At 46.5% G+C, this 225,735-nt stretch overlaps 2 protein-coding genes and 1 long non-coding RNA gene across 4 annotated transcripts; 2 read left to right on the forward strand and 1 right to left on the reverse strand.

Moving 5' to 3' along the window:
- The first annotated feature begins 66,193 nt into the window (after window positions 1-66,193).
- On the forward strand, window positions 66,194-145,580 carry SCNN1B (sodium channel epithelial 1 subunit beta). 2 transcript variants are annotated; one of them, XM_055365491.2, is made up of 13 exons: window positions 66,194-66,329; window positions 112,450-112,768; window positions 116,662-116,935; window positions 119,186-119,376; window positions 132,050-132,153; window positions 135,502-135,665; window positions 135,965-136,072; window positions 139,936-140,053; window positions 141,332-141,407; window positions 141,496-141,553; window positions 142,896-142,957; window positions 144,381-144,456; window positions 144,707-145,580. In XM_055365491.2, exons 2-13 carry the CDS (start codon window positions 112,458-112,460, stop codon window positions 145,085-145,087), a joined length of 1,923 nt encoding a protein of 640 aa, XP_055221466.2. In that variant the 5' UTR covers window positions 66,194-66,329; window positions 112,450-112,457; the 3' UTR covers window positions 145,088-145,580. The 2 variants fall into 2 exon arrangements, with proteins under 2 accessions (XP_055221466.2, XP_055221467.2); XM_055365492.2 differs by lacking the exon at window positions 135,965-136,072.
- Window positions 145,581-152,802: 7,222 nt separating this feature from the next.
- Window positions 152,803-217,224, reverse strand: COG7 (component of oligomeric golgi complex 7). Its single transcript, XM_004057352.5, has 17 exons — window positions 216,796-217,224; window positions 209,833-209,981; window positions 209,079-209,195; window positions 206,503-206,671; window positions 198,812-198,894; window positions 197,723-197,845; window positions 188,959-189,157; window positions 182,935-183,062; window positions 181,197-181,351; window positions 177,761-177,877; window positions 174,606-174,671; window positions 170,491-170,677; window positions 168,106-168,246; window positions 162,444-162,527; window positions 157,629-157,743; window positions 156,769-156,912; window positions 152,803-153,401 (listed from the first exon to the last, which is right to left on the reverse strand). The coding sequence occupies exons 1-17, from the start codon at window positions 216,962-216,964 to the stop codon at window positions 153,235-153,237; spliced, it is 2,313 nt and encodes a 770-aa protein (XP_004057400.4). The 5' UTR covers window positions 216,965-217,224; the 3' UTR covers window positions 152,803-153,234.
- LOC129527599 (uncharacterized) lies at window positions 172,408-206,503 on the forward strand. Its single transcript, XR_010131513.1, has 3 exons — window positions 172,408-172,517; window positions 185,159-185,289; window positions 205,916-206,503. It is a non-coding gene; the product is annotated as an uncharacterized lncRNA (long non-coding RNA).
- Window positions 217,225-225,735: the final 8,511 nt, after the last annotated feature.

Below are 225,735 nucleotides of genomic sequence, written 5' to 3' on the forward strand. Positions count from 1 at the left end.
CTTCCTTCCCTCCCTCCCTCCTTCCCTCTTTCTTTCTTTCTCTTTTCTTTCTTTCTTTCCTTCTTTCCCTCTTTCCTTCCTTCTTTCTTCTTTCTTTTTTTCTTTCTTTCTTTCTCTTTCTCTCTTCCTTTCTTCTTGCCTTCCTTCCTTCCTTTCTTTTCTTTTCTTTTCCTTCCTTCCTTCTTCCTTTTCCTTCCTTCTTTCCTTCCTTCCTTCCTCCCTCCTTCCCTTCCCTTCCCTTCTCCTTCTTTCCTACCTTCCTTCCTTTCTGTCTCTTTCTCTCTTTCTTTCTCTCTTTCTCTCTCTCTCTCTTTCTCTCTTTCTTTCTTTCTGGGTCTTGCTCTGTTGCCCGGGCTGGAGTGCAGTGGTGTGATCATCATGGCTCACTGCAGCCTCAACCTCCTGGGCTCAAGCTGTCATCCTACCTCAGCCTCCCAAGTAGCTACGGCCACAGGAGTGTGCCACGACACCCAGCTAATTTTTGTATTTTTAGTAGATAGTGTTTCGCCATGTTGCCTAGGCTGGTCTTAGACTCCTAGGCTCAAGCAATCCTCCTGGCTTGGCCTCCCAAAGTGCTGGGATCACAGGCGTGAGCCACCGCACCTGGCCTTTCATGTCTTCTTTTGCTGACTTCTCTTCTTTTGCTTTCCCTCCCCAAATAACAATTCTTCATGCTTTTCTTTTTAGTTCTCTTCTCATTCTACTTTATACTTCTGGGCTATCTTGTCCCTACCTACAACTGCCATTGTCCCCTCCTTATTTACAATTCTAATTCTACATCTTCATGTGACTCTATATGAAGCTCCAAATCCACATTTTAATTATCTTCTAGACATTTCTACCTCAACACCCCTCAAGCACCTTTAAAAAGTCTCTATGTTCAAAACTAGACTTAGTTTCTTGCCCATCCAAATCTGTTCATCCTCCCAAAACATCAACTGGCAGCATCTCCATCTACCCAGTTTGTCAGGCAAAAAAACCTACAAGTTAGCCCCCTTACTCTCATCCAGTCAAAGGAAAAAAAAAAACACAAAAGTCAGCCCTCACCCCAAATCCAGTCACCAAGCCTTACATGTTGGACAGGCTTCAAAAGAGAGTTGGTCTAATGGATTGGACAAGAACCGTAATTTAGACACCTCAATTTTGGCACAAAAGTCTCAAAGAGCCCATCGGCAGCTCTTTTAAACCTTCTGTGGTCTACATTCCTCTCCACTTGGTCCCAGGATAACTTTTTTATAGCTAAATGTAGCTTTTCGATGATATCTGGGTAACTCATTTTATCTTAGGATGTTTCACTGTAATTAGGTATGACTGGCTAGTGCTGCGATTCCTGGCCTTCTCACATGGGTGATGGCAGCTTTAGGCCTCATCTATAGAGATGTAGCTTGTTAGGGGAAACCCAGCTGTTCTGTGCTGCAACGCAGTCCAGGAGAGGTCTGGGTAGGTCGGCTGGGCACGGTGGCTCACGCCTGTAATCCCAGCACTTTGGGAGGCCGAGGCAGATGATCACTTGAGGTCAGGAGTTCAACACCAGCCTGGCCAACATGGTGAAATGCTGTCTCTACTAAAAACACAAAAATTAGCTGGGCATGGTGGTGGGCACCTGTAGTCCCAGCTACTCAGGAGGCTGAGGCAGGAGAATCACTTGAACCTGGATGGTGGAGGTGCAGTGAGCCGAAATTGTGCCACTGCACTCCAGCCTGGGTGACACAGCAAGACTCCCTCTCAAAAAAATAAATAAATAAAAATAAAAAATAAGAAGTCTGGGTATGTGCTGGCCCAGGACCTACTGGCTACTGGCTGGCACAACCAGAAGTTCTAAGATGTAGTGGAAGATGTACGTCTAAAAGGAAGCAAAACTTTGCTCCTCTCATCTCCTTTAGACGCACTGAAAATAATTCCCAGGTATTAGTCCCGTTTTCACACTGCTAATAAAAACATACCCAAGGCTGGGTGATTTATAAAGGAAAGAGGTTTAATTGACTCACAGTTCAGCATAGCTGAGGAGGCTTTGGGAAACTTACAATCATTCATGGTGGATGGGGAAGCAATCACAGGGCAGCAGCAAGGAGAAGTGCCAAGCCAAAGGGGGAGAAGCCCCTTATAAAACCATCAGATCTCATGAGAACTCACTATCATGAGAATAGCAGCATGGGGATAACTGCCCCCATGATTCAATTACCTCCCACCAGGTCCCTCCCACGACACGTGAGGATTATGGGAACTACAATTCAAGATGAGATTTGGGTGGGGACACAGCCAAACCGTATCGACCAGCAATACTACAGGATAATAATAATTCCCATTTATTAAACTTTTACCCTATGCCAAACAGCAGGCTCATGTGCTACACACATAATCTCATTTAATTACCACAATGTGCAGCAGAGCAAGACTCTGTCTCAAAAACTAATAATAATTATTATTATTATCACAAACTAACAATAATATTATTGTTAGATAATAATAATAATTATTATTATCACAATGACCCTATGAGGTAGGTACTAGTCATATATCCATTTTAAAGAAAAGGAAACTGAGGCTCTAAGAACTTTTTGTTTTTGGAAACAGGGTCTTGCTCTGTTGTCCAGGCTGGAGTGCAGTGGTGCAATCACAACCCACTGCAGCCTCAACCTCCCAGGCTCAAGTGACCCTCCTACCTCAGCTTCTCAAGTAGCTGGGACCACAGGCACACACCACCATGCCTGGCTAATTTTTGTATTTTTTGCAGAGATGGGGTTTTACCATGTTTCCAAGGCTAGTCTCAGACTACTGAGCTCAAGTGATCTGCCTGCCTTGGCCTCACAAAGTGCTGGGATAACAGGTGTGAGCCACCATGCCTGGCCTTCTGATAACTTTTGTGTAAACTTCTTGAGTCTCCCAGGCTGACTGCAAAGTTTATAGGCATAAACACTTCACTGCATTCCAGAAAAATGGTTCACTGGTGCAAAACTCTAGCCATGGAGGTCTCAGCCTCCATGGAAACAGACACACTGTTTTCCTTTGGCTCTCTGAGATTTCTTAGCACAACGTCAGAGGGTCTGCACAATGACCAGCCCTGGCTCACTCTTCGTACGATAGTCCCTGTCAGGTAGTTCCCACTGCAGGCCAACCCCAGGGCACCAGCCCAGGTTGGCAGGTCTCAGCTCCCTCCACCTATGACTCTCTTGCTCCCTGGGTCTGCGGTGAAGCCCCAACCACTGGTGTTCCAGCATTCTTCCTGCTCACCCAGCCACCATCTCAGGCCTGGTTCCCTGAAGCTGGCCATAAATCTTTCCAGTGAATATTAACTAAATAATCTGTGACAGGCACTGGGCAGGAGAGAAAAACAGTGTTAGTACATATACTTGGCTCCGTTTTTGAATGAATGAATGAGCAGTGTCCTTGCTCTGTAGACTACAATCTACAGGGGAAGACAGAGTTCGAATTCCAGAAGATGAGCTCTATGACTGGCAGAATATGAGAAATTCTAAGAGCACAGCGTAGGGTGTCTACTTGCAGAAACTTCCAGGGCCATTTCCTGGAGGAAGTAGGGTTTAAGCTGAGACGTGAGGCATGACTTGGTTGGCCAAGTGAAGGAGGATAAAGGAAAGGGAGAACCAGGTTTATCAAAAGAGAAAAAAACCTCTGCCCCGCAGATGGAAAATAGGGAAGGGTGCCCTTTAGACCAGTCCAGAAACATTTAGGAATTTCTGCAAGACACATTGAGTTTAAACCATATTGAGAGTAGACCTGCCGAACCATGGTCTATTCCAAGCAAGAGAAAAGCCCATTCAAGTTGAGGTAGAAGGAACCAAACATTCATCATGATCCCTGCCAGTTTCAAGGGGATAATAGTGGACCATGGATGCAGTTTATAAGGAAGCAAAGCTTAAGCCTGCTAAAGTATCCACCAATGCCTCTTCACACCAGGAGATGTGCTCAATTAAGCAGGTTCACCCCCAAGCACAGCCCCCTGATAAGGCCAGCTGGGCTTGTTAAAGAAGGTGTTGTTTCTTCAGTTAAATCTGACTGCTAAAACAAATGTGGACACACAAAAAGACATCTGACACAAAGGAGAGATACACGGTCACATTTGCCCTGGGCTGACACTTCCCCACTAGTGCCACAGATTGCTGACTCTTTACTAAGGCAAAGTAAAGGTATAGTAAATAGAAACTTTCCCCTTCTTTCTTTGTCCAGGCCAAAAATATTTAGACAGACTGTTTAACCCATCTTAACACTCAGTGTTGAACAAATAAAGACCTCCTTCTGTAAAAATGAGCAAATAGAGAATAATGACTGAACACATACAAAGATCTAGCAGGTCAAAAGGATATTGACATGAGGAATTAGAGCAAACGTTCCTGGATATCTCACCCTTGCTGCCCAGAGGCCAAAATTTAAAAGAAAAAAAATGGCTACTTTGTAATATTCATAAGATTAGAGGCTATTGACTCTCTAAAGCAATTCTTAGAAAATAATCCTAGAACATAAAAGTATTCTACAGATAAAAATATATCTATGGAGTCTAAAAAGGCAACAGAGGTATCTAACAGAAGATTGGATGTTGCCTGAAATTAAGTCAGTGAGTCTGAAGAAACGATTTAAAAATTCTTCTATGCCTAGATCAGTAGCTCATGGCTGTAATCCTAGCAGTTTGGAAGGCTAAGGTGTAAGGATCACTTGAGAACAGGAGTTTGAGACTAGCCTGGACAATATAGTGAGACCATGTCTTTACAAAAATTTAAAAAATATAAATTAACTGAACATGGTGGTGCATGCCTATAGTCCTAGCTACACAAGAGGCTGAGGTGGGAGGATTGCTTGAGCCCAAGAGCCCAAGACTGCAGCGAGCTATGATCACACCACTGCACTCCAGCCTGGGTGATAGAGTGAGACCCTATCTCTAAAAAAAAAAAAAAGAAGAAGAAGAAGAAGAAGAAGAAGAAGAAGAAGAAGAAGAAGAAGAAGAAGAAGAAGAAGAAGAAGAAGAAAAGAAAAAAATTATTCTAAAACTCAGAGAATGAATGAGAAATAAAAAAGATTAGCAGATTGGAGAAGACATTCAAGGGATGGACGTGCATATAATTGGTTCCCTAAAAGAGTAGAACAGGAGCATTAGAGATTTATTGTAAAGAATTGACTCACATGATTTTGGAGGCTGAGAAGTCTTATGATGTGTGTCTGCAAACTGGAGACCCAGGAAAGCTAGTGGTGTAGTTCCAGTTTGAGTTCCAGAAGAACCAATGGTTTAAGTTCCAGTCCAAGTCTGAAGGCCTGAGAACCAGGAGCACCAATCACGTAAGTCCCAATCCAAAGGCAGGAGAAGACCAATGTTCTAGCTCAAACAGTCAGGCAGAGAGATCACATTTTCCCTTCCTCCACCTTTTTGTTCTATTCAGGCCTTCAATAGATTAGATGATGCCCCATCCACAGTGGTGGGGCAGTGAGAAATCTACTATGTCAAGTCCATCAATTCAAATGCTAATCTCATTGGGAAACATCCTCTCAGATACACCCAGAAATAATGTCTAGCCAAATTTCTGGGCACCCCATGGTCAAGTCAGGGTTATAAATAAAACGAACTATCACACACAGTCCAACATTTCCACAATATCCTATTGGTTACACAGATTGGCCCTATTCATTGTAGGAGAGGATTATACAATGGCATAAATACCAGGAAGCAGGAATCACTGAAGATCATCTTGAAGGCTGATTAGCACAAACCCAAACTTAGACTCAACCCTAAACCCAATGCTATGCCTAACCCCTGAAACCTCAATCTAAGTGGGAAATGAAATGTGGTTTGTGTGTCTATGTGTGTGCATGCGTATGTGTGTGGTGAGGTGCACTGGGACATGGTGCTGGGAAAGGAACTGAAGGCCAAATAATGAGCAACTTGAAAGTCAGGCTAATGCATTTGAGTCTGATTCTCCAGACAGTTGGTGTCATTGAAGGTTTTTGAGCATGGGAGCAATATGACAATATTGGTTTCAAATCCGCAATCTATGAGCAGTGTGGCACATAACAGATGAAGGAAGACAGTGGTAGCAGAGGATCAGTTAGTTACTGCAATGATCCAAGCAAGAGTTTCTGAGGGTCTCAACTATATCAGTGACAGTAGGAGTGGAGAGGCAGTAATACCTTCATGAGAGATTTACAAGTGAGAGCCAAACAAAGCCAAAGTCAAAACCAAGTGTTGGCCAAGTGCAGTGGCTTATGCTTATAATCTCAGCACTTTAGGACGCTGAGTCAGAAGGATAATTTGAAGCCAGGAGTTTGAGACCAGCCTGGGCAACATAGGGAGACCCCATCTCTAAAAAATATTTCTGTTGTGGTTGTTGTTTTTTGTTTTTTTTTCAGAGATGAGGTCTCACCATGTTGCCCAGGCTGATCACAAACTCCTGGCCTCAAGCAACCCTCCTACCTTGACCTCCCAAAGTGCTGAGATTACAAGCATGAACCACTGCACCTGGCCTAAAATTTTTTTTCTAACTAGCCAGGCACAATGGCATGCACCTGTAGTACCAGCTACTTGGAAGGCTAAGACAGAGGATGACTTGAGGCCAAGAGTTTGAGGCTGCAGTGAGCTATGATTGCACCACTGCACTTCAGCCTGGGTGACAGAATGAGACCCTGTCTCCAAACAAACAAACAAACAAACAAAACCTAAGTGTTAATTCTCCTCGCAAACCTTTCCCATACCTCAGACCTAACCTCAACCTTGGCCTTGACCTAAACTCCAACACCAACACCATAACTATTGTATTCATCAAAAATGCTGTAGTGACAAGAGACAGCAACCCAATCCAAGCCATTATATGTTAAAAAGGTAAATTTTTGTACTGTGTAACTAAAAATTTCAGAGAAAGATGTATCAGCCTTTAGGCATGCCTTAATCCAGGGGGTGAAATGATCTTATTAGGGCTATCTCTCTCTCAGTGCTTCAGAAAGTCTCTCCTAGTTTCCATGAACAAGATGACCCTAAGCAGCCCAAGACTCATATTCTGGAAGCTTGGCATCCCCAGAACAAAGAATCTCCAGTGTCCAAATGCTGAATCCATTCCTAAAGTAATCACCATAGCCAGATTGGTGAAGGCCTCTGATTAGCCAGGCATGTGTGTATATCACTTTAAACTACATACATAGTATCAAACTATACATATGCAAGCTTTAAATTATGTCCACAAATTCTTTGGCACTCTTTTCTTTCAAAGGAGGAGTCTAGTTCCTCTTCCCTTAAGTGTGGACCAAACTTAGTGACTTATTCTTAATGAATAGAATATGGTAGAATTGATGGTGTATGACTTCCAAGGTTAGGTCATAAAAAACATTGTCACTTTCATCTTGCACTCTGTCAGACTGCTCACTCTGGGGGTAGTCAGCTACCATGTCATGAGGATACTCAAGTAGCCCTGTGGAGGAGGCCCACATGGAGAGGAACTCAGGCCTCCCACAAGTGATCAGCATCAACTTGACAGCCTTCTGTATAAGCCAACTGAGAAATGGATCCTCCAGCCCCAGTCAAGTCTTCAGATGACAGTAGCCCCAGTTGACATCTTCATGGCAACTTTATGAGAAACCCCCAACCAGAACCTCCCAACTAAGCTACGTCTGAATTCATCACTCACAGAAACGATGAAGATAATAAATGTGTCTTGTTGCTTAAAGCCACTAAGTGTTGGGATACTTTGTTATATGTCAATAGATAATTAATACACATATCATTTTGCATCATGCTTTTTTCACTTAATATTGTGTTGCTTGGCTCTCTCATATTGATATGTGTAGATTGGGTTATTTATTCTAATGGCCACAGCCACATTTTATTTATCTATTCCCTTATTGCTAGACTTCTAGGTGGTGTCCTGGGTTTTTAAAATTACAAACTGTGCCATAACGAACAGAGTTGTGCATATGCATAAGAGCTTTTTGGGCAACATATCAAGGTTTTTCTGGATAGTGCCAACTTGTTCTCCAAAGTAAATGTCCCAAGAAATTTTCCCACTAGGTGTATTTGAGAGTAGCATTCCTCCCACATCCCTGAAAGCACTGATATTTTCAGAATCTCAAACTTGTTGCCATGCCAAAGAGTGAAAACCATCTCATTGTTCTAATTTGCATTTCCCTGATAACTGGTGAATATCCCCACACTATCTGGCCATCCGGAGCCCTCTGCAGTAATGGATGCAAAGCTCATCGGATACTCCAGGGCTCTTCATCTCTTCATCTCCCAAGGAATCTCCCATGATCCTCCATCCCTTGGGCAAATTGGGTTCCTTGTAACTGGCCTGATGGAATACCCAGAAACGCCTCAGTTGGCCAACCATTTTCAGAAAGAATGTGGGCTCTGGACCGCAGTCTGGACTCACCCAGTTGTTCCAGGATGGAGGCCCAGCTCCACTCTCTCCCTTGCCCTTAGGAAGTGTGGCAGTAAACGACAAGGGGCAGCTGCCAGCCGGCTGGGACCTTAGCCAGGGTACAGAGTCTTCCAGAAAACGCACCCAAGATTTCAGCCTTCTGGAGAGCATCCCAGTGGGGCAAAGAGGAAAGTAGAGAGAGGAGACATCAGCAAACTTCCCAGCCTCCACTTAGGGCATGTGCTAGGACTACATGCCCCTCCTCATGCCCTGAGGACTGGCCAGTGGGAACACAGAAATAGTGTCTGGCCTTGGATTTCCCTCGGAGCTGGGCGCTGGGACCAGCCCAGGCCTCAAGCAGGACCTCTGTGTTCTCAGCCTGAGCCACACCATGCTAGCAACCTACTTGGCCATCCCACCATCCCAGGACCCTTCCCCCGGCTTCAGGAACCCTGTCTGGTGTCTGCAGCATGGGGCACTATTTACCAGAGATCAGTCATTTGCAAAGCACCCTCATAACTGTGTATCATATCCATATGCCACTGCATAATTACTTAACATTAAAAACATCTACTGAATTTTTCCATTTAAACACATTAATGGTAAAGGGAAAGTTATAGTCCTAACCAGCATCAGTATTAGTTAGTCCTATTAAACACCATCCTCTGTTGTCTTTGTTTAAAAAAAAAAAAAAGCTGGACACGGTGGTTCATACCTGTAATCCCAGCACTTTGGGAGGCCGAGGCATGCGGATCACCTGAGGTCAGGAGTTCCAGACCAGCCTGACCAACATGGTGAAACCCCATCTCTACTAAAAATACAAAATTAGCTGGGCGTGGTGACACATGCCTCTAATCCCAGCTACTCAGAAGGCTGAGGCACAAGAATCGCTTGAACTTGGGAGGCGGAGGTTGCAATGAGCCAAGATAGTGCCATTGCACTCCAGCCTGGGCAACAAGAGTGAAACTCCGTCTCAAAAAAAAAAAAAAAAAAAAAAAGCTAGCAAAAGTAGAAAAGTGTTAAAGACCTTCTTTAGACTAGGCGCAATGGCTCATGCCTGTTACCCTAGCACTTTGAGAGGCTGAGGCGGGTGGATTACTTGAGCTCAGGACTCCAAGACCAGCCTGGGCAACATGATGAAACCCCGTGTCTACAAAAAATACAGAAAAATAAGCCGGGCATGGTGGCAAGGGCCTCAAGTCCCAGCTACTTCGGGGGGCTGAGGTAGGAGGATCGCTTGAACCTGGAAGGTCGAGGTTGCAGTGACCTGGGATCGCACCACTGTACTCCACTGGGTGACAAAGTGAGACCCTGTCTTGAAAAAAAAAAAAAGAAAGACCTTCTTTCATACCAAATTGAGATTTTCTGTGACTCAATATTGTTCAGTGTCTCTAAGCCACTTAGTGAAAGGGACCAGTAGCTTTTCACCAAAATTCATTCTCACCTTTCATAGTAATAGAGTAGTTATGGGCTGGCACTGATTAGAATTTCATCTTCTAGCCCACTTCCCTCGTGGTTTAGTATGGCCTGGGTGGTTCTGAATAGAATGTGAGTAGATGCCACTTCTACATTAGGGCTTTGAGACAGCAGGTGCCTCCTTGATAAGGTTTGGATGTTTTGTCTCCTCCAAATCTCGTGCTGAAACGTGACCTCCAGTGTTGGAGGTGGGTCTGGTGGAAGGTATTTGGGTAATGGGAACGCATCCCTCATGAATGGCTTGGTGCTGTCCTCATGGTAATGAGTGAGTTCTTGCTCTATGAATTCACTTGAGATCTGGTTATTTAAAAGCACCTGGTACCTCCTCCCTCACTCTCTTGCTCCCTCTTTACCATGTGACATGCCTGCTCCCCCTTGGCCTTCCACCATGATTGGAAACTTCCTGAGGCCCTCATTAGAAGCACATACCAGTGCCATGTTTCTTGCAGAACCTAAAGAACTGTAAGCCAAATAAACCTCTTGTCTTTATAAGTTACCCAGCTACAGGAATTCCTTTATTGCAACAAAGACAGACTAACACAGCTCTCCATGCCTTTTCCTCTTCCAGCTCACTGAGCTAGTGACACATTGCAAGCCACATTGAAGATGGCAGAGTCACCTAGCGCCCTGAAGGACTGCATAGAAGAGAACTGCCTCTACCCCTGAATAGTCATCGAAGATTATTAAATGAGCAAGAAATGCATTTTTATTTCATTTGTACCACTACATGTCTGGGTCCATTTGTTACAGATGCTTAGCCTGCAATAATACTCACCAAAACCTACAGGCTTTGCTTCCCACAGTATTCACTCCACATTTTAGGGAGCAATGGCAATGATTAAGAGTGTGAAGTTGGGGCCGGGCACAGTGGCTCACACCTGTAATCCCAGCACTCGGGAGGCTGAGGTGGGCAGATCACTTGAGGTCAGGAGTTTGAGACCTGCCTGGCCAACATGGTGAAACCCTGTCTCTACTAAAAACACAAAAATTAGCTGGGCTTGGTGGTACACATCTGTAATCCCAGCTACTCAGGAGGCTGAGGCAGGGAGAATTGCTTGAACCCGGGTGGTGGAGGTTGCAGTGAGCCGAGATCACACCACTGTACTGGAGTACAGCCTGGGCAATAGAGCGACACCTCAGAAAAAAAAAAAAAGAGTGCGAAGTTGGGTGTGCAGCAGATCCATGTTTAAGTCCTAGCTCAGCTGCTTGCTGGACACGTACCCTTGGGACAGTTAGTTAACCTCATCAACCCTCACACTTTAAAATGGGTCTAACAACCACACTCACCACATAACATTTTTGTAAGAACTAAATGAGAAAGTGTCCCATATTTACTTTATTTCTAAGGCATACATTTGTTTTTGTTTGTTTTACATGTTAATGTTTCTCAAGTCAGCGTCTTTTAATAGATGAGTACATTGAATATGGTAGTTTATTTTCTTTTCCTTTTATTTTTTATCTTCTTTTCCTGGAAAGCTGTTGTTATATAAATGGTATGGATGGCATCTTAGAACCGAGGAAATACATTAGGTAAAGGGCTCAGTAAGTGCCCAACACAGAGTAGCTATTGTTTTTTTCTTGCAGCTCAGGCAGACAGTGCTTCTAGAATGGCTCATTCAACCATTAAACCAGAGGTTGCAAACGGGAGGCCTGTTGGCCAAATCTGGCCCTAGGGCATGTTTTGATTGGCTCATTTCACTCCAGTGAATTGCCAAAATTTGAAAACTGAAAGCCTTCATACAGCAATTTGGATTTCCGGCTTCTTTTCTAAAAATTCAGAAACTCTGACTTCACTGGCCTGAATTCTAGCAGGGTATTAATCAGCTGGAACCACACACCTACTGCCCTCTTCAAAAGCAACTGACCACTGTCTCGCCACTTCTTACTGGGGTGCGTGGCCATCTCACCCACTCATGTAATCTGCCTGGCACCTGTAGGCATTTGACTGTGGGATCCCTGTGATACTTAATGGTTATTGAGAAACTGTCATGTACTTCTGCTCTTCCAATTGAACTAGGAACAGTTTGGTGAGTCAGGGCAGGGGCAGGAGGTCTTGCTGTATCCCTACATCAGAACCATGTACCTGAAGAGTACAGGTGCAACGGGCACAGCCTTTCATAGTTAGGGGAAAAGGTAATGAAGAGGACCTCTTTCGTAATCCCACACTTGGCGTGGGAGCCACTTTTTAAAAAAAAAATCTTATTTTTTGGCCAGGCACCAGGGCGCTTGCCTGTAATCCAGCTCTTTGGGAAGTCAATGCGGGAGAATTGTTTGTGACCAGGAGCCCAGGACCAGCCTAGGCAACATAGCAAGACCACCCCCATCTCTATCAAAATATATATATATATATATAAATTTATATTTAAAAATCTTATTTTTCTTTATTCAAGTGTAACACACATGCCGAAGAGTGCTTATTATAAATGTACAGCTTAGGCCAGGCATGGTGGCTCATACCTGTAATCCTAGCACTTTGGGAGGCCAAGGCAGGCAGACTGCTTGAGTCTAGCAGTTCGGGACCAGCCTGGGCAACATGGTGGAACTTTGTCTCTACAAAAAATACAAAAATTAGGTGGGCACTGTGGCGTGCATCTGTAGTCCCAGCTACTCAGGAGGCTAAGGCTGGAGGTTCACCTGATCCCGGGGAAGGTGAAGGCTGTAGTGATCCATGACCGCACCACTGTGCTCCAGGCTGGGTGACAAAGTAAGATCCTGTCTCAAAAAAATTTTTTGGTAAAAAATTAAATGTACAGCATAATGAATTGTGACAGACTGAACACAACTGTTTAACCAACTCCCAGATCAAGAAAGAGAATACCACCAGCAACCCCCAAGAAGTCAGCCCTCACATCCCCCTTCTGGTCACTGACACCCCCCTTGCTTCCATGCCTGACACTCATGAAGGATCACCACTATCCTGACTTTTTGCAGATTGATTGGTTTCTCCTGTTGCTGTATTTTATATACATGGAAGCATGCAGAATATGTATACAGCTTCTTTAGCTCAACAGTAAGTTTAAGATTTATACATGTTGTTGCATGTGCTTGCAGGGTGTTCATTCTCATTAGTACGTAGTATTCCCATGTACGAATATATCACAGTTTATTTACCCGTTCTCCTGTAATATAGTAGCTTTCAGTTTGGGTTATTACAAATAGTGCTGCTGTGAAGATTCCAGCACATGTCTTTTGTTGAATACATCAATAAACACACATGTATATTTATATGTTTTTTTTCCTGTTGCTGGCTATTTCTGCTGGAAGTGGAATTGCTATGTCATAGAGTATGCATAAGTTCAGCTTTAGTAGATGCTACCAGTTATCTAAAGGGACTGCACCCCTTTTAACTCCTACCAGCAGAGTCTGAGAGTTCCAGTTGCTTCACAGCCTCATCAACACTTGGTCATTTCCATCTTTCATTTTAGCCATACTGGTAGATGTATGATGGTAATTTGTGTGTTTTTTAATGGATTTCCCTGAAGACTAATGACGGTGAGTACATTTTCAAATGTGCAAAGATCATTTGGATACTCTCTTTTGTGAAATGACACTGTGTGTGTGTGTGTGTGTGTGTGTGTGTGTGTGTGTGTGTGTGTGTGTGTGTGCAATTTGCCTGTTTTTCTATTGCGTTTTTCCATTGGATCTTTTATTTATTGATTTGTGGATCTTTGTATATTTTGGATACATTTCCTTTGTCAGCATGTTTCTTCCCCCCATCTATTTGCTCTTTTATTCTCTTTCTTTTCTTTTTTTTTTTTTTTTGAGACAGGGTCTCACTTTGTCACCCAGGTTGCAGTGCAGTGGCATGATCACGGCTCACTGCAACCTCTGCCCTCCAGGCTCAAGCAATCTTCCCAACTCTACCTCCTGAGTAGCTGGGACTACAGGTGCACACCACCATGCCCGGCTAATTTTTCTAATTTTTGCAGAGATGGGGTTTCACCATGTTGCCTAGGCTGGTCCCAAACTCCTGGGCTCAAGTGATTCTCCTACCTTGGCCTCCCAAAGTGCTGGGATTACAGGTGTGAGCCACCATGCCTGGCCCCTTTAATTCTCTTTATGTTGTTATTTGGTGAACAGATGGGCATTCTTAGTTTTAACATAGTCCAATTTATCTTGTTTTTGTTTTGTTTTGTTTTGTTCTAGTTTGGTGGTGCTCGTTTTGCTGCTTTTTGTGTTCTAGAAGATACTTCAAGTTGCCAGTAAATATCCATTCCCCATTTTTCCTTTGGAATGTACCTGGCTAAATAACTTGCCTTTCTAGCCTCCTTGTAGATACAATGGCCATATGACACAGTTCTGGTGAATAAAATATAAACAGAAGCCTGCTGTGTGTGCAGGAGTTTTGGGGAATTTTTGCTCTCCTAATAAAATGAGTGAGTTGTGGCCTTTCTTCCCCTTCCCTCCATCGTGTGCTTTGAAAGCAAATGAGATGTACGCAGCTGCAGCAGCCATCTTGTGACCATCAGGAAAAGGTCAAGGGCAGCACAATGACATCAGCTCCAACATCAATGAGCAGTTACACGAATTAGTACCTGCTATTATTTTACTTCTTATTATGTGGTATAAGTGAATTCCTATTTATAGCTTTCTATATCTTGCAGCCAAGTTTATTCCTAACTGATAAGTCCCTTATCTCTCCCCTAAATCTTGGCATTACTTTTGCCAGACTAATCTTCCCAAAACTTGTCTGTGTGTATGTCCTCCCTGTGACCAGAGGCCTTCAGTGCCCTCTGTGCTGGCTTTCAAGGGCCTCCAAAACCTGTCCACAACCTCTGTCTCCAACTCTGTCTTCCATTCATTTTTTTTATCTTCTTATTTATTTATTTATTTATTTATTTTTGAGATGGAGTCTCACTTTGTTGCCCAGGCTGGAGTGCAGTGACACAGTCTCCGCTCACTGCAACCTCCACCTCCCAGGTTCAAGCGATCCTCCCACCTCAGCCTCCCAAGTAGCTGGGATTATAGGCACCACCACGCCTGGCTACTTTTTGTGTTTTCAGTAGAGACAGGGTTTCATCATGTTAGCCAGGCTGGTCTCGAGCTCCTGACCTCAAGTGATCCACCCATTTCAGCATCCCAGTGTGTGGGGATTACAGGTGTGAGCCACCACGCCTGGCCATATCTTTCATTCATTTCTGATTCACACAGTTCACTCCCTCTATTCCTCATTCCCCCACTGTTACATCCATCTGGAATGTAAGAGCAATATCAATAGATTGCTGAATTATATATACAGTTAGAATATTGCTCACATGTAAAGAGAACTGAAAAACATTCTCAAATGTGGAATAACTCAAGTATCAGAACACTATCACTCATCTGGAAAAATCTACTTGAAGACGTAATGCAGCCAGTTGGAAAATGAACCAAAATGAAGATCGAATGCATAGAATATCTAATGTGACAGGACTGGCAGTGAGCGCTATGCCCCAGTAAGCCCAGAACTAGGTCTAAAGAGAATGAAGGTAAGGATTTAAAACTACAGCTAAAAAAATAAGGTGCAGTAAATGTTATAAAAACTGAAAGAAACAGTCTCATGATCATTAACTATATTCCACCAGGAATACCACCTGCAGGATATGTCAAGCAAAATAGATGATATTGTTTATATATCAAGAGCTCTTACAAGTCAATGAGAAAAGTACAAACAAATGGGGACCAAAACTGTCAAGGTCATGACCAGTCAACTCCAGAAGAAATAGAAATGACTAAAAAATATATTAAAAGGCTGGGTGTGGTGGCTCATACCTGTAATCTTAGCACTTTGGGAGGCTGAGGTGGGAGGATCGCTTCAGCCCAGGAGTTCGAAACAACATAGTGAGAACCTGTCTTTACGAAAACAAACAAACAAACAGAAACAAAATTAGCCGCGCATGGTTCCTAATATCTGTAGTCCTAGCTACTTAGGAGTCTGAGGTGAGAGGATCTCTTGAACCCAGGAGTTTGAGGCTGCAGTGAGCTATAATTGTGCCACTGCCCTCCAGCCTGGCCAACAGTGTGAGACCCCCATCTCCAAAATATATATTATATATAATACATATATAAATAATATATACGTATTATATATAATATATAATATGTATGTATATAATATATACATGTATTATATATAATATATAATACATATGTATATAATATATACATGTATTATATATAATATATAATACATATGTATATAATATATACATGTATTATATATAATATATGTAATGTGTATTATCTACTATATATGTGATATTATATATAATTTATGTACTACATATTATATATAGTATATATGTACTACATATTATATGTAGTATATGTGTAATATATATTATATATAATATATGTAATACATTACTATATACTATACTATATATTAATTATATTATTATATTAATATTATAATATATTGATTATACTGTCATATTAATAGTATAATATATTGATTATACTGTCATATTAATAGTATAATATATTGATTATACTGTCATATTAATAGTATAATATATTGATTATACTATCATATTAATAGTATAATATATTGATTATACTATCATATTAATAGTATAATATATTGATTATACTATCATATTAATAGTATAATATATTGATTATACTATCATATTAATAGTATAATATATTGATTATACTATCATATTAATAGTATAATATATTGATTATACTATCATATTAATAGTATAATATATTGATTATACTATCATATTAATAGTATAATATATTGATTATACTATCATATTAATAGTATAATATATTGATTATACTATCATATTAATAGTATAATATATTGATTATACTATCATATTAATAGTATAATATATTGATTATACTATCATATTAATAGTATAATATATTGATTATACTATCATATTAATAGTATAATATATTGATTATACTATCATATTAATATTATATTAATTATACTATTATATTAATATTATATTAATTATACTATTAATATTATATTAATTATACTATTAATATAATATTAATTATAGTATACTATTAATATTATATTAATTATAGTATACTATTAATATTATATTAATTATCGTATACTATTAATATTATATTAATTATCGTTTACTATTAATATTATATTAATTATAGCATACTATTAATCTTATATTATAGTATACTATTAATCTTATATTAATTATAGTATACTATTAATCTTATATTAATTATAGTATACTATTAATCTTATATTAATTATAGTATACTATTAATCTTATATTAATTATAGTATACTATTAATCTTATATTAATTATAGTATACTATTAATCTTATATTAATTATAGTATACTATTAATCTTATATTAATTATAGTATACTATTAATCTTATATTAATTATAGTATACTATTAATCTTATATTAATTATATTGTTATATTAATATTATATTAATTATATTGTTATATTAATATTATATTAATTATATTGTTATATTAATTATATTGTTATATTAATATTATAATATATAATTATATATTATATACTAGGAACGATAGGAAAGGAATGATAAACACTGAGGACTATATTATAATGATGGCTCACACCTGTAATACCAGCACTTTGGGAAGCTGAGGCAGGCAGATCACTTGAGTCCAGGAGTTTGAGACCAACCTGGGCAACATGGTGGAACCCCATCTCTACAAAAAAATACAAAAATTGGCTGGGTGTTGTGTCTCACGCCTGTAGTCCCAGCTACTTGGAAGGCTGAGGTGGGAGGACAGTGGGAGGCAGATCTTGCAGAGCCAAGATCATATATTAATTATAATATATTAATGCATTATTATATACTATATATGTAATATATAATATATAATACATATTATATAATATATAATATATAATACATATTATATAATATATATGGGATGCTCAAACCTTATATATAAGAGATGCTCAAACTTAACTAATGATTAAATATATGCCAGTCATATATTTCGTTAAATTTCACCTATTGGATTGGCAAATAATAAAATTTGGTAATGCCCAGTATTTGAGAGGATAAGGAGAAATAGGCTCTCTGGTTAGCTGTTGGTGTTTCTATAAATGGATAAAACTTTTGTGGAGGGCTCCTCACATTCTCTATGCAAATATATAATAGATGAGATGAGGGGCTTTCCAGACAGCACCAGACCATGTCTACCAAATAAAGCTGCATTTTTTCAAATGTTCAAGCTGTACTGACTACAATCCCCAGCTTTCCCAGAGAGTAGAAAGTGCGGTCTTCTCTGTGACCTATGTGACTCTCCAAGGAATGCTTAAACGTTCCATTCCTATGTCACTTGCCAGTGCCCCCAGCCTTGCTCTGAACTGTGGCTGCTCAGGACTTTGTGGTTCACCTTGAGTCATCGGCTCTGTGGTCCCCACACCATTCCAATTACAGACACAGGCTTAAACTTCACTTAACCCCCTTTGGAAGCATAATGAAGGTATTGAGCCAAATTTAACTGAAGGCTTGGGGAAAAACAGAAATGCAGGGTAGACGTTGGCTGACACAGTTCCTGCAGGTAATTATTCCTGGGGGCCACAAGCCCGAAACCAACCCCAGAGATTTTCTACTTCCCAACAGATTTCCACAGGGTAAGGGAGAGCCCAGCTGCATTCAAGAAAAGTTCCATGTGTACCAATGTTTAGCTCCCACTTATAAGTGAGAACGTGTGGTATTTGGTTTTCTGTTTCTGCATTAATTCCCTTAGGACAATGGCCTCTAGATGCATTCCTGTTACTGCAAAGAACATGATTTCATTCTTTTTTATGGCTGTGGCCGTGTTGTATTCCATGGTGAGTATGTACCACATTTTCTTTACCTAACCCACTGTTGATAGGAACAATAGACACTGGAGACTCTAAGAGTGGGAAGGGAGGGAGTGGGGCAAGGGGTTGAAAAACTACCTATTGGGTACTATGCTCACTACGTGGGCAATGGGTTCAGTCATACCCAAAACTCAGCATCAAGCCACATACCCATGTAACAAACCTGCATGTGTATCCCCTAAATCTAAAATAAACGTTTTTTGTGTTTTTTTTGAGACTGAATCTCACTCTGCCCCCCAGGCTGGAGTGCAGTGGCGCAATTGCAACCTCCACCTCCCTAGTTCAAGCAATTCTCCTGCCTCAGCCTCCTGAGTAACTGGGATTACAGGCACATGCCACCACACCTGGCTAATTTTCGTGTTTTTGTTTTTAGTAGAGACTGGGTTTCACCATGTTGGCCAGGCTGGTCTTGAGCTTTTGACCTCAAGTGATCCACCTGCCTCAGCTTCCCAAAGTGCTGGGATTACAAGCGTGAGCCACCATGCCTGGCCAAATTAAAAAAAAAAAAAAAAGAATAAAACAAAAACATATAACAATTACTTTTAAAATACTATATAAGGCCAGGTGTGGTGGTTCATACCTGTAATCCCAGCACTTTGGGATGCCAAGGTGGACGGATCACCTGAGGTCAGGGGTTCAAGACTAGCCTGGCCAACATGGTGAAACCCCATCTCTAGTAAAAATACAAAAATTAGTTGGGCATGGTGGTGCGTGCCTATAATCCCAGCTATTCGGGAGGCTGAGGCAGGAGAACTGCTTGAACCCAGGAGGCGAAGGTTGCAATGAGCCAAGATCGTACCACTGCGCTCCAGCCTAGGCAACAGAGTGAGACTCCCTCTCAAAGTAATAATAATAATAAAGAAAGAAATAAAAATACTATATAAGCCTGGCAAGGCATGATGGCTCACACCTGTAATCCCAGCACATTGGGAAGCTGAGCCCAGGAGTTCGAGACCAACCTGGGCAACATGGTGAAACCCCATCTCTAAAAAAAATACAAAAATTGGCTGGGTGTTGTGGCTCACGCCTGTAGTCGCAGCTACTTGGAAGGCTGAGGTGGGAGGATAGTGGGAGGCATGATCTTGCAGAGCCATGATCTTGGCTCTGCAAGATCATGCCACTGCACTCCAGTCTGGGTGACAGAATCAGACCCTGTCTTAAAAAATATATAATAAAAATAAAATAAAATATTATATTATATAAGCATGGAATCAAATTATACTATCAAGTAAGGTTCTATTTGAGAAAATAAAAGTTATTTGAAACATAGGAAAAAGATTTCTAGTCCTCTCTCTTGATAGAAGACGTTCCTTTTCCATGGTACAGAGCTCTCCAAATATTTGAATTTTTGTAGTGATAATGATGATCTTTTCCCTATAATCAGAAGAACAGATATACACCTGATAAAACTGCGTGTGTAAGAAAAAAAATCTCTCCAGAAATTATAGGTGGATCCTACAAACAAATACAGTCAAGATTCTTGTGGCCAGAACAGGCAGTTCACTTAAGGAACACCCTTCTAAGAGTACACCTTGTTCCTGTCTGGGTGTGCCGCAAGTTATAGACTCTCAATAAATGTTGAGTGAAGAAATAAATGTTGACCACCCTCCACCATCACCTTATGAGATAAAGTCCAGACTTATTTGAATGGATTCCAAGTCTGCATTACCCGGCCTTAAACTCTCATCATTTTACTCTGGTCCCACCACTGTATTCACTGGGTCTTTGCCTGCTCCATCTCATCCTCCCTTCAAACCCCAAATCAAGTCCCACTTCCACCTCTGAAGTCTCATTAGTCTCTGACATCCCCATGTTCACATTCAGTCCCTTCTTCTCAAGTCATGTCCCTGCTTCCTCTTCACATTTCATTTCATGTACTAAGTATATATTTATAGACTAGTTCATTTTCTAAATGTGCAAATCTTGTCTCTTTAAGAAGATAAATCCTGGCAAAGAACCTCCTCCTGCTCCTGTTTCTTCCAATGCAGTTGGTGATCAATAAATATTTATTGGTTTCTGGATTCATTATTATTTTCTCTCCTTTCTTTCTTTCTTTCTTTTCTTTTCTTTTCTTTTTCTTTTTTTTTTTTTTAAGATAGGGTCTTGTTCTGTCAACCAGGTTGGAGTGCAGTGGCACAATCATAGCTCACTGCAGCCTCCAACTCCTGGGCTCAAGCCATCCTCCTGCCTCAGCCTCCCAAAGTGCTGAGATTACAGATGTGAGCTGCCGCACTCAGCTATTATTCTTTTCTTTCTGTTCATTGAATCATTAACTCTGTTTTAGATTTGTTTCCCTGAAAGCAGATCTGGGGATCTGAGACAGAGAATTTATATGAAAGTGATTTTGTTGTTGTTGTTTTTTGGTTTTTGGTTTTGTGGTGTTTTTTTTTTTTCAGAGATGGGGTCTTGCTATGTTGTCCATGCTGGCCTCAAACTCCTGGGCTCAAGAGATCTTCCCACTTCAGCCTGAGTAGCTCGGGCAGCAAGTGGACACCACAAAGCCAGGCTGTGTGAAAGTGATTCATAAGTGTTCCCAGAGAAAATTGGTAGAGAAGTGGAGAAGGGGAATGGGGCGAGAAAGAAGGTTGGACAAAGGTGTGTTATCAAGTAAAGTCACACAGAGGGTAATTGAGGCTTGACCCTCCAGGGGAGCTTTGGGACACTGTGGGTCATAAGGGCAAAGGAACTGGAGGATTTCTATCCCCACACTGTCAGTCATGAGTTAAGGGCTGTCCCCGGGGCATGAAAACTTTCAGGTATTTCTGGTTTTCTTGAACATGCAGGAAAAGCAGGTCCTAGCAGCCTATGTGCAGCCCTCCAGTGAAGGCCAAAGGTACTAGCCATTGGGAGGAAAAGTACACAGAAACCTACAGTGCACAAAAATGGTAAAATAATTCAGAGTACAGGAGAGCTGAGAGCATCTGCACATTCTTTCAACAGACTTTTACTGAATATCTATTACATTATAGATGCTGCATGGAAATTGTCCAGGCACAGTCTTTGCCTTCAGTGATCCAGTCCTGAAGTCTTTTTTTTTTTTTTTTTCCCACAGCCGGGATCTCACTCTGTCGCCCAGGCTGGAGTGCAGTGGTGTGATCACAGCTCACTTCAGCCTTGAACTCCTGGGCTCAAGCAATCCTCCTGCCTTGGCCTCCCAAAGTGTTGGGATCACAGGCAAGAGCGACCACGCCTGGCCCGGTCCTGATGTCTTGAAGGGGAGACAATTGCACATGAGTTAGTCTTGTTCAGGACGCAAGGTGCAACAGCAGCAGCAGGTAGGAACTCAGAGAGGAAGTGCCCCAACTATGCCCAAGTGATTCTCGGGCGTGACTTAGGATCTTAAAGGATGACTAAGGGGGAAAAGGGTATTCCTAGCCAAAGGAACAGCATGTACGAAGGCAGAGAAAGAAAGTACACGTTTGTTTGGAAATAAGGAGTAGTTCGCTGTAGCTAGAACACAGGGTGTGGGAGAAAGGAAGACAGCGGGAAGCCAAGGCTGTAAAGAGAGGCTGGGAAGAAGTGACGAAACACATTTTATACCCTGTTAAGGAGACAGTAAAATTTTGAGATGGGCCTGGCCATGATTATAGAGGTATTTAGGAAGAGGATGGCCACATAAACCAGGTACTGGACACCAGTGTTCTGTCAGCCCAGCATCCACAACCCTAACCAGATCATCCTGTTTCTCTCTCTCTCTCTCTCTTTCTCTCTCTCTCTCTCTTTCTCTCTCTCTCTCATTATAGAGATGGGGTCTCACTATGTTGCCCAAGCTGGTCTCAAACTCCTGGCCTCAAGCCATCCCCCCACCTCAGCTTCCCAAAGTGCTGGGATTACATGGGTGAGCCACTACACCCAGCCCTGTTTCTCTAGGCCTGATGATTGCCAGACAAGGGAGAGTCAGGGCTGGGGCTTTCCTTGGAGAGGTTGGGAAAGAGGTTTGCAGAACTGCACACTGGCTGGAGGGAAGGGCAGCTCAGAGAACAGAGCCAGCAGGTGGAGACATGAGGAACAGCTTCTGTGGACGTCAGCATAGTGCCGGATCCAGTGGACACAGGGATACCAATATTCCCTATGATGATAAATATCAATTAATTCCAATAAGTTTCCTTTTTCTGGCTTAAGCTGGATTGAGTCAGGTTTTTGTCACATTAAGTGAATGAGTCCCCATTCATACAGAATATATGGGGATTTTTGTTCTGTGTTGTTTGAGACAGAGTCTTGTTCTGTCGCCCATGCTGGAGTTCAGTGGCGGGATCTCAATTCATTGCAACCTCTGCCTCCTGGGCTCAAGCAATTCTCCTGCCTCAGCCTCCAGAGTATCTAGGATTACAGGCGCCCACCTTTTCGTACGTTTTTGGTAGAGACAGGGCTTCATAATGTTGGCCAGGCTGTTCTCGAACTCCTGACCTCAAGTAATGCCATTCAAGTGCACATCAACTGTTTTGGAGAATGCTGCCAAGGTGGTATTCAGAGGAAAATGCCTAGCCTTAAATACTTTTGTTAATAGAAAAAAATTCTAAAGTAAGTGGACTATGCATTCAACTCAAGAAATTAGGAAAAGTAAAACAAAAGAAATCAAAAGAAAGTAGAAGGGGAAAATATGTAAAATTAGAAACAGATGTTGGAGAAGGGAAAGAGGGAAAAGGGCAGACTTGATAGAGGAAAGACCTGCCAGGCGCAGTGACTTATGCCTGTAATCCCAGCACTTTGAGAGGCTGAAGTGGGAGAATTGCTTGAGCCCAGGAGTTCGAGACCAGCCTGGGCAACATGGTGAAACCCCGTATCTACAAAAAATACAAAAAGTAGCTGGGTGTGGTGGCTTGCACCTGTGGTCCCAGCTTCTCGAAAGGCTGAGGCTGGAGGATTGCTTGAGCCCAGGAGGTGGAGGCTGCAGTGAGCCGTGATAGCACCACTGCACTCCACCCTGGGTGACAGAGTAAGACTCTGTCAAGAAAGAAAGAGAGACAGAGAGAGAGAGAGAGAGGGAGGGAGGGAGGAAAGGAAGGAAGGAAGATAGGAAGGAAGGAAGGAAGGAAGGAAGGAAAAGAAAGGAAATGAAAGAGAGAGAGAGAGGGAGGCAGCGAGGGAGGGAGGGAGAGAACGAAGGAAGGAAGGGAGGAAGGAATGGAGAGAAGGAAGGGGAAAGAAAGAGATCAAAATCAATCAAACTTACAAAGCATCTCAATTAATTTGGAGAGAATAAACATCTTTCCAATACTGAATTGCCACATTCAGGAACATGTCCTAAACATTGAAGTCTTTATTCAGGCCTTTCTGTATAGGTTTGTAGTTTTCTTCAGAAGGGTCTTGCACAGTTTTTTGTTACTATTGTTCCTGAGATATCTTTGAGTTTTCTAGCTTGGAAAACTGGGTGGATAAAGGAATCACTCACAATAGCGACCAAGTCTGCAAAATACCTAGGAATCAGTACACTGGGGTGGCCAAGACACTTTTGGGAAACTAACAGAAGCGATGTTGGTGGGCAGGAAACTTACCATACCCAATAGAGAAATCCACTATAAAGTCACAGTCGCTAAAACAGTGTCATATAGCAACTGTATGTGGTACAGTCATTCAGTGAGATGCCACTTAGCAATAAAAGGAAGGAAACTTTTTTTTTTTGAGACAGGGTCTCACTCTGTTGCCCAGGCTGGAGTATAGCAGCATGATCATGGCTCACTGCAGCCTCGACTTACCAGGCTCAAGTGATCCTCCCATCTCAGCCTCATGAGTAGCTGAGGCTACAGATGCACCCCACCATGCCCAACTAATTTTGTATTTTTTGTAGAGACAGGGTCTCACTATGCTGCCCAGGCTGGTTTCAAACTCCTGGGCTCAAGCGATCCTCCTGCCTCAGCCTCCCAAAGTGCTGGAATTACAGCTTTGAGCCACCACGCCCTGGCAAGGTAGCAAATTATTGATACACCCAGCAACTTAGAGGAATCTCAAAGACATTACACTGAGTAATTGAAGCCAATCTGGAAAGGTTACCAATTATATTATTCCATTTATGTGACATTCTGGAAAAAAACTATATTAATAGACAACAGATTAGTTACCAGGGTTACAGAGGGAGGATGTGGCTATGTAGGGGTGGCCTGAGGGAGATTTTTGGGGTGATAGTTGTGGTGTTAGTTACACAAATACATACATGTGTTAAAATTCATGAAACTGTATGCAGTTAATTTTATTACATGATAATCTTAAAAATAAAATACACAAAGCAGTTTAGTGGTAATATAATAGTAAACAAATAGAATCTTTGAAATCAGAGCTAGTCTATATGCATAAGGCTATTAGGAAATAAATATGGAGCCAGGAGTGGTGGCCCATGCCTGTAATCCTAGCACTTTGGAAGGCCAAGGTGGGCAGATCACTTGAGGTCAGGAGTTCAAGACCAGCCTGGCCAACATGGTGAAAATCCATCTCTACTAAAAATACAAAAATTGGCTGGAAATTGCTTGAACCCCGGAAGCAGAGGTTGCAATGAGCCGAGATCATGCCACTGCACTCCAACCTGGGCAACAGAGCGACACTCCATCTCAAAAAACAAAGGAAATAAAAGTGGTTTTTCTGGAGATTGGTTGTATGATAATATGAATGTGTTTAACACTACTGAATTGTATACCTGAATAGTTAAGATGACAAATTTTATATGTTTCATTTTCCCACAATTTAAATAAAAAGATTGGTCCTACACTGGTAAGTGTTGAAGTCAGAAGATCATTATACCATTATGCTACTTTTGTATAATTCAACATTTCTCATAATTAAAAAGCTTTCTTTATTATAAACAGTGATTTTTCACATCAGTGGTAAAATGCTATATAAAAGTATAGAGATATTTGACTTTTTGTTTAGAAAGAAAAAAATCCTACCCTCAAATATTTTAAAAGACCAGTCAGATTTAAATTTTTATGTTAAAAAAAATCTATAAAAACACAAAAGAGCTAGAGGAAAGTAGAGGAAGGTAATCTTATAACCCAGGGGAAAGGAAGGCTTTTGCAAAGCTTTCCAGGAAGTTCCAAAGCCATAAAGGACAAAGAGCCTAGATTTGATGACATGAAAACTCCAACTTACCGTGAGGGGCGCCTCTGCCCGGCCGCCCCTACTGGGAAGTGAGGAGCCCCTCTGCCCGGCCACGACCCCGTCTGGGAGGTGTGCCCAGCGGCTCATTGGAGACGGGCCATGATGACAATGGCGGTTTTGTGGAATAGAAAGGCGGGAAGGGTGGGGAAAAGATTGAGAAATCGGATGGTTGCCGGGTCCGTGTGGAGAGAAGTAGACATGGGAGACTTTTCATTTTGTTCTGTACCAAGAAAAATTCTTCTGCCTTGGGATCCTGTTGATCTGTGACCTTACCCCCAACCCTGTGCTCTCTGAAACATGTGCTGTGTCCACTCAGGGTTGAATGGATTAAGGGCGGTGCGAGATGTGCTTTGTTAAACAGATGCTTGAAGGCAGCATGCTGGTTAAGAGTCATCACCACTCCCTAATCTTAAGTACCCAGGGACACAAACACTGCGGAAGGTCACAGGGTCCTCTGCCTAGGAAAACCAGAGACCTTTGTTCACTTGTTTATCTGCTGACCTTCCCTCCCCTATTGTCCTATGACCCTGCCAAATCCCCCTCTGCGAGAAACACCCAAGAATGATCAATAAAAAAAAAAAAAAAAAAAAAAAGAAAACTCCAACTTACACCTGATAAAAGATATCATAAACAAAGTGATTAAAAGCTAAGCTATAAACTGGGGGAAAGCATATTTATCAGAGCCTCCCTGGCCCCTTTGCCCATTAAGGAACCCACCTGTCCCCTGGAGGCCTCTAAGTTTGCATCCTGTAATACAAATCATCCTTTCAAGTCCAGTTCATGATCATCAGAAATTGAAAACAAAAACAGACAAAAAAAAAAAAAAAAACAAACGGATGTAGCATATAGATAAGTCCTGCTGCCTGTTAATGACATCAGGCTTGGACCCAGAAGGACACAAGTATATAAACTGTGGCTCTCTCGCCTAACCCCGCAAAGCCTCAATTTCTCCATCTGTATGTGGGGTTAATGATGGAGAAATGTTAGCTATCCATTATGATAGGAGATAGGTTGATGGATTGTGGTGGTGGTGTGGGTAGGAGTTTATTTTTTTCTGCATAGATTTCTACATTTCCCAAATACTGGACAAGAATGAGCTATTACTATTATAATCAAGAAAAGGTGATTTACATTTTGTCTTTTTTTTTTTTAAAGAGGTGACTCAGAGGTTTAACTTAATCTCTGGGGCCAGATGCAGTGGCTCATGCCTGTAATCCCAGCACTTTGGGCGACTGAGGCGGGTAGATCACCTGAGGTCAGGAGATCAAGACCAGTCTGGCCAATATGGCGAAACCTCGTCTCTACCAAAAATACAAAAATTAGCTGGGCGTGGTGGTGCACGCCTGTAATCCCAGCTACTTGGGAGGCTGAGGCATGAGAACCCAGGAGGTGGAGGTTGCAGTGAGCCAAGATCACGCCACTGCACTCCAGTCTGGGCAACAGAGCGAGACTTTGTCTCAAAAAAAAAAAAGAAAATCTCTGGAGGAGAGATCAAATGAGGATAAAACTAGGATGTCTGGGCTAGTCCTTAATCTTTGGGAATGATGATGTTTCCTCCCCCAGGTCCTTACCCTAAGTGCATGTAAGGACAACTAAGACACCAGCCCTACTTGAGAGTGGCTCGCCGTCTATTCCAATGGTATTGGAGGCAGACAGGCAGGAGGCTTAGTACAGTGCAGGCTGATCAATTCAGGGCATAGGTGAGTGCTGAAAATTACTGTGGTTATTGATCTGGGATATGGGCAGTGGGGTAAAGGGGAAGGTTTATGATACAACCTAGATCATCAGGATATAGATACATAGGTGATATGTATATATATATATATATATATATAAATAGATAGATTATATATAGTTGACCCTTAAACAACATGGGTTTGAACTGTGTGGGTCCACTTACATACAAATTTTTTTTCAATAAAAGTTACGTGGAGTGTGCGTGCCTCTCCTGCCTCCACTTCCACCTCCTCCACCTCTTTCACCTCTGCCACCTGTGAGACAGCAAAACCAACCCCTCCTCTTCCTCTTCAGCCTTCTCAATGTGAAGATGACAAAGATGAAGACCTTTATGATGATCCACTTCCACTTAATGAATAATAAACAGATTTTCTCTTCCTTATGATTTTCTTTTCTTTTTTTTTTTTCCTTGAGACGGAGTCTCACTCTGTCACTCAGGCTGGAGTGCAGTGGTGTGATCTCAGCTCACTGCAACCTCCACCTCCCAGATTCAAGCCATTCTCCTGCCTCAGCCTCCCGAGTAGCTGGGACTACTGGTACCCGCCACCACCCCCAGCTAATTTTTGTATTTTTAGTAGAGACTGGGTTTCACCATGTTGGCCAGGCTGGTCTCAAACTCCTGACTTCAGGTGATCTGCCCACCTCGGCCTCCCAGAGTGCTGAGATTACAGGAGTGAGCCAACACGCCCAGACCTTCTTGATTTTCTTAATTACATTTTCTTTTCTCATTCTCACCTGAGTCGCTAGAGAAAGTCTTCCAGAGGTCACATTTGAGCTGAATCTTGAAGGAGGATGAGACTTTCATCAGGTGTGGGGCATGAGAGCCCAGGAAGAGGGGAGGGCATATGAAAATGCACACAGGAGCCAAGCACAGTGGTTACGCCTGTAATTCCAGCACTTTGGGAGGCCGAAGTGGGAGAATTTCTTGAGCCCAGGAGTTCAAGACCAGCCTGGGCAACGTAGCAAGACTCCATCTCTACAAAAAAAATTATTTCAAATAAAATAAAATGCACATAGGCACAGAAGAACATGGCCATGGCCAACTTGTGGTGAAGCAAAATGTCCAAATGGACTCTCATAAATAGGGAAGCAGATGAGGCTGGAATGATGGACTGAGGGTTGAGAGGGTCTTGAAGGGGCTTTGACTCATCTCTTCGGTTAAAGGGAGAGAGTTAAAGTCACGTGAGCTGGGAGGTGAGGAGATTTGATCCTCATTTTAGAAAGATATCACTGTAACAAGGCAGGGATGGATTGGAGCAGGAGAGAACTTTTACTCGATCAATGCCACAAATATTCGTGGAGTGGTCCCTGCTGAATTAGTTTCCTATTGCTGCTGTAATAAGCTACCACAGACTTAGTGACTTAAAATAACACAGCTTTATTTATTTATTTTTTAAGTTCTGGAGGTCAGAAGTCTGAAATGGGTCACACTGGGTTAAAACCAAGGTGTCAACCAGGCTGCATCTCTTCTGGAGGCTTTAGGGGAGAATTCATTTTCTTGCCTTTCCCAGTTCTAGAGGCTGCCTGTGTTCTTTGGCTCCCTCCATCTTCAAAGCCAGAAATTCTCCCATTGAGTTTTTCTAATGATGCCATTCCTCTGGCGATAACCCTTTCACCTCCCTTGTCCCCATTTAAGGACTCTTGTGATCATATGGGGCTCACCCAGATAATCCAGAAAAATCTTTCATCTCCAGATCAACTGATTAGCAACCTTAATTCCATCTGCCACCTTAATTCCCCCTTGCTATGGAACAGAACATATTCACAGGATTAGGACATGGACATCGTTGGGAGCCATTATTCTGCCTGCCACACAGACCAATTGTTTGTTTGAGAGAGAGTCTCGATCTGTCACCCAGGCTGGAGTACAGTGGCACAATCTCAGCTCACTGCAACCTCCACCTCCTGGGTTCAATTGCTCCTCCCACCTCAGCCTTCCAAGTAGCTGGGATTATAAGCATCCATCATCATGCCCGGCTAATTTTTGTATTTTCAGTAGAGACAGGGTTTCACCATGTTGGCCAGGCTGGTCTCAAAGTCCTAACCTCAAGTGATCTGCCTGTCTCAGCCTCCCAAAATGCTGGGATTACAGGCATGAGCCATGGCGTACAGCCTACACACACCAATTGGGAGGAGACCACCCAAGGACATGGATACCAGGAGGCATGGGCCATTGGGCACCATCCAAAACTCCCCTGAGAGTTCCAATCTGAGCATTTGTTTGGGGATGACAATGAGAAACGCTGTAGCTTAGGCTCAGAGATACCAATGGAGATTAAAGCTCAATTTGGTTTTCTAGTCATTCGCATGGTCTGGTCATAATGACCTTCCCCCATCTTCTTGCTTATCATCAGGGCCAAAGTCCCCTCCAGAGGAAGACTGTCATGATGCTGGGGGCACAGGTGGGGAAGTTCCAGTTTCACGAAACTACACCACCACCATCTGGTGCTTTCTGTTCACACCTGCCTCCTTAAAACCAAGGACACCTGGAAAAGTACCAGTGTGACATTGCTCTTCCACCCCTCCCTAATCCCTTCCCTCCACAGAGTAGGTAAATCCATTATTTGTTCCACACAGTGGACAAAACAAAATATGACGCAAAAAGCAGGTGGAAATTTAAGGAACATCCGATGTTTGGGACAGCTTAGTCGTGAGGATCAGGGTGTTTGTTTCAAGGTGACAAGCTCTGGGCATCTGATTTCTCAGCCTCACACCACCCCTGGTCTTTTTATGAGACATGCTCTTTTGCTAAGAGATCAGAGGAATGTTTTGCACAGTTACTTTACATTTGTATCTTCCAGCTGTATTTTCAACAAAAGGTTTATGGTTATGCAATAAGCATCTTAGGATGTGGAAACAGGTGAGCCAGGAGGCAAGATCAGCTTAAGGTCATTTTCGTGGCCAAACTGGTTGCAGGCAACTTTCTAGGCTGTTTGGTCCACGTCAGGGCACCAGCTATCCACAGAAAAAGTCTTTAAAACAAGTCCAAGGATTCCTGGAGTGAGGCTGGCTTCAGTACCCTCCTTCACTCTACTGCCAATATCCTGGATATCCCAGACCAATAACCAAGGTCTGTTGCTTTAGTCCCATGGATGTCCCTAGAGTCTGTCTTCTCTCCATTCTCCCAGCTACCACCATCAGTGCCTGACACCTGTGAATAGCCACTGTACTCTAGCCTGCACAACAGTGTAAGACCCTCTTTTACATATACATATATGCGCCAGGAGGGGTGGCCCATACCTATAATCCCAGCACTTTGGAAGGCAGAGATGGGAAGATTGCTTGAGCCTAGGAGTTCAAGACCAATCTGGACAACATAGCAAGACTTCGTCTCTACAAAAAATAAAAAAAATTAGGCCAGGCATGGTGGCTCATGCCTGTAATCCCAGGCCTTTGGGAGCCTGAGGTGGGCTGATCACAGGGGACCAGGAGTTCAAGACCAGCCTGGGCAACATGCTGAGACCCCCGTCGCTACTAAAAACACAAAAAACTTAGCTGGGCATGCTGGCGCGTGCCTGTAATCCCAGCTACTCCAGAGGCTGAGGCACGAGAATCTCTTGAACCCGGGAGGTGGATGTTGCAGTGAGCCAAGATTACACTGCTGCACTCCAGCCTGGGCAACGGAAGACTCCATTTCAAATAAATAAATTAATTAAATTAAATTAAAAATAAAATAAAACTGAAGTCTAGGTCAGGCACAGTGGCTCACACCTGTAATCCCAGCACTTTGGGAGGCTGAGACGAGCAGATCACCTGAGGTCAGAAGTTCAAGACCAGCATGGCCAACATGGCAAAACCCCGTCTCCACTAAAAATACAAAAATTAGCTGGGCATGGTGGCACATGCCTGTAATCCCAGCTACTCAGGAGGCTGAGGCAGGTGAATCGCTTGAATCCACGAGATGGAGGTTGCAGTGAGCCAAGATTGCACCACTGCACTCCAGCCTGGAGTACAGAGCAAAACTCAGTCTCAAAAAACAAAAAAACAAAAAACTGAAAATCTAGTGCCCAAAACCCACGCTACCCACTCAGCCTCAGGAAAACTGGGATGGTTGGTCACCCTACATGCCCCCTCCAGCTTCGAAGCTGCTGCACACTTTGTTTCTTCTGCCTGGGAAATCTTCCAGCAGTTGTTTTTTTTTTTTTTTTTTGAGACAGGATCTCGCTCTGTCACCCAAGATGGAGGGCAGTGGTAGAATCATAGCTCAGCTATCCCCATAATTTGGCTTCCCAAAGTGCTGGGATTGCAGGCTTGAGCTACTCTATCTGGCCACCTCTGTCTGGTTAATTTCTAATGCTTATCCTTTCAGATCTCACCCACATGTCATTTCCATAAGGAAGCCTTCCCTGACCTCCCAACCCTAGGTCACATCTCCCTGTTCAAACATTCAGTGCACCATGAACCTCATCTTCACAGAATTTCCACGCGGTTATAATTTTATGTTTAGTTGCATAATAGTTTATCAATGTCTATCTCATGTGCTTGAGTCAGTGCTCCTGTGAAGGAAGGTGGTTCTGTGTTCTTTTATGTGCTGGTCAGGTGCAGCCACAAGGAGCATAGTGGAGGCCTAGGAGGACAACTTTTATTATACTCACGGGTTCTAGAAACAAGAAGCAAGGCTTGTCACACACGGCCACATGGGGAAGCCTCGGGGTGGTCAGGAGACAGAAGGCAGGAGCGAGGGTTTCCCCAGGACAGGCAAAAGGGAGCAGGGTAAACAGTTCAGGATTGGCTAGGTTTTTTGGGTTTTTTATTTATGTATTTGTTTTCAATAGGGTCTAGCTCTGTCACCCAAGCTGGAGTGCAATGGCACAATCTCAGCTCACTGCAGCCTCAGCTTCCTGGGCTCAAAAGATCCTCCCACCCCAGCCAAGATAGTGCCACTGCACTCCAGTCTGGGCAACAGAGTGAGATTCCATCTCAAAAAAAAAAAAAAAAAAAGAATTTAAGGTTAACGATCACTGTCCAGGTGTGGTGGTGCATGTCTTTAATCCCAGCACTTTGGGAGGCCAATGCAGGAGGATCACCTAAGCCCAGGAGTTCAAGACCAGCCTGAGTTACATGGCAAAATCTCATCTCTATGAAAAATACCAAAAAAAAAAAAAAATTAGCTGGGCGTGGTGGCATGCACTTGTAGTTTCAGCTACTCAGGAGGCTGAAAGGTGAGAGGTGAGAGGACTGCTTAAGCCTGGGAGGTTGAGGCTGCAGTGAGCCTTGATCATGCCACTACACCCCAGCCTGGGTGACAGAGTGAGACCCTGTCTCAAAAAATAATAATAATATCACTAATAGAATTAAAATAAGATGTGGAACTTTCAAGTGACTAGAAAAGGGACAAAAATCAATTATGCAAAATAAATAGAAAACATAAAATAGGATGACAAGGACACCATGAAACTTATCAATGGTTACAGTATATGTGAATGGGTTAAATTCCCTCATGTAAAGTCAAAGACTCGGAGATGCTCTGACTTTTGTTTTATAAAAGCAAAATCAGCTACATATTACTTACAAGATATATATATACACACATACAGACACACACACATTTGATTTGATCTGTTTTTTAAATTAGAGATAGAATCTTACTTTGTCACCCAGGCTACAGTACAGTGGTATGATCATAGCTCCCCGCAACCTTGAACTCCTGGGCTCAAATGATCCTCCTGCCTTAGCATGCCGAACAGCTGGGACTACCGGTGTATGTCACCACATCCTGCTAATATTTTTATTTTTGTAGAGACAGGAACTCACTGTGTTGCACAGGCTGGTTTTGAACTCCTGGACTCAAGTGATCCTCCTGCTTTGGCCTCCCAAAGCACTGAGATTATAAGCATGAGCCAGCACACTCAGCTGAGACACATTTTTTAAAATAAAAGAAGTTTTGAAAATAAAAGGATGGGAAAAGCATCAGGCAAGTGCTAAGAAAATGAAAGCAAATGAGGTTGAGATCAGGATTGGTACAGGAACGGGGGTGGATCTGGTTCTGGGTTGGGGAATATCGGTGAAACCAGTTACGAGAAGCCAGGAAAGGAGACCAATGTGGATGTTAAAAGCTTGGTAGAAATAATACTAAGCCAACAGAAGCCTCACACTGTCCACTGAGCTGTTCCTAAATATTGTCCTAATTTGTCCCATGCAGTGTGACAAGCAGGCTGTCTCCTGTGTCCAGACTTGTTAGACTGACCCTCATATGTGATGCTGCCTCCGAGGAGGTTTCCTCACTGTGAACCCAGGTTGCATCATCTGAAACACAGTGAAGACTAATCTATGACCAGGACTTCCCAGCCAGAGACACCAGTCACAGAGAACCACCAGGACAGGACCTGGTGCCACCCTTAAGATCAAGTATCCCCTCCCAACAACTCAGCCCCACACCTGCTCTGCCCAAACCTTTGGCTCAGCCAGTAGTTGGTGGGGACATTGTGTTTTTCCTACCCACACCCTCACTGATCACATGTTGGTCTTTAGCATGAACAGGGCGAGCCATGCTTCCAGGTTCCTGTCCACTGGTCAAATCACCCCCATGCTACGTTGGTGCATTCTTGCCAGACCAGCACTGAGACATTTATGGCCCCAATTTATTGCCCACTTATGGCCAATCAGGCGTGGAGCTAAGTGTTTTACAGTTACAATCTCATTTCATATTCACTCCTTTCAGCAACTCTCTGGAGAAGATACTGTTATGATCTAGTTTGTTGTTGTTGTTGTTTTTGTGTTTTTTTGAGATGGAGTCTCACTCTTGTTGCCCAGGCTGGAGTGCAATGATGCAATCTTGGCTCACTGCAACCTCCACCTCCCGGGCTCAAGCGATTCTCCTGCCTCAGCCTCCCAAGTGGCTGGGATTACAGGCTCCCACCACCATGCCCGGCTAATTTTTGTATTTTTTGTAGAGATGGGTTTTGCCATGTTGGCCAGGCTGGTCTTGAACTCCTGACCTCAGGTGATCCGCCCGCCTCAGCCTCCCAAAGTGCTGGGATTACAGGCAAGAGCCACCACGCCCAGCCATGATCCATATTTTACAGAAGAGGAAGGAGTTGAGGTTTGGAGAAATTACAGAACTTGTCCAGAATCTCCCAGTAGGAAAGGTATAGATAGAACCAGATAATGATCCCAGTCCATCTTCTGGAGCCTGCGCTTCTATTATTATTATTATTATTCAACTTTTAGGTTCAGCAGGTATGTGTGCAGGTTTGTTACATGGGTAAATTGTGGTCGCTGGGGTTTGAACAATTGTACAAATGATTTCATCACTCAGGGAGTGAGCATAGTACCAAGAGGTAGTTTTTCAACCCTCACCCTCCTCCCACCCTCCACCCTCAAGCAGGCCCCAGCGTCTATTGTTTCCCTCTTTGTGTCCATGTGTACTTCATGTTTAGATAACACTTTATAAGTGAGAACATGTGGTGCTTGGTTTCCTGTTCCTGTGTTAATTTGCTTAGCATAACAGCCTCCAGCTGCATCCATGCTGCTACAGAGGATATAATTTCATTCTTTTTTATGGCTGCATAGTATTCCATGGTGCATATATATACCGCATTTTCTTTATCTGCTCCACTGTTGATGGGCATCTAGGTTGATGCTATGTGTTTGCCATTGTGGATAGTGCTGCAATTAACATACACATGGGTGTGTCTTTTTGGTAGAATGATTTATATTACTTTGGGTATGTACCCAGTAATGGGATTGCTGAGTGAAATGGTAATTCTGTTGTAAGTTCTTTGGGAAATCTCCAAACTGCTTTCCACAGTAGCTGAATTGTGATTTACATTCCTGAGTTTTTAAACTGTTGTGGTCTTTTGGGTTTTGCTTTATCCTGCACGCAAGGTAAACATCTTATGGTTGTTGTGGTCTTGTTTGTTTTGGTAGGCTCTCTTGCAAGTGAATCTTTTCCTTCGATATGTATATCCACATTCATGCATCATTGTACACAGGTTCAGAAGTGTAATCCTATGAGTGCTTTTTTAGAGCACGCTTTTTTTTTTCCTTACTTTCTTGGCTCCTTCTCCCTCTCTCATTCCTCCTCTTCCCATGGGTCCCTCCCAGGTAACTTATAAAAATCAAGTGCATGACCTTCTATATTTTTCTTTTCTTTCTTTCTTTCTTTTTTTTTTTTTAAGACAGGATCTCACTCTATCACCCAGGCTGGGGTGCGGTGGCAGGATCTTGGCTCACTGCAACCTCCATCTCCCAGGTTCAAGTGATTCTGCTGCCTCAGCCTCCCAAGTAACTAGGACCACAGGAGTGCACCACCCCACCTGGCTAATTTCTGTATTTTTTAGTAGAGATGGGATTTCGCCATGTTGGCCAGGCTGGTCTCGAATTCCTGGCCTCAAGTGATCCACCTGCCTCAGCCTCCCAAAGTGCTGGGATTACAGGTGTGAGCCACAATGCCAGTGCCCAGCCTATTTTTCTTTTTCTTTTTCTTTTTCTTCTTCTTTTTTTTTTTTTTTTTTTGAGACAGAGTCTCACTCTGTCGCCCAGGCTGGAGTGCAGTGGCACGATCTCAGCTCACTGCAACCTCTGCTTCCTGGGTTCAAGCAATCCTCCTGCCTCAGCCTCCCAAGTAGCTGGGATTACAGGCGTGCACCACCACACCTGGTTAATTTTGTATTTTCAGTAGAGACGGGGTTTCACCATGTTGGCCAGGCTAGTCTCCAACTCCTGACATCATGTGATCCACCTGCCTTGGCCTCCCAAAGCACTGGGATTACAGGCGTGAGCCACTACTCCCAGCCATTTTTCTTAATTCTTATATAATCCTATTCTCTTCTCATCCCCCCAACACCTCTCCCTTTCTCTGTTTCTCTCTAACACACACACACACATGCCTACACACATGCATACGCGGACACACACATTGCATATACATACACAAGTTTTTTGTAATTTTGTCCTTTTTTAAACAAAAATATGGATTCGTCTTATATACACTTTTTCCTTTCTTAACTTTTCCACTCAATTATGCCTTGTGGAAATTCTTCAGATTATCCAGTGTGACTCTAATCCAACAGTGTAGTGGCAGCATAACATTTGGTGGTAGCATAACACGTGGCAGCATAACATTCCGTGGTACGAATAATGGTGCATAATGGATGCACCAGTATGCGTTCTCCCACTCTATTGATGGGCAGTCACTGTTTCCGCATTTTGCCACAAACGATGCTGCAGTAACTTCCTGGTACTCACGTCTTTGGGTCCTGATGCTTTTCTTTCTAGGGGACGAAGCCTAAAGAGTAGGATTTCTGGATTGCGTATGTATTTTCATTAAAATTTTGAAAACATAGAAAAACATTCTCAGCGTAAGTTTCCAAGTATTGCAATTCCAAATATTAATTCCCCATTGCTGCTACAACAAATTACTGTGAGTGTGGCCAATGTGGTGGTTTAAAACAGCACGAGTTGCCGGGTGTGTTCGCTCATGCCTGTAATTCCAGCACTTTGGGAGCCTGGGGTGTCAGGATAGCTTCAGCCCAGGAGTTCAAGCCCAGCCTGGGAAACATAGCAATGCACTGTCTCTAAAATATAAACAAAAGGCTGAGCAAGGTGGCTTATGCCTGTAATCCCAGCACTTTGGGAGGCCGAAGCGGGTGGATCACTTGAGGTCAGGAGTTCGAGACCAGCCTGACCAACGTGGTGAAACCCCATCTCTACTAAAACATACAAAATTTGCTGGGCCTGGTGGCACATGCCTGTAATCCCAGCTATTTGGGAGGCTGAGGCAGGAGAATCGCTTGAACCCAGGAGGCGGAGATTGCAGTGAACCAAGATCACACCATTGCACTCCAGCCTGGGCAACAACAGCGAAACTCTATCTCAAAAAATAAATAAATATATCAAATAAAATATAAACAAAAGTAAAAATACTTTTTAAAAAAAAGCAGCACATATTTATTATTTACAGTGTTGGAGATGAGAAGTCCTAAAATTGAGGGGTGCACATGGCTGTGTTGCTCCTGGAAGCTCTAGTGAGAAACTGTTCCTGGACTTTTCCAGCCCTAGAGGCTGCCTGCATTCCATTCTTGCAGCGAACCTTGTGATTATATTGAGCTTGCTTAGATAATCCAAGATGATGCCCCCATTCCAAGATCTTAATAATCACATCTGCAAAGTCTCTTTTGCAATGTAAGGTAATACGTTCACAGCTCAAGGAATTGGGGTGTGCACATCTTTGGGGGATCGTTATTCACCCTATACAAAGTGTGAATGAATAAAAGATAAATCTCCCTCCCTCAATGACTCCGAGGACTCTAATCCTCCACCCACCCATTACTTCCGGTTTCCAATGTGTTCTTCCAATGTGAGCTTGTTCAACCCACTGCCCATGGGCCGCATTTGACCCAGAACAGCTTTAAATGCAGCCCAACACAAATTCATAAACTTTCTTAAAACATTATGAGATTTTTTTTTGCAATTTTTTTTTTTTTTAGCTCATCAGCTATCGTTAGTGTTAGTGTATTTTATGTGTGGCTCAAGACAATTCTTCTTCTTCCAATGTGGCCCAGGGAAGCCAAAAGATTGGACACCCCTGTTCTAATGTTTTATGTAAACTCCAGTATATATTTATGTTTGTTATATTTTACAAATGATGGCATAGTATATACCCCGCTTCCTGTCCCTGACTTCGTTTCATTTAACAACACATCTTAATAATTATCCCATTGCCAGAGCCTAGGCTCTGAACCAATAAAGTTGCAGGACTTGAAAAGAAGTCCAGTTCAGCAGAGAAAAATGTAACATCCAGACAGCAGGTGCTAGAAAATCAGGCCATGTCAGGGATACTAACAGGTGGGTGGAGGCCCAGGCCTGGGAACCCTGGCACTATTTGGAATTCCAAGAGGTGGATCTGTCGCAGGAGCTGTGATATCAGAGAACTCCAGCCACTGGGCTGGTTCAAGGGCAGGACCTGAGTGTTTGGAGAGGAATGGTGAGAGGTAGGAGGAATCTGGTCCTAGGGAAGTTACCAAAACAGGCATGCAGGAACAGATAACTCAATAACCACATAAACAATTCCACAAATATTTACTTAGTGGCTGCTACAGGCCACGTGCTGAGCTGAATGCTGGTTTCTATCTAGGATGAGACAGGCATGATCCAGGTCCTCCCACACCTTCATGGTCAGGTAGACAGACAAAGAGAGAGAGAATGTTGCTATCAATATAGTCAGTGCTGTGGTTGGGGAGGAAAGAATTCTTCGGGATAATGGGAGTGGGGAAGAAGAGACCAAATAATTCAGATATATTTATCAGGGTAGGCTAATTGCTATAGCAGACCACCTTCCAATCTCAGTGTCTTAATACAATAAAGTTTATTTTTCACTTATGTTACAATCTAATGCTGGTTGAGGAAAGGGTAGGTGGGACTCTGCTCCACATAGTCATTCAGTGACCCAGGCTCCTTCTATCTAATGGCTCCACTGCCCTCCCATAAGAATGTCAGTTCCCTGTCAGATCCTCTGCATCCACCTGGGGGAGGGAAAGAACACTGTGGAAGATAACATGGAAGGTTTTCATAGGACAGACCTTGAATAGATATACATCATTCTACCCACTTTCAGTTGGCCAGAACTCAGTCACATGGTCTCACCCGTCAGCATGGGAGCCTGGGAAATGTAGTCCAACTATGAGCCCAAGAAGAAAAAGAACCAAGGTTTGGTAAACACGTACCAGTCTGTGCTGTGCCAGACTTGGGAAGATGGGGAAACTCCCTGGAAGAATGCTTTCTAAGCTGATACCTGGAAGATATGTTAAGAGTTATCAGGATGAAGGAAAGGGAGGAAGGGAAGGGCAATGTTGCCAACAAACAGATCAATGTAAGCAAAAATGAAAAGCATTGAAAATCATGGCATGTTGAAGACAAGAAGGATGTTCTGTCTATCTAGAGAGCAGAAGGCAAGCCATGATGGTGGAGCAACCACAGGGGCTAGACCAGGCGGGATGTTATAAGCTGGCTCAAGGAATTTATCCCAATAATGATCAAAGCCATGGAAGGATCTGAAATTCAGGATAAATTTGCATTCCAGAAAAATGTATCTCGTTTGTATATGGAGAATAGACTGGAGGGGAAAAGCAGAGAAGATAGCAGGAGACCAGCTGTGAAGGTGAGAAAAGATGACAGTCTAAACTACAGGAGTGGCTGCAGAGGGCAGTGAGAGTTCCAGATATCAGGAAATGGGGTTAGAGGATTCATAATGGATGAGATGGGCAACTAAGCAAAACAGATAAACAAGGATGAGGGCTGAGTTTACCTGTGGGATAACTGAATGGTTGATGATTCCATTAGCCAAGAAAGACAACAATCCCAGCAGTTTGGGGGGTGGGATTAGTTTCACTTTGGACTTGTCAGGTTTGTGGTACCTACTGGACATTTAGAGAGCATTGCTCTGTAGTTAATTTTTCTTTCTTTCTTTGTTTCTTTCTTTGTTTCTTTCTTTCTTTCTTTCTTTCTTTCTTTCTTTCCTTCCTTCCTTCCTTCCTTCCTTCCTTTCTTTCCTTCCTTCCTTTCTTTCCTTCTTTCTTTCTTTTTTTGTAGGGAGGACGGAATCTTGCTTTGTCACCCAGGCTGCAGTGCAATGGTGCAATCTCACCTCAGTGCAACTTCCACCTCCCAGAGTTCAAGTGATTCTCCTGCCTCAGCTTCTCGAGTAGCTGGGATTACAGATGCCCGTGAACATGCACAGCTGATTTTTGTATTTTTAGTAGAGACAGGGTTTCACCATGTTGGCCAGGCTGGTCTTGAACTCCTGAACTCGTTCGTGATCCACCCACCTTGGCCTCCCAAAGTGCTGGGATTACAGGCATCAGCCACCGTGCCTGGCTTCTTTCTTTCTTTTTAAGAGACAGGGTCTCACTCCATTGCTCAGGCTGGAGTGCAGTGGTGTAATCATAGCTCACTGCAGCCTCGAACTCCTGGGCTCAAGCGATCATCCTGCCTCGACCTCCCAGACAGCTGAGATTACAGGCAGGTGCTACCATGCCCAGTTAATTTTTTAAATTTTTGAGGGGGTCCCAACTATGTTGCTCAGGCTGGCCTTGAACTGGTGGCCTCAAGCAATCTTCCTGCCTTGGCATCCCAAAGTGCTGGGATTACAGATGTAAGCTGGACCCAGCCTTGTAGTCAATTATATATGGGCCTAGAGATCAAGAAAAAGATTCAGGCTGAGGACACAGTCATGAGAGTCAATAAGTTCGTTCCAGGGAGAGGAGGAAGGAGAGAAACAGGAGAAAGAACAAGGCCTGGACTGAAACCCTGTGGAATGCCAACATTTAAGGAGTGAGCAGAGGAAGTGGAGCTCACACAAGCATCTGATACAAAGCAGTGTAGCATCTGAGGACAAAAGACAATGAGAGCATGACATCATGAAGACCAAGGAAAGAGACAATTTCACGAAAGCATGTGCAGGCAACAGTATTTGCAGAGAGGCAAACTAAATCAAGGGCTGAAAACCATCCATCGGTTTTGGACAGGAAGGAAGTTGATGTGTTGGTAAGAGCCAGATTGCCCCGGATTGACGAGGAGGGGAGATGAAGGCCACTCAATCGGGAGCATTGCTGTGAAGGAATGAAATAATTCAGAACAGTGTCAGAGGAAAATTTAGCATGTCCATGGAAGGTATTCCTCATTTTAAGATAGAAGATGCAGCCGGGCGCAGTGGTTAACACCTGTAATCCCAGCACTTTGGGAGGCCAAGGCGGGTGGATCACTTGAAGCCAGGAGTTCGAGACCAGCTTGGCCAACATGACGAAACCCTGTCTCTACTAAAAATGCAAAAATTAGCCAGGCATGGTGGTGTGCACCTGTGATCCCAGCTACTTGGGAGGCTGAGGCACGAGAATTGCTTGAACTCAGGAGGTGGAGGTTGCAGTGAACCAAGATCACTCCACTGGACTCCAGCCTGGGCAACAGAGCAAGACTCTGTCTCAAAAAAAAAAAAATATATATATATATATATATATATATAGAAGACACCTTTCCTTGACATCTTGGCACTTTGTAAGCCCTTTGGAACTCAGACACCACCAAAGAGAAAAGAGTGAAGATCCCAAAATTCATTAATTTAACAAATATATATATATATATATATATATATATATATATATTTTTTTTTTTTTTTTTTTTTTTTTTCTGAGATGCTCTGTTGCCTAGGCTGGAGTGAGTGCAGCGGTGCAATCTCTGCTCACTGCAACCTCCACCTCCTGGGTTCAAGCGATTCTCCTCCTGTAATTATTCCAGGTACTTGGGAGGTTGAGGAAGGAGAATTGCTTGAACCAGTGAGGCAGAGGTTGCAGTGAGCCGAGATCGTGCCACTGAGACTCTGTCTCAAAAAAAAAAAAAAAAAAAAAAAGGACCAGGCAGGGTGGGGAGGGAGGGGGAAGCATGAAGGACAGAAGTAAGAAAATCCAGGTGATCCAGGTGACAGGTGATGCTATGTTGGGGAGGGGGAATGAAGTGCCAGCAGTGGAAATGGTGAGAAATGAATCCATTCTAGAAATACTTTGAAGGTAGACTCAGCTGGCTTCACTGGCTGATTGGCTGTGCGTTATAAGAGAGTAGGATCAACCCTAAAGTGGAATGAAGTGCTGATACAGGCTAAAACATGCTTGAACCTCAAAACACTTGGCTAAGTGGAAGAAGTCAGGTCCTCTAAGTTGTTGCCAAGAAGGACAACAACCTCGGCTATTTGGGAGTGGGGTGAGTTTCGCTTTGGGCTTGTCAAGTTTGTGGTGCCTATGGGACATTTAGAGAGAGATGATCTGTAGTTTTGTTTTGTTTTGCTTTGTTTTGAGACAGAGTCTCACACTGTCACCCAGGCTGGATACCCTGTCCACATATTGTACGATTCAATTCATGTGAAATGTCCAGAATAGGTAAATCCATGCAGATGGAAGGCAGACTGCCAATTGCCACGGGGTAGTGGGAGATGGGAGGGGGTAACTGATTAATGAGTATGGGGTTTTCTTATAGGGTGATACAAATGTTTTGGAATTAGAGGTGATGGTTGCATAACATCTGAGTGCACTCGATGGTACTGGATTGTTCACTTTAAAAAATGGTTAATTTTATTGCTTGAGGCCAGGAGCTTAAGATCAGCCTGGGCAACACAGTGAGACCCCCCCACCCCTCACATCTCTACAAAAAATAAAAAATTAGCCCAGCTTGATTGCATGCACCTGTAGTCCCAGCTACTTGGGAGGCTGAAGTGGGAGGATCACTTGAGCACAGAAGTTGGGGGCTGCAGTGAGCTATGATCTTACCACTGCACTCCAGCCTGGACGACAGAGTGAGAACTTGCCTCTAAAAAAATAAAAAATGAAATGAAATCGCTAATTTTATGTTCTGTGAATCTCACCTTAATAAAAAAAAGGGGGGGGGGGCGGGTGTTGAAAAAAGCCTCCAAAGTCTTTGGTCTGAAAATTTTGTGTGTGTGTGGGGTGTGTGTGTGTGTGTGTGTGTGTGTGTGTGTGTGACGGGGGCTGACTCTGTCACCCAGGCTGGAGTGCAGTGGAGCAATCTTGGCTCACTGCAACCTCTGCCTCCCGGGTCCAAGCAATTCTCCTGCCTCAACCTCCCAAGTAGCTGGAATAATTACAGGCGCCCACCACCACGCCTGGCTAATTTTTGTATTTTTAGTAGAGACGGGTTTTCACCATGTTGGCCAGGCTGGTCCTGAACTCCTGGGCTCAAGTGATCTGCCCACCTCAGCCTCCCAAACTACTGGGATTACAGGTGTGAACCACCACGCCCAGCCGTGGTCTGAAACCTTAAAGATCAGGGTTGCCATTTACTGAGATGGAGAAAACTTACACAAGGAGGAGGGTGAGGGAGAAGCTTCTGGTGTTCAGTGCTGGATGATTCTTAATTTGGAGATGTCTAATGAACATCCAAGTGAGATTGTCAAGGACATAGATAGATGTGCTTGGATTTCAGGGAAAATGCTAAAGAAATTTGGGAGTCCTCCGCATATAGCTTATCTTTGGGCTCAGAATTGGCTGATATTTAAGTTTCTGCTTCTTTTTTGAAGAGGACAGAAATACAAATTACTTCGTTACAGAAAAGTAAACAGTTTTATGTATTGCACGTCCAAGATTGTGGAGTGAAATTCGTACCTTCTACGTTCAGATGGGTTGCAGCTCTTTAAACCCAGCCAGGCATGACTGATCTGGAGCCAGGCAGGGCAGGGCTTGCTGGAAGGGCGGAGGAAGCCTGCAGAGCTCTGAGCTCTCTCCAGTGTTTCTGCAGAGCCCCTGGAGAACAACAGCTGACTTTGTGTATTCAATAAAGATGCATCTGTCATGCCTACTAGCACTGTTTTCATCCTGCTGAGACTTGTCGGTTGAAAAGCCAGAAGGAATGCACCTGGTTTGCTAGCACCACCGAAATTTTGCCAAACTAAGGGATGCAGATTTTAGAACAACAATCTTCCATTGTTGGTGGTCATGCGCAGTTAACAACCATCACCAACAGTTAGTAGTAACAATGGATTCAGTCCTTCCCGTGTGCCCAGCACTCCGCCGGGGGCTTTGCGTTCATCCTCTTGTTTCGCTCTTACATGAACTTTGAGAGGGAGGTATCATTTTTATTTTTATTTTTTTATTTTTAATTTTTTTTTTTTGAGACAGAGTCTCACTCTGTCACCCAGGCTGGAGTGCAGTGGAACGATCACAGTTCACTGCGGCCTCAACTTCCCAGGCTCCAGTGATCCTCCCACCTCAGCCTCTTGAGTAGCTGGGCCCACAGGCATGCATCACTATGCCGGCTAATTTTTGTATTGTTGGTAGAGATGGGATTTCCCCATGTTGCCCAGGCTGGAACTCCTGGGATCAAGCAATCCACCTGCCTTGGCCTCCCGAAGTGCTGGGATTATAGGCGTGAGCCACCATGCCTGGCTGGTAGGTATTATTATTATGAGCTCTAGTTTTCCACGTATTAAACAAGCACAGAGAGGTTAAGCAATTTTCCCAACGGCACACAGCAAGTAAATGAATAATCAGGAGGCGCACTCAAATATGTCTGACTTTCTAGTCTTGTGCTTTGGAAGAATAAAACCAGGAAATGTCAGAAGCTTCCTCTTTCACCACTATGCAGTCAGTGGCTAGAGAAGGTGTGGTCTGGGTTCCCCAAGTGACCATGTGCCTCCTCGCCAGCCCTTAGCGCAGGATTGGCACATAATTGGTGTTCAGAGCTTCCTGAATGAATAAACGGATGAATGACCGAATAAATTAACAAGCACTCAACAGATCTGCAAATATCACATTGCATTGTGCTTAGTAATTAATGAGCCAGCTCAGGCTGTGGGCTACTTGAGGAGAGAGACACTTCCTTACATCCTGTAACAATGATGTCCAACATGCCAGAAAAATTTAGAGTACAGGTTAAAATGCATGGACCCTGGAGGTGGACTGCTTAGGCGCAAATTGTGCCTACTCTTCTGTACAAGCCCTGAGACCCAGTGATTTGATTTTCTCATCTGGAAAATGGGAAGAACAGTAATAGCTATTCCATAAAGATTTTTATTAAGATTAAATAAGGCGGTGGCCCACACCTGTAATCCCAACACTTTGGGAGGCCAAAGTGGGTGGTTCATCTTTGGTCAAGAGTTCAAGACCAGCCTGGCCAACATGGTGAAACCCCATCTCTACTAAAAATAGGAAAATGAGCTGGGCGTGGTGGCTGGCACCTGTAATCCCAGCTATTCCGGAGGCTGAGGCAGGAGAATCACTTGAACTCTGGAGTGAGCCGAGATCACACCATTGCACTCCAGCCTGGGTGACAGAGCAAGACTCTGTCTCAAAACAAACAAACAAACAAAAACGATGGAATAAGTTAAGACTCTGGTACATAACAGCTGTTCAGTAAACATTAGCTGTGTGTCCACGGAGGCACAGAGAAAGAAGTCCCTGGCTGTCCCTGGTGGGGTCAGGTACAGTTGGCACTCTGTAACCTAGAATAAGAATAGATAAGGGTTTTTACATATTCTCACTTATAAGTGGTAGCTAGATAATGGGTACACATGGACATACAGAGGAGGAAGTTTCTGACATGTCCTGGTTTTATTCATCCAAAACACAAGACTTGAAAATCAGACATATTTAAGTTTGCCTCCTGATTCTTCATTTAACTGCTGTATGGACTGTATGAAAATCAGACATATTTGAGTTTGCCTCCTGATTATTCATTTAATTGCTGTATGACCTTGGGCAAATCACTTAACCTCTCTGTGCTTGTTTATATGTGGAAAACTGGGGATCATAATAGTAATACTTACTGGCCGGGTGCAGTGGCTCATGCCTGTAATCCCAGCACTTTGGGAGGCCGAGGTGGGTGAGTTGCTTGAGCCCAGGAGTTCGAGACCAGCCTGGGCAACATGGGGAAACTCCGTCTCTACGGAAAAAATACAAAAATTAGCCTGGCATGGAGACTCCAAAAGGTGGGAGGGTGGGAAAGGGATGAAGGATGGAACACTGCCTATTAGGTACAATATACACTATTTGGGTGATGGGTACATTAAAAAGCCAGATTTCACCACTACACACTATATCCACGTACCACGACTGCACTTGTACCCATAAATCCATAAAAATAGAAAATTTAATTTCAATAAATAAAAACAGTGATGGAATTAGTACCCCCCAAAATGAGGGGGAAGAATAGATAGGGTTTTCAAACATTTATTAGGTGCCAAGAACTGAGCTAAGCATCTACTATGTGTCTTCGAATTTAATCTTTACAACAATAACATGAGATAGGCACTATTATTATCCCATTTTCCTGATACAAAGACTGAGGCTAAGAGAGATTAAGTAACTTGCCAAGATTCACAAAGCAAATAAGTACAGATAAAGAAAGGAATCTATGAATACTCCTCCTTGGTTTACGATGGGGTTACATCCTGATAAACCCATCATGAGTTGAAAATATCTTAATTGAGGTAGGAGGCATGACTCCATTCCAGAGGTGGGGCTTGGACACTGGACCAAATTGAGAACTAGCTAAAACAGGGCCAGAGCAGAAGCAACTTTCCATAAGACACACCCACTAGTGTGCCATGTCAGTTTACTATTGCCATGGCAACGCCTGCCCCCTTCCATGGCAACAATCTGACAACCCAGAAGTTACCACCACTTTTTCTAGAAACATCTGCATAAACTGCCTCTTGATTTGTATGTAATTAAAAGTAGGTGTAAATACAAGTACAGCCCTGCCTCTGAGCTGCTCTTCTGGGCACACTGCCTATGAGGTAGCCCTGCTCTGCAAGAAACAGTCCTTCTGCTGCTGCTGTGTGCTGTGGCTTCAATATAAGTTGCGGTTTAACACTACCAGCTTGACCTTGAATTCTCTCCTGGACAAAGCCAAGAACTCTCCTAGGCTAAGCCCCAACTTGGGGGCTTGCCTATCCTGCATCAAGTTGAAATGCATTTGATATACCTGACCTACCAAACATCATAGCTTAGTCTAGCTCCCCTTAAGCTCAGAACACTTACTTTAGGCTGGGCACAGTGGCTCACGCCTGTAATCCCAGCACGCTGGGAGGCTGAGGCAGGTGGATCACTTGAGGTCAGGAGTTGAAGACCAGCCTGGCCAACATGGTGAAACCCCATCTCTACCAAAAAGACAAAAATTAGCCAGGTGCAGTGGCACATGCCTGTAGTCCCAGCTACTCGGGAGGCTGAGATATGAGTATCTCTCGAACTCGAGAGGCAGATGTTGCAGTGACCCAAGATCACGCCACTGCACTCCAGCCTAGGCAACAGAGCAAGACTCCATCTCCAAAAATAAAAAGGACACTTACTTTAGCCTACAATTGGGCAAAATCATCTAACACCAAGCCTAATTTATAAGAAGGTGTTGAATGTCTTGTGTAATGTATTGAATATTGCACTGAAAGTGAAAAACAGAATGGTTGTATAGGTACTCCAGGTACAATTTCTACTGAATATATATGGCATTTGCACCATGGTAAAGTCAGAAAATCCTAAATTGAACCATTGTAAATCAGGGATTGTCTGCATTGTCCCTGAAAAACAAAACCATTCTAAGCAATTCAAATAGAGGAAATTTGATACAAGAAATTAATTACACAAATGATTCAACAGCTGAGAAGCCAAGCCGGAGATGGTGAAGCAATCCTGGACTCAGCAACATCAGGAAACTACTCTCACAGGTAGGGCTGGAGGGACACAGGGAGGATGTGGTGTTACCGATGCCCAGAGCTGGGTCATGCTCAGAGCTTGGACCACCTAGAAGGAGCTAGAACCACAGCTGGAGCTGCCCAGTGAGAAGCTAAACCATGGAGGAGGTGCAGCCTCTGTTGGGAAATGTTCTCTGAATTTGGGGAACGAAGGACCGCCCTGGCTCCTCCCCTTGTCCCACCATCCAATCTCCTGCCAGTGCCTCTTTTTGGCCCAATTTAGATAGAAGTCAATTGACCAGTTGGCAGTAGAGCTTGGGAAATGTACCTTGCATTAGAAATGTTAGGGATGGCCGAGTGCAGTGGCTCGCACCTGTAATCCCAACATTTGGGATGGCTGAGGTGGGCGGATCACCTGAGGTCAGGAGTTCAAGACCAGCCTGGCCAACATGGCGAAACCCTGTGCCTACTAAAAATACAAAAATTAGCCAGGTATGGTGGCACGTGCCTGTAATCCCAGCTACTCGGGAGGCTGAGGTAGAAGAATTGCTTGAACCCAGGAGGAGGAGATTGCAGTGAGCAGAGACAGTGCCACTGCACTCCAGCCTGGGCAACAGAGCAAGACTCCGTCTCAAAAAAATAAATAAATAAAAATAAATAAATAAAAATAAATTAAGAAAATAAATAAAATAAAATGGCAGAGCATGGATCTAAGATCAAACAGGTCAACAACCCACATGTTGGTCTTGTTAGAACTCCAGCACCTCACATAGTGCTTGGCACAACAAAGGCACTCCATAAATAGAAAGAAAGCTAGGAGGCAGAGAGAAGGGCAGACAAACACTAAAGTCTGTGCTCTTAACCCAGAGGGAACAACCTCAGATGCCTACAGCAGCCAGACAGAGCATACAAAACATGGAGTGAACCAGTTCTAGGGAGAGGTGAGGACCATGTCAAACTGGAGAGCACACCCCATGTCTAAATGGGGCAGCCCTACTAAGTAACTTTCAGCCAATTTCTGCCAAGGAATGCAAGTTCAGTGTTGCCAGATCTGCTGACTTCTCAGGAGAAATAGAAAATCCTGATTTTCAAGTTCGATCTGCTACTTTTTAAATGTTGGCAAACAAATCAAATCCAAATGAGCCTGGGGCATCTTGTTGGGCTGGAAAGCGAAGAAGCTTATCAAAGACTATGCGAGTTCATGGTCCCATCAGAAGGACACAGAGGTAGCCTGGCAGGGCTCCCACTTGCTCAATTTGGACCATTTTTTAGTATCAAAAAGAAAGAATGAATAATCCTGGAACAGAAAAACCACATTAGTGGAGAAACTGGTAACATTTAAATAAAGTCTAGAGTTTGGTTAATAGCAATGTATGAACATTGGTTTCTCACTTTTGTCAAAGGTACCATATGGTCATGTTAGACGTTAAGAAGTTAAGACTCTCACTCTGTCACCCAGGCTGGAACGCCGTGGTGTGATCATTGCTCACTGCATCCTCAGTCTCCTGGGCTCAAGCTATCTTCTTGCCTCAGCCTCCCCAGTAGCTGGGACTACAGGTGTGCACCACCACACCCAGCTAATTTTTTATTTTTTATAGAGATAGGGTCTCGCTATGTTGTCCAGGCTGGTCTCAAACTCATGGCCTCAAGTGATCCTTCTGCCTCAGGCTCCCAAAGCGCTGAGATTACAGGCATGAACTAGTGCACCCAGCCTAAAAAAATATGTTTTAAAAAATAATAAATGGGCCAGGCATGGTGGCTTATATGTGTAATCCTAGCACTTGGGCAGGCCGAAGCAGGAGACTCACTTGAGCCCAGGAGTTGAAGAACAGCCTGGCCAACATAGCAAGACTCTATCTGTACAGAAAATTTTTAATTAGCAAAAGTAAAAAAACAATAATAATAAAAAAACAATAATAGTCTGGGCACAGTGGCTCACGCCTATAATCCCAACACTTTGGGAGGCCAAGGCAGAAGGATCACTGGAGGTCAGGAGTTCAAGACCAGGCTGGGCAACATGGCAAAACTCCATCTCTACTAAAAACACGTGAATTAGCTGGGCATGGTAGTGCATGCCTATAATCCCAGCTACTTGGGAGGGTGAGGAATGAGAATCGCTTGAACCCAGGAGGCAGAAGTTGCAGTGAGCCAAGATTGAGCCACTGCACTCCAGCCTGGGCAACAGAGCGAGACACTGTCTTAAAATAATAAATACCATTGAATGAAACACATTAAATCTATTTTTAAAGATCAATGAATTCATAATGATATTTTAAAAAGAGAAAGAGAAAACAGAAAAGGAGGAACTATTTGTCATCATTGGAGGCAGCTGTTACATCAAGTCGTTACTCTAAAAATAGTAGTGATAACAAGGAAAGAATTTATTCTGCCCTAGTCAGTGAGGGAAAGAAGCTCTTCTTTAAGGAAGAATGCCAGCTCACAAATGTCAAAGGAATGAGAGCATTAGAACTTTGCAACTCCGAACAAAATGACTGACTCAGACAATGATCATCAATGGATGCTGAAACTGCAAGGTGAAAGGTTCAAGGGAGGCTGGATATTTAACCTCCGCCTCCTGGGTTCCTGCGATTCACAACCAGCCAAGTCATCAGGCCATAGAGAACTTACTGGTTCTAAGAGAAGAAACGACTTCACAATGGAAGGATCTGGTTGTCACCACCTGAACCCATGAATCAATCTTAGCTTCACTAATGAGACAGCCTTTCATTTTGAGCTTTCTGGTGTGATGCAAGAGCATACTTATAACACCACCCAGGAAGAATTCTTGCCGATAATGTGTAGCCAAAATCTGATCAAACCATAGATTTAGCTTCTAGTTTATAGGAAATACAGCAGACAGCAGGACAAATTAAATACACCACAAGAAATCAATCAAACTCTAGAAGGTAGACCATTCTACCAGCAAGACAATGGTCCTAGTTGCTTCAACAGCTCAACGACCTGGAAAAAGGAGACAGAACGGGAAGGGAGGCTAGTCTAGATTTAGAAAGACTTAAGAGATGGAATCAAGCCAGGAGCCTGATTACAAGTGGCTCACACATGTAATCCCAGCACTTTGGGAGGCTGAGGCAGGCTATTGCTTGAACCCAGGAGTTCAAGACCAGCCCTGGCAACACAGAAAGAGCCTGTCTCTATTAAAAGTAAATTTTATTTAGTTTTTTTTTGGTTGTTGTTGTTGTTGTTGGTTTTTTTTTTTGTTTTTTTTTTTTTTTGAGACAGAGTTTTGCTCTTGTCACCCAGGCTGGAGTACAATGGGGTGATCTCCACTCACTGCAACCTCCGCCTCCAGGGTTCAAGTGGTTCTCTTGCCTCAGCCTCCCGAGTAGCTGGAATTACAGGCACCTACCACCATGCCCGGCTAATTTTTATATTTTTAGTAGTGATGGGGTTTTGCCATGTTAGCCAGGCTGATCTCAAACTCCTGACTTCAGGTAATCTGCCTGCCTCAGCCTCCCAAAGTGCTGGGATTACAGGCATGAGCCACCGTGCCCTGCCAAAAATTAATTTTTTTAAAAAAGAGAGAGATATGATAAAATGCAATTTGTGAACATTGACTGGGTCTCGGTTTAAACCAATGGTAAAAGACATTTTGAGGGTGACTGGGGAAATGCTAATATGAGGAATTACATGTTAATAAAGATCCTGTAATCCCAACACTTTGGGAGGCTGAGGTGGGGGGATCATTTGAGCCTAGGAGTTCAAGACCAGCCTGGGCAATACAGCAAATCCCTGTCACTACAAACAATAAAAAATAATATTACAAAAATTAGCCAGCCATGATAGCATGCACCTGTAGTCCCAGGGGGTGGCCTACAGATCCACCTCCTGGAGGATGAAGAGGGAGGATCACCTGAGCCTGGGGAGGTTGAGGCTCCTGTGAGCTATGATTATACCACCACAATCCAGCCTGAATGACAGAGTGACACTCAGTCTAAAAATAGAAAAGATCTGGGGCTCATTTTGTTTTGTGACATGATGGTATTGTAACTAAGTAGCGTTTCCTTTTTTTTTTTTTTTTAAGAGATGGGGTCTCGCTATGTAGCCCAGGCTGGTCTCCAAACTCCTGGGTTGAAGCAGTGACTCACACCTGTAATCCCAGCATTTTGGGAAGCCGAGGTAGGCTGATTGCTTGAGCCCAGGAGTTCAGGACTATCCTGGGCAACATGGTGAAACCCCATCTCTACAAAAAAAAAAAAAAATTAGCTGGGCATGGTGGTGTGTGCCTGTAGTCCCAGCTGCTTGGTGGGCTGAGGTGGAAGCATCACTTGAGCCCTGGTTGAGGCTGCAGTGAGCTGACATTGCGCCACTTTACTCCAGCCTGTGTGACAAAGTGAGACCCTGTACAGACCCTGTCTCAAAAAACAAAAAAGTTGCAAAGTATTGATTATTTTTCTTCTTTTATTAGCTAGGATATATCTATAAAAGAAAACTGCCCCCATATCAGTTATATGACTACCCTCAGATTCCATCTGTATAGGACAGCCAGAATACATTCTTGACTCTCTCCTTTTAATTACAAATTTTCAAAATAATAAGTCAGTTCCCTAGTGTATTAGCTGACTATTGCCACGTAGCAAATTACCACACTCAGTGGCTTAAAACATTACTCATTTATTACGTGACAGTTTCTGCCAGTCAGGAACCCCAGCAAGGCGTAGCTGTGAGCTCTGCTTTGTGGTCTCTCATGGCGCTGTGATCAAGGTGTCTGCCGGGGCCAGGCGCGGTGGCTCACACCTGTAAATCTCAGCACTTTGGGAGGCCAAGGTGGGAGGATTGCTTGAGCCCAGCAGTTCAAGACCAGCCTGAGCAACATGGCGAAACCCTGCCTCTACAAAAAATAATTGTAAAAAATGAGCCAGGTGTGGTGGTACCCACCTGTGGTCCCAGCTACTCAGGAGGCTGAGGTAGGAGGATTGCTTGAGATGGGGAGGTCAAGGCTCCAGTGAGCTCTGATCACACCACTGCACTCTAGCCTGGGTGATAGAGTGAATGTCTGCTAGGACTTGGGTCTCATTTAAAGGCTCGACTGGGGAAAGGTGGTTGTTAGCAGGATCCAGTTCCTCAAGAGTTGTTGGACTCGGGGCCTCAGTTCCTGTCTGGTTTTTGCCTGGAAGCTACTCTCAGTTTCTTGCCATGTGACCCTCCCAGCATAGTAACTTGCTTCATCAAAGGCAGCAAGGGAGGGTACTAGCAAGACAGCAGTGAGCAACTTACATAGCCTAATCACAGAAATGACATCCCATCACCCTTGCCATCTTCGATGATTAGAAGCAAGCCACTAGATCAGACTCCCCACACGGGGGTGTTGACACCAGCAGGCAGAATCACTGGGGGCACCTTAGAGCCTACCGGCCACTCCTAGCACCCTTCGAAGATGACTGAGGAGTGTCACTCTGTTTCTTTAATATGGCTTGAGTCGTAGAAGGATTATTCTGGCTCTGTGTGGAGACTCTAAACCAGTGGAGGCTCCGTGTGGTAGCTCACGCCTTTAATCCCAGTGCTTTGGGAGGCTAAGACAGGAGGATTGCATGAGGCCAGGAGCCTCAGACCAGCCTGGGCAACGTAGCAAGATCCCATCTCTACAAAATATTTTTTAAAATTAGCTGTGCATGGTGGTATGTAGTCCTGGATACTCAGGAGGCTGAAGGTGGAGGATCGATTAAGCCCAGGAGTTTGAGGCTGCACTGAGCTGTGGTCACATCACTGCACTCTAGCCTTAGTGACAGCTTGAGACCCTATCTCAAAGAAAAAAAAAAGAAATCCCTCCCCAACCTCAAATATAGAGCCAGAGAGAAAGGATGGAATCAAATAGACCTGCTATAGGCATCCCCACAGCTTTACTGTTTACTACTCCAATATTTAACTTTTTTTTTTTTTTTGAGACAGAGTCTCACTCTGTCACCTAGGCTAGAGTGCAGTGGCATGATCTCGGCTCACTGCAACCTCTGCCTCTGGGGTTCAAGCGATTCTCCTGCCTCAGCCTCCTGAGTAGCTGGGATTACAGGCATGCACCACCACGCCTGGTTAATTTTTGTATTTTTAGCAGAGACGGGGTTTCACCATGTTGGCCAGGCTGGTCTCGAACTCCTGATCTCAAATGATCCACCCACCTCGGCCTCCCAAAGTGCTGGGATTACAGGCATGAGTCACTGCACCCGACCCCATATGTAACATTTCAATATGATCAAAACCTCACAAATGAAGTAAAAAGGCAAGAAACAGGCTGGGGGAAAACAACAGACAATGGATTTGACCTTTAGAACATGCACCCAGTAGAAATCTGCACGTCTCCGTTTTTTCCCCTATAAAATGAGGATGATAGTCTCCGTCTCACTGGGCTATTGTGAGGATTAAGAGAGTTAGTAGATAGAAAATGTTTAAGACGATGGCTGGCACAGTTAAGTGCTACCTAAGTGTAAGCACTTGCCACTTGCTGCTGCTACTATTATTGTTATTGAAATTATTATTAGCAACACTTCTGTGATCAAACTCTAGGTTTTGTTTCTTTTGGAGTCAGGGTTTCACTCTGTCACCAGGCTGGAGTGCAGTGGCGCTGATCATGGCTCACTGCAGCCTCAACCTCCTGGGCTCAAGCGATTCTCCCACCTCAGCCTCCCGAGTAGCTGGGACTACAGGTGTGCACCACCATGTCTAGCTACTTTTTCTGTTCGTTGTAGAGACCGGGTCTTGCTACGTTGCCCAGGCAGTTCTCAAACTCCTGGACTCAAGCAATCCTCTTGCCTTGGCACTCCAAGTGCCGGGATTACAGGCACGAGCCATTGCACCCCTCCTAAACTCTAGCTTTTAAGGCCCCATAACTGTTGACTTCTTTAAGACTGTTTATTTCTAAACCCCTATGTGTAAAAAAATTAATTTTAATTAAAAAAAAATTAGACTTTCTGGCTCGTATTCAGCCGTAAACCCACACTAGCTAGAAAGGTGTTCTCTTTTAGTAGACCAAACCTAGTGAAGGTCTCTTATTTTCCTTCCCAGCATGAACCAGTGATTTCAGTCCACTTAAGTAGCAATTAAAAGTTTTGAAAGTTTCGAAAGTGAATCTGACTCATTAAGCATACAATTGTCTGAAAGACTTGGTCATAAATTAAAGCAAGCCCCTCCTATTCTTTTTAAAGACATAAGCACTGTTTAATAGGGTTTTTAATTTTTTAATTACCTAAGTGATATCTGACCACACACCTTAAAAAAAATTAATAAATCTAAGGATCAAATTCTTCTTTACCACATTTTCTTTTCTTTTTCTTTTTTTTTTTTTTTTTTTGGCAGCATCTTGCTGTGTCGCCCAGGCTGGAGTGCAATGGTGTGATCTTGGCTCACTGCAACCTCCACCTCCCAGGTTCAAGCAATTTTCCTGCCTCAGCATCCCAAGCAGCTGGTACTACAGGTGCATGCCACCAAGCCTAGCTAATTTCTTGTATTTTTAGTAGAGACAGGGTTTCACCATGTTGGTCAGGCTGATCTCAAACTCCTGACCTCAAGTGATCCACCTGCCTCAACCTCCCAAAGTGCTGAGATTATAGGCATGAGCCACTGCCCCCAGCCCAACCGCATATTTATCCCCATTCCCTCCCTTTCTTTCCAGAATTTGATATGTATCCTACTGTAATTTTTGTTCTACATTTTTGTATATATCCATATATATATGTGTGTGTGTAAGTGTGTGTGTGTGTGTGTGTGTGTGTGTAGGTATACATACCCATTAAATATTTAGTTTGTATCCTTCTAAAACATTGTCTCTGCATTTATTTTATTTATTTTTTATTATATTTTTTTGAGACAGGGTCTCGCTCTGCTGCCCAGGCTGGAATGTAGTGGTGAGATAATGGCTCACTGCACCCATAACCTCCGAGGTTTGGGCGATCCTCTTGCCTCAGTCTTTCAAGTACCTGAGACCACAGGCACGCACTACCACCACGCAGCTAATTTTCTTTCTTTTCTTTTTTTTTTTTTTTTTTTTAGTAGAGACGGGGTTTCACCATGTTGCCCAGGCTGGTCTCGAACTCCTGGACTCAAGCCATCCTCCCACCTCAGCCTCCCAAAGTGCTGGGTTTACAGGCGTGAGCTACCGCACCCAACCTGTGTCTCTGCATTTATATAAATAAATATATATACCCATTTAAATGTATTCTATTGTTTTACAAGGTCTTGTGTAAATACTGTAATGTTATATTGTAGCCGTTGTTCTGCAACTTGTTTTTTTCTCTCATGCCCCACATCCAGTTCTTCAGCAAATTACATCAACTCTTCCTGGGCACTGTATCCAGAATCTGGGCACCTCCACGGCTTTCACCCTGCCCCCTGCTCTGCCCTTGGCACCCTTAGTTCATCTTAGTTCATTCTCAGCAATCCCTTTTATTTATTTTATTTTATTTTTTATTTATTTTCTTTCTTTCTTTTTTTTTTTTTTTGAGACGGAGTCTCGCTCTGTCGCCCAGGCTGGAGTGCAGTGGCACGATCTTGGCTCACTGCAAGCTCCGCCTCCTGGGTTCATGCCATTCTCCCGCCTCAGCCTCCTGAGTAGCTGGGACTACAGGCGCCCGCCACCACGCCCAGCTAATTTTGTTTTTGTATTTTTAGTAGAGACGGGGTTTCACTGTGTTAGTCAGGATGGTCTCGATCTCCTGACCTCGTGATCCGCCTGCCTTGGCCTCCCGAAGTGCTGGGATTACAGGCATAAGCCACCGTGCTTGGCCAATCCCTTGTACTTTTTATTTCTTTGAGACACGGTCTCACTCTGTTGCCCAGGCTGGAATGCAGAGGTGCAATCATAGTTCACTGCAGTGAATCTCCCCGACTCAAGCAATCCTTCCATCTCTCAGCCTCCTGAGTAGCTGGGACTACAGGCACACTATACCATGCCTGGCTAATTTTTTGATTTCTTGTTGAGATGCATTTTTGCCATGTTGCCCAGGCTGGTCTCGAACTCCTGGGCTCAAGTGATCCACCCACCTCGGCCTCCCAAAGTGCTAAGATTATGGGCATGAGCCACTGTGCCTGGCCAGCAATTCTAATAGAGTGAGACTTATAATGTTTGGGTGCAGTGGCTCACGCCTGTAATCCTAGCACTTTGGGAGCCCGAGGTGGGTGGATCACCTGAGGTCAGGAGTTCGAGACCAGCCCAGCTAACACGGTGAAACCCCGTCTCTACTAAAAATACAAAATTTAGCGAGGCATGGTGGTGGGCGCCTGTAATCCCAGGTACTCAGGAAGCTGAAGCATGAGAATTGCTTGAACCCAGGAGGTGAAGTTTGCAGCGAGCCAAGACTGCGCCACTGCACTCCAGTCTGGGCAATAGAGGGAGACTCATTCTCAAAAAAAAAAAAAAAAAAAAAAAAGTGAGACTTACAATCTTTCAGTCAGATCTACCCAAAAGAATCGAAACCAGTGACTCAAACAGTGAACACCCATACTCATAGCAGCATTATTCACAATCGCCAAAAAGTGGAAACAAACCAAATGTCCATCAACAGATAAATGGACAAACAAAATGTGTGGTCTCCACACACAATGGAATATTATTTAGCATTTTAAAAAGAAGAAAATTCTGACACATGCTACAACATGATGGACCCTGAAGAAATTATGCAAAGTGCAATCAGCCATATACAAAATAACAAAAACGAGTTTGATTCCACTTATATGAGGTCCCTAAGGTAGTCAAAATCATAGAGACAGGAAGTAGAATGGCTGCCAGGGGCTGGAGAATTATTGTTGAATGGGTATAAAGTTTCAATTTGGAAAGAAGAAAAAGTTCTGGAGATGGATGGTGGTGATGGTTACACAGCCTTGTAAATGTATTTAATGCCTCTGAGATGTACACTTAAAAATGATTAAATGGGCTGGGCGTGGTGGCTCATGCCTGTGATCCCAGCACTTTGGGAGGCTGAGACATGAGGATCACTTGAGTGCAGGAGTTTGAAATCAGCCGAGGCAACATAGGGAGACCCCTTCTCTACAAAAAAAAAAAATTAGCCTGGCATGGTGGCATGCACCTGTAGTCCCTAACTACTCAGGAGGCTGAGGGAGGAGGATCTCTTGAGCCTAGGAGGTGGAGGCTGCAGTGAGCCATGATCTTGCCACTGTACTCTAGCCTGGGCAACAGAGTGAAACCCTGTCTTAAAAAAAGAAAAATGGTTAAATGGTAACTTTTATGTCATGCATATATGTATATTTTGCCACAATAAAAAAAATATAAAAAATTTTCCAGTCAGATTACATCACCCCAAACCTTCTCAAGGATCCCACCTCACACTGATTCAAGACTAAAGTCCTGGCCAGATGTGGTGGATCATGACTGTAATCCCAGCACTTTGGGAGTTCAAGGCTGATGGGTCATTTGAGGCCAGGAGTTCAAGACCAGCCTGGCCAACATAACAAAACCCCATCTCTACTAAAAGACAGGGTATTTTTGTATTTTTAGTCTCTACTAAAAATACAAAAATTAGCCACACAAGATGGCGTGCAACCTGTGATCCCAGCTACTCAGGAGGCTGAGACACGAGAATCACTTGAACCAGGGAGGTGAAGGTTGCAGTGAGCTGAGATTGTACCACTGTACTCCAGCCTGGGCAACAGAATGAGACCCTGTCTTAAAAAACAAACAAAGAGACCAAAGTCCCTACACTGGCCTATAAGACTCTCCCCCAAGCTTTGTTCCCATCCCCCCATTACCTCTCTGAACCCCCCTCTTAGTCTCTTCTCTTTGTTCACTTCCTATCTGGACACACTGGTCTTGCTACTCTTCAAACACACCCAGCACACACCCCACCGCAGGGCCTTTGCCCTTGCTGTTCCCTCTGCCTGTACATTCTTCTTCCAGATATCTGCAGAGCCAACCTCCATACTTCCTTTAGGTCCTTGTTCATGAGTCCCCTTCTCTGATCATCCTATTTAAAGCTCAACCTCAGCCAGGCACGGTGGCTCATGCCTGTTATCCCATCACTTTGGGAGGCCGAGGAGGGTGGATCACTTCAGGTCAGGAGCTCAAAACCAGCCTGACCAACATGGTGAAATCTCATCTCTACTAAAAATACAAAAATTATCCAGGCGTGGTGGCGCACGCCTGGAATCCCAGCTACTCGGGAGGCTGAGGCAGGAGAATCACTTGAACCTGGGAGGCGGAGGTGGCAGTGAGCCGAGATCACACTGCTGCACTCCAGCCTGGGCGACAGAGCAAGACTGTCTCAAAATAAACAAATAAACAAAAAAACTTCAACCTCCACTCCTCTCCTCTGGCCTGCATTTGTTTTTCTGCATAGCCATTATTACCATCTAGAAGTTCTTTATCTTGCTTGTGTTTTGTCTGTCTCCTCTCATTAGAATGCAAGCTCCACAAGGGTAGGAGTTTTTGCCTTGCTGACCAGTGTATCTCTAGTGCCCAGAACACATAATCAGTGATCATTAATATTTGGCCTTACTTCATTTTTTTTTGAGACCAGGTCTCACTCTGTTACCCAGGTTGGAGGGCAGTGGTGTGATCATAACTCACTGCAGCCTCCAACTCCTGGGCTCAAGCAATCCTCCCACCTCAGCTTTCCCGAGTAGCTGGGACTGTAGGAGCATGCCACCATGCCCAGCAATTTATTTTTTGTAGAGGTGGGATCTTGCTGTGTTGCCCAGGCTGGTCTCAAACTTCTGGACTCAAGCAGTCCTCCCACATCAGCCTCCCAAGTAGCTGGGACTACAGGCACATGCCACCATGCCTAGCTAAATTTTTAAATTTTTGTAGAGATAGGGAGTCTCACTTTGTTGCCCAGGCTGGTCTCGAACTCCTGGCCTCATGCAGTCCTCCCACCTCAGCCTCATAAAGTGCTGAGATTATAGGCATAAGCCACTGCACCCAGCCCTGGCCTTACTTCATTCTTTTTTATTACCTCAGAGAATTCAGCAGTTTGAAAATGACAGAATATATATTATCATTCATTTCACCCCTGCACGTTTAGGAAGTTCTTAGGGTAGTACAGTGTTAGAGCCTTTTAAAGTCTCCAAGCCTCAACTGAACTTTCTCAGGGTTTCCAGATGCAACTGAAAACCTGCATGGCAAAATCACAGTTTGTTCCCAGATCCTCCTCTTCCCCAGGTCAAGGCCCTAGGAGCTGATTAAATTTTTAGTCTGAGCGAGCGGGAAGAGAAAAATGGAAAAATATGTGCTCTGAGCTGCCAGGTGAGTCCTGAGCGTCAGGCTGGCTGCACCCTGTGTGATCTGGGGCGCTGCGGTTGGATTTCTGGGAACAATGTGAAAAAACTGCCAAGCTTGGTAGTGGCTGAAGGCTTTTGTGGCCAATTGGCCGGGCTGACGGAGAAGTCGGGCTGAAGGAGAAGTCAGGCTGAGGTGACCCAGACGTACCAGGAGTAGAGGCCCCACACTCAGTTCCCCTTGGGGCAGAAACAAGAGGCCCAGGCTGGGTATGGGACTCAGGGAGAGGGGGGCGCCACGAGGATCCAGAGAACTGAGGCCATCCAAGCCAAGCAGGAATAGGAGCCTCTCATCTCACCAATTCTCCTGACTGCTTATTTTCCAGAAAATCGGGAAATTGGCCTTTGTATGTTATTTTCTGATTTTTAAACATTGGTTTGAAAATCTAAAATGTACCGGGTTAACAAAAGCTGGATCTCTCCGGTCCCCTACCCACCCCACTCGAGGGCTGTCAGTTTGCAACTGTGCAGTTTAGCAAAACATTTCAGAACACGGACTTTGGTTTTGTTCTTTGGGCTTTGTGGCTGTTAGGGCAAGTTCCTTGACACCTCCAGGTCTGTGAAATGGGAACAAAAATTTAAAGGGCTGAGGAATATTGGAGACAGAAAGAGGGATTAAAAAAAAAAAAAGGACATGGATCGTGTCAGCTGGCGTGTTTTGGTCACAGGCAGGGAAGCACCCGGAGCTTGCTGTGGCCTCGGGCAATGAGATCGAAGATCAGAGGACAGGCGCAGTGCCTCACACCTGTAATCCCAGCCCTTTGGGAGGCCAAGGCGGGCAGATCACGGGGTCAGGAGATCGAGACCATTCTGGCCAATATAGTGAAACTCCGTCTCTACTAAAATACAAAAAATTAGCTGGGCTTGGTGAGGCGCACAACTCAGGAGGCTGAGGCAGGGGAATCGCTTTAACCCAGGAGGGAGAGGTTGCAGTGAGCCCAGATCTCGCCACTGCACTCCAGCCTGGCCACAGAGCAAGACTCCATCTCAAAAAAAAAAAAAAAAAAAAAAGAGAGAGAGAGAAATTGAAGATCAGGGATCTGCCTTTGATCAATGGAATAAGGATTCCACCAACCCAGCCAGAGACCCAGCGCCTGGGGGCCTCCGGACCTGTAGGTGGCACTGCATCTCTGAGAGTGTCCTTAACCCTCTGTCTCAGGGGGGTAGCACATGCCTCAAGCCATGGCTTCCCTTTCAGGACTTAGGCAGGCAGTTGCCTATCTGAGCCTCATTCGCTGTTGGACTTAACATTTGTGCTTGTTGTTGTTTACATTCTCAGTTTAGAGCCAGACATTCCAGTCTGTCAAGATTCTGCAAATGGATGTATTAGCTATTCCTCCTCACTTCCTTCTTTTGCAATTTGGATACAATTTTCACCAGAATCGGCCAGGAGTCTTTCGGTTGCAAGCAACAGATACCCCAAGATGGCTTAGCAAAAAGGAAATTTATAGTCTTATGCATCTGAAATGTGCAGGAGGTAGGGCTAACTTCTGGTATGTTTTTGGTTGGGTCAAACAATGATATCGGGACCTAGTTTCTCTTTGTCATCTTTCTGGGTGGAATCCATTATTATACAGCCTCTTCCAAAATATAGCTCCCCATCTGAACAACTCCCAAGCCAGCAAAACTCCCTGAGAGCTCAATGAAAGAGTCCTTGAATAGAGTTTCACCAACCATAGTTAATCTGACTTGGGTCATGTCCCATATATGAACAAATTACTACCCCAACAGGAATACAAAATGCTAATTAATAGGCCTGGGCCATATCCACCCTGAATGGGGTGGTAATGAATGAAGTCAACACCCCTATGATCAAAATACAGATGAGGGGTGAAAAAGGAGTGGTGACCCCAGAGCTAAACCAAGTGCAGTTACCTGAAGTAGAATGAATGGATGTTTGGTGTCCCCAACTCTCCCACACCCCCAAAAAGAATATTCACCTTGTCTTCTATGCAAGGTATTGTGTGAGATGGTGGTTATAAAGGGTAATATGGCTTCAACATCTAACATCTCACGGATTTCTAGGGCTAGATTGGCTGATCTCATCTCCTAGAATTGCACTAACCCAAAGAAAGCAAAAGGACTGTCTTTCCACAATACTACAAAAATATTCAATAGAACATTTTTTTGGGGGGTCCCTGAGAGACCTCCCAAACCAGTCATTAATCCTTTCAGACATGAATTCATCTGACTGTGCCATAATTTAACCCATGAATCTTCATCCATAAAAAGAGTTTTTTAAAATTTGGCCAAATTAATGCAGGGCAGGTTCTTGGCTTCACTCAGGAAGGAATTCAAGAGCCAGCTAGCTGGTGGTGGAAGAAAATGCCTTATTGAGGCAGCAGCAGTGTTAGGCTCTGTCCCTGCTCCTGCAGAGCAAGGCTACCCCATGACGGCCAGAGCAGCCTAGCAGTCATATTTATACCCACTTTTAATGACATGCTAATTAAGGGGGCAGGTTATTCAGAGATAGCTAGAAAATGGGCGGTAACTTCCGGGCGTTGCCAGGACAATGGTAAACTGTAATGGCACTGATGGCCATGTTTTATGGAGAGGTGCTGTTGGTGCCTCTTCCGTGTTTGGCCAGTATTCAAACTTATCCAGAGTCAAGTTTTGCCTACTTCCTACCTCAAAACGATCCACAGTTCTAAACAGCTGGCTAAAGTCCATATGGATGCTGTCTAATGGTGTCAGACTGTAGACCCTAACAAAAAGGGGAAAGAAGTTGGTTTTCTCCTCAGGAGGCCAAGTTAACTACAGAACACAACACTCTTTGTTCATAGTTGCTTAAACATTCATGCCTTAAAACTTGCCAGCCTAACATCAACCAGTCTGAAGTTCCCAGACATCCCAAAACTCCAACTCTCCAACAATGGAAATCATGACACAGAATGAAGATGTCTGTTGTATAAAGCTGGTCACAACAGCACAGTTCCACAGGGGACTCATTCTAAAACCATCCAATAGGGCCCCAAAAGAAAACCTTCAAAAATAATGTATTGGGTTGAACCCTATGAAATTGCTATTTTCTTTTTTTTTTCTTTTTTCTTTTTCTTTTTTCTTTTTCTTTTTCTTTTCTTTTTTTTTTTTTTGAGATTGAGTCTCACTCTGTCACCCAGGCTAGAGTGCAGTGGCACAATCTTGGCTCGCTGCAACCTCCGCCTCCCGGGTTCAAGTGATTCTCCCACCTCAGCCTCTTGAGAAGCTGGGATTACAGGTGCGCACCACCATGTGTGGCTAATTTTTTGTATTTTAGTAGAGATGGGGCTTCACCATGTTGCCCAGGCTGGTCTCGAACTCCTGAGCTCAGGCAATCCGCCCACCTTGGCCTCCCAAAGTGCTAGGATTACAGGCATTAGCCACCCCGCCCAGCCGAAATTGCTATTTTCATAGGTCAATAATAGTCAAATATCAACAATTTTATATGGTCACAACCAAATACACCTGGGAAGCACTGATTTTCAAAGTGAGGTCCATAGACCCCTGGGAGGTCCCAGAGATCCTTTCAGGAGGAACTGTGAGGTCAAAATCACTTTCATAAGAATCCTAAGATGTTATTTGCCTTTTTCACCTGTGGACATTTTCCTTGACAGTGCAAAAGCAATGGTAGGTCATCACTGGCCATTACAGAAATGCAAATCAAAACCACAATGAGATACCATCTCACACCAGTTAGAATGGCAATCATTAAAAAGTCAGGAAACAACAGATGCTGGAGAGGATGTGGAGAAATAGGAACGCTTTTACACTGTTGGTTGGAGTGTAAATTAGTTCAACCATTGTGGAAGACAGTATAGCGATTCCTCAAGGATCTAGAACAAGAAATACCATTTGACTCAGCAGTCCCATTACTGGATATATACCCAAAGGATTATAAATCATGCTGCTATAAAGACACATGCACATGTATGTTTATTGCGGCACTATTCACAATAGCAAATACTTGGAACCAACCCAAATGCCCATCAATGATAGACAGGATAAAGAAAATGTGGCACATATACACCATGAAATACTATGCAGCCATAAAAAAGGATGAGTTCATGTCCTTTGCAGGAACATGGATGAAGCTGGAAACCATCACTCTCAGCAAACTGACACAGGAACAGAAAACCAAACACTGCATGTTCTCACTCATAAGTGGGAGTTGAACAATGAGAACACATGGACACAGGGAGGGGAGCATCACACATCAGAGCCTGTCAGGGGGTGGAGGGCTAGGGGATGGAGAGCATTAGGAGAAATACCTAATGTAGATGATGGGTTGATGGGTGCAGCAAACCACCATGGCACCTGTATACCTATGTAACAAACCTGCATGTTCTGCACATGTATCCCAGAACTTAAAGTATAATAATAATTTAAAAAAAGACTCAAAAAAAAAAGCAATGGTGGGTCAAGTTATATGAAGCTGAATTTACTTCATTTACTTCAACTAAAACAACAGATTGCAGCCGACTGAATGTGAGAATCCAGCTGTCTCTTATTAAGCCAAGCATTAAAGAGATTTGCAAAAATGCTAAACAGTGCCCTTCCCACTGATTTTTTTTTTTTAATATTTTTCAGCCAGGCATGATGGCTCACACCTGTTATCTCAGCTCTTTAGGAGGCTGAAGCGGGAAGATTGCTTGAGGCCAGGTATTTGAGACCAGCTTGGGTAACACAGCAAGACTTTGTCTCCAGAAAAATAAACTTTTTTTAATTAGCCGGAAGCAGTGGCACGCACACCTTGTAGTCCCAGCTAAGGCAGGAAGATGGCTTGAGCCCAAGAGTTTGAGGCTGCAGGGGTCACACCACTGCGCTCTAGCCTGGGCAACAAATTGAGACCCTGTCTCTCTTTACCAAAAAAAGAAAAAAATCATAAAAAAGCCTTTTATTTATGTCAACAAGTAGTGGGTTTATTATAGTGTAATGCATTAATAAATATTTTTAGGTATCAGTTTTAGTTTCTCATATGGAAAGTATCATTATATAAACAAAATAACATATATGTGTTAACACACGTGTGTGTGTGTGTGTGTGTGTGTATTCCACATAAACAAAAAGTCTCAGGTATTCTGTAATTTTTAAAAGTACAGAAGATTCCTGGCTGGGCATGGTGGCTCACGCCTGTAATCCCAACACTTTGGGAGCCCGAGGCGGGTGGATCACTTGCGTCCAGGAGTTCCAGACCAGCCTGGCCAATATGAAGAAAACCCATCTCTACAAAAAACACAAATTAGCCGGGCATGGTGGCGCATGCCTGCAATCCCAGCTACTAGGGAGGCTGAGGCAGGAGAATCGCTTGATTCCGGGAGGTGGAGGTTACAGTGAGCTGAGATCACACCACTGCACTCCAGCCTGGGCAACAGAGTGAGACTCTGTCAAAAAAAAAAAAAAAAAAAAGAAAGAAAGAAAGAAGAAAAAGAGAGGTAGGGAGGGAGGGAGGTGGAGAGAGAGAGAGAGAGAGAAAGAGAAAGAAAGAAGGAAAGAGAAAGAAAGAAAAAGAAAGAAAGAAAGAAAAGAAAAGAAAAATACAAAAGATTTCTAAGACCAAAAATTTTGAGAATGACTGCATTAGGACAATCTATGGAGAAATATACAGGAAACTAAGTGTTAAGGATATTGGAAAGAAAGTGGCTGAAATGATAGTCCTGAAACCTTGACTTAATGAGAAGAGAAAAGAAAAGGAAGGGAAGATTCGAGGAAATGCGCAAGGCCCGGCAGTGCCCTGAGGCTAGAGCACAGGTGTAGCGGGCACTCCAGAGGGGGCCAGAGGTCCCAATCTCGGGGTGGGCTGTTTGAATTTCTAATGCAAAGATAGGACCTATCGGGGATGATCGAGATCTGGGAGGTCTCCACCTTGGTGGAGGTGGAAGAGGCGGAGGGAAGAACGTTCCTGGGAAAAGTGGCTGCATATGTCCCCCTAAAATCACCAACTTGCCCAGAGGACACTGTGTCTGCAGGGGTGTGGATGTGATGGGGGCGCGCCTGTACAGGTGAGCGCGATGCTTCGCCGAGGTGAACGGGACAGGTACACGCGTGGGGTGGGATGGAGTGTTCATATATGTGGCGTGTGATATGTACTGAGGGGACGTGGGGTACACTCGGATGAGGGGTCTGTGGACATATTCGTGACGCATGTGGGTATCGCTGGTGTCCCGAGGCGGGGAGGGAGAATGCGGAGCGCGTGCGTGCGGGGGGCGTCCAGTGTCCCTGAACCTGGCGTGTGGGGGCTGGAGCTTATTGGGAGGCGAGGGAGGTGGCCAGGGGAGCCGGGACCGTGCGTGTGGCCAGGCCGGTAGCGCCCAGTAAGCTCCACCCGCGGGCGCTCCCCGTGCTTCCCCGCCCCTGAACCTGCTCCCTCCCAGTCGGTCTCGCCGCGCTCGCCGGGTGTCCCAGTGTCACCAACACTCGGCCGCCGCCGCCAGCTTGGCGCGCACCGCCGCCTCCGCCACCGCCGACAGCGCGCATCCTCCGTGTCCCCGCTCCGCCGCCCGAGCAGGTATGACGGCGACCCCTGGCTCGCACCCGGTCTCCCGCGCGCTGCCCGGAGTCCCTGCGCGCGCGCCTTCTCCTGCCCAACCCCGGCCCGCGCGCTCCTGTCCCGGCCTCAGTTTCCCACGGGAGGGCGCTTGGGTGCCTGTCTGAGGCGCCTGGGACCCGGCCTGGGGACTGAACGGGTTGGGGGCGGAGGGGAGAGCTGGAGGCTGGGAAAAGCCCCCAGGGTGCAGAAGGCGGACGGGGCGAGGGTCCCCGGCGTGTCTGGGACGTCAGAGACGGCGGCAAAGTCCTGGCACGGAGTGGGCGGGGCGAGAGGTTGTTCAAGAGGTGACAGCAATGAAACTCGAGAGCGCTTTCTACGTGCTGGGCACAGCGCAGCAGAGCGCCTGGCTCAAACGACCTAACTTCGCTCACAGGGCATCCCTGTGGGGTGGTTCTCTTGCTGTCCCCATTTTGCAGAGGTGCAAACTGAGGGTCAGAGGGTGGGGAAGCTTCCCTACGTCCCAGGAACAAGTTGCTGAGCTCAGATTTGAACCCAGGCAGTCCGACCCTGGAGCCTACCTCGTGGGCTGTCAGTGGCGTCCGGGGAACGTGGGTTTCATTTGGGGTGATGTGGTGGAGGAGGCCAGATCCGAACGCCCTGCAGTTGTCGGCGCTGAGGATTCTCAAGTGCTAAGTTGATGTCTGGACAATGTCATAGGGCTTAGGTGTGCTGTGGAGGGAAAGGGTCTGGGATATGGTACAGGGACATTCTCACTCTAGCGTGGAGGGGGAAAATGAGGCACAGAGTTTAGGGAGGAAGCAGCAGAGACCTCCAGTCCACAAAAGGCACATCTTCCCACTTACCTCCACCAGGGAGCAGGGGCAGAACAACCAAGACTGGCTTTGGTCCCTGGCAGCCCAGCTCTCACAAAGCCGGGTGGATGGGTCTGAAAGCTCCCAGAGACCTGAGCACCCCTGTCTCAGATCCCAGCATCCGTGAGTGACCCAACCTGCCTACCCATTGAACTGTGTAATTCCATGCAGAACACAGGGATCCATTCTTCTTCCTCTGTAATCTTCCACCCCTGCCCTCCCAGCTCCCCAAAGGTAACCACCTTCATAATTTGGAGTGTTTCCTTCTAGACCCTTTCCCCCACCTACACAGTCATATATACAGAGCCATAGAAAATATGTAACATACTTAGTAATGTAGTAATGTTGTAGGTGGATATTTAATAGAAATGATACAACCCTTGGGAGGCTGAGGAGGGCGGATCACTTGAGGTCAGGAGTTTGAGACCAGCCCAGCCTACATGGTGAAACCCCATTTCTACAAAAAAAAAAAAAAAAAAAAAAAAATTAGCCGGGCATTGTGGCATGTGCCTGTAATCCCAGCTACTCAGGAGGCTGACGCAGGTGGATCGCTTGAACCCGGGAGGTGGAGGTTGCAGTGAGCTGAGATGGCACCATTGCACTCTAGCCTGAGTGAAAGAGCGAGACTCTGTTTCAAAAAAATAGAACTAGAAGTAGAAATGGTACAACCCACCTATGTCATTCTGCAACTTGAGCTCTCTCATCACCAGTTATCCATGCTGCTGCATATAAACCCAGCTTCTTTATTTAAACTGCTGCATGGATTCCCGCCCTGGATAATGCCTACTGATGGGAATTTAGGTGACAAAAATTTTCAGGTTGGTTTTTATTTCAGCATCTTCTATAAATTGTTATCTCTGGGTTAAGTTCAATTTATTTTTCTTTATCCTAAACTAACTTCACAGGATCTGAATTTAGGGGATGAGGTCCTCTCTTTTCCACTGCTCACATACAGACCCATGAATGCACACACACACACACATACACACACATGCACACATATGTGTACATATGCATGTTCACACACAAGCACACACGGGCACACATACATGAGACATACACACAAGCAAGTGTACATGCATGCATACACACACACAGGTGTGTGCACACACCCCTATTCTGTCTATGACCAAGGACAAACACCACACTTTCTCTAGCTGCAGTCTCTGCAGGTCCCTAAGGCTGGGACTCAGCCAGGCCACTAGTTCTGCCTGGCCATGCCCCAATGGGCAGAGGTTCCACCGGGGCCACCTCCAGGGGTTCTCTCTAGATGCCCTCCAAAGCCAAACTCAGCCTCCAATAGCAGACAGAAGGAGTTGAGAACCACGGACTGGCAGATTGGACTGTCCAGGGTCCTGTTTGTGTACCACAAACTATAGGTCCAGGCTGTGGCCTAAAGAGAGTGTGTTTGCTGTAGACTGACAGGACCCTTAAAAGTTTGGTGGAACCCATGATCTGGGTTGATGACAAGCTAGAATCAGAGACACTACATTATAATCCCAGATTCACCCCTTCCTAGTTCAGGCAATTCCCTTCCCCTCCCTGAGCCGTAGTTTTCACATCTGTAAAATGGGCATGATAATAATGGCACCCTCCCCAAACTGTTAGGTGGATTACTGGGGTGATGTTAATAAAATGCTTAGGGACTCATCAGCATCAGTAAGCAGGAAGTCTTTTCCTGAACAGGGGAGACCTGGAGATGGCCCTTGGGTGGTGGGGGGATGCAGGGGTGATACCTAGAGCCACTGTTTGTGACTTCATCCACACCCCAAGTACAGACCAGAGGGTCCTTTGCACTGAGCCCTGAGCCAAAGAAGAGATTTCCGCTTGTTGAGAGCCAAGCCCAGCTTACTGTGGAGTCCAGAAGTGTCATGTTACTAACAAAAGGCCTAAGGTGTGCCTGGTCCTGGGTTAAGACACAGAAATGAAGTGAGCTGAGGTGCTCCCCTTTGGAATACAGGAGAGAGCAAAAGTCACAAAGAAGGCCTGTGGACTTTTAAATTTTTAGATTATTCCCAAGATTTTAAAAATCAGTTCATATAAGACTCCATATTTCTGGATCCTCTTGAGATATCAGTAAAGCTGGCAATGGCCAGGCATGGTGGCTCACACCTGTAATCCCAGCACTTTCGGAGACCAAGGAGGGTGGGTTGTTTGAGCTTAGGAGATCGAGACCAGCGAGTTGCTTGAGCTTAGGAGATCAATATCAGTCTGAGCAACATGGCAAAAACCCATCTCTACCAAATATATATATATATATTTTTATATATAAATAAATATATGTTATATATAATATATATTATATATAAATAAATATATGTTATATATAAATATATATATTATATATAAATAAATATATGTTATATATAAATATATATATTATATATAAATAAATATATGTTATACACAAATATATGTTATATATAAATATATATATTATATATAAATAAATATATGTTATATATAAATATATATTATACATAAATAAATATGTTATATATAATATATATATTATATATATATTATATATAATATAATTATTTATATATAATTTATATATAAATATAAAATTATATATAAATTAATATGTATTTATATATATAAATTTATATATAAATATATAAATATAATATATATTTTTATATATAAATTTATATATATGTTATATTTATATATATAAATTTATATATAAATATAATATATATTATATATAAATATAATATATATTATATATATAAATATTATATATATATATATATATATATATATATATAAAACCTGGGTGTGGTGGCATGTACCTACAGTCCCAGCTACAGGAGAAGCTGAGGTGAGAGGCTCCCCTGAGCCCACGAGGTTGAGACTACAGTGAGCTGTGATCACACAGTTGTACTCCAGCTTGGGCAACAGAGTGAGACCCTGCCTCAAAAAAGGAAAAGAAAGAAAGAAAAGAAAAGCTGGCAACTCCGGGCCAGACACTCAGCTGCCCCCTTACATGGAGCAGGCACCCTGCAGGGCATGACAGTCCCTACCTGGCCCACCCCTCATTCATAAAGAGCAGCTAATATAAAAGGTAACACCACAGACTCCACAGCCAATCTCTATCTCCCAGCTATGCAGTGGATTAATTACAAGTTTCAGGCCAGGCGCAGTGGCTCATGCCTGTAATCCCAACACTTTGGGAGGCTGAGGCGGGTGGATCACCTGAGTTCAGGAGTTCGAGACCAGCCTGGCCAATGGGGTGAAACTCCATCTCTAGTAAAAATACAGAAATTAGCTGGGCATGGTGGTGGGTGCCTGTAGTCCCAGCTACTTGGGAAGCTGAAGTGGGAGAATCGCTTGAACCCAGAAGGTGGAGATTGCGATGAGCCGAGATTGCATCATTGCACTCTAGCCTGGGAGACAAGAGCGAAACTCTGTCAAAAAAAAAAAAAAAAACAAAAACCTATGTTTCAAGCAAATTGTTTAGCATTTTTTGTGACTCCATTTCCTTATGGGTAAAACAGGCATAATAAATAGCACTTGCCTCAAACGGTTATGTTGGGCATTAAATGAGTCAACACACATGAACCCCTTAGTACAGTGCCTGACTCAAGTAAACACTGTCTAACCATTGCTGATGCTGATGCTGATACTGGTGGTGTTATCAGCACCTGCCTGGCCCCTGTAACAGTGGATTATACTCCAATTATACTCCTTATAAAATGTGGTAGGAACATAAGTAAGGGAGGGAGGAAGGAAGGAAAGTAACTCTTTGAGCCCCTTCTTCAAGTAAGATGCTGCAATACCTTTTCTGGCCAAGGACAAGAAGGGAACATTTAAAGGAAAGGTTCAAAGAAAAGGGCTTTTTAAGGTGGGTTTTAAAGGATGCATAGGAGTTCTTCTGGAGCAGTGGAGTGAGAAAAGCATTCCACACAGAGGAAACAGCCTTTACAAAAGCCTAGAGGCATGACCAAAGGAAGTATGTTTAAGAAGTGATGTAGTCTGTTGTCACTTTGTAGTAGGGTGAGTAGGAGGAAAGATAGGAAGATGTATGTGGAGAGTGAGAAAAGGAACTTGAGGCCATGACGGGGCGTGAGGCAGGAATAGGGATGAGCATTTCTTGAGTAACTAGTGTGTGCAGGTTCTCCTGTAATCATCACCCCTGTAGTCGTCATAATGCCCTGGGAGTCACGTTTTGTGATCTCTGTTCTACAGATGAGTTAGACTGAGGCTCAAGAAGAGTAAACCACTTGCCCAAAATCTTGCAGTAGGTCAGTGGTACAGCTGGAGTTGGACACCAAATCTGTCTGATTCAAAGCATGTGAGCCCTTGCTGAGCCTCAGTTTTCTCACTGTAAAGTGGAACTAGTACTAAAAAAACCCACTCTACAAGTGTGCTGGGAAGGTTCGAAGACAGAGTGAATGCACTGCACAGTTCCTAGCATAGAATCTAGCACACAGCAACTGCTGCCGTTATTTTGACTGGAATGAAGCCTGTGCTCCTTTTTTTTTTTTTTTTTTGGCGGTTGTGGGGTGGTGGGGGGAATGGAGTTTCATTCTTGTCACCCAGGCTGGAGTGCAATGGTGTGATCTCGGCTCACTGCAACCTCCACTTCCCGGGTTCAAGCGATGCTCCTGCCTCAGCCTCCCAAGTAGCTGGGATTACAGGAGTCCGCCACCATGCCCAGCTAATTTTTGTATTTTTAGTAAAGACGAGGTTTCACCATGTTGGCCAAGCTGGTCTCGAACTCCTGACCTCAGGTGATCTGCCCACCTCGGCCTCCCAAAGTGCTGGGATTACAGGCGTGAGCCACTGCGCTTGGCTGCCTGTGCTCCTTTATGCCCCTTGACCTAACTCACATGGTAGACCAGCCTTAGATGGGGGATCCCAGGGAGTGAATGACCTAAGCCAGTGGGTCGTCAAAGTGTAGTCCCCCCACCAGCAGCATAATCATCACCTGAGCTTGTTGGAAATGCCAGGCGCAGTGGCCATCGCCTGTAATCCCAACTGCTTGCAAGGCTGAGGCAGGAGGACCACTTGAGCCCAGGAGTTCAAGACCAGCCCAAGCAACATAGCAAGACCCTACAAAAAAATTCAAAAATTAGCCGGGTGTAGTGGCACATGCCCGTAGTCCCAGCTATTTGGGAGGCTGAGGTGAGAGGATTGCTTCAGCCCAGGAGGTTGAGGCTGCAATGAGCTATGATCATCTGATTGCACCCCAGCCTGGGCAACAGAGAGAGACCTTTTCTCAAAAAATAATGAATTTTGGTGTGGTGGCGCATGCCTGTAGTCCCAGCTACTCACAAGGCTGAAGTGGAAGGATTGATTGAGCCCAGGAGTTTGAAGCTGAAGTTAGCTGTGATCATCGGGCTACACTCCAGCCTGGGTGACAGAGCAAGACTCTGTCTCTAAAAAAGTAAAAAGAAAGAAAGACATGCAGAGTACAAGCCGGGTGCAGTGGCTCCCACCTGGAATCCCAGCACCCAGAGAGGCTGAGGTGAGAGGATCAATTGAGGCCAGGAGTTCAAGACTAGACTGAACAACATAGCAAGACTCCATCTCTGTACAAAATTTAAAAATTATCCAGGCATGGTGGTGCACACCTGTAGTCCTAGCTACTCTGGAGGCTGAGGCAGAAGGGTTGCTTGAGCTCAGGAGTTTGAGGCTGCAGTGAGCCATGATCATGCCATTGTACTCCAGCCTAGGTGATAGAATAAGGCCCTGTCTCTGAAAAACAGAAATGCAGGTTCTCACACTCATCCCAGACTTCCCACATCAGAGACTCTCAGAATGAGCCTTGCAATCTGTATTTTATTTTATTTTATTTCATCTTATCTTATTTGTTTATTTATTTTGAGACAGAGACTGACTGTCACCCAGACTGGAGTGCAGTGGCACGAACTTGGCTCACTGCAACCTCCACCTCAGGTTCAAGCGATTCTCCTGCCTCAGCTTCCCAAGTAGCTGGGATTACAGGTGCCTGCCCCCACACCCACCCAATTCTTGTATTTTTTGTAGAGATGGGGTTTCACCACGTTGGCCAGGTGCCTGCGTCGGCCTCCCAGAGTGCTGGGATTACAGGTGTGAATCACCATGCCTGGCCACGATCTGTATTTTAATAAACTCTCTTAGTGATTCTGAGGGACAGTCAAGTGTGAGAATCACTGGCTTAGTGTAAAACTTCAAATGAGATCTCCTCCAGCCATCTGTGTCTGACTTGCACTAGAAGGGAGGGTGGATGGTGCAGAGTTCTGTCCTCAGCAAAGACATAATCTGGAGGGTATATCATAAGATAAAGGAATGTCCCTCTCAGTCCTGGAGCTTGGAAGAAACCATTTCTTTTTTCAGATAGAAAAGTTGCTAAGGGAGCTGGTGGAGTTCCTAGAACTATTATTCTTCCAAATTTGCTCACCATCCTATACTTACAGCTTCCAGTCTGCCCCCACTTGAGGGCCTGGGGCAAACTTGACTTTTAGAGGAGTTGCTTTCTAGTGAAGACTGCCCCTGACAGCTGAAGACCTGCTCCCACCTCACTATAACTGTATTAGTTAGGGCTCTCTAGAGGGACAGAACTCATAGGATGGATGGATAGATGATAGATAGATAGATAGATAGATAGATAGATAGATAGATAGATAGATAGATAGATGATAGATAGATAGATAGGTAGATAGATAGACAGACAGATAGCTAAAGAGGAGTTTATTAAGTATTAACTCACATGATCACAAGGTCCCACAATAGGCTGTCTGCAAGCTGAGGAGCAGGGAAGCCAGTCCGAGTCCCAAAACAGAAGAACCTGGAGTCCGATGTTTGAGAGCGGGAAGGGTCCAGCATGGGAGAAAGATGTAGCCTAGGAGGCTAGGCCAGTCTAGGCTTTTCACATTTTTCTACCTGCTTTATATACTAGCTGCATTGGCAGCTGATTAGCTGGTGCCCACTCAGATTAAGAGTGGGTCTGCCTTTCCCAGCCCACTGACTCAAATGTTAATCTCCTTTGGCAACACCCTCAGAGACACACCCAGGATCGATACTTTGCATCCTTCAATCCAATCAAGTTGACACTCAGTATTAACCATCGCAGCCACCTTATAAAGAGCCTGTTCCTAGAGGCTCCTCTGTGCCTGTGGGCCTTCTCTCTTGGCCCCCGTGAGAGCATGTGTCAAGGCACAAGTCCTAGGCAGTGGGGAATGATCTCAACTCTACAAAAGGACTATTAAGGAGGCCCCAGGTCAAGCTCAGGTTGGGGACAGTCATATCCTGCAGATGACTTCAAATCAAGAAGCATGCCCCTCCACACATCCTCTTTGAAGCACTGACTAAGAGTCAGAAGGACAAGGCGCGGTGGCTCACACATGTAATTCCAGCACTCAGGAAGGCTGAGGCGAGAGGATTGCTTGAGGCCAGGAGCTTGAGACCAGCCTGGGCAGCATAGTGAGACCCTGCCTCTATTTTAAAAATAAAAATAATAAAAGGCCTTCAAGATTGCTGGGTCTGACTACATAAAAGTTAGTATGTTCTGCATGACCAAAAAAAAAAAACCCCCACATAAACTCAGGCATTCCAAGCTAGTTAAAATATTTGCCACTGTTATGACCAATAATTATTTTATGGATAGGGTTCTTGCAGGCTGAGCACAGTGACTCATGCCTGTAATCCCAGCACTTTGGAAGGCCAAGGTGGGAGGATTGCTTGCTTGAGGCCAGGAGTTTGAGACCAGCCTGGGCAATATAGTGAGACCCCACCTCTATAAAAAAAGAATGATTAGCCAGGCATAATGGCACAAGTCCCAGCTACTTGGGAGGCTGAGGCAGGAAGATGGCTTTTGCCCGGGAGTTGGAGGCTACAGCAAGCTATGATTGCACCACTGCACACCAACTTGGGCAACACAGCGAGACCCTGTCTCAGGAGAAAAAGAAATGTGTTCTTGCAAATCAAAGACTAAATACCCATCGAAAAAGTTAAAGAGCAAAGGCTATAATTTGGTTGATCACAAGAAAAGAAGTATACATTGAATTCACACAGATGAAAAGATTCTCAACTGCACTCCAAAAAAAGAAACCCACAATGATTGTTTTCTGCCTGTCAGGTTGTCGAGTAACACTCAGTGTTGGTGAAGATGCAGGAAAACCAGGACTCTCAAATTCAGCTGGTGAGGGTACAAATTGATGCAAGTTCTTGGCCTAACCCACACCATGGCCCAGCCTCGGATGAGGGAGTCCAGGGAGTGAATGGCCTAGGCCAGTGGTCAGGGTGCAAATCGGTGCAAGCTCTTGGCCTAACTTTGAGGGCGGTTCAGCAAACATGTCAATGCTGAAGATGCACATACCCTATGAATCTGCCATTTCACCCGCAGGAATTGACCCAGTGGTTATCTCTGCATTGGGCACAACTTGTTAGAACAAGGATATTCGGCACTGTGAGAACAAGCAATTGGAACTGGGAGCCACTGGTGGCCCCTTGGCAAATGTGGCCCTTTCCTTTCAGACCTTCAGGACCAATGTAGGCCACATTGTTCCCCTCCACATGCTAGGGAGCTCATTCCTTAGCGAAGATCTGGAAGGAAGACTAAGATCTGGAAAGTCTTCTGTAGCCTCTCTCAAGAGTTACTCCTGATTGGGCTCATTTGAGGACCTTAAGCAGGGGCTGGGTTGCACCCTCCCAAAACTAGCTTTGTCTCACCCACCGGCTGATTCTTGAAATTCCTAGGTGGGTGTCTCACCTACGTCTATGTGTGGAGGTTGTTGATTCTCTAACTGAGCTCAAGATTTGAATCCTGATTGGAAAACACCACCACCATCCCACCTTACCCCTACCCCAGGAGGGATTACCTTTGTCTTTCTCAAGGACTAAGTTTGCACCCCAGCAAGAAGGAGTTGGAGAGGCTTTGGCAGGTTGGGTTAGGGAGCGAGACCACGAAGAGGCTTGGGGTCTGAGGCTGTGGACTTCAAGGCAGGCTTTCAAGGATTGTTTTAGAGATTGGTGGGGAGGGGAAATGTGAAAAGTTTAGAAACATGTCTGGTACATGCCTGGCTCATTAATGGGGCCAGGAGGGGAGTGTTGGAGAGGAAAGGAGATAAGGAAGAGGGGGAGATTTAGCAAGACAGAGAAAGCCCCAAGAGATGGCCATGGACCTGTACAGGGCAGAGACCCCTGCCTCCAGCACCCAACACCCACCCTCCCTCCCTGGTTGCATTTGGGGGTGCGGTGGGGGAGCAGAGGCTGATGTAGGGAGGGGGAGGCCTTCATTACCCCACTACATTGGAGGCAGAGCTTTGCCTGCCCTAGGAGAAGGGACCAGGGGAGTTCTGGTTTACCCCAGGCTGTCTGGGGAGCCGATTCCTGTCCTTAAAACATTTTCTTTCCTTTCTTTCATTTTTGTAGACAGGGTCTCACTATATTGCCCAGGCTGGTCTCAAACTCCTGGCCTCAAGGAATCCTCCCACCTCGAGCTCACAAAGTGTTGGGATTATAGGCATGAGCCACCTCGCCTGGCTCCTTAAAGCATTAAGGGCAAGATTTGGGTGCAGAAGTCTCCCAGTCTCCTTAGCTGTACCAGGACAGGCTGTTTGTTTAGCAGTTAAGAGTTTGGGAGTCAGGCAGACTGGAGTTGGAGCTCAGTTGCAGGACAGGTGGACCCCCACCTGTCCATGGGATAACTTGGTGGGGGGAATTTGAGGGGATCCTGAGGCATTAGCAAGCCAAGTGCACAGCATGCTGACCCCCAGGCACGGGACCCACCCTGGCTATTGCTCTGATAACCTCCAAATGCCTGCTATGCTGGTCCTGCCCTGCTTGGAGAAGGGATGAGGGTAGGGCAATGATGGGAGAGCTCTGGGCTGAGAAGCCAGAAACAGCTTTATCTGCAGAATTCAGGGAAAATTGAAATCTCAGAATCAGGGCCTTGGGTGAGTGGAGAGAGGGCAAAGGTCCGAGTGGATGACAATCTGGTTGGTTACAAGTCGCCGGCTGTTGGAAGAGGAGCCTAGCTGGGCCTCACCTCCCCTGATCCCTTGGCACCAGATGATAGAGAGTGGCGCCATCCTGGCCACAGGATGGTGAGCCCACTGGGCAGATTCCCCTCCCCAACCCTCACAGAAAGCAGAACCTGGTGAAGAGCCATGGTGGAGGGGAAGGAGGCTGCACACTTTCCTACATTTGGGTGGGAAGGGAGAAGATGCTTTCTTTCCCAATACAAAGCAGTTCTCTTTGCAATTCATTCATTCATTCAAAAAGTATTTAGGGAGTGTTTCCTGAGTGCTATGACACTAGTTCACAGGAACCGAAACACTTAGAGGCAAGGTTTTATGTGTTTTGTTTACTGCTATTGTCCAAATTCCCAGTAGATGCTCAGTGAACATTTATTGAATGAATAAATGAATGAATGATGGATGGATGGATGCATATCAGCATTGGGCTAGACACTGAAAATACAGTGGTGACCCAGCCACATCTCTCATCCTCCAGGAAATTCCATGGACCCCCATTCTCTGGTCCCCTCCCCATCTTCACCCCTAATCTTGAACTACCAGTAGGGCCCCACAAATTGTGGCTGGGCCTGAAATGGGCAGGGCTGTATTCTTGTTGGATCTTATGATCCAGCTGGCTAAAAACCCTATCCTGAAGACCCCTCTACAAAGGATCTCATTCACTTGAGGAGGTGTGGTCACCTTGTCTGGGAACCCTGTTGTTTTGTTTGCCTTACGTACAAGGACTGAACTGGACTCAGTTTCTTTTTCAACACATGCTATCGTTTGCCAAATCAACTCTGATAGGGCCCAAATGGCTCTCTCCCCTACAGTATAATAATAAAAATAAGCAACGATTTTTGTGTGTGGTTTGTTTGTTTGTTTTGAAACAGAGTCTCTCTCTTTCACCAGGCTGGAGTGCAGTGGCACGATCTCGGCTCACTGCAACCACTGCCTCTCGGGTTCAAGCCATTCTCCTGCCCCAGCCTCCCAAGTAGCTGGTACTATAGGCACGCGCCACCACGCCCAGTTAATTTTTGTATTTTTAGTAGAGACAGGGTTTCTCCATGTTGGCCAGGATGGCCTTGATCTCTTGACCTCGTGATCTGCCCACCTTGGCCTCCCAAAGTACTGGGATTACAGACATGAGCCATGCACCCGGCCAGCAGCATTTTTAAAGTATGACTACATGCCAGGCATGTGCATTCTTTCATTGAATTCTTTCAGCAACCATGTGGGGGTAGGTACAGTTTTTTAATTACTAATATTATTTTTACATTTTTCTTGTTTGTTGAGATAGGGTCTCACTCTGTTGCCCAGGCTGGAGTGCAGTGGCTCAATCACAGCTCACTGCAGCCTCAACATCCCAGGCTGAAGCGATCCTCCCACCTCAGCCTCTCCAGTAGCTGGGACTGCAGGTGCACACCACTACGGCCAGCTAACTTTTTTATTTTATTTGTTTTGGTAGAGACAGGGTTTGGCCATGTTGCCCAGGCTGGTCTTGAACTCCTGGGCTCACGCAATCTTCTCACCTTGGCCTCCCAAATTGCTGGGATTACAGGCGTGAACTGCCACGCCCGGCCAGGTACAATTATTATCCCCCTTTTACACACAGAGAAACTGAGCTCTCTCACTGCAGGATTTCAGTGTATCTTTACAACAATCCAGTGAAACAGGTAATGTAATTGTCTGCATTTCACAGAAAAGAAAATAGGCTCAGAGAGCTTAAGTAACTTGCCCAAGGTCACACAGAGCTAGCAAATGGTGTGTCTGGGATTCAAACCCAAGCAGTTTGACTGTAGATCCCACTCTGTTCACCCCAGCTTGCCTCTCCTCAGCTTCTTGGTGTCATCTGAGAGGTGAGTGTGGAGGAGGAGGGGACTTTTTTTCTCTGTGACATGGCTCTCGAAGCCTTTGGTTCACCCACAGCCAAGTGTAAGGTTTCGGCTTTTCACAATGCCAGGAACCACCCTGGGTCACTGTGAGGGTGAAGATTCTAATCTCCCCCAACAAAGAGGGTTCTCAGCCCCTTGCCTTCAGGGTGCCACATTCCCAGCCTTCAATTTTCCCTGGAGGCCTGGCTTCCTACAGCCAGATGGCCTTTGTAGGGGCTGAGGGGACCATGGACCCTGGGCCTCCCTCCCAAGGTTTTGGATCCAAGGCCATCTACTATGCCAGCCCAACTCTGGCACAAGGTGGGGAACGCGTGGCCCAGACCAGGGCCTGGAAAGACAAAGCTGGATTTCAGAGGTTGGCAGGAAATGGAGACAGAGCAGGAAACAGAAGGGGCTAAGAGAAAAACATGTCACCAGCTGGGTGCAGTGGCTCAAGCCTGTAATCCCAGCACTTTGGGAGGCCAAGGAGAGTGGATCACCTGAGGTTGGGAGTTTGAGGCCAGCCTGACCAACATGGAGAAATCTCTGTTTCTACTAAAAATGTAAAATTAGCTAGGTGTGATGGTGCATGTCTGTAGTCCCAGCCGCTCAGGAGGCTGAGGCAGGAGAATCACTTGAACCTGGGAGGCAGAGGTTGCAGTGAGCCGAGATCGCACCATTGCACTCCAGCCTGGGCAACAAGAGCGAAACTCTGTCTCAAAAAAAAAAAAGTCACCATTCTTTCCCTTTCTTGTCTCTGATTCATGCCTTCCACCTGATGTTTGGCAAAGAACATGTTTATTTAATAAACTGCGATGCCATGGAACCCATTCTGGAGGCCGAGGGCACAGGGAGCCCAGCTGACCCAGCATGTATAAGCGCTTACTATAGAACAGGCATGGGAGCCTAGTGCAATGGCTCACACCTGTAATCCCTGCACTTTGGCAGGCCAAGGTGGGAGGATTGCTCGAGCCCAGGAGTTTGAGACCAGCCTGCCTGGGCAACATAGTGAGACTGTCTCTATAAATTTTTTTTCTTAATTAGCCACATGTTGTGGCAACTGTAGTCTCAGCTACTTGGGAGGCTGAGGTGAGAGGATCACTTGAGCCCAGGAGTTCAAGTCTGCAGTGAGCCGTGATCGTGCCACCGCACTCCAGCCTTGGTGACAGAGTGAGACCCTGTCTCTTAAATGAAGTACAGGCATAGGGAGCAATGTTTTGCCTGAGTCCTCTCATTTAATCTGCACATAATAACCCTATCAAGTAGGTACATCCTTACCATCACCATCATCATCACCATTACCATCCTCATAGTCACCATCACCACCATCCCCCTCATCACCTCTCACCATCACCATCCTCACCATCACTGCCATCATCATCATCACCACCATCATCCCCATCATCACCATCACCATCACCATCCTCACCATCACCACCATCAGGATCACCATCACCACCATCATCACAACCATTATCACCATCTTCACCATCACCACCATCACTATCTTCACCACCATCACCATCATCACCATCACCACCATCATCATCATCACCACCATCATCCCCATCACCATCACCACCCTCACCATCACCACCATCAGGATCACCATCACCACCATCATCACAACCATTATCACCATCTTCACCATCACCACCATCACCATCCTCACCACCATCACCATCATCACCATCATGATCATCATCACCATCACCACCATCGCCCTCACCATCCCCTCCATCATCACCATCGCCATCCTCACCATCATCATCATCACCACCAGAGCAACATTATGGTCACCCACATGGTTTCCCAGACCCAAGACCCAGCCCACAGATGGGGTAACAGACACAAAGGACATGATGACACGTCATCTCCTAGAAAGATGGCTAAGAATTTGGGCTCTAAAGCCTGAAAGACCTAAATTTGATTCCTAGCTCTGCCACTTTTGAGCTGTGTGACTTCAGGCAATTGACCTAACCTCTCTGAACCTCAGCGGCCTTGTCTGTAAAATGGTGATGATCACAGTTCCTCCTCACAGGGCTGTGGTAAGAGGCACATGAGCTAATGCCTGTGAGGCCCTGGCACAGGGCCTGGCTGAAATCATAAAAGGGAAAAACAAACACTCTGCATAGGGGGCAGCAGTTAAGGGAATCACTCAGGGCGTCTGGTTGGTAGTTCCCAGCAGCTCAATCTCTGGATTGCAAGAAGTAGGTGTTGCCCAGCGTGAGAACGGGCACTGGAGAGCAGTGTGGGGACATGACTGGAGAGACCACTCAAGGGCCTTTTTTTCTTCTCAAGGAGCCAGGGTGTGGAGGGATGGGAGGGGAGCTTTTGTGTGGAACAGGGTCGAGAGTTCAGAGCTGATGCTGCCGCCAATCCGGTCTGAGAGAGAGCAGGGAGCAGGATCCTTTTCCAGGCTGCACGGAGGAGCTCTCAGGGAAAACTCCTTCCTGCTCCTGTCCCAAAGGGTTCCCCAGAGCGGTTGGCACACACCTCCACCATGCATGATGGCATTTCCTTGTGGGCTCATCTCACTTTTTGATGATTTGCTTCTAAATAGCAGTAAAGGTGGGCACCGAAGGGCAATGCTATGCCAGGGAATCCTGAGTGTCTTGCCTCCAGCCTCTAGGGCTGCCACAAATGCCTGTGGGGTATGTGTGCTGCCAACTCCAGGGATGTCATTGTCAATCATACAGACTACATACATGATGAAGGATGCTCCTTGGGGTTGTATAGGGCACAGTCTGCACAACAACACAGGGCTGCCCTGCCAGCCTCCTTCTTCCTGCAAAAGGTACAGAACTGTTTTGAGTGCCTCAGCCCCAGCTGCAGCTCAAGGCAGAGAAAGGTTGAGTGTAAATGCCAATCAAGATGCAAACGGCCCAGGTTTGCTGCCCAAGGCTTGTTCTGGAGAAGATTGTGTCTGGGCATTGTGGTGACTGGTGATGGTGGTGGATTATTGATTGTCCTTAATATAGATTATCAGGAGGCAATATAGCAAAGTGGTTATGAGAGCAGGCTCTGGAGCAAACAGACATGGTTTCAATTTTGCTCTGCTACTTACTCTCACTGTGTGATTTGGGCAAATCACCTGACCTCTCTGTGCTTCCGTCTCCTAGTCTAAAAAACAGGTGTATACTAATATGCGGCCAGGCACAGTGGCTCATGCCTGTAATCCTAGCACTTTGGGAGGCCGAGGCTGATGGATCACCTGAGGTCAGGGGTTTGAGACCAGCCTGGCCAACATAGTGAAACCCCGTCTCTACTAAAAATACAAAAATTAGCCGGACGTGGTGGCGGACACCTGTAATCCCAGCTACTCAGGAGGCTGAGACAGGAGAATTGCTTGAACCCGGGAGGCAGAAGTTGCAGTGAGCCGAGATTGCGCCAAGGCACTCCAGCCAGGGCAATAAACTGAGACTTCGTCTAAAGAAAAAAATAAAATAAAATAAAGACTATAATAATATGCATGAGTGTATTCTAGCTCTCCCTGTCTTTCAGAGTGGCTGTAAGAAGGAGATGAGATCATGTGAGTAAAGCTAAGCACAGTGCCTGCTGCACGGTAAAAGATCACTAAGGGCCAACGAAATCACCAGCCAGAAAGGTGGGGCGCAGAGTCACCCATAGGAAGGCAGCTCCCTGAAATCCTGCCAGCATGATGGAGGATTTGGGGCCCAACCTGAAGACTTTGGCCTAGGGCCAGATCAAGCTGGTACTTGACTGGGCCTTGTCAACATAACCTTTTCATAGTCAAGTGCTACTAAGGTTTCTGAGATTGGGCAGGGGTGATTCTGTGTGCAAACACCAGGAAGGAGGAGGAGTCCTGCAATCTGGTTTTTTGTTTTTTGGGGGTTTTGTTTGTTTTGTTTTGTTTTTTTTTTGAGACAGAGCCTCACTCTGTGCCCAGGCTGGAGTGCAGTGGCGCGATCTCGGCTCACTGCAACCTCCACCTCCTGGGTTCAAGTGATTCTCCTGCCTCAGCCTCCTGCGTAGCTGGCACTACAGGCCTGTGCCACCATATCCAGCTAATTTTTTGTATTTTTAGTGGAGACGGGGTTTCACCATGTTAGCCAGGATGGTCTCAGTCTCAATCTCCTGACCTCGTGATCCACCTGCCTCGGCCTCCCAAGGCGCTGGGAGTACAGGTGTGAGCCACTGCGCCCAGCCCAGTCTGGGCTTCCTTGCCCTCAATTAATTCCTCCAGCCTAGGGGTCTGCATACTATGGCCCAAAGGCAGGTGTTTGATCCACCAGCTGTTTTTTGTGCAGCTTGTGAGTTAAGAATGGTTTTACATGGTTGAAAAAAAAATCACATTTCATGACACATGGAAATCAAATGAAATTCAAAATTCAGTGTTCATAAGTGAAGTGTGGTTGAAACGTAGCCATGCCCAGTCATTTACATGTTATCTACGGCTGCTTTTGCACTATGATGGCAGCATTGAGTGGCCACAACATAGACTGTATGGCACGCAAAGCCTAAAATACTGCTGCCTGGCCCTTTCCCGAAAAAGTTTGCCGACTCTTGCTCTAGCTTTGTGGCTCCCAAACTCTGCTGCACATATTATCAAATTATCTAGGAAACATTTTACTTTTTGTTATTTTTTGAGACAGGGTCTTGCTCTGTCGCCCAGGCTGGAGTGCAGTGGTGCAATCTTGGCTCACTGCAACCTCTGCTTCCTGGGTTCAGATGATTCTCCTGCCTCAGCCTCCTGAGTAGCTGAGATAACAGGTGCACGCCACCACGTCCGACTAATTTTTGTATTTTTTTGTAGTGACGGGTGTCTCAAATTCCTGGGCTCAAGTGATCCTCCCACCTTGGCCTCCCAAAGTGCTCAGATTACAGGCGTGAGCCACCTTGCCCGGCCACGTCTCAAATGTTAACATGCGCATGAGTCACTAGGGGTCTTGTTAAAATGCAGATTCTGATTCAGTAGGTCAAGTGGGACCCAGCTTTTGCGTCTCTAACAAGCTGATGATGCCAGTGCTGCTGGTTCTGACGCCCTACTTGGAACAGTAAGGTGGCGGGCTGGTGGTTCTCAAACTTTAGCATGGCCAGAGCCTCCCGGAAGGCTGTTAAAACCCAGATTGCTAGTTAAAACCCAGAGGCCTCGGGGGAAGACTGAGGATTTGCCTTTCTAACAAGCTCTCAGGTGATGCTGTTTCAGCCAGTCTGGGGACCAGACTTGGAGAACCACTGCCCTCAGCTCTGCACTGACTCTCCCCAAGGGTCGGGGGGCCCCGCAGTCCACACAAGGTGGGATTTTTACTGTGTCTGAGGCCAGACTCCTTGACACCCAGTTCTCACTGAGGGAATTAGGTCTCAGTTGGCTTCTTCAGTCAACGGTCTCTGACCAGACTCAAGGGGTTTCCTCAAGTTCAAACCCGTGACTTACAGACATGATTGGAGTTGTGAGACAGCAGAAGTTCTCGTCCATGTGTTGCAAACCTCTTCCCCATTCCAGGGGGTTCTGATCCATGCAGTTTACAGCCGAGGCCCCCTCTGAGGAGCTCTCACATTAGACACCACCGTGGGCCTCTATACAAACAAATTTGAGCCCCAGGTATGAAGTCTTGGGTAGGCCCCGGCCTTCACCTTCAGGCCTGGAGCCCCAGGGATGGGAGGTGAAGGCCACACCCCCACAGAGAGCTGTGGCTGCTGCAGCATCAGGGACAGGGGCAGGGCCCTCTCTTGGGTCAGGCTGGGCCCAGAGCCATCTCCTCAACTGCCTTGAACAAGAATGACCACCTAAGCCCCAGCCGGTTTCCCGGAGTCCTTGAACTTGAGAGTGGTGGTGGCCGGATCTGGATGAGTGAGCTTAAGGAGATCAGAGATTATGAATTGCTGAATTCTCTTCCTGGACTTTATTTTATTTTATTTTTTTGAGACAGAGTCTCACTCCGTCACCCAGACTGGAGTGCAGTGGTGTGATCTCAGCCAAATGCAACCTCCGTCTCCTGGGTTCAAGTGATTATTCTGCCTCAGCCTCCTAAGTAGCTGGGACTACAGGGGTGTGCCACCATGGCCAGCTAATTTTTGAATTTTTAGTAGAGACGGGGTTTCACCATGTTGGCCAGGCTGATCTCTAACTCTTACCCTCAAGTGATCCACCTGCCTCAGCCTCCCGAAGTGCTGTGATTACAGGCATGAGCCACGGTGCCTGGCCTCCTTCCTGGACTCTCAACAGCATCATCTGCTTGCCTCTGGCTGGGGCTCCCTGTTCCTCTGAAGGCCCCACCTGTGGGTGGGGGTGTGAGCAGGGCTGGTGTCTGCTGTCCATCCCAGGCAGGGCCATCAAGTCTCATAGGACAAGACAGCACACAGAGCCTGGACCCTGGGAAAGGCAGGGGTATTAGGAGGCTTGGACCGGCCTTCAGGCAAACCCTTGCCCTCCGCTCTCCAGCAGGGTGACCTTGGGCAGCTGTCTATGCTGCAGAGGCAATGACCCCCCGGAGCATTGACTCAAGGATTAAATGAGATGATGGCTTAAAGTGCCGTGACAGTTCCTGGCACGTTAGGTACTCCATGGACGGTGGCTGCTATCATCAGCGTAATAATAGATATTGGACAGACGCAGTGCCTAACACTTGTAATCCCAGCGCTTTGGGAGGCCGAAGCAAGAGAATTGCTTGAGTCCAGGAGTTTGAGATCACCCTAGACAATGTGGCAAAACCCTGCCTCTACAGAAAAAATACAATAATTAGCTGGGCATGGTGGTGTGCACCTATAGTCCCAGCTACTCAGGAAGCTAAGGTGGAAGGATCGCTTGAGCCCCGGAGGCAAACGTTGCAGTGAGCTAAGATAGCACCACTGTACTCTGGCCTGGGTGACAGAGTGAGACCCTGTCTCAAATAATAATAATAGATATTAATTATGATGATTTAGTTATGTAAACTGCCCCGACACAAACTCTCTCCCATTCCCTTGGAGCCTTTCAGATACAACAGTTTTTGTTTGTTTGTTTGTTTTATGCCTGAAAAGAAACTATTTGGCTGCAACTGTATTCATTCCCATATTGAGCCCACATTTAAGTGCCTACAGTGCCGGCCATTGATCTAGGTCAGCACTATCCAACATACATACAACACAAGCCACAGATCGGAATGGCATAAGCAATTTAAAATTTTTTTTATTTTCTCTTTTGAGACAAGGTCTCACTCTATCACCTAGGCTAGAGTGCAGTGACATGATCACGGGTCACTGCAGCCTCGACCTCCCGGGCTCCAGCGATCCTTCCACCTCAGCTCCCGAGTAGCTGGGACTATAGGTGCACACCACCGTGCTTGGCTAATTTTTTTTTTTTTAATTTATATGTTTTGTAGGGACAGGGTCTTGCTATGTTGCCCAGACTAATCTTGAATTCCTGGCCTCAAGTGATCCTCCTGCCTGGGCCTCCCAAAGTGCTGGCATTACAGGCGTGAGCCACTATGCCCAGTCCAGCAATGTAAAATTGTCATAGCCACATTTTAAAAAGTAAAAATAAACAGATCAAACTAATTTTATTAATATATTTCATTGAACCCATATATCCAAAATATTACTTCAACATATAATCAATATTAAAAATGATTTGTGAGTTTTTAAATATTCAATATGTCTTTTAAAATACTTAATTGTGGGAAATACATGTGTATAACAAAATTTACACTGTGATCATTTTTAAGTGTGCAGTTCAGTGGTCTTAACTCCATCCACATTATTGGTCCTCAGAAAATATTCTGAGGGCTGGGCACGGTGGCTCACGCCTGTAATCTGTAACCCAGTACTTTGGGAGGCCGAGGTGGGCAGATCACCTGAGGTCAGGGTTTCGAGACCAGCCTGGCCAACATGGTGAAATCCAATCTCTACTAAAAATACAAAAAAAAAAAAAATTAGCTGGGTATCACCATGGGCGCATGCCTGTAATCCCAGCTACTTGGGAGGCTGAGACAGGAGAACCACTTGAACCCGGGAGGCAGAGGTTGCAGTGAGCTGAGATCACAGCACTGCACTCCAGCCTGGGTGACAGGATTGAAACTCCATCTCAACAAAAAAAAAAAACTGGGGCTACGGAGGAGGGAGGATGACCTCCATTCACAGAGGACTTCTTGGAGGAGGTGGCACTGGAGCTGCGCCTGGAAAAAGGTAGAGGATTTGTGGGTAGAGGTAAAGGTTTTGCACTCCAGGACTGAATAACAGCATGAGTGAAAGTGTGGTGGTGGGAATTCCCGGGGTACCCAAGGGCTCCAGCCTGTGGTTGCATGGGTATATGCAAATAAGAAGCCGCTCATAGGCACTGATCTCTCTCCATGCCAGACACTGTGCTAGGTGCTTCATATTTACAATTCAATCTTCACATCAACTCAATGAAGTCAGTACTATTTTCCCCTCATTTTACAGATGGGGAAACCAGGGCACAGAGAGGGTGAGTAAATTCCACAAGGTCACACAGTGAGTAAGTGACCCAACTGGGGTTCGAACCCAACTTCTTAACCACTACCCCATTGTGAAGGAAAGTGCAAGGAATTAAAGGAGACATCTAGGCTGGGACCAGGTTGCAAGCTGTCTTAGAAGCCAGCTAAGGGTTGAGGGGCCTTTATTCTATAGACACAAGTAGCCCTTGAAAGTTTCTGACAGGAGCGTGACATAGACAGCTAAGCCTCAGGGAAGTGCAGGCCAAAGACTGAATCTTTCATTTACCAAGCTGGGAAATTCCCCTTCCAGCATCAGTCCTTTCTAAGGCAGCCTTGCAATTAAGTATCTAAACTCAGCAACCACCTACACATTTCTTCCTTCTTTCTCCCTAATGAATTACAGTAGCCAACCTTCATTCAACAGGATGCTGAGAGCTTTATATGCATTTTAACCCTCACTGAAAACCAAACAAAAACGCAAGGAGGGAGGTACTATTGCTGGCCTCATTTGCAAATGAGACAACTGAGGCTCAGAGAGGTGATGCGATTTTGCCAAGATCACACAGCCACCCAGCCAGTAAGAGATGGGATGAAGATGCCACCCAAGTCTGTCTAACTCAAAAGCTCACTTTTTTTTTTTTTTGAGACAGGGTCTTGCTCTGTTGTCCAGGGTGGAGTGCAGCGGTACAATCATAGATCACTGCAGCCTGGAACTCCTGGGATCCAGCGAACCTCTCACCTCAGCCTCCCAAGTAGCTGGGACCACAGGCATGCACCACTTCACCCAGCTAATTTCTTTCGTTTTCTGTTGTTGTTGCTTTTAGAGACGGTGGTCTCACTATATTGCCCAGGCTGGTCTGGAACTCCTGGCTTCAAGCAGTCCTCCCACATCAGCCTCTCAAAGTGCTGGAATTACAGGCCTGAGCCACTGGCCCCTGGCACATTTTTAATAATAATAGGATCATTCCTGTTTCCCAAAGTGAAACAGAGAAAAAGAAACTATAGCTTGTCCTCCTACATAAGCCTCCAAACATTATCAGGTTGACCTTATTTTTCTGACTCTATTCTGGAACACTGCATTTTATTCCCAATGGAATAACCACCTCCCTTCTCCACCTCTACCCATCCTACCCCACCCCCCACACACACGCCCCTGGCATCTTTCAAGGCTTGGCAGAAACTACCCTCTCCAAGTTGCCTCCAGCATTGGCAGGGAGGGAGCAGATGAAACTGACCACACTCTTCCCTGCTGGCTGTCAACACACACCACCCATCCCGGGCAAGTGGCCACTTCCATTTCTGGGGATGGGCTTAGGTGCTCACCATTGGCACCCCCCCAAGTCCTCTTTGTCCATTGGGACACAATGATATGGCTCCTGGCATGGGGCCTGGTGGGCAGGGTGTTTTCCTGTGTAATTGTACTCGTACAGGATAAAGCCCGGTGCAGCTGAGTGCTCTGGCAATAAGGAAAGCAAACACAGCAATAAGACTCTGTCAACAAGCGTATGGGAGAAAGGAGCCATCCAGGAAATGCAAGCTCTGGTGCAGCCACCTCCTCTGAAATCCCTCTTTGGTTCACTCCGTCCCCAGCAGGACAGGTCCAGAAATTATGAAAAGAGTTGTCAGGCTGCTAGAGACCCAAGGCAGATTTTTCTAGTTGATTGAACGCTCTCCCTTTTGGTTGCTTTTATGCATTTTTCTTTTTCTTTTTTTTTCTTTTTTTTGAGACTGGAGTCTCACTTTGTCGCCCTGGCTGGAGTACGGTGGCGCGATCTCAGCTCATTGCAACCTCCGCCTCCCAGGTTCAAGTGACTCTCCTGCCTCAGCCTCCCGAGTTTTTGGGATTACCTTCCTGCACCACCATGCCCAGCTAATTTTTGCATTTTTAGTAGAGACGGGATTTCACCATGTTGGCCAGGCTGGTCTCAAACCCCTGACCTCAAGTGATCTGCTCACTTCAGCCTCCCAAAGTGCTGGGATTACAGGTATGAGCCACCGTGCCCAGCCTCTTTTTTGAATGTTTTTTTAGACTATAAAAGTAATACAATTTTGGAAAACAGGTACAAATATCAGAATGCAAGTTGAAGTGTGCATCCGATCTTAACTTCTTATACAAACCCCTGTTCTGCCAAGTAGTAGAAACTTAATTCCAACCCATCCAGCATCTCCCCAGATCCTTACACCAGGGTTGTACCTAAATTCAAGGAAGGAGGCTGGACATGGAGGCTCACACCTGTAATCTCAACACTTTGAGAGGTCGAGGCGGAAGGATTTCTTTAGACCGTGAGTTTGAGACCAGCCTGGGCAACATAGTGAGACCCTGTCTCTAATAAATAAATAAATAAATAAATAAATAAATAAATAAAAGCCACACAGCTGTAGTCTCAGCTACTTAGCTACTCGAGAGACTGAGGTGGGAATATCTCTTGAGCCAGGAAGTTTGAGGCTGCAGTGAGGTATGATTGCACCACTGCACTCCAGCCTGGGCAACAGAGCAAGACCTTGTCTCTAAAATAAACAAAACAAAAAAATTCTTGGAAGCTTAACTTTTTTTTTTAAGTCTGTATTTCCTGCTTCCCTACAATTTTCTTTGCCTAACAATAGATTTTTTCATATACTTAGAATCTTGGTTTTTTTCAAGCAGCATTCTATTATAAGCTTTTTTCCATTTTGCTATTAAAAATTATCTTCTCATTTATTACTTTTATGATGCAAGCAATATATGTTCATTGTAGGAAAGTTACAAAGCACAGATAAACTAAAACAATTTCTTAAAAATAACTCAAGATCCTGCTACCCAGAGATAATCATTATAAACGTTCTGGTTAATGCCATCTGTGTTATTTTTCCTATGCACATAGATGCATATAAACCCACATGGTTTTTTTGTTTTTTGTTTTGTTTCTTTGTTTTGAGACAGAGTCTCACTCTGTCACCCAGGCTGGAGTGCTGTGGCGTGATTTCGGCTCACTGCAAATTCCGTCTCCCAGGTTCAAGCAATTCTCCTGCCTCAGCCTCCCGAGTAGCTGGGATTATAGGTGTGCGCCACCATGCCCAGCTAATTTTTTTTGTATTTTTAGTAGAGACAGGGTTTCATCATGTTGGCCAGCCTGGTTTCAAACTTCTGGCCTCAAGTGATCCACCTGCCTCAGCCTCCCAAAGTGCTAGGATTACAGGTGTGAGCCACCACACTCAGTCATTATTTTTTATTTTTACAAATTTATGGGGAACAAATGCAGTTTTGCTACATGGATATACTGCCTAGTGGTGACATCTGGGTTTTCAGTGTAACCGTCACCCCAACAGTGTACAGCGTACCCATTAGGTAATTCCTCATTCCTAACCCCTCTCCTACTCTCTCAAGTCTCCAGTGATTATTATGTTCTTTTATTGCTATTGCCCAGGCTGGAGTGCAGTGGTGCAATCATAGCTCACCACAGCCTCAAACTCCCAGACTCAAGCAATCTTCCCGCCTCAGCCTTCCAAGAAGCTGGGACTACAGGCATGCATCACTATGCTCAGCTAACGTTTTTATTTTTTTGTAGAGGTGGGATCTTGCTATATTGCCCTGGGTGGTCTCAAACTCCTAGCCTCAAGCGATCCTCCCACCTTGACCTCTCAAAGTGCTGGGATTACAGACAGGAGCCACCATGCCTGGCCTAACATAGTTTTTTTTAAAAAAAACAAAAATAATTGGCTGGGAATGGTGGCTCACGCCTGTAATCCCTGCACTTTGGGAGGCCAAGGCAGGCGGATCACCTGAGGCCAGGAGTCCAAGATCAACCTGGCCAACATGGTGAAACCTCCATCTCTACTAAGAATACAAAAATTAGCCGGGCATGGTGGTGCACGCCTGTAATCCCAGCTACTCAGGAGGCTGAAGCAGAGAGAATCACTTGAACCCAGGAGGTGGAGGTTGCAGTGAGCCAAGATTGCGCCATTGCACTCCAGCCTGGGAGGCAGAGCGAGACTCCATCTCAAAAATGATAATAATAATAATAATAATAACTAACCATTTTTCTTAATAGCTCACCAATACCTCATTGTGTGCCTGTATCGTAGTTTGTGGAACCCTTCTGCTCGTGCATTTTTAAGGTTTCTTGCCATGAGTGTCTGTATCCATACAGAGAAGCTGGGCAGAGAGGATTTAGCCATCGCAAAATGTGGTCACCTCTCAAACCAAAATGTGGTGCTTGGCTAGCAGGTGAACAAGAAAATGACAAACCAGGAGCCCTTCTGGCCTCATGACAAGATGGGTCCTCCAAAGGCCAGATGCACACTTGTTTTTCCTTGAAAAGGACATTCACAAAGAAAAGAATAAACAGGAAGGTTTTCCTCGCAGCTATGACCACATCTTCTGTCTTAGAGTTTGGGGTCTTCTGGATCAGTTGGCAAGACATGTGTCAGGCTGCTGGGATGGAGGCCTATATCATCCTAGAGCCAGCAGTGGAGAAACCCACAAAACGAGTCTTGTAAGGAAGCCGCCAAGCATGGCAGCTGGGGCCGAGGGGTCAGTAGGGCCAGTTGTCTTTAAGTCACAAGTGGGAAGGTGTTTTATCTAATCTGGTGAGTTTACAAGACAAGAAAGGATCTTTGCTGAATCTGTCACCCCACGCAGAGTGGCATGTGCAGATGGCTTTTAGATAGTGCACAGACAACTGCTTTTCATCTCATTAGTAATTATTTATGTTGAGGGGTATTAGAAAACATATATAATTAGTAGCATCCAACCTGTGATTTTGTGGACATTCTTGCTTAGGACAAAACTAAAGTAGGTATTTAAGTAAAAAACAAGAGTGAGTCAACTTAAAGAAAGATATTAAGTAAGTGATAGTATAATTGGTTCCCAGGGACAGCTCAGATCATGATGGGCACGAAGTCCATCCTTGTACATCTCAAAGTCAGCCCTTGTGCATTAAGTACTTAGTCCCTGAGAATAGAAAGACAGCCAGCAATCTTTCGCTCCAGTCTTTGGTCTGCCTTTGCTACAAGAGGCCTCTGTTTTCAGAGACAGCTTCTCAGAGCTTCTTAACAAGCATGAGCTGGACTCAAGAACCCAGGAGGTACTGGAAACAGGCAGTCAGCACAGATGCAACATCTGAGTTCCTAAAATCCGGAAGTGGGTCAGGTCAGTTTCAAACATGGAAGTCCTGACCTGCAACAATTTGGTTAAATGCCTCTGAATCGTAGGTGGTGGTTTCCCCACCCATGCTATACCTTGAGCGTTTATTTTTTATGTGAGTTTTTGTTTGTTTGTTTTTTGAGACAGGGTCTCGCCCTGTCATCCAGGCTGGAGGGCAGTGGCATGATCATGGCTCACTGCAGCCTTGAACTCCTGGACTCAAGTGATCCTCCGACCTCAGCCTCCTGAGTAGTTGGGACTACAGGCATGCACCACCATACCCAGTTCATTTTTTAAGATTTTTTTTGTAGAGAGACGGTCACGCTGTCTTGCCCAGGCTGGTCTTGAACTGCTGGGCTCAAGCGATCTTCCAACCTCGGCCTCCCAAAGTGCTGGGATTACAGGCATGAGCCACCATGCCTAGCTTGTTTATTATTATCATTATTATTATTATTAGAGACAGGGTCTCACTCTGTCCCCCAGGCTGGAGTGCAGTGGTGCAATCATGGCTCACTGCAGCCTCATCGGTTTGGGCTCAAGGGATCCTCTCACCTCAGCCTCCTGAGTAGCTGGGACTATAGGTGTGTGCCACCAAACATGGCTAATTTTTGTATTTTTTTGTTTCACCAACATGGTTTCACTGTATTGCCCAGACTGGTCTCAAACTCCTGGGCCCAAGCGATCCTCCCACCTCGGCCTCCCAAAGTGCTTGGATTACAGTTGGGAACCACTGTATCCAGCCTGTTTATTTTAAACGCTAGTTTTCCTTTTGTATTTAGAAGACAATAATTTTTCTACTTGCCTAATGAAGTGAACCACAGCTAATAAGAGCTGATGCACCCATAGTGCTGTGAACTACACATTGTTTTAAGCACCCTCGGAGGTAGGTGTAATACTGCCCTCTCTATGCAGTTGAGGAGACAGAGACACAGAGATACCATGTAGCTTGTGCAGGGTTACATGGCACAGCTGAGCATTCACACCCAAAGCTTGGCTCCAGCAACCAAGCCCTGACCAACTCCCCAGTAAGGGGAATCATGGTAAAGCCCTTCCTTCAAACTGTATCTTTATTGCATCTTTTTTTCCATACTGGGGGTCATGCACACTCACATTCTAACCAAGCGATAGAAGGCTTTCTTCTTTTGAAAATATGCCAGCCTGGGCAACATGGTGAGACTCTGTCTCTACAAAATATTTTAAAAATTAGTTGGGTGTGGTGGCATGTGCCTGTGGTCTCAGCTACATGGGAGACTGAGGCGGGAGAATCACTTGAGCCCAGGGAGTTGGAGGCTGCGGTGAATTGCGATTGCACCACTGCACTCCAGCCTGTGTCACAGAGTGAGACCCTGTCTCAAAAAAAAAAAAAAGAAAAAAAGAGAGCGAAAGAAAGAAAAGAAAATATGGCCCAGCTCAGCAAAACATTGTTGACTGTGGCTCCAGGCAGAAGCCCATGTTTTGCAGCTACCCATGTGTTGCCTTTGAGGGCCTTAGGAAAAGTCACTTCTTTGTGTGGCTGTAGCGCCCAGGGACCCCGACTCGGCAGGTGGAGCACGGGCTGGACTTCAGCTCTTGTCCGGCATCCTCCAACCTGGATGGGCCCAACGTGAACAATCCCCTTGGTCCCTTGATGGTTAGGAAGAAAAGCAGGCACAAGCAGCTGTTCTGAGGCTATAGCGGTTTTGCTCGGGGCATTGGCCCACATGTGGGGTTGGGATTGACAAAAGCAGGCTGACAGAGATGAGGGCCTTGGAAGGAACAGGAAAGAGGCCAGACAGGATTCTGAGGGGCATTTCCCCCAGCGCCTTGCTTTCGGATCCTGCAGCCTGCTCTCTGTGCGGTGCCTGAGGGGCAGGGATGTGTGCTGTACTGAGCTCTGAGGAATGAGATCTCTTGTCTTTTTGTTTTTTGGGTTGTTTTAGACCAGGGTCCTGCTCTGGTGCCCAGGCTGGAGTGCAGTGGCACGATCATAGTTCACTGCAGCCTCCAACCCCTGGGCTTAAGTGATCCTCCCTCCTCAGCCTCCTGAACAGTTGGGACTGGAGTCATGCGCCACCACACCTGGCTAATTTGTAAATTTTTTCTAGAAATGGGGTCTTGCTATGTTGCCCAGGTTCTTGAACTCCTGGCCTCAAGCGATCCTCCTGCTGCAGCCTCCCAAGTGGCAGGCATGAGCCACCATGCCCGGCCGAGATCTCTTAAGGGCAGTCGAGGCTTCCCTGGAGCTAGCTGCAGGAGATGGAGATAACCCGGGTTATGGCTTCACATCTGGAGACCAGACAAGGTTTTCCAAGGACCCTGGCACATGCTCCCTGAAAGGTGTGGCCAGCGTTCTTTATCACCAGCCAGCAGCTTTCATATGAGCTCTTATCTGATACTTGCCATGATTCATCTTCCATCTCAGGACCAGCTAGATGGGCACAGCCGAGCTGCATCGAGCCCACAGGAGGGCAGGGCTGTGTTGAAGAGGGTGGCAGGTCTCTGCCCCACACAACTTGCTCACCCTCCCCACTGGCTCCTGTCAGAATCACTCCCTTCTTTCTCAGCCCTCCTGGGTGGTGTGTAGCACCTGCAAGTTTGGCTTTAAGTACTCCCTTCTTTTCCCAACAGCCCAGATGACAAAGTTCAAGGGGCCAGGGAGCTTTTCCTAGTCACTTTTTTTTTTTTTTTTTTTTTTTTGAGACAGAGTCTCACTTTGTCATCCAGGCTGGAGTGCAGTGGTGCAATCTCTACTCACTACAACCTCTGCCTCCTGGGTTCAAGTGATTCTCCTGCGTCAGCCTCCCAAATAGCTGCTATTACAGGTACCCACCAGCAGGTCCAGCTAATTTTTGTATTTTTTTTAGTAGATTCGCCATGTTGGCCAGGCTGGTCTCGAACTCTTGACCTCAGGTGATCCACCTGCCTTGGGCTCCCAGAGTGCTGGGATTACAAGCTTGAGCCACCACGCCCGGCCTCCTGGTCACTTTTATAAGTACACTAATCCCACTCATGATACATGATTCAACACCTCCCAAAGGCCAGCCTCATTTCAACATATGAATTCATTTTAAAATATGAATTTGGTGGGGGGACACATTCATTCAGATCACAGCACCAGCACAGCTCAGAATTAGCACAGGATGGGGAGCATCTATTCCAGGTCTGAGTTCTGTCTCAACAGGGGCCTCTTTGTAGGATCAACACTGGCCATGTAAAGGGGTGGGATGAATTTACACCACCATGAAGTGTGAGCTAAGGACAGGGCATTATAAGGAAACCCACAGGGATGTTTTGTGTGGGGGTGGGTTTTTGTTTGTTTGTTTGTGATAAGGTGTGCTGAGCTCTGAGGAATGGGATCTCTTGTCTTTTTGTTTTTTGGGTTGTTTTTAGAGACAGGGTCCTGCTCTATTGCCCAGGCTAGATTGCAGTGGTGCAATCACAACTCACTGCAGCCTCAACCTCCTGGGCTCAAATGATCCTCCCATCCCACTTCAGCCTCCTAAGCAGCTGGGACCACAGGCACATGCCATCATGTCCAGCTCTTTTTTTTTTTTTTTTCTTTTTTGAGATGGAGTCTCGCTCTCTTGCCCAGGCTGGAGTGCAGTGGTGTGATCTCGACTCACTGAAACCTCTGCCTCCCGAGTTCAAGCGATTCTCCTGCCTCAGCCTCCCGAGTAGCTGGGATTACATGTGCCCACCACCATGCCCAGCTAATTTTTTGTATATTTAGTAGAGACAAGGTTTCACCATATTGATCAGGCTGGTCTTGAACTCCTGACCTCAGGTAATCCACCCACCTCGGCCTCCCAAAGTGCTGGGATTACAGGAGTAAAGCACAGCACCCGGCCTCGTGTTTTATTTTTTGTAGAGACGGGATCTCACTATGTCGCCAGGCTGATCTCGTACTCCTAAGCTCAAGTGATCCTCCTGCTTTGGCTTCCCAAGGTGCTGGGATTACAGGCATGAGCCACCATGCCTGGTCAGAGATGTTTTTTATCTCCTAGGCTCCCTGTAATCCCACAGATAGGCATTGCCAGGGCCAGGGCCAGGGCACCTGCTGACATGGTGAGGATTCCATCCTAGTGGAGTGACCCCAGCCTCACGGGTCTTCCTTCAAAGGAGCCAAGTGTAGAAAAGTGGCCTTGTTGGCCAGGCACAGTGGCTCATGCCCGTAATCCCAGCACTTTGGGAGGCTGAGGCAGTGGATTACGAGGTCAGGAGTCAAGACCAGTCTGGTCAAGATGGTGAAACCCCACCTCTACTAAAAATACAAAAACTTAGCTGGACACGGCAGCAGGCGCCTGTAATCCCAGCTTACTCGGGAGGTTGAGGCAGGAGAATCGCTTGAACCTGGGGGGCAGAGGTTGCAGTGAGCCAAAATCGCCCCATTGCACTCCAGCCTGGGTGACAGAGTGAGACTCCAAAAAGAAAAAAAAGAAGAAGAAGAAAGGGAGGAAGGAAGGAAGGAAGGGAGGGAGGGAGGAAGGAAGGAAGGAAGGAAGGAAGGAAGGAAGGAAGGAAGGAAGGAAGAAAGAAAAAAGCCCTTATTACTGAAGCATAGATGGCCACCAGGGCCAGGCAGGCTAGGTTTAAGTGCAGCTGTTTGCAGTTGTTGTCTGGGAAAAACAGCTGCCAGCCATTGAGGAATTTGGGACAACTAGAGACCTTGGGGAGTGTGGGATTTCCCTGCCAGGGAGTGACTCAGTCCCACGAGAAGCGGAGTCTAGAGACCTCTTCTCTGCTTGGCCATTTCTCTGTGAATGACAGTTCCAACCACCCATGGTAAACACCCAGGGCCATTTTGAATAATTCTACACCTTCCATAAAATGTTAATACCAAGAATAATAATTTTTAAAAATAACAACAGCTGCCATTTATGAACACTTACTTTGCGACGGGCACTGTGCAAACTGCTTCCCATGCCTTATCTTATTGAATCCTGACAACAACCTAGAAGGCACAGGTACTATTATTCCCATTTGCAGATGATAAAATTAAGGCTTGTGGCTGGATGCAATGGCTCGCACTTGTAATCCCAGCACTTTGGGAGGCCAAGGTGGGGGGATTGCTTGAGCCCAGGAGTTTGAGACCAGCCTGGGCAATACAGCAAGACCCCATCTCTAATTTAAAAATTAAGTTAAAATTTAAAAATAAAGACTCAGAGAGACCAACCTATTTACGTCATGGATTGAGCCCCTTCCTTAAGGAGACGGCAGAACCAGACCCTAACTGGGGCCTAACTCCCAAACCCTACCCTGTCTGCCCTTGAATGGGAATGTTAGTCACATCCAGGTCCTTAACGCCCAGATGTGCTGTGCTTGCCTGCGATGTGGATGGGAATGACTCATCACCATGTAAGGTTGCTCCCTGCCCCATAGAATGAGAGGGTGACTCTGCCATTGCCACACCATGGAATGAAACCATGGGACAGCCACCAACATGCCCCCAACAGGGTGGACAGCCACATCCCCCAGACACCACCCAACACGTGGGGCGGCGACCCCAGAGGACATCTCCACGTGGTGTGGGAGTGTGGCTACCGCCTCAACACTGCCTTACAGTGAACCTCCCATGACCCACCCCGGAGAACTCAGAGTTGACATCAGCATGACATTGCTGTAAATTCTTAGCAATTCAGGGCTCAAATGAATGATAAAGTGTTTCTAAACCAGTGCTTTCCAGCCTTTTTCGAGTCATGGACTATATACTTGCATACTGTATGCACAGAATTCACACTACAGTAAAGAGACAAGGTGGCATGTGACCAACGGCAGTGGAGGGCAGGCAGTGGGGGACAGGGGTACGTACTCCAGCCGCCCAGAGGTCTAGAACATCAACACTTCAGCTCACCTGAAACCCTGAGGTACACCCGTCTGGACTGCCCTAGTCCTGCCTTAACCTGCAGCAGCTGTTCTTCCTTGCTTTGCTTCCACAGCTCTTGTGGTAAAGCTGTTTGCACCCCATTCACCCCTCTGCAACCTTCTCATTCTAAGTGGTCAAGCTGTTTCCCATTTGAGAATATTACAGTGTTGCAATCAACATCCTTAAACTGTGCACACGTGTGTGCATGCACCAATGCACCAAAGCACACTTACTACATGAAATGGAACTGTGGGGTCACGGGCTGTCACATTTTAAACGTAGTAGGGACTGCCAGATTGCTGTCCAAATGACTGCACCAATTTCAACCCCATCGGCACATAAACGTGTTTTTTTCCCCAGAGCTCGGCCCATACTTAGTATTACGGAACAGTTTAATCTTTGCAGATCTAATCACTGCTATACAAATTTTTTGGCTCTAACTCCAATCAGTCCACATTTTAAATTTTAATTGTTCTTTTCAACATTTTTTTTTCTCTTTCCTGTGGACATGTAAGCTACATGAAGGCAGAGATTCATTGCCTGATTGTTTCGTTCACTGATGAATGTCCAGCACCTAGAACAGTGCAGAGTACACAATGGATGATTAATCAATATTTGCTGACTGAATAGATTAAACATTGATATGCTGCAAAATTCAAAAGGTGCAAAAGGAGTAAATAATTTTTTTATGTCTCCTTTTCTGCCTGTTCCCCCAGCCACTCAGTTCCTTTCTTGAGGGCAACTCATATTACCACTTTCTTGTGTGACCTGGTAGAAGGACTGCACAGATACAAGGAAATACCTCTATGTTGCCTAAGCTGGCCTCATACTTGTGGGCTCAAAGATCCTCCTGTCTCAGCCTCCCAAAGTGCTGGGATTATAGGAGTGAGCCACCGTGCCATCCTGTATTTTCTTTTTTTTTTTTTTTTAGATGGAGTTTCTCTCTGTCGCCCAGGCTGGAGGGCAGGCTTGTCTCACTGCAACCTCTGCCTCCCAGGTTCAAGCGATTCTCCTGCCTCAGCCTCCCAATAGCTGGGATTACAGGTGTGTGCCACCATGCCCAGCTAATATTTGTATTTTTAGTAGAGACAGGGTTTTGCCATTTTGGCCAGACTAGTCTTGAACTCCTGACCTCAGGTGATCCACCTGCCTCAGCCTCCCAAAGTGCTGAGATTACAGGTGTGAGCCACCGTGCCCGGCCTCTATTTTTTTTTTTAACATAAATGCATGTGTGCTTCATATGCTGTTCTACCCTTTCTTTGCTCTCACTTAACTGTATATATTGACAACATTCACTGTCTCTGATCAGCTCAAATAAGACCTTTATCTTAGAGGGCTGTGGAGGAAGCCACTTTTCCTATCGTCTCCATTAGTCATGCTGTGTTTGGCTTTCTGGGAGCACCCCTAGATGTCAGGGAACCACAGCCTTGGGCAAAGGAGGTTCATAGGTGCACACAGAGGATGCGGGCAGCTGCATGGCCCCACTTCAGATTTCCCCAACACCCACCAGAACAGGTGCAAGATGTCAGGTGTCCCGTTTGAGCTAGTAGGTGAGAGGTGGCCGGAAGCCAGGCAATCTGGTTTCTATTTTCAGACCTGCCCTTTGACTCACCATGACTGTGGGTAAGTCCCTCTGAGTCCCTCTGTGCTCTAAATTCTCTGTGTAATGGGCATAATTATGCCCACCCCAACATACTTAAAAGGACGGCATGAAGCCACACCAGGAAATGCCTTGGAAGAGAGCATATGTCCTTGGACCAGTACATGCTTCAGCCCGTGAAAGACAATTAACAGGGCATTTCCCAAAGGGTGGTAAGCAAGACAATTTTTTTTTTTTTTTTTTTTTGAGACGGAGTCTCGCTCTGTCGCCAGGCTGGAGTGCAGGGGCACGATCTCGGCTCACTGCAGCCTTCCCCTCCCGGGTTCAAGCAATTCTCCTGCCTCAGCCTCCTGAGTAGCTGAGACCACAGATGCGTGCCACCATGCCCAGCTAATTTTTGTATTTTTAGTACAGACGGGCTTTCACCATGTTGGCCAGGATGGTCTCGATTTCTTGACCTCATGATCTGCCCACCTCGGCCTCCCAAAGTGCTGGGATTACAGACGTGAGCCACCACGCCTGGCCAAGATGATTTTTTTTTTCAATGATTCTCAGAGGAACCTTTTTCTGAATAGTTAAGAAAGTATGTTTATGTGTATTAGGAAAAAATGGCTCAGCACATCAAACCTGTTATTTCACAGGTGTAATATTGCTTTGTATTCATAGTAGTGCCTAGGAGGAAGTTGAGTTTATTTTAGCCAAAAATAAAAAAGTGAGATGATGTGGCATTATCTAGTAAGTAAATAATGATACAAGTGCTACACAGATTTAGCAAAAATTGCAAAAGTGGTATACAAATGATCAATGCTAAGGAAAGCATTGAATTAGCAGGTAGTTAGAGGGAAATAACAAAATCAAACTTATAAATATTTATATGAAATACTCATTTGAAATATTTCTTTTTACTATTTATTTATTATTTTTTTAGACAGTGTCTTGCTGTGTCACCCAGGCTAGGCTTGCAATGATACAATCATAGCTAATTGCAACCTCCAACTCCTGGGTTCAAGCAATCCTCCCACCTCAGCCTCCCCAGTAGCTGAGACCACAGGCACATGCCACCACATTCGGCTAATTTTGTAAGTTTTTTGTAGAGGTGAGGCTTTCAATATGTTACCTGGGCTGGTTTCAAACTCCTGGACTCCAGTGATCCTCCTGCTTCAGTCTCCCAAAGCACTGGGATTACAGGCATGAGCTACCAGGAGTGGCCAGGTTTCTTTCTCTTTCTTTCTTTCTTTCTTTTTTTTTTTTTTTTTTTGAGATGGAGTTTCACTCTTGTCGTCCAGGCTGGAGTGCAGTGGTATGATCTCGGCTCACTGCAACCTCCACCTCCCTACCAGGTTCAAGCAATTCTCCTGCCTCAGCCTCCCAAGTAGCTGGAATTATAGGCACCTGTCACCATGCCCGGCTAATTTTTGTATTTTTAGTAGAGACAGGGTTTCACCATGTTGACCAGGCTGGTCTCGAATTCCTGACCTCAGGTAATCCACCCACCTCGGCCTCCCAAAGTGCTGTGATTACAGGCTTGAGCCACCGTGCTTGGCCCCAGGTTTCTTCTTATTTAGTGCAAATATATATGACATAGTAAATCAGAGATCAGCAAACTTCTTTAAAGTACCAGATGGTTAATATTTAAACATTTAAAACATATAGGCCAGGCACAGTGGCTCATACCTGTAATCCCAGCACTTTGGGAGGCCAAAGCAGGAGGATCACTTGAACCCAGGAGTTCAAGACCAGCTGGGCAACATGGCAAAACCCCATTTCTACCAAAAAAAAAAAAAAAAAGCAAAAATTAGCCGGGTGGCACGCACCTGTAGTCCCAGCTACTTAGGACACTGAGGTGGGAGGATCGCTGGAGTCCAGAAGGTTGAGGCTGCAGTGAACTGAGATTGTGCCACTGCACTTCAACCTGGATGACAGAGTGAGACTCCGTGTCAAAAAAACCACAACAACAAAAAAGAAAGGCTCATTTAATACATTTCCTGCACCAAAGCTGGTAGCAACCATTTTTCTAAGAAGCCCTGGTTCTTTTAGTCAAAAATGGTATTTAGAGACCAAAATCTTGGTGCTGGGAATGCACATAATATTTGAACTTATAAATAGAAATTGTGTCCAAGGTATGCCCTGGCTTCTCTAGAGATCCTGACAGCTCCCCTAAAACTCTTCTTCACTTTTTCTGGCCTGGACACTAAACCTCAGCCGTGGCTGTTACACCTGGCCAGGTGCTTGAGAATAAAGAGTCAGTCATGTCCTCTGGTTGCCCTCGCAGAGGCAGAAACATGCAAGATTTTTCAATAACCAGAGTCAAATCCACTTTCAGGTTAACCTTCAATTAACTTTAAAAATCCAGCTACCAGAAACCATATTCCCCAGTAATCTTGGATAATTGAGGTTTTGCTACGAAAATAAGTACAGGGGATTTTAATGAAAGCATCTGACCTGCAATTTACAGGAGTCACAAAGTCAGACGTCCACATGAGCCAGAGCAGCTAATGAAAATGAGTAAAGAGGGCTGGGTATAAGACAGCATGGAATGGGAAGAATTGGGGTGAACTGGGAACACACTACCCATCCAAGGAGAGCAGCTGCTAGTCAAATCTAGCAGAACATTGTCATGCGGGGACAACTGTCACATCCTTCTGACTTCTCAAAGGATGAAGAAAATCCACGTTTTAAAAAAAATGTGAAATCTCATTTTGAAACGGCAATGGATTAAAGTCTTTTGTTAGAACTTTATTGAGACATAATTTACATATAATAGAATGCATCCATTTGAAGCATATTGTTTGATGAGTTTTCACAAGTGTATGCATTTAATGAACCACCATCCCATTCAAGATCTAGAATATTCTCATCGTCTCCAAAAGGCTCCCTGTACAACTTTTAGTCAATCCACTGCTCACCCAAGGCCCAGATACTTACTGATCTGCTTCCTGTCACAATAGATTAATTCATATTTTCTAGGGGTTCATATAATGGAATTCTATAGTATGTATTCTTACGTGTTTAGCTTTTTACTCAGCATAATATTTTTTATATACGTCCATGTTTTATGTATCAATAGTTGGTTCCTTTTTATTGTTGAATGGAATCCCATTATGGATATGCCATAATTTATTTATTTCTTCCCCTGTTGGTGGACATGTGGATTGCTTCTAGGTGGGGGCTATTATGAATAAGTGAACATATATGTACAAGTCTGTGTGTGAACGTATGTTTTTCTCCTGGATAAGTAAAAGTGGAATTGCTGGGTCATGTGATAAGTGTCCATTTAACTTTTTTTTTTTTAAATATAGAGACAGGGTCTTACTATGTTACCAAGGCTGGCCTCAAACTCCTGGGCTCAAGCAGTCCTCCTGGCTTGGCCTCCCAAAGTGCTGGGATTACAGGCGTGAGCCACTGCACCTGGCATCCTTAACTTTATTATTATTATTATTATTATTTTGGGATGGAGTCTCACTCTGTCACCCAGGCTGGAGTGCAATGGCACGATCTCGACTCACTGCAACCTCTACCTCCTGGGCTCAAGCGATTCTCCTGTCTCAGCCTCCCAAGTAGCTGGGATTACAGGCGTGTGGCACCACTCCCAGCTAATTTTTTTGTATTTTTAGTAGAGACAGGGTTTCACCATGTTGGCCACGGATTCTCAAACTCCTGACCTCAAGTGATCCACCCACCTTGACCTCCCAAAGTGTTGGGATTACAGGTGTGAGCCACTGTGCCTGGCAACTTTATAAGAAACTATATCAAACTACCTTCCAAAGTGACTGTACCATTTTGCATTCCAACCAGCTGTGTAGGAGAATTCCAGTTGCTACACATCCTCACCAACACTAGATACTATCAGTCCTTCTAATGGGTGTGAAATGATAGCTCATTGTGGGTGGTTTTGATCTGCATTTCTCCAGTGACTAATGATGGTGAGCATTTTTTCACGTGCTTATGGGCCATTCATATTTCCTCTTTTATGGTGTCTATTTAAATCATTGGCCCATTTTTTGTTGAACTGTTTGTCTTATTATTTAGTTGTAAGAGTTCTTTATATATTCCGCATAGAAATTCTTTGTCAGACATACGTATTCCAAGTATTTTCTCCCAGGAGCTTGCTCTCTCATTTTCTCAACCATGTCTTTTGAAAAGCAGAAGATTTTAATTCTAATAAAGTACAATTTATAAGTTTCTTATGATTCATGATTTTAGTATCCTATCTGAAGATCTTTGCATATCCTAAGGTTACACAGATTTTTTTCTATGCTTTCTTCTGGGTGTTTTATAGTTTTATTAGGTCTATGAACCATTTGAAGTTAGTTTTTGCATATAGTGTGGGGTAGGAGTTAAGATTCCCTTTAAAAAAAATATGGACAACTACTTGTTTCAGCATTTGTTGTTGAAAAAAATTACACTTTTTAAAATTTTTTTACGTTTTAATCTTTCTTTTAAATAGAGACAGGTTGTCACTGTGTTGCCCAGGCTGGTCTCAAACTCCTGGGCTCAAGTGATCCCAGTACTTTATTGGCCCAAGGAACTGGAATTACAGGTGTGAGCCACCATGCCTGGCCAAGACTACACTCTCTTCGTTGAATTACCTTGGCAAATTTGTAGGTCTATCAGAGCTCCTTAATCCAATGATCGGTAGATCTATCATTACACCAATACCACACTGTCCTGATAAATGCAACTTACAGTAAGTGTTGATATCACATAGAAATGTCTTTCAACTTGTTTTTATTTTTCATAAGTTTTTTAAAATTTTGTTTTGAAGTATGTGTGTGTGTGTGTGCATGTGTACACATGCATGTGTGTCTGATTTTGTTTTGTTTTTGCTGTTTTAGTTCTTTTGCTTTTCCATATATATTTTAGAATCAGTTTGTCAATTTCTACAAAAATTCTGCTGGGATTTTGGTTGAAATTGAGTAGACTTTAGAGATTACGAGTGAGTTGACTCTAGAGGTTAATTGACATCTTAACAATATTGAGTCTTCTAATCTATGAGCATGGTATAGCTCTCCATTTATTTAAGCTTTCTTTTCATTTAAATGCTAAAACATCAGACAAGGTGCCAAGACAATTAAATGGGAGAAAGAATAGTCTGGGTGCTGGGACAAGTGGATATGCACATGAAGAACAATGAAGTTGGATTCCTATCTCACACTATATATGTAAATTAATTCAAAATGAATCAAAGACCTAAATATAAGAGCTGGAACTATAAAGTCCTTAGAGTAAAGCACAGAAACAAATCTTCAGGACCTTGGATTAGGCAATAGAGTCTTAGATAAGAAACCAAAGCACACACACAAAAAAGAAATATAGAGAAATTTGGCATCATCAAACTTAAAAACTTTTGTTCTTCAAAGGACACCATCAAGAAAGTAAAAAGACAACACACAGAGAAGGAAAGACAATGTTTGCAAGTCCTGTCTGTTAAGGGACTTGTGTATAGAATATATAAATAACTCTTGCAACTCAGTAATAAAAAGATAAATAGCCCAGTTAAAAAATGATGAAGGATCTGAATAGACATTTCTCCAAGGAAGATATACTGGCCATATAATGGATCTAATGGTCAATATATAAGCCTATGAGAAGAAGTTCTACATCATAGCCATCAGGAAAACACAAATTGAAACCAACATAAGATATCACTTCACACCCCACTAAGGTAGCTGTAATAACTTTTTAAAATGGATAATAAGTTTTGGAGAGGATGTGGAGAGATTAGAACTCTCACACACCGGGTGAAATTGTTAAGTAGTGCAGCCATTTTGGAAAACAGTCTTGCAGTTCCTCAAAAGGTTAAACATAGAATTACCATCAGACTCAGATCAGGAGTTCGAGACCACTCCTGGATATATAACCAAGAGAAATGAAACCTATTTCTACACAAAACTTATACATGATCATTCATAGCAGTATTATCATAACAGACAAAAAGTAAAAACAACCCAACTGTCCATCAACTGATGAATGGATAAATAAAATGTAGTCTCAACATAATATGGGATATTATTTGGCAATAGAAAGAAATGAAGCACTAATACATGCTGCAACATACTTTCAAAACACACTAAGTGAAAGAAGCCAGTCAGAAAAGACCACACATTGTGCAATTCCGTTTTTTGTTTGTTGAGACAGAGTTTCACTCTTGACACCCAGGCTGGAGTGCAGTGGCACAATCTCTGCTCACTGCAAATTCTGCCACCCAGGCTCAAGCAATTCTCCTGCCTCAGTCTCCTGAGTAGCAGGGATTACAGGCACATGCCACCACACCCGGCTAATTTTGTATTTTTACTACAGACAGGGCTGCACCATATTGGCTAGGCTGGCCTTGAACTCTTGACCTCAAGTGATCCACCCACCTCACCCTCCCAAATTGCTGGAATTATAGGCATGAGCCACTGTGCCCAGCCTGCAATTCCGTTTCTATTAGGGGTGTCCAATCTTTTGGCTTCCCTGGACCACATTGGAAGAAGAAGAAGAATTGTCTTGGGCCACTTATAAAATGGACTGACACTAACAATAGCTGATGAGCTAAGAAAAAAAAAAATCTCCTAGTGTTTTAAGAAAGTTTATGAATTTGTGTTGGGCCACATTCAAAGCCATCCTGGGCTGCCTGTGGCCTGCAGGCCGCAGGATGGAAAAGCTTGATTTATATGAAACATCCAAAACAGGCAAATCTAGAGAGACAGAGAATAGATAAGTGGTTTCTGATGGGGAGGAGGAGGGTGGAGAGAGGAATGAGAAATAACTTCTAATGGGCATGGAGTTTTCTTTAGGGGAAATAAAGATGTTTTAAAATTGATTGTGATGATAGTTGAACAATGTGAATATACTGAAATCCAGTGAATTCTACACTTTAAATGGAACACACAACAAAAAATGCTAAAACAAATAGTAGTCCATATTTTTTTAAAGGGAATCTTAGCTCCTACCCCACACTATATGCAAAAACTAACTTCAAATGGTTCATAGACCTAATAAAACTATAAAACACTCAGAAGAAAGCATAGAAGAAAACCTGTCTCGTAAGAGAACTGAAATAGGGCTGGGCACGGTGGCTCATGCCTGTAATCCCAGCGCTTTGGGAGGCCAAGGAGGTCAGATCACCAGGTCAGGAGATCGAGACCAGCCTGACCAACATGGATAAACCCCGTCACTACTAATAATACAAAATTAGCCGGGCGTCATGGTGCATGCCTGTAATCCTAGCTACTTGGGAGGCTGAGGCAAGAGAATTGCTTGAACCCGGGAGGTAGAGGTTGCAGTGAGCCGAGGTCACGCGATCGCACTCCAGCCTGGGCAACAAGAGCAATACTTTGCCAAAAATAAAAAAAGAAGAAAGAAAGAAAGAAAGAAAGAGAGAAAGAAAGAAAGAAAGAAAGAAAGAAAGAAAGAAAGAAAGAAAGAAAGAAAGAAAGAAAAAGACAGACAGACAGAAAGAAAGAAGGAAAGAAAGAAAGAAAGAAAGAAAGAAAGAAAGAAGGAAGGAAGGAAGGAAGGAAGGAAGGAAGGAAGGAGGGAAGGAAGGAAGGAAAAAAGAAAGAAAGAAAGAAAAAGAAAGAAAGAAAGAGAAAGAAGGAAAGGAAGGAAGGAAGGAAGAAAAAGCCGAAACACTTTTCCACATTTATTGTTTTTGCATTTGCTAACAGGAATATTTACCATGAGTTCAGGGCCAATGTATAGTCAGCAATCTGTGACTCTGAAGCATGACAATTGGTGTCTCTTTCTGTGTGCACACATGGACTTAGTCTCTACTTTGCTTATTTGGATTGGGTTAAGCTGTACACTGATTCAATCCCTGCTCCATAAACTGTGTATACATTCCAAACACAGACCATCTATCACCGTGGGGGTGAAATCTGACCAGAACATCATAAAGTTGTTTGCAGCACTTACTGAGTTTGATCTGGCTAATGACCCAAGGGGCCAGACTAGTTAGATGCTCAGCCAATACTCAACACACTTCTGTTATTTGCCTACCATTGTAACAACTTTTGCTACATGTAGTACCGTTGTTTACTTAAACATTTTTCTTTAAATCGATTCCCCTTTTTTTACTTAAGCGCGTTTATGAACATAATGCAAAAGTCAGTATCTCTTGCCATAAGTAGAAGGTGGCTCTTAAAAATAAGCCCAGTGAAAACAGAATGTTACCCGTTCTAACTAGATACTGTTGTCTGAGCCTGAGGCCTCATTGTTAAACCTGGAGATTAGAAGGGTTGGAGAGGTGTTAAGGAGCTGTTGGTACCAAGCTGAGACTTTCTCCTTGACTAAATCAGAATAATTACATGAGAATAGAAAAGGGTAGACATTCTAGAGGCCCTTTATTTCTTCTACGACTACCTATTGGAACCTAATGTGATGTTCACCTATGTGGCTTTGGGGTGCTAGACTATATAAGGCAGACGAAGCCCTGGGTCTTCCCATATGCTTGAGTCATGGCAAACATTTAGTACTTCGACGTTGCTCTTGTAGTTGCTATTATAATAACTGTTATTACTTTATTATTTCAGAGCAGGGAATAGACCTTCTGGGGAAAGTTGGGAGTGGGGTTACTCTATGAACATCCTCTTACAGCCATGATGGCCTGGGCAGGCACATAGAGTTTAATTCCTATCAGAGAATGGAGTTGGAGGTGGGGTGCAGTGGCTCACACCTGTAGTCCAAGCACTTTGGGAAGCCAATGCGGGTGGATCGCTTGATCCCAGGAGTTCGAGACAAGCCTGGGCAACATGGCAAAACCTTGTCTCTACTGAAAATACAAAAATTAGCTGGGCGTGGTGGCATGCACCTGTAGTCCCAGCTACTCAAGTGGCTAAGGTGGGGGGATCACCTGAGCCCGGGAAGTGGAGGTTGCAGTAAGTCAAGATCGTGCCACTGCACCCCAGCCTGGGCAACAGAGCGAGAGCCTGTAGAGAGAGAGGAGAGAGAAAGAGAGAGAGAGAGAGAGAACAGAGTTGGAGAAGAAAGCACTTCATGCTTTGGCCAAGACCCCTTCTGGGGAAGGAAGGTGAGAAATGTTACTGTGTCAGATAATTGGATCAGGAGTGAATATGCTTGGGCAGGTTTAACATCTCTGTTTAGACATGAAGGTCTGAACTTATACATCTGGATATTATTCTGTGGGGTGTCAGGCACTGTGCTGGGCTTTGTCAGGGATACAGAGCTGCTGCCCTTAAGGGACTTGCGATCTCCTGGGAGAAGCCACAGGCACAAGAAACTAGAACACAGGATAAAACAAGGGTCAATTTATTTTACTATTAAGCTTCTTATGGGTGCAAATGGCAGGCATCCAATTTGGATATGCATAAATAAGAAAGAAAATGTATTGTTTCCATATCTGATGAGGCCAGGAATGAATGGCTTCAGGCATGGCTGGATCCAGGTGTTCAAATGGCAAAGTCAGAAATTTCTCTCCATCTCGTGCCTCTTCTTTCCTCTGTATTGGCTTTATTCTCAGGAAGACTTCCCGTTTGGGCTGCCAAATACCACCAGCTTAGTAGGCTTAGTTAAAAGTGAGGTCTCTCCTTCAGTTATTCCAATATAAACTAATAGAATTGAGTCCTGATGTTCCACTTTGAGTCACATGCACATCTCCCAGAGCTAAGAGGAGAGATCAGCCTGGCAACTCACACCAACTGAGATGAAAGGGACAGCGGGATATCTTCACCTGAAACCTCAGAGCAAGGGGGAGAGTATGCTGGGCACAGAGGAACCACACTGCCCAGCATGGTGCCCCCAGAAGGGAAAGGCTCTCAGAGGGGGTGAGGGTCCAGCCTGAAGTCAGGAGAGCTTCATGGAGGAAGTGGCCTTTGGTCTGGACCTTAAAGATCAAGTACAACTGGGGCTCCAGGAATAGAGCTGGGATGCTCCTGCCGCAGGTTCCTGCTCTGTGTCCAGAGAGAAGGGAGGGGGAAGCAGGAATGTCCTTAGAAACCCTCATGTGCCATAACAAGTACCTGGTGGTCTTCACAAGAACCTGCCCTCTCATGCGTATGGGAAACAGAGTCTCAGAAAACTCTGGCATTCCTCATCCATGACCCATACTCTCCAACCTTATGCTCCGGACACAACCTCACCCCATTCTAATTTGTATCCATGGAACAACCTTTTTCCTTTTCTTTTTCTTTTTTTTTTTTGAGACGGAGTCTCACTCTGTCGTCCAGGCTGGAGTGCAGTGGTGCGATCTCAGCTCAGTGCAATCTCGGCTCACTGCAACCTCCACCTCCCAGGCTAAAGCAGTTCTCCTGCCTCAGCCTCCCAGGTAGCTGGGATTACAAGGGCCCGCCACCAGCTAATTTTTGTATTTTTCATAGAGACAGGGTTTCACTATGTTGGCCAGGCTAGTCTCAAACTCCTGACCTCAGGTGATCCTCCTGCCTCAGCCTCCCAAAGTGCTGGGATTACAGGCATGAGCCACCGAACCTGGCTGGAATGCCCTTTTCAAATCCCAGCTTTGATGGCATCACACCCTCATGCCTCCAAAGGTTCCAGTTCTCTTGGGATTGAAACCCTAATCTTTAACACAGTCCACAAGCCCTTGTGTGGCCTGGCCCTGCTCACCCTGGCAGGATCCCTCCCCACCACTACAGGCTCCCTCCCCACTTCAGCCTTCCCCCTTCCCCTTCCCTCTCCTATCCTTTAACCTCAGCTCCTCCATCGCTTCTCCAAGGACTCTCAGACCTGGTCAGGCCTCCGTTTTCTAATAAAAATCGCTGACACTTAGGTGCCAGGCATGAATCTACCCTCTCCATATTTTCATGCAGCCAGCCTCCACGACACCTTTATCAGGTGGAAGCTGTAATTATTCCCATTTTATGGATGAGGAAACTGAAGGACTCAGAAGGAGATTTGCTCAAAGTCACACAGCTAGAAAGCAGCAGGGCTGAGAGTCAAAGCCAGAAATTTCCCAGGAGTTCGAGGCTGCAGTGAGCCATGATCATGCCACTGCACTCCAGCCTGGGTGATAGAGTGAGACCCTGTCTCAAACAAACAAACAAAAAGCCAGAAAATTTGGTTACAGAATCCTTATTCTAAACCACCACCCTTTAATGCCTCTAGCATCTCAGGGCATGGGGTCCCAATCTTTCCTGTCATGTTTCATAGCTCTGCATTGTTGATGGATTCTTCGCTTAACATCTGTCTTACCCACTGACAGCTAGTGACAATGGAAACTGGCATACTGAGGACCTGGCCTGTGCTAGGCTCAGTCCATAGCACTTTTTGTGCATCGCCGAATTTCATCCTCTCAGCAATCCTGTAAGTTAGATGTAATTGTTACAGTAAGTCTTCACTTAACATTGTTGATATGTTCTTGGAAACTGCAACTCTAGGCTAAACGATGTCTAATGAAATCAATTTCACCATAGGCTAATTGATATCAACAAGAGTTAAGCTCCTATGGCCTATTTCTGGTCACAAAAAAAGTCACCAAATTTCTAAGTAAAGACCAAAATGCTTCTAATATTAAACATTGAAATAAATATGAGCTATACATACATTTAAGAAAGATTAAGACCGGGTGCGGTGGTTCACGCCTGTAATGCCAGCACTTTGGGATGCTGAGGTGGGTGGATCACTTGAGCTCAGGAGTTTGAGACCAGCCTGGGCAACACGGTGAAACCCCGTCTCCACTAAAAATACAACAATTCACTGATATGGTGGTGTGCATGCCTATAATCCCAGCTACTTAGGAGGCTGAGGTGGGAGGATGGCTTGAGCCTAGGAGGTAGAGATTGCAGTGAGCCATGACTGCGCCACTGCGCTCTAGGCTGGGTAAGAGAGTGAGACCCTATCTGAAAAAAGAAAAAGAAAAAGAAAGGTTAATAAAAACAAGTAAGATCATTATTTACCCACTTATTCAGTTCAAGGTCCAGTGGCCAGAGCCTATCTCCGCAGCTGAGGCCACAGGCGGGAACCCACCCTACACAGGACACATTCCATTGCAGAGCACTCACACAGTCACACTCACTCACCTGGGACCATGCAGACACATCATGGGGAGGACATGTAAACTCCATATAGACAGTGGCCCTGGCTGGGAATCTACTTTCTTTTCTCATCAATGTTACAATGAAACATTGAACAAAACGACGTCGTTTGAGGACTTGCTATACCACATTTTATGCACAGAGAACCTGAGTTGAGAGTTTAAGTCACTTGTTCACTAGGTTATGAATTCCCAAAGGGCAAAAAACCTTGTCCATTTTGCTCATTGAGTCCAGAAGGACCATTTGAGTGCCTGGCATATAGTAGGCATTCAATAAATGCATTTTGGTTGATTAGACGGATGGATGGATTGATGACGGATAGCCAAAGGAAGGAAGAAAAGAAGGAAAAAAGGGAGGGAGGGAGGGAGGGGGGAAGGTAGAGAGGGAGGAAGAACGCGGACGTACCGCCGCCCAGTTCCTGGACGTGACTGGGACATCCTCGCAGGCAAGGCTGGTGTCCCAGCTGATGTGCGTCCCCATGCCTCTCTCCAGGTGCCACTATGCACGTGAAGAAGTACCTGCTGAAGGGCCTGCATCGGCTGCAGAAGGGCCCCGGCTACACGTACAAGGAGCTGCTGGTGTGGTACTGCGACAACACCAACACCCACGGCCCCAAGCGCATCATCTGTGAGGGGCCCAAGAAGAAAGCCATGTGGTTCCTGCTCACCCTGCTCTTCGCCGCCCTCGTCTGCTGGCAGTGGGGCATCTTCATCAGGACCTACTTGAGCTGGGAGGTCAGCGTCTCCCTCTCCGTAGGCTTCAAGACCATGGACTTCCCCGCCGTCACCATCTGCAATGCTAGCCCCTTCAAGTAGGTGGCCCCGGAGCGCACAGCTGGCCTCAGCAGACAGGCGGTTCTCTTTCTCTCTTTTCTTCCCTTCTACCTTTCCTTTCCTTCCTTCTCCTTTCTCTCCTTCTCTTTATTTCTCCCCTTCTTCCTTCCTTTCTCTCTTTATTACTTTTCCTTCCTTCTTCTTCCCTTTCTTTTTTCTTTTCTTTCTTTCCTTCCTTCTTTCTCTTTCTCCTCCTCTATGTCTTTCCATTTGCCTTCATCCTTTTGCAGCAACTAAGATTCAAACTTCATAAACTTTTGGCCAGGTGCAGTGGCCTGTAATAACAGCACTTTGAGAGGCAAAGACAGAAGGATCCCTTGAGGCCAGGAGTTGGAGAACAGCCTGGGCAACATAGCAAGATCCCACTTCTAAAAAAAGTAAATAATTTTTTTTAACTAGCCAGACGTGGTGGCACATGTCTGTGGTCTGAGCTGCTTAGGAAGCAGAGGTGGGAGAACTGCTTGAGCCCAGGAGCTCGAGGCTGCAGTGGGCTGAGATGGCGCCACTTGAGTTTCAAGTCAAGGCTAAGAAAAAATAATTAATTAAAAATAAAAACAAGAAGATGCCACTGCATTCCAGCCTGGGTAACAGATCCTATCTCTTAAAAATAAAAAAAAATCATGAATTTCCTAGGCTTAGAGAGAACCTTGGGCACCCTCTGTCTTCAGGCAGGCCAGTGCCTATTTATCGATTCCATGCGTGTTCATGGAGCACCTACTATGTGCCAGGCACTGTCCTAGGCAACACAAATACAACAGTGAACAAAACAGAGTCCCTGTCCTCTTCACAGCCTGCCAGAGAAAACAGGCCCCACAAAGTTGTCCCCACAAATATCAAATTCATTATCATTATGATGATAAAAAATAAAACAACTCAGTCGGGCACCATGGCTCATACCTGTAATCCCAGCATTTTGAGAGGCTGAGATGGGCAGATTACTTGAGGTCAGGAGTTTGAGACCAGTCTGGCCAACATGGTGAAACCTCATCTCTACTAAAAATATAGGCGATGCCTGTAATCTCAGCTACTTAGGAGGCTGAGGCACGAGAATTGCTTGACCCCGAGAGGCAGAGGTTGTAGTGAGTTGAGATTGCATCACTGCACTCCAGCCTGGGCAACAGAACAAGATCCTGTCTCAAAAATTAAAAAATAAATAAATAAAACAACTCTTCAACAAATGTTTATGATATGCTAGGCACTGTGTTCAGTGTTCTTTGGGTAATTGGTGTCATTCTAATCCACACAACCACCCTAGGATTGGGAACTCCTGTCGCAGCCCCAGTTTACACGTGAGGAGATGGAGGTTCAGAGAAGTAAGTGAGCTTGCCTGGAGATGCACAGCGGAAGACTGTGGGATCTGAACCCAGGCCTGATGTGATCCCAGAGCTGCTACTTTTTAACCATTCTTCCGGGTTGCCCGTTCTCCATTCTCAGCTTGATAGCAAGACCTGTGAAGGGGACACAAGAGGAGACCCAACCTAGTCAGGGTTATGGAGAGACAGGGAGTCAGTCCAAAAACAAAAAATAAAAAAAAGTGCCCTAAGGAATGAGTAGAAGTTGGCCAGGTAGGGTGAAGAGAGTGCCCCCAGTGGTGGACACAGCAGGTGCAGCTGGTGAGAAGCTTGGTGCATTCAAGGAACTGAAAGAAGGGCTGAGTCACAGAAAACATTTTTATCCAAAAGAGAGTCCTGACCGGGCACAGCGGCTCACGCCTGTAATCCCAGCATTTTGAGAGGCCAAAGCGAGTGGATTACTTGAGGTCAGGAGTTCGAGATCAGCCTGCCCAACATGGTGAAACCCCATCTCTACTAAAAATACAAAAATTAGCCGGGTGTGCTGGCACATGCCTGTAAACCCAGCTACTCAGGAGGCTGAGGCAGGAAAATCACTTGAACTCGGGAGGTGGAGGTTGCAGTGAGCCGAGATCTCGCCACTGCACTCCAGCCTGGGTGACAGAGCAAGATCTTGTCTCAATTAAAAAAAAAAAAGAAAGAAAGCAAAAGAAAGTCCTGACTGGGCACGGGCACAGTGGCTCAGGCTTGAAATCAGAGCATGTTAGGAGGCTGAGGCTTAAGGATCACTTGAAGCCAGGAGTTCAAGGTCAGCATGGCCAACATGGTGAGACAGCATCTCTGTTTTTAAAAGTCCTGGAAGGGAATTCTCACATAGTGATTACTTTCCCAATTATCAGAAAGTCCCTTCTTTCTATTAATAGGGTTCTTCCTGCCTTGGTGGGTTCTTAGAGCTGCTCAAGAGAATCTTTAATAATAATAGGAACGACAGCACTCCTTCTGGGCACTGATCAATGCACTTTATAAGCAGCACCTCATTGAATCTTCCCAACGATTCTCTGGGGTACTTATTTTTATCCCCCTGTTTTGTAGATGAGAGAACAGAGCCTCAGGGAGGTTAAGTTGCCCAAGATATTAAGTGGCATGCCAGGATTCAAACCTGGAGCCCATACAGTGACCCATCAAGCTTCCCAGAAGCTGTGGACATCTAGGCTGTAATAACACCACCACCTGCACAGACGCCACCCTTCCCGATCCTCCTGTTCCTGTGTACACAGATTTAATGGTCAGGGAACTGGCATCGAAGGCCAATGTTAGCTCTGGCTGCTGTACACCTTTGTACCAGGACCTTGGCCTCTGTCCAGCATTTAATGCTCCTGCAGGAAGTTCTCCAGCCAGAGTTGGCACTTGTGGCCTCAATTACCCCACTTTGAGGCAGGGTCTTGGGTAAATTGGACATGAAGCGACTGGGGTGCAGGACCCGGCCCCCACGGGGCCTGGCAGAGATACTTCTTGATAGATCCATCTCTCACTGGCCACCATGTCCAACATGGGAGTGCCACAGGGCTGAGGGAAGACATTGGAGCCAGCCTCACAGTCCCATTCATTTTCTCTCTCCTGAAACTGGCTCCTGTTCCCAAAGTTGCTCCCCCCTGGGAGGGAGATCTCAGAACCCCCATAAACATACCCACTGGAGCCCACCAAACCCAGATTCTAAACTCACCTCTGCCCTTTATCAGTGGAGTGAGCTTGCAAAATCACACCAATTCCTGGAGCCTCAGTTTCCTGAGCTATATATGGGGATGGTAACAGACTTGTGGCAAACAAGACCTGGAAAGCACCTAGCACCTGGCACATGGTAAGCTATCAATAACCATGAGCCATTACAATTCTTCCTCACTCGAATGTGAATTTCATAAGGAAAGAGACCAGGTCCCTCTTGTTTGCTACTGTATCGTCTGTGCCTTGCACAGTGCCTGGCACATAGTAGGTGCTCATTAAAAGTTGGTGAATGAATGAGTGCATGGGTGGTGGAAAGATGGATGCGTGGGTGGGTGGAAGGAGAGGTGGGTGCTTAGGTGGGGTGTTCTTCTTATACATAGTGGCAGCCATGCTGGAGTAGCAGTGTGATATGGTTTGGCTCAGTGTCACCACCCAAATATCATATCGAATTGTAACCCCCATGTGTTGAGGGAGGGACTTGGTGTGGGTGATTAGATCATACGGGCAGCTTCCCCCATGCTGTTTTCGTGATAGTGAGTGAGTTCTCACAAGATCTGATGGTTTTAAAGTGGCAGTCTCCCCTGTGCGCTCTCTTTCTCTCTCTCTCCTGCTGCCATGTAAGACATGCCTTGCTTCCCCCTTCACCTTCCGCCATGATTGTAAGTTTCCTGAGACCTCTCTCCAGCCATGCAGAACTGTGAGTCAATTATACCTCTTCTGTTTATAAATTACCCAGTCTCAGGTAGTATCTTTATAGCAGTGTGAAAACAGACTACTATGGAGTGGGTCCCAGATTTCAGTTGCTCTGCTTTACAGATATTCATTCCTCCCCGCTAACCAGCCCTCTCCCCATCCAGGTATTCCAAAATCAAGCATTTGCTGAAGGACCTGGATGAGCTGATGGAAGCTGTCCTGGAGAGGATCCTGGCTCCTGAGCTAAGCCATGCCAATGCCACCAGGAACCTGAACTTCTCCATCTGGAACCACACACCCCTGGTCCTTATTGATGAACGGAACCCCCACCACCCCATGGTCCTTGATCTCTTTGGAGACAACCACAATGGCTTGACAAGCAGCTCAGCATCAGAAAAGATCTGTAATGCCCACGGGTGCAAAATGGCCATGAGACTAGTAAGTGGTCCCTGGGCACATATCAAGCAATGGGCCTCACCCAGTGAGGCTGATGGGTGTTTCTTTTCTGTAGTAATTTGAGTCTCGCTGGGGGAAAGACAAGATGGAAGCCAGAGCCTGTTTTGCTTGTTTGCAGAGATTTTTTAAAAATAGAAATTTTTGGCATGTTAGTCAAGACTCTTTTGGTATAAGTAATCCAGCTCACACTAGCTTAAGCAAAACAGGCGATTCATTGGCTCACATGACTAAGAAATCCAGAGGTATACTGCATTCAGGCAAGGCTGGATCCAGGTATTCTAATGAGGTCATCAGGAATCCTTCTCCATCTTGGTTCAACTTTTCTCTCAGGCGACTTCACTCTCAGGCAAGATCTCTCCATGTGGAGGGATCCCCTCAGTGCCCTTGCTTAGCAGTGGTCCCGGAAAAAGAGCTCTTTCCCTATAGTCCCAGCAAAGGTCCTAAGAAGACTCATTAGTTCACATGCTCACCCCTAAACCAATCGCTGTGGGCTACAGCAGGGGCTCTCATGATTGGCCAGTCCTGGGCCATGTGCCCTGGAGTTGGGAGTGATGTCAGCCTCTGTGAGACCACATGGACTGAGCAAGGGGGAAGGTGGTTCCCTGAGGGAGGAACTAAGTCTTGTTATCAAAAGATAGGGGCATAAATATTGGGCAGGTGAAAAGCCACAGCTGTGCAGTACAGTCACATGCCAAGAAACAACTGCCCTGCACTGGGAGGCTGGTATGCCATTAGTTCTTAAGCCTAGAAGTGGGGAGAAGGTCCCCTGCCCGTGTCTCAGGATCTCCTGGGAGCTCTGTCAAAATACACATCCCTAGGCCCCACTCCTGGAGAATCTGAGTGAGCAGTTCTGGGCCCAGGCCCAGGAATCTGTATTGACAACAGGCTCCCTGGTGATTCTGATAATCAATCTTGGATGGGGATCCAGGAGGGGACCATATACTCCCCAGAGGGGGAGCCACTGCCTTGCTGCTCACACTCATGGCGTTATGACTTCCATAACTGCTTTATCCCCACCTCTCCACACAAACTAGCCAACGTCATATGGGGAATCTGCTGTGGTCACACCTTCCTTAACCTCCTGGGCCTCAATTTCTTCATGATGATGGGGATAACAATGATACTTACCTCCTAGCTTTGCTGTGAAGCTTCAATGGGATTATAGATGTAAGACACTGGGAACAAAGCCTGGAACAGGGTAAGGATTAAGGGCTGCCATTACTTCCCCAAGGGGAGGCAGGGAGGCCCCCAGGAGTGGGCTGGCCGGGCGTGTTGGGAAGGGTGGTGTAAGAATGCCAGGGGAAGCTTCTCTATCCGGCCTCCCGGGTTCCAGCAGGGAGAACCAGCAGCAGCCTCGTGGCCAAGGCCAGAGTCCCAGGGCCAAGTCTGTCACGTGTCTGTGCGATGACTTGGATGTCATGAGAAGCTGGATGTGACCAGATGGAAGGGTGCTCTGCACCCTGTGGTGGGCTCAGTGTGACTGGGTCTGTGTCTTTCCCAGGACAGATAAGAGGCAGCATTTCCTGTGTGTTGAGTTTCTTCTTGGTCTTCAGGGCCTCCAGGGGAGCTGCATCTGGAAGTCTCTGGCAGAGGCTGGAAAAGGAATCAGAACTGTGTGTGTGTGTGTGTGTGTGTGTGTGTGTGTGCGCGCACGTGTGTGTGTGAGCATAAGTGTTGTGGCCACTTGTGTGAATCTATGTATATGGGGTTCGGGGCTAGGATGGACGTGTGTTACAATGACATGAGGCTGTGGAGGTCAGAGAGAGGGCATCTTCTGTGCAAGCCTCTGCACACATGACCATGTGTGTGTTTTTGCTCATGCATAATGGTACAAGTGGGGGTGAGGCTGGTGGCTGTAAACTGAGCCACTGAGTCACCCTCCCTTGAACGAGGGGACCAGCCTCTGTGCATGCCCATGAGTTGGTCACTGGCTGTGGGTCACTTCCAAGAGGTTGCTGAGGGGTCTCCTAACCTCCCAGGCCTCACCCCCAGCAGCTGGGGGTGGGTGCACCAGCCTGATGAGGGGATCTTGTGATCAGCACGCAGCTGCGTATGAGGCAGTAGCCCTTGAGCATGTGTGAGCATGAGTGTGAACATTTCCCACCACCAAGTTGCAGCCAGAAAGGCGGCTGGCAAAGCACAGCTCTTGCCCTGCTAGGGCCCTCGAGCAGTGGCTGGGGTCCTGCTAGCAGCTCCCACGCCACCCATAAAAACCCCTCTTGGCCTCCACAGTGTAGCCTCAACGGGACCCAGTGCACCTTCCGGAACTTCACCAGCGCTACCCAGGCAGTGACAGAGTGGTACATCCTGCAGGCCACCAACATCTTTGCACAGGTGCCACAGCAGGAGCTGGTGGAGATGAGCTACCCCGGCGAGCAGATGATCCTGGCCTGCCTGTTCGGAGCTGAGCCCTGCAACTACCGGTGAGAGCCACCCCAAGCCCACCCGGCCAGGCCCTGGCACCGAGAGGCAGTGGCATGTTACGGTTGGGAGCACAGCCTGCCAGGGTTCCAATCCTGCCCGGCCACTTACCGGCTATCTGCAGCACAGTTTTCTGTGCCTCGGTGTCTTTTAGGTCCTGTTTCCTGGAGGCAGAGCCTGAGGCAGGGATGCATTGAAGAGCTCGCGAAGCATTGAGAGAACTGTGTTAGGAAAAGTCTGCAGGGAAAATGGGATAAGGAAGGAGGATTTAGAACATGTAGGAAAAGGAGAAAATAGAAAAAGAAAAAGAAAAAGGAAAGACTGGGTGTGGTGGGTGGGTGGCTTACCCCTGTAGTCCCAGCACTTTGTGAGGTGGAGACGGGAGGATCGCTTAAGACCAGGAGTTCAAGACCAGCCTGGGTAATATAGTGAGACTCCAGCTCTAGAAAATAGTAAAATAAATTAAATTTTAAAAGGAAGGAGGAAAAAGTTAAACAAGGATGTGGTCTCAGGTAAAGTCTAGGCTCAGCTTGATCTGTGGGAGGATCTGGAGCATAAACTGAACCAGAGTGGTCCTCCCTTGAAGGAGGGGACCAGATTTTCTGCGTGCCCCGTGAGCTGGTCACTGGCTGTGGGTCATTCCCAACAGGTTGATGAGGTGTCTCCTAACCTCCCAGACCTCACTCCTAGCAGCTGGGGGTGGGTGCACCAGCCCGATGAGGGGATCAGGGTGGGCACCCAGGCATCTGTTGCCTCAGTTTTCTCATCTCTGAAGCAGGAACAATAATCGTAGCTTCTTCATAGGGTCATTGAGAAGAGTAAATGAGTAAGTTCATGGCAGCACCTAGAACAAGGCTATGAGGCTGGGCATGGTGGCTCATGCCTGGAATCCCAGCACTTTGGGAGGCTAAGGCAGGAGGATCGCTCGAGACCAGGAGTTCAAGACCAGCCTGAGCAACATAGCGAGACCTCATCTCTACAAAAAATCAAAACCCAGCCAGATATTGTCATGCTCACCTGTAATCCCAACTACTCAGGAGGCTGAGGAGGGAGGATCACTTGAGTCCAGGAGGTCGAAGCTACAGTGAGCCATGATCATGCCACTGCACTCCAGTCTGGGTGACAGAATGAGACCCTGTCTCTAAAAAAAAAAACAAAAAAAACACAAGGTTATATAAGTGTTTCCTGTAAATATTCTTTTTCCCTAACAACCTTTAATATGAGAGACTGGCAGAATGAGGGTAATGGTAACTCTGGAGGTTTAGGTCTTCTTGCAATTGACCCACAGATTCCCACCTCCTTGGCCTCCCAGCTCCTGGCAAACCAACCCTGGGCCTAAGCATCAGGTGTTGTCCCAGTCTCTAGGACAACCAGAAAGGGGGAATCTCCATTCTATCCCCTCCTAACAGCCTCCAGAGAGCTCAGCCGGCAGAAGCACATGGGAAGGAGGCCTGAGGATGGGCAGGAACACTGCTGAGGCCTCAGAGCCCCTTGTCGGCCTCCTGACCCAGCCTCCAGGTGTGGGGTATGCCACACCCACCTCGGCCCCACCCCAGGTTTCAGCCAGTCCTGTTTCTGAGATTCGATGGTATCCTCCTTGATCTGGGGCCTCCAACGCTCACACTTCAGGCCTCTGTGGAAAGGAGCTTTTAGCTGAATCTTAATGCTGTGGGCACGTGACAGGCTTCCAAGCTCACCTCCCAGGGACTGGGGTTGCAGGCAGCTCTCTGAACTCAGAACCTTCCAGAATCTCTAATGAGAATTCTTCAGAAAGCTCTGGGGCCTCTATCCCCTCAAAATGCACAGGTGCAACCGGACATGTGGCTCATGCCTATAAGCCCAACACTTTGGGAGGCCAAGGCGGGTGGATCACCTGAGGTCAGGAGTTCGAGACTAGCCTGGCCAACATGGCGAAACCTTGTCTCTACTAAAAATACAAAAATTAACCAGGAGTGGTGGTGCACATCTATAATCCCAGCTACTTTGGAGGCTGAGGAAGGAGAATTGCTTGAACCCCAGGGGCGGAGGTTGTAGTGAGCAGAGATCACGCCACTGCACTTCAGCCTGGGCAGCAGAGTGAGACTCTGTATTAAAAAGGAAAAAACAAATGCACAGGCACACATGGGCAGGGTTCTTGCACACAATGTCAAATAATTCAAGGCCACTAAGCAGGACAGAGTAGCACATATGTCCCATTGTACAGATTAGCAAAAGGTGGTTCCCATAGGTGGAAGATTTGACTGATGGCGCCCTGCTGATGGGATACCCTCTTCCTTGAGGGCCACCCCATGGCTAGCTGGTCACAGTCTGTGTTTCAGCCTAACTGTCTTGGCCAGGGTCCTTTGCTCAGGGCACACCCGCCAACCACACCTGCCATAAGGCTAGGGATACCAAACAGACTACTGTAACGTCCACAAGCACATTCATCTCACCCGCTCAGCTGAAAGAGAGCTGTAACACTGCAACTTCAAGTGCATGGCCCATCTGCTCAGTGAGAACACGCCCAGGAGCGAGAGTGGGGCAGGAAAGTGAACCTGCTGTCAACTCCCTACCCATCCAACGGGATCCCAGTGTTCAAGGGTGTGTGTTCCACACATAGCCCAGCCCCGAAAGCTGTGCCGGCCACCTCATGGGTAGCTGGGCTGGGCTGGGTATAGCTGGCCTGTTGTCAACATGGCGCCCTCCAAAGGGAGCCCCATTTGAGTCATATGGGCTGAGGGTGAGGGACGGGTGCCCTTGGGGGCAAGGGAAGCTAAAGAACTGTTAGCAGAAACAGGGAAAATAGCTGGCTGATGGGCCACTAAAACCCCCAAATATTGGCCACGTAACTTCTGCCATGTGGCCGTGGCAAGGGGTAGGGAGTAAGTGTAATGAAAGGGTCAAGGCTTGGGGTCTGGGGTTAGTCCACCTAGACTCAAATCCTGGCTCCATCTTACAAGCTGTGTGACCTTGAACAAGTTTCTTAGCCTTGCTGTGCCTCAGTTTCCCTCCTCTGTAAAATAGGGGAGAGAACAATACCTACCCTACACAGTTACTTTGAATATTAAGTGAATTAATATGCATGAGTAACTGACCCTACTACAGGGCTTAATAAATAATAGTTATAACTATTACTTTTATAATAGTTTTATAACCCACATTTTAGGCTGGGCTCAGTGGCTCATGCCTGTAATCCCAGCACTTTGGGAGGCCGAAGCTGGCAGATCACTTGAGACCAGGGGTTCGAGACCAGCCTGGACAAGAAGGCAAAACCCCATCTCTACTAAATATGCAAAAATTAGCCAGGTGTGGTGGCGCATGCCTGTAATCCCGGCTACTCAGGTGACCGAGGCACGAGAATCACTTGAACCCGGAAGGCGGAGGTTGCAGTGAGCCGAGGTTGTGCCACTGCACTCCCGCCTGGGCGACAGGGGGAGACTCTCTTAAAAAACAGCAACAAAAACAAAAAAACCCATTTGACAAGGAATGCAAATTCAATAATTATGCCAACATTTACTGGGCCTTTCTCATCCCTGTAGGTGTCAGGCACTATTCTAAGCACTTTGCATGTTAAAATTGCTTTCACCCTGACAACAAAGTCATGAGAAAGGAGCTGTTATTTTCCCCTTATTTTATTTTTTTAAGAGACAGGGTACCACTATGTTGCCCAGGCTGGTCTCAAACTCCTGGCCTCGAGTGATCCTCCCACCTCAGCCTCCCAAAGTGCTGGAATTACAGGCATGAGCCACCACGCCCAGCCTTCCCCATCATTTTATAGTTGCTGTAACCTGCCCAGAGAGGTTAAGTAACATCTCTGAAGTCACACAGTTGGTGAGTGGCAGAGCTAGCAGTCTGGGCCAGGCCCACCCCGCGTCACTCTATTGCCTCATCAGAAAGGGTGATCGTCATCTTCCCTCCCTACCCATCTCTCCCAAGCCTATTTCCCCAGCCCTCGGCAGGTCCCAGTGAAAGGTACCACCCAGGCACCTTAGCATAGAGATCTCAGCCAACTGCTCTCTGAGCTCTTCCTCACTCCCACAGTTGACTGGTCACCTGCCTTCCTGAGTCAGCCTTGGACACAGCTGTGGGAATGTGCCTCTCTGCTCTCCCGGTGCTGGGCCACAGACACTGTGGCCCCTGCTTCCTCCCTCTCTCTCTGACTCCATCCTGTCCCCCTCCTAACATGACAAACACTCTAGAAGCAGCAGCTGCAGAATTAGGAAAATGTGAGCCGCATGTGGACCCAAACACCAAACTGCCTGGACTTGAATGTCAGCTCAGTATGTGACTGGGCATGCTACTTAGCCTTTCTGTGCCTCAGTTTCCTCATCTGGAAAGTGGGGACAGTGAAATAACCACATAGCATTATTGGGGGATTAAATGAGAACATATGCAAAGTACCTGGTGCAATGCCTGGCACATAGCAAACATTATAGGAGCATTTTTTTAAAAAGGCTTTTGGGCCGGGCATGGTGGCTCACGCCTATAATCCCAGCACTTTGGGAAGCCGAGGCAGGCAGATCACCTGAGGTCAGGAGTTTGAGACCAGCCTGGCAAACATAGTGAAACCCCATCTCTACTAAAAATACAAAAATTAGCTGGGTGCAGTGGCTCACGCCTGTAATCCCAGCTACTCGGGAGGCTGAGGTAGGAGGCTGAACCCAGGAGGCAGAGGTTGCAGTGAGCTGAGATCATGCCACTGCACTCCAGCCTGGGAGAGAGAGCGAGACTCCATCTCAAAAAAAATAAAAATAAAAATAAATAAATAAATAAATAAATAAATAAATAAATAAATAAAAAGGCTTTTGGCCAGGTGCGGTGGCTCACTTAATCCCAGCACTTTGGGAGGCCAAGGAGGGAGAATCGCTTGAGGCCAGGAGTTTAAGACCAACCTGAGCAACATCGTGAGACCCCCCATCTCTACAAAAAACAATTTTAAAATAACAAAATTAGCCCGGCGTGGTGGTACACACCTGTAGACTCAGCTACTCTGGTGGCTGAGGGGGAAGGATCACTTGAGCCTGGGAGTTTGAGGCTGCAGTGAACCAAGATCACACCACTGCATTCCAGCATTCCAGCCTGGGTGACAGAGTGAGACTAAAATATAGAGAGAGAGACTTTGTTGTTGTTGGTGGTGGTGGTGGTTTTTTTTTTTTTTTTTTTTTTTTTTGAGACGGAGTTTTGTTCTTGCCCCCAGGCTGGAATACAATGGCATGATCTCCACTCACTGCAACCTCTGCCTCCCGGGTTCAAGTGATTATCGTGTCTCAGCCCCCCGAGTAGCTGGGATGACAGGCGTGCACCACCACACCTGGCTAATTTTTGGTTTTTTGTTTTTGTTTTTGTTTTTTGTTTTGTTTTGTTTTGTTTTTTTGAGACGGAGTCTCACTCTGTCGCCCAGGCTGGAGTGCAGTGGCACTATCTCGGCTCACCACAAGCTCCGCCTCCCGGGTTCACACCATTCTCCTGCCTCAGCCTCCCAAGTAGCTGGGACTACAGGCAGCCGCCACCACGACCGGCTAATTTTTTGTATTTTTAGTAGAGAAAGGGTTTCACTGTGTTAGCCAGGATGGTCTTGATCTCCTGACCTCATGATCCACCCGCTTCAGCCTTCCAAAGTGCTGGGATTACAGGCATGAGCCACTGCGCCCGGCGTAAATTTTGTATTTTTAGTAGAGACAGGGTTTCACCATGTTTGCCAGGCTGGTCTCAAACTTCTGACCTCAGGTTATCCGCTGCCATAGCCTCCCAAAGTGCTGGGATTACAGGCATGAGCCACCGCACCTGGCCTAGAGAGACTTTTTATTGAGGAATAGTTTTAGATTTACAGAAAAACCACAGCCTCCAACTCCTGGACTCAAGTGATCCTCCCTCCTCAGCCTCCAAAAGTACTAGGATTACAGATGCGAGCCACTGTGCTGGCCTTTGCTCTGTACTTTGGAAAGGAGTCACTAAATTCAGACTACGCTCAGGGGAAGGGGAAGGGAGTGGCCAGCGGGAAAGGAGCATTGAGCTCCACCCCTCCTAGAGAGAAGAATATATATTGTATTGTTTGGAATTCTTCTGTAAAGGAAGATTTGTCTCTTCTCCTCCATTCATTTATTTATTCCATCATTTATTGACACAGTATGGACTCCTGTAGATTTAGGTTGTAATCCAATTCCATGTTATCTATTCTCTTACTTAAATTCTTCTAGCTTTGGCCACTCTGTCAGTTAGCACCTGTGTGTCTTTGATATGTCCTCACCTGGGTGGGTTTTTTAACTTTTGCCTACTTTCTGGCACTACAGGGTGCCCCTGCCCTAGAATCAGCCATTTCTCTAAAGAGCTCTGTTTGGTTTTTTGGTTGTTTTGTTTGTTTGTTTGTTTGTTTTTGTTTTTGTTTTTTTGAGATGGGATCTCACTCTGTTGCCCATACTGGAGTGCAGTGGCACAATCGCATGCCCGATTAATTTTTTTATTTTGTAGAGATGGGGTCTCCCTATGTTGCCCAAGCTGGTCTCAAACTCCTGGCTCAAGCAATCTTCCCACTTCAGCCCCCCAAAGTGCTGGGATTACAGGAGAGAGCCAACAAGACTTGCCCAAGCTCTGGTTTTTTAAATTGAAGAATGGTATTTAGAAACCAAGATCTGGGCCAAGCATGGTGGCTTATGTATGTAATCCCAGCACTTTGGGAGGCCGAGGTGGAAGGATTGCCTAAGCCCAGGAGTTTGACACCAGCCTGGCCAACATGGCAAAACCCCATCTCTACTAAAAATACAAAAATTAGCCGGGTGTGTTGGCATGCACCTGTAATCCCAGCTACTAGGGAGGCTGAGGCAGGAGAGTCACTTGAACCTGGGAGGCAGAGGTTGTAGTGAGCCAAGATCATGCCACTGCACTCCAGCCTGAGCAATCTCAAAAAAAGTAAATAAAGTTAAATAAAATTTAAAAATAAAGAAACCAAGATCTGGGCATATATAAGCATTATTATTACTATGGTTGTTGTTGTTTCAGGGATTATCCAACTAGTTTCTGCCCTGGAAAGTCTTTCCTGACCTCTGCCCACACAACAGTGGTTACACTGCTTCCTGCTAGGATGCTCTATTTCCCAGTCTTTTCTGGAGGCTCACTGGTCTCTGTCTGCATGCCTGGCTCCCAGCCCAGCAGAGATTTCTGTAGGGAAACACCTGGCTCTGGAATCAGAGGCAGCCAGTCCTGGGAGCAGCCTCTCTTGGTGAAGAGTATTATCAACAAGCAAATAGTTGGCACGCACGTGGAGACCAAGAGCATGGCGCGGGCAGGAGGGGACCAGGCCACACCCCATGCAGCCTCCTGCTCCTGGGCTGCATCTGACCAAGACAGTTCCTTGGGAACACTATGTCCCCACGCCCTGGGGCGAGGTCTCTCCTTCAAGAGCAGGGCCTGGATTGAGCTGGTTTGCTCTGCTCTGTTCTTTTCCTGTGGCCACAGCCCTGATCCCACAGTTTATAGACTCCATGGTGCCCGCCCAGAGCTATTTCTTCCCTCTGGGGCTTTGCCTGTGTTGTGTCCCTGCCTGGTGAGCCCTTTCTCCTCCCCACCCTGTAGACTTAGCCATCGCTTACTTGTTCATAAAGTCTCAGCTCAGGCCTCCCCTCCTCCAGGAAACCTTCCCTGACTCGCTCCCCACTCTCCATTGGGACTTGGGTGTCACTTCTCCATACTTATCTCTGTCGATGCTCTTATCGCCTATTGTAATTTATTCATCAAATATTTACTGAGTGTCTGTGTGCTCTGTACCAGACCCTGGGCATGGAGCTGTGAACAGTAGCAGCCAAGATTTTTTGAGTATTACAGTATGCTAGGCATCCACCCCTTGCCGCAGTCATGTAGGGTGGGTGCCAGTATTATCTGGTGTTACAAATGGGGAAAGTGAGGCACGAAGACGTGACGTAACCATCCCAAAGCTCACCAGCTGCTAAGGGACACAGCCAGAATTGAAATCAAGCAGGCTGGCTCTGTGGCCTGTGCTCTTGACCTCTGAGCTCTTCTCCTTCCAGACAGACAAGGTCATGCTCCCTCCCCGGGCTTATGTTCTAAGCAGGAGACAGCTAAGTGAGCAATTAAATCAAGAAGATAATTTCAGGCCAGGCACAGTGGTGGATGCCTATAATCCCAGCATTTAGGGAGGCTGAGGCCAGAAGATCACTTGAGGCCAGGAGTTCAAGACCAGCCTGGGCAACATAGCAAGACCCCATCTCTACAAAAAATTTTACAAATTAGCTGGGTGTGGTGGCACATGCCTGTAGTCCCAGCTACTCAGGAGGCTGAGGCAGGAGAATATCTTAAGGCCAGGAGTTTGAGGCTGCAGTAAGCTATGATCACGCCATTGCACTCCAGCCTGGGCAACAGAGTGACACCCTGTCTCTACCAAAAAAAAAAAAAAGGAAGATGATTTCAGATTCTGATGTATCTGATAAAGAAGATAATCAACTGGTGGAAGGGCCAGGTGCAGTGACTCACCCTGTAATCCTAGCACTTTGGGAGGCCAAGGCGGGTGGATCACCTGAGGTCAGGAGTTCAAGACCAGCCTGACCAACATGGTGAAACCCTGTCTCTACTAATAATACAAAAATTAGCCAGGCATGGTGACGCATACCTGTAATCCCAGCTACTCAGGAGGCTGAGGCAGGAGAATCGCTTGAACGGGAAGGCAGAGGCTGTAGTGAGCCGAGATCATGCCACTACACTCCAGCCTGGGCAACAAGAGTGAAACTCCATCTCAAAATAAATAAATAAATAAATATAAATAAACTGGTGGAAAAGATCTAGAGTAACTAGGTAGAAAAGTCTATTACTATTAGTAATAAAGTACTATTAACTAATAGTTCTAGTCCATCACTTTGCATAGGGGTTCAGGGAGGCCTCAGAGCAGATAAAAGCTGAAGGATGGGGAGAAGCCAGTATCTGAAGAGCTGGTTAGAGAATATTCCAGGCACAAAGGACAACAGAGGCAAAAGCCTTGAGCTTGGAGACGTCTAGAGTGTCGCTGGAGTGTAGGGAACGAGACATAGAAGGCCAGCATAGGGACTTTGCACTTTATTCTGTGAGTGACAAGAAGCCTTTGGAGGGTTCTCAGAAAGGGAGTACTGTGGTCTGACTCACAAATTTAAACAATCACCCTGACTGCTGTGCAGAAGGAAGACTTTAAGGATGAGCAGAGGCAGAGGCTCCAGCAAGAATCCAGACATGAGATGCTGGTGACTTGGGCCAGGGTGGGAGCGTCTGAGGTGGAGACAGGTGGACAGACTAAAGTCACATCTTGGAGCCTGGCGTGGTGGCTCACACATGTAATCTCAGCACTTTAGGAGGCTGAGGTGGGAGATCACCTGAGGTCAGGAGTTCAAGACCAGCCTGGCCAACATAGTGAAACACCATCTCTACTAAAAATACAAAAATTAAGCCAGGCATGGTGGCTCACGCCTGTAATCCTAGCACTTTGGGAGGCTGAGGTGGGTGGATTGCCTGAGGTCAGGAGTTCGAGACCAGCCTGGCCAACATGGTGAAACCCCGTATCTACTGAAAATACAAAAATTAGCTGGTTGTGGTGGCAGGCACCTATAATCCCAGCTACTCGGGAGGCTGAGGCAGGAGAATCACTTGAACACAGAGGGCAGAGGTTGCAGTGAGCTGAGATGGCACCACTTCACTCCAGCCTGGGGTGAAACAGCAAAACTCCATCTCAAAAACAAAAAAATATATAGTTGGGCGTGGTGGTGCCTGCCTGTAATCCCAGCTACTCAGGAGGCTGAGGCAGGAGAATTGCTTGAATCCGGGAGGCAGAGGCTACAGTGAACCAAGATCACGCCATTGCACTCCAGCCTGGGCAACAGAGCAAGACTTTGTCAAGAAAGAGAGAAAGAGAGAAAAAGGGAGGAAGGGAGGAAAAGAAAAGAGAGAAAGAGAGAAAGGGAGGAAGGGAGGAAGGAAGGAAAAGGAAAGAAAGAGAGAAAGAAAAAGAAAGGAAGGAAGGAGAAAGAAAGAAAGAGAAGGAGGAAGAGAAAGAAAAGAGAGAAAAAAAGAAAAGAGAGAAAGAAAGAGAAAGAAAAAGAAGGAAAGAAAGAAAAAGAAAGAAAAGAAAGAGAGAGAGAAAGAGAGAAGGAAAGAGAGAAAGAAAGAAAGAAAGAAGAAAAGTCACATCTTGGAAGGAGAGGGGGGTTGATAGGATTCCACTCTCTGTCCTCTGCCACACTGGAAGCTGCAAAAGGCAGCCCTGTCTTGTTTTGCTCAGTATCCCTAGCCTAGCACCCACCTCGACAAACATTTATTGGGTGGAAAAATGTGGTTTCTTCCTGCTTCCCCTTGCACCGTTGAGGAAACCCAAGCTCAGAGGTTGAGTAAGCAGCTCAAATCTGTTGACAGTGGCAGAGCTTGGGTCGGCCCCCATATCCCATTTCACAGCCTGTCCTGGACCCAAGTCATTCTGCAAGTCAACTAGCTGAGACAAAAGATACAGGAAATGGCTTTCTTATCTGAAAACACGGGAAAATAACACCTGCCCTCGTGGCGTTATTTTGAGAATTAAATGAGATCATGAATACAGAAAGATTCAGCACAGGCCTGGCCCGTAAAAGTCACTCAGTGAATGTTTGCTGTGGAGCATAAGGCTTCAGAGACAATACTGCATGGCAGGTGACGTTGTGTGTATGTGCATTATTTGATGTACTTACTCTCATTCCTTCCTGTTTTTATTTTTATTTTTATTTATTTATTTTTTTTTTGAGACGGAGTCTGGCTCTGTCGCCCAGGCTGGAGTGCAGTGGCGCCATCTCAGCTCACTGCAAGCTCTGCCTCCCAGGTTCATGCCATTCTCCTGCCTCAGCCTCCTGAGTAGCTGGGACTACAGGCGCCCGCCACGACGCCCGGCTAATTTTTTGTATTTTTAGTAGAGACGGGGTTTCACCATGTTAGCCAGGATGGTCTCGATCTCCTGACCTCGTGATCCGCCCGCCTCAGCCTCCCAAAGTGCTGGGATTACAGGCGTGAGCCACCGCGCCCGGCCTTATTTTTAATTTTTTACAAATTATTATTGTTTTTTGATACAGAGTCTCACTCTGTTGCCCAGGCAGGAGTACAGTGGTGCAATCACAGCTCACTACAGCCTCAACCTCCCCAGGCTCAGGTGATCAATCCACATCAGCCTCCCAAGTAGCTGGGACTACAGACACTCACCACTACTCCTGGCTTTTTATTTTATTTATTTTATTTTTTATTTTTTGTAGAGACGGGGTCTCAATTCGTTGGCCAGGCTGATCTCAAACTCCTGGGCTCAGTTGGGCGCAGTGGCTCATGCCTGTAATCGCAGCACTTTGGGAAGCCAAGGTGTGGGGATCACCTGAGGTCAAGAGTTCAAGAGCAGCCTGGCCAACATGATGAAACCCCATCTGTACTAAAAATACACAAATTAGCCGGGTGTGGTGGCGGGTGCCTGTAATCCCAGCTACTCAGGAGGCTGAGGCAGGAGAATCTCTGAGATTCTCCTCAGCCTGGAGTGAGATCACACCACTGCACTCCAGCCTGGGCAACATAGTGAGACTCTGTCTCAAAAACAAACAAACAAACAAAACTCCTGGGCTCAAGTGATCCTCCCGCTTTGGCCTCCCAAAGTGCTGGAATTACAGGCATAAACCACCGCTCCCAACCTCCTCTTATTTTTAATAAATAAAAAAAGAACAACATAGAAACATCAAGAGATATTTTTTAAAGCTGCTTACTTTGGAGACTTGAGAACGTGCACTTCGACCGAACAGAGTTTGATGAACTCCAGCACACCAGTCATCAGAAGAGGCAAGGAGGAATTCTCCCCTGAGCCTTCTGGTGGGCCCAGGAGTTCCTCGGCTTGTGTCTGAAGGCCCCTGCCTCAGTCTTCAATGAGCTTCTCCTCTGTATCTGTCTCTCTTCTGTGTCTTCTAAGGATGCTTGTCATTTGATTTCGGGCCCACCTGGATAATCCAATATGACCTCATCTCGAGATCCTTAGCACATCTGCAAAGACCCTTTTTCCAAATAAGGTCACACTCATAGGTTCCGGGGCTGAGGACATGGATGTGCCTCTTTTGAGGTGTATACGAGACAGATGAAAACATCTGAGAAAGTTCTTTTTCATTTTTGTTGTTGTTGTTCGTTGTTGTTTTAGAGACAGGGTCTCACTCTGTCACCCAGGCTGGAGTGCAGTGGCACAATCATAGCTCAAGCAGCCTCAAACTCCTGGGCTCAAGCGATCCTCCCACCTCAGCCTCCCAAGTAACTGGGACTGCAGGCATGCACCACCACACCTGGCTAATTTTTGTATTTTTTGTAGAGATGAGGGTCTCACCATGTTGCCCAACCTGGTCTCAAACTCCTGGCCTCAAGCGGTCCTCCCACCTCAGCCTTCCAAAGTGCTGGGATTACAGGCGTAAGCCACCACGCCCGGCCAGAAAGTTCTTTTTCATAACTCATGGCCAAACCAGAGAGCCTGAGCCCCAACTCCAGAGAAACTCTCTTCACCTGCTTTCCCAAGGGAGCCTGGGAATCTCCCCTCTGGTTTGGACCAGAGGATGGACAGAATGACCTGTTGCTCGCCTCTCCCTTTTGGAGCCCCTCCAAGGAGGAAATGAAAGGTGGACGGCAGACAGTCGGGGGAGGCGTTGTCTGTGGTGGAACCTGCCCTGCAGCTGATGCTGTTTCTTTTAGGAACTTCACGTCCATCTTCTACCCTCACTATGGCAACTGTTACATCTTCAACTGGGGCATGACAGAGAAGGCACTTCCTTCGGCCAACCCTGGAACTGAATTCGGTGAGTTTTGGTTTATCGTGGGGCCAGAGCCATGAGGCTTTAACCACCCCCACAATGTGGGACTGAAAGACCATCAGCTGTTGCAGGGTGGGACTGAGGGGGGACCGAGGCATCAAGAGGAGTGGCCGCTACTGAGGCTCTACTGTGTGCCAGGGGAGGCCAGGCCAGGCGCTTCCTCAGCCATTCCCGCCCACGATGTTCAGAATCCCTGGGGTAGCAACTGGTGTTCCCATTTTGCTGATGAGCAAAGTGAGGACTTGGAAGCAGCACAGCTTCGTGGTCAAAAGCTCAAGCTTCAGCCAGGCGTGGTGGCTCATGCCTGTAATCCCAACACTTTGGGAGGCCGCAGCAGGAGGATTGTTCAAGCCCAAGAGTTCGAGACCAGCCTGGGCAACAAGGTGAAACCCCATCTCTTAAAAAAAAATACAAAAAATAGCGAGGCATGATGGCACGTACCTGTAGTCCCAGCTACTCAGGAGGCTGAGGCAGGAAGATCGCTTGAGCTGGGAAGGTCAAGGCAGCAGTGAGCCATGATCACACCACTGCAGCTCCACCATTTACTTGGGTGGTGTTCCTGAGCTCCAGAGCAACCTTCTCAAAGCCTTAGTTTCCCCATTCATAGATTAGTATATAGTAGCAGAGCAGAGCATTTAGTATAGTAAATCATATCTACCTTGTGAGCCATGATGACGAGTAAATAGTATAAGCCTTGTGAGTCATTACGATGTAATGTGGTAAATCGTTTCACCTGCCTAGGAAGTAGGGAATCCTCCATATATGCTGAGTATTCTGAGCAGTTTTTAAACAGCTTGTCCAGGACCATGCAGTTAATACATGGACCAAAGACACTGCACGTTCTTACCTGTAAGTGGGAGCTAAATGATGTGCACACGTGGATATAGAGTGTGGAAGGAGAGACATCAGAGACTTAGAGCGTGGGAGGGTAGGAGGCAGGTGAGGGACAAGAAATGAATGAGTACAGTATATATGATTCCAGTGAAGGTTACACTAAAAGCCTAGACTTCACCACTGTATAATAAGTCCATGTAACAAAACTGCGCTTGAACCCCTTACATTTATACAAATTAGAAAAAGAAAAGAAATACATAACAGTCTCTTAGTCTCTCTGCCTCTCTGGTGTACAGGTTTTTTGTTTGTTTGTTTGTTTTCTTGAGACAGGGTCTCACTCTGTCACCCAAACTGGAGTGCAGTGGCATGGTCATGGCTCACTGCAGCCTCAACCTCCTGGGCTCAGGTGATCCTCCCACCTCAGCCTCCTGAGGAGCTAGGATTGCAGGTGGCTAATTTTTTGTAGAGATAAGGTTTCATCCTGTTGCCCAGGTTGGTCTTGACCTCCTGGGCTCAAGCAATCTGCCCTCCTTGGCCTCTCAAAGTACTGGGATTACAGATGTGATCCACTGCACCCAGCTGTACAGTTCTTAAAGAAAGACAGAGACACACAGAGAGAAGCTGAAGGAGTCCATGGAAGTGAGGAAGTGGGGCATGGTGGATGACGGATCCCCCTCCCTCGGGGCTCATGGGTTGCACTGACCCCTAGAGAGGGGCTGGAGGACTCAGGCTGGCTGTGGTTTTGCGGCTTGTGAGCCGGGCACAGGTGGGAGAGGATCCCTCCTCCCATCTCTAGGTTCTGACCTCTGCAACCACCAAGAGGCAGGCTGTCATTCAGCGACCATCGGGGCTGCTGGCCAAGAGTAGGGCAGGTGAGCTGAGTGCCTTTCACTTAGCCCCCGTGCTGCTGAGAGCACTGCCACAGAGGTGCCAGTCAACTTACTCCCAGAGGCAGATGGTTATAGTCAGGGAGCCAGCTGCTGTATCAGAAGCCCAGCAAAAGCACTTCCTCACTGGAAGACCTCAGACAAGTCCCTTCACTTCTCTGTGCCTCAGTTTCTCCATCTGTAAAATGGGGACAATACTAGTACCTCCGTCATGCGGCCCTTGTGAGCATCCGAGGAGCTCATGTTTATTTTATTTTATTTTTGGAGATGGAGTCTCGCTCTCACTCAGGCTGGAGTGCAGTGGCGCAATCTTGGCTCACTGCAACCTCCGCCTCCTGGGTTCAAGCAATTCTCCTGCCTCAGCTTCCCAAGTAGCTGGGACTACAGGCATGCGCCACAATGCCCAACTAATTTTTGTATTTTTTTTTCTCTATTTTGATATGGAGTTTTGCTCTGTCGTCCTGGCTGCAGTGCAGTGGCGCAATCTCGGCTCACTACAACCTCTGTCTCCCAGGTTCAAGCAATTCTCCTGCCTCAGCCTCCCGAGTAGTTGGGATTACAGGTGCCCGCCACCATGCCTGGCTAATTTTTGTATTTTTAGTAGAGACGAGGTTTCACCATGTTAGCCAGGCTGGTCTTGAACTCCTGACCTCAAGTGATCTGCCCGCTTCAGCCTCCCAAAGTGCTGAGATTACAGGTGTGAGCCACTGTGCCCGGCCAAGGAGCTCGTGTTTAATGAAGCCCTTAGCACAGCACTCCGCAGGTAGCAAGTGCTCAACTAGCCCTTATTGTCCTAACCAGAGGGACTCAACTCCACATAGCTCAGGACCGTGGTGCGTGGGAGACTGGGTCCAGTCCCTTCCCTTGAGAACAGTCAAGTGGGGAAGGAAGACAGACAATAAAAGAACAATCACACAAATGAGGCAGGTACTCAGAAGGAAAGTTCCGGGGCTAGGAAAGTGTACAACCAAGACCCTGACACCTCATCTGAGCCATCAGGGAACGTTTCTGGAGGAAGTGATGCTGGTTGAGATCTGAAGGAAGAGCATGTGTTTCTAGGGGAAGGGAGGGGGCAGAGACAGCATTCCAGAGCTAGGGAATAGCACTCCAGAATGAGGAACAGCATTCCAGGTGAGAGAACAGAATTCCAGAGCAAGGAACAGCACTCCAGGTGAGGGAACAGCACTCCAGAGTGAGCAACAGCATTCCAGAGTGAGGGAACAGCATTTGCAAAGGCATAGCAGGAGGAAGGCGTGCAGAAGCTCGGAGGCATTGAACGGGGACAGCGAGGGCACCTGTGGTGTGAGGCGGGGTGGCATGGGTGGGCTGTGGCCATGCTATGCCTCCTTGATCTACCTCCTGATCAGAAAAGAGATCACGGGAGGCAAGAGACACCTAGGGAGGAGGCTACGTAAGAGCCTGCCTTGGAGATGATGGGGGCTTTGCAGAAGGCAAGCAATATTTGAGGACTGAGTTTTTGCAAAGTGGAGCCAGCCTCCTTCGCGGTCCCTGGAGGTCCCCTGGCTGGAGGGAGCTTGGAGAAATGGGTAGTGGGGTCTCCTTTCTGCCTCAGGAGAAAGTTCAGGCAGCCCTCACCCCACCCTCCCTACAGGCCTGAAGTTGATCCTGGACATAGGCCAGGAAGACTACGTCCCCTTCCTCGCGTCCACGGCCGGGGTCAGGCTGATGCTTCACGAGCAGAGGTCATACCCCTTCATCAGAGATGAGGGCATCTACGCCATGTCAGGGACGGAGACGTCCATCGGGGTACTCGTGGTATGGCCGGAGCCCAAGGGCAGTCCTAGAGGGTCTGAGGGTGGGAGCCCACCTGTCCAGGGCCAACTGCCCTTGGCCTGGGAGGAGGGGATCTGGGCCCCCCAGCCCTGGCCTTCCTTCCTTTTGGCTGGAATCCCCCCAGGGTGGCCAAGCTTTAGGGGAAGGTGAGCCCTCTGGCGCCCCCCCGGCACCTGCAGGGGTCCACAGCCCTGTGTCCCCAAATGCTTGATAGAAGGGAGGTGCAGAAAGGGCTTCCTGGGGTGACCAGGGTCCCCCTCAAGCCACCCCTCTAAACACAGGACAAGCTTCAGCGCATGGGGGAGCCCTACAGCCCGTGCACCGTGAACGGTTCTGAGGTCCCCGTCCAAAACTTCTACAGTGACTACAACACGACCTACTCCATCCAGGTGGGAAGGTGGTGCACGCCTCATGCCCCGGGGCCCCGTCCGGGTTTATGGGGCCAAGGCCTCAGTCCTCCGGGAGAGCTGGCCCCAGCAAGTCTGGCTCTGCTGGGCCTTTGTAGGTGGCCACGGGGCACCCCGGGCCTGTGGGACCAGTCACTTTCCTGGGCTCTCTCACCAGGGCATAGGGTTGGCCACTTCTCATCCCCACATGGGCAGGTGTACCCCTGGGGAAGCCCAGGGGATTATGGGGATCTTACTCTGGGGTTTCCCAAGATGAAAACAAAAAATAGCAGCTAACACCATCAAGCTTCCATTGTGTGTGAAATGCTGTGCTAAGGGCTGGAACACATTCCATCGTCATTTAATCTTTCAACTGCCTCCCACCATGAATCTACAATATAGTAATGACAGCAGCATTTATTGATAAACTCATAATAGCAGGCTTACCATGTGTTAGGCAGTCACTGTTGTAAGTAATTTACATGTATATTACATCATTTAACTTTCACAACAATCCTAAGATGTAGATACTATTATCATTCCCATTCTGGGAATGAGGAAATTGGGATTGACAGACCCCAGTTCAAATGCATCATCAATTTACCTGATAAGTCCCTTTTTTTTTTTTTTTTGAGATGGATTCTCGCTCTGTCACCCAGACTGGAGTGCAGTGGCGTGATATCGGCTCACTGCAACCTCTGCCTCCCAGGTTCAAGCAATTCTCTGCCTCAGCCTCCCGTGTAGCTGGGATTACAGATGCCCGCCTCCACACTGGCTAATTTTTTTGTATTTTTAGTACAGACGGGGTTTCACCAAGTTGGCCAGGCTGGTCTTGAACTCCTAACCTCGTGATCCAGCCGCCTCGGCCTCCCAAAGTGCTGGGATAACAGGCATGAGCCACCGCGCCCGGACTTTATTATTATTTTTTTAAAAGAGATTGCTGGGCATGGTGGCTCACGCCTGTAATCCCAGCACTTTGGGAGTGCGAAGCGGGTACATCACTTGAGGTCAGAAGTTCAAGACCAGCCTGGCCAACATGGTGAAACCCCGTCTCTACTAAAAATACAAAAAAAAAAAAAAATTAGCCAGGCGTCGTGGCACACGCCTGTAGTCCCAGCTGTGCAGGGGGCTGAGGCAAGAGAATTGCTTGAACCCTGGAGGCGGAGGTTGCAGTGAGCTGAGATCATGCCACTGCACTCCAGCCTGAGTGACAGAGTGAGACTCTTGTCTCAAAAAAGTAAAATAATAAAATAAAAAAGAGAGACAGGGTCTTGCTCTGTTACCCAGGCTGAAGTGCTGTGGTGCCATCATAGTTCACTGCAGCCTCGAACTCTTGGATTCAAGCAATCCTCCTGCCTCAGCCTCCCTAGTAGCCAGGACCACAGGCATGAGCCACCGTCCCTGGCTAATTTCTTAATTTTTAAAATTTTTTGCAGAGACAGAGTCTTGCTATGTTGCCCAGGTTGGTCTTGAACTCCTGGGCTCAAGCAAACCTCCCACTCTGGCCTCCCAAAGTGCTGGGATTATAGGCATGAGCCACTGCGCCCACTGGAAGTCCCTCTTTGTATCTGCCCTCAATCCCCCTTGCTGTAGCTGGAGGCTTCCTTCTCATCCTGATCTCCAGAGTTAACCCAGACCTGCCGCTAGTCCTGGCCCCCTTGGAGAGGGCAGACTGAATCCTTGCAAAGGTGACAAAAATGACCACTCGCTGATACTTCCTCTCCAGCCCAGTCTGCCTTGCCATATCAGTGCACTAAGGCATAACAAGAGGGCAGCCCAGTGCCTGCCTCAGTGTCTGGGTGCCCGAGCATGGCATGGTTTGCCCTTTCCCCTTAGGAAATGACCCTCCTGGTGCCCACCTGCCCACCCATTGCCTGGCTGGTTCGGCCACCTGGCGTCTGAAGGGACTTCTGCCCATTATGGAGAACTCTAGCTGTCATCTGAGCCTCTGGAGGGACAGACAGACAGACAGGACAGTACAGGGAGGTGGAAAACATGGAGAAGAAGGTACCAGCCCCAGAAACCTCATTCCAGGAAAACTGTATCTCTCGCTTCTTCTGGTGTGGTAGCCACCCAGGCCAGAAAACTTAGCCAAGAGCCAGGCCCTGATCGGGAGCTCTGCCCATCCCCATGGCCACCCCAACCAGGAGCAGGCTTGAGCCCACCCCAGCCTCCATCACAGGGCCTGGAAGGACTCCCACTTTCCAGATGAGACAGAGAGGTCTACAAGAATATAAGACGCCTTGGTGGGACGTGGTGGTGCATGCCTACAGTCCCAGCTATTCAGAGGCTGAGGCGGGAGGATCACTTGAGCCCAAGAGTTTGAGGATGCAGAGAGTTATGAGCATGCCACTGCACCCCAGCCTGGGCAACAGAGTGAGACCCTATCTCAGGAAAGAAGAAAAAAAGAAAAAAAAAGAAAAAAAAGAGGCCAGGTGCGATGGCTCACACCTGTAATCCCAGCACTTTGGGAGGTCAAGGTGGGTGGATCACTTGAGGTCAGGAGTTCGAGACCAGCCTGGCCAACATAGTGAAACCCCGTCTCTACTAAAAATACAAAAATCAGCCGGGGGTGGTGGTGCATGCCTGTAATCCCAGCTACTCGGGAGGCTGAGGCAGGAGAATCACTTGAACCCGGGAGGTTGAGGTTGCAGTGAGCCGAGATCATGCCACTGCACTACAGCCTGAGCAACAGAGCAAGACTCCATCTCAAAAAAAAAAAAAAAAAAATGTAAAACACTTGCCCAAAACCCAGCTCTGGCTCCTCCTGGCCATGCCGTTTAATCTGCCTTCCAGCCCTGATTTCCTGCCCTCAGAGAGCCACAGACTCGTTAGGGGTAATAGAAAGGCAGGATGTAGGGACCTGAGACGGAGCCCGAGCCGCAGGAGGAACAGAAGAGGACTCGGGAGCGCAGGTGTGGAGGGGCGGGGCCGAGCGGAGAGAGGTAGGGAGGAGCTGGCCAGGGCTGTGTCCAGGAGCCCAGGGCAGTCAGGACCTAGGAAACTGGATAGGCAATGAAACACCAAGAACCACTGCCTCCATCCGTGCAGCGCTTCCTGAGCACCTGATGTGGCCCTGAATCCTCCCTCCCAACCTCAGGAGACAGGTGTCCTCAGCACCCTGTTTCACCTATGAGTAAACCAAGCCCCGGAGGGTCATGACTCGCCCTAGGACACATAGCTGGTCTCTGAGTGGACTGAAACCAGGTCAGAATGACCTGAAAGCCCAGTATGTTGGGGCCGAGTGAGTGGAGACTCATCACGTCCAGCCTCCTGGAGGCTGCCTGGGAGCCCTCCTCTTCCTCGCCCCACCAGGAGATGTTCTGCAGACCAGTGGGCCACTCACTTCCTCTGTCATCAGCTGTGCGTCAAGACGCCCAGAGATCATCCTTCTCCTGGCTTTCCCTGGGCAATTCCCTCTGGGAGGAAGGAGCACAGAGCCAGCCTGCCTGGCTTCCTCGGTGGCCTGTCAGGGTGCATCTGTGTCAGGTGCTTGGACGGAGGCTGGCATCCTCATAATGAGAGCTCTCTGAGCATTGGCTTTATTATTAGGGGCAAGCCGCTCTTCCCCATGTTGAAGGGTGAGGACCCCAGCTCTGAATGGTGGGACCTGGGATACTGCGGTCTGGCCTGGGTCCATCTGTGGGGTCCAGGGACCTGCTGCGAAGCCCAAAAGCGTCCAGGACTGTGGGGTCTGTAGCTGCAGCCAGTCATCTCACCACAGCTTCTCAGCCCTGGAGCACCTCCACCAGCTCACCTAGCTCCCTTAACTTGGGCATCACTTCTCTGGACACTCCTGGTGCTGGGATGGGGACATCACTGACCATGCCTGTGTTCTCTCCTTATGAACCCCCTACCCTCCCCAGGCCTGTCTTCGCTCCTGCTTCCAAGACCACATGATCCATAACTGCAACTGTGGCCACTACCTGTACCCACTGCCCCGTGGGGAGAAATACTGCAACAACCGGGACTTCCCAGACTGGGGTGAGCGGGGGCACGGGGGATTAGCACTCCAGCCATCTGGGGCCACAGAGGCTCTGACCATAGAGGAGGAGGCAGAGCTCAGTGCCCTCAGCAGAGTCCAGAGATGTGCCCAGGGTGGCTCCTCCACAGTCTGAGGTCCCTCCTACGATCCCCTCCCAGGCCTCCTTTCTGCAGGAGCCCAGCCTTCTCTCTGCTCCTCAATTTCATGAAGCATGGGCTTGAAACACATAAGCATAGGATGCACGTGTCCTTGTGGGCCTGTGTCTGTGTGCCACACAAATGCTCACATATGTGCAACCCTGGGCATGTGGCTGCTGGCGAGTGTGTGCCTGCACTCATGTTTCCAAGTGCACAAGTGCAAAGGCATTTCCACGCTTGCGTCCAAATGCACAAGAGCTGTTTGTGACTGCAGTGGGTTGCTGTATGTAGTTTATGCACAGGCACAAATCACTTCCAGGGTCTGCATTTGTGCACTCTGGCTTTTGTGCACGTGTGGGTGTGTGTGTGCACGTGCATGTTTGTATAAGGCCACGTGTCCATCTTCAGCATGTGTTCATGTCTATGTGGGCTCACTGGGTCTCTCTGCAAGGCGCTGGGTGGAAGGGGAGTGTGAGGAAGCCATTAGCATGATGGTAGCCTCCAAGGACTCGAAACCTGGAGTCACAACAGGAAGAAGAGCCCTGCTGGGCTCACAACCAATTGGAGCTGGGGCCTGGGAGCCCCAGCGGTCTGGAGTCCAACCACCAATGAATGTTGTCAGCAGGGTGCAGTGGCTCATGCCTGTAATCCCAACACTTTAGGAGGCTGCGGTGAGCAGATCACTTGATGCCAGGAGTTCGAGACCAGCCTGGCCAACAAAAAAAAAAAAGAAAGAAAGAAAGAAAGAAAAAAAAGTAAAAGAGAGAGAGAATAAAAAGAATGCCGTCAGCCGGAGACTCACCACTTACAACCAACACAAACTAAATGGGAAAACGTTATTCCTTCCAGTCACCCACCCTTTGTTCATGACCCCATAACCCTGTCCACCAGGCAAGGATGGGAATGGCCGGCAAAGGGAAAGCTGCTGGGACCCCCCTGAGCTGGGCCCCAGGCCAGGCTGGGGTGAAATGGCTGGAGGTCAGGGGCTGGGTGGGGAGTGGTGATTTTTCATGACACCTCCTCCCGCCACCTAACCACAGGGCCAGGAGAACAGAGGGGCCAGCCAGAGGCTCAGCAGGGGACAGGGGCACCTAAAAAGCCCCCTTAAACCTCTTGGCCGCCTTTCTGTCTCCTGCGCAGCCCATTGCTACTCAGATCTACAGATGAGCGTGGCACAGAGAGAGACCTGCATTGGCATGTGCAAGGAGTCCTGCAAGTGAGTGTGGGTGGGCGGGCACAGCAGTGGGCAGGCATGGAGGGGCATCATTGGCAGGGACCACAACAGGCCTGGCCTTCTCTTTCAGTGACACCCAGTACAAGATGACCATCTCCATGGCTGACTGGCCTTCTGAGGCCTCTGAGGTGAGACAGTTGGGGGCCAAGCTCCTGGCCCCCACCTTTGGCTGGGGACAAGTCTGGGCATAAGATGTGGGCTATTTGGAAATTTGGAGGGGGTGCCTTTTTCCCTCCCTCCTTCCCTCCTTCTCTGTTTCCCTCCTTCCTTCTTTCTCTGCCTTGTTCCTTCCTTCCTTCCTCTCTTTTCCCTTCCTTTCTTCCTTCTCCCTTCCTCCCTCCCTCCCTTCTCCCTTCCTTCATTCCTTCTCCCTTCCTTCCTCCCTCCCTTCTCCCTTCCTTCCTTTCTTCCTTCCTTCTTTCCTTCCTTCCTTTCTCCCTCCCTTCTCATTTCCTTCCTTCTTTCCTTTCTTCCTTCCTTCTCCCTCCCTCCCTCCCCACTTCCCTGTTTCCTTCTTTCTTTCCTTCCTTCCTCCTTTCTTCCTCCCTCCCTTCCTTCTTTCCTTCCTTCCTTCTTTCCTTCCACCAGTATTCTCCCAGGCACTGTGCTGTGTACACAGCACAGAATTAGACAGACATAATCCTTTTAATAGGAGAGGGCCAAGATCACAAGCAGAAATAAAATCGTTTCAAAGTGTGATTATGGCTGTGAAATAAATAAACAGGTTATGGGAGAGAGTAACTGCGGGAAACTACTTTATTTTTGTATTTTTACTTTATTTTTTATTTTTGGAGACAGGGGCTTCCTCTGTCGCCCAGGCTGGAGTGCAGTGGTACGATCACAGCTCACTGAAGCCTCGAACTCCTGGGCTTAAGTGATCCTCCTGCCTCAGCTGTGATCCTCAGCTGGGACCACAGGCACGTGCCACCAGGCCTGGCTAATTGTTAAACTTTTTGTAGAGATGGAGTCTTGCTATGTTGCCCAGGCTGGTCTTGAACTCCTGGCCTTAAGCGATCCTCCCACCTCAGCCTCCCAAAATGCTGGGATTACAGGCGTGAGCCACCATGCCCAGCTTCTGGGAAAGCACGTTAGACCGAGTGGTCAGGGAAGGCCTCTCTGAAAAGGTGACATTGGAGCTGACACCTGGAGGCAGAGTCTGAGCCATCATGGGCAGAGCTGGGGAGGATTCCGGGCAGAGGGAGCAGGAAGTGTGAGGACCAGAGGTGGGAGAGAGCCGGGCAGGGTGGCCAGGCCCGCCGGGGAAGAGTCTGGAGGCCCAAGTCCTTCCTCCCCTAGAACAGCAGCCACAGCTTCCACTACGACCTTCCTCCTGCTCCTCATCCAAATTGTGATTCCCCCAGGGGCCTCAGGAAGGGACAGGGCTGTGGTCTACCTCCCCCAGGGAACAGAGCCATGACTGGGAGGGATGCTGCAGATGGCAACTTTTGCAACCACCTTCTTGGGTTCCAGGACTGGATTTTCCACGTCTTGTCTCAGGAGCGGGACCAAAGCACCAATATCACCCTGAGCAGGTGAGCCTGAGCCTGGGCGGGGCTGGGGAAGACAGGGAAGGGGTCCAGAAACTCGGGGCAGGAGTTTGGACACAGGACAGCTCCTCAGACACATTCTCACATGGGTCAGACCCAGGAGCAAGTCTTGAGGAGGAGGCACTAGGAGTGAGAGAGAGGAAAGGCAGCCACGGGGACTCTGAGTCTACCACCTGCTAAGGAGAAGCCTGTGCTTCCCTCTGTCACTGTCCATCCAACCAGCCATCCATTCATCCTCCACCATCCACCCACACACCCAGCCATCCATTCATCCTCCACCATCCACCCACACACCCAGCCATCCTCCACTCATTCATCCTCCATTCTCCCACCCACACACCCAGCCATCCTCCACCCATTCATCCCTCCATTCTCCCACCCACACACCCAGCCATCCTCCACCCATTCATCCTCCATTCTCCCACCCACACACCCAGCCATCCTCCACCCATTCATCCTCCATTCTCCCACCCACACACCCAGCCATCCTCCACCCATTCATCCTCCATTCTCCCACCCACACACCCAGCCATCCTCCGTTTATTCATGGATCTCTCCATCCACTCAACACAAACACTAGTTGAGCATAAGAAAGACACACAGTCCAAGCTAGCAGGAGTCTAGGGGGCAAACATATGTAAAAATGGCTTAAGGAGAGGAGGGTCTGTATAAGCCCCCTACTCTAGGAGTACAGCAGGGAAGGAGCCTCAGTCTGCCTGAGAGATAAGGGAGGTCTGCGTAGGGAGGTGGCTTTGAGTGAACTCTCCAAGGAGGAGTAAGTGCTGTTCAAATAAGAAGAGGTACCAATGTCCAGGCAGAAGACAAAGCTTGAAAGCCTGGAGGCATGAGACAGCACAGCCTTTCTGAGGACGATCAGGTGGGAGGGGACGCCCACACAGCCACCCTTCTCTGTCCCAGGTGCAGTGAAGGCGCTCAAGGCTCAGTGAAGAGCTCTGTGCAGAGTCACTCCGTATAGCCCAGGCCACCCTGAGGGCACAAAGTGGGGAGCTCAGAGCAGATCTTTGGGGCTGTCCCAGGCCAGAGTGTCCTGTAGGGAACTGGTAGGCAAGGGATGGAGAAAGGGGGCCATAGGATGGGTGCTGGGCAGAGATGCCCAGAGGGGCTGGGAAGGGCTGCAATTGCAGTTCTTGTTTGGACCTCCCCACTCATGGGGGCATGCATGAGAGAAGCTCAGGACAGAGGAGGGCTGGGGCGGCCATCCCTGGCTGCCTTCCTGTGTGCATGTGTGCAGGGGTGTGTGGGTACATGTGTGTGCATACATGTGGGTGTGTGCACGTGCATGTGTGTGCATGTGTCTATGTGCGTGTGTGTGTGTGTGTGTGTGTGTCTGTCTGTCTGTTTGGAAGGGGGATACATTAGTCCCAGCCCTTCTCGCTGCCTCCTGCAGGAAGGGAATTGTCAAGCTCAACATCTACTTCCAAGAATTTAACTATCGCACCATTGAAGAATCAGCAGCCAATAACGTGAGTTTAGGAGACTCCCAATACCCCAGCCCTGCCCTGCCCTGACCCCTGCACCCTGAGGGTGGGGGAAGGGTTCTGAGCCCTATGAAGGAATTAGGAGATCCCTAAGGCAGTCCCAAGTTATTCCCCTGGGCCAAGATGGTCACCCCCTCCCATTCCCACCCAAGAATCACCTCCCAGGAAGCTGTGAGGCTGGGCTAGAGGCAAGAATGTGTGGCCTGAGCTCACCCCAGCTCCCTGTTCCCCACAGATCGTCTGGCTGCTCTCGAATCTGGGTGGCCAGTTTGGCTTCTGGATGGGGGGCTCTGTGCTGTGCCTCATCGAGTTTGGGGAGATCATCATCGACTTTGTGTGGATCACCATCATCAAGCTGGTGGCCTTGGCCAAGAGCCTACGGCAGCGGCGAGCCCAAGCCAGCTATGCTGGCCCACCGCCCACCGTGGCCGAGCTGGTGGAGGCCCACACCAACTTCGGCTTCCAGCCTGACACGGCCCCCCGCAGCCCCAACACCGGGCCCTACCCCAATGAGCAAGCGCTGCCCATCCCGGGCACCCCGCCCCCCAACTATGACTCCCTGCATCTGCAGCCACTGGACGTCATCGAGTCTGACAGTGAGGGTGATGCCATCTAACCCTGCCCCTGCCCACCCCGGGCGGCTCGAACTCACTGAGCAGCCAAGACTGTTGCCCGAGGCCTCACTGTATGGTGCCCTCTCCAAAGGGTCGGGAGGATAGCTCTCCAGGCCAGAGCTTGTGTCCTTCAACAGAGAGGCCAGCAGCAACTGGCCCGTTCCTGGCCGAGGGCTCCGTAGAATCACGGTGCTGGTACAGGATGCAGGAATAAATTGTATCTTCACCTGGTTCCTACCCTCGTCCCTACCTGTCCTGATCCTGGTCCTGAAGACCCCTTGGAACACCCTCTCCTGGTGGCAGGCCACTTCCCTCCCAGTGCCAGTCTCCATCCACCCCAGAGAGGAACAGGCGGGTGGGCCATGTGGTTTTCTCCTTCCTGGCCTTGGCTGGCCTCTGGGGCAGGGGTGGTGGAGAGATGGAAGGGCATCAGGTGTAGGGACCCTGCCAAGTGGCACCTGATTTACTCTAGAAAATAAAAGTAGAAAATACTGAGTCCAGCTGTGTTGTTTGTTTGACTGGGCAGCCGAGGTGCCCTGATGGCAGAAGGGCATCCATAGTGGCTTGAGAGAGACCCAAACTGGTTTAAGGGAAAGGGTCTCAAGCCCCTCCTTCCACTGCCAGCTCCCAGGCTGACACTCACTGATCCCTGCCTGGGTTGTGTGCCCATCTCTGACCCAGTCAGTGTGGCCAGTTAGATAAGCTAGCTGCTCTGATTGGTCACACCTGAATTCATCTGCCCCGACCTGAAGCCAGTTTGGCCCCCAGGAGAATCACATGGTCCAAGGGCGGTGGGGGCACAGTACCCACGGTTGCCAGATAACAATCAGGCTGCTTGGTTGAATTTGAATTTCAGATAGACAAACTGATTTTTTTTTTTTTTTTTTTGAGATGGAGTCTCACTGTCATTGCCCAGGCTGGAGTGCAGTGGCACGATCTTGGCTCACTGCAACCTCTGCCTCCTGGGTTCAAGTGATTCTCATGCCTTGGCCTCGCGAGTAGCTGGAATTACAGGTGCATGCCACCACGCCCAGCTAATTCTCATATTTTTAATAGAGACGGGGTTTCACCATGTTGGCCAGGCTGGTCTCAAGCTCCTGGCCTCAGGCAATCCACCTGCCTCAGCCTCTCGAAGTGGTGGGATTACAGGCATGAGTCACCGACCCCAGCCGAAAAACTGATTTTTTTAGTATATGTACATCCATGCAATACTAGACACACATACAAATAAATCATTTGTTGTTTTTTTTTGAGCATTTTATACATATATATTTTTATAGAGATGGGGTGTCACTGTGTTGCCCAGGTGGGAGTGCAATGGCATGATCATAGCTCACCGTAGCCTCAAACTCCTGGGCTCAAGCCATCCTCCCACTTCAGCCTCCCAAGCAGCTGGAATTACAGGTGTGCACCACCATGCCTGGCTAATTTTTTTAATTAAAATTTAATTTTAATTTTTTTCATTCTGTATTTTTAATTGCTAAATACCATCCCCCAAAATCTTAAGGTCCCCAAAGAGAGATCAGGGAGCTGTCACCAGAGTACGGTCTAGCAGGTGCACACACAGCACTGCAGCACCCTGCTGTCACCTACCGGGCCCCTGGTGATGAAGGAGAGGCTGGCTTAGAGCCTGAGCCTCTGAGGGCCCAGCCTTCCTGGCCTAGGTCACCTGTGTCCCTTGGTCTGGAAGGTAAACAAGCTGGCCTCCCATCAAGTGCTCAGGATGGCACCTGTGGAAGAAGGAGGTGCCACAGAGTCGGTGCCACTTCAGTCAAAGGCAACGTTGCTAGGGGCTGAGTAGGGAGGGCTGAGTAGGAAACCGGGTTTCCCAGCTTGGGGCCTGGCTAGCTCGCAGGCTGGGCCCACAACTCTTGGTGGTTACCACCCTTAGTACTTACTGTGTGATTACCGCTGTGATTACTTACTACTGTGATTACCGCTTTTATTACTAGCAGTAGTAGTTGTGGCCACAACCACTGTTACCATTTGTTGTTATTAAACAAGGACTACATTGGATCAAGAACTTATCATATGCCAGGCACTATGCCAGTAACTTTTTAAACCTCATTTCATTCTCATAACCACTGAGAAATAGTATAATAGCATCCCATTGCACAGGTAAGAACACTGAGGCTTAAGAGGTGAAGTAAGGTACTCGAGGTTTTTAAGTGACAAAGCTGAGACCCCAGCCTCACCTTCTGGGTGCCAATGGTCATAACAATACCAGTCCCTTACAGGAGCCCAGAGCTTTCGTATTTATTATCTTATTTGAAGCTATGGGGCATTATTATCTAGCCCGCGTGACAGCTCTTCAGTTACATGTCAATTTGAACAGGCTTAAGCTACAAAGGGAATTCATTAGCTCTTGTAGTAAAAGGGTTTCAGGCATGGCTGTATGCGGGGGCTCGCCTAGGTCTGGGGTTTCTTTTTTCTTTTTTTTGAGATGGAGTTTTGCTCGTTGCCCAGGCTGGCATGCAATGGCGCTATCTCGGCTCACTGCAACCTCCGCGTCCTGGGTTCAAGCGATTCTCCTGCCTCAGCTTCCCAAGTAGCTGAGATTACAGCCGCCCACCACCACGCCTGGCTAATTTTTATATTTTGATAGAGACGGGATTTCACTATGTTGGCCAGGCTGGTCTTGAACTCCTGACCCCAGGTGATCCACCCACCTCGGCCTCCCAAAGTGCTAGGATTACAGGCATGAGCCACCATGCCCGGCCTAAGGTTTCTTTTTTTCTTGTTTTGAGACAGGGTCTCACTCTGTTGCCAAGGCTGCGGTGCAGTGGCACAATCACAGCTCACTGCAGTCTGGACCTCCTGGGCTCAAGCAATCCTCCCATCTCAGCCTCCCTGAGTAGCTGGGACTACAGGCATGCACCACCACATCCGGCTAATTTTTGTATTTTTTGGAGAGAGGGTGTCTTCCCATGTAGCCCAGGCTGGTCTTGAACTCTTGGCTCAAGCGATCCACCAGCCTCAGCCTCCCAAAGTGCTGACATTACAGGTGTGAGCCACCACGCCTGGCCCTATCTGGTGATTCTGTGTTGCCGTCCTTCTTAGAAAGGTTTCCTCCACATGCTGTTCTTTCTGAATATCTCTTTACACCTGCAATTGAAGCCCTGTCCCCTCAGCATAGCAATCCCAGGGGGAAGAAAGCTCTTCCTGAACACTTTTCCAGCAATAACCCCAAGAATGAGGCTTGTTTGGACCCAAGCCTGATCAGGATGATCAGGGCCCACGATCATCCTGAACAGGTCACGGCAACAGGGAATGGATGAAGATGCTGCCTGGCTGGCCCTGAGTGAATCCATGGAGGGCGGCCCTTTACAGACACCTGTAAGAGGTCCTGTTCAGAGACATTTTGGAGCTGCCTGTAGATTGTGAGGTCAGGACCAGGCTGAGGGTGAGCATCAGCTTGCCATCCCTGCTCTCAAGGGGCCGTGAGGGCCAGGCTGTGGTGCAATGGCCTCATTGCTAAAAGCAGGCTCCAAGTCATTCATTCCCCTGCCCTCTGGATCTAGCGAAGAGAAATGCTGTCCCGCTCCTACTCTGAGATCCCTTTTTTACGGCTGGAAACTTAGGCCTGCGGAGCCCAAATTGCCCAAAAACAGCATTCTGTAATTCCCAACTCTACCCCAAAAGGAAAGGAGGGTTACAGATGCCAGAAGACTATGAAATTAACATTGTGGGCTGGGCACGGTGGCTCATGCCTGTAATCCCAGCACTTTCAGAGGCCGAGGCGGGCGAATCACTTGAGGTCAGGAGTTCGAGATCAGTCTGGCCAACATGATGAAACCCCATCTCTACTAAAATACAAAAATTAGCCAGACATGGTGGTGCATGCCTGTAATCCCAGCTACTTGGGAGGCGGAAGCAGGAGAATTGCTTGAACCCAGGAGGCAGAGGTTGCAGTGAGCCGAGATCACACCACTACACTCCAGCCTGGGACACAGAGCGAGACTCTGTCTCCAAAAAAAAAAAAAAAGAAAGAAAGAAATTAACATTGTGTACATGTGGCCACCACCACTGTATTTCAGCGGCTCTTCAAATAACCCTGTGAGTTAGGTACCATTTTGACTCCCAGTTTTCAGATTAGGAAATGAGGCGCGAAGAGGTGAGGTGATTTTTCCAAGGTCACACAGCAGCTGGGAGGTGGCGAAGCGTTGAATCAAGCCCAAGCCTGTCCCACTCCACAGCCCAGTAGCTCTCATGAGCCCAGCACAAAGCTCACCACAAAGCTTCCACTTTCGAGCAGCATGTGTCACCTTCCAGGTTTCTGGCTCTCGCTTCTTCGAGGCAATAGCCAGGCTCAAACCCTGCCAGGAACAGCCTGTGATCCACCACATGAGAAACCAAAATATTTTTCTTTGTGTGGGTTTGAAGCCGATGCTGTCGGGGCCAGCCAAACTGGTTCTGAGGATGTGAGGATGGCATGTGTGGGAAGCCCTGTGAGGACAGAGCCAGTGGGACACCGGCCATAGCAGCCCAGTGGGGCTGGTTCAAGAGTGTTGGAGGCTGGGCGCCGTGGCTCACGCCTGTAACCCCAGCACTTTGGGAGGCCGAGGCAGGCAGATCACCTGAGGTCAGGAGTTCAAGACAAGCCTGGCCAACATCATGAAACCCCGTCTCTACTAAAAATACACAAATTAGCCAGACATGGTGGCATGTGCCTGTAATCCCAGATACTCGGGGCGCTGAGGCACGAAAACCACTTGAACCCAGGAGGCGGAGGTTGTAGTGAGCTATCACTCCAGCCTGGGCGATAGAGCGAGACTCCATCTCAAAAAAAAAAAGAACGGCCTTGGGGATGGCAGGGTCACTCCAGAGGGCTGGCCTGGGCGACCTGCCGGCCCGCTGGGATGAGGTGTCCCGCCACGTGCCCACCGTGTCCCACATGAGGAAGGCTGCCTGACAGCCAGGCAAGAGTACAGGTGCCGCGGTCACCAGGCTCACTCTGAACTCCGGCCCTGCCACAGGGTAGTTGAATGGCTCTAGGAAAGTCCTTAAACCTCGCCATACTGCAGATAAGACTCCCCGCCTCCCAAGGCTAGAGTGAGGTCTGTTTATTTATTTATATATTGATTGATTGACACAGGGTCTCACTGTCACCCAGGCTGGAGGGCAGTGGCGAGATCATAGTTCATTGCAACCTCCAATTCCTGGGCTCCAGTGAGCCTCCTGTCTCACCCTCTTGAGTAGCTGGGACTACAGGTGCCCACCACCAAGCCCAGATAATTTAAAAAAATTTTTTATAGAGATGAGTCTTGTTGTATCACCCAGGCTGGAGTGTAATGGTGCAATCTTGGCTCACTGCAGCCTCAAACTCCCAAGCACAAGCAATCCTCCCACCTCAGCTTCCAAAGTAGCTGAAACCAAAGGTGCACACCACCGCAGGCTAATTGTTGTATTTTTTTTTGTAGAGACAGGGTCTCACTATGCTGCCCAAGCTGGTCTCAGACTCATGGCGTCAAGCGATCCTCCCGCCTCAGCCTCCCAAAGCCCTAGGATTACAGGTGTGAGCCACCATGCCCAGTCTGTGGTGAGGTTTAAGTGAGACATCCCAGAGAGAGGCAGAGCTCAGCCCAGCCCCTGAGACCCAGGCAGGGCTCAATTCCAATGACAGCCCCTGTGACAGGCACCACTGCCATCCCCTTTCTTTCTTGTTAACAGAAACCCAATCAAGGCAGCCAATAAGCCCAGCTCAGGCTATAAATCCTGATTGGTCTAAGCCAGTGTCTCTCAACTGGAGGAAGTTTCTGGAGACATTTTTGGTTTCACAACTAGGAAAATACTACTGGCATCTAGTGGGTCAGGAAAGTTAAACAGCCTGCAACGCACAGAACAGCGTCAAACGCAGAGCTGTACAGCCCAAAACGTCAATAGCCAAGGCTGAGAAACACTGGTAGAAGCCAGCCTGGGCTTTCCCACCTCCTTTGTTTCGGGCATGCCTCATGACTGAGAAACAGCCAGTGAGGGCTAGGAGAAGGCTGGCCAGGGCTTCCAGGGAAGCCGCCACTTGCATGATAGAAGGGACAGAATTGCTGCTCTACCTTCTCTGCTCCCTTTTTCCCTGAATGCAGATGCAGCACCTGCAGTTGCAAGAGTCACCTGCCACGATGAAGCCTCCAGCACATGGGGCTAAGTTTCAAATCACAGAGCCTGACTCCAGCCAGCCACTAAATCAGTGCCTGTAGCCACCACTATTTTTTTTTTTTTTTTTTTTGAGATGGAGTCTCACTCTGTCACCCAGGCTGGAGTGCAGTGGCGCTATCTGGGTTCACTGCAACCTCTGCCTCCTGGGTTCAAGCAATTCTCCTGCCTCAGCCTCCAGAGTAGCTGGGATTACAGGCACGCACCACCATGCCCAGCTAATTTTTGTATTTTTAGTAGAGACGGGGTTTTGCCATGTTGGCCAGGCTCGTCTTGAACTCCTGACCTCAGGTGATCTGACTGCCTCAGCCTCCCAAAGTGCTGGAATTATAGGCGTGAGCCACCGTGCCCAGCCACCTTTTACTTCTTTTTTATTTCTTGTTATCAAGAAAAATTAATTTCTGTTTGTCACTCAAATTACGTTATTCCATTACTTATAGCCAAATATAATCTTAACAGATAGACGCTATTAATGAAAAACACTGAAGTTCATACACCATACATTTTAAAAAAGAAAAAATGTGGGCCAGGCACAGCGGCTCACGCCTGTAATCCTAGCACTTTGGAGGCCAAGGCAGGAGGATCACTTGAGCCTCGGAGTTCGAGACCACCCTGGGCAACAAAGCAAGATCCCGTTCCTACAAAAAATGTTTTAAAAAATTAGCCAGGTATGGTGGTCTTGGTGGTCTCCATCTGCAGTCTCAGCTATTTAACGGGCTGAAGTGGGGGAGTTGCTTGAGCCCAAGAATTCGAGGCTGCAGTGAGCTGCGATTGTGCCACTGCACTCCAGCCTGGGTGACAGAGTGAAACCTTGTCTCAAAAAAACAAAAGGAAAAAAGTGAAAGCCTAATTCCTTACCATGGCTGACGAGCCCCCTTATGATCTGGCCCCCAGCTTCTCCAGGGATACTGCTTCACCCTTTCCTCCATGAAGCCCCTCCTCTCCTGCCCCAGCCGCCCTTGGACATGCCTCAGGGCCTGGTCTGCACCACTCCCTGGGCCTGAACGCGCCTCCTCCTTCACTCTCTGCCACATGGCTCTTACTCTGTAGGTCTTGGGCTGCCCACTTCATGCAGTGCCAGCTTCCACCCTGACACCCGCTTTTCTGCTAGCACTTACCTCTGAAATTATCCCCATTTACCTTCTTCTCCCTCCCTCTCCCACTGAACATAAGCTACAGGGGAGAACCCATATCCTTAGACATCCCCAGTGCGCACAACATGGCAGACATGTGGGAAGCACTAAAAAATGCACTGAAGAAGTAAGAGGCTGGGTGCAGTGGCTCACACCTGTAATCCCAGCACTTTGGGAGGCTGAGGCAGGCAGATCACTTAAGGTCAGGAGTTTGAGACCAGCCTGGCCAACATGGCAAAACCCCATCTCTACTAAAAATACAAAAATTAGCTGGGCATGGTGGTGGGTGCCTGTAATCCTAGCTACTCGGGAGGCTGAAGGGGGAGAATCACTTGAGCCCAGGAGGCGGAGGCTGCAGTGAGCCAAGATCACACCACTGCACTCCAGCCTGGGTGAAAGAGTGAGGGGGAAAAGAAAAGAAGGAAACAGTCTTCTTGCATTTCACAGTAGTTATTTATTCCATTTTCAAGATCTGATCCTTTAAAAAAATTATCTAAAAAGTCTTCTCTGATAAATAATACATCTTTAATTTACAACTATTTTTGATTATACAAATGAACCAAGTCTTTTTTTTTTTTTTTTTTTTTTTGAGACGGAGTCTCGCTCTGCTGTTAATTTTTGTATTTTTAGTAGAGATGGGGTTTCACCATGTTGGTCAGGCTGGTCTCGAACTCCTGACCTCGTGATCCATCTGGCTTGGCCTCCCAAAGTGCTGGGATTACAGGCGTGAGCCACCGTGCCCAGCCGAACCAAGTCTTTTTAAAGTAACTTCTGCCCAATCTTGGGCAGAGTTTCTGAGCAAATCTGTGTTGGTGAGTCGCGAAACAGCAGCCCTGGCTCTCTTGGTGGTCCAGTGTGTGGTGGGGTCAGTAATTCACACTCCGCATGGTGGCCACGGTGGTGGCCAGGCGACGGGGCAGGCCTTTGCTGACCTGTCTATAGTCCTCAGGCCTGGTCTTCAGGAGCGTCACGATGTGCTGGAGGGTGCGGGACGGCTGCAGGCCCAGGGCATCCATCACGTTGATCAGATAGTCTGTGGGGGCGGAGAGGAGACAGACAAAGCTCCACAGACTCAGCACCAAGCAGGTCAGAGCCCCACAGGGCCTCCCCTGAATACGAAACAGAGAAGCTGCCCTGCCAAGTCCCTAGATGCGGGGCGCCAACCCTGCCCTCAATAGGCCCTTTACTCACCAGGTTCTTCCCACAATGTCAGACCAGATGTGAGCTTGGCTTGAGTCTAGGAACTCTAATTTAATAAAGAACTAACCAACATCACTCCCATCCCCAACCACACACACATACACACTCACATGCACACACACATGCACACTCTCACATCCACACTCACACACAACTCACATGCACACACACTCACATGTACACACACACACATGCACACACACATGCACACACACTCACATGCACACACACTCTCACATCCACACTCACACAACTCACATGCACACACACTCTCACATCCACACTCACACACACACTCACATGCACACACCTGCCTTCAGCACCAGTCTGAACGACCAGCTGACCTCACCCAAATCTCTGTTCTGGGGACTCCTGGCTTCCAAGCCCTGGCCCCCAGGGTATCCACTGACCACTTGGAAAACCCAGAGGGTCAGGAGATACACAAGCTTGTCTGAGCAGTTACTAAAGACCTCCTGTCAGAACCCGGCAGTGAAGACAAGGACAGTGTCTGGGGTGGGACCCTGGTTTAACACAGGTTTCCACATTTCCCGGACGACCCCCGAGGCACTGGGGATACAATCGGATACAGATTTCTGAGCCTACCCCCAGACTAGGTTGATGAGCATCCCAAGAGAGGATTCTAGGGTTCTGTCATTCTACAAAGCGACCCCGGCGGTTCTAACCACCAGGCAAGCTTGGGCAAAACAGACAGCATGGGGGAGCAAACCAGGTGCAGCCAGGTGTGACCTCAGAGAAGCCCTTCCACCTCCCTGAGTCTCTGCTTCCGTCTGTCCACACAGTTACCACCCATCCGGCAGCATGGATAGGGGATGGAGCAGGAAACGAACATGAGAGCACCTGATGCGTCGCAGGTGATCAATATATCAATGCTGCCTTTCCCTCCTTCCTGGGCAGTGCAACCCAACCCAAGGCAAGCCTTGCAAAGCCTTCTCCAGCTCCTCTCAGTTCATGCTTGGAAAGACTAGAAGACAGCACCACCTGATATGCCCCTGGCTACTTTTTTTTTTTTTTTCTTTTCTGAGACGGAGTTTCACTCTTGTTGCCCAGGCTGGAGGGCAATGCTACGATCTCGGCTCACTGCAACCTCCGCCTCCTGGGTTCAAGCAATTCTCCTACCTCAGCCTCTCAAGTAGATGGGATTACAGGCGCCTACCACCACGCCTGGCTAATTTTTTGTATTTTTAGTAGAGACGGGGTTTCACCATGTTGGCCAGACTGGTCTCAAACTTCTGACCTGAGGTGATCCACCCACCTCAGCCTCCCAAAGTGCTGGGATTACAGGCGCGAGCCACCGCACTCAGCGTCCCCCCACCGGCTACTTTCTGATCTTGGGTTCATCTCTTCTCCTTGACTAAAGTGGAGCTCCAGGCAAGGCCTCAACCTTCCTTGTGTTTTTTGTTTTGTTTTGTTTTTAATATTTTGTAGAGACAGGGTCTCACTATGTTGCCCAGGTTGGCCTCAAACTCCTAGGCCCAAGCGATCCTCCTGCCTCGGCCTCCCAAAGTGCTGGGATTACAGGCATGAGCCATGGTGCCCGGCCCCCTGTGTTTTCTTTTTAGGCCCCACTCAGGGCAGGGCCAGGAGGAGATGCCTGCTCTGTCCTGGCTGACTCAGGAAGAGCTGCTTCCCAGCAAAGGTGCTGCCAGGCACGTACTTACTCCTTTACAAGTTTATCCATAAAACCGTGAGCTCCACTTGACTGTCAGCCAAGAGCTGCAAACAGTGGGCCCAGAGTCTACTAGGACATTTTTGTTTGGCGAGCAGTGTTTTTTGTTCTGTTTGTGCTCATGCTTAATTTGAATGTCTTTCAGGTGTGCATGCTTTGCCACAGACCTCACCACTCTATTGCCTTACACCCTGTCAGTTTCATATACTAGCCTTACCTTCCCTGCCCCTAACCGTACATCCTTACGGTGTAAGCTCAGTAAGCATGGGAGCTGCCTAAAGCTTTGTTGTCTCTATCTCCTAGAACTACAGCTGGCACACAGATGCTCGAGCAATGCTGAATGAATGAAGAAATGAATCTGCAGGGGGAGCTTAACAGGGGGGAATAACAAGGACAACTGAAACTGAGGGGCAATCCCTAGATTTCACTCCACTCACTAGTTCCAGTTCTTCCCCCTGCTGCTGCTTGTACTAACAGGGAACACCAACATGCATGTGAATTCTCTCATCTCTCTTTCTCTGAAGGGAAGTAGCCAAAAGGCTGCCTGTTCCTCTGGTAAGTGCTGAGAGCTGACTATGAAATAAGCAGGGGTCAGGAACTCAGGACAGCTGGATCCCAGGCCTGGCTCCATCACTAACAGCTCTGGGACCCGGAGGAAAGCACCTTGCTTCTAGTTCTTCTTCTGCAAAACAAGAGCCAGAAGCCAGTTGAGCCTGGCTCAGCCCTGTGGTCACTGAGGACGAAGCTCTGGCTGTGTCCCCAGGGAGCTGATCTTTCAGGCTTCTACCACCCGCTCTCCTGACCACCCCGAGAGGTGCGTTAGGCTAAAGAGCAGGCAAGGCAATGCAATGGCATCAAGAGACTGGGGAGACTCCCTGCCACCTGCCAGCAGTAGCCCCATGCTCAGAGTACACCTGGGCAGTGAGGCCCTCCAGTGAAGAGGGCAGGTAGGAGCAGAGGGGACACGCCCACTGACTTGGCAGGCAGGATGCTATCTGGATGGAGACCACGAAGTGACCCTGGCCACATGGCCTTGTTATGCAACTGCCCTGGGCCTCCGTTCCCTATCGGTATGATGGAGAAGAGAGCACCCACCTCACAGGGGAGTTTGGAATTACATAAGACGATCGGTGCGAGTGCTTGGTCCAGCGCCAGGCATGCCTGGTATGCAGTAAGAGCTCATTAAACACTGGTTGGGAATTATGGTACAAATGGAGCGGGCCAGGTGGGGCCAGGCTGCAGGACTCGCTGAAGCTTATCTCACTGAAGCTCCCCTCAATGGTTCTCAAGTCCTCTTCAAAAACATAGATGTCTGAGCTTCAACCCGGTCTTGCTAAGTCAGAATCTCTGGGGCAGGGCCTGGAGAACCTGAATTTTCAACCAGCTTCAGAACCAAATCCACAGCTGAAGCTAAGGGGAGACTTGGGATGAGATTCCTGGAGGGCAAAGGAGAAACTGACAGATGTAGCAGGCAAGAGCTGTCCCTCCCACCGCCTGTCTTGTGGGGACCCACCAATGTCAGTGGCCAGCTGCTTGGCAGAGTGCGGGCTCAGCTCGGGGATCTGCAGGATCGCATCGCAGTAGGTCTGCATTGTGGCTCTGGCGATCGAGCCCAGCCAGTTGTCAGCCATGTTGTCCAGCTCGGGCAATTCATCCCCTGAAAAGAAAAGGAGGTCACCAAGGAAAACACAGGCCCGCAGTAGCTGCTGAATGCACCAAAGTACCAGGAAGCTTCTGGTCTCAATGGGAAACATAGGAAACCGAAAACAGTTACATCTTAGGGCCAGGTGCAGTGGCTCATGCCTGTAATCCCAGCACTTTAGGAGGATGAGGTAGGCGGATCATTTGAGGTCAGAAGTTCGAGACCAGCCTGGCCAACATGGTGAAACCCTGTCTCTGCTAAAAATACAAAAATTAGCCAGGCGTGGTGGTGCACGCCTGTAGTCCCAGCTACTGAGGAGGCTAAGGCAGGAGAATTGCTTGAACCCAGGAGGCGGAGGTTGCGGTGAGTCAAGATCGCGCCACTGCACTCCAGCCTAGGTGACATAGCAAGACTTTGTCTCAATAATAACGATAATACAGAATACAAAGTTACATACAAAATACCATCTGCTTACAGAGCAGAGCCAGAGGGCACAAACGAAAGTGGAAATACCAGTGTGTTCCACAGTGGGATGTGGTTATAGATTTTTTCAAGTTGTGATATTGTTTTAGATACAGCATGTGTACAAAAAGTACATGTTAGAAGGTTAAAAAAAAAAAAAAAACAGGGCTTGGTGACAAATGAGCCCAAGGATAAAGTGTCATCTGGAGTTTCTACCCTGGAAACTGACAGCTTGACTTGTAACATCGCCAGAAACGGTCCCCGCTTACCCTGCTCAGGAGGAAATGGCAGCTTTCCAGCGTGCAATGCCAACTCTAAGGCAGAGTCCTCCTGAGTCACAAATGGCTCAAGATTCAGGGGGAGGGACATGATGTACTGCCCGATCTGAAACAAAAGAAAGCGCTGTTAGCCTGACACTGACACATACGGGTTATTACTTTACGGGTACATTTGTGTGAAGGCAAATGGCAGAGAGACAAAATTGCTAGACCTCGGGTGATCCCAAGTCTGATCTTTCTAGTATGTGGCGATGCTTGTTATGGCAGTACCCTAAAAAAGAATCACTGGTAGCTTGCATATAGATTATAGATTCATCCTTCTTATAATGGCCTCAATATTTTTGAAATGCAGTCAACACAATCTCTATCTCCAATGAAGTAATGGATATCAAAATGCTTTGTAAAATTTGAAGCATTGTGTAAATATAAGTATTATTACTGTTCATAGGTGAAAAACCAATAAGATACTAGTGTCAGAAAGTGTGGGGCCAAGCAAGAATTCAAATCCTGTCTTCTGAGGCCAGGCACAGTGGCTCACACCTGTAATCCCAGCACTTTGGGAGGCTGAGGCGCATGGATCTCCTGAGGTCAGGAGTTCAAGACCAGCCTGGCCAACATGGTGAAGCCCTATCCTACTAAAAGTACAAAAATTAGCCGGGGATGGTGGCAGGCACCTGTAATCCCAGCTACTCGGGAGGCTGAGGCAGGAAAATCACTTGAACTCGGCGGGGGTGGAGGTTGCAGTGAGCCAAGATCATGCCATTGCACTGCAGCCTGGGCAGACTCTGTCTCAAAAAAAAAGAGACTCTGTCTCAGAAAAAAAAAAAAAAACCTGTCTTCTGGATTTGGATCTGATTCTCTCCCTCCTAGATAATTTAACCAGAAGAAGAAAGGAATTCTGTTTGAAAAAAAGCCATTTATAACTATAAATTAATTTGGAGAAAAAATTATATTGTTTTCATAATATAAACTCTTGAAACTAAAGATAGACAAAACCCTGGCTGGTGGGGAATTGCAAAAGGTCATTTGCAATTGTCCTAAAAGACATTTAGGACATGCCCACAATTAGCACAGTCTTGGTCATGTGTTTGTCAGATATCCATGTGATGCCAAGAGTGTATTTTAGACCACTGTTTCCTATTTCTATTGTAATTCATTGTTTTGTGTTTTAAGGTTAAGTATGTGTTTTGTTTCAAAATAAGGGGGTTGACTTTTCAGGTTTCAAAATGATAATATATGTTTTTAAAAGGTCTTTCTGCCTGTTGTTGCTTTTTTTTCTTCCTGCTACATATTCATTCCATGACATTCCTGTCACTGATAATTAATTCTGTAAACTAAAAGTCAGGAGACTATCAAAGCAAGATCTTCTCAATCTGGCCTCACACATGTCTACGTAACAGCGGGCTCCTTTCAGGGTGTGGTGTCCAGAAGTTAACACAGACTCGAAAATCTACCCAGACCAGAGAACTACAGGATGATCATGCCCTTCTTTCCAAACATTCAATATGGTTTGGCTGTGTAAGTGTAAACATCCATTATTAGTTTGGTGTTCCTTTATTCTTTTTTCTTTTTTTTTTTTTTGAGACAGAGTTTTGCTCTTGTTGCCCAGGCTGGAGTGCAATGGTGCAATCTCGGCTCACTGCAACCTCCACCTCCTGGGTTCAAGCAATTCTCCTGCCTCAGCCTCCCGAGTAGCTGGGATTACAAGTGCCTACCACCACACCTGGCTAATTTTTTTTGTATTTTTAGTAGAGACGGGGTTTCACCATGTTGGCCAGGCTGGTCTCGAACTCCTGACCTCAGGTGATCCGCCCGCCTCGGCCTCCCAAAGTGCTGGGATTACAAGCGTGAGCCACTGTGCCTGTACTGGCGTCCCTTTATAAGAGGTACACAGATGGTAAAATAAATCATTTTTTTCTTTCATGTACTTAGTATAATCTTTCACCCAAAGTAAGCAAGTGGCCACTTACCTCACTAATAACAACAGCTACTGTAAATTTCAGCTTGAAGTGTTAACAAATTCATCATTTTTCCCCAAGGCTGGGGGAAGAGAAGGATGCTGATTTCTGGTGTTGGAATTTCTCTGTACTACAATAATTCCTCTCAACAAGCCCTTCCTGAACACCTACTATGTACAAAGACCCCAGACATACTCCTATATTTGGTATACCTTTCATCTGTAGCCATAAGCTTTTGGCTAAGTCCACAGACTCAGTTTTACCTTGCATATATATTGTTTTTAAATTTCAAAGCATTTTCTCCTATTTCATCTCTTTACAATGCTCACATGATTCTGTGTGGGTGAGTGCTTTCACCAACAAGGCAAAGTATCATTTAGGTGAAAAATTTCAGTAATCTGACATCTCTAACTTCAATCAATTGGCCTTAGACTGTAGGGATTGCTGGGGTTCCTAGATCTCACGGTGCAGGTTTCTCTCAGGGATCTTGTCTCTATTCACTCCTTGGAAATCAATATGGAAAGGGCTGCTTATCATCCCACCTGTGGGTATTTGTCTACTATTCTCACATATGCAATCAATATTTCTTGATATCCTGGTTGGGTTAACTCACTGACTTGGGAAAAATGAAAAGTTTTGAGGTCAGACAGACTTGGGTTGGAGTTTTGGCTCTATCACTGTGAGAACCTGGGTAACTTAATCTGTCAGGACCTTGGATCATCATCGCTGAAATGAGGATGACCTCATATTACTTCAAAAGGTTGTGGTGAGGGTAGAATTAATACGTGTGCTATGCATGTAAAGCAGCTGGCGTCCTAACAGAGCAGCCACTGGGTAAGTCGCTGCTTCCTCCCAGCCCCACTCCCACTGTGAAGGAGGGCTGCCACACCTGTCTCATGGACATGATCTGGCCCAGCCACTAAATAACCTGGCACTGTCTCTGCACACAGTACGTGTTCAATTAGGTGTTCCTTTCCTGGGTTCAGGTCATCAGCCTCCGTACAGCTCAGGAGGACAGCAGCAGGCAGGGAAGGGCCCGGGCCTGGAAACTCCTCCTAGCCCTCATTCCCTCTCTAGACCTCAGTTTCTTCAACCTTAGAATCAACTTGGTAGCCACTCAGGTCCCTTCCAGCACCATCATTTTCTGAATCAATTTAGACTGCAAGCATACTATCTCTGCTCTAAAATCAGATCATTCGGCTGGGCACAGTGACTCATGCCTGTAAACTCAGCACTTTCGGAGGCCAAGGTGGGCAGATCACTTCAGGTCAGGAGTTTGAGACCAGCCTGGTCAACATGACGAAACCCTGTATCTACTAAAAATAGAAAAATTAGCCAGGTGTGGTGGTGGGCGCCTGTAATCCCAGCTACTAGGAAGGCTGTAGCAGGAGAATCACTTGAATCTAGGAGGCCAAAGTTGCAGTGAGCCAAGATCGTGCCACTGCACTCCAGCCTGGGTGACAGAGGCTCCATCTCAAAAATAAATACATAAATAAAAATAAAATCAGATTATTCCCATGGGTTATAAAGACCAACCCACATCTTAACAGTTTCATCAGTAGAGGGTATCAGGTGCCCTGGGAAATAGAAGGGAAATGACTGTTGTTTTAGACTTGATACTGCCCCCAAATGAACAGAGAGCAGAGAGCCAGCCACCTCACTGCCTGCCAGAGGGACTGCCATGCACTTCTTGCAATTATACAACATGTACTTTTTTTTTTTTTTTTCCTGAGGCAGGGGGTTGCTGTGTGGCCCAGGCAGGAGTGCAGTGGTGCAATCACAGCTCACTGCAGCGTCGACCTCCTGCGCTCAAGCGATTCTCCCACCTCAGCACCCCAAGTAGCTGGGACCACAGGACACACCACCATGCCTGGATAATTTTTTACTTTTTTGTAGAGGCGGGGTCCCCCTATGTTGCCCAGACTGGTTTCAAATTTTTGGGCTCAAGCAATTCTCTCGCCTCCACCTCCAAAAGTGCTGTGACTATAAGCATGAGCCACCATGCCCAGCCTAACATTTATAATACTTTTAAAATTCCTTTCTAGTCATTTTGGCAGAGTCACAACTTACATATAGGGGTTGGATTCTAAGGCAAGAGCGTAAGGCAGAAATCACCTTGAAAAGTCTCAGAAATCTCCCATTGTGTGAGGTGAGTGTGGTTTGGCACATATTACTCCTCTATAGTGTTTCTTGTGCGCACTGACATTTAAGAGCGCCTGAGCTAGACTGCAGGAAGGAACGGAAGGAAAGGCCATGTGCAGGTGTCTGGGTGACTGTCAATTCCCAGGGGTGAATGGGGAGGGCAGCAAGGACTCCACGTGCCCCCATTCCCCTGAATGGTTTATTCTGTTCTCTTTTAATATTAAGCCTCTATAACTGCAATTCTTCTGAAGAGATTTGTTTGTTGCTATGAAGTTAAACATGAAAGCACTCCACGCAGAGCCTGGCACATAGCAGGTGATCACTAAAAGCTGGCTGAATTTGAATTCACAACCACAAACACACACTACTCTTCTGAAAGTCACAGAGAAGAATTGGCCATCTGCCTCCTGTCTTCCCAAGTCAGAATTTCCCATTAGACTCTCAACTCTGACACCCTCAAGTACTGGCCACATCTCATATAGGGAGAGATGGTGAAGGAGTGAGAATGTGCTGGGGTCTGGAATCGCCATGTGGCTCTGCTGATCTTCTTAAAGTCCAGGATCTGGGTGCAGACTACCCCAAAGCACAGGCTACCCAAAAGGGTCAGATAGCACCCATGGGGAAATGACTATAAGTGCAAAAATCAAAAGACAAGGAAGGCCTGAAAGACTTGGACCACCCTGGAGAAGCACACAGAAGCTCTTACGTTGCTGATGTACTCGAGAGGGGTGAGACTAAAGGCGGGCAGTTCATCTGTGAGGGTTTCTCCGATGCCAGCCGTATTCCAGCTCTAAGGGTGGAACGAGAGGACACAATCAGTACCTAGCAGCCAGGCAGCTGTGAAGACGCCACCCAGAAATACACAAGAAGAACATGGCCTTCCCTGGAGGCACTGTCTTTGGTTGGAGCTGACCGTTGGAGCCTCCACCACTCAGCAGGCAGGGGCTTCTCTTCTTTAAAGCTTCACCTGGAAGCCCGCCATACAGAAGGCAACGATTTCTCTCTCCGCATTCCTGCAGGTCCATGAAACAGGAACTGCCACATTGGCTGAACTGTGGGGTGGGAACTGATCCCTTTCATTTATCTCGCTGAGATTGTAACAGGAGAAAGTTGGATATTTTTGGTCCAAGTTTCTCTGCGTAGCGGGGCCACTGTGTAGAGAGGTGCTGGGTGCAGACAGCCTCACTACTTCATGGGTCCTTAGCACCCTAAGGAGAACAGGGCACCCTGAGGTCCCCCACAGAGGTCACGTGTCAGTCCCTTATCTGGGAGGGAGACCTAGGAAGCCCCTCTGGCTGCAGGAAGAGCCAAGCCTCATCGGCAATACTGCTTTACCTCAACTAAAGCTGCTGCTTTATTTCTCACCACCTTCTGGATCTGTTTCTCAACTCATCAGAACTCAGAGGGATGGGGATGGGATGGCACTTCCAAACCCCAACAGCTGCCCCTCTGGCCTCTCTGTAGTCCCCCTGTGCGAGGAGAACCTCAGCACCAACACGTGTTTCTTGCCATTTGGAGTGGAAACATCTTCCGTGTTGCTGTGGGAGCCTTCCCAGCAGTTTATATAGAGTTGGGTAAAGGACCTGTGCACATGTGCTCACAGACTTCAGAGTGGCACACCTTCACACAGAAATCTCGCTTCTTACTTCCAACCTGAGCCACTCTAAAGCCAGCCTGGAAAACAAGGCCCTTTCTGGCTGAACTCCGGGAGTGACTCCGGCGGTCATGTAGGAACTGCTGTCTGCAGCCACCTGATGCCGGATCCGGTTGCCTGATCCTTTAAGTAGCATTCCGGGAAAGGAATGACCATGTCCAACCCTGGGCTCCCAGCCCAGGCTCAGCCTCGGCAGCCCTCCCCGTGCTCTCTAGCGCCCACTCGATTCGGTCTCATTTTCTTTGATGTAAATGAGCTCTTTTCTTCCCCACCCCAGGTGCCCCCAACCCTTGTCCTACAGTTTTCTAGACTCTTTGTTCTTGCCTGAGAATGCTCTTTTGTCTCAAAAGAGCCTACATTTTTTCCAGCTAACTCCCAATCCACCGAGAAGGAACACGCCAACCATCCACATTTACCAAGTACCCAGGATGTCGAGTGTCTTGTGCTAAGCTTTGCAGAGAAGAGACAAAGAAATGTAAGATTTGCTCCTTGCTCTCTAGAAGGGAGCTACTTGGGGAAGCAAGACCCCCTGACATACTCCCACCCTGTACACCCCCACACCTCCCATCCTGTTCTGGCCCCTCCCCTCTCCCCCCTGCAGACACATGAGTGCTGCCTCCCACTTCTAGAGCTCTCGGTGTCAGAGGCAAGGAGCAAGAAGAGCTCAGGGCGATTAGAGAAGCGGCTGGCCATAGGATGTATGCGGTACACAGAGGCAGACAGAGGCTGGAGGGAGAAGGCACAGCTTTAAACACCAGGCTAAGTAAAGGCTTTACCTTGAACAAGTAAATTGCAAGGGAAAAAGAGAGAGAGAGGAAACTTACCATTCAAAAACGACAAAAAAGACATCCCAATAAATCTCTACGTGCAGGATCCTGGATCCTAGATCCTGACTCAAAGGGTTAAAATAAATTATGCCATTTATAAAACAACTGGAAATTTGAACACTGATGACATTAGGAATTCCTTTTCTTTTTCTTTTTTAGGGTTGACTATGGTACTGTGATTATTTTTAGAGTCCTTCTATTTCAGATGAGGGGGTATGTATGAAACAGGATGGCTAGGAGTGGATCATGGTTGGAGCAGGTGATGAGTATATGGAGTTCCTTATACTCTTCTCCCTACTTCTGTGTATGCGTGAAAAGGTCCATAAGAAGTTGCTAAAAACAATCAGACTAGCCCTGGGGAGGGTTTTGAATGAGGAGAGATAAAACCAAAACAATACTTTGTGAAGGTGAATACAGCAGCTCTGCAGAAAATTGGGGTGGGGGGCAGATGAAAAGCTCAAAAACAGCTCAGAGATGATGAGAATCCCCTGTGGAAACAGGTGTGGGACACAGAGAAAAGGAAGGGACAGCAATCCTTGGTGGTTTGTCAGCAAAGAGGGGTGCAGCAAGGGAGCCCAGATGGTGACAGGCTGGGAAGCAGAGTGTGGGGAGAAGCAATGGCTTCCAGGAGACCAAAAGCAGGTACCAATGTGCAGGGCGAAGACAAGCACTGCTGCCATCCATCCCAGGGACTGCAGCCTGGAGGCCCCAGGAAAGACCTAAAAGGGGAGGCAGGAGGAGCAGCCTCAAAACATGAACAGGCGGAGGAGAGAGGGAAAGAACAGCTGGAGTGGGAAAGAAGTTTGGAAGAAGGGCAAGACAGAATGGCTTGAAATAGGAGGGTGCTTAAAAAGCAGCAGATGGCTGGCTGCGGTGGCTCATGCCTCTAATCCCAGCACTTTGAGAGGCTGAGGTGGGCGGATCACTTGAGCCCTGGAGTTTGAGACCAGCCTGGCCAACATGGTGAAACCCCATCTCTACTAAAAATACAAAAATTAGCCGGGTGTGGTGACGCTCACCTGTAGTCCCAGATACTCGGGAGGCTGAGGCATGAGAAGTGTTTGAACCCAGGAGGCGGAGGTTGCAGTGAGTGGAGATCACGCCACTGCACTCCAGCCTGGGCAACAGAGTGAGACTTTGTCTCAAAAAAAAAAAAAAAAAAAAAAAGCAGGGGGGAAAAACAGCAGAGAATGTCACTTGAGGGCAATAGGGAAATGCTGCAGGTCATTTTTTAATTGTTCAAAATTTATTTAAAGCGTCCTTCGAATGGGCTTTTCTATCCATCTGTCACCAGGTAAAATAGGTAAACTTCAATAATCCATTTTGAAATCAAATATAGTGTTGGTTTGTAGTCTCGGAATATAAAAGGGCAATAGAATTTACCAGCAAATGCTGAAAACAAACATTTGATGACCAGGGTTTAATTTTCAAATCCTTAAGGCCAGAGTGTTTGCCTTGGTATTGTGTGCTGGCACCCTCGGAGTGCTCCTCCTAATCTCCAAAGCCACCTGCGCCCATTCCCAAGGGGCCGCAGTGCTGTGGTGAAGCCGGAATGAGAAGGTAGGGCCAAGCGCCCAGGAACTCCACCATCATAATGAACTCTGGAATGCAGAAGTAGAGGGAAAAGGACAGGGGAAGCACCACCCCTGTTTAAATGTAGAACTAAGCTGGGAAGCACTGAGGTTTCAGAACAGAAGGTCAGTACCGTCAGCTTTGACAAAATAAAAATAATACAAACAACCCAATCTGCAGGTGAGGGAGGGGACAGGAGAGAGACAAAGAAAGCTAATCCTTTCGTTTTTCAATGGATCATATGTATCAGTATCTGTCTGCAATGGAAACAGGATTAACAAAAAGCAATGGCAACTCCAATCTCTTCATACTCATAATCTTTTTTTCATAACCTTGGAGAGAGCTTCTGGGGAATGAGTATCTTTCGTGGAGGAAAAAAAAAAAAATCTCGACCAGGCTTGGTGGCTCATGCCTGTAATCCCAGCACTTTGGGAGGCCTAGGGGGGGTGAATCACTTGAGGTCTGGAGTTCAAGACCAGCCTGGGCAACCTGACGAAACCCCGTCTCTACCAAAACATACAAAAATTAGCCTGGAGTGGTGGCAGGCGCCTATAGTCCCAGCTACTCGAGAAGCTGAGGCAGGAGGATCGCTTGAACCCAGGAAGCAGAGGTTGTAGTGAGCCAAGATCGTGCCACTGCACTCCAGCCCAGGTGACAGAGTGAGACTCAGTCTCAAAAAAAGAGAAAAGAAAAGAAAAATGTCTCAAGTTCAATAATTCCTTTGGATTCATTTAGTGTCTCTTTTTTCTGGTTAAATTCAAATAAAATTATATTGTGCATATCTTGTTTTTCTTAAAAACAGCACTATAGTATAATTCCATTTCTTCCTATAGATCTATCCACTGATGCCCACTCAGCCTTTAACATGTATAGGCGTGCAGAAAGAGATGTCAGGGTTGCTGGACATCAAACTGCTGACGCTGATTATTTCTCGATGGTGGGATCTTGGAGGTATTTATTAGATTTTTTTTTCTTTTTTGTATTTTCTTGTATTGCTTGAGTTTCTAAAAATAAATACCTATACAATTTTTATTTTAAAAAAATCATGTAAGTCATTCTTCTTAAAAATGAGAATCACAGAAAAGAAGAAAACTACCACTTATTACACATCTACTCTGTGGCCAGTGCTATGCTAAATTCTATCAATATACAAAATCTCACTTAATCCTCATCAATCTATATGAGAATTACTATATCCCTATCACACAGATGAGGAAACGGAGGCTCACGGAGGAAGGAATAACTCAGCCACGTGATGGCACCTGCCTCATTTCTGCTACAGCTCTCCTCCACTTTACGTCCCCTTCTGCGCTACAAATACAAAATCTGATTGAAATAGATCTCATGGCATTTTGCACAGAAAAATCATAAAGAGTGAAAATCACAAACTTCAAGGGTAGAAGGAACCTCACGATCATGTCGTTTAACTGAGCAATTTTACGGATGGGAATCCTGACTCCCAGTGAGGGGGTGAGGCCTGACTGAGACCATGCAGGAGCCCTGGACTCCCAGCCTTGCAGGCTTTCTAGAGGGTGGCAGAAAGGAGAGCACGTTTGATTTTGCCAGATGAGTTCTTGTCATTTTGTAAAAAGATCTCTTGGTTATTAAAGGCCCATAACTGGAATCCAAATGGCCTTGAAGGGTCAGTAAGATACATTAACCAGGGGGCTGTCCCACCCAGTAATCCAAAAGGAAAGTAACAAGATCTGGAGCAGGGGAAAGACAGCAAGTAGAGAAAATAGAACAGGCAATGCCTTGAAAAATAATTCGGACAACCAGAAAAGAGAAGAGGGTGCGAGGAAAGGAAAGTGAGTCGATTCTAGAAACAGCCAAATAGAAAAGGTATCAAGGAAAGAAAGGAACAGAACCCTCCAAAGCCCCCTCAAAAACACAAGTTCAATTCTGATAAGGCACTCCCCTGAGTAAAGTTCCAGAACCAATTCTCCAGAAATGTTTCGTGTGGTGTGAAAATAATTCAATCTCAAAAGACAATTAGCTCTTCTGACCTGGCCTAACCTACGAAGCGGCACATAATCTCTATTACTTCTCTGCTGCTCCAAATAGGGAAAGTTAATCAAGCAATTTTAATAATCCTGAGAACCGCCTGTGAATAAAGTATCAGAGTAACTACAATAAAGATAAGAAATTCATGCTAAGCAATGAGGTGAAATTGGAAAGTGGCTCTTTCCGGCTTGGGAAAGTTAAAGCGGGATCTTCCCAAAGCTCTTGGAACAGGGAGGGTTAAGCCCACACTCAGTATGCTTGAGTTGGAGGCAGGACCCGGGAAAAATTGATGTGGTCAGTGAGAAACTCACGTCCATCTTGGAAATGAGCAACAGCTGTTGTTTGATGCGCAGGAACACGGAATCGAAAGCCAGCTGGTGGGCCTGCTGGTTAAGCCGAGTCAGCGCTGCTCGAGGTGCAGCCAGCAGGTTGTGGTTGCTTGACCCTTTTTCCTAAGACAAGAAAATGCAAAAGGCAGTTGTTAGGTCTGAAACCCAACCCAAGTATTAGCTAGTTAACCATTTTGAAAACTCACAGGAGAATTGGGGGTTCTATGCAATAGTGGTTCCCAAACCTGGCTGTGCCCCAGGCCCCTCTGGAGAACATGCTGAATTACAGACTCCCAAGCTCCACCCCAGAACTACTGCATCAGAGTTCACTGGGGTTGGAGCCCAGGAATCTAGATTTTAAATTCACTTTCCCAGGTGATTCTGATGCACTTGGGCTAACATGAGCTCACGAACTAGCAGTTTAGGAAAAGTTCACCTGTGACCATCCCTCAGGGATAGAGGAGGTGGGAAAGAGGGGGGAAACAAGATCAGAAGCTTCACACATAAATCAGAGTGATGGACAGAGCCCTAATTCTCGGGGAGGTCAGGTCAAATATACTTGGCTGAAAGCCATAGTATGTACAACCTCCATGAGTCCCAAGGAATTCCAAATAGCCTGAGAAAATAGAGATGGAAAGTGTAACCTTAGTTTTGTTATTATAAATGAACCGATTACAACAGACATAAATCAGATTAGCAATAAAGATAAACAGAGTTGCTTTAACCTAATCACAGAAGCATGGATGAATGAGTTTCCAGAATTGCTTTACGAAGTGTTTGTCAAGCTCAATGCAACCAGTTGGTGGGTCAAGGTGCAAAGAGATGGGGAGGCCCTGGGAGAATAGCACTGAAGCCTCAGACATGTCCAGGCCCCCTGTGCAGTTCATTCCAGAGCTCTAGGCTCTGGATAATTTTCTACTGCATCTGGCCAGGTGCGGTGGCTCACGCCTGTAATCCCAGCACTTTGGGAGGCTGAGACCGGCAGATCACCTCAGGTCAGGAGTTCGAGGCCAGCCTGGCCAATATGGTGAAACGCTTTCTCTACTAAAAATACAAAAATTAGCCAGGTGTGGTGGCGCATGCCTATAATCCCAGCTACTCAGGAGGCTGAGGCAGAAGAAACGCTTGAAGCTGGGAGGCGGAGGTTGCAGTGATCCGAGATTGTGCCACTGCACTCCAGCCTAGGCGACAGAGTGAGACTCCATCTCAAAAGAAAAAATTTTCTACTGCATCTGGTGCTCCAGGAACAGCAATGTCTCCTCTGTCTATCACCAAGGGTGAAGTTAAAGCCAGACCAGTGAGGGAGGAGGACAGTTCTGCAAAGGATGCCCATGGTCTTCTTATAACCCTGGAAGCCATTCCCAAGGAGTTGTGTGACTCATTCCATTTGTTAGGAAGTTCTCCTGTCCCTGGACCCCAAGGGGCTCAAAGTCAAGGGCAGCATTATGGCAGGCAAACTAAGAGTTTAAAGAAAAAAACCAGGAGGGAACACCAATCCCCAAGTCCTCATGGTCCCATGTGGAAGAACTTGTACTTGGGTAGACTCCTGGTGACTCTGCAGCCTGGCTTCTCCCTTGGGAAAGAGTAGTGACTTCTCTTGCTCCTGCTGGTATCCTGGGTTGGGATCCTCTATTACAGGTTCTGCCTGCCTGCAAGCAGTACACATCTGGCCCCCTCTCAGGAGGCTGACCCTGAACAGGGCCAGGGGCTGTCCAGCTCTGTCTGACCGGCTGACAAGTTTCATTCTGGAGTGAATTACAGCAAGTCCCCCTAGCCGCAGATCTAAACCCACATTCTCTTTTTTCCTTTTTTTTTTTTTTTTTTTTGAGATGGAGTCTCTCTCTGTCACCCAGGCTGGAGGGTAGTGGCACAATATTAGCTCACTGTAACCTGTGCCTCCCTGGTTCAAGTGATTCTCCCACCTCTGCCTCCCAAGTAGCTGGGACTACAGGCGCGTGCCACCACACCTGGCTAATTTTTGTATTTTTAGTAGAGACCGGGTTTCACCATGTTGGCCAGACTGGTCTTAAACTCCTGACCTCAGGGGATCCACCCACCTCGGCCTCCCAAAGTGCTGGGATTACAGGTGTGAGCCACTGCACCTGGCCTAAAGCCACATTCTCTAACCCGGCTTTTATCAGTAATAAACATCCATCTCTTCTAACCTCTACATCTGTATCTCAACGGGTTTCAAGTTTAATATCTTAGCTCCTTAAAATCCCAACATAAATGAGACAGAGAGGTAGTAGCAGGGTACGTCACAGCCCAGGGCCACACACAGGGCCCGCCTGTATCCCAGAGAGGGAGAGGGTGAGTGATGAGAAGAAGCCTTTCATTTGCAAGAATGCCATCCATTTGGTCTCATACCTTAAGGGTATAAAGTATTTCCATTAAACTGGCATATTCAGCAGGGTTATCTTTCTGGAGGTAATTATATTCTTGCCATGGGTTCTTGGCAGAGTTCTTCTTGTCTGTCAAGACGCTCTCCTGAAAACCAGCCAGGCTCCGGGGGCTGCAGGAATCAGATAGATACTTCCCAGCTGTGGACAAAATCCTGTAATGAAAGGAATAACCATTATGCCCTGAGCTATTTGCATGGAACTTTCTTCTTGGAGCAGTCAGATTGCTCCTTACTAAATTCAAAGATAATCCTCATGAGACAGACTGAATTAAGGTCCAGTTTATAAGGCAACGAAAGGATGCCCTTCATCATTGAGGAGTGAGCTGGACCTCACATGCACAATAAAAAAAAACCCAGTGTTTTTATTCCTGCTGAACATTCACAGTGCCAGAACATGCTATCTCCCTAATATGACCGACAGCCTACATAGGGGCAGCTCTCAGTTTAGTCTGGAACACTGTGCACCTTCTATGGAGACTTTTCTTGCTATATGAACATCAGGTTGTAGAACAGTCAAATGCCAGCATGGGCCACCAGCACCACCATCAGAGAGACCGCCGGGCACGATAGCAGCTGGCTGGCTCCTGGAGAACAGTGACAGCAGCTCGCTGCACGCCTCTTTACCCATGGGCCCACCTGTCCTACATGCCAAGCTTGCATGGTATTTGTGTTTGGTGGCACTGGGAGGTTTATTTTTGTGGTTTAGGTGCTACAGAGAGATCTATTGAGGCTGGCACTTTCCAAACTCTTCGAGAAAGACAAACACCTAGAGGAGGTTTCATATGATAATCCACCCCTTGTACTGCTGGGGAAGTGGAATCTTGACCTCCACCCTGTTTTCCTTAGCCCAACTTTACCACCCATCCTACCCATCTAAATATGTACAGAATTACATGAACATGTGTAACGCATTATGACATATCCCAAATGTGGCTAATTCCCTGCCTTCTCCTTTACTGTAATTTCTTATGAAAACATTGCTTTGGACATAGCAGTTTCTAGGATGCACTCACTATTTCAAAAACAGATCCTTGAGTTGGTCAAGAAATGCCTGTACTTGCAAATAAATCCCTGTGATACAATCTTCCTCAGAAGCCACTGCTGACATAAGCAGCTACCTGCCTCTGCCATTAAGTTCAAGTTCGTTCTTCCTGTTGCTTGAGCCAACCAGTAACTTTGGTTGGGTCTCTTATCTGTCAAACTGTGGCCTGTCTCTGCCATTGCCTTACTTCCAGTCTTCACTAGTTCTTGTCTGGATCACAGCAGGCTTCCAACTAACTGGCTTCCCTTCCTCTAGTCCTTGAAGTTCTACTTAATCTGTCCTCCTAAGGGTTAGCGGAATGATCTTCCCAGAAGGCAAATCTGATTTTGGCTTTTTCCCAAAGATAGTGCTTCACAGGGGCATTAGAAAGGCTTGGCAGAGGAGAGGCCTTAAGGACCCCAGGAGGTTTCAGCCCTCTGCGCCATCAGCCAATGGCAGAGCTCCCAAAGGGCTCTTGCTTCTGTTCTGCATTTAACACATGCTGTCTCATTTCCCTCCAACTGGACGGTGAGGACAAAACACGGACTGTTCTTCATTTGTGAATTACTAGCACTAGCACAGTGCCTGGTACGTGGCAGGGGCTCCACAACTGTTGAAGGATGGGTGACCCTGGCTTTAGTGACCAGGTCTTCGGGGGACAGTTCAATGAGACAGTCAGGTTTTGGAAATCTAGCATAAATTTACAAGTTCCCATGGCTGAGAAGTGGGCAATAATTTGTCATAGTTGAGGGAACCAATGGAATTGTAATCCTCCCTCCTCTGTGCACACTGCGTTCTCTTGGCACAGCAATGAGCATACTGGCACATGCTGGATGTTCCCATTAATTTCTAAGCTCTTTGAGGGCGAGGATTGAGTTTAATTATCTGATATCCCCAAGACCTAGCTCAAAGCCCAGGAAAGCTGTGGCCCAGTGGGAAGGGAGGTAGGAGTGAGTAAAGTGGGAGACAGAGGTGAGTGGGGCGAGAGATAGGGGCGAGTGGGGCGGGAGGTAGGGGCGAGTGGGGCGGGAGGTAGGGGGCGAGTGGGGCGGGAGGTAGGGGGCGAGTGTGGCGGGAGGTAGGGGCGAGTGGGGCGGGAGGTGGGGCGAGTGGGGCGGGAGGTAGGGGACGAGTGGGGCGGGAGGTAGGGGACGAGTGGGGCGGGAGGTAGGGGACGAGTGGGGCGGGAGGTAGGGGTGAGTGGGGCAGAAGGGAGAGGCGAGTGGGGTGGGAGGTGGGGCAGGAGGTAGGGGCGAGTTGCTAAGGAAGGTCTGTGCTCTTTGTTGGCAGTTTCTTCTCACGATTCTTTGTTTTCCGTCATTTCTGAGACCACCAACTGTCTTTAGTCCAAGATTTTTTGTGATGGTTCTCATTATGGGGAAAGGCTCACAGCAGGATAGAGTGGGAGCAGCTGCTGCTGTTCCTAACTCACTCCTGAATGCCCAGCACAGAAATTGCGTGAGTTTCAGGAGTGAATAAAACCAAAGTGCCACAGGCATACAGTGGAGTGTGTGTAAATAATATAAATGAAGTAAATGGTAATTCCTAGGACACAGATTTTCCTTAATCTCTTAATGAAATCAAGTATTACATTCTGAAGGGTAAGGAGAGACTGGTTAGGAGCACGAATGGGGACACAATAGATAAAAGACGGGCCTCTCTCGGCTGCATTTTGCAGCCCAGAGAGGCTGAAAGCCTGGCTGAGCTTCAAGTCAAGAACAGCCTGGGTGTATCCAAGGGAGCTCCTGAAAGAGATGATGTCATCCTGGAAGCACTAAGCCTGGAAAGGGACAGTCACCATCTGTGTTCCTGGCTGGAAGGCTGCACAGTGTGCATGCGTGTGTGTGTGTGTGTGCGTGCATGTGTGTGTGTGTGTGTGTGTATGTGGCAGGCGCCTGTAAAGCTTATCTTATCTCCCCATCAATCTCACCAGCAGCACCTAGACTCCTACCAAGGACCACTCCCCACCAACAGGCGTGTGGCAGAGGCAACAGGTCAGAACGCACTAGGCCGCTCCAGTGACAAGATTGACATTGGCCACCCAGCTCTTATGATCACTTCTCTGCAGAAAGGGATCATTTTGTGATTTATAGGCTGAGTAAAGCAAGGCCAAGTTGAAATCTCATCTGAGAGATTTCTCTCGTCCTGGGCAGCTTGGGCCAGATATAGGGAGATTGCTGTGGCTCCTCTGTATTTTCCTAGCACCCATTACTTACTTTTGGAACAGTGGTGCTTTCATTTCACTTTGTACCACCGCTAAAAATTTCATCACCCAGAGATTACTTTAGGGCAATAAAGAATCACCTAAGAAGGAGGTTAAGGGATTGCTGCTGGTCCCTGAAACAACTGTATGAAACAGACTTCTTCCCCTTAACTCCTAAGGAATAGAGGCATCAGCCATACCAACGGAATCGAGAGATTTCATTGAAAGGGATAAAGAAAGAAATGTGGGAAGCCAGAGCCCCTTCAAGGGAAAAACTGTCTGAGGAAGGCCACCTCAGGGCAACATAAAAGCCCTGGCAGGTATGAGAAGAGAGGAAGGGAGTAGGACAAGCTTTTCCAGGGCAGATCCCAGAGATTCACCTTCGATACACAGCCCTTCAGCAGCACGGAATTTGACTGCAGGACCCAGAAGGCAGGCTGCCTAAGTTCACCCCGATCCTGAAGGCTGGCCCAAGGGACTTCACCACCACTTGTCACACCGTTTCTATACGGAAATTTATTTTTAGTCCCAACAACTAATTTATAAACAAGCAGTCGGAACCCAGCCCATTCCTAATTTGGAGACAAGATGCACTGTTTCCTCATTTAGGCTGAAACCACCATATCAAACCAAAATTACATGACCCCTGCCAAGTAGGACAAAGCCTTGCCCTTTTTAGGTGCTCAATAAACGTTTAATGATGACAATAATGACACGCTGTATCTAGGTACAGACAGTCCTCCAGCCCTGTGGCCTTCACATCTGGCATATGCTGTCCTTGCTGTACTGTGTACTAGACCAAGCTCGTGCTGATCAGGAACCCCAGGGTGTAGAGGACAATGACTCCTCTCTCCTACCTGTTGGCTAGCTGCTGCTCGAAGTCCCCACAATGCCGCAAAAGCTCTCCACAGGTGGCTATTATCCTAAACAAAACAAAAAGCACTTCAAGTTCAAGTATCTGGAATGCCAGCCTTTACAGGACAAACATTGTCTTATTCATAAAAATCCTAACTATTTGCTCCTTTGGGTAGTTCTGGTTCTGGGAAAGCCGTTAAACATCTGCTGGCCTGAAATGTTTCATTCATTAGTCATTAATGTAAAAAGAAAATGCTGGTCCCTTCCAATAACCTCCATTGTCACTGGCATCTCTGCTATGAAAGCACAATTCTATCCATGGCCCCCTCAGATAATTTTACATTTCCAAAATACTCAGCTTTGTCCTTGAGAAAAACAGGGTACAGATATTTTATATCTAAAATTTATTATTTATTTATTTATTTATTTTTGCAACTAAGTCTCGCTCTGTCACCCAGGCTGGAGTGCAATGGCGTGATCTTGGCTCACTGCAACCTCTGCCTCCCAGGTTCAAGCGACTCTCCTGCCTCAGCCTCCCAAGTAGCTGGGATTACAGCTGCACGCCACCACGCCTGGCTAATTTTTGTTATTTTTAGTAGAGACGGGGTTTCACTATGTTGGCCAGGCTGGTCTCAAACTCCCGACCTTAAGTGATCCGCCTGCCTTGGCCTCCCAAAATGCTGGGATTATAGGAGTGAGCCACCACATCCTGCCTGTATCTAAAATTAAAAACAAAAAAAATGTATCACTTAATATTTGCTAGATGCCTGCTAGTTTCCAGACACAGAAAATGTTTTGGTACTAGAAGTATCTTTCCCTGATCATATGAAAGGCAGATGAAGATTAATCCATTTGTTTCTCAGAGATAAGCCCAAATGACCATCATATCTGTATTGAATGATCCTTTAATTTTCAAGTAATTTTATGCCAAGCCTCAAACTCCCAGCTGCTGGGTCCTTCAACACCAAACTCATAATGTCAGGACAAATCCAAGGATTAAAAACATCTTAAGTCTAGTTAACTTTTAACTTTCTCTAAAAGTGCCCATCATCACCAGGGTATCTAGGCATTCCATCATAAGAAAAGTTTATGAGAAGGTAAAATATTCCACTTCCCTTACGTGCAACAGAACAAACATGTGCATAATATTTTCCAGAATACCAAACCACTACGGGTGATAAGGGATACAGTTAGCATCTAGAACATTACATTTTTTTTTAAATTTAATTTTATTTTAAGTTCTGGGATACATGTGTAGGACCTGCAGGTTTGTTAATAGGTAAACGTGTGTCATCGTGGTTTGCTGCACCTATCAACCCATAGAACATTAAATTTCATCAAAACAATCCAGAACAGAGCCTGTGAGGTGAGGTAATAATCTAAAATGGTCCTGAGTGGTCCTGGATCTACCCAACGGCCTTGGGTGGGTCTGGGTCTGCTCTGGCATGGACCACCGCATTAAGAACCACGTGTCACGGGCAAGGGTCAGGTAAGACACGAAAGTGGGTGAAGTGCGCCAAGTGAACGGCCATTTCTCTCTTGGGAAAATATATCCAGGAAGAATGGTTTTAAGAAAAAGAAACTTCCAGATTGCTTTTTTTTTTTTTTGAGATGAGGTCTTGCTCTGTCACCCAGGCTGGAGTGCAATGGTGCAGTCTTGGCTCACTGCAACCTCCACCTCCCAGGTTCAAGCAATTCTCCTGCCTCAGCCTCCCAAGTAGCTGGGATTACAGGCACCTGCCACCACGCCCAGCTAATTGTTGTATTTCTAGTAGAGACTAGGTTTCACCATGTTGGCCAGGCTGGTCTTGAACTCCTGACCTCAGATGATCCACCTACCTCGACCTCCCAAAGTGCTGGGATTACAGGTGTGAGCCACTGTGCCCAGCCTGCTTTTCATCTGTTGTATGGTGCTTCTCTCCTCTGCCAAGTGGTCTGAGAGCCTAATCGTATCACTATTAGCCCACTTGGGAGAGGAGAGAAGCACTGCACAACAGGGAACCCGTGCCCAGTTTCTCAGGGACCCCTGCTGCCAGCCCCACTGGCAATGACAATGCAGGCCCAGTGTTGCCTGAGCATCTCATTTTTTAGGTGACATTAGAAATCCGGATCATGTTAAATCTAGTTTTTAAATACTGGCAACAAATCTACTTGTTAAAAACTGCAATGATCAAACATGTCCATAGGTCAAATCTGGCCATAGGCCAACAGTCCATGCTCTCCAGCTGGACATGTCAAGGACCAAATCTTCTCAGGCAACTGCTGATCGAACCTCCATCAAGCCTCAGGGACTGGGGCAAAATAGGGTGTCTACCTAGTGGCCCACAGGCCACACAGGCTATTCCAGAATCTGGCCATCAACAACCACTTGAGAAGGTCACCTCAATTCCTTTCACTGAACCTTTTTTGTTTTGAGACAGGGTTTCGCCCTGTCACCCAGGCTGGAGTGCAGCAGCAGGATCTCGGCTCACTTCAACCTCCACCTCCCAGATTCAAGCAATTCCCCTGCCTCAGCCTCCTGGGTAGCTGGGATTACAGGCATACACCACCACACCCAGCTAATTTTTGTATTTTTAGTAGAGACGGGGTTTCACCATGTTGGCCAGGTTGGTCTTGAACTACTGACCTCAAGTGATGTGCCCGCCTCAGCCTCCCAAAGTGCTGGGATGAAAAGCATGAGCCACCAAGCCCAGCCCTTTCAATGAACTCTTAAATGGCCCTTTCCAGGCCAAATAGCATTGCCTGGAACCATTTAGCACCATGTACCGTGGTTCTCAGATCCAGAAACAGGATCCAATCACCTATGCATTTTCTAATACATAAGCCCTAAGTTATTTTAGGTCTATAAAAACTATATGCTAAGGTGGGGGTAAAAAATCTCACATCAAATATAAAAAATTTAAGTCATTAAAGGAGATGAGGCATTTGTAAAGAACTTTTAAAAATATCTTAAGAGCTGGAGGGGTCTTTTTGTTGGTTGGTTTGGGTTGGGTTTTATTGGTTTGTGTTTAGAGTCTGGAGTATTTGCTTTTTAAAAAGGCAGTGAGAGAAAAAAAACGAACCCCTTCCAAACACATTTGTCATTTTTATATACTATATCATGCATGTTTATGCTGGCTACATTAGGAACAGGCTTGAATTACAACCCCCGGTTTACCTAATGGAGTTCTGAAAAGCCGTCCAATCTTCCTGGAAGAGGGAGTTGGGAGGAATGTGGTCCAGTTTGCACTTCTTTCGTATGGACTGGAGAGTGCTGGTGAAATCAGACACATACCTGCCGGGAAAGGGAAGAAAACGGTAGGGAGGTCACCACTGATTCCCCAACTCTAAAGAGACCTGGAATTCTACAGCTCTGGACAAATTGCTAATGGCCTTGAGAGCATCTTTAGAGGCTCCCACCGACGAGTGAAACTGCTTGTAAACCTCTGAACACAAAAAGGTCTTCTCTACGTGGCAAGACTGTCTTCACTACCTGGTTGAGCAGTTTCTAAAAGAGATGCCCAAGAGGAGAAAGAAGGAATAATCGTGAAGTTGACTCCAGGGAGCAACCAGGTGAGAGATGATGCTGATAAATCCCCCCTCATCCAGACAAGTACACTTCTGTGAAAGCAGGTTTGAAGAACTGTTTAAACATCACGGTCCCACGGTAATAACTGACTGTGACCTGGGATAACGTAAGGAAGGTCATGACATCCACAGTACTTCTGCATCATTCTCATCCTCTAAATTTAGATTAAATACCCATGGCACAAAGATTAAAGTTTCACGGCTGGCAAGGGTCTGACTTTAATGGGACAGACGCATGAAAGTGGATTCAAAGCCAGGAGATCCTCCCTCACAGGCTGCGTTGTTTGCTCTCACCGTACACACATACTTTTCCCTCACAGCATCTAAAACACTGTAATTAAACAGCTTGTTTAGACAGGGCGTGGTGGCTCACACCTGTAATCCCAGCACCTTGGGAGGCTGAGGAGGGAGGATCACTTGAGCTCAAGGAGTTCGAGACCTGCCTGGGCAACACAGTGAGATCCCATCTCTAAAAAAAACAAAAAAATTAGGCGGGGGTGGTAGCTCATGCCTGTAATCACAGCACTTTGGGAGGCCGAGGTAGGAGGACCACTTGTGCATAGGAGTTCAAGACCACACTGGGTGACATGGCAAAACTTTGTCTCTACAAAGAATACAAAAATTAGCCAGGCGTGGTGGCGCATGCCTGTAGTCCCAGCTACTCAGGAGGCTGAGGTGGAAAGATGGCTTGAGCCGAGGAGGTCAAGGCTGCAGTGGGCCACGAGCACGCCACTGCACTCCAGCCTGGGTGGCAGAGCAAGACCCTGTCTCCAGATAAAGAAATAGCTTGTATGATGCTTATTGCTGCTGCTAGACTTTAAGCTCTGGGAGAACAGAGTCTGTGCCTCACACTTATATCCCCAGGAACTAGCACAGAGCTGGACATAAAGGAGGGAGTCATGTCCTCTGAAAGCTACGAAACCCGTGACATTTGCATGCATCACAAGAGGCCTTGCCACTTGCCCCTCCCAAAACAAAGCTCTAAATGAGGAAAGTGAAATGTGAGGACCCAGGGCACAGCCCCAAAAGGTCAGTCCATGCAGTGGAGACACAGGCCACTCAACGAACCAAGTGGAAGAAACGGCTTCAGGCCACTCCACTGACTGCAAATGATCCTGCTGCTCCCTTTACAGAGAGCTCAATGCTTTCAGGTGGAAAGCTGCAAAACCCAGAGTACCACTGACAACACCTTCCCCTTGCACCAAGAGAGGTGACAGCTTTCTAGGGTTATAAGTCCCAGGAGGGAGAGGGGCTGGCCTCAAGCACAAACTGACAGGGAAATGTTAAGGAACATGATTGTGCTTTAGCCATGGGAAGTTAAACAACCGTGTCACCACCTCTGCAACTATGGCAAATATCCATGTGCTCTGCAGAAAGAGCAGGTACACACTGCAGGAGAAGGAGTTTTGTTTAGCCACTATTCTCAGGTATGGCTATAAGCAAATGCTTTCTCTATTTCATTAGCTGTCAATCCAGAATTCTAAATGGTTTGTCATGAAATCTCAGAGGAAAGCGTAGCTTTCATCATATCATTTTTGTTCCCAAACCCTCCAGCTGTTTCTCACAATACACATTTCCAATTGTCAACCATGTCAGAGTCACCTTGTTAGGGGCTTTAATGATATGCTTTTGGTTAATATTCACAACCTCCTTGGGAAGGAGATATTGCCATCATCAGTTTACTTGGAGAGGAACACTACCATCTCTAAGGTCCCCACTAGTAAGTGTCCAGAGCTCCCGTGCCCATCACAGTCTTAATACCCCTCCTTCTTGAACCACCGGTTGGCCGCTATACTCTATGCTTCATCCTAGTTCAAGTTAGGCCAACCTGCACCTGCCTTTCCTGTGTACCCTGTCCTCCTTGCCCCCTGCCTCCCTTAATACCCTTCCCCAAACCCTCCTCACTACTGAACAATGTGCCATTTGAACCCTGCTCAAGTTAGCTTCAACCTGATTTCCCTGATTTTATAAGCACCAGCTATTTTGGTAACTTCAAAATCTTCCCTTTTAGAGAAGATGGCCTGGGTTTTCCAGATATACTTTTGTACAGTTTGAATGCTTAATATGGAAATGTATTATTTTTATTATTTTTTATTTTTTATTTTTTGAGACAGAGTTTTGTTCTTGTTGCACAGGCTGGAGTGCCATGGCGCAGTCTTGGCTCACTGCAAGCTCTGCCTCTTGGATTCAGCAATTTTTATGTCTCAGCCTCCTGAGCAGCTGGGATTACAGGCATCCACCATCATGCCTAGCTGATTTTTGCATTTTTAGTAGAGATGAACTTCGCCACATTGACCAGGCTGGTTTCGAACTCCTGACCTCAAGTGATCCACCTGCCTCAGCCACCCAAAGTGCTGGGATTACAAGCGTGAGCCACCACACCCAGCCTGATGTTTCTTTTTCTGCAAGAACACATCCAGGCTCATCTGGCCACACCAGATGATGTGTTCCTATAGAAATGCCTATGTGGAACTGCCCTGGGAGGTGCTGGATGCCCGATGGCAATGCCAGGGAGCTCTGGGTCCAAGGAGCCTCCACAGTTGACAGAGGCATGCTCAGTATTTTTGGAACAATCAGAGACAGGGCTTCAACATGTTGGCCAAGCTGGTCTCGAACTCCTGAGTTTAAGCAATCCACCTGTCTTGGCCTCCCAAAGTACTGGGATTACAGGCGTGATTCACCGCACCAGGCCAAAGGTCCTTTTTCTTGTTCAAATAAACTTTGTTAAATTTAACTTGTCTAAGGTTTCTTTTTTTTTCTTAACATACTTTAACTGCTGCACAAGTTTCCCTCATATGAATATGTCACATCTTAAGTAACCTTCCCTAATGGGTAGACATTTACGTTGTTTCAAATGTTCCACCATTACAAACAATGCCACTATGAATATCCTTAACAACATCCTCTTGGGTTCAGGTGCAAGTGTTTCCCAGGGTTCAGAGAACAAATACAGAACACGTGCATTTTTATCTGGGACAGACACTGCTCCAATGTGGCCCGTCTGGTCCCCAGTTCCCCAGCCTTACTTGGCAAAGAGGGACTTCAGGGCTGACAGCAGGCCGCAGGTCCCCAGGCCATTGGTGAATCTGATGCATCTGTCAACGGCTGCAGACGCCAGACCAAACAGCTTGTTCACAGAGTGGCTCAGCTCCTGCACACAGTCAATCACTTCCCCATGCTCCTGGTCAGCAAATACAGACAAACAAAGCTGCATTAGGCTTTAGAACAGACAATGTTGAGATAGGGGAAGACCTCCAAGCCTTCTCATCTGTAGTAAAATCACTTAATAACGATGCCAGAAATATAGTCCCAACCTTTGAACGCTTCTCTAGAGCCTGAATCTAGGGAGAACAGTCTAAGTCATCAGTGGGATCATGGAAATTCACTCCTGGCAGAAAAGCATGATCGAATGTCTGTCTACTTGATCCTAATGTTTTTCATTGCTTTCCTCTTTTTCTGTGATTATTAAGATGGCATCTCTTCCTCTGGCTCTCGAGCTAGGATTCAAATTCTCCTCATCAGACGCTCCAAAGAATGTAGCAAAAGGGGGCTGGGTGCAGTGGCTCAAGCCTGTAATCCCAGTACTTTGGATGGCAGACGTGGGCAGATTGCTCGAGCCCAGGAGTTTGAGACCAGCCTGGTCAACATGGTGAAACCCCATCTCTAAAAAAATTAGCCTGGCATGGTGACGTGCACCTGTAGTCCCAGCTACTGGGAAGCTGAGGTGGCAGGATCGCTTGAGCCTGGGAGATCAAGGTTGAAGTGAGCTGTGATTGTGCCACTGCACTCCAACCTGGGCACCACTGGACTCCAACCTGGATGACAGAGCAAGACTCTCTCAAAAAAATAAAAATAAAAAATAAGGCAAAAGGAAAATGCCTCCTTCCTTCAGGCGCAAGTATGGCACTGAAGTGCAATAGACTTTCTAGGTATATCCCTGGAAAACAAGAAAATGGTAAGAGGCAGTAGATTTGAACTACTATAAGATCAATTCTGAAATATCAATGTATCTCATGCTAGACAACCTTATGACTTGAAAACAAAATAATATTTGAAATGGAAATGGCCTCAGTTCCACCCCTGGTGCCCACATAGCATAGTGAACCTGCCCCTGCAGCATTGCCCATGAGTGCTAAGATCCTGTGCCCATTTGCATGTCTTCCTTAAACAAAAGACCGCCTTAGTAAGAAATTACTAAACCAGGGAGATAATCAGCTTATCCCCCAAAAGATTTAAGCCTCTCATTTTGTTAAACCTTCATTGGGGATTTTAAATAGAAAACTAGGGCCTGGCAGGGTGGCACATGCCTGTAATTCCAGTACTTTGGAAGCCCCAGGTGGGTGGGTTGCTTGAGCCCAGGAGTTTGAGACCAGCCTGGGCAACATGGCAAAACTGTCTCTACAAAAAATACACAAAAATGAGCCAGGCGTGGTGGTGCGTGCCTGGAGTCCCAGCTACTCAGGAGGCTGAGGCAGGAGGATCACTTGAGCCCAGGAGATCAAGGCTGCAGTGAGCTGTAATCAATCGCACCACTACACTCCAGCCTGGGCGACAGATGGAGACTCTGTCTCAATCCATCAATCAATAGAAAATTGGTAGCAAATATATGATCTCATTTTACATTGGGATTACAAGAGCCCACAAGTGCTTAAAGGTCATATTTCAGCACCCCGGATCCCAACCCCCAGCCCTCTCCCAGACGTGGCCAAGTCCCTGGCTAACAGAATGCTTCCTCAGTGGCCCCAGGATGCACTGCGACTTTACCAGAGGCACAGCGCTCATCTGGATGAGGAGGTTGCTCTCTTCCATGTCGCCATACTTCAGCTGGTAGGGTTTGTATGGATCATACACAGCATCCACCAGCTCCATGACTTTTACCAGATTGTGTTCATCTATAGGTAATCAGAAATGTAAAACGATAATGAACAAAGAATCTGAAATTAACTGTGGGAAAGCAACAATCAAGAGGCGCTCTACTAGAACTTTCCCCATTTGATCTCCAGAGGGGACTACATTTTGTTAAGCAGCTTTTATCATTCATGGAAGCTTCTCCTACAATCAGTTCAGCAAATATCTGGATAAATTTGGGCTTTGCACATTGTTTGCCTAAAGCACTATTAAAGACACCAGCCCCCTGAATCCCATGACCCACCACGAATAAGAATCCCTTCAAAAGATAACCCTCATTGGCTGGGTGTGGTGGCTCACGCCTGTAATCCCAACACTTTGGGAGGCCGAGGCGGGCGGATCAACCGAGGTCAGAAGTTCGAGACCAGCTTGACCAACATGGAGAAACCGAAACCTTGTCTCTACTAAAAATACAAAATTAGCTGGGCATGGTGGCACATGCCTGTAATCCCAGCTACTCGGGAGGCTGAGGCAGGAGAATCACTTTAACCTGAGAGGTGGAGGTTGTGGTGAGCTGAGATCACACCATTGCACTCCAGCCTGGGCAACAAGAGCGAGACTCCATCTCAAAAAAAAAAAAAAAAGATAACCCTCATCAAGGTCAGGTTCAAGAATTGCCACAGAGGCTGGGCGCGGTGGCTCACACTTGTAATCCCAGCACTTTGGGAAGCCGAGGCGGGCGGATCACCTGATGTCAGGAGTTTGAGACCAGCCTACCCATTATGGTGAAACCCGATCTCTACTAAAAATACAAAAATTAGCCGGGCGTAGTGGCGGGCACCTGTAATTCCTGCTACTCAGGAGGCTGAGGCAGGAGAATTGCTTGAACCCAGGAGGCGGAGGTTGTAATGAGCCAAGATCATGCCACTGCATTCCAGCCTGGGTGACAGAGTAAGACTTCATCTCAAAAAAAAAAAAAAAAAAAGAAAAAAAGAACTGCCACAGAGAAAAGGCAATACAGGAAGAACAATTCCCATGCCACATGTTCCTAGGACTTCCTAGAAACAGAATACCCCCACTGGCAGGTCGTGGTGGCTCACACGCGTAATCCCAGCACTTTGGGAGGCCGAGGTGAGTGGATTACTTGAGGTTAGGAGTTTCAGACCAGCCCTGGCCAATACTGTGAAACCCCGTCTCTACTAAAAATACAAAAAAAATTTAGCTGGGCATGGTAGCACGCACCTGTGGTCCCAGCTACCTGGGAGGCTGAGGCAAGAGAATTGCTTGAACCCGGGAAGCTGAGATTATACCACTGCACTCCAGCCTGGGCGACAGAGCAAGACTCCGCCTCAAAACAAAAACAAAACACAAAAGGATACCCCATAGCCCAGGCATTCCAAAAATTCCTACGTTCAACCACATAAAAATGAAAAACATGCTGTATCAGAATGTAAATGTGCATATTCCACAACACAGTAATTCAATTCCTGAAAATCATCTCAAAGAAATCAACAAATACACAGAGACAGAAGGATGTTCATGGAAACATGGCTCAGAATCAGAAAGCTTTGGACACAGTCTCAACAGGGGATTAGTAAATGTAATAGCCTACTTACTGGTATCCTCACATCCTTCTGGTCCCCTCCTTCAGCTAGTTTTATTATTACTTCTACAGCCTCATCCTCCTTCCCTCTTCCTCTAGCTTCCAGCCTTCTCTCAGTTCCTAAAAGCTTCCTTCTGTTCACATGCTGATCCTCTGTCTGGAAGGACCGGCTTCGTCCCTTCCCCTCTTCATCTAGTTAACTCCTACTTCTCCTTCAATACTCACTCAGCTAAAGTCTGCTGCTCTTGATTTCTGGCACCAATTTTACAAGGTTTTTGTAGCGATTAGGTAAAGTAACGTGGGTCTAACGTGGTAATAATCAAATCTGCACATGTATAGAATCCAAAGTGTTATTTCTTTTTTCTTTTTCTTTTCTTTTTTCTTCGAGACAGGATCTCACTTAGTTCCCCAGACTAAGGTGCAGTGGTCCAACCACAGGTCACCATTGCCTTGGCACCCCAGCCTCCTGAGTAGCTAGTACTACAGGTGTGTGCTACTATACCTGGCTAATTTTGTTTGTTTGTTTGTTTTTTGTAGAGATGGGGTCTATGTTTCCAGAGCTGATCTTGAACTCCTGGACTCAAATGACTCCCCCACCTTGGCCTCCCAAAGTGCTGAGATTACAGGTGCGAGCCCCCATGCCTGGCCCAAAATGCTGTTTCTGAATGGTGAGTTGAGAATGATTTCTTTTCCCTTCCTTGTTTTTTCCTAGATTTTTCTATAATGATAAAGTCAACCTAAATTTTTTAAAATTTACTTTATATTGCATAATCTTTTATATTTTGAATTGTATTAGGTACATGTATTAACTATTAAAATAATAGAAAAAATGTTAAAGGTAAAATTAAAAGGCAATATATTTACAACATATTTGATAAGCAATGGTAAAAATTCCTCACTATATAAAGATCTTTCAGGAATATGCACCAAATTTGTAACAGTGGTTAAAGTGGGATTATAGGAGAGTTATTTTGTGTCACAGATTTCCATATCATTAATTCTTATAATACATATTTTGTTGCTTTTTATAATATATTTAATAATATATTATTTTAAATAAATTGCTCTTACAAATTAACCAGAAATAGGTTAAACTCCCAAACAGAGTAACAGGCTAAAGAATAAGCAATTCAAAAGAGAAAAGATACTTTTCATCATGTAACTTTCAAACTTGCTAATAACCAAAGTGAAAAACTAAAATGATATATCAGTAATTGTCTAAGAACCTGGCAATGACAGGAGAAAAAAAGAATCTAGTGCTGGTGAGGGGATGGCAACACAGGCACCTTCGTTCACTACTGATAGATACAAAAACAGGTCTAAAGAACAAAATGTGTCAGGAGGCTGAGGAAGGAGAATGGCATGAACCCAGGAGGTGGAGGCTGCAGTGAGCCGAAATTGTGCCACTGCACTCCCGCCTGGGCAACAGAGCAAGACTCCATCTCAAAAAAAAAAAAAAAAAAAAGAACAAAATGTGACAAGTATCTTCAAAGTTTTCATTTCTGAGCAACTGCAAATTTAAACTTATCCTAAGGAATAATCGGAGCTAGGCTCAAAAACTAATGTGTAAAACAGTTCATTATAGTTTTATATATCATAGTGATTAAAAATGGTAGTAAATTGGCCGGGTGTGGTAGCTCACACCTGTAATCCCAGCACTTTGAGAGGCCAAGGCAGGAGAATCACTTGAGCCTAGGAGTTTGAGATCAGCCTGAGCAAAACAGGAAGACCCTGTCTCTACAAAAAATTTTTAAAAATGAGTCAGCCTTGGTGGCATGTGCCTGTGGTCTCAACTACTCAGGAGACTGAGTTCGGAGAATCACTTGAGCCCAGAAGGTTCAAGGCTACAGTAAGCTGTGATAGTGTCACTGCACTCTAACCTGGGCAACAGAGCAAGACCCTGTCTCAAAAAAACAACAAAAAAATAAAGACAACAAAACTATGTCTTAGGAAAACATTTAATGACATAAGAAAATGCCCATTATATTATTTTGAGCATTTCAAAAAATGAAAATATAAGACTGTCTACAACCAATATTTTAAGATATTTTGTATATATTATATAACATATATTATTAAATGTAAATATATAAAAGTATATAATATATTTAATATATGTTATGTATTTATTACATAATATTTATATGGTAGATATTAAGTATTTATATTAATATTTGTGAACAATGTATATTTATATTTGTATTACTGGAAGCAAATAATGTTGTTGGTGGCTCTGACTGATGAGTTTATGGATTGTTCTTGCTCTCATTTTCGTGTGTGTTTCCAAAGAATTTTTAAGTTAAAAGAAAAACTAAAACCCTTTTGGAAAACCTCAAGGAGAATCATTAGTAATCTAGGTCAGGTGTGGTGGCTCACGCCTGTAATCTCAGCACTTTGGGAGGCCAAGATGGGTGGATTGCTTGAGTTAAGGAGTTTGAGACCAGCCTGGCCAACATGGTGAAACCTCGTCTCTACTAAAAATACAAAAAAATTAGCCAGGTGTGGTAGTATGTGCCTGTAATCCCAGCTACTCAGAAGGCTGAGGCAGGAGAATTGCTTGAACCTGGGAGGCGGAGGTTGCAGTGAGCCAAGATCACGCCACTGCACTCCAGCCTGGGCAACAAAGCAAGTCTCTGTCTCAAAAAAAAAAAAAAAATGAAATCTAAAGTCCCAGCATGGTGGGCATGGTGGCTCACACCTGCTGTAATCCCAGCACTTCAGGAGGCTGAGGCGGGTCGATCAACTGAGGTCATGAGTTCGAGACCAGCCTGGCCAACATGGCGAAACCCCATCTCTACTAAAAAATACAAAAATTAGCCTGGTGTGGTGGCACACACCTGTAGTCCCAACTATTCAGGAGGCTGAGGCAGGAGAATTGTTTAAACCCAGGAGGTGGAGGTTACAGTGAGCCAAGATCACACCGCTGCACTCCAGCCTGGGCGGGAGTGAGACTCGTCCCATGGCTGACTAGCAAAGCACTTCCAGATCTGTCTCAAGGGTGGTTCTCTTCCCCACTACATCCATCCCCAGGGGAAGGATGCGGCCATTCCTTGCTCCACCTTCGTCCCACTGTGCTGCAGCAACTCGCCTTAGCCCAGCTCTCTCAACTCTCCTTAGCCACTTCCACAAAGGCATCACGGTCCCTTGGAAGCTTCCCCATCCACTGGGCCTTTCCCATAACTAAGGCCTGACCTGTGAGCATGCCAAAAACACCGATGAGTCATCAGGAATCCAAACAATAAACACACTCCCTGGAACGTACGAGGCAATTATACACAGATGTAATTAAAGAGAATAACTATTAAATAAACCAAGTCAGTGACACACAGCCGCCGAACAGCAGAACAAGGCCTTCCTGAAGCAATTTCCTGATTTGACAGCAACATGCGTCACGGGGTCTGTGTTCTTTAAAAATTTATGAAGCTTTTAACATAGACGGGAAAGAGCTTGGAGAGCATCACACACCAGGCACTGTTTACCCAAATGGGAGTAAGGGGTGCTCTGCTCTCAGTCGGCCACCGGGGAAAGCCCATTTTCTCTACAACCACCTGTAGTCCTAACACAGCTCCCCTGCCCTGGGACACTTGCTGTTGCTCCTTCAAAAAGCCCCTGTAGGCTGGGCACAGTGGCTCATGCCTGTAATCCCAGCACTTTGGGAGGCCGAGGCGGGCAGATCACCTGAGGTCAGGAGTTCGAGACCAGCCTCAACATGGAGAAACCCAATCTCTACTAAAAATACAAAATTAGCCAGGCGTGGTGCTGCATGCCTGTAATTCCAGCTACTTGGGAGGCTGAGGCAGAAGAATTGCTTGAACCTAGGAGGTGGAGGTTGTGGTGAGCCAAGATCGTACCATTGCACTCCAGCCTGGGCAACAAGAGCGAAACTCCATCTCAAAAAAAAAAAAAAGCCCTTGTAGCCTGTTTGTTCTCTAAAACTGACTTTTGAGGTTGAACTGTCTGAGGCTTCGTGATGACTTCAAAGGATAAGCACACTTGCCTCCTGGTGTAATCTGCCGCCAACTCTTTGCCATAACATCTACCTGCCTCACTGTGATGCCTCTTTTATATCCCAAGCCCCGCAGAGGTGTCCATCACTTCCCCGGAGCATGCAAGGCACCCAGGCAGCACTGGAGCCAGGCAAAGATATTAAACAACTATTTCCTTGATGGCAACGTTTTTTCATGGAAAAGCCCTCCACATCTGCTGAGAAGGAAAACACCGATCCCTTCCATTTCTGTAAAATCAGTCATCTGAAAAGGCAAACAAATCCAGGCTCCAGAAGCTTCAGAAAGAGCGAGTAAAGACAAGCTAGAGAACTGGCAGGAAGGAATGTTTACGTAGGTGGGGGAGCAGTGCCATCTCCAAGCCCTTGGCGAAGTGGGCGGTGGCGTCGTAGAACTCCAGCAGCCTGGTGAGCTCCTGCTCGGGCCCTGCCCTCTCCACGCTGTTGCTGAGGCAGGAGGGCAGCGAGGGCATGAGGGCCCCCAGGGTCTGAATCAGCAGCACCATTACCACCTCGTGGGGCTTCTGGAAAACCTGCAGTGAGAGAGAGGTGTACCTGCCTTAGCACATGGAGCCAAATAGGAGCCCACCTTTTTTAAAAAACTTTTTTGAGATGCCAGGCACGGTGGCTTATGCCTGTAATCCCAGCACCTTGGGAGGCCGAGGCAGGTGGATCACTTGAAGCCAGGAGTTCAAGACCAGCTTGGCCAACATGGCAAGACCCTGTCTCTACTAAAAATACAAAAATTAGCCGGGTGTGATGGCACATGCCTGTAATCCCACCTATTCGGGAAGCAGAGGCAGGAGAATCACTTGAACCCGGGAGATGCAGGTTGCAGTGAGCCAAGACTGTGCCACTGCACTCTAGCCTGGGTGACAGAGCGAGACTCTGTCTCAAAAAAATAAAAATTAAAATTAAAAATTAAAAACTTTTTTGAGACAGGGTCTCACTCTGCCACCCAGGCTGAAGTGCAGTGGCATAATCATAGCTCACTGCAGCCTTTAACTCCCAGGCTCAAGTGATCTTCCCACCTTAGCCTCCCAAGTAGCTGATACTACAGGAACACTACCACACCTTACTAGTTTTTTATTTTATTTTATTTTTTTGTAGAGATGGGGTCTCACTATGTTGCCCAGGCTAGTCTCAAACTCCTAGCCTCAAGTGAACCTCCTTCCTCAATTTCCCAAGTTGTTGGGATTACAGGTGTGAGCCACATCACCTTTTAAAGAAGTATAACTTTTAAAGAAGCTATCTCCTGGGTCATCTCAAAAGGATCTCCCCTGATAGATGAAAAGTGATCTAGTTTAGAGCTATAAGCCCAAAGTTTTCCTCATGGCAAATGTGAACATGCTCAGAAAGTAAACTGGCAAGACTTGGAACTTGCAACTTGCCTAGAACAACTGGCAAGTTCATGTCTATCAGTGGCCCCAAGTGTCTAGCTATTTTCAAATCTAATGAACACATTCATGTGGCATTTTTTTGATGGTCACCAAAAATTAACTAGAGAGAGGACTATGGGCCAAGTGTGGTGGCTCATGCCTGTAATCCCAGCACTTTTGGAGGCCTAGGTAGGTGGATCACTTGAGGTCATGAGTTCGAGACCAGCCTGACCAACATGGTCAAACCCTGTCTCTGCTAAAAATACAAAAAAATTAGCTGGGCATGGTGGTGCACGACTGTAATCCCAGCTACTTGGGAGGCTGAGGCAGGAGGATTGCTTGAACCTGGTAGGCAGAGATTGCAGTGAGCTGAGATGTTGCCACTGCACTCCAGCCTAGGTGACAGAGCAAGACTCTGTCTCAAAAAAAAAAGAAACAAAGAAAAGAAAAGAACCATAAACCAACATGCCTTATGAATACACATGCAAACATCTTCAAGAAAACACTAGTAAGCTGAGTTCAGCAGCATATTAAAAAACATTGTACACCATGATCAAGTAGGATTCACCCAGGAATGTGAGAATGGTTAAACTAAACGAAAATGAATAAAGGCCGGGCACAGTGGTGGCTCAGCCCTGTAATCCCAGCACCCGGGAGGCCAAAACAGGAGGATCACTTGAAGTTAGGAATTTGAGACCAGCCTCAAAAAATGAAAATATTATAAATCTCTAATTTTTTAAAATGAATCAATGTAATACACCACATTAACAGAATGAAGGGAAAATACATGATCATCTCAATTAATGCAGAAAATATATTTGACAAAATTCCATACCCTTCATGAGAAAAACACTAAACTAGGAATAGAAGGAAACTTCCTCCACATAATAAAGGCCATATATGAAAACCCACAGCTAACGTGATACCCGATGGTAAGAGATGGTAAGAACAGGAACAAGATAAGGATGCCTGCTTTTGCCACTCTATTCAACAAAGAACCAGAAGTCCTAGCCAGAGCAATTGGACAAAAAAAAAAAAAAAAAAGAAAGAAAGAAAGAAAAGGCATCCAAACTGAAAACAAGAGTTATCTCTGTTCACAGATGACATTATTTTATGTGTAGAAAATCTTAATCCACAAAATACTTTTAGAGTTAATAAATTCAGGACAAGTGCAGAGTGGCTCATGCCTCTAATCCCAACACTTTGGGAGGCTAAGGTGGGAGGATCGCTTGAGCCTAGGAGTTTGAGACCAGCCTGGGCAACAAAGTAAGATCCTGTCTCTACAAAAAATGTTCAAAAATTAGCCAGGTGTGGTGGTGTGCACCCGTAGTCCCAGCTACTGGGGAGGCTGAGGTGGGAGAATTACCTGAGCCCACGAAGTGGAGGCTGCAGTGAGCTGAGATTGCACCACTGCACTCCAGCCTGGGCGAAAGAGCAAAACTCTGTTGCAAAAAAGCAAACAAACAAACAAAAAAAAACCAGGCTAGGCACGGCGGCTCACGCCTGTAATCACAGCAGTTTGGGAGGCCAAGATGTGGTGGTGGGCACCTGTAATCCCAGCTACTTGGGAGGCTGAGGCAGAGAATTGCTTGAACCCAGGAGGTGGAGGTGGCAGTGAGCTGAGATAGCGCCACTGCACTCTAGCCTGGGCAACAGAGCAAAACTCTGTCTGAAAAGAAAAAAACAAAAACAAAAAACAGCTAAACTGCTGAGGACTCTCCAATTTGTGTTTCTTCCAACCACCTACTGGATGTCACCATTAGGATGCGTCACTCTCACTTGGAATTTAAAAGCAGTCAGAATAGGAATTCATTGTTTTGCCACTGACCTCCCCAGACCTGCTTCCTCCAACTTCTGTGTTCCCGTCAGTAACATCTCCATTCAACCAGGATGAAAACCGCCCTCTGACTCTCTGTTCTTGTGGCCCATTCATCAGTTACCAGGTCCTAACAACTGTTTATTCTTCTTGAACTTCAACATTTCCATCACCATCCTCTACCAAAGGTTCTTACCTGTCTCCAGCACAGCCTCATCAGTTCACCCTCTAGACCACCACCAAATTTGTTATTTTTAAATGTTATTTTTAAAATTCAAGGCCTAGCACGGTGGCTCACACCTGTAATCCCAGCACTTTGGGAGGCCGAGGTGGGCAGAGCACTTGAGGCCAGGAGTTCGAGACCAGCCTGTGCAACATGGTGAAACCCTGTCTCTACTAAAAAATACAAAAATTAGCCGGGCATGGTGGCACGCACCTGCAGTCCCAGCTACTCCAGAGGCTGCAGCATGAGAATCAATTGAACTTGGGAGGCGGAGTTTGCAGTGAGCCCAGATCATGCCATTGTACTCCAGCCTGACCAACATAGTGAAACCCCATGTCTACTAAAAATACAAAAAAAAAAAAAATTATCTGGGCATGGTGGCACATGCCTGTAATCCCAGCTACTCAGGAGGCTGAGGCAGGAGAATTGCTTGAACCCAGGAGGCGGAGGTTGCAGTGAGCCAAGATCATGCCATTGCACTTCAGCCTGGGCGACAGAGCAAGACTCCATCTCAAAAAATAAAAATAAATAAAAATAAAAAAAACTGCTACAACTCAATAATAAAAAGGCAAATAACCTGTTTTTTTTTTAATGGACAAAAGACCTGAATAGACATTTTGCAAAGGAAGATGCACAAATGGCCAATAAGCACGTGAAAAGTTCCTCAACATCCTCAGTCATCAGGGAAATGCAAATAAAAACCATGATGAGATACTACTACACACCCACCAGCATGGCTGAAATTAAAGAGAATGTCAACACCTAATTTTGGCAAGGATGTGGAACAACCAGAACTCTCACACACTATGTAGGAGTGGAAAAAGTACAACCACTTTGAGCAACGTGGTTGTTTCTTTTCTTTTTTTTTTTTTTTTTTTTTTTGAGACAGAGTCTCACTCTGTCACCCAGGCTGGAGTGCAATGGTGCGATCTTGGCTCACTGCAACCTCCACCTCCCAGGTTCAAGCGATTCTCCTGCCTCAGCCTCCCGAGTAGCTGGGATTACAGGCATCTGCCACCATGGCTGGCTAATTTTTTGTATTTTTGGTAGAGACGGGCTTTCACCATGTTGGCCAGGCTGCTCTCGAACTCCTGACCTCAGGTGATCCGCCCACCTCGGCCTCCCAAAGTGCTGGGATTACAGGCATGAGCCACCACACCCAGCCATCTTTCTTTTTTTTGAGACAGGGTCTCACTCTGTCGCCCAGACTGGAGTGCAGTAGAACAATCATGGCTCATTGAAGCCTCAACTTCCCAGGCTCAGGTGATCCTCCCACCTCAGCCTCCTGAGTTGCTGAGACTACAGGCATGTGCCACCACACCCAGCTAATTTTTGTATTTTCTGTAGAGACAAGATTTTGCCATATTGCCCAGGTGGGTCTCAAACTTCTGGGCTCAAGCAATCCTCCTGCCTTGGCCTCCCAAAGTGCTGAGATTACAGGTGTGAGCCACCACGCTTGGCTGGGCAGTTTCTTACAAACCTAAACATACACCTAAGCTTTGACCCTGCAATTCCACTCCTAGGTATTTACCCAAGAGATGGGAACATGTGTCTACAAAAAAAACCTACAGAACAATATTCAAAGCACCTTTATTCATAATTGCCCAACACTGGAAACATACCAAGTGTCTACCAATAAGAAGTGTCAACAGGCTGGGTGCAGTGGCTCATGCTTGTAATCCCAGCACCTTTGGGAGGCCGAGGCGGGCAGATCACCTGAGGTCAGGAGTTCGAGACCAGCCTGGCCAGCATGAAGAAACCCCATCTCTACTAAAAATGCAAAAATTAGCTGGGCATGGTAGTGTGTGCCTGTAATCCCAGCTACTCATGGGGCTGAGGCAGGACAACCACTTGAACCTGGGAAGCGGAGGTTGCAGTGAGCCAAGATCGTGCCACTGCACTCCAGCCTCGGCAACAACAGTGAAACTCCGTCTCAAAAAAAAAAAAGTGTAAACAAACAGGTATATTCACACCATGTAACAGTATTCAGCAACAGAAAGGAACAAACTAGTGATACACACAACACGAGCAAATCTCAAAAACATGCAGAGTGAAAGAAGCCTACAAAAGATGAAATGCTGTCTGATTCCATCTAGGTGAAATTCTAGAACACATTAAACTAACTTATGATGGAAAAAATCAGGACAGTGGTTGCCTTAAGCGTGCTGGTGCACAGACCAACTGGGAAGGAGCATGAGGGAACTTTCCAGGGCGATGGTGATATGGATGTTCTGGATCCTGAAAGGGGATTAGGCTACCCAGGTATTTGTAGTTGTCAAATGAATGGGATGGCATATTTAAGATCACTATGGCTGGGTGCAGTGGTTCACTCCGGTAATCCCAGCACTTTGGGAGGCGTGCGGCCCAACAGTGGGAGGATCACTTGAGCCCAGGAGTTCAAGACCAGCTTGGGCAACATGGCAAAACCCTGTCTCCACAAAAAATACAAAAATTAGTTGGGTGTGATGGCACGCACCTGTAGTCCCAGTACTCAGGAGGCTGAGAGGGGAGGATCACCTGAGCCCAGGGAGGTCAAGGCTGCAGTGAGCCATGATCACGCCACCGTACTCCAGTGGGGAAAATAGGGCAAGACCCTGTTTCAGAAAAAAAAAAAAAAGATTGTATTTCACAATTTTACCTAAAAAAATGTAAGTAAACATTGAACTCTAGTTAATAATATGTATGGTCTGAAGTGAATGAAGTTTGCAACTTACTCTGTTTTTCTTTTTTTGAGATGGATTCTCGCTCTGTTGCCCAGGTTGGAGTGCAGTGGCACAATCTTGGCTCACAGCAACCTCCACCTCCCAGGTTCAAGCGATTCTCCTGCCTCAGCCTCCCAAGTAGCTGGGATTACAGGCGCCTGCCACCACGGCTAGCTAATTTTGTGTTTTTAGTAGAGATGGGGTTTCACCATGTTAGCCAGGCTGGTCTCGAACTCCTGACCTCAGGTGATGTTCCTGCCAAAGTGCCCAGTCAATAATCTTATTTGTTTTACTCATTTCAAAATAAGTTACAAGACTGGGCGTGGTGTCTCACACCTGTAATCCCAGCACTTTGGGAGGCTGAGGCGGGAAGATCACTTGAGCCCAGGAGTTCGACACCAGCCTGGGCAACATAGTGAGACCCCATCTCTGTTTAATATTTTTATATAAAAAAGAATACAAATAAAAATAATTTTAAAAAATAAGATGGATTAATGAACAGACAGAGACAGGGATAGACGGGCAGATTTGCAATAAAGCAAATAGAGCAAAATGCACGCTGTACAATGTAGGAGGTGGCTACATGGGTATTCACTGTACAATTCCTTCAACATTTTTATATATTGGAAATTTCTCATATGAAAATGCTAAGGGGAAAAATCTGAAGGAGACACATGTGCCCTGGCTCCTGTGTGCTATACCGACCTTCGGGAGGGGACAGCCCAGCTATTATGCTTCCATCCTGAAAAGAAAATGGGCCACAGGCCAACAGTATAAATCAGCAGAAACTCATGTCTCCCAAAATCTAGGATGAGGCCCAAAGAGAAGTCTGAGAAGTCTAAGTTCTTTTTCTTAGATGATGAAAGGCATTCGTATGTATGGACATGAACTGTTTTTATCCTTGTGATACAAGAAGTAGTAGAAGAGGCAAGAACACATGAATAATGTTTTTTCTTGGCCAGGTACAGTGGCTCATGCCCGTAATCCCAGCACTTTGGGAGGCCGAGGTGGGTGGTCATTTGAGGTCAGGAGTTCGAGACCAGCCCAGCCAACATGGTGAAACCCCATCTGTACTAAAACACAAAAATTAGCTGGGAGTGGTGGCGGATGCCTGTAATCCCAGCTACTCAGGAGGCTGAGGCAGGAGAATCGCTTGAACCAGAGAGGTGGAGGTTGCAGGGAGCCGAGATTGTGTCCCTGCACTCCAGCCTGGGTGACAGAGCAAGACTCTGTCTGAAGAAAAAAAAAAAAAAAGAAATATTATTCTTAAGAAAAATAAAATAAAGTCAGGCGTGGTGGCTCATGCCTGTAATCCCAGCACTTTGGGAGGCCAAAGTGGGAGGATTACTTGAGGCCAGGAGTTGAAGACCAGCCTGGGCAACACAGTGAGATCCTTATCTCTACAAAAAAAATTTTCTTTAATTAGCCAGGCATGGTGGCACACATGTGTATTCCTAGCTACTTGAAAGGCTAAGGCAGGAGGACAGCTTGAACCCAGGAGGCCGAGGCTGCAGTGAGCCATGATCATGCCACTGCACTCTAGCCTGCATGACAGAGCAAGACTCTGTCTCAAACAAAACAAAACAAAACAAAATCCTAAGAATGAATTAGGTTAGTTCAAGGAAAAAGAACAAGGATGGAGAAAAGTGCTTTAACCAACAACTTGAATGACATGACCCAGTATAAGGAATTCTCTCCAACCTTAGTCAAGTTCATTCCAGCAAATGACTGATGAACATCTGAAGAGTGATTCACAACTATAGTAAAAAATAAAATATGGGGAACGTGACACTAAACCACTCGTAGATGACCTGCTTCTAGGTTGGGGTTTCGTACACAGCAGAGCAGCTCCCTCACTGCAATCTATTTCAATAGCTCTCTATCTGAGTGCTATTGAAAATCGGCCCTCAACATAAGGGTTTGGAGAAAATAAATAAATAAATAAGAAAAAAATAAATAAAATAAGCCACACTAGAAACAGGCCCAGTAAGTCATTACTGCAAAGTAAGACAGGCTCTTCCCCTGCTTACAAGAGGTTCTACTGTGGCTCCTGTCTCAAGGCAAGAGAACAACGGTTTAAAACCTTTATGGCTGGAAATGCCTAGAGACTTGAGGAAAGTAAATGATGGATAGTTGCCACTTGAAACAAAGTTCCTCTGTCTCTCCTCACTCCTAGTCAACGGGTACCTTTAAAATTATCTCTTCCCCTACTTCTTGGTGTATCATGACAACAAGGGAAACTCACTTCAGGTAGGTAAATTTTACCTGAAGTAAAGATAAAAACATTCCTGTTCATTCGAACACCACCTGACGAGGGGCCTCCTGCTTTTAGATGGGAAGAAAATGACCTTCAGGAATTCCACAGGCTCCCTTGCTGGACAACAGGTGGCATTGTCACATTAGGTCCTATTTAAGTTATAGATAAGAGTGGTAAGAAGAGTTTCAGTGGAGACCTAAAGATTTCACTGACGTGGGTTTCTAAGCTTATCTTTTAAACTTAAACCATTTAACTGGTTATCGTTTTTTCTTTTGTTGTTGTTTGTTTGTTTGTTTGAGACAGAGTCTTGCTTGCTCTGTTGTCCAGGCTGAAGTGTAGTGGTGCGATCATAGTCACTGTGGCCTCAACCTCCTGGACGTAAGCAATCTTCCTGCCTCAGTCTCCTTAGTAATTGTGCCACCACACCTGGCTAACTTTTGCATTTTTTGTAGAGTTGGGGTTTCACTGTGTTGGCCAGGCTGGTCTCGAACTCCTAGGCTCAAACGATCCGCCCACTTCGACCTTCCAAAGTGTGGTGATTACAAGTGTGAGCCACCGCACCCGGCCTAACTGGTTATTTTTTAACCCCTTGAATGACAGCAACAAACGGGGAAGTTCTTTGAGCTGTGCTCTGCAGTTGAGGGTGGCCACTCCCGAGGCAGTCACCCATTCCCTTGTCACCACAGACTCTGTTCTCCCTAGAACAAAAATGAGCTGTTACCTGTGTAGCCCACTGGATTTGTGTGTGCCAAGCACCAAGCAAGGCGTCATAGAGTCCGGTAAGCTGCCAGTCCAGGGATAGGTCACTTTGACACAGTTCTTGCCAGGCTGCTAAAAGCTGCACCTGCAGAGACAGAACAAAGGGAACCTTATTGGGTACGTCAACATAGGTTGCCTGCGAACACTGCCCTGCCCTGCTACCCAGCGTAATCACGGATTGCTCAATGGGCTCACTGGGCAGCCCAGCGAGGTCCATCCACTTCAAAGAAAGGCAGGAAAAAAAAAACCATTTGCAGTTATCTGCACTGATTCACAGCTTTAATCTGTCACCCTGCGGATGTGATCCCCTCTCCATTTATCCTGCCCTAAAAACATGTAATGTGCAACCACTTGGCACACCATCACTCTTCTGAATAGATGTTGGGGCAAGAGCGGGCAGACATGTATGTTTAAGCTTCATGTCCTAACATCACTGCTTAAAAGACACAGAGCACTGGACTTGAAGGAATTAAGGTCAGTTCAGGAAGCTGTCAAGTTTTTTGGCAATCTAACTTCAGCAAACCTAGAAAACATAAAATTCCAAGCCAGGTGGAGTGGCACACGCGTGTAGTCCCAACTCCTCACAAGGCTGAGACGGGCGGATCACTGGAGCCCAGGAGTTCAAGGCTGTAGTGCACCATGATCGGATCTGTGAATAGTCACTGCACTCCAGGCTGGGCAAAATAGTGAAACCCTCTCTCTGAAGAAAAAAAGAGAAATTCTTACTGCCTCCTGAGGGTGTAATAAAGCTTAAGACATAAATCTCCCTTAAAAGACAAAAATGAGAATAAATTAAAACAACGTTTCAAGTCTATAATGAATCCAGCTGTAAACAGAAAACAGAATGAAAACGGATAACTTTTTCCAACTGGCAATTAAACAAATCCATATGCTAGACCAAGAGCACCCCCTATTGGCTAACTAAGAGAAAAACAGCCAGAGGGCAAGGAGACATATGTTCTTACCTTCTGAATTATGAACCTGCAATTCTGTGACCCAGAGTTATGAGCATTCCACAACTGCACAACTGTCATCGCGCACAGCTTCTTACCTTGTGACACTTGTAGTAGTAGGCCAGGAGCTGGGGCATCCGGTCAATTTCAGTAAACACCTTCACAAACACTTTGGACTGATCTAAAGAACATACAATGTATGTATACTGTTACCAGCCTTTCTGGTGTAGACATGAGAAAAAACTCACCAGGATGAAGGTGGATATATGGAAGCTAGTATTCACAAGTTCCTGCCTAGATACTGAATTAACTCATGCATGAGGATCATAAATTTGAAAAATAAGCATGACTTGAAAACCAGATACTGCAAGGTATTCCCCACTGTTCCTCACAGAATTCATATTTTAACATGATATTGAGAAGTTAGTTATGTCTTTGAAAATTCCTACTTCGATTATACCAGATGGGAACTTTAAAAAAGCAAACACACTGAACTGCTATATGTCAACATATCTGGTGGTTTGAGGAATAAGTAAATAATTTGGGCCGGTCGCGGTAGCTCATGCCTGTAATCCCAGCACTTTGGGAGGCTAAGGCAGGTGGATCACCTGAGGTCAGGAGTTCGAGACCAGCCTGGCCAACATGGTGAAACCCCATCTCTACTAAAAAAAAAAAAAACAAAAATTAGCTGAGTGTGGTGGTGCACACCTGTAATCCCAGCTCCTTGGGAGGCTGAGGCAGGAGAATTGGTTGAACCCGGGAGGCAGAGGTTGCAGTGAGCCAAGATCGCACCACTGCACTCCAGCCTGGCCAACAGAGCAAGACTCCCTCTAAAACAAAGCAAAACAAAAAAACAAAACATAAAATCAAATAATTTGGTAACTATTAGCATTCCACACATAACAATGGATTCTAAGACCCAAGTTATGGGCTTAATATCAAGTACTTTCTTACATATTTCCCTAAGGGCAGAGGAAATGACTGGGCAAAGCACTTGCTTCCAGGCTCACCGCTGGACAGACAGGAAGGTGGGTTTCAGTGCAGTCTCTGAATAGTGTGCACAGCAGCGCCACCTCTGGCTCCTGTCTGCCCCCTTCTGGCCAAAATGTACATGCCACAGCCTTAGAACTATATCAAAAGAAGGGAAAAAAAAGCCTTGAGCTAACAGGTCTCCAAACTTCTTATATTTGCTCTGTTCCCCTTCACTTCTGGGAAGCCCAATAAACTGCTGAGAAGGAAATGTTGTAACAGCAACCGCTGTGGGACACCCAGCTAAGCGCTGGAGACCTGCCAGTGGAACTTAATGGGCAGAAATCCATGAGTTAGAAAACGAACATTTGCCTTTAAAATGCTTATTATTTTCATAAGAACACTTAAATAAATGAATCTTCCTGTTACATTTAAAATTATTCCATAGGCCGGGTGTGGTGGCTCACACCTGTAATCCCAGCATTTTGGGAGGCTGAGGTGGGAGGACTGTTTGAGCCCAGGAGTTCAAAAATGTCCTAGGCAACACAGGACCCCTCTACAAAAAATAGAAAAAATTAGCTGGGCATGGTGTGCACCTGTAAACCCCAGGAGGCTGAGCTGGGAGTATCACTTGAGCCTGGGAGGACAAGGCTGCAGTGAACTGTGATCACATCACTGCACTTCAGCCTGAGTGACAGAGCGAGATTCTAGCTCAAAAAACAAAATTCTATAAATTGGGTTTGACCAGTGAGAAGCAAAAAAATTAATTAAAATAATTCTATAAAAAGTTGCTTCAGTGTATCAGCTGAATTCATTGGTTATATAAAATGAACTGGGCATGTATACTTGGCTATACCCACATTGTCATTTTAGGAGATGGAAAAGGGGAACATGTTGGGGATGAACAAATTTATCAGAGAATTCCCTTTAAAAACTGTTAGCTAGGCCGGGTGAGGTGGCTCATGACTATAATCCCAGTACTCTGGGAGGCTGAAGTGGGTGGATCACCTGGGGTCAGGAGCTCGAGACCAGCCTGGCCAATATGGTGAAACCCCGTCTCTACTAAAAATATAAAAAATTAACCAGGTGTGGTGGTGCATGCCTGTAATCCCAGCTACTCCAGAAGCTGAGGCGCTTGAACCCAAGAGCTGGAGGTTGCTGTGAACCGAGATCACACCACTGCAGTCCAGCCTGGGCAACAGAGTGTAGACTCTGTCTCAAAAAAAATAAAAAGTAAAAACTGTTAGATAAAGAACTACCTCAGCCTTCCAGGAAACATGGCTGATTATAAACAGCACATTACCTGTGGGGCGGGGGAACCCTTCCTGATACTCGCCAAAATTAAGATTAATCACCAAAAGAAAACATTGTCTTATCTGCGTTGAAGCCAGGAAAATATCTGTACTACATATTTCAGAGAATCCCAACTAGATATCCAATCACTTTGGGCCACAATGGGTGGGGAAGCTGGTAAAAGTCTGGGCGCTAAGGGTGGCGCAGAACAGTACAAAGGGCCAAAGACTGGGGGCCAAGGGGGCTTGGGCCAGGCATGGGAGGGAGGGCTGTTTCCACTGCGGCCCAGCAGAGGAGGTGGCCTATGGGGCTCAAAAGCGCCATTTTCGCCTTCTGAATCCATGTCCTGCCTAGAGTCAAGCCTGATTCAAATTTGTGCACAAAAGCTGTCAAAAACTGCTTATCTCCAAAACCAAACCCATGATGCTGAACCACCAGGCATCACTCAAATCCAACACCAGCTCCCAGTAGCCAGCTCACTCAGAAGGAAACAAACAAAAAACCTTAAATGCATGGAGCCACCACCTCTCCATCCCTGCTCCCACTTCCCCAACCCCACAGAACTGGATGTAACCCCAACCAGAAAAGTGAGCTCTGTAGTAGCCACAAATTCACAAGAGAATGTGAGGAACGAAGCTCCTAGATGGCAACTTTCCAACCCCCCAGCTCCAGCCTTAGAATTCTGTGAATGAAGAAAAGACTCAAAATAAAGAATTAACAAATGGGGAAGAGAGGGAATTACAGGGCTGGAGATGAGTACTGAGGCCATTCTCTCTAGCTAACTGAAGAGCACAGCGGAGAATATAAACTTTCAATCAAGGGCTAAACGAAAGCGCTCTTAAACAAGGAGGGGCTTCCAAACAAATTCCACTATTTTTCAGTAAATACCAGGCCCAGAACAAAAGCACTATCACACACAAACATGAATCAGCAGAAATAAAGAAAACTCCACCACGGTACCTATGCACTCAATAAATTAGACTACAACAAAATTAAAAACTTGGGGCCGGGCACAGTGGCTCACACCTGTAATCCCAGCACCTGGTGAGGCTGAGGCGGGTGGATCACGAGGTCAAGAGATTGAGACCATCCTGGCCAACACGGTGAAACTCCATCTCTACTAAAAATACAAAAATTAGTTGGGCGTGGTGGCACACGCCTGTAGTCCCAGCTACTCGGGAAGCTGAGGCAGGAGAATCGCTTGAACCCGGGAGGCAGAGGTTGCAGTGAGCCGAGATCAAGCCACTGCACTCCAGCCTGGAGACAGAGCAAGACTCCGTCTCAAAAAAAAAAAAAAAAAAAAAAAAATTAAAAACTTGGGCATCAAAAGATTTCATCAATAATAGAATGAAAAGACAATCCATGGAATGGGAGAAAATATTTGCAAGATATATTCAATAAAAGAATAATATCCAGAATATATGAAGAATTTCTACAACTCACCAGCAAAAAACCAAATAACCCAATATAAAATTGGGTAAAGGGCCAGGCACCCTGGCCCATGCCTTTAATCTCAGGACTTTGAGAGGCTGAGGAGGGAGGATTGTTTGAGTCCAGGAGTCTAAGACCAGCCTGAGCAGCATAGCAAGACCCTATCTCTACAAAAAACAAAAAATTAGCTGGGCGTGGTAGTGCACACCTGTAGTCCCAGCTACTTGGGAGGCTGCCGTGGGAGGATCACTTGAGCTTGGGAGATCAAGGCTGTGGTGAGCCATGATTGTACCACTGCATTCCAGCCTGGGTGACAGTGCAAGGCCCTGTCTCAAAAAACAACAAAACAAAACAAAAATGGGGAAAGGATTTGAATAGACATTTTTCCAGGAATATACAAATAGTCAATAAGCAAATGAAAATACACTCAATATCATTAATCATTAGAGGAATGAAAATCAAAACCATAAGATACCATTTCATACTCATTAGTATGGCTATAATCCCAAAGAAAACAAAAAATGACAAGGGTTAGAAAGGTGTGGAGAAATTGGAACCCTTGTGCATTGCTGGTGGTAGTGTAAAATGGTGCAGCCACTATGGAGAACAGTATAACAGTTCCTCAAAAAATTAAACATCAGATTACCATACGGCCGGGTGTGGTGGCTCACTCCTGTAATCCCAGCACTTTGGAAGGCCAAGACGGGCGGATCACTTGAGGCCAGGAGTTCGAGACCAGCCTGGCCAACATGGTGAAACCCCATCTCTACTAAACATACAAAAATTAGCTGGGTGTGGCGGTGCGCACCTTTAATCCCAGCTACTCGGGAGGCTGAGGCACAAGAATCGCTTGAATCTGGGTGGCAGAGGTCACAGTGAGCCGAGATCATGCCACTGCACTCCAGCCTGGGCAACAGAGTTAAACTGTGTCTCCAAAAAAAAAAAAAGATAAGCATATGATCCAGCAATTCCACTTCTGAGTAGATCCCTAAAGGAATTGAAAGCTGGAACTCAAACAGACACTTGTACACCCATGATCATTCTAGCATTCTTCACAATAGCCAAAAGGTAGAAATAACCTAAATGTCCATCAACAGATGAATAGATAGAGAAAATGTGGTAATATATGAGATGGAATATTATTCAGCCTTAAGAAAGGAAATTTCGACACATGCTACACCATGGATGAGCCTTGAAGATGTTATGCTAAGCCATAAAAGGAAAAATACTATGTGAATCCATTTATAGGAGGCATGTCGAGTAGTCAAATTCATAGGGACAAAAGTAGAATGATGATTGCTGGCAGGTGAGGGTAGGAGGAATGGACAGTTGCTGTTTAATGCGTATGAAATTTCAGTTCAGAAAGATGAAAAAGGTTCTGGAGATGGATGGTGGTGATGTTTGCACAGCAACGTGAATGTACTTAATGCCACTGAAATGCACACTTAAAAATTATTAAAATGGTAGATTTTGTTACACGCATTTTGCCACAATTTTTTAAATTTTTTTCTAAAAAAGAACACTTCCAAAGATTTTCCCTAAGAAAGAGAAGAAAATTTTAGGCAATAATTGCTTCACACTCTCAAAGAAATTACATGTCCTTTCTTTAACAGGACCTAAGGCTTCAGGAGGCTGAGGTGTGAGGATCACTTTAGGACAGGAGTTCAAGACCAACCTGAGCAATATAGCAAGACCCCATCTATAAAAAAAAAAAAAAAAAATAGGCTGGGCACGGTGGCTCACGCCTGTAATACATGCACTTTGGGAGGCCAAGGCAGGCAGATCACCTGAGGTCAGGAGTTCAAGACCAGCCTGGCCAACATGGCGAAACCCCATCTCCACTAAAAATACAAAAAATTAGCCAGGTGTGGTAGCGCATGTCTGTAATCCCAGCTACTTGGGAGGTAAGGCAGGAGAATCGCTTGAACCCAGGAGGCAGAGATCATGCCACTGCACTCCACCCTGGGTGACAGAATGAGACTCTATCTCAAAAAAAAAAAAAAAAGAATCTAAGGTATTACAATGAGATACAAAGGGAGGTTGGCAGAGCTAAGGAAAAAAATTAGGAAGTAAATCATGACATAACAAAAATTAAAAATTAATTAGAAGAACAAAGAAAACAAAACCTATTTTTTTTTTTTGAGACAAGGTCTCACTCTGTCACTCCTGGGCTCAAGCGATCCTTCTGCCCCAACCTCCTGAGCAGCTGAGACTACAAGCGTGCGCTACCATGCCTAGCTAATTTTTTATTTTTTGTAGAGACGGGGTCTTGCTATGATACCTAGGCTTGTCTCAAACACCTGGGCTCAGGCGATCCTCCCGCCTTGACCTCCCAAAGTGCTGGGATTACAGGCATGAGCCACTGCACCCGGCCAAGAACAGATACTTTATTTTTTTAAATAAGTAGAGAGTTTATTTGGGTGAAGTCTGAGGACTGCAAAGCAGAGTCATGGATTCACGCTGCCCTGCATATATGCTCCGGAACAGATACTTCAGAAAACCCCAACAGCCAAATGAAAAACAAGCTTTAGAAAAACCACACATGGCAGGAGGGGACTGAGAGGGAGCAGGCAAACATCCAAAAGAGACCAGAGAAAATATGATATATATGGAGAGGGAAAAAGGAGAGCTAATGAACAGATAGTTGATGTTCTCAAAGACAGAAAAGAGAACAAATAAAACAGAAAAAAAAAATTTTTAAGGAAGGTGATCTTCTATAAATGAAGATATGAATTGGTAGGTGAAAAGGGCTGATGCTGGGTCCTGGAAAAGTTAAAAATTTTCAAAACTGAAAAAGAACCTAGAGAAGTTACTAAACTACAAGGTAAAAGAATCTTATAAGCCATAATTTGGCAAACTATGGGCCAGCAGGCCAAACTGCCATCTGTTTTTGTAAATAAAGTTTTACTTGGTCAGGCATGGTGGCTCGCGCCTCTAATCCCAACACTTTGGGAGACCGAGGTGGGCAGATCACTTGAGATCAGGAGTTCAAGACCAGCCTGGACGACATGGTGAAAGCCCATCTCTTCTGAAAATATAAAAATTAGCCAGGTGTGGTGCCGCACGTCTGTAATCCCAGCTACTCGGGAGACTGAGACAGGAGAATCGCTTGAGCCTGGGAGGCAGAGGCTGCATTGAGCGGAGGTCACGCCACTGCACTCCAGCATGGGGAACACAGCGAGACTTCGTTTTAAAAAAACAAAAAAAATTTACTGGCACACAGCAAAGCCCATCCATTTATGAGTGGGCTTTTGTGCCACAACTGCAGAGGTATCTGTGAGAGAGACCACAAGGCCGCCAAATCCTAATATTTATGATCTGGCCCTTTACAGGAAATGTTTGTCAGTCCCTGTTATAACTATTCAGGGAAAAGAAACAAGCTACATACAAAAAAAAATAATAGGAAGAAGCAGCAGGCCAATCTCATACTTATCAGAATATAGAGGGAAATGCATTCGCACTAGAAGACAGAATTCACAGAAGTAGCATTTCACCTTTTGTCTTTACAGAAGTATATTTGGCTGTTTTGTGAGACATTCTGCGGGAAAAGAAAAATAAATATAGATGGCAGAAGACAATGAAGAATTCTGAAGGAGAAAGTGTGTGACCCAAGAATTCCAAAAGCAGTTATTGCTTTCTACACATAAAAGCAATAGAAAGACACTCCTGGCCGGGTGCGGTGGCTCATGTCTGTTAATCCCAGCACTTTGGGAGGCCGAGGCGAGCGGATCACCTGAGGTCAGGAGTTCGAGACCAGCCCGGCCAACATGATGAAAGCCCGTTTCTATTCAAAATACAAAAATTACCTGGGCGTGGTGGCACACGCCTGTAATCCCAGCTACTCGGGAGGCTGAGGCAGCAGAATCACTTGAACCCAGGAGGCGGAGGTTGCAGTAAGCCAAGATTGCGCCACTACACTCCAGCCTCGGTGACAGAGAAAGACTCCGTCTCAAAAAAAAAAAAAAAAAAAAAATTACAGAGTTCCTTCTAATCTATATAATTCAATCACCACTAAGACATTCTAAAAACTGAAGACTTACAAGGCCTTATCTTTATAGAGAGATATACACAGAGATGAGAAGCAGCTAGCACTCACCTACAGCCTGAGAGGTGAACGCCGCTACAATCTGCGGACTGGCTAGGGCCTCCAGCCTGTTCTTCAGTGCCTCCAAGTGCACACACTTTTCTGAGTAGTCTGGTGTATCAACAAGCATCATTAAGCTGTTCTGCATACCTGTTAGCTTGGCAGAAATCACAGCTATGTCCTAGAAAAGACCAGAATAGAGAATATTTATTTTAAATGATCCCTACTGCCTCAATTGGGAATAGATAAAATACATGAAAAGGCAACTCATCAAGTACGAAAATGGGGCTGGGCATCGTGGTGGTTCATGCCTGTAATCCCAGCACTTTGAGAGATTGAGGCAGGAGGATCCCTTGAAGTCAGGAGTTCAAGACCAGCCTGGTTAACATGGCAAGATCCAGTCTCTACAAACAGTAAAAATTAGCTGAGTGTGGTCATGCGCACCTGTAGTCCCAGCTACTCAGGAAGCTAAGGCAGGAGGATCACTTGAGCCTGGAAGGTGGAGACTGCAGTTAGCCAAGATCGCACCACTGCACTCCAGCCTGGGCAACAGAGAAAGACCCTGTCTCAAAAAAAAAAAAAAAACCTGTACTCAAATAAATGTAAATTAAATTAAAACAAGAAAGTGTCATTTTCCTCCTAACAAATTGGAAAAGTGTTTGAAAAATTATAATAGCTATTGTTGGTGAGGGTACAAAGAAAAAAAGACAATCTGGTATCATAAATTTAAATTTATACTGTCTTTCTGGAAGGCAATTTAGCAATATGTGCTAAGAGTTTTAAAAATATTCACATCCAGGCTGGGCACAATGGCTTATACCTATAAATCTCACCATTTTCAGAGGCTGAGGCAGGAGGATTGCATGAGGCCAGGAGTTCAAGACCAGCCTGACCAATATAGCAAGACCTTGTCTTTACAAAACATTTTAAGAAATTGGTCAGGCAGCCGGGCAGGGTGAGCTCACGCCCCTGTAATCCCAGCACTTTGGGAGGCCAAGGCTGAAGGATCACCTGAGGTCAGGAGTTTGCGACCAGCCTGGCCAACATGGTGAAACCATCTCTACTAAAAATACAAAAATTAGCCAGGCATGGTGGCGTCCACCTGTAATCCCAGCTACTCGGGAGGCTGAGGCAGGAGAATCACTTGAACCGAGGAGGCAGAGGTTTGCAGTGAGCTGAGATCATGCCACTGGACTCCGGCCTAGGCAACAGAGCAAGACTCTGTCTCAATAAATAAATAAATAAAAGATAGATTGTTGAGTGAAAAAATAAAGTGAAAAGCAGTGTTCACAATGAGCTTTGTAAGGAAAAAAAGGGGCAGGGAACATAAATATGTATGTGCATATCTGGAAGGATGGGCATAAAGTTGATAACAGGGCTTGTCCGTACAAGAAAAATTAGCCCCTGGCCGGGCATGGTGACTCACGCCTGTAATCCCTGCACTTTGTGAGGCCGAGGAGGGCAGATCACCTGAGGTCAGTAGTTCAAGACCAGCCTGGCCAACATGGTGAAATCCCATCTCTACTAAAAATACAAAAATTAGCCGGGTATGGTAGTGTGCGCCTATAATCCCAGGTACTCGGGAGGCTGAGACAGGAGAATCACTTGAACCCAGGAAGTGGAGGTATCATGCCACTGTACTCCAGCCTGGGCTTCAGAATGAGACTCTGTTTCAAAAGAAAAAAAAAAAAGGAAAAATTAGAGGACTAAGATGGGGGTCAGGGTTAGGAAAAAACCTTATTTTTTGCAGTTTATTCCTGTGTAATAAATTTGTTCCTATGTGCATTTGTAACTTTTTTTAAAAATTGACTGATAAATCATTCATTTTGCTTTACAATTGAGTAAGAGTTCTTCATAAGATATCATCTCACTTCATCCTTACATCCCAGGTGGAAAATGTTACTATTTTCCACACTTTGCAGCCTCAGAAGGGGTCAATAACCCACCAAGTCCCCAAGGTATATAAGGCTCCCCTCTCCCCATGTTCCACCCTCTCGTCTATTTACCCCCAACCTTCTCTGCTTGTGCTGGTTTTTCTTTTCTTCTTTTTTTTTTTTTTTTTTTTTTTTGAGACAGGGTCTTGCTCTGTCCCTCAGCATAGTGGTATGATCATAGTTTACTGTAGCCTTCAACTCCTGGGCTCAAGAGATCCTCCCACCTCAGCCTCCTGAGTAGCTGGAACTACAAATGTGCAGCACCACACCTGGCTAATTTTTTAATTTTTTTGTAGAGATGGGGGTCTCATTATGTTGCCCAGGCTGGTCTCAAACTCCTGGCCTCAAGTGATCCTCCCACCTCAGCATCCCAAAGAGCTGGGATTTCAGGTATGAGCCACAGTGCCTGGTGCCTGTACATCTTTATCGAGGCTTCTCTTGAACTCATTCTGTGACTAAGAGGCTTCAGTCACACAGAGGGTGCAAGCTAAAGAGGCTGGAAACACACCGAGCAGCTTCAGATCTTCCCCACCCTGAGTCTGAAGGTTTCTGAATGCTGCTATTGGCTATCAACTTTGTATCTCTTCTGCTTTCTCCAAACCTCAAGTTCTTGCTTAAATACCTTTCATAACATCCCCCAAACAAGAAACCTACCTGAGTCTTAAATGTCTCCTCAATATCAGCGCTCAACGTGCTCCACTTATCTGCTTCCTGAAGAGATTCGGCAGCAAGTTGCATTCTGGACTTCACTTGGTCAATTTCTACCAACACCTGAAAGAGGCGTGAGGGGTGAAAAATGAAGGGGTAGGTCCATTTTCTCCGTCTGCCACCAGGGACTTGAAATGTAAGTATGGTGGCTTGCTCCTGTCTTTAGGGAGCTTCTGTCTCCCAAAACACCAATCATCTGGCTAAATTTATTCAGCAGTGCTGAAAAGATGAACCAGCTGAAAGACCCAAGCAAAAGCATAGTTTCGGGGAGCCAGGCACAGTGGCTCACGCCTGTAATCCCAGCACTTTGGGAGGCCAAGATGGGAGGATCACTTGAGACCAGGAGTTCCAGACCAGCCTGGGCAACATGGTGAAACCCTGTCTCTACTAAAAATACAAAAATCAGCCGGGCATGGTGTTGCACGTCTGTGATCCCAGCTACTCAGAAGGCTGAGGCATGAGAATCACTTGAACCTGGGAGGTGGAAGTTGCCATGAGCTGAGATCACGCCACTGTACTGCAGCCTGCACTCCAGCTACAGAGCGACACTCTGTCTCAAAAAAAAAGAGAATAGCTGGAGTGCTGGGCAGAATCTTGAGTGATGGTTGGCCTCCCAAAACACCGTGCTGTTCTAAAGCCCTTACGAGAGTGACCACCTTCCCAAAGCAAGAATCACCATTTACAACAGGAGCCAAAATACCTGCATGGATTGAGATGTGTCCTGTTCAAATTTTTTAATGTCCTCCTTGACAAGAATCATCTGTTCTTTCAGGAAAGATGCCTCCTGTTTTAGGGCTTCAACATCACGGAGCACTTTGGGCATGTTCTGGAGAGCTTGGTGACTTGTTTCTGTAGTTAAAAAAAAAAAAAAACCAACAACAGCAATAGCCACAAAAGGTGAAAGTTGGGCCAGCCACCAGTAAAATACAGGAAACAAATCAGACAACAGAAAGGAAATGCACGACCAACCAAACTGTTTTTGGAGCCTGCAGAAAATATGGGGCAGGAGAGGAGATGGGCAGTGAGGTGGCCCCTGCCGGGATCATGTCCCCAGACTGATGGGAAAGGGCCTTTGATATCACAAAGAATCAACAATCAACCTGTCCCAACACCAACTTGCCACCACCAGTGAAATCATAACTCCATTTGCAAGGAGGCGTGCCCCAGGAGCTTTGCATACATCGTATTACTTAATGTCCACAGCGGTCATTAGCAGCCACCTCCTACTGATAAGAAAACGCAGAGAGGTTAAAGTAACTTGCCCAAGATCTTACAGAGCTAAAACTAAGCCTCAGATGGGTCTGGCCCCAATGCCTGCTTTCCATGGTCTTTTTTTTTTTTTTTTTGATACAGAGTTTCGCTCTGTCACCCAGGCTGGAGTGCAGTGGCGCAATCTCGGCTCACTGCAACCTCTGCCTCCCAGGTTCAAGTGATTCTCCTGCCTCAGCCTCCTGAGTAGCTGGGTTTATAGGCGCCCGCCACCTGCCTGGCTAATTTTTTGTATTTTCAGTAGAGACGGGGTTTCACCATGTTGGCCAGGCTGGTCTTGAACCCCCGACCTCAGGTGATCCACCCGCCTTGGGCTCCCAAAGTGCTGGGAATACAGGCATGAGCCACCACGCCCGGCCTATTTTAAAATTATTTTTGAGACAGGGTCTCACTCGGTTGCCCAGACTGGAGTGCAGTGGTGAAATCACAGCTCACTGCAACCTCAACCTCCTGGTCTCAGGTGATCCTGCCACCTCAGCCTCTCAAGTAGCTGGGACTACAGGCACACACCACCAGGACTGAATAATTTTTATATATTTTGTAGAGACAGAGTTTCACCATGTTGCCCAGGCTGGTCTCAAACTCCTGGGCTCAAGGGACCTGCCTGGCTAGGCCTCCCAAAATGCTGGGATTACAAGTGTGATCCACAATGCCAAGCCTAAAAATATCTTAAATATACCCATTACTCATCATCTTCACTGCCATCACCCCAGTTGAAGCCACTATCATCTCTTTTCTGGACCTCAGCAATAGCCTCCTGAACCATGTTACTCCGCTGCTTAAAAATCCTACAATGCCTTATTTTTAAATTAAATTCACACTCTATTTATTTATTTATTGAGACAGAGTCTCCCTCGGTCACCCAGACTGGAGTGCAGTGGCACAATTTCAGCTCACTGGAACCTCTGCCTCCCAGGTTCAAGTGATCTCCTGCCTCAGCCTCCCAAGTAGCTGGGATTACAGTTGTGCACCACCATGCCCGGCTAATTTTTATATTTTTAGTAGAGACGGGGTTTTGCTGTGTAGGTCAGGCTAGTCTCAAACTCCTGGTCTCAGGTGATCCACCCACCTCAGCCTCCCAAAGTGCTGGGATTACAGGCATAAGCCACCGCACCCGGCCTTAAAATCAAACTCTTTAATGTGACACTGAAATCCCTGCATAGCACTGTAACCTGGGTGACAGAGCAAGACCCTGTTTCTTAAAAATAAAGAAATAAAATAAAATGCCTGGCCAGGCGTGGTGGCTCATGCCTGTAATCCCAGCACTTTGGGAGGCCGAGGCAGGCGGATCACGAGGTCAAGAGATCAAGACCAGCCTGGCCAACGTGGTGAAACCCTGTCTCTACCAAAAATACAAAAATTAGCTGGGTGTGGTGGTGTGTGCCTGTAGCCTCAGCTACTCGGGAGGCTGAGGCAGGAGAATCACTTGAACCTGGGAGGCGGAGGTTGCAGTGAGTTGAGATTACACCACTGCACTCCAGCCTGGCGACAGAGTGAGACTCCATCTCAAAAATAAATAAATAAATAAATAAATAAAAATAAAAATAAAATCCCTGCATAACGTGGCCCCTGTGGACCTCTCCAATCCAACACTGGGTCTTGTTCAACAGTGTATTTTTAGAACCTAGAAAAGAGTTTGTGCCCAATAAATATTTGTTGACTGACTAAATGGAGAAATTGGTCCTCCAATTTGGGGTCCTCAACATGTGCTTGAACGGCTACAATCACCTTTCCTCATCGCAGACTTGGGCCCTTGTCTCATCTTGCATAAAAATAAATGAAGCTTTAAACCTATGAAGGCTACCTGCTGCCTAAGGGATAAAAGCCAAACTCCTAAGGCTGGCCAGAAAGGTCTTTCGCAGGCTGATCCCGATCTATTTACCTGCCTCATCTTCAGTTACATTTCCCCTACAAAAGTGTGATTCTCTAATAATAACACTACTAATTATCTTGTCTCACTCTGTCCCCCACATTGGAGTGCAGTGGTGCAATCCTAGCTCACTGCTGCCTCGAACTTCTAGGCTCAAGCAATCCTTCCGAGTAGCTGGACTACAAGCATGAACCACCATGCTGGCTAGTTTTTTAATTTTTTGTAGAGATAGGGTTTTGCTGTGTTGTCTAGGCCGGTCTGGAACTGCTGGTCTGGAACTCCTGGCCTCGAGCAATCCTCCCACTTCAGCTTCCCAAAGCATTGAGATCACACCCAGACTGTTTATTGATATTATTCATGCAGCTCTGTTTGAACTTCTCACCTTTCCCTGGACTACGCCTTCTTATAGCCACACTCCTGTGCATATGTTACTCTCTCTCTCTCTTTAATACCAAGGAAGTAGTGAAATATAATGGTTAAGGGCCTGGGCTCTGGAGCCAACTGTCTGGGTTCAGTCCAGGCTCCCCATTCATTAGGAACATGATGCTGAGCAAGTTACTTAACTTCTCTCAACCTCAGTTTCTACAAGTCTATAGTGGACATAACTGTGCCTACCTCTAAGGATAACTGTCAGGTTTAAATTTGATAACCATGCCCAAAAGCAGGTACTATTCGCATTTAGGCCAGGACAATTCTTCATTGTGCAGGATTGTACCAAGCACTGCAGGACATTAAGCATCACTGGGTCCTCCCACTGAATGTCTTATGTCTGAATGCCACTGAATGTCATCCCTCTAATGCAACAACTAAAAAAGCTCCCACAGCCAGGCGCAGTGGCTCACGCCTATAATCCCAGCACTTTGGGAGGCCGAGGCGAGTGGATCACAAGGTCAGGAGATCGAGACCATCCTGGCTAACAAGGTGAAACCCCGTCTCTACTAAAAATACAAAAAATTAGCCGGGCGTAGTGGCGGGCGCCTGTAGTCCCAGCTACTCGGGAGGCTGAGGCAGGAGAATGGTGTAAACCCTGGAGGCAGAGCTTGCAGTGCGTCGAGATCACGCCACTGCCCTCCAGCCTGGGCGACAGAGCGAGACTCCGTCTCAAAAAAATAAAATAAAATAAAATAAAATAAAAAAGCTCCCACAGTCCAGGCGCAATGGCTCATGCCTGTAATCCCAGCACTTTGGGAGGCCGAGGCAGGCGGATCACCTGAGGTTGGGAGCTCGAGACCAGCCTGACCATCATGTAGAAACCCATCTCTACTAAAAATACAAAATTAGCCAGGCACGGTGGCGCATGCCTGTACACCCAGCTACTCGGGAGGCTGAGGCAGGAGAATTGCTTGAACCCGAGAGGCGGATGTTGCAGTGAGCCACGATCACGCCATTGCACTCCATCGCACTCCATCCTGGGCAACAAGATTGAAACTCCATCTCAAAAAAAAAAAAAAAACCTCCCACCAATTTCCAAATATTCCCTGTTCCTGAGGGCAGGAACAAGGATAAGGGGAGGCGAGGAAAGCATTGCAACCCATGTTTCAGAATCACTTAGTTAATACATATAGAGCACTAAAAAGAGTGTCTGACATGTACCAAACCTCATATATGTGCTATTATATCATTATTATTATTATTTTTGAGACAGAGTCTCACTCTGTCACCCAGGCTGGATTGTAGTGGTGGGATCTCTGCTCACTGCAACTTCTGCCTCCTGGGTTCAAGCAATTCTCCTGCCTCAGCCTCCCGAGTAGCTGGGACTACAGCGCATGTCACCACATCCACCTCTAATTTTATATTTTTAGTAGAGATGGGGTTTCACCATGTTGGCCAGGCTGGTCTGGAACTCCTGACCTCAGGTGATTCTCTCGCCTCAGCCTTCCAAAAGTGCTGAGATTACAGGCATGAGCCACTGCGCCCAGCCAATTTGCTATTATATTATTATTAATGTCCTTTCCTCTTTGCCCTACAAAGTTTTCCTTCAAGGTCTAACACAGGGCAAGTGCTTTATGATTCTCCTAAACAAGACGTAACTGCACCCTCCTGCCAGTTCTCACAACTCCAGATTCTATTCTGAGTAAAGCCATCCTTCATTGTAATTTACTGTTTCTATCTTCCCCACAGGCAGCAAGCTCGAGCAAGATAAACTTTTCCTCCCCACTGCCCATTTCTGGACACATGCATAGTAGATGCTCAATAATTAGTAAAAGATGCAAGGTACAATAAAGAATAAGGGCTGGGCGCAGTGGCTCACGCCTGTAATCCCAGCGCTTTAGGAGGCAAAGGCTGGAGGATCGCCTGAGCTCAGGAGTTTGAGACCAGCCTGGACAACATAGTGAGACCCCATCTCTACAAAAAATCAAAAAATTGTGCCTTCTGGCATGGTGGCACAAGTCTGTGGTCCCAGTTATTCAGGAGGCTGAGGCAGGAGAATTCCTTGAGCCCGAGAGGTGAAGCTGCAGTGAGCACTGATCACACCACTGCACTGTAGCCTGGGTGACAAAGTGAGACCCTGTCTCAAAAAAAAAAAAAGAAAGAAAGAAAACAATCTGCAGTGAAATAGAGCCCCCTCCCTACCTTTTCTTAAACAATGGGCACATCTGGCCGGGCGCAGTGGCTCATGTCTGTAATCCCAGCACTTTGAGAGGCCGAGGTGGGTGGATCACCTGAGGTCAGGAGTTCGAGATCAGCCTGGCCAACATCATGAAACCCTGTCTCTACTAAAAATACAAAAATTAGCCAGGGGTGGGGCACGCACCTGTAATCCCAGCTACTCAGGAGGTAGAGGCAGGAGAATAACTTGAACTCAGAAGGGGGAGGTTGCAGTGAGCTGAGATGGCGCCACTGCACTCCAGCCAGGGGGAAAGAGCGAGACTTCGTCTCAAAAAAACAAAAAAACAAACAAAAATGGGAACATCTCTTGGACTATCCACTCCCAGTGGAAGCAGTCTGTTTGGTCTTTCCATCTGAGCCTAGGAGAGAGACTTGTGTGCAGTATGTACTGAATCAACACACAGTGAATCAACACACAGTGAATAAAAGTCAAGTTGAGGAGTTACATGAAATGGTTGCCAGTGCATGTTATTTTTTATAATTTAACTTATCCTCAAAAAATGGTTTAGGCCAGGCGTGGTGGCTCACACCAGTAATCCTAGCGCTTTGGGAAGCCAAGATGGGAGGATCACTTGAGGTCAGAAATTTGAGATCAACCTGGGCAACATAGTGCGACCTTGTCTCTAAAAAAAAAATTTTTTTTTTAATTAGCCAGGCATGGTGGCACATGCCTATAGTTCCAGTTACTTGGGAGGCTGAGGCGAGCGGACTGCTTGAACCCAGAGTTTGAGGCTGCAGTGAACTATGATGGTATCACTGCATTCCAGCTTGGGCAGCAGAATGAGGAATGAGACCCTGTCTCAAAAAAAAAAAAAAAAAGGTTTAAGTCTCCACTGAGACCAGCCTATCTTCCTCAGCTGAAATAAAATCCACTAAAACAATGTTTTCCAGATCTGTGTCATTCTCTTACACCTATACTATAATACGTTTTTTTCCAGATATAAGGATCCGTTGGCTATTCTTTCATACTCTCAAAATTCACTTTTTTTTTCTTTTTACAGTTTATTGTTTGGTACAAAACCGGCTCTTTAACTGTTTGAATAAACATCTCACAGACTCGTGCTCCTAGATTACAAAAAGTCAAAGCCAATTTTCTTTGACGCTGGGCTCTTGACTCTGAGATTCAAGTCACTATAACAGAAACTGGAGTTGTTGTATCTTATATTCTGGAAGGCGCCTCAACAAAGACATGTTAAGAACTGGTTAAAACTTCTAGCATTTAAAAGATCCATCTTGTCTTCCAGTACCTATGGATAATAATAAAAAGGGAATCCCAGAGATCTGCTATTGAATTAGAGAAGAGCTACTGCAATAAGATCCACTCTTTTAAGTTCCAAAAGGAAACTTCAGGCCAGATGTGGTGGCTCACAGGTATAATCACAGCACTTTGGGAGGCCAAGACTGGAAAACCCATTATGCCCAGAAATTTGAATTTGAGACCAGCCTGGCAACACAGTGAGATCCCATCTCTACAATTTTTTTTTTTTTTAACAAAATTTGCGGGGCGTGGTGGCTCGCGCCTGTAGTCCTAGCGACTCGAGAGGCGAGAGGATCGCTTGAGTGCAGGAGTTCGAGGCTGCAGTGAGCTATGATCGAGCCACTGCACTGTAGCCTGGGCAACAGAGAGAGACCCTGTTTCAAAAGAAAAAAAGAGAAAGAAAGAAAAGAAAAAGGAAACTTATAGCCCAGCCAGAGGAGGAAAAACAACACCCAAAATTAGCAAGTGTTCAAGACAGCCCGGCACCCAGCTGAGACTCCCGCTGACGTGATCAGGAGTTCGGGGCTTGCTCTTTTGCCGAGGGTATTTGCTGTCCATGCGTGCCCCGCCCACCTGAGTGCCTCACGCAAGTTCGGCGACCTCTGCCCAGCCGACAGCAGGGGAGGGTCCCGCGGCCAGGGCCCCCAGCGGCTCACCCTCCACGGCGTGGTTCACCTCTTGGATGAACAGCTGCAGCTTCATCACCAGGGTGGCTGCGTGGCCATCCGCCTTCCCGGACGCCGCCTCCTTGGAGCCGGCCCTGAAGGCCGCATTGATCCACTCCTTCACGTCGAAGTCGTCTGCCAGGAACTTGGAGAAGTCCATGGCGGAACTGCCTCAGGCCTGGCGTCCAGAACTTAAGAGTTGGCTCCGGGCGGCAAAGGGGATGCAGAAGCGAGCGAGCCTGCGAGAGCACCGAGGCTAGCCTCCGAGGCGAACCCCAGAAACGCCAGGACGGGTAACTTGCCCCTTTACGCTTCCCCGCTCAGCCCACTCAGGTTGCGGCTGGGAATGACCCTCGCCGCCCGCCGTTCTTCTTCCGGAAGTCGTTGGCCGTTACCATAGCGACAGCAGGCGTCCGGAGCGCTGAGCAGAGCTGGGTGTGGGAGAAACGCCCCGGACTGAGAGCTCCCGGCACCGACAAACATTCCACGTCTGCTAACATTTGCCGAGGACTAAACTATATGCTTACTATAAAGCCCTGACATACATTAGCGCATTTACGCGGTGGCTCGCGCCTGTAATCCCAGCTCTTTAGGAAGCTGACGCGGGAGAATCGCTTGAGGCCAGGAGTTCAAGGACAACCTGGGCAACAGTGGAGCGCAGTGGGCAGCAATGGAGTGCAACTGAACGATCTCTGCTCAGTGCAGCCTCAAATTCCTGGGCAATTGAACGATCTCAGCTCACTGCAGCCTCAAATTTCTGGGCTCCAGCGATCCTCCCACCTCAGCCTCCAGAGTAGCTGGGACTACAGGCGCGCGACAACACGCCCGGCTATTTCTTTTTCTTTCTTTCTTTTCTTTTTTTTTAAACGGAGTCTTGCTCTGTCGCCCAGGTTGGAGCGAAGTGACGCGATCTCGGCTCACTGCAACCTCCGCCTCCCAGGTTCAAGCGAGTGTCTTGCCTCAGCCTCCCGAGTAGCTGGGATTACAGGCGCGTGCCACCACGCCCGGCTACTTTTTGTATTATTAGTAGAGACGGGGTTTCACCACGTTGGCCAGGCTGGCCTCAAACTCCCAACCTCAGGTGATCCGCCCGCCTCGGCCTCCCAAAGTGTTGGGATTACAGGCGTGAGTCACCGAGCCTGGCCTAATTATTTTCTTAATGATGTGTTTTGAGGTGCAGACCTTTTAAAGTTTGTTAAGTTCCTTATCACCTTTTTTTTATGGATCATGCTTTTGGTGTTGCGGCTGAGAAATCTGTGCATAACCCATAATCACAAACAATTTCTCAGCCTGGGCAACATAGGAAGACCCCGTCTCTGCAAAAAATGTAAAAATTAGCTGAGTGTGGTGGCACACACCTGTAGTCTCAGCTACTCGAGAGGCTGGGATGAGAGGAGTGCCTGAGCCCAGGAGGTCGAGACTGCAGTGAGCTGTGATCACGCCACTGCACTCCAGCCTGGGTGACAGAGCGAGACCCTGTCTCGAAAAGAAAAGAAGAAAAGGTAGGGGAAGTTATGAGGGTATTCTTTAGGTTCTAAGTTTTTATGTTGTTTCAAGAGTGGGACCAACCCAAGGGGGAGGACAAGATGTCATCCTTGGAAACCCTACAGGGGACAGTTTTCCAGGTTGGCCTGCCATTGGGGTATGAGTGGCTGGCTGCCATCTCCAGGCCTGATAGTCACTCGTTTTTCATTGGCATCTCCCTTGGTTTGTCTCATTCTTCTGGGTTGATTAGGTTTTAACTGGGGTAACTCTTCTGCTAGGAGTCCCTCTGCTAGGAGGGAAGGAGAGAGGAGGGGAGCAATGTGGGGAGGGGAGGCGAGGGGAGCAATCTGATAGTGTAAGTCCTCTTACTTTGTTCTTGTTAAAAATTTAGGCAGGACGCAGTGGCTCACGCCCGTAATCCCAGCACTTTGGGAGGCCGAGGCAGGCGGATGAGGTCAGGAGTTTGAGACCAGCCTGACCAACATGGTCAAACCCCATCTCTACTAATAATACAAAAATTAGCTGGGCATGGTGGCGCGCGCCTGTAATCCCAGCCACTCAGGAGGCAGAGGCAGGAGAATCGCTTGAACCTAGGAGGCAGAGGTTGCAGTGAACCGAGATCCGCCACTGCACTCCAGCCTGGGCAACAGACCGAGACTCCATTTCAAAAAAAAAAAAAAAAAAATCCTGCTGGGATTTTGACAGGGATTATGTTGAACTGTTGAATTGTTGAATTAATTTAAGGAGAATTGCCATCATGACAATATTGACTGTTCCAATCCATAGCATGAAACACCTCTTCATTTATTTAGATGGGAATTTTTCAGCCTTGGCACTACTGAGCCCAGATAATTTTTAGTTATGGGGGCTGTCCTATGCATTGTAAGATATTTCGCAGCATCCCTGGCCACTACCCATTAGGAGCAACATCCTCTCCAAGTTGTGACAACCAGAAATCTGTCCACACAATGCCAAGTGTTCCCTAGCAGGAATCACCCCTGGGGATTTAGATCTGATTTAGATCTTCTTTAATTTCTCTCAGCAATATTTTGTAGTTTTCATTGTATACTACAAGTCTTGCACTTATTTTGTTAAATTTATTTATTTATAAGTATTTCCTTTTCCGGGTGCAGTGGCTCATGCCTGCAATCCCAGCACTTTGGGAGGCCGAGGCAGGCGGATCACAAGGTCAGGAGTTCGATACAAGACCAGCCTGCCCAACATGGTGAAACCCCGTCTCTACTGAAAATACAAAAACAGCCTGGCGTGGTGGTGTGCATCTGTAATCCCAGCTACTCAGGAGGCTGAGGCAGGAGAACTGCTTGAACCCGGGAGGCAAAGGTTGCAATGAACAGAGATCGCGCCACTGTTATCCAGCCTGGGTGACAGAGTGAGACTCCGTCTCAAAAAATAAATAAATAAAATAAGTATTTCCTTTTAATGCTACCATGAATGGAATTTTCTTAATTTTCATAGTTTCTTGTTACAGAAAAATGATTTTGTGTGTGTGTGTGTGTGTGACAGAGTCTTGCTTTGTCACACAGGCTGGAGTACAGCAGGGCAATCTCAGCTCACTGCAACCTCCGTCTCCCAGATTCAAGCAATTCTCCTGCCTCAGCCTCCCAAGTAGCTGGGATTACAGGCATGTGTCACCACACCCAGCTAATTTTTCATAGAGACGGGGTTTTGCCATGTTGGCCAGGCTAGTCTTGAACTTCTGACTTCAGGTGATCCACCTGCCTCAGCCTCCCAAAGTGCTGGGATTACAGGCGTGAGCCACCACACTCAGCAACAATTGATTTTTATAGATCTATCTTGTACCATTTGACTGTTAAATTTGTTTTCTAGTTTGTGTGTGGGGGTGTTGTTTGGGATTTCTTTACATACAGGATCATGTCATCTGTGAATAGACACTTTTTCCTTTGCAATTTTTTTTGGGGGGGGCAGGTGCGGGGGGACGGAGTTTTGCTTTTGTTGCCCAGGCTGGAGTGCAATGGCACAATCTCGGCTCACTGCAACCTCCGTCTCCCGGGTTCAAGCGATTCTTCTGCCTCAGCCTTCCAAGTAACTGGGATTAGAGGTGCCTACCACCACACGTGGCTAATTTTTCATATTTTTACTAAAGACAGGGTTTCACCATGTTGGCCAAGCTGGTCTCGAACTCATGACCTCAGGTGATCCACCTGCCTCTGCCTCCCAAAGTGCTGGGTTACAGAGGCGTGAGTCACCGCACCCGGCCAGAAGTCCCTTTCTATTCCTAGTTTGTTGAGAGTTTTTTAGGATGTTGGAATTTTGTATTTTTTTCTCTGCCTATTGAGATAATCATGTGGTTCTTGTCACATTCTGTTCAAATGATATAGTAATTGATTTTAAGATGGCAAATGAATCTTGGGACCAGGCACAAAGTGCTGTAATCCTAGCACTTTGGGAGGCCAAGGCGACGGATAGCTTGAGGTCAGGAGTTCGCGACCAGCCTGGCCCAAATATGGTGAAACCCTGTCTTTACTAAAAATACAAAAATTAGCTGGGCATGATGGCACACACCTGTAATCCCAGCTACTCAAGAGGCTGAGGCAGGAGAATTGCTTGAACCCAGGAGGCGGAGGTTGCAGTAGGTGGAGATTGCACCATTGCACTCCAGCCTGGGCAACAGAGCAAGACTCCACCCAAAAAAAAAAAAAATTGTCGGTTTTAGGCCAGGTGCGGTGGCTCACACCTGTAATCACAGCACTTTGGGAGGCCGAATCACTTGAGGTCGGGAGTTCGAGACCAGCCTGGCCAACAGGGTGAAACCTCGTCTCTACTAAAAATACAAAAATTAGCCGGGCATGGTGGTGGGTGCCTGTAATCCCAGCTACATGGGAGGCTGAGGCAGGAAAATCGCTTGAATCCGGGAGGTGGAGGTTGCAGTGAGGTGAGATTGCACCACTGCGCTGCAGCCTGGGAGACAGAGCAAGAGTTTGTCTAAAAAAAAAAAAAAAGTCTATTGTATGTGATATTAACATAGTAGCCACTCCAGCTTTCTTATGATTACACTTGCATGGCTAATTTTTTTAAATTTTTTTATTTTTTATTTTTTTTGTAGTCCCAGCTGCTAGGGAGGCTGAGGCAAGATTGCTTGAGCCTGGGAAGCGGAGGTTGGAGGAAGCCGTGATTGTACCACTGCATTCCAGCCGGGGCAACAGAGCAAGACTCCATCTCAAAAATAATTGTCCATTTCATCCAAGTTGTATAATTTGTTGGCATAAAATTGTTCAAAGGATTCTCATATAGTCTTTTCTCATCCGTAGAATTGTGGTGACATCTGCCTGTTCTTTCCTGACTTTGGTAATTTTTTTTCCCCTTGGTCAGTCTGCTGAAATTTGTGAATTCTGTTGCTCTTTTAAAAGAATCAGCTGCAGGCCAGGTGCGGTGGCTCATGCCTATAATCCCAGCACTTTGGGAGGCCAATACGGGCAGATCATCTGAGGTCAGGAGTTTGAGACCAGCCTGGCCAACATGGTGAAACCCCATCTCTACTAAAAACACAAAAATTAGCCAGCGATGGTGGTTGGCGCCTGTAATCCCAGCTACTCAGGAGGCTGAGGCAGGATAATTGCTTGAACCTGGGAGGCAGAGATTGCAGTGAGCCGAGGTCAGGCCACTGCACTCCAGCCTGGGTGATAGAGCAAGACTCTGTCTCAAAAAAAAATAAAAATAAAACAAAAGAACCTATTTTGACTTTGTTAATTTTTTTTCTATTCAACTTTGACTTTGTTAATTTTTTTCTATTTTTCATTTTCTATTATTGATCTCTATGCTAATCAGTTTCCTTCTTTCTTTGAATTTAGTTTGCTCTTCGGTATATTAAAGTAGAATCTTAGGTTACTGATTTGAAATACTTTATTTTCTCATATAGGCATCTAAAATTACTAATTTTTCCCTCATAGTCTAATGGCTAGGAAAAAATAAAAAAAAAAATAAAATTATAAAGCAAGACACTGTCTCTACAAAAAGTTAAGAAAAATTATCTAGCCATGGTGGTTTGCACCTGTAGTTCCAGCTACTCAAAAGCCTGAAAGGCCAGAGATCATTTGAGCCCAGGAATTTGAGGCTGCAGTGAGCTATAACAGTGCCACTGCACTCCAGCCTGGGTGACAGTGTGAGAACGTCTCTAAAAAAAATTTCCTCTGAGGCCGGCTGCGGTGGCTCACACTTGTAATCCCACCACTTTGGGAGGCCAAAGCGGTTGGATCACCTGAGGTCAGGAGTTCAAGACCAGCCTGGCCAATACGGTGAAACCCCATCTCTACTAAAAATGCAAAAATTAGCTGTGTGTGGTGGCAGGCATCTGTAATCTCAGCTACTCGGGAGACTGAGGCAGGAGAATTGCTTGAACCCGGGAGGTGGAGGTTGCAGTGAGTTGAGATTGCACCGCTGTATTCCAACCTGGACAACAGTGCCAAACCCTGTCTCAAAAGAAAAAAATAATAATAATATAAAGTGACCAGGTGTGTTGACTCATGCCTGTAATCCCACCACTTTGGGTCGAGGCAGGAGGATCACTGGAGCCCAGGAGTTTGAAACAAGCCTAGGCAACAGAGCGAGACCCTGTCTCTATATTAAACACACACACACACACACACACACACACAAAGGCAGCCAGACTATGCACTAGGAACTGCCCTGGGAATCCCTTTGTGTTCTCACAACAATCCCATTTCACAGATGAAGAAACCTAGGCACAGAAATATTCAGTAACGTGTCCAGGTGCAGTGGCTCATGCCTGTAATCCCAGTACTTTGGGAGGCTGAGGCAGGCAGATCATGAAGTCGGGAGTTCGAGACCATCCTGGCCAACATGGTGAAACCCCGTCTCTACTAAAAATACAAAAATTAGCTGTGTGTGGTGGCAGGTGCCTGTAATTCCAGCTACTCAGGAAGCTGAGGCAGGAGAATTGCTTGAACCCGGGAGGCAGAGGTTGCAATGAGCCGAGATCACACCACTGCACTCCAACCTGGGTGACAGAGCAAAACTCCGTCTGAAAAAAAAAAAAAGAAATATTAAGTAACTTGTCTGAGGCCACATAGTTACCAAGACGTGGGAGCTGGGACTTGAACCCAGGCAGTCTGGCTGGATTCATGCCTGCAGCCTCTGCACTCCTGCTACTTACTGTGTGAGAAGTGCCTGTTCTGTGGAAGGTTGTGGGCTGAGATCTTTCCATGACTTCCACTCATTTACCCCCAAGGCTGTTCTTAAAGACGGGCATGACAGTTATGCCCATTTTACAGATGGGGCCCTGAGGTTCACAAGGGCATGCCACTCACCCATTTCCACAAAGCTATAGTTAGTTAGCAGAGGGCAGAATTCGGCCGCCTCTCCCCTAGCTTGAAGGCTGTGATTGACACAGAGGTTTTTTTGTTGTCGTTGCTGTTGTTTGTTCCTTTTTCTTTTTTTTGAGACAGGGTCTTGCTCTGTCATCCCAGCTGGAGTGCAGTGGTGCGATGTCAGCTCACTGCAAACTCTGCCTCCAAGATGCAAATGATTCTCGTGCCTCAGCCTCCCAAGTAGCTGGAATTACAGGTGTGCACTACCATGCCCAGCTATTTTTTGTAGAGATGGGGTTAGTAGAGATTTGTTTTATAGAGACGAGGTTTCACCATGGTCGCTACTAAACCCTGTCTCTACTAAAAATACAAAAATTACCCAGGCGTGGTGGCACATGCCTGTAGTCCCAGCTACTCAAGAGGCTGAGGCAGGAAAATCACTTGAACCTGGGAGGTGGAGGTTGCAGTGACCCAAAATCATGCACTCTAGCCTGGGGTCTCGCTTTTGCCCAGGTTAGAGTGCAGTGGCACAATCATAGTGGCTCACTGCAGCCTCAAACTTCTGGGCTGAAGGGAATCCTCCCACCTCAGCCTCCCAAGTAGCTAGGACAATAGGCATGTGCCATCATGGCGAGTTAATTTTTTGTGTGTTTTTATTGTCTCGAGACAGAGTCTTGCTCTGTTGCTCAGGCTGGACTGCAATGGCGTGATCTTGGCTCACCACAACCTCCACCTCCTGGGTTCAAGCAATTCTCCTACCTCAGCCTCCAGAGTAGCTGGGATTACAGGTGCGTGCCACCATGCCTGGCTAATTTTGTATTTTTAGTAGAGACAGGGTTTCGCCATGTTGGTCAGGCTGCTCTCGAACTCCTGACCTCGTGATCCACCTGCCTTGGCCTCTCAAAGTGTTGGGATTACAGGCATGAGCCACTGAGCCTAGCCTGGTGAGCTAATTTTTAAATTTGTTATAGAGACAAGAGTCTCTCTTATGTTGCCCAGGCTGGTCTCGACCCCCTGGCCTCAAGTGATCCTCCCACCTCAGCCTCCCAAAGTGCTGGGATTACAGATGGGTGTCACCGCACCTGGCCTCTGAGGAGGATTTCATTATAAACCTGCCCTGAAGGGAGGGAATCCAATTTTACGAGAGGGTGTAGCCTGGTGAGGCCTGGATGACCTCCGGAGGCAGGGGCTTGTGCCTGGGCTGAGGCCTAAGGGTCAATGGGCAGACATGAAGTTGCCCCAGGCAGAGGGTACAGTGTGGGCAAAGTCAGGAAGTGGCAGGGCTTGGATCACTCCAGGAAGAGAGAGGAGTCATGTGACACAGGAGCTGGAGACCCAGAGAGGGAGGCAGGCAGGCAGGCAAGGACCAAGCTTGGACACAGCCAGGAAGGCAGGACAGGGCATGGTGGGCCAATGGAATCATTACCCAAGTCGGGGATTTTCAGGGAAATAGCTTACATAAGGCCAGGTGTACAGTAGCTCCCACCTGTAATCCCAGCATTTGAAAGGAGTTTGTGTTCCTGTAGTAGCAGACTTGGGAGGTTGAGGTGGCAGTATCACTTGAGCCCGGGAGTTCAAGGCTAAAGTGAGCTGATTGAGCCATTGCACTCCAGCCTGAGCAACAGAGAGATACGCTGTCTCAAAGGAAATACAAATTAAAAAACCAGCCGGGCATGCTGGCGTGTGCCTGTAGTCTCAGCTACTTGGGACACTGAAGTGGGAGGATCGCTTGAGCCCAGGAGTTCAAGGCTGCCGTGAGCTATGATTGTGCCTCTGCAGTCCAGCCTGGGCGACAGAGAAAGACCCTGTCTCTTAAAAAAAAAAAAAAAAAAAACTTAGATAAGAGGATGCTGTGCCTCCCTGGGGGTCTTCAGTCACCCATGGTCCTGGCAAGAGGAGGGCCAGGAGAGAGCTTCACCCACCTGCTGTCCTGCCCATGTGACATCCGCAGGTGCTGCCATGGCCACGACTGTTGTTACACTCGAGCTGAGGAGGCCAGCTGCAGCCCCAAGACAGAGCGCTACTCCTGGCAGTGCGTCAATCAGAGCGTCCTGTGCGGTGAGTCCCCAGCAGCACCATGCCACCCACCCCGAGTATCCCCTGGGCACCCTGGCATAGCCAGATGACTTCCGTGCCCCTG

The sequence above is a fragment of the Gorilla gorilla genome, chromosome 18, assembly GCF_029281585.2.
Source record: "Gorilla gorilla gorilla isolate KB3781 chromosome 18, NHGRI_mGorGor1-v2.1_pri, whole genome shotgun sequence".
NCBI classification, from domain to species: domain Eukaryota; kingdom Metazoa; phylum Chordata; class Mammalia; order Primates; family Hominidae; genus Gorilla; species Gorilla gorilla.

Bases quoted from the DNA above. Each gene is read 5' to 3' on its own strand.
- COG7 (XM_004057352.5), bottom strand. From the start codon at position 216,964: ATGGACTTCTCCAAGTTCCTGGCAGACGACTTCGACGTGAAGGAGTGG. The intron at 183,063-188,958 runs GTAAACATTCCT...GATTACCTATAG, and splicing joins GGCACTGCTCCCCCACCTAC to ATGAACACAATCTGGTAAAA. The intron at 153,402-156,768 runs GTGGGTCCCCAC...CCGCCCCCACAG, and splicing joins GCAGCTGGCCACTGACATTG to ACTATCTGATCAACGTGATG.
- SCNN1B (XM_055365491.2), top strand. From the start codon at position 112,458: ATGCACGTGAAGAAGTACCTGCTGAAGGGCCTGCATCGGCTGCAGAAG. The intron at 112,769-116,661 runs GTAGGTGGCCCC...CTCCCCATCCAG, and splicing joins TGCAATGCTAGCCCCTTCAA to GTATTCCAAAATCAAGCATT. The intron at 144,457-144,706 runs GTGAGTTTAGGA...TGTTCCCCACAG, and splicing joins AAGAATCAGCAGCCAATAAC to ATCGTCTGGCTGCTCTCGAA.